Below are 270429 nucleotides of genomic sequence, written 5' to 3'. Positions count from 1 at the left end.
AAGTGCGATTGTTCTGTCCCTTGGACAATTACTGTAAGTGCTGCAGCTGTGATTCAGCTGTACTCCTGTGCCACGTCGCTTCTGGCACCGGGAGTCATCTCAAGGGCTGTACAAAGGCCCCCTCTCTCTGAGCCTCCCTCCCAGGCATGGCTGTGTGGAGGGACCAGCACTGCTCCTGGCAGAAGTTCGGATGCTTTTTGGTCAAGCATTTCTCTGTGCAGCCAGAGATGCTGAGCACCTCCTGAGCCAAATGCCTGGTGCAGGCAGTAGCCTTGGGAAAGCACCTATTGATGGGCCTTGAAACAGAGACAGGTTCTTGTTTTCAGGCTGCCTTAGGTAAGTTTGACCTTTCCCCATGACTGAATTCAATAATGACAAAAGTCTAGTACGACAAGCCCTCACCTAAAGATGTCTGCAGCACTTTCCCTCCTGTGTCTGCTTTACTTCCTCCCCCACATCTGAAGTTTTGCTGTCAGCTCTCTGACGCAGAAGCCTTACACAGGCAGGAGCTGAGCTGATGCAAAGACAATTAACTTCTAATGCTTTGCAGTTAGGTTTGCTTTGACCACCTGAGGTATGTTACAACTTGTTTAACCTGCACTAGGATCTTACAGTATGTTATGTATTATTTAACATAAGGTAAGCTATGCAGAACAACGCAGTGAGCTCAGCACAAGTAAATGTACCTATGCTGCTTCAGCCTGATTGTTGGGAGGACTATGTTGGAGATGGTTTGGTTGAAAGGGATGTTGAGAATGCAGCTTGTTACCAACACCACTTGTTACCAACCACCCTCTTTTTGTGTTTGCTGCCTGCAGTCATGACATCTGTCCCCAGCATGGCACACACCTCCCCTCCTTTATACCTCTAAAGGTTTAACAAAGAAGTTGCCAGCTTATGTTCTCACCCCTCAAGACAGCGTATTGAAGGGTAGCATGTTTCAGGCTTACAGTAGCACAAGAGAAATGAAGCTTCTTCAGCACAAGCTTTCACACACATTAGCAGCTAGATTAAAAGCCCTTTAGGAGCCCTAGGGACGTACATCAGTTGTTAGCATAGGCATAACCCATATTTGCATGGCCATATCTGTGTCCTTGTGAGATTACAGCTTCCACACAGCATGTGACCGCTGCATGGAGTGACTCTCTTGGCTTATCATGTGTACACTTCACTGTTTCAGAGGACAAAGAAGGCCTTGAGTTCCCCTTGAAAATCCCAGTCTTTGTTCTTCTACCTTTCAGTGTATGCTCCACTCAGAGTTCAGCCAAAGCCACAAACGTACAAACAGAAGGTATAGTTGGAGTTTCCTGGCCAGTCTACATCTGAGGATCTCACTGTCTTTAGGAGTTGTCCATTAACCTGGCTCACAGTGGAGCAATGATCTTAGTAGTCCTCTCCAGATCAGCTGGTGTAGTGGCAGAGCAGAAGACTAGACTGCTGAGGTTGCAAAATGCCTTTTTTCATGGTTGAACTGCACAGTAATGTTCAAAGCTATACTTTTACCAAACAGCTACAAACCTTCCCTGTCTGAACCTGAACTTTTTTGGGTAGCACTGAGTCAGATTTCAGTTCATTCTCTTCATCATGTTTGTCTGGTGGACAAGTCAGCTGCTGTGAGACCAGGCATGAGATGTGCCTTTGAGTCCTTGAAGTCTGCGGGTGTTTCCCCTCCACGTGCCCCTCTAGAGGACAAAGCTGCTTTTTCCTCTGAAGCTTATCATGTCAGAAGATGGCATAACCCAGACCACATCAATGTAAATCTGTCGGATTACATTGCCTACTTAAGGGCAAGAGTCCTTTGAAACAATGTTCTGACTGGATGGGGAAAAGTCAGGAGTACAAACAGATCATGTATCTCGGATTTCTCCCCTTGAAGGAAAGGAAGCCTAAGTGCCAATGAAACACACTGTACTGTAACACTGCACCTTAGGGAAAACTGCTTCCCTGACAGCTCTTTTGTGAATATCAATTTCTAATATTTGAGTGTCTTAGTATTCCAGGAGCTGTGCAATTGCAAATACTAACAGACTTCTCTATTACAGCAGCTCTTCCAGTGCAAGAGTAGGCATGTAGCCAGAAAAAGACACAGTTGTGAAGATGCTCTGTTCATGCTGCTGTTTGTTATTTGCTGGTTTAGGCAGATTTAGCATGAATACCACATGTGATGTGATGAGTCAGGTTGCATATAATACATGCAGGCATCTGATGCAATATTTATTTACTGTGGGCCACAGGGAAGGAGAGCTGATAAACACAGATAAATACACAGGTATTTTACATTATACTTAAACCTGTACACGTGGTTTAGTTAAACACAAAATCAAACATCATTGCCAGATGTATTGCAATGTAATACTAAAGAAGGTTATTGTAATGTGGAATGGAATTGTAATGAGGAATGTTTTTCAGTAACCTGTTCTTACCAGGAAGGTGGTGAACGCTTCATTTGACAGAGTGATTAATGATACTGGGCACAACTGCTCAGGCTGCAGGGGTGGAGGCTCCGCTAATTGGATGTGGAAATTCCTTTCCTGGTGCTTAAGGATGATGAAAACTTTCACAGCCAAATGGAGACTTCTCTCTGCTCAAGTTAAGAAAATCTTTTATTAGGGGAAGAGACCTGAAAGAGAATTTGGGCTTAGTTAATGGTTTCTGCGTGGCATTATTAGAGGCACTGTAATACACCACAGGCTATAGTTAAGTGTTGGGAGCTGCTCATCTCACCACTTGTTTTTATTAATGGTTCCTTACGAAACCCAAACATGATTTGTAACCAGGTGTGTGTAAAAGCCATAAATACATCTGCATCTTTTATCCATTTCTTGCAAAATCTGATCAGGTGTGTTCCAAGCATTCCCACACTGGAAGACACAGCTAGCCAAATCTTCCACAGTGCCCAAAGCTACCAGTGACTAACATCTGGTGCTGGACACCTCCTTGTCAGTAGACATATCTTCAGGTGTTCCTATGTTATTTTATGCTTCAATAGTTTTGTAGATGTTTGTCTTTAGGTTTTCAGCTTATTAATGGTGTTTGCTAATGTCATGTAACTTTTCTAAGCTGCCCGAAGTCCTCAGGAACTGAAAGAGCATTATCAGCTTCCTCCGTACTTCGCAAGTTGCAGCCTGTGAGAAACAGAATAGTTAAAGGCTTTCCTTCTTGCTGTGCTTCACAAGTGTTCAGGTTTTAATACAAACTGAAATGGACACTGTTAATGAGATGTTAATAAGACTGTCCCTTTGGTGCTCCTTCTAAAATCAATTCTGTGACAAGCTGGCTATCGCTTTATTGAAAATAGTTTAACTTTCCTTAAATCTTTTGGATCATTAACTGCCCTACGTGGTATCTGCCTGGCTTGCTTCCCCTCCCTAACAAATTGACCAATCTTAGCAATGAATTGGAGAAGCCTGGAGAATGATGAGACCGGTACCCCTGTGCCAAAAGGTCAGCTCTGCCTGGGGAATGTGGCAGGGGTTGCAATGGGATTAGCAACATATGCAGAGATGCATCAAATGCATAAACCAAAGAGGAGCCCAGAACCTAGAGGTAGGGAGTAATTAATAAATACATAAATACATAAATAAGTAACTGAGGGAGAGATGCGAGAACTAAGCACTGCTTGGGAGGGAAGAGAGGGCTTGAAAAGCAACAGCAGAGCACAACCAAGTGGGAAACCCAATTGCTCTGGGACCTAGGGAAAGAGCTCTCCTAGTCTCAAAATGGAAGAAAACAGCCTGAAACAGAGAGAGAAGGAGATGACCTAACAGAGAAATGCCCATCAAGGAAAGGATGCCTTTAGGGAGGCTGTGCAGAACTTGGTGATGCTTTCTTCTGTTAAAGAAAATGAACTCCTGGTCAGAGAGCAAAGTGCCAGCTCCCTTGCACACAGCTGTGCTGGGGAGGTGAAGCGAGGAGCTTGTAGATCTCCTTCAGTGTGTGTCCTGTGCCCTACGTTCACAGCTCTACCCTGGGTATGCTGTGAGCCCTCCTCAGCAAACAGCTGCTCTTCCATTAAATTCTTTCCTCTCTTTGCAATGGAGAGAAATAAAATAATAAAACCTGGAGAGGAATAAAAAGGGATTTTCCTCTCTCTACTGTAGAGAAATAAAATGTCAGGCCTTCAGAAGGGGTTCTCCTGTCTTGGTTTTTGTTCCCAGTCTGGAGGCTTTTCTGTGAACAGCTCAATGGAGAAAAACTTTTGCAGTGTCGTATCTGCACATATGGAGAGGATGGAAAATAACAACTGGTTGGAGCAATTGGGGCTCAGAGCCACAAGACCGTCTGCATCAGGTCTTTTCTCTCTGAGTCATGGTACCCTCAACTTCAAAGCCTCCTTTTATGGCAGAGGCTCTCAAATCTGTATCTTCTTTCCCTGCTCCTTTAGAAGACTTTAGTATCTGCCTCCAGTGATCTTGTTCTTTGCACAGGAGTGTCGGGCTGGCTCAGGTTCCAGTGCAGTCAGTGCTGCTGGGCTGGCTGCCTGCTGGCACCCAGTGTGGTGAGGCTTCTGGGCATGTGATGTGTCCCAGGGTTACAAGGGGTAATGAAGTTCATGCTCCTGGTAGTATTTAGGTCTCCTCCCTCTGTTGTCATTGATGCCCTTTTCATGCACATTCTGCCTTGTGTTGCATATCTCTCTCCTGCTCCCATACCTGTCCCTCACATCACGCTGCCCTGTGCCTGACCCTGTGTGCAAGAAGGATGCAAGTGCTCAGGAGTATTTCTACATTTCCACTTCACATTTATTTCAGTTCATGGATTTTCCAGAGGAAGTCAGATTTTGGAGCATTTTTTTTTTTAATTTTGGTTTTATTATTTAAAAAAAAAAAAAAGAAAAAAGAAAAAAGAAAATTCCCCCCCTACAGAACGTAGCTATCAAGAGAAGTAGCTTCATTTCTCTTTCTTAAAGCATTCAACACCTTTTATGCTTAAACTAATAACCCAATAAAAGGCCAGCTTTTTTTATGTGATGGGTTTCAGTCTCTTGTATTGACAGGGCCATGGGGTAGCTGTAGTGAAAGGTAGGCTCTGCTGGGAGAGGCAGAAGGGAGGAAAAAAAAGCAGTGCATGCCATTTCATTTCTGCAGTGTTCTGATTCCCTCCTACCAGCCTGAAAATGCAAAACGTGATCCTTTGTCTGGCATATGGGGATCTGGAGAATTGTTGGTAATTACAGCAGTTGTGCTATCCAGCTTAACTGGCTTAAATAACATATTAAGTGCTTTTACGATCTTCCACAACATGCTGGAATGCAAAGAGGTGTGTTTTCTTGCTGTTTGTACTTTCTGGCAGGCATGACTTATATAACATTAACCTGCAAAAAAAAATTGGTTTTCCTGATTTATGGCTTGTATAATTCACAGCCAGGGCTCTAGTTGATAAGATCCTGTTGTGCTAGGTGCTAGGCAGACGCAGGGCATACATTTCTTACTCAGAAGGTGGAGTCTAATTGCAGGGGAAGAGGCTGTGGGATGGTGACACAGAACGGTGGGGCTGAACCAGTCAGGGTGCCAGTGCAAAGGGTCTTGGGATACCATTGGTCATGATGGCAAAGGCAAAAAAGTGTGGGATCTGGAAGAGGCTCACAGGAAATAATGATTTAACTTATTTAGGGAACATTCCCACTATGTTAATGAAAATTTCATGTGAAATCAGGAATGATTTACTAAACATCATATCTAGAAGTGGGAGTATTGTAGGGTCTGGATTAGTGCTTATCCAGAAAAAAAAAAAAAAAGGCAGGAGTTAGTCTTCTCAAGAATCCTTTTTTTACTCCGTTTCTTGTATTTTTATTTAGCAAAAATTCTGTTAGTCATTTGATTCCACCCAAATTCCCGTGTCTCTTGCCTCAAAATCTCAATCTTCTATTATCTGCTATTAGACCTAACGCTTAAAGAAAATGTGAGAAGAACACTCTGTTAATGTCTTGTTGCTGAATCTAGTGTGATGAATAATTATGGAGCCAGAGGCTCAAAGAACCTGGTAAGACACATGGCGGGGGGGGGGGGAAGGGCATAAGTCACAAGGGGAATTAGTGATAATGATAAAAAGATTGGCACATTCTGACCTATAATTTGGTTTACTTTGACACAGCTTCCTGTGAAATCACAAGGACTGTTAGAATATGCAGGTAGTTAGCAGGATTTCTCCTGTTTGAAATTAAAGCATTGTGCAGGCTCTGCAGATTAGGGAGGGAAAATGTACTTTTTTTGTCTGGTTTTGCTTCCTAGTAGCTTGAAAATAGGGAGGTGAGAAACTTGTGTCAAATCCTGAAGTATAATTTTGCAATTAAAAGACTGAGGAGAAAGTGTGATCTGAAGACCTTCGGTTTCCTAGCTGTGACATTAAATTAACAGCTATCTTCATTCTCATTCCCTTTTAATATTCCTGCAGAGAAGCAAGCCAAAAACTCCCTAGGCTGGCTTCAGTTAAATGGAGGCACTGTTACTTACCCTGTTATTGTCTCTAGGCTGGGAGGGGAGTGATTTTTGTTGGTATTAGCTGGCTAATGTTTGCACAATGCTTTGGATGCTATAAAGTGATATATAGCTAATGCTGAAAATTGAGAGATGCTCTCTGGGAGATAGAAAACACTGTTTAAAGGCATTTTTCTGATTGGCTACACAGAAAATTTCAAGGTCATACATGTACCAGCTTGCAGGGCTGCACAGCTGGTACCTCATCACTAAAACCACCAGAATCACAACTAGAAGGCTGTTAGTTAAGTGTGTGGTACAAATGGAGGGATAAATTGAAACTGAAAGTGGAAAAAACAGTGGGGAAGTGGTAAGAAACAGAGAAATGAGTGGAGAAACTCTTGTCCATCATTGAGGTGTCCAAGTGTTTTATATGAACTTCAGATTGCTCCCTTCCTTGAATGAACCGATTTTCAAGCTGCAACCATTTGGGAATCTCCAGCTACCCTGAACTTTACTTTTATTGCTAAGAACCTGCTCAAGAATCTACTCAATATTCCAGGCCTAATTTTTAGTGGAGTAGCTGAAAGGAGCTGTTAGGCCAAAAGCTCTTCTAGGAGTAACTGGGCTTCTAACCAAAGGGAGAGTGAGTGCCAAAGGCTTTCATGGATCATTTAGCAGTGTGTTCTACATAATAAAACCACATGCAAATACTTAATATAGTAGGCAAAATTTTGATCAACCCCTGATACTTACCTTGCTGTGTGGGTACAATCAACCCACAAAAATGGCAAGGCAAGATGCTGAAGGAGCTATTTGTCCAGCAGCGATATGCCATGTTTGGTTTTGAGAGTCCACTGTAACACATCAACATACAGTGCGTGTTCAGCTGAAATGACAGCTAAACAGTCTGGTCATCTGCATCCTGTTGTGGCTCACTGCTGTACGGATGGGGATGAGGTGTAATGCAGAGCTCTGAGCAGATGGCAAGCCACTGGACTGTTTGTGTTGCCTCGGTGGCTTGATCAGCAGTTCCTCATTGGCTCTGGCCAGATTACAAGCATGATGCTATCTTTGATAATACCACTTGGTAAAGAACTTTAAAATCCTTAATTACTATCATTAGCCATTTGGCACCATAGAGTAGAAGTCTGTTATTTTCATGTCTTCTATTTGTTACGCCTGTGTCTGCAGGGTGTCTGGAGCGTCCTTAACTCAAACAGGGAGGTGTAACTTTTGGATCACGATCAGAGGTAGTGCGTGCATACCAGCATAAAAACGTGTGCATGTGCATACACACTTGTTTATGCAGTTGTCCAAAGTTCTTTCACTATCTGTGTCATGAAAGCACTGAACTGAGATATCAGTCTATTGGCAAGGTCATGAAGGCTGGCAGGTCTCTCTAGTTGGGGATGTCCCTTGTTTGTTCAGTGTTTGAATCATGTGAAACCTTAATTAGCAAATAAGATGCTCTGGCCTTCCCTTCCAAGATCTGAAACCGCATTAAGGGAAGTGCAAGGATGTGCCAAATGACGTGACACTACTGGCTCCATGGTTTTTGTTTTACTCTGCTGCCCTGCTGTTTTGAGATGTGCTTTCCATTGTATCGACTGCTGGCAAAACATTCATGAAGTTGTTACATGTCTTATGCTTCGGTATTGCTTTTTCTATGTACAACAATCAAACTGCTAAGATGTTGGAGACCCTGTGTGCAGCAGCTGTTGAGCTGAGAAGAAAGAAGCCCTTTCTTTGAAAGGGAAAGCTGCCCTGTCGTGCCACAGTGGTAAGCCACCGCATGCTGTGGCCCCGGTTTGCTGCTGTGTTCTGGGGGTGATGCAAGCATCCTTTTTCTACAGTGTGATTTGGACCTTCTGAAACGGGGTAAACATTAAGTCACTCCTTTCATTTGATCTTTTGCTATTTAATTATTTGCACTTCCTCTTGTCACAACACTTGTCTTTTTTGCTGCTGAGGATGTAACTGCAGAGGCATCTTTCCTTCCATTCCAATGACACAGTGGTTTTCTGCCTACAAGAGAGTACAGAATAGCTTTTATCAAACATTTTTCTTTCCCATTGTTTCCTGATGACAGATGCTACTCTTAATCTGCACAGATACCACACTTTGAGGTGGGAGAGCTACGCTCCCATCAATTTGTGTTACGTTGATAAATCATAGCATGTCTCACTTTCTGACTGACGTGCTTCTGGATTGAGGTCTGCCTTTTTATTTTGTCACAGATTCTCTTTTCCAATGCTAACAACAGCCTTGCAAAAGCTTCTCTGTTCCTTCAGCGTTCACTCCAGCAGGCTGATTAATTCTGTCACACTTTTCCCTCTATATGGCATAATCAAACAGGTCGATAGGAAATCAGGAAGGATGTGATATTTATAAAAATTTCTAATGCATTCCACTCACCTTGTGACTTTCATTAGCTGTGGCACCTTGCTACTTCTCGGTTGGAAGAACATCAGCAAAGTCTGCCAGGGTGAAAAAAAAAGGGTGTTTTTACTGTTTTTTGTGGGCCTCAAGTGTGATTATGTCACACTTCCACACACAGGGAAGCTTTACTTAAGAGAACATCAAGAGTGGAGGGTGCCTTATGGTGTTTTCTTCTGTGGGTTTCAAAGGCAACTGCAGTAGAAGTGGAGCACTGCTTACCCACAAATCTTAAAATAGCTAAGAATGCGTGTGACGTGCCTCATTTTCCTTGGTTGTGTAGATAACACTATTAATAACATAAGCTGAAATCATCTATTGAGTAGTAATTTGAGCAGCAATCCTGAGTGGCTTTAAACGTGTCATAAATTCCCTGAAGAAAACCATCAGCTCAGCAAAAATATTAATTCATTGCCATCTAAAGGGCTGGTAAAATTAAACAGAGGTACTCCACAGCTCAGAACCTGTGGGATGCTTTTACCTGCTGTCTTTTCAGTCTGTAGGACTGGGCACTCCTGTCCAAACCCCTCTTCCCGTATCTGCCACAACCTGATATACAGGTACGGTGCTTGCCAGACGTGGGTGTGCATCGCAGGTCTCCTGTCACTACTGCCTGCGTAGCAGCAGTTGACACCTCCAGGCTGTACCGTCACTAGAGTTCAGCCCTTTGGGGCAGGGGGAGGGACATGCTGTTCCCTCCTGCCTCCCCACCCTGCTTACGTGGTATTGACTCATCAGGAGGGAGGAAGGTATGAAGTGTCATCTGCTGCTGCTGCTGGGAAGTAGCAGGGGCTGACTGCCAGGCAGGGGTACACAGCCTGGCTGTTAGGGTGTCAGTGCGGGTGGGGAAGGGCCCCTGCTTGAACCAGTCATGAGAGTGCTGGGAAGTGGGGATCTGTAGGGCAGATGTAAAAAGAGAAGTGCCCTCAGACTGAAAATTAGGGTGAAAAGTCCAAACCATCTCACTCTGAGAGTCCCCTGGAGACACCACACCACAGCCCTGGTGAGCACTGCATTCACTAACATGTCCCTTGAATGGGTGGGATGATAACTGGGTTTGCAGAAATCCCTTTTGAATAACTGTGGCTAAAAAAAACACCACAAAAATGATTAAAAATAGGGTGGGGTTCCTAAGAAAGTGTTACTGTTAAGATAGCATTAAGACTCCATTTTCTTATCTGCTTCTGGTAGTTACAAATGGGCTTATTAAAACTGAATTCTGTACGTATTACATCTGTTTTGTTCTGGGGTTTGTTTTAAATCTTTAACCATAACAGCCATGGCCTTTTCCCCTGCAGTGTTTTGCTACAAAGTTCATGCTGACGATAGCATAGTTCTGTTGTTCTTTGAGGAAGCCTTTTGTATCTTCCCCTCTCCCTCTAATAACACCACAATTAGACTGGCAGAGAATGATTCGAGGTATTTTTCTCATTCATCAGCTCACTATAATTAGAAAGATACGAAACCATTTTGCTATGAACACTGCAGGCCTGCAGTGACCGAATACCCTTAACTGCACCTTCATCTCCCTCCCACCTTCTGCTCTTTTCAAACGTTTGAGGTGTGCTCTGCTGCGCTCCGTTCAGCACTGTCTGGGAAGCAAGGAGGAGTGAAGTTGCCTCATGTTTGCACAGTGCCTGGCACAGTGTGTCTCAAATCCTCACTGGTGACGAGAAATGCAAATTACAGATGATAATCAGTTCTTCCAGTCCTGTACCAAGTCTCCTTCGAGACTGAGGGGTGAAGATAGCTCTCTCAGTTGTGTCTGTGCTGGAGAGCTGGGATACACATTTCAAAAGCACTTAAATGTCTTAAAAGAACAAATCCTAGTGTAGTGAGTAGGACTTGCCTGGCCAGAATCCATTCATTAGACGTGATAATAAATTCTGCTCTTATGTTTCTGCTCTGTGACCATTTCAGAAAACAAAGTTTTCTACGTGCTTGCAGAGTGGGACCATGATTTTCTTCAGGTTTGGGGGTTTTCCTTAAAAACCCCAAGAGAACAAAAAAACCCGATCACGTTTAAATACCTGGAATGGACTTCCCTTCCCTGCCTCCAGTTGCTTGGAGCAGCCCAGGACAGAAAAGGATGGGTTTCTTAAATAGAGGGTGGACTGAAGTGCTGACCTTTAACCTGTAACAAATTTAAGCCCTAAATGATTGTTTGAGTTTTTACATGCTCATGTAGTCACAGATTTTATTTTGATGGCCGGAAGCTCACTTGCTAAAATAATAAAACCCAAAACTCCTTTACTGCGTTCCTGATACATAAATTCCTAAGGATGACCCATCCCACAGCATGTTTTAGCAGATTTCTCCTTCTTGTAAATAATCCCTAATAATAATATGAAGCTACTTTACAAAAATATTACAACTAAGTAATAATTATAGGGAAATACTCACGAGATATGGAGAGTCAGAGAATCTTTAGTGCTATGGGCACGTTCTGTGGAAGCACAAAATTTGAGACCCCTTCAGCTCTATTTGGCCTTGGCCTTTGACATGAGTTTTCCTCTTATTCTACCAATTCCTCATTCCCTTGTGCCATTTTGTATTGTTTCTTGGGCCATCAGTTTCTACACACCACTTATGGACGTCTCAGCTTTAGTTTTAGCTCTCTGGATGCTTTTTCATCCTTGCACTGAAAATCCCCTTCAGCCCTACTTCCTAATCTTGTTTTAAGTAAGTACTAATATTAAAGAGTAGCCTCATGGGTTTTGTTTTTTTTTTTTTTCTAATATCATACTCAGCATAAAGACTGCCACTATTCTGGAGAACAGAGTGTAGCGTTTACATAGAATAGCATCATATATTTATGTATTCCGAAGTAGTTTGCAAAAATCAACTGATCCCTAAAAAATTAATGATATCCCGGGGCAGGATACAGATACTGGGGAAAGAGAGGCAGAGATTTAGAGAAAATAACAAAGCAGGGCCTAGAACTTGCATTTTTGGCTTTTGTTTTTCGTTACTTTAAAATCAGGAAATCCTAGGGACTTACACTGCTCTCTTAAGAATTGTTTTTGATTGCCACATTGCTGCAAGCCTCCTGCAGCTTCTGTGCAGCAGTAAACATCTGTTTTTCTACAGATACTTGACAATGATGCAAAGACACTTAAACATGTTCGCTAAGTGCTTATGAATTAATTTGTGATTAGTGATTAATTAAATAAATACCAGCAATCAAAAGGGCACGTGGCCAGTTAGATTTGCATATAGAGCACTCTTCTGCCAGAAGACGGGAGCTCCATTCATCTAATACAAGTCTAAATTCACTGTATCTTAATTTGATTTACCTTTGACATAACATTTAAATAGTAGCAACATCTATTATCTTATGCTCCCCAACAAGGCTTCATTAAAAACTTACTGCCAGATCTAATCCACAGTTAGCATAAAAAGTCTTATCTCTAGGTTCCTGCTTCAATGCCTTTGAGAACATGCTTAATTTAATCTGAACAAAGACATTGCCATCATAAGACTCCAGTCTGATTTTCCAATCTAGAATATGTGTGTTATTAAATTTGGTGCAAGCCATGGTACATACAATGGACCAAATAAATTATTTTAAAGCACTCTTCAAACAAAATTCTACTGCTTGTTAGACATCATTTGTATCTCTGGGACATAAGAGAGATGTCACTTTAGTTTGGATTTTTTTTAAATGTCACAAAAATGCAGTGTAAGTCTAAACAACTTAGCTGTGAAAAGCAGCAAGCCTGAATGCAATACGTATTTTTAACCAGTTTGGAAAGAGTGTGGTTTTTAAAATATGAAGTGTTAACCATCATTATTAACCATCATTCCAATCCATTTTCCTTCCTCTAGAAGAACTCCTCACTAGAGAATTCTGCTTCCTCATTTGCATCAAATACCAAGTCAGCCATTTGTGACTATACTTGAAGCTGGTGGCAGGATCTGACTTGTAATTATAATTTTAGACATTTTTTTTCATGATTTAGCAAGTGAACCAGTTGTCATTAAAGCCCCTGTTCTGCTTAATAATCTCCAGTGAACAGTTCTGTGTGCTACAAGTAGAGATTCTGTCAAGACAAAACAGATAAAAATGGAATGTTTTGCGAAACGCTGGTGAGGCCTTGTGAAAATAGAATAAAAGTCTTGAAACAGTGATCTCAAAGCAGCACAGACGGAGTCTGGTAAGAACCGGTGGGATGATGTACTTCAGAGGGGGGCAATTACAGCTTAATTTGTTGAGGGTTTATCTTTTTTTTAAGCTGAAAAGAAACAGAATTGGTTCTGTAAATATACAGAAAGGGGTATTGGTAATTCATCCATGCTGCAATACCGAATTGGATGGATGCACGACGGCAGCTAAACCGCAGTGGCTGCGATAGCACTGGATGGGAACTGTTGTCCCAGCAGGTTCCTTTGCTCCTGTGTCTCTAGATGAAACAGGCCTGGGAGTGTTATGGCAGTTTTACAGTGAGCCTTGCTACTTTGCTGTTGCTCTTTAATAACATAACTTACTGAAAGTAAGAGGCTTGAGGGAGGTGAGGCAAGGATACGTAGTCATGGAGAAATCAGTGTGAAAATGAGAAGAAATTGGTGTGAAGTTGTCTTACAACACCATGGTGTTTGCTTCCTGCTCTAGTTGCTTTCTGTAACTGCTCTGACAGTTTGGGTGTGTGACTGCATCCCCGTGCAGCCTATCCCAAGCAAAACAGGACTCTCCATGTATCGTTATCTCTGTAATTCAGAGGAGCCAAAACGGTTACCACTAGACATAAGGTGACACATCAATACCACAGGGAAGTTGGGGATTAAACCATGTCTCCTCAGCTGCAAATTAACACTTTAAAAAATGGATCCATCACAAATGGAGCATGTCACAAGGAATGCTATCATTAGGGGTTGGAATACTTCATTGAATCACAAGATAAAACTGACTTCTCTGGCTGTTTCTAATACTGCCAACTTATGATTTTGACTGATACTGCCAATTCTGTTGAATTCATTCAAATATTTTGAAGAGTTTACATTATATCAAAAGCTGCTTGGGTGAGGGACTATATGGAGAAGAGGCATGCAATGGTAGCACAGTAGTAAGAGGATATAAAGGAACTTGAATTCTCTTTAAGACATAAATACGTAACAAGTGGCTGGTGGGTAAAGTATGTTTCCAACATTTCAAACAATGTAAAGACACTCTAGGAGCTTAATTCATTCGTAGCATCTTTGCACTCGAGTAACGTTGCATGAGGAGAAATGTGGCCTTCAAGCTAAGCTTCTCTGTAAGCAGCATTCCTGGCTTTGCATATCAGTGATGAAATTTGTTTGGAATGTTTGCTATAAAAATACCTACGTGTGAATTTACATCAGCGAGAAAGTAACTTGGGCCTGACCTTCCTCCAGCTCTAAGATCATTCAATAGGGAAACCAGAACTAGGGAATGACTCGCAACTGGTGTTTTCATAGGCTTTGTTTCTGTGCAGAAACTAACCTTGGAACGAGCTGCCCTTAGGAATCAGTGTTTTCTTTCAAACTCCTTCTTTTCTGCTAGGGAGGGACCCAGGGTATGTCACCAGGCTTAATGTAACAAAGCCAGCTGAGAAACCCTCTCGTTGCATGTGAACACTAAAAGCAAATATGCTTCAGAACAGCAGAGGACAGGGGTATTTTTGATCCTTTTACAGCTCAGTCCGTGTTTCTGTTTCAGAAAAGCCATTTTTAGTGGGACAGGAACTCCCTACCGTCACCCCGCGCTTATAGTACTTCTCCTCAAGGCACTCCTCGAGGAGAGCCGCGGTCGCCTGTGAGGTACGAGACAGGGCTAAGTCCCGAAGCACACACAAGAGACCCGCGACCCTGGTTCTGCCATAGTCAGACCGGCCCTTTCCCCCGGGGCTCCGCTGCGCCTTTCCCCCGGTGCGTGTGTGCGCACCCGCGGAGCGCAGCCCGCTCCGCAAGCGCCAAACCGTGAAGTGGGGAGCGCTCATCCCCACAGGCCCTCCCGCTCTGTACCCCGTGCGGCACGGCCCTCAGACAGGGCCCGAGATGCCAGCCCCAGCCGGCCTCTTCCGCTGCCCGTTACCAGGCCAAACGGCGGCCCGGCGCGGAGGCACTTGCGCCTTTCCTCCACCTCAGGCTGCTTCCCCGCCCCCTTCCTCCCCTCCCCTTATTTATTTATTTCTCTCCCCTGCCTCAGCCGTGGGGCCTGGGCAGTAGCCGCGGGCAGGATCTTCCCTTTCCCGGCCGCCTCCACGCCTTGGCAGCGCTCGCCGGTGCCTTCCCGGGGAGGGAGGTGACGGGCCGAGGCACCCGGCGGGCGCTGGTACCTCAGACCCTCCCGCCGCCTCGCAGCCCTCGGCCCTGCCGTCGCCCGCCGTTTGCCGGCTCTCCCGGCTCCCGTGGAAAACGGCGTTGGGAAATCCTGCCATCCCGCTGTGACGGGACGTGCCGCGCTGCTCCTCGCCGCGCTCCTGTCACCTCACGGCTCTCCCTCACCTGCCGGCACCTCGTGTTTACCTACTGCTGCCCGCGATAGGGAGCACGCATCCGGCGTCTCAGGGCTGGAAGATGGATGTAGCTTGAGTGGTTTATTTTGTGTGTTGCCGGTTTAGTCCGTTTTCTAGCTGCCTCCTGGAGAATTTAAAGAGGAACTAGTGAAGGGGAAACGTAAACAAGCGGAGTGCCTGCAGCTGCAGGGCTCCAAGGCGACAGGCAAGCTAAACCCTAGCAGCTACCTTGCCAAGAACTGATGTCCAAGTCCAAGGACAAAGAGGGACAGTAATTTTCAGCAGTAAAGGGTTCGCAGGGAGGACAGGGGGTTATTTTAATAGTTGTTGCTCAATTGTGCACTGGTGTGGTGTAGTACAGTTAAAACAGTTCACCTGTTTGATATTTAAAGCATTGATAACATTTGTAAAGCTCAAACGAGTACATGGCTGCCCTTTTTATGTCTACTTACATCTGAGAAGCACGCAGTGATTGATAGGGGAAAAGTGTGAGGAGATACTGAGTGTTCATTGAAGGAGAAGCAAATAAATGCGAAATGGAATTTAAAGTCTTTTTAAATTAAATCTTTATTTTTTTATGGAGAATTCTCTGAGGGATGCCCTGGAAATGGAGTAATTCTCTGAGGGATGCCATAGGAAATGGAGTAACGTACTGTCAAGCAGGAAAAACAAATGTGAGATGCAAACCCCCTTTCCTTGCAGATGTTAAACTTAACAGCCTTGAAGAATTTCCCTTCTAGTGAAAGTATAGAAAGTCTTTAAAAGCACCAGTGTATGTATTTTTTTAGAGCAACTGGAGCTATAAATGTAGTTTGGTAGAGGTATGAAGTTGAATATAACAAGAAGTGGTTGAAATAAGCTCTGTGGTGGAAAATACCTTCATTTGGTCAAGATGTATATTTCAAAGGTCATAAATAAGAAAAATCAAGTGTTTTGAATTTTATACTTAGATTTAAACTCTCATTCTGCCTCGATCTGGGTGTTTCATGTGAAGTAAACTTTTCATAATGAAAATAATACTGGTTTTTTCTTTTTTGAAGTTATAAGGTTGATTTTTAAAAAGTTACTTAAAATTATTTCTTCCACAGTGAATGGAATATTTTTCTTTGATGTTATTCTATCCGTATGAGGCATTTAATACTGTTTTTCTGTAGGAGAACAGAAAGGTTGTTTTAGGCTCTCTAATATAAATTGATGTTTTGCTAAATAACTATGTTGTTTACTTAACCAGTGAATCACTGTACCTATAAAACGGGCTAGTTATCAAAACATTATTTGTTAGGCCATTCTTACTTGCACAGAACCATGCTGGTACTTGTGGTGTTAGAGTGGACACAAACAGCCTTGGTGGATAAACATAAACATCAACAAAAGAAAGCCAAATATCTTTATGTCCAGTTAGATCCACCTTCTGTAACGTTGCGTCCTCACCGTTAAGTGCTCAGAAAGCTTTATATGAAGTCATGTTGTGCAAATTCTTCAACTGTGAATTCCTCACATGTAATCAGTAGTGGTTAACTGGACCTGTGGAATTGTGAGCATTCAGAGTGTTGTGGTCATATTTTTGAGTTTTGCTAATTTCAAGTTCAGTTGTTCGGAATGCCTGGAAGAATGCAGTAAGTGCTGCTGGTTCTGTAAGCTTCAGAAAACAAGGCTGACTTTTAAGCTGTGAATGGCTGCAATTTGATTTATTGCAATTCCATTTTGGGAGTAACCAAAGGTTGTGAAGGTGAGGAGACTTTTTGTGGTTAAATGCTCACAATATAAATAACCATGGCTAAAATATAACTTCTATTCAAGGAGGTGAAAAAATGTGAGAGCAGTCTTGTGTTAATGGCCTTTTTCACCCTTCAGCATGAGACAGTACTGCAGTTATATATTTTTTTGCTCCTTGTTGGCACAGACAGCTGACTGCTCTGGGGATGACGTGGCTGTGTGCATGGGTATGATGGAGTTGTCTTGTGTCCACCAGTGCAGGTCACACCGGGTCTCGTCAGTCTCCCTTTTTCCTTATGTTCTGTAAAATCTCTGTCCAGTTGCATAGTTTGGGAGTGAAAAGTAAGGGGTGCTATTTTAGACATCTCTTCTCTCGTTATGAACACTGCCAGGTTATTGTCATCTTATTTATAGTAGCCAGAGGCACTACTTTGCCTGTTGCTGTAGAAAAGCCATGGGTTTTGAACTGGTGGTGAGAGCTCTTCCTAACCATTTAGACCTCCTCCTGAGGATGACTCCTTTGTAAGGAGGTGAAATTCCTGGACAGGTCATTGTAGGTCAAGTAAAAGAAGTGCTTCATTCCAAAATGGGCATGAGATTATTTGTTATTTTATCAAGCTTAAGTCTGTGATGGCATAAACTGGAAATGTGGCTCTAGAGCTTGTTGCTTTTCTTTCTTAGCCCTCAGCTCCAACAGCAGTTGTTTCCTCGGGCAGTGCCTCAGGTCAGGCAGACTTTCCTTTTTGGTTTGGTGCCTTTTCCAATGTTTGTCTCTGATTTGAGTCTTCATTCTTTCTGAGAGATGCTCAGTGTTAGGCCTTGCCTTACACCAAGGGGGTAGCACTCTAAAGTCTGCCTTATCTTTTGCTTGTTCTGCTGGCAGCCTTGACACCCCATTCCTTAAAGAGCTATGTTTAGGCCAATAAAACTTTATAAAAGGAAGAGCTTGCTGTTACTGTTGTATTAGCTCCAGCACAACAGCTTCTGAGCTGTGTTGTGTACAGAGTATTTCATTAAGGATTCCCTAGGAAAGAGATGGCTGTGTGGTATTGATGGCCAATTTATTCCACACCCCGAAGGACTGCATTTTTTCAGTGACTCTTAATGCGTTAAGGAACATTCAGAATATAATCGCAGTGTAAATTTATGAAGGTACTTGGAAATTAGGAGATTACAGAATCTATATTCAGAGTTTCTGTGAATGCTACCTAAACCAGATCATGTTAATTCACACCATTTTCAGTTTATGTATGCTAAATAGTCAGGTAACCACTTAAGAAGAAATGTCAGTGAATAATCATAGATCTGTCAGATTTGCACCAGAGAGGATGGTGAGGTTTTCTTTCTGCTTAAATCAAGGTAAAGAAGGGAGAGCTGCCACAGTGTTAGTGTGCTCAGTGAGTATACTGTTTGGAGAAATGTGTGGCTGCAGATCCATTTCACTGTGTTTTGTGTGCAGTGATCGCTGAGAAAAAGAGCAAAAAGAAAGAACAAAAACGGTGCCATCTTTTAAAAATGTACATTCAATTAAAGACTGACTAATACTGAGGGAAAACTTGCAGGTATATCAATTTCACAGGATTTTCCTCTGGAGAGGTCATGAAACAGTCATTTGTGAAGACAGTTTTCTTTCATGTGTGTGCATCTCAAAGATGCCACCACCAATTGGAACATCAAGCCTGTCAAAGCAATGAAAACCTGCTTTAATCCAAAAAAAGGTTAGTTAGTGTGCTTCCCAAAATGACTGATGTTCTGTGATGGGCAGAGGATAAATCTTGCTAATGACCTTTCGTGTCTTGGTTGAATTTGAAAAATAGCTACATTTGTTTTATTTAAATCAAGGCATATATATGTGGTGTCTGGTCATTAACGTCCCCAAACGTACAGGTATAATAAATCTGACAAAAGGATGATGGAGAACTTGTGCAAATATATAATCACGTATTTGAGGTTGTCTTAATCTCAACCTGGTGACAAAATCCATGGACTCAGCCCTTGAGCCCAGAGAAAATCACTTTTTATTGCTCCTGATTATGAAATTAACTTTTTAAATCCCAGATGGTATTTTCAGGAAAAATGGTCAGGGAACCATTTTAGTGGTTTATTCTTTTCTTTCTCTGTCCCATGAAGGCAATCATTCTACTTGCTTTTCCTTCACATCTGAAAAGCAGTACTTGGATGCCATAGGCAGGTGAAGGTTCTTCAGGACATGTTGGTCTCTGTCAGCCACTTTTTTAGCTCTCACAATGAATAGGATCCACTGTTGAGACAGCGTAGATTATACAGCAAGATTTATGTCAGCCAGTATTTGACGGCTTGAGGTCTCTGTCTTGCAATTAAAGCAGGTATGAATGCATAGCTTCACGCTTCCTGTTTATAAATATGTAGAGCTGCAAGTAGCTGTTCAAATTCACAGAGCAGTAATTATTTCACAACTCTGGCATTCACTTCTGATACTTGTTTCGGGAGGATACCTCTGTAGTCTCGGTTGAGCATGTGCTGCAATGCACAAATGACTTGGGGAATTCTGCTTCCATGAACTGATGAAAAGAGGTTGCTGTAAGAGGAGAGATACTTATCTGTAATTCTTCGTCTGTTAAGTTGCAGTGACTGCTTTCTCTTCTTTCACTTCAGGTTCCAAGTTCAGAGAAGTGTACTCAGTGGTTTTCAACCTCTTCTTATAACTGTTCAAGTTATTTCCTATTGGAATGAGGAACATTTGTATAGTGAACTTAAGTTAATGAACAGTAAGTTTCCTGAGATGCCTTTTATGGTCTTTAGAAGTTCTTTATGAAATACCAGTTGAAAACTTACAAATTGGAGGGAAACGTTGTCTCCTGCTTAGGCTTCTGTGAGTGCTGTGGTCCTGACGGAGCTGACTGCATGCTTTCTAGTAGGTTTTCAGTAATTCTTGGGTAGTGGCCAAGTCCCTCTGTACCAAGTGGGGCAGTAACTTGGTAAGTGCTCAAATGCTGTATGTGCAGCAATAAAAGGGGGTTTAAGAATGTAGGTATCTCGTAAACAAGAAACAGTTGAATATCTTAGAGTGAAAAGACCTTAAAACCTTGAAATACGGTTCAGTAAATTTTGGGAGTCCTGTGGATTCTCACTTCAGCAGGTGAATTGTGGCTCTACATAATAGTAGTTTCATAGTATTAGATGCATTTTTGTCATGTCAGCATGGTACTAGAGATTTGAATCAAAGTGGTCAGGAAAGCTGCCAAATGAGTGTAAATATATAATATTCCAGCCACCAGTTAAAGGGTAAGCCAAACAAATCCTGATTTTGAGTGTTACACATCTTGATAGAGGCTAAAAGTACACTATCAGGCTGTTTTAGACACAATCTATTTTCTTCTATTGATGTAGACTAAAACTGAGTACTCAAAACATGTATTTGTTTTATAGATTATATGCCTATATATCTCATAGCTTATACAACTGTTGCTTGTCCTGCTTTATTTCTTGTATTTCAATCACTGAAGTCATTATTTTCATGGGCACCTCTTTCTGATCACTTTCTAGTTTTCACTCCTGGCTTTTTGTTTTTATTAAATGCCCATACTGGTTTGAGTTCACTGTTGGCCCAGTTTCAAGCACAAGGTTGACTGGGTAACTTCCTGAGATTCTTTCCAACCATATAGATTCTGTGAGATGTTTCTGTTCATCTTGAATTTTGTAAAGCCTTGTTTTTGTGAAATACAACATCAGGGTCCTAAATCTACCTGACAGTGTTCTACAGAGAAAATAAAATAAGACAAAAATAGAAACTAGGAAGCTTTTCAAAATGATGTGGAGCATCTCTAATGAAATATGAAAGGCGGGGGGAAGAAAGAGGGGACTGCTTGAGTCCTGTTGTACTTGACTTATAACAGCATCAGACTTTCTGGCTGCTGGCGCTGTGGGAGAAATGAGTAAAACAACCCTCAACCCCTTTCTTCTCCTCAAAGGGAAGTCAGCCTGCTGTCTCACTTCAGAAAATCAGTAAAGCATTCGGTTCCTTAAGACTTAAACAAAAATCACAGTCAAAAAATGGGCCTGTGAAGGGATGACAAGCTTTGTGAAAACAGAAAAGAACATAGCATTAGCAAGTGATGTGATTAGGTGAGGCATGATAGGTCTATTTAATTCTATAAATCAAGATTATTATAAAACTGCTGCTTTGTGATAGGGCTGATTATTATGTTTCTGTATTTGGAAAAAAACAACCCCAGATGTTACTAATGTCTGTGATTTAACAGAGTATCTTCTCAAAGTTGAGTATATTTTTGGTTAGGTTGTGAATTTCTACATTGATTCTGAATAATTTGGTATATGGGAAGTGCCAAGTAGGTCTAATGAGTTGTATGTCCTTGAGCTCTTATGGCATCTGTATGACTTAGCTACTAATTATTTTTAATATAATCCTGCTTTCTTTTTTTCATCCTGGTAGTTCCGAATACAGTGAGCATACAGAAAAGGGAGGGAGGAGAGGATAGAGCAAGTGTTGCATTTTCAAATACCATAACTGTTTTTGTCCACTGACTTAGTTATTGCAAGGACTGTTGTAAGCCAGAGCTACTCAGTTGGGGTTTTTAAGGTCTCCTGGGTTATTTAACAGTAGTGTATTAAATGTAAAGACTTGCTCATTGAGGAGCTGTGCACCCACTTGAGTCCTGCAGGGCCAGGTAGGTGCTATGTTCCTCCTTGGGTTGGGAGCTGTGGTCTTATTTTACTGTCACTGACTGAGGGATTGCACCAAGAAATGCTTGGTGTCTTACTGTGGAACCTTGGAGTTGGGTATTTACGGACACCTGTGAAGTGGTATTCCACACTAATGTAAGAGTGAGACTTTTTCTGCCTGCTCTTGACTGATAAGTTTTTGCCTTCGTAACGAGTCTGGTGTTTGCTGCCCACTCTGTTGCTGTGACCTTGGTATCTATCAGTACTGAACTGTTTGGTGGTAACTTACAGAATTATTTTGAATAACATGTGGGATTTGGTGTTCAGTGGAGGCGACTCAGGAGCACACAGCATATGATTTGAACTGCCCAACTTCTCTTCAGGTGAGCTCCAGTTGAGTGTTATTAACTGCTAGCTATGTTCTGCAAGGACATGCAGTGGAAAGTGTGCTGAAGGTATACATTCAGGTCTTCAAGTTCTGCATGTGTGTTTTTAGAACTGCATTTTACAATCTAGTCTTTGATATTGTTCATAGTAAAACTGATGATTTCCTAGTTAAAGCTTCTTTATAGGAAGAAAGTTCTGGAGGTTAATTCTAAGTAGTCTGAATTACTGTGAATGTCCATGTGATATTTTGCAGTATTGAAGAACTACAAAAAGCATCTTTAACATCTGATTTTCATATGAAAAAGTCATTTACATAATGAGACAATGAAGCCTTTGGGCAAAGATGAATGTAAAAGAAAAAGCCATTAAGGTAAATTCTGCCTAAGAGTTTGAAAGGGTCTAATTCACAAAACTTTGAATACTATGTTATTGCTAGCACTTAGTGGAATAAAAATACCCTGCTTGCCTAAAGAGTGGCAAAATCCTCATGCACTTTCTCTTCTGTGATTTCTTCAGGGACATCTTACTTTTGCTAGTGAGGACTGTGTCTGTATAGCTTCAGTGTTTTCAGCTTAGCTGTGTATAATACTTAGAATATCTTTTTTACATATGAATTTTAACACCTCTGAAGTGTTTTTTTAATGAGCTTATGTTTACGGTTGAGCAGGGTTGGGTAATCCTTATAGGTAGGGATGCTTTTGGAAAGAGTGCATCTCTTTTAACTGCAATTTTATGAAATTGGTGTAAAAGCTCTTCTGGATTTCTGAGTCTTAATGGATATGAGCTGGGTTCAGGTCTTGGTTTGAAACGAAATGTGTCTGCATACACTTTGTAGTGGTTCACCAAATCTGTTTAAAAACTGCTGCAGCCACAGCATTTTCCTGTGTAGACCAGTAAATCATTCACTGTAATGACAATACAAAAAATATCCTTCATTATTTTAGTGTACTACAGACACGTGGCTGAGCTTTAGGGACTAGAGGACTGTGTTTCTTGGTTAAATCTAATAAATTAGTATATTTTAGAAAAGTAATTTTGTTATGTTTTACAGCAAGGTTTTCATATAGTTTTGATGCAAAATAGGACGTGTCTGAGAAAGGTTTGGACAAATGATAGTCAAGACAGTTTGGAAAGGCCAGGGTTTCTTTCCCATTGTATTCATAACTTAAGTTAAAATGGTGCAAGTGCTGAAATAGTTACTTATGTGAATCATTGCTGCCACTGAAGTGATTAGCTATCACAGGTAGGGTGACTTAGCATATCCAGTGACATGCCATGATCTCTAGCGTGTTTACACCCTTCTCTCCCTTTCTCCTTTTAGTCTATCTCAACAATAATGAGCCTCTTGTATCACGTGGATATATGCTGATAAGGCTAGAAGCTTATTGTGCTTGGCTTGTGGTGGATTTGGGGCAAAATAATGCTCTCTTTTCTGGAATGGTATTCATAAGCTGCATAGGTTAATGCATTCACTAATGCATTAAGGTGCAATGCACTGAAAGCCATCCAGAGATTCTGGTACTTGGATGCTGTTGAAACTACCAGGACAGCCTGCTACTCATAATGGGTATCTCTGGACAAACTGAGGAAATGGGCAGAAATATCATCTGGCTTTACACATTACCATACACTTGTTTTTAAACAGCCAGTGAGACATCCTGTACCTTAAAAGGGATTTGAGTTCTCTTCTAGTCAGGCTCTCCACAGGTACATGCCATGAGCCGCAGGAAAAGGCAGCATAGAACTAATCTGGAGTGAGGCAGCCACTCAGTCATCAGTGCCACACATGCTTCTAACCAGTAACTACAAAAGAAAACACAATGATACCTTTCAGTGTCTTGTAAAATACTTATTTTGATGATTATTATAAAGGAGAAACCCTTTAAAGTTTCTCTTAGAGTCTGAATTGGACCAAGAAGTTATGAGAGACAGTGTCACCAGGCCAGAAGAAGGGATAATTACATTCTGTAGAAAAATGTATTCTTCATTCTTTAACAATAAAACCTATTAAAGCCCTTTGGAATTCTTTCTCACAAGCTGTGTTTCTTATTCATTGTGTCTTGTCTTTTTGTGAGCCGGTCTTTCAGTTGTCATCTACTTGTATGATTTAATTTCATGTCAAGTACTTAATATAGAATGGGTACTTATATTTCTTTTGTGTTTTGAATTGATATTCCTTATCTTAATTTATAGTGGTAGTGGAAATGCTCAGGTTTTGTCCTGTGGCAGGCAGCTTTGGCAGCAAATCATGAACTGAAATGCTTTAACAGGTGTACGCTACAGTCTCAGTGGAACTCTACAACAAATAGTTGTCTTAAACGATTAATTTTACCACTTTAATTTGGACTTTTTCTTTTAAAATTCTGAAACCTTGAATGGAAAAAATGTGGGAGAAACTCAGAAACCTGAGCAGAGCAGGAGGTGCCAGATTTAATGGCTGTGGCTGTAGAGAAAATGAACTGAAAGTGTTGGAAGAGTAATTATGAGAACTTCAGTTTTGGAGATTGAATTTGTTCTAAAAATGAACTTGAATATGGTATCATGACTCTATTTCGGGCTGAAGAAGCACTTCCTTTCAATCCATGTTTCTCATTGTTAGGTGTTATCCAGAAACAAAATCTAACTTTGCACTGGAAATTTCCTAGTCTTGTCCAAAAGACTTTTACCACTTTTTCCTTAACCATGTGATACAGTTAAATCCTGGATTTTAGTTTAAAAGTTAGAAAAGTGGATTTGTCCTTCACATAGCTGAAGCAGCATTGCTTTAAGAAGAAGCAGTGGTTAGTACAGTCAGTGTAGCCTGCTCTGCCTTCTGTGAGGATGTGAACTAAGGTTGTTATCAGTGGAAAAATAATAGAAGAACTTTTTCATCCCGGTTTTCCAGTCCTCCGGCTAACAGTGTCATTTTTCTTTTCCTAAAGAATTAGAATCACTCTTTTCACCACTAACAAATGCCCCACTTCTTTCTGTTACCTGCAGTTCAGCATTGTCTTCTCATCACCTTGCCTAAAGAACAGTTGTGTAACTATTTTGTGTAAACTGATCTTATTCTTTTGATAATGAATAGATTGCAATGCAGACAGGTTAAAGGAGGAAGGAGCCATAATTTACACTAATTCTAATGTAGAACAGGGGCTAAATATCTGCAGAAGCATGAGTATTACAAGAACAGAGGTTAAAAAGCAGAATATAAAATATTTCATAAATATCTCTTCATGCAAAAGGTTTATAGTTTATTATCTAGATGTCCTGCTTCTAGTAGAGGCTGTAATGTCCTTGAGGATATCTTGTGAGTCTCTTCAGGGATTCAAGGAGAGATTCCAACTGCTGACGCTGTGTAGCTCTTTAGTGTTAAGTTGGTTTGATACCTTTTCAGTTTCTGTGAAACAATGGACAGTGCGTTTATATGAAGCTCTGCAGCAGTTTGAGTCATCACCTCAACCTAAGCTGGTCAGCAGCAGTAAAATGACTGGAAGGCTGTTTCCCAGGCAGCTGTTTCATGGTGTATCTAAATTGTCTGGTTTATTCTTCTGAATGTAGGACCTTAGGAATAGTATACACCAATGATGAATGTTTCTAGAGACAAATTTTTGAACAGAGCACAAATATACTTAAAGCTAGTGTGGTGTCCTTCAGGATAGTGCTTCAAAATGTTAGTCCTTGGATGTTAGTGGAGATTTCTCTTAGTTGTAGGTGCAGCAGTGGAAATGGAGTTTGGAAATAATGCTGCTGATTGTTTGCTGTTGTCTGTTAAATAACTCTCTGATTCAGTTCTTGGTGTTCTGCTGACCATGGAATAGGGTCCTGAGATGAGCTACATGTTTTTGTTTTATTCTTGACCATATAGACTGCTGTCTCTATTTGTGATTCTGCATTGAGTTGTAAGCCATTTACAGATTGTGCAGCAGAGTGGTGATTATGTGTTTGTAACAGCCTAACAGAAGACATTAATTTGTGACCTGACACAAAAATACTTCACGTTGCATTTGTGTTTGAGATTATATAAACAAATGTATTGAGACTAGGAAGACTTGGAATCCAGAGCCTTTTGTTGTCCATCAGCTGTGTGTATATGTACATATGTGCAATGTGTTTGTGCCAGAACACTTGACTTGCAAGTGAGTAATATTTTTCTTCTAACTTCACAGAATCAGCCAGGTTAGAAAAGCCCTTTAAGCTCATCCAGTCCAACCATTCCCAGCACTGCCAAGGCCACCACTAACCCATGGCACCGAGGGCCACATCTACACAGTGTGTGAACGCTTGCAGGGATGGTGACTGCAGCCCTGCCCTGGGCAGCCTGTTCCAATGCCTGAGCATCCTTTGGGGAAGGAATTGTTCCTCATCTCCATCTAAACCTCCCCTGATACAGCTTGAGGCCATTTCCTCTTGTCCAGTCACTTGTTCCTTGGGAGCAGAGACCAGCCCTCTCAACTTCAGGAATTAAGATTTAGCAGTGTACAAATATTATCTGATTTTATTATTATTCTTTACTTATCATGGTATTTACGTACTATGCTTAACTAGAGTTGCTCTTTTGGCTGCCAGAGACTAACACTTGAGTAAATACTTGATCAAACCTCTACAGCAATTGTGAATTAGAACTCCTGGACTTTGTCCTCAGTACAGGCTGTGGGAAACACAGCCTTCCTGTGTGGAAGTTTCAGATTGTATTCAACTTTCAGGCTTAGACTATATTTTTTTAGTTAAAGAACAATTCATAGTTTAGCTACATTTAGTATTTTTGGCACTTTTGGGAGACAGGATATGAAATATTTGTTGTATTACAGTTTATTTTGTAGCAAGGTCCATATGTAGTGGTTGCATTTACATAGTTGGCATTCGCCATTGCCTTTTATTTTAATAGGCTGTTTATTTCTTGGAAATGAGTTAGATAATGTAATTTTGTGTATCTTAACAGCATAAACGTCTGGATGATTTGCATGGTGGTAATAGAGTGGAAGCAGCTTTTCCAAGTTGTGACAGAAGCTATTCTGCTCACCTATGACAGTACAAACTTTCCTGATATTTGCCAGGAAAACTGATGAAAGGACAGCTCAGAAGAGCAGATTTTTGTTTCTAATCTAAATGGGACTAAATATCTAGCTCTCAATCGTCTCAGTATTTAGAATAAACCCATCATCCTGGGAAATAATGTACGAATATGTAGACTAGGAAGAAGCATCAGAAGAACACAGTAGTGGAAAATAGAAATGAAAAATAAGGAATGAAGAGGTTTGGATCTGGGCAAAGAGCGATGGCTGTGATAAGGTGAAGGCACGCATCCTGGGCTGGGTTGCTTGCTTTCGGAGCTTCCCTAAATTCGCATTCGCATCTCTTTTGACGAGAGCTCAGGGTTCTTGGTGCTGTTGCTGCAGGATGGCTTATGCTCTGTGTTTAAAGCCACTGAAAGCTTGTGCCTTTCCTGTGACTTTCTGTACCGTTTCACGCCTGGCTGTGCTGGTCAGCTAGCTGTGTTCTCCAGGGTCAGCAATAATTTATTCAGTGCATCTACAGCAGTAGCAGCACCTCGTCTTGGCAGAAGAGCTAAGTGCTCTGGCAGAGCTCTGTGGGCAGGAAAGGTGGCACGCTGTGATTAATCAGGGCTAGAAATCGCTGTCATTGAGAATGAGCTTACCAGTTCTTTAACTGATAAGAGCAGTTACTTTTGTCCTTAATACTGCAGTCTGTTGCACTTACGTTTGCGATTGTACACATGGTAAAAGTTATTTTAATGATCTGCAGAGGTTTCTGAATTTTCAGGATCTTTCAGGCTGCTTCTGTGGCTCACAGGGTTGCTCTGGTAAGCGTATAAAACCAGGCTCCTTTAATTCCTCAGGATATAAAATATAGCCAATAAGATTTAAGTGTTCAGATGGTGGGAGGATTATTTCACTGTTGGGGCTATTATGGAGCAATTCCTTTCCACACTAGTCTTATGGGAAGGGTTGTTCTGTCACAGAACCTGTACTGATTAGCTTTGCTTGAAGCAAACACAATCCAAATAGCAATGTGTGTGTGCCCTGATGGACTTTATAAAGGGATAAAACAGGCTAGTGATGCTTACTGGCATTCTTTTTGAGGATGGTAACTGTGAGAAGTAAGCTCTTTGAAGATTAAAATCATCACATAAGTGCTAAGTATTCATGTTACAGAAAATTGGCAAATCCTATTGTAGTAACTAAATCTTCTTCTGTCTCTGCATACAAGATGTTAAACCTTTGATATGCATTGTAGTTTGGTTGAATATGAGGATGAGCCATTACTACCAAACCCCAAAGAATAGATAGCAGGAAAAAAATACCACTGGATTGAATAAATCAGATTTGTTTTATTTTGGGTTTGGTGGTTTTTGTTGGTTTTTTTTTCTTCAACATACCAAAACTGTGTTGCTGTTATCCTTAACTTCCTGTTACTGGTAAATGTCATGTTAAGACTTAAGTCTTTAGCGGGATGAGCTGTGTAATTTGTATGCTGCCATTTTTGATACCCTGCTTATGAAAGACTCCTTAAGAGTGGATTACCTTTTTTCATTAGGGGAGGCAGGATTTTTTTGGCTCTGCTTTCCCCCAGAATATTCTCCAGTGGATCCCTTTTTGGCAGCCAGGGGTGGGTGTGGAGGTTTTCTTTTTAGTCAGAGCTGGTTCATTTATCTCAGTTGTACTTTGCAATTCGTTGTTCCTATTCGGGGTTGTTCCCAAGCATGCTTTACGTTCTCTTGCACATTTTTTGCCTCTTTGAAGCTTTTTAGTAATTGCTTTGGTTCTTGACAACTGCAGAACCGCAGCCATTAAGTCACAATAAAGACTAATGAAAAAAGTAATAAAATTTCCATGTATAACTAGGATGAAGATTCCTGGGGGAAATATTGAGCGAGTGATTACAGGGAAGATAATTGTCTGGATAGAGAATTATATGCCCTTTGAGTTTGATATTGAACCTGTAAACCTGTCACTTCGAAATCCAAATATTAGAATTCTTCAAACCTGAGCTGAAATCAGGAGGGCTTTGGGGTGCGTGAGGTTTGTTTTCCGAAGGATGGTCAAGTTGTCTGTTCTATTAAAATTCAGGGTTGGTTATTTTTAGCGAAGAGTAAGTGCAACGCTATGCTCAGGGTGGCAAACTACCGCTTGCTTTGTAGACTTGAGATTTGCAGGGCTGATGGTGTCCTTTTGGTTTCAGTTTTATGGTGTTTTTAGGGGCCTGATGTAGCAAGCTGGTTTGCATCCAGTAGTGACATTGAAAATTTGAATTGTGTGTGTGTTTGTAGAGTGTTGTGGGCATTCGAATGCTTCCAATTCTGGGGAAAAGTACCAGCCTACTAGATAAGATACTTTAGTCAGATGAGCTCCAAGTTTATTGACCCTTTACCTTAAATGAACTTCTTATCCTCTGTTTTTTTTGCTTCCTGCTTATGCAGTAATTAGTTTCCTGTTTTGATTTCCAGCATTGTCACTACACTGTGGTCTTTTACCTTGGCTTTTCTCTTTGTTTTTTGGCTGGCCACCTTTATACTAGAATAAATGATTTCATGTAGCCAAATAAAATATTTTAAGCTTTTGAGACAAAGATTTTATCAGCTTTTCAGTGCTATTACTGCTACTCATACTAATGGGAGTGATGATATGCATGTTTCTTTTGTGATTCTGATGTAAACAGAGGCTATGAAACCAGTCATTTGTTTTCAGCAGTCACTGCCTTCTCTAATAAGGTGAAAAGAAAGAAAATGGGTATGTGCATTGTGTCTATGTCCAGTTAGGTTATGTAAACTGGGTCTCAATTTATAGTAGCCCTGGCAGATTAACTCCACCTACCCTCAGTTAAACTATTGGGATTCTGTTCTTTTTACTGGTTAGAGCAGCTTCTTAGCAGTTACTTATGGTACTTTTACAGAGTAGCTTAGATCATTTATCAAACATCTGTCTGATGTAGACTAGAATTTATATTCATTTTAGGGTTGAGACAATTAAGAAATGGAGAGGTTTAAGTGTCTCTCTCCTGAATGTCTTGGGCAGTATTAAGAGTTCAAGTGCTGTGCTTTTATTCTGACCTTTTCCTGCAACAGACAGCTGTATGCTTTTGAAAGCTGCAGTTTGTTATCTCATTCTGTATCACCACAGCATTTTACAATAGTTGTGCCTGCATTTTGGTGAGTAGAGGAAGAAGCATTGTAAAGGAATGTATTTTTGTGGCTGGTCTGACCTTCCTGATAAATAGTAAATAGGAATTTAAAATGCATTCGTTGTGCTTGCTCTCACTGTGCATGTCACAGGGAAGGTATATTGTAGTTGTGTTATATAAGCTGTAATCAAGCCATTAAACCTGACTAACCACCTCTTTTAACCTTCAGACAAGTTCCCGTAAAAATGAGTATGTTTCTTGCAATGCTCAACATTCACGTGTGGACTGTCGCATCTTAAAGCACTTTTAAGAAGGTGTTGCTTCTCTTCAGTGCCTCTGTAAATCTTTACACTTCTTTTGCAAGGGCATTGGAGAGCAGCCATATGCTGAAAGATAGGAAGATAAGTTTCTTTGTTGGTCCTCGCTTCAGGTGCAGGTTAGTTACTGGTGCCAAGCAGAGACTGTAGTGCATGGCAGGTACGTTCTTGGCCTCAATAGTGTTTCTAGTGCTGCATCATTAAAAAAAGAGAGTAAATTAAGGAAGTTTTAAACTACTTTCTTGCAGTATTTGAATAAAGCGTGGTATTGGGGTGATCTGTACAAACCTGAGCTTAGATTCATTAGTCTCTAAGGATTTATGACACAGTATGCAATGTAGGTACTTCGATTAGTGACGAATTGGCTTAGATGTAACAATTCTCCTCTCTATTTTTCTAAATCAGGAAGCGAACAAGCAAAAGTACCAATATTAGGTGTATTTAGTTACGTAGTCATATTTTTATGATGACTCTTAATAAATTTTGCTAGTAGTCTTGTAACAGCAGAGTAACTTTTGCTGAGACAGGTATTTGCTTCCCAGCTTGCTGAGTTTTGCATGGGTTTGTTGTATAAGGTTGTCCTGGGCTTTTCAGTATGACCTTTGTCTTGAAGTGACAGAGGTTGTGTCGTACCTTGAACCATACATTACTCACAATGCATTTTAAAACTTTCCAAGCTAAAGACACGAAGGTGGGGTGGGATTAGTGCTACAGGATGTGAAAAGAAGATAAAATGAATAGAGAATATGTCTACAGAACTTGCCAAAACTCCATTGTAAGGGTTGATTTCCTCCAGCTTAGGTTTAGTTAAACAGAACTTGAGGTACTTCTAAAGCTGTTACTTCACAATTACAGAACGGCTAAGCAAAAATAATAGTATCTGCTGCTTGAAGGGAAACTGTGATACATCAGTTATGGTTTTATGTATGCTCTTTGAGCTACAATTTTTATACAAAACTTCATATCTGAGCGTAGCTGACTGAGCACGTGTAAACACTGCAGAGTAGTAGACAGTAAATTCTGCAGATCATTAACCCTGGTTTTACACACCCCTCTTAGTTTTAAGGAGGCGGAGGGCAGTAACTTCAGGGGTGTTGCCTGCCTCTCTTTTCAAGTGGAACACGCTATCTAAAGCCCAGAATGTGGGTATCTAACGTTCGGCTTCTACATAAATGTAGCATCTTTTTTTTTTTCAGAGACAGGTTCCCTGCAGCTCTCATTTATTATACCAGTGACACAGCTGGTGGGGATCCCCTCTAAAATTCAGGTCAGTTTTATACGTGTGGCAAAATAAGGTTCAAGTCTAGAGTTAGGCATCCAAGCATGCATAATTTGAGCTTCAGTACAGTTTTATCCTAATGGGAAAATTCTGGCATGACTTGGTGATAAACATGTGGAGTGAAAGCGGTGCAGAGAGGGCGGCTCCCAGCACAGGACTGTTTTGGAAAAGGCACTATGCAAACCATTACTTGGACAGATATGAATTTAAAAGAAATAGTAGAGTCATAAATCCATATAAACAGTATTAAGTGTAAGTAACACCATTAAACCAAAAGCACCCTCAGCAGTTGGATGAGCTGAAGGTTTATTACAGTTACTTTCAGTGGTGGTGACATTTTTAGCTGAGGTTGCATGGTTTCATTTAAACATTATTAAACAAACTGGGGCTTAGATATTCTCTGGAGAGTTGGATGCAGCACTAATCTTCAGTTAAACTGTCTTTAACTTTACTGGAAACCATCCACCTAACATAGCATTGAGGAGGTTTGTGTAAGTACTGTTACCTAGACAGAATGGCACAGTCTGTGACTGCTCCTTTTATGGAAAAGACCATTTGTTTCAGTGATGGTTCTTGGAATTAGGAAGGTATGTTTTGAAGAATTGCAATACAGTAGCTAAATACTGAAGCTTGTTTTTATTCTTTTGAATTAGAACCTTACAGTAAAAAGTTAGCTTCCGTAGTCTTGAAGTGTGAAGAATTAGGTGTGCAGTTCCAATTGTGCTGCTTTCTCTGCAGTAATACTGAGGTTGTGCCACCTGTTACTGGTAGGAGTGATGTGGAGATGGTTTTCGCTCTGTTGACTACTATAAACTTATTTTGGGAAGTCTTACGTGTTCTGTTTTTCACTGTCAGGGTATGAATGCAGCAACAGCGCATCCAATAGCGTAGTGTCTGCTTGTATGTGTAGTGAAAGCAGCTTGTGAAAGGTCTTCTCTGAAGCATTTGTGGACAACTGGCTCCTGAAAGTCTTTAGTAAAACTATTGCTTTGGAAAAAGTGAATATACTTGATGAAGGAACTTAAGTCAGTGGAGGAAACGGGGCTGTTAGCTACATTTACCTCTAAAGGTGGCATTAAAAATACCTCCACAGGTGTAGAACTTACGGAATTGAGAGAAAAAAAATGTAGCTTGTGGGTATATCAGTGCTCCATTTTTTTAATATCATTATAGTCATAGATGTATTGCTTCTAGAAATGTTACTTTCCTAATTTAAGAGTTGGTTTTATTTTTCTCTCACCGCGCTGTCATGTTCTGTCTCTGTTGAATAATTGGTGCTTTGATGTTGGGATTCTGCATTCAAATATTTTATTTGTCTTCCAGACTCATATTAAACATTGATAATATCTTTAATTTATACTCTGCTCATTTTAGTAGTACTTTCATGTGCCTGGATCTAAAATGTATAATGAACTTATTTTTACAAAGCTTTACAGATAATTTTAAATGGCCAGCATCAGTCATTTTAATATGTCCTGGGGAAAGAATGGAAGTAATTACCTTTCCTGTAATTCCATGACCTGTTTTGTAGATTCTGCCAGCAAGCAATGATATTAAGTGGTCTGTAGCACTGATAACTTGCTTTTGGAATGTAACATGGACTAGTGGTTTATCATCCACTATTAAATGATATACTGACAGTTCTTCTTGAAGTTTCGGTTGACAAGCCTTCCCAACCTTCTCCTCACCTTCAGCAGCAGTCCAGTCCCTTCTGTGGTAGATATGTAGGTATGGAATTTTCCTATTCTTGAACACTGCCTGAAGTACACACTTGGCAGTCGTAGCTGGAAGGAAGTACCGATGGCTGCTGCCTGCTGTGTGTTCCCAGGATGTAGTTGGTCCAAGTTTCCTCACTCTGCTTGTCATCTTTACTCAATACAGTGAGACCTATTTGCTTGGAGTAGAGGCCTTCACTGCCCTATGAAACTGGAAAACTGCAACTCTACCAGGGCTGAACTAATTCACTGCTCTTAGTTGCGCCAGAGTTTGGCTCTATGCTGTTTTGTCACCAGAGAGGTGGTTCCGTTTCAGTGACTACTGCAAACATGTAACTTGTTTTGTGCACTTAGGAATGGAGTAGTAACATGGTCTGCAGTTAAGGTTGTCGTATTAGAAATTACTTTGATTTCTGTTAATACAGGTAAATCTCATAAAGGAATGGCCAGTAAATTTTATGATTAGGAAAGTACCTGACTGACTAAAATCACTCGATACTCTGGCCTGTTAAGTGTAGTCAGTTCACATTTATTGGATAAATAAAATTTTCCATTAAACCAGTAATTGGAAGTTTACATGGCTATGGGCTGCTGCATTTCTTTTAATTAATCCCAACAACAGCATAGTGCAGAAGAGTAAGACAGCAAGATTATACTTGTGTTCCCATTGAGAAGTGCTTTTGCAGGATGTGGGCTCAGCAGTGACAGTAGCTGGAAGGTAACCAGAGCTGTGTGGAACTGGTATGCAGCTGAGTTCATATGGAGCCTCCTTCGCTCCTCCCCATCTTGCTGCCATCCTGGCGAGAAACCTTTAGGAATTAGATCAAGGGACACAAAGTCAGTGGTTATAAATGAATGGCAGGAAAAAATACTTCTGTCATGATTTCTGATGGAAATTATTTGACTTGTCTTTGCAGCCAGGAAGCTAAACCTGTAACCATCAATAGTGACGCAATGCTGTATAAAGTGACTGTATATGTTGTGTATGTTTCAACCTTATTTTAGCAGTAAGCAGTAATTATGTTCCTTGAAAGTCTGCTGTAATAGGTGTAAAGCTGTAAGCATCTGGTGAGTTAAGGCTTTGTTTGTATGTGTATTTCTTTTGCCAAATGACCACAAACTAGATGGAATTAGCTGGTGAGGAGTTACAGCAATTGACAAAGGGGAGAAAAGAAGCAGAATGCAGGGTCTGTTTTTATTAAGTGTGTGTGCGTATTAAAAAATACAGTGAATTAAAGTATCTTCCTCAAAGAACTGTTGCTAGAGTCTGTTCAGGATCTGGGTTGTTGGCTTTACCTTGCCAAAATAACAAAGCTGGTTGCTTTCCCCTTTTTATGTCCCCTCAGCAATCCCAAGCTTTTACCCATTAAACATGTGGTGGGGAGTTGTCTCTGTTGGCTGGAAACTTGCTGTAGTTACATCGTGCAGAAGAGGCGAGGAGGAGCAGAGGTGAAGCATCTCTGATGGGAAGCACTTCTAATTCCTTGCGCGTGTTTGGAGGCAAGGCTGTGGCCTGGGGGTCGGTTTCTTTGCAGAGTTCTTTTGCTTCCTGTGGCTGTAATTCAGAAGAGCTGGGGAGGTGGAGAACGGTGCTTCAGGTTGTAAATGTCATATCCGAGAGTCTGTTTCTACTTAGCTAGGGAAGAAAGCTTTAACTGGTGTGCCCAACAGTGTTTGAGCATTCATTAAAGCATTGCATGTAAAGACACAAAGAAAATGACTCTATGGGAAGATGCTAATATGAAACGGTGAAATTATAAACCAAATAAGCCAGGTAATAATATTATACCAACATTTATCTGCCATATGGAGTATGCTTGTTTGGTTAAAACAAGGTGTGTGATGATGATAACTTGAGTATGTCTTTTGCCGCATCCATGTTAACTGGTAGCGCCAGTGGTGGTGGGATGTCACATTTTAGGTTTATTTCTTAGATCCTTTGATTGTTTTTTTTTTTTGGTCAAAAGTCCTCAGAACCTGTAATAAAGTTTGAAAAGAAACATAACCTGATATCTGTTTTTATCCACAGTTGCTTGGGAAGTCACTGCTCTGTTTCGGTGTTGACTAGGATTAGAATTAGGGAGGAATGTTTCAATGTGATTAAGGAGTGATTTTTCTTTTGATGAATGAATTGAAGTGTGGAAGCTTTGAAGAGAGTGCTGGATTAAGCTCTCAAATATCCTGTTTTATTTTGGCTGACAAAAAGCTTGACAAGCTTTTGGCCATGTCAGTATTGTTTCTGTCTGGCTTGTTATATCAGGGCATGGAAAATGCCTTACTATAAATACAGTAAAGCAGCTATCATGTACAGCATCATTGCTTTTGGCTTCTAGATGGTAGATGGCTCTTTTCGCACTGCGTGGTACTTACATGTGATCCAGGTCACTTGTTTTGTTCAGCAAGATACTTCAGCACTTCATTAGAAAGTTGCTTTATGCTTGTGAAATCTGGAAGCAGGGGCTGCTTTTCAGGAAGCTCATGTATGAACAGGATGTCTGTCATCAAACTTAACATTTACAGATTGGAAACAAGTTTGAACAGGTTTTAGCTGGTGAGCAGATGTTGACTGTGCAAGAAAATCTTACATGAGGAATTACATTTAGTGCAAAGTTTAACTGTAGAATTCCTGTTAAATTCATGATTTGCTGAACTGTCTTATGAGCACATAAGTGGTGCTTAAATAGTTTTCTCTTTTAATCCAGAAAAGAAGACTGGTTACTTGATGAAAGTGCTTGAAGTGTGCTGCTGGAGCTGCTCTTAATAATGTAATGTTCATCACTGTTGGTTACAGATCATTTCTCTGGCTTACATGCAGTGTAAAATTGATCATAAAGCTAGCTTGTTTGCTTTTCGTGTGACAATAATGGTGCTTAATTTAGAACAAATAATAATGCGCTATTGTAGGCAGAGAAAACTTAGGCAGTGAACTGTTGTAATCATTGATTTTAACTTTAGGTCTGCCTCTTTCTTTTTGGAAGAATTAGATTACTAGAGCTCATTTTCTAGTAGTCAGGTTTTCCCACTATTTAGGTGAAATTGTGCATTTAATTTCTTCCAATCTCTTCATTGCTAAGATAAATATAAGGCATACGGGATTTTGAGGGTCCGGAAGCTATGATATTTCTACACCACCTTTACTGACCAACTCTTTTTTTTTCTCCCCTCACTCAACACAGTTACAGACATAGAGCTAAAGCGACTGAAAGATGCATTCAAGAGAACTTGTGGCCTCTCATATTATATGACTCAGCAGTGCTTCATCAGGGAAGTTCTCGGTGATGGAGTTCCTCCAAAAGTTGCTGAGGTAATCTATGAACTCGCTGGTTTTCTGGGGAGGCATACACACAGTTGCCTATACTCATACACCAACTCGTTTGATTTTTGTCCCATTTTTCATACAATACCACAGTGTACATTCTCTGTCTGACAGTAATGTTCCAGAATTGGGTCATGGCTTGTCAGGGATATGTGCTTGATTGAGTGTCTTTTTCCAGCACAACTAATAGGTGGTAGATGACTTTAAAGTAATAGTGAATATCCAGATGTAGATTTGGCTAGATGAAAGGTTGGGAAGATTTAACACTATATGTAGCCATTATAACAGAGGATTTAATTTACTTTGGAGATGCACTTGCTGTTGGTTTCTGTGAGATTCCATTAGCTTTTACTTTGCTTTCTAAAGTGCAGATTAATCTTTACAGGCTCTTAAAAAATTTTATGTATAATAAACATATAAGTGAACTGAAAAATGGCCAGAATCCAGCATATTTTATATGCTATATAAATATGGTATGTGTGTATATATCTATAAAAAAAGTTACCTTTCTGCACACATGTTTAAAAGACTATATTCTTTCATAGTGTTGCCCCTGTTCCGAGAGAGAAATTAAAATACTCTTGGTGAAGAAAAAAAGATTAGCCAGACCTTTCGAATGGTATCTTGCTCCATGTCATTTCTAATCACAGCTTCTATTTCTGGTATCTTCAGTGTTACTGACCTCACAGGCAGCATACAAGGCTTCCAGTTCTATTTAGATAATGTGAGTAGTGAAGTGTGCATTGCAAAAGGTTTAACGCTGTGGTAGTTACTTTTATCCTAAGCTTAATCTTTTCTGTGTTCTTTTTTTGTCTGTTTTTCCTAAGTATTGCCAAAGAGGCATGCACATTACTTACTTCTTGTAGTATAATGAACAGTTTTATTTTTATTTTTCTTGTGGGTATTCAAGCACCTAACAGGAAAAAATGCAGTGTGTGTTAGCACCATGAAATTTAAAGAAAAGCTATGATTTACCTCTAGCTTAAAGCATGTCTTCAGTATTAATTTCTGATTATGTTGTCTGGACACTCTGACTGTTAATATACCGTAAGATTAAACAAAAAATGTATCCTACATTGTTTAGGCTTGGTTTGAAATAATGTGAAATGTGAAGAACTTTAGTTAACTTGTACTTTTCTTATCCCTATTATGCAAGTATTAAGGATGAAATTACTGATCTGAGTGAAGTAAACTTGGTCGCAAATAGAGACTGTAGGTTTCAAATGTCTGCTGGCTCCTTTCTGCTTTATTTTTTAAAGACATTATCCATGAAACATAACATGTCAGACTTAAGTTAGCAAAAAACTATGCCTATGTACCGTGTAATTATACTAAATTTTACATTCTGCAATGTAAATTGCTATGATGCTGCCTGGGTGTGGCTATTTTAAGTAAAGCTGCAACAGTCTTAAGGAATTTTGGGAAATACAACATAGCATCATAATTTGATGGGCCATCTTATTAGAAGTTTTCCAAACAGCACATTAATGTGAAAAATTGTGGAGCGCCTTCCTTAGAAATGTGAACTAATTTCTGTTATGTATTGTTAGGTAACGAGGCAGTGTTTATAAACTCATCTCAAAGAATGATTAAGCAGCTAAACTGAAAGTAGTGCCACTGTCATGGGTGTAATTATGTATAATACTGTCGTGGTTTAAACCCAGTCAGGCAATTTGTTCACTCACTCCCCCCCTTCTTGCCCTCCCCCTGCTCCCAGAGGGATGGAGAGGAGAGTCAAAAAGAATGCAACTCCCACAGGTTGAGATAAGAACAGTTTAGTAACTAAGGTATAACACAAATCACTACTGCTGCCACCAATGATGATAATGATAAAGGAAATAACAAGGGAAGAGAATACAACACCTCAGCACCAGCCGACCAATAACTCGCCCCCCTCAGCCCGACCAAGCACTGACCGATACCTCCTCCAACCCTGCAGTCTCCCAGCCCATCCGGCTAACTCCCAGTTACATCCCGGGCATGATGTGCTGTGGTATGGAATACCTCTTTGGCTAGCTTGGGTCAGGTGTCCTCTCTCTGCTTCCTCCTGGCTTCCCCTCCTCCCTGGCAGAGCATGAGCCTCACAAAGTCCTTGGCCAAACCAAAACATTACTATCAGCTCTGTTCCCAGGCCGAAAGTCAAAACACTGCACTGCACCAGCTACCAAGAAGGGGAAAAATGACTGCTACTGCTGAACCCAAGACAAATACTAATACATTGGGTATTATCTATAGAATTCCTTTTCCGTGTTTATATCATGAACAGTCAATGTGTTATGTTGAAATAATATCTAAATGCTACATGGATATAAATCCTATGTGTGTCTAAATACCTGTAAAAAATAGTTACCTTCCCGCACTTGTGCATGTTTAAAAGGGTCTTTTTTTCCATAGTGTGGCCCCTGTCGGGGGTTGGAACTAGATATCTTAAGGCCCTTTCCAACCCCAACTGTTCTGTGATTCTATGAAATGTAATATTTGGCATTCAGCTGAAGTCAGAACTGAGATATACAAAGCTCAACAGAAATCGATGGAAAAGGCTCAGAAATGGGTGTGAATTAGAAATATGCTTTCAGTTGGATGAAGATAGGAGGTAGCTTTATTTGAGGTAATTTATAACATAGCTGTTCTTAGTCTAAAAGGAAAGTTACCGTGGAGTGATGAAGAATAGAGTATAAAGAAAAGATCATGTTCTACTAAAATTTGTGAAAGAAAACAAATGATTGCTCATGTGTTTGTTCATACATGTGTTTGGTTTTGTTTTGGAAGTGCTGTTAATCCAAAACAGAAGAATTCTTTTTTTGTGTGAGCTCTTTGTGTTTTCTTAAATCAAAAATAGTTATTTTGGGACTTAAACTGTAGCATTCAGCAGAGCTAACTGCGTATTTTTAAAAAAGTAATGATTCCAATGCACATATAAAGGTAAATTGCTTACACACACAGTGTAGCCTCAAAGGCATTTTGTGAAATCAGAATGATTAGATGTAGAAAGTGTGGCACTGAAATTTCTGCCATGACTTTGTCCATAAAGCATATACAATCATTGTGCCCAAATAGAGCACAAATTTAGTTTTGATAATTTAGCCCTGCAAGCATATCTAAATGGATTACACTTGAGTAATAGAAGAGAATGATCTCAGCACCCTATGGGAAGTTAATGTATTTGGGTAGCGCTGTGTCTCGTAGTGGAATGAAGCTGCAGGTTCTGCATAATGTTTTCTGTAGAATTGGGTCCTTTGGTATTATTGGCCTCATTTGCATGTACTTGCCTTCAGACATCTTTTAATAAGAGGATAGCAATGAAAAGGGATAGCTTGATGGGTGAACAAGGAGAGGATTTGCTGAAGATAATGCACAGAACTATATAGAGTGTCTTCAGGGAGTTTGTCTGCTTCAGCATTACGTCTGGTAATAACTGTGATAGAGAAGTGAACAAAATTCTAGCAGTTTTTACTACCTTGTTGCCCAGTATCTCTTTGGAGGTTGTCAGGAGCACATCCAGCAAATGAAATCTGCTGGTCTGCTTCCTACTGTTGGAAAGGCAACAGCAATGCGTTTTCCACACCATGTTATACACAGAGCATAAAGGGCAGTTGCAGTAGTAAACCTAATGTAGCTAGCCACTGTTAGATATTTCCCCTTCTTTTTGCCACTGTGTGGCTTAGCCAGACCTGTCCAGTGCCCTTGACGAGTCCATGGCTGTTTTGTTTGGTCACTCCCAGTCTTGGCTTAATTGTTGCTTGAAAAACCACACCTGAGATAGTGAGAGCAGCGAGTCATGCACATGGCTGGTATTCGGCGCTCCTCCTCCACCTTTGCCTTCTGCTTGAGGGTTCTGACTGCAGCATTGTGGTTGCTGTTATTGGAAGGAAAGGAGGGTTTTAATTCTCTAGGTTGGTGGATTTTTGTCTGTGGGCCCTAAGGTGTCATTCAAAAAAGATGAAATTCATTATGCAAGCATTTGTAATTTCAAAGCGGGCGGGAACCCAAACAGAGCTTGGGAGGTACAGAAAAGTTAAAAATGTTGCTTTAGCTCTTTAGAATTGTGTGTGGTTGGAGTTCAGATGTTTAAAAAACAACAAAAGGCAGGGGGAAAGGACGCAGGTGTTGCAGTTAAGATCTGTGGGTTTCATCCTGGGTTTACTAATGATTCATTCTCCTAATGAATGGTAACACGCAAAATAATGGATCTGTCCACTGTAATTGTGAAGCTCTGCTGACCTCTGAAGTCTGCTATTGCTATTTGGCTACATCTTGTATAAAGAATATACTTAAAGCTTTACTGGAGAAAAAATGAAAAGCAGTACATAACTGTCTTACTCATCCTGGTTTTAATGTTGCATGTTTAGAACGTAATTCAGATGCCAGCAAAGAAAATACTATTTTAAATGTGCACAGTACTTTTCCTCATAGAAGTTGATCTCTTTATCTTCCCTCCTGAAGAAGTTATATTTAAGAAACAAGTTCAACAAACAAGTCTGCTATCCAGACCATGATCAGTGATAAATCACTTTGTTCTGGTCTTTCACAGTAATAGTTCCCCATCAACTAGACCTAATACTTTCTTTTTATGGTTAGATGCTCAGTGTGATACTTGCAAGAAAATCGAATTATAAGACAGACAGTGAAATAATTCTTCTATGTAAGAATAATTGATAAGTTCTGTCTGATGTAAATTCTAACACCTAATGCAGATTTCGCTCGTGTCATGCTGATAAAGTGCTGGTGCTTGTAGGAATAGATTTGGGATTGCTGGAGTCCATGTTTTAAGTGCAGTACAGCATACATCTTTTCACTTGTGCTCTGTAGTATTAGAGGCAAGGTGAAGCGATATATTGCAGTAAGCAAGTTGGTAATTCTTGTTCACTAAAAGCACTTGCTGTTAACTTCGTATCTCGTATATCAGTGTTGAATCACTGTTAAGATGCTATTAAGGCAAGCTGCAGTGTCCAGACTTTCCATGTGAAAGGTGAATGCTTCAGCCCTTCCACTGACTGTGGATCTTTGAGTAATTTCTCATTTGAAGTCTTGATTGTATTGAAAGAAAGATTTAAATCCTGTTGTTAGAGGGAGGTGCTAAGCTGGAATGGTCATGCTACCAGCAGTTGTGTGGTGAGATAGTTATGGTATAGCTGATGAAAAGTTGTGAGGTTTTTTGTGTGTGCCACATCTTTTCAAAGCTGTAGTTTCTGATGACTCACTGGAAATGCATTTCCTGTGTTTGGGGCAATGAAACACTTGATGCTCCAACAACTTCTTGATGGTGTTGAGACTATCAAAGCGTAGTCTGGAGGAGACTTCATTTTTATTACCTTGATAAAGAAGTCTGGGGAAGTAGCACCAATGAACAAGCCAGAAGCCCTCTTCATTGGAGGATTCTAGCTATGTTTTTTATATTGCTGTTCATGAAAAGTATCTGCATTTCCCTAAATAAAAGACCCTGGAAAGGCTATTTTATAGGTACTGGAAGAGCTGCAGAAGTGTAACAGAATTAATATTGAAAGTGTGGTTAGCTGAATGTGAGGCAATGAGCCTAAAAACCACATATGGTGGAGCCTCAGTATAAGTTGTTGTTTTTAGTTCTGACATCTCTGATCTCCATGTTAACTTCTTGATTAACTTCTCTATTTTATTCTTCTAGGTTATCTACTGTTCATTTGGAGGAATATCCAAAGGGCTGCACTTCAATAACTTGATAGTCGGATTAGTTCTACTTACAAGAGGCAGGGAGGAAGAGAAAGCAAAATGTAAGTTATGTCTTTTACAACAATAACAACAGGACAATGGATAGTGAGTGTAAAATACACTATGTAAAGCAAACATAAATTGGGGTATACTGAGTCCCTATTTTTATATGTAACCGGGGCATATATTTGCCAATAAATGTAGTATTTGTAGACATTTTTAGCTGTATATTTTGAAATTTGCTGCATTTTTCATTTTTTTACTCACCAAATGAAATATTTGATAAGTCATCATGAATATAAATGTTAGGATCCTACAGGAAGACTGGTGATAACTGTATGTGGGCAGAGGAAGGAGGACGGCATTGATGCTTTTCAAAACAAAGGAAGGCATGTGACTACTGACTTCTGTTGTTTTGTCTTCTGTGTTAATCTGATGTGATAGTATTCATTTTCCTTTTGATTAGCAGACAGTGATAAAAGAAAAAGGAGATACTTCTTGACCTAAACCTTGTTGAGCTACATTGACATTGAATCAACCTAAATTTTTAGTCCTTTAGTTGCTGGAGAGCCAGCTCCAGCATTCTCAGCCAGCTGTAAATTTGATGTTTGAGAACTATTGCTTAAACAAATCTCTGCTTCCTCAGACATTTTCAGTCTCTTTTCTAATGAATCTGGGAGTTATGTTGTCCGTGAAGAGATGGAGAAGATGCTGCATGTGGTGGATGGGAAAGTCCCAGAGTCACTCAAGAAATGTTTCTCTGAGGTATGTCATACAGGTTTTAGCCTACTGCATTTACACAAATGTGAAAATTAGATTGGGTAGTTTGTTTTCCTCTGACATAAATATGTTCATGCATGTATGGAAGCAAATTGACCTGGTCTAAATTGGATAAAAGCTCATAGTTTTTTATGTTGTGATATTATGTGTGATTTGTATTGATGTGAATAGCAGCTTAGTATGTAAATGTAGGCATTCTCCATGCTGCTTTACTTACTGTGATAGTTTGAAAGATGTCATTTCCCAAGGGTAATCATGTTATTGAGTAAATTTGAATACTAGTGTCACTAGTGGGAATTTATTTGTTGGTGTGGACATTTTACAGCAAGTGGGGAAGAAATCTAGAACACAGATCTGAGAAGGAGAAGAAAATCTTCATCCATCTTCATCCTGGATTTAAAAATGCCTGTCAGCACTGGTTGCTTAAAAAGAATAGTTTTATAGTATTAGTTTTGTCTCGCTGTGCCTTCCCGGAGCTGCAACATTTATTTATGCTTGGGTTGGTTGAGAGATGCAATCTTTACGAGGCTTGCTGAAGTCCTCCTCTAAACCAGACTATTGTTACTTTTAAATATTCACAGATACTTCACTGGCACTAGTGATCCTGTTGAACTGTCAGAGGTTTGTGCTTTGATTGCTTCATTTTTTGTTGAAGGACTATAGAGCAGCAAAACCTAGTTGTCATACATTCCATTGGTTGACTAGAAGCTTTATTTGCGGATATCAGATTACTCAATTACCTAAATTTTATTGTGTATTGAAGATAACCTTGGTTATGGGCATTGGCTGAGGCAGATCATTTAATCTGTCAGTGGTATCATGTTGGCTTTGTAGGGAATGATTACGTTCTTCAGTCTTGGCTGGAATCATAAATCGTATGTACACTGCAGTCCAGTTTCTGGAGCTGGCCCACTTCAGTGTTTCCTATTTATAATTTCTTACCAATATTGTGTGATAAATTACACCCTAACAGTTAATTGCAAGCTGTCCAAGAAATCCAGAAATACTTAATGAAGATTTGCAGGAAGAGAGGCATCAGGCTGGCTTTGTACCGTTCTGTTCAAGAAAATGCTGTATCTTGATTTCTCTTTTAAAATCAAAACAGTATAATAAGTCACTCAGCAGGATTTACTGGCCTGTTAACCATACTAGGTCATTGCTGGAGAGTGAGAAAGTTTAATGTTCCTGCTGTGGGCCTTCCTGCCTGCCGTATGGTGGATGAGTTTATGCTTTCAAGGATGAGGTTTGTAGCTACTTCTGTTCTTCGGAATTATTGCATGTACTCATCTAGAAATGCTAGCTTTAAAATATATCTGAGTTTTTCCTCACTCTTGTTTCTGAAATACAGGAAGAGGATTCAGTGATACCTGTATTGCTCTAGTTCCATCATGGCTCAGCTGTAAACATTACTTGTTTCAAATGCTTTCTGCCCCCTGTCCAAAATTTTCCTGTCCTGCTCCTTCCTTGTCCTTGCTCTGATCAGCTGGAACAGTGCAGAGTCTGAACTGTGACACAGCTCTTGCTGTGTTTACAGAAGGCAGTGCAAAAAGTAGAGGGAAAGTAGAGTGGAACAGGTAGGAAGAAAATGATTTTCTCTCAAATCCAAACTGTTAGAGCAATTTCAAATAAAAACCTGCTTTGTTTTTTCTCTACTAACTTCCCAGTAGAGGTTTGTTGGTTTTTTGTTTAGCCAGGGTTAAATCCTGCAAAGTCCACAATGTTGAGTTACCCTTTTCCTGTCTGTCATTCATTCTCCTGCCTTTGTGCTGGCTCAAGTATTTATGTGATGCCTTGGTGAACTGGATTGGGAAACTGATCTGGTTGAGAAGTAAGCCCTTTTCCTGTAGCTTCTAGTCCTGTAGGTTATTTCTCAGCTAGATCTGTTTTGCCACCTGACTGCCATTAATGTGATTGCAGTCACATAAGAGAGGGGATGAAGGATCAGAAATTGTTGGTAAGAGGAAGGTTAGGGCCGTGCTGTCAGTTACTGGTGTGGGTACGTACAGATTAAACTGGTGATGGAACAGCAGTGTAGCATCTTGACTTCCTTGAATTAGAACAATGTGGAAGTCTGTGATAGTAGATTTAAGGATTGGGTATTTCTACGTGTATTTGTTGGTGAAAAATGTAACACTCTTTAGTCTAGGAAAAAGAGGAATGAATGAATACCTGAAACCTGAAGTAATCCACTGCAGTTGAGATATGAAGCAAATACTTTAGTGATGATGGTGATTAACCATTTGAGCAACCTGGCAAAGGCAGTAGTGGATTTTCAGTTTTCCATAGTTGGCAGTTGCAGATAGTCTGTGGCCAAATGCAAATTACTGAATTCTATAGAGGTGTAATTCAGTGAAGTTTAATGGTCTGTGATATTAGGGAAGTTTAAATAATCAATGACTTGAAACCTCTTTCACTTTGCAGACCCCTCTTTATTTCCCATAGAGACGAGGATCTCCACATAATGAGTTTGTCTACTGATAATAGGTTTGCTTTTATTTTAGTTAGTTTTGTGGGTCTTGTAGAAATTAGTGTGTTGATCCCTATGGTTTCATGGCCACAGCTTGGAAACCACTCAACTAAATGGTTTAAACAGCCTCTCCAGCAGTTAAACTTTGTGAGTCTTCAGTTTTTATGTATTCCTGAGCAGGCAGTTCCATGAGGCATTCAGCAGGTGAGACTCAGGAGATACTGTGAATGTCATGTTTACATGTATGCTTCAAAGTGGGGTTTGGTCAATAGAGGCAGAAAATTGACATGCAACTGCTGTGGTTAATCATAGTGTTAGCTATTCAAAAATCAGTTTTTTCTGTGCTAAGTGTTTGTATACTCATGCAGATAGAACAGAATGTTTGTGATTTTATAGCACCTGTTACTTGGCACAGAAGAGCTTTTATCTATCATAATAAATTTAAATTCATAAAAATAACCTCTGTTACTTTGAGTTGTACGTAACTGTTTTTCTTTTAATCCTTTTAACCTGAGGTTTAGAGTAAGTGACTTTCCAAAGACCACATTGAGTAGGTGGTTGAAATACGGAGAGTGCTGAGGAGTCTCAATTTCCTTCCCAGTGCTGGATTTCAGAATGAAATGGAAAACCAGGCATGGCTCCAAAGAAAAGCATTATTTTAGTACTTACTTTTATAGGAGATTGTCCCAGTTCCTGTTTACTGGCACTGAGAAAGCGGAAAAAAACAGCTCCTGGTTTCTTATTTTCCTCACAGGGTGAAAAAGTAAACTATGAGAAGTTCAGGGTTTGGCTATTGCACAACAAAGATGCTTTCACGTTTTCCCGCTGGCTGCTGTCTGGAGGTGTGTATGTGACACTCACGGATGACAGCGACACCCCTACCTTCTATCAAACCCTGGCTGGAGTCACACACTGTAAGTAAACGAAGCTTGGTGGTAGTACATGTGGTTGTCAAAGCTGTTCCAGAGACAGAAACTGTTGCCTTGTGTAGCTGTTCAGGAAATATCACTATGCTGATGAGATACATGGTCAGCGAGAGAAATTTCTTCTCTGTGTTAATTTGTACTCTGCTTTTTGTGCTGTAACCTGTAAAACGTTAAGGAAGAGGGACACTGGGGGTCATTGTTTTTAAGAGATAATACTGAGATTACAATACTTCTTAGAGAAAGAAAGGGGGGCAGAAATATCTTCTCTTTTGACAAAAACATCTATTTAAAGTGAGTTGATATTAATACTGGGTTTATATTTGGTCTTCCAGATGTAGTGAATCATAAAACTGTGGAGGCAGTTCTGAAAATAATGCTTGTTTCAAAAACAAGTTTTACCTCTTAATTTGTGTTCTGCAGTAAAATAAGTAATATTCCTGTCATGTGATACAGTCAGGGAGCTAAATTCTCTAAAGAGAAACGTCCTCAGCATTTGCATTTAGGAATAATCTCCAAAGAACAAGTGCTTCCTTATGTCTATATTGATATAAAAGAAGGAGCAGCTGTTTTTTAAATTAAATGTAAAACCAGAAGGCTGATAAATTATACTTGATGTGCAAGTGTAATGTAAGCATACATTACAGTAAAGCATCTAAGGGACTTTGGTACCCCTTGGAGAAGGGTGTTCACTGTTGAGATGTCAGGGATTTGAGCAATCTGGTTGTGCTCTCCTAGATTTTCTTTGTTGGTGTCAGTGTGGCATTTAATCTCTTTAATGGATGGGTGACTTGAGTAAAGCAACGTGCAGGTTTTTCTCTTGGTTTCAAATGTGAGCATTAAAATTCTGTTCTGACCATCTGAAATGAAAATGCATAGTAAAGTTATAAGTTTATAGACAGGTAATTTATTTGCGTTGCATGAGACTGCAGTAGACACTGAGGTTATAGAAGACTCTGAGGTCTAATAGACAAGGTTGCGAAAGAAGTATGCTAAAAAGCCCCAAACAAACCAACTCTTTGAATTTTCTAGACTTCAGCCCTGGGAAAAAGCCTCTCAAGCTGTATCAAATGGAGATGTGCTGTGCCTCCATCCTTGTCAAGTGCCTGTTGCCCTAAGTGTTCAAAGAAAGCTTTACCCCATGCCTCTGAATGCTACCTCAGAGCTTGCTTTGATTTTTTTTCCATGCTTTGAAATTAAAACTTCTTCTGAAGTTCTTATTTAACTTCTGTTGCTTTAAGTTGTGTCAGATTGCTGAGAAATCCAGTGTTTTCTAGTAGCTGGTGATGATCTCTGCTTCTTTACTGACAGCTTCTATAAGCTGTTGGCTGAGTATAATGATGGTAGAACTGAGTGAAAAAGTAAGTTTTCTGTTGTTAGGATTAAAAAGATAAAATATTTGAGACGGTTTGAAGTGATTATTGGATCTCCAAGTGCATGTCAGATCTGGGGACAAGCTTTTCATTGTGTTCCAGAAAACTGTAGCTTCCATGTATTTTTGAATGGGTAAAGCATGTTTCAAACCGCACGCTGTCTGCAGGCTCAATATACTTTACCAGTCTCGGAAAGATCATATGACAGTTAAGTTTGGACTTCTAGATAAAATGAAATGTTACTGTATTTTTGATTTCCCAGTGAAGCACAACAGAAAGAGGTTGTCTATGTTAGGATGTCTGAAGCCTGGGATCTTTCAGATGATAGATACGGAAAACTGACAGGAATTTAAGATAATAGGCAGGTGAACTGTTGAACTAACCTGCAGGTGAACTGACCAGCCTTCCCCTGGTCTGGACAAATACAGTTCTTTAAAATGTATTGGATGATTTCCCTTATGATTTCAGGCAGTACAGGAATCCACACAACAGATGCAGAAGTAAGGGAAGTATCAATGCTTGAGCACTTGGGGGGAATTGCGGTCTAATTGGGTCAGTCTAAAATAAAAAGTTTAGTACAGAAGTTTTATTAATGTGTACACATTTAATGTGTAAAACAGGAAGAGCTGTGACGACACTTCCTTTTCTCGAAGTGAAGGTTGTTTGTAATACTTTTCCTAGAATAAAACAGTTGCCTTTTAGGAAACAAAGTACCCGCAATAATGTTTAGTGGATCCAGGCAAACACTTCTCAGAATACAGTGAGAGGAAAAGCTTTTACAGTTTCTTCTGCTGTAAAAGAGAAAAGCAATACGTGAAACTCCGCAGTGCCATTGGGAATGTCTCACCTGGCTGCTGGGCTCCAGCTGGGATTGCAGCGCGCCCTCTCCTGGCTCCCGCTTCAACCCCTCCTGCCAAACCCTGCCTCCTCTCACAGCAGGGTGCTTCCCATTCAGGGTCTTGACTAACATGTCAGAGACGTGAAAAATCACAGCGATAAAAACACTGGAAGTTATTAACATTGATTTAGAAACAGACAGCAAACATTTTATTGCAAAGCACCAGTAACTCCATTTAAATTTGCTTGATGAGCCAAGCTACCAGCGAAACAAAGGAATTCTAATGTTTTGCTTGTAAATAACATTTATTTTGGTATGCAGATGACTTTAATTATATTCCTCAACACGTAATTAGAAATGAAATTTTAAAGTTACAGGAAGTTGCACACACTTGCTGCTTTTAATCAAATTTTGTTCCATTTCACTTATATCATAAATATAAATCACTTTATTTGAAAACTGCCAAAATAATTTAAGTTTCTCTTAGACCTTTATTCCTAAAAAAATCACTTCAGGGATGTGGGTGTTGACTACCACTGAGTACTGACCAAGTAGCAGGAATTTGGATTTTCTTACTTATTGTTATTAAACGCCATCCTGAATAGCACTGTGGTGGAGCATGCAAATCAAAGGTAAATCTTTTCAGGGACTGCCACTAATACAAAAAGCGTCTGTAGGGGAATATTCTCCCAGATCATTATGCATCCTAAATAATTACAAATTAAACATCTTCTCCAGTGCTCTAAGTCCAAATGCAGTGATTCAATAATACAACAATCCTTGGCCACTGGTGGATGTCATTTTTCTGCCTACTCTGACTAGTTTATTCCTGTAGGTATCAGAATGGAACAGACTCCATCGTACCTGCAAAGTGCAGCTTTCTGTGGCTTGGTTTGTCACAGTGATGTACAGGCACATGAGAAGTGGAAAGATCTCCTCTGCCCCCCCCAGTGCAGACCCTGGGGGTCACTGTGTCATTTCTTTCTGAGATACTGGGGCTTATCTGTTTTGTTGGTTTTTTTTGTCCCGTAGGGGAAAATGATGCCAGTGTATCTTCTACATGTATTTGTGGGCAGTTTATCTTCATTTCCCATCAGTAATGTCCTTGGTTTCAGACAGTCTCTGCTCTTTTTCCTTTTTACTCTTTGCTATAAATGCAAGTGACTGCTGTGTTTCTTCTTGACCTTTTTGTGAAAGTAAAATGAGCACAGTTTGAGTCTATTTCAGACCAGGTGCTCCATCCCCTGTTCCATCTCGGACTCAGATGACACATAGCTGTCGTACTCTGGGTGAGTCCTCCTTGCTTGCCTTCACTTGGCTGGAGAGATTTCTTCTGGTGTAACATAGGTGGTGGTTGCCTTTTTTTATGACTGTTTCATTTTGGTGTGTCTCAGTGGCGTGTGATGTGCTTATATACTTAGGTTTTCAGTCCTTTTTCAGGGGGAGAATACTTCCATTTATCAGGGGGGTTACTGGTTTCAAACTGGAAGACTGTAATTTGTACTTCTTTGTTACCTGGTTCTTGTGCCACTGAGTTCTTACTCAGTAGCACCCTAATTCTCCTTCATATTGAAGGCACTCTCTTCTGTCATCAGAAATATTCATCAAAATGCTCCTGTTTTTTCTGACAGCTCTTATGTTCTGATGCAGTTAAGACAGTGTGCAATCAGTATAATAATTGTATTTTAGAACATGCAGTTACTGCTAATTTAGCATAATAATGAGAGAAACCCTGGCTAACCAGGCAGCATGGGTGAAATGGAAGAGTGAGGTTTTGAAACACCATGAGGTTGAAACTGAATGTGGTAGAAGTAACCTCTTCTGTCAGAGATGGGTTTATAAACCTGTAGAGCTTTATGATAAGATGAAGATGTGAGTCTATAAAATAAAAGGAAAGTGAAGTGATCGCTTAACGTTGCTCACGTTAAAAGGCTGGATATAAAATATACGCTCTGTAGGTAGCCCACTTCAGTTGTGGTACCCACTCTTGAAACACCATCTCATTTCGATATGTGGAAGGCCACTGGAAGAAAATTCTGAAGATTTCAGATTTGTGAAAGGTGCCTTTAAGAGCATGTTTAATACCTGTTCTGTATGTGTTCTTGTATTAAGGCACTGATAATCTATATTCTGCTAGATGACCGCATGGAATGTGTGTCTGACAAGGATTTTGGCTGAAGTTATAATATTCCCTTCTCTAATGTGTGTCCATATTTCAAATTAAAAGGGAAAAAGATGGAAGTATTCCAGAAGACCAGGCCAATAAGAAAAAGCCTCAGTCTCACTTAATCTGCATCTTGTCACTTAGTTATCCTCTTAGTTCCCAGGCTATTTTGTGTCTTGCAAATCAGCTCTCTGTGCCCAGGTCCTGGAGCCTTCCATGTGTTAATCTGAAAGCAATAAACAGGTGTGGTCAGGCAGAAAGAGTTTGGTGTTCAGTCATTCGGGGGCTCTGGCTCTGTTGCTGCGTGATGAAGAGTGCTCTCCGTGACCAGGGACTGGGTTTTGTGTGGAGGATATCATGGTAAACAGTAAAGCAAACCCAGTTTCAGTTAAAATGCTGGGAATATGGTATGCTTCTACTGCTGTGAACCAGAGAGGATTGTGCCAATAGGTGGGTAAAAATTAAAGTTTTGTATATACTGAAATCCGTAATTCTGGTTGTATAAAGAATTATCATAAATAGTGCTTGAAATGAAAACAGGCTTTTAATTTTTTCCTGACAGAAGGGTATTCGTGGCTTGCTACCTCTGTAGTGCTTAAGGGCATACATTCCTTAGGAATGGCATTGAAATGAAGAATGCTTTTTCCAGTGTTTATCACTGTTGTGCGTCCTGACTGTCCATCTCAGTGTGGCAGCTGGGTTTAAATTAACACATTCTTAGTATATTTACAGTTTCTCAGCTGCCTCTTTTTACTGAGGGTGTTTGCTTGTCCTTCCTTTACAACAGGAAACTTGTGGTGCGCTTGACATTATCATTCTTCGAATTATGCTTGTCTCATTTTAGAGGATTGAGCTAAGAAACACTGTTCATGATTATTCATGGTCAGCTCTGAAAGGCTTTCATATTTTTAATGGACAAGGGATGAGTGATATATAAAATAGCACATGGTAGCAATGTGGTAGTATATGATGAAGTTTCACAGATGTGTAATACCTCTGCGTGAGCTGAAATAATCAGATCGTGTTGCTAATTGACAAAAATGAGTGCTTACTTGCCTAGAAAGCCAGGCTGTTCTGATGGTTTGGACTACGTTGTATAGATGTATGAGGTACATTTCTAGATATAATCAGAGGTTATTTAAGATTTGGACTGCTGAATGGGAGCCCAGTTCACACTTCTGATGGGATTTGAGCAGGAATGAGGAGAAAAAACCCGTACTTTGAAAAGGTAAAATCCTTTTTGTGAAAGCTCTTTAGAACACACCATTTTTTTTCATACACATCAGTATGTTTGGATAGTAAGTGCAGTCTGCTTTTATCAGGCTTCATTTAAACTTCGCTACCAAATATGATTATATGTATACATCATAAATTGCAAGAGATTTCTTTTAGTTTACTTTTATGGAGGAATAGATGGTGCACAACATATCCCAAGACTGATTTACAAGATTATGTGCCAAAAATCACTCTGGAGAAATCAATTCTGTAAGAGCTGGCTTTTCAGCTGCAGAATTACTCTTTCATGTGTGCTGTAATCCAATAAATCCTTCTGTATTTTATGTAAGTGGAACTATTGCAGTGAGCTGCAATTCAGTTAGCTGTTACTATGAGTGAAAAGTATTCTTTTGTCACATTTTTACTTGGATTCCACCTTACTTGTGTCTCATCAGTATAAACAACGTTATTTACCACTTTCTCAGTTTCACTTTCTAAAACGTTCAGCTCTTATGCAGAAAATAAATAGCCTGGACCTGCCTTGGCTATAACATCAATGTAGCATTGACCAGCTATTCTTTGTCTTTTAAATGACCCTGTTATTTCAACCACTGCTGGCCAGAACTGCAGATAAGATGCTTTCTGATAACCTTTCTTGTCTGAGATTGAAATAATAAACCAATAAAGTTAGCACTGTGAAAACCATCTGTGAAGTGCAATTTAAAAACTGGAGCACGAACAGCTTCTCCTGTAGATTCAGAGAATGTTTTCTGTGGCCAGAGACCATGGCTTGCAGTTCTTCATTACTAAAAAGAAATAATGCAGCTGCCATTAAAGCTGGTTTCTGCAGATTTACTCATCAGTAAAGACAATGTGAGCTTCTGTTGTTCTGGATATTCTTAGTGTTGCATTATTTCACATATAGCAAACTAGTACATTTGTTATTCTTCCCAGTCACAAAGGTAGATTAAAAGGAAACTGATTTACATGCGTATGCTCAAGAGAGTTAGCATAAGGCTTTTGTGTTTGCTGATGACAGCAATGATGTGTATGTGCAATTCCTCTAAATGCCAGTACAAACTTGCCCTTTATGTGCAGTTGTTTAGGTAGTACAATAGTACAGTGATTCTCTTCATGTTCTTATGGTTCTGTCTCATAAAGTGGCTTATGCCTTTATTATTTTACTTTTTGTTTATTTCTGTTCTTGGAACTCCACAAATATACTTTTTTCTTGGATTTCCTGCAGAATACTGGTGCTCTAGTCCTAATGTCATGTCTTGTGAGCTCACTCTTATCAGTACTGTAGCACCCTGGTACCTGCAGAGGCAACAAGATTGAGGGGAAAGTGCATTTAATTTGGTAGATTTGCCCCCATCTGTTGATACATTGGCCATTTTGGGGCATGTATGTTGTTACATCATGACATCCCTCTATGTCTTGGAACATACCAGATGCAGTGCAATTCAAACATCACCTGACTGCTCAGCTTAGGATTGCGAAGCTGCTTACATCTCTGCCAGTCCAAAGCACCTATGATATTTCTGTGTGCTGATCTTCAAAGAAATAACTACTCCATTTCTCTTCCTTGATTTCTAGTAGAATAATATTCCTTTGTATTTCTAGATTACTGCTCCCTGATGGATTTGGTACAGACCTCTTAATAGGGCCTGTAGTGATAGGATGAGGGGTAATAGTTTTAACTAAAAGAAGGTAGATTGAAACTAGATGATGAGGGTGGTGCAACACCGGACCAGGTTGTCCAGAGAGGCAGTAGATGCCCCATCCCTGGACATGTTCAAGATCAGGTTGGATGGAGTTTGAGAAACCTGATCTAATTGAAGATGTCCCTGTTCACTGCAGGGGGTTGGAACCAGATGATCTTTGGGGTCCCTTCACACCCAAATGACTTTATGATTACAACACAACCAAGAGATGGTAAGCCAGATAAAGGAATTGATCCATATAGGAAGGAGAGGGAGAAGAGAAGGAAAAAATCAGTTTAGTTTGATTTTTGGATCAGTTCTATTATCTCACTTACTGTATAGATGGACTTACTGTGTAGATGCACAAACTAAACAATCAGTTTAGTTTGATTTTTGGATCAGTTCTGTTATCTCACTTACTGTATAGATGCAGAGTAGCTGATAACGATGCAAGTGAGGGTGCTGCACCCATACTGGGGGTTAAGGGGGAAGGTAAACTTTTTCTTTTCAGCCTGAAGTTGACTTAGTTTAATGTGGCCCTGGGACTGTAGCTTTGGAGTGGATGTTCTGTATGCTACTGTATGGCCTGTCTAGTGATTGTACTGACTGTATAAAGAAAAAGGAGGACATGTTTTTACTGATCTTACTTTTCTAGTTAGCCTGTCCAAAAATACGTTACAGGAAGGTGTAAATCCTGTGCACTCTTCAAGCAGCATGGAAAAATTTATTCAGACATGACTCTTTTGTTAGAATTTTCCCAAACTTTCTGCTGCTGAGAGTAAGATACTGTGTAAGTTTTGATGCATTATGTGATGTGCCTGCTGGGTAGTTACTACTAATTCATGCTTATTATAGGTTACGTAAGTTACTATTCTGAGCGAGTTACTACTACTTAGGACAGAAATAGGAAAAAAAAATCAATAAAGTTTCAATTTGGCATATAACTTCTTTGGGTTCTCTTCTGTTCTTAAGCCTTACAGGATTATTATTGTTTCTGTTGACTAAACCAGGCCAAATAGCTCAAGTTAAACCTATTAGAAAGCTGGCGTGGATTTAAAGGCTCAGAACCATCTGGGAATGGGATCACACGTAGTGGTTCTTAATATAGACAGCTTTGTCATTACATATCTATTTGAGAACCAATTAATTTGTAGTGACCTAAAGCAGTGTTGTGACACACTTGCATATGTAAAAAGGTTAAAACCATTGTTGAGCAGAAACTGAATGTTTCTCTATCTATATTTTTTATTTCCAAGGATAAAACATAGAGACCAAAATTTGTATAGAAGGTTTTGAAAGAAAACACAAGTTCTTCCTCTGCCTGTTTTTATTCTCCTTTGCCTAGCACCTTGCTTTACTCACTGTTAGTTCGGGAGTTTGGCTTTTTGTCCTCCCTTCTGTAAATTAGCTTGTAAATTCCTCCCTTTAAAGTATCTTCTAGGTTTGTATTTCACTCCCCAGTGTTGACTGGGTTCCCGAGTGCCTCTGTAGTGTAAAAATAAAGTGAAACAAATGTGGTTTATATTTAGAAAAAGTTAATGATGAGATGCAGTGGTTAAAAGTCACATTAAAATTTAGCATTGTTACTGTCTCAGAAGACTAAAACTTGCAAACAGGAATTTTTCAAGAGCAGACAAGTACTATTTATATATATATATATTTTAAAGTGTGGAATTTTTTTTTATATGCTGCTTTGCATCCTTTTAGAGGATTTAAATACTAGATACCATGGAAAATAAGGTACTGCATATGTAATCTGCCTGTTCAATTCACCAAGAAGAAATAAGTGAAAATGAAGAGACTGCTGTAACCTTTAGCAGTGGGAAAAGTTCATTTCTATATCTCTGAACACTTGTGTGTTATTGATGGGAATTCCTAGATGGTGACATGATTCTGTAGATAAAGAAGGTAAAATTGTTTTTTTATTTCTCTGTTGCTCATATTTTTAATGTTTGTAAGCAGGAGTTGGGCATAAAAAAATGAACATTATTTCTTGTTGCGACAAAATAATGCTGCATTTTTATTTGGTGCTGAATTCTAACATGGTCTAGATATTGCCAACAATTCCTTTTATTTTTCTTGCTTATACAGTGGAAGAATCTGACATCATTGATCTCGAAAAACGATACTGGCTGCTAAAAGCTCAATCAAGAACTGGACGTTTTGATTTAGAAACGTTTGCCCCCTTAGTTTCCCCTCCTATTCATCCATCTCTGAGTGAAGGTATGGAATTCGATCTAACCTGTGAGGAGCTGATGTTGCTGAGGTGTTCAGTACCTGATTGTCTACTGACATGTACATTTTATGGCTTTAAAAGTGGACCTACTTAAAGATGTATTTTAAGCTTAGAGAGATTTGTTCTGCTGAATTCTGAATGTTTGAAGAGCAGAAAAGATGCCTGAGAAATCTCTTATTTGTCGGGAAATCTGGAATGACGAAGCAATGCGTGTTGCATTCTTCTTAGTTGTCAGGAAATATGTCAAACTTTATGTAGAATTTGCCCTGTGATTGCTTAAAATTTTTCACTGTGCTCCTTAATGACAAGATATACTCTTGCCGCTGAATGAGATAAAATAGAAGACCATTCTTAAACCGATAAATGTGAATTTTGTCTGTTAAATGAGAATTCAGCGTTCAGGTCAGAAGCTGTATCATGCAGTCAATGAAACAGTCTACCCAAACACTGGAAGTGAAGGAAGATTTTGTTCAGAAGAGCTGGTCAGGAGATTTGTGTGTTGCAACTTAGCCATTAATAACCAAGCTGGGCTTTCAGATTGAAGCCACTCTGGTAATGAGTGGAGGTTGCAACTGTCTAATTGCCATTTACTGCACAATATAAGGCCTTAAAGTAACGTTCTACTTGTGTGCTAGTACTTGTCTGCAGTCCTAGAGTGACAATTTTTTACCACCAAATGGTCAGCTTTACTGACAAGTGGCCACACTAAGTAGAAAATGGGAAATTCATCTGCAGTGGCTGCAAGCTGTTAAAACACCAGAATTTATGTTCAATTCAGTAGGGATATTTCCCCACATCCTTTTGCTCAGAAGTGTGTTTTATCTGCTTAGTGATATAAATTTATGCAGCTGCTATGGGGAAACTCAAATGGTTTCTGGTCATTTAATATGTCTTTTGTGGATAATGCAACTGAGTCATTTGCACAAAGAGAAAAAAAGATATTGGACAAAAAAAGTTATATGTGCTGAGATGAACAGAACTCTCAAATCATTTGAAGGCTGGTAACTGAAACTCCTGTCTCACTTATGGCAAAATATGCAACGTTAGCGAGTCTCGTTTCTATCAGGCACTGTGAAAGGTGAAAGCATCTTGCATCTGAGTACCTTTGCCATCTTGTTCCTTGCTTGTCCTGCCCGTGTAGGTGGACGCTCTATAAATCAATCATTACAGGGAAGGTGTGAGAATAAGGCTACAGTTCAGAATTCTTGATACCAGAGTGATCTGATTCACCATTCAGATGGTCTTAGTAGGGCTTAATTACCTTTATTATGCTTAGAGTTATAATCAGAAGCATTTGTATTTCTCCTTGCAAATGTTAACCATTAACCCTCCATGTAAATGCTAAGTATGACTGTCAGCTCTGCCAGCCACCTGCTGTAACAGGAGATGCTTTTGCGGTTTGCAGGTTTATTTAATGCTTTTGATGAAAACCGAGACAATCACATAGATTTTAAAGAAATTTCCTGTGGGCTCTCAGCATGTTGCAGGGGACCCTTGGCAGAAAGACAGAAGTGTAAGTATGCAAAGTGTTAACTGTTTATTTTAGAGAAGCTTTTCAGTTTGAACACTGAAGTTTGGTTGTTTCCACGTGTTTAGAATTTTTCCATTGGATAAGTGTGAGGCAGGCTGCAGAAGTTAAAAAATGAAAGGAATTATAATTATTAAGACTTTATTTTATAAAGGATGATTAAACCTGATTCTGTGTATTTTATCGCTTACCCATAACTTCATATAAATTATCAACCTGTTTGGGGGGAAGAGATTAAAATTCACAAGTTATTTTTCAGTGTTCTGCGTTATGATGCAGAAATGTGAATCTCAGTAAAGAAAATGCAAACACATATTCATCAGATACAATATAAACTGATTCTCCTATTTGATTGTTTTGTGGTAAATAGCATGTTCTGGCTTATTGACTGTCCAGTTTTAGGCTGCCTCCCTGCAAGGTTCTTGTGTTTTGAAATACCTTTGTTCCATACTTTTCCAAAGCCCTCTTGCTGCAGCTTAAAGGCTGTTGTTCCCTGGACATTTCTGGACGCACATATGTTCCCTTCTATGTCACATCAGAAAACACAGCACAGAATTGCAAGAATCTAGATTTCAGTTTATTAAACACAGCTGCTCCATTTCCTCACTACCACACATGCATCCTGCCTCATCAAAACTGTCAGCACTAAATCAGGTTCTTGTGACTCTGCAGACTTACATTCTGCAAGGGAGGCGTAGAAAATAATAGTTGTTGAGTAGTTCTAACATAGAAAAGTAATTTCCTTTTCTCTCAGTTTGCTTCAAGGTTTTTGACATTGACCGAGATGGTGTGTTGTCCCGCACTGAACTTAAAGAAATGGTGGTTGCACTGTTAGAGGTTTGGAAGGATAACCGTACCGATAAAATACCTGTAAGTTCTATTTGGGGGTTTCATTCAGTTGCTTCTCTTTCTTAAAGTCATCCTCCAAAAGTAGGAATGGGAATGTTGTTTGAACATGGTTTCAGGGAAACACAGGCATCCTTGAACTACTTACCTTAGCGGAGGGGTATTGATTATTGGGTGTAACTTACCCTGTGTAACTTTGACCAAAGCAGAATGGTGTGACTATAATGTACATTGTTTCATATAAAGAAGCCTTAGGTACAGAAGTACAACTGTCTGGAAGCACTCAGTTGTGAATTACATGGAGGAATCATCCACATTTCTCAGTTGTATTTTTGTTCTGAACACATGCAGCTCCAGGGATTGCTGTGGGAATTTAACTTTCTTTTGTAATCCTTTTGTTTGTTAAGGAATTGAACATGGATTTGTCTGAAATTGTAGAAGATATTTTGAATATGCATGATAACACAAAGGTAGGAATTTGCAGTTCTTCCCTTGTTGTTTTTATACCGTGGCTTCTTCAGTTTATTTACAGGAAAGAAAGTAAAATCTTATGCTTTCTTTAAAGCAGAGACGTGTCAATAAAAGACACTTTCAAGAAATGTCACTTTTCCATTAAATTTTCCACATTGTTCTGTGAGAGAAAGAACATGTTTGAATTTTGTAAACCGTCTTTTATATATGAAGCTCAACCGAAAACACATCACCAACAAAATCAATTTGAAGCATACCCGTTCTGTTTGCAAGGCTTTGCTGTGAAAAATTAATACCAGTTTTAAATCTGATGCTCGACTTTTGTTCTGGAGAAACTGTTCTTTGTTTTCATGTTAGAAATGATCTTGTGAAAAAAGGGGGGCAGTGCATTAATGTATCTTATATTTTATGCTGTGGAAGACACATTATCTTCCTGTGCTAGGACAGAGTTATATTAATAATGTTATGCATTATCATTATCAGGCTACTTTGCTTGCAATAATATTGTATACAACCAGTGAGCTATATACCAGTGGTATTGTTTCAGAGCTAAGTATTCATGAAACTGTGGAGGCATCCATCATGACTGGCATGACACAGAGCAAAAAGCCTGAGTAGTTTATATTGTGCTTTATAGTTGGCTGTGTGTAAATCTTTAATTATGTTCTTGCTTTTTTGAGCACTATCATCTGCAAACAATAGAGAGGAAGTAGTTTCCATTATTTCATCTTTCGCTTCACTAATTAGGAAGAGTGTCTGGAAGCTATAAATAATTCAATAAAACCCATAAAGAATGCCTAGAAATATTTAATTACTTGTTTTAGTATTCGCCTTGCTTGCTTGTACTCCAACAAAGTGCTAGGCAAATGTTTTCATTCTTCTGTTACCAAAGCAGTAGAAATTGCAGCTTCACTGAGCTCTTTCTTTCATGCTTTAAAGGCTTTAGTGTCTGCTTTTTTCAGAGGGGTGCTTTGTAAGCAAGTGTATTGCAGTCTTGTTTCCACAAAGAGTTAAAGAAACTCCCTAAGTCTTCAGTATATCTTTAATAGTTGCATCATGGATGTAGTGCTGAAAGAGCTGATGGTGCAGTAATTACATAAATTATTTAACCTCTTTTCATATGTTAGATTTGACCTATATGAACTCTGGAGGAAATGGTCTGTAAGAAGAGGCAGAGTAACTGCCACTGCTGTAAAAGTGGCTCTGAATGATAGTACAATATAAGAAATTCAGATTGATCCTATCACTGAACTGATGAAAATCAGAAGTTCCGCTGACATTGGTCAGTGTTATGCTACTGTAACTTTGCAAGTGGTTAAGAATTAATAGGACTCGTGTTGTAAGGTAAGGTCATAAGGACTTGATAATCCAAAATAGTTTTTCCCAAGCCATAAAGTAGGATGGGGTTCTGAATGGATGCAAATATCTCTATGTGCAGAGGTTATTTGGACTATCAGAGTCCTAGCTTGTCTTAATCTTGTCAGGGCAATCACGTTGTAGGACACAAAACCAGTCACATACTGCTGCTAGTGGTTTTGTGGTTTGAGAAAATATGACTACTGCAGTAGAGCATGAATACTAACTCTGAAAAGTGGAGAGGAGGAGCAGAGGTTACATGCTGCGCACAGTTCATCCTCTGGACTCTCAAAGCTTTTTGGTTCTCTCTGTTACAGGTTGCCTACATTATGCTAAAACTGCATTTTTTTTTTCTTTGATTGCATCAAATTTTGTTAGCAGAGTGGTAGATGCTACTTTTTATCAACTCACTGGCTTTTGCCTGTTATGACACATTTAATGAGGAGTGTGACAGAAATAGGTTAATGGTTTGATGGTTTTTCCTTCCCATTTCCTTCTCCTGCCTTTATCTAAGCTTGGACACCTCACTCTGGAGGACTACCAGATATGGAGTGTGAAGAGTGCACTTGCCAATGAATTTCTAAATCTGCTTTTTCAGGTATGTTTAGAGTCAATTTAAACTCGAAAATTATGGCAAATAATTCATGAGCTTTATGTGTGGCCACAAAGTGCAGTGGCAGCATTTGTGTCACCATGCTTACTGTTTCCTCTCTTGCAGTAAGTCATGTGGGTTTGCAATTGTGCATTACCTTGACAGAATGATTCTCTACTTGATTATTATTCTTTTTAGTGTATGGAGATGCCTAATTTGTTAAAGTGAACATAGGCTACTGTTTATGCAGTGAAATTTCAAGTGTATCAGCAGTTACGTTTCCCATTAGAAAAAGGCTGTTCTTGACCAGTTCTTGCAAATCTTTGCTGAGAAAGGGACACAAGACATGAGAAAAGGTGTTGCTGACTCTTTGCAACCACTTTCCCTTTATGTTTTCTGTTAAGGCCTTCTAAGAAACCTTTCATTGTTTTCTTAATGAAGCAGTCCTTGAAAGCTGTGATATCATATCAGTATTGTGTTGCCAAAGCTGAGGATTGTGTGCTGAGTTTGGTTTTAATTGAGCTTGAATTGGATTTTCATAATTTATTCATGTTTTAGCACTGGCTCACTTTGTGCAGAAAACACACCCCTAAGAGTATTTTCATTCCCTGCAGTTTGTTCCTTACCCGTTTGCTGTTGATATTGATACTTTAAGTAATAATACTCCGAATGGAGCCTTGAAGATTTGCCCCAATTTAGCATTCACCTCCAGCCCATATGGCAGTCTCACCTCTTCCCAGGAATATCAGGGAAGACCAGTGGGCTCTGTTCTCATCTTACCAGTGAAGCTTAGATGGTTACAGGGTCAAATTGTAGCAGAAACGTATTTTATCAGAGAGAAGCTGTGTGGCTTTTACAGTAAGTATGGTTGCACGCAACTCATTCTCCTGGTTATGGCCACAGACTACTTTATATACTGTATTTCGAACTATACTTTTCCAAGAACTTCAGAGCAGCTGAGGGAGAGTATTCTGAGGCCATCAACACCATCACAGCTGAAAAGAACAAAATCAGAAAGTTCTGCAGATTCTTTCTATCTCTGATTGCATCGGGTTTTGCTTACATCGCAGCCTTCTCAAGAAGGGCTGTCTTTATTTTTGGACTGTCTAGCATTAAATATCCTATCATAAGTTTATATTCATGAACTAACAAATATCTGAGCAAGACTGAAATAGAAATAACGAACACTTCATGATAATCATAATTAAAAGAAATATATTAAGTGTAGCATCTTTTGATAAACTTTATCCTATGAGGCACCCCCATCTCATGCTGCGGGCTCCGTAACACACTCACACGGGGGACAGAGTCTGCCATTGATTTGTCTGGGCATCTATTTAAGCTGTCATGAGCTTGTGTGTCTCATCTGCAGACAGAAAAGCTGAGTAGTCTGAGTGGAGCGCCCTGGAAAGCTTGTCAACAAATTGGTTTGTTTGTAGCAGGGTTAGTTTAGAGGAAGAATCTGATACTGGCACAGTGCTCCATGAGTTTAAAAAGAAAACGCTGGAACCAGCTGTGTTGTGTGTGCTGGAAAATCTGTTGCTTCCCAGCAGCGAATGGCCTTTGTTGTACTCAGAATGTGAAATGGTCTCTCACACTGTAGTATAAATTTAAATAAGATATCTCACCAGTCATTAGAAATCTCCAGCTGAGACGCAAATTGATACCCTCCAAAGAGACATAAGGAAAAGACTATAAATCATGTTATGAGCAGCAACCAATTTGAGAACTGTCTCGCAGATGAGACAGCTGACCCTCCTCCTGCAATGGGAAACAAAGGCTCCTGCAGAGTCTGCTCCTCTCTGCTCAGTGCTCCCAGCCGCATGCCCTGTGGCAGGGAGCTGCTGGGAGAGCCCAACAGAGATGTACTCACTGCAGCAAGGCCGGGATGGTTTTCCTAGGAAGAGAGGAGTAAAATATTAGCCATCTGGGGCTGCTGTCTTGTCCTTGGGATAAAATCCCACTTTCCATTTTGCTTTTTTTTTAACCTTTCACTTAGCTTCTTCCAACCACTTGCATTCCTCCCTTTCCTCATTCCCTCTCTCCAGTACATACAGACACCTTAACTTGTTGTATATCTGATCCATGTCAGTTCCTGTGATCTTTTGTAGCATGCGCTTCAGCCCTTAAAGTCCTGAAAATTCATTTTCTGTTCACCTTAATTTGTCGTGGGGCATTTGTCATTCTTGGTATCTTCATCTTAACAGTGGGAGCAGGTTGTGAATCTCACAGCTCACAATACTGCTTTTTTAGTGATTCGTTTGATTTTAGGTAGTCTTGCTACATGATTCAAAAGAATTTTCAGAAAAGTCCCATTAAAGCTGTTCTTTCATTTGCCCAATGCTTGTTTCATACTGGTTTGGTTCTTAATAACAATTACTTTCTTCTTCCAGGTGTGTCATATAGTTCTGGGGCTACGACCTGCCACTCCAGAGGAGGAAGGGCAGATTATTAGGTACATGTTTTGCTTAGAATTTTTAATGAGTTTCAGAATCACCTTTTAGTACTTTTCAAAAGGATTGCAATTTCCCTGTTCCAGCTGGTGCTTCATGTTGTTCCTTCTTAATGTGCAGGGGCTGGTTAGAAAGAGAAAGCAGGTATGGCCTTCAACCAGGGCACAACTGGTTTCTTATTGCAATGCCATGGTGGCACCAGTGGAAAGAATATGTCAAATATGTAAGTATAATAATAATAATAGTGTACTGAATAAGTGGTTTCTTTAAACCTGTGAATGTGTGGATGGAAAAAACAGCGTGGAGCAAATGACTGCTTAACCAATAATGCTTGAAATTAAGCATCTTCTGTCTGTTAGTGGCAAAGAATTGTTTTACTGAATCACTGCCACGTGGTGAGATTTTCGCTGTGATTTTATTAACCTGTCATCTCTTTTTGTGCTTGCCTTCATCATTCCTGCATGTCAAAATATTGTTTGATTAAAAACATACTCTTACGATAGTACTTCCCTTAAGTTATTGGATCCATTTGATAATAAAGCTGCCTGTATTGGTTCTGACTTCGCTTGGGCCACAGATACACACTTGTGCATTTTCTGGACAAACAGAGGAGGGAATTGACATACTTGGTTTATAGGCAATGATGAAAAGTAGCCCAGGACCTGGTGGTGATCAGGGGGGTCCTACTAAAACCATGTAGGCACAGAGTGCTCTTTAAATACTCTCCAACTTAAACTTTCAAGTTAAAGCATCACTCTGATTTTTTTTCAAAAGAAATCATATTCAGTAAATTTAGTAACAGTTGAGGTGGAGATAAATATTCTTTGCAGGTTACACAAAAATAAACTGTTTCTCAGAAAAGTTTGATATAGTGATAATCATCAAAGTATTTGAGTTGTTTTATAAATACAAATAACTAAAAATAGTCAGAAAATGCAACGTATGCATTAAATAACAATGCGATTACAGTTGTTCTTTATGCTCAATGAATTGGACTAATGATGGCTTAAATGCCTGAAATAATAGATAAGATGATCCTTGTCATAGTATAAGTGCTCAGAGGTGCACAAGATCTCATACCAAATCCTTTGCATAATAGCACGATGCCATTAGTCATCCTGTCAGCCTCTCAGCAAAGAGAACACTTGGAATTTCCATGAAACTTTATAAATGATTACTGTAATTCCAACATATATTTCAGTCTCATTTTTATACTTTTAGCTGTACTGCACAGTTTGTCATTTGACAGAATATTCTTTAGTGATGGGGTAAATAGGGCACAACATAAGACAGGAAAAATCCCTTTTTCCAGTGATGTTCATTACATGGATTTTCTTTTTTCCTCTCTAAAGCTCAGTGAGGCTCCCTTTTTCTTCTGTTTTCTCATTTATTGCCATTTCATGTTGTGACTGGTGCTGTAAATTGATTAAGATTCTTCTTGCATCTTGTCTGTACTGGTTAAGTTACACTTTTAGAGGGATGCAGGTCTTTTTCTCCCCCTTTATCTTGCCTCATTTTGAGCCAGATTGCCCTTGCAGTGCTGTTTCTCCAAAGGAAACAAGGGAACTTTGTTTCAAAACAAAGTTAGGGAGGACTGAATTGTTGCAGGTTTGAGGAAAGAATGTTTTTGTTGTTGTTGTGCTGGTGTTCTCATTTAACCATATGAAATTCAACAAGGACAAATCTTCATGTATTTATAGACAGTAATTACAGCTGTCTAAAATGGTTGTCTTTTCATGGATTGAGATAGAGGAAATAATTCTGGTATTTTGCAATTTTTATATTCTACGGAAGAGTTGATTCCACTGGTTTAACCATTTTGGCTGTTTGCTTCTGCACATGTAGAATTTTACTTTGTTTTTCCTATAAAGCTCATTTGGGACATGCAGGAGTGGTCATGCAGGCTGTGAATTTTGGTGCTTGGTTTGGCTGATGCTTAAATGTCTTTGATACTGGCTTATCATTTTTCTACTTGCCTACCAATTTTAGGATGCAAACCCTGTTGTGATAGAGCCTTCATCTGTCTTGAGTGGAGGTAAGAATTCACTCATAGCTGCTGCTGCCAATGCTTCAGAACAGGGAGAAGACAAAATGGGAGGTCTTAATTACTTCAGTGCAACAGAAGAAAAGTGTTCAGATAATATTTCTACTGCATCAGAAGCCTCAGAGACTACTAGCAGCAGTAAGCATAACATCTTATTTCCTTGGAGGTTTAATGTAGAGCAGGTTTTGAGAAAACTACATACTGCATGGATTCCTCCAGGTGAACATCACAGTTTAGATTGCAGAAGTGGCTTATGCATGGACATTGGTGAACTACAGGGTTTTTCAGTCTGTGGTGGATAAGAAACAGCCTTGTTTAAACAGCAATTCGTCTGTTACCTTATGATTAGTTTCCAGAATTGTTTCAAGATTTACAGGTTTTTGTCCTAGCATTTATTTTCTGAGTGGACTTTTTGTCCCCTCTTCACATAAAGTTGTTTCTAGGTCATACCCAACTGGCATTGTGGTGTCTTGCAATGGGATGACCTCAGGTAATAGAGGAAAGAAGCAGGAAAAAAAGTTAGGAAAAGCACCCTTAGAGTTTAACAGGATGTGATCCAAATGTGTGTGCAGACATTTGGAGCCATCTTTGTGAAAGAAGAGATTTTAGTGATAATTTTCAGGCAGTTCTTGTGAGAATTTGAGATTTATCTTTATGAGGCAGCTGAATGTCCATTTTAAGTAGATAGATTACTGTGGCTGTTTCTGGTGTGGGGGTGAGGGGAGATGGACAAAGGGCAGGAAGGGAGACAAGGTTTAGGTTAAAGGTTCTTTTTTCTTCTGTTTAGTGTTCTGCGTCATAACCAAAGGAGATTCTGTGAGATAAAAACATTTGCCTTTTCCAGGAGAAAAACTAAAAATAAGTTGTTATTGCATATATATATATGTATATAGATATATATATATATATATATATATGTATGTATATATATATGTATATATATATATATATATGTATATATATATATGTATATATATATATATATGTATATATGTATATATATATATGATATATATATATATGTATATAGATATATATATTTGGTTATGATGTAAGATTTTCAGGAGCTTGATACTCAAACATCCAGACAACAAGCAAATGCTAAACACATTTACTCACACAAACCTAGTTAGGCTGTATCAAACCAATATTTGTGTAAGTATTTGCTTTGGTATTTGGATTTTGTACATCCACTTCTTTTCTGAGAGTAACAGCATATTTGTCACTGTAGTTTGGAAGAGTTGCATGTTTTACTGAAGTATGAAGGATAAAAGCTTCATCAACAACCTTCTTTAAAAACAAACAGAAAAGGGTACAAGTGTTTAACTCATTCCTTTATGGTTTATGGAATCATGAACTGAAATTGAGGTTTTTTTGGGTTTGTTTTTTTTCTCCTGTATTGCATTACAGATAATCTTCACCCTGGCACACCAGGGACTGATTTTGCTAGGCAGCATAATACTTCAGACAATAATAACCAGTGTTTCCTTGGAACCAATGGGAATAATTTGCTACAGCTTAATCCTCAGAAGCCAGGAGCGATTGATAACCAACCCCTAGTAACACAAGAACCAGTGAAGGTAAATGCATCGGAGTGATGTGAATATAGGAAAAATACCTTTTAGCATCCTTTCATCACAGCCTTTTATTTCTTTCTTGTTTTCAGCTAGCAGCCTAATTCTGAATTAACACTGATTTGTCATGTAACAAAATTTGGGTTTCTTAATGTGTTTTACTTCTGAGGCTACAAGAAAGTGCTTTGTAAGAAGAGAATCTTTCAAAATGTTCTTAAATGAAACTCAAAAATTAAACACAACTTTCAGGATTTAAATATTTTAATAATTGAACACTTCAGTGCTTTCAATCTGAGTTTATTGCTGTTGCAAAAGCCCAAAATATAGGTAACAAAATAGTAAAGCAAAACTGACACTTGTTCCAGTATTCATGCAAGCAGAATGTAAAACACAGACCAGCACCATCAGTGATGAGCAGGCTTGCATTTCTGTGTGCAGTTGTCAGTGTAAGTGACACGAGAGAGAAACGTATTACAGGTTTTATACTGGGCAGCTTTTTAGAGAAAGTAAATAGTGAAACCTGAGAGTTAATTATTGTTACATTTCTATACCAGCGTTCAGTGTGAAGAGCAGTTGCTAATTACTACTTAAAAGTTGTTTTAATAATTACAAAGTGCTGTGTGTTTGTGAACTAAAATCACTGTAGCTATGTACTGGTTTTTCCACTTAAGATGTGACAGCATCCCTTCTTGTTTCAAGGCTGCGTCATTAACAATGGAGGGTGGAAGACTAAAACGATCTCCACAATTGATTGAAGGAAAGGACTATGTAATGGTACCAGAACCAGTTTGGAGAGCACTTTACCATTGGTATGGAGCGAATCTGTCCTTGCCCAGGCCGGTAAGTTGTGAGCGTAGACACAGTTTACTTGCCATAACCATCAGGATAATGTAAACAGCCTGATGTACCTGAGGTCTGCCAGTTGCACAAGGTAGTCTTTTATGGTCATCTCCTACATCATCCAAAATGGATAGTGTAAATGAAAAGCCTTGAAGAGCAAGCTGGGGAAAAGCAGTCTCAGAAATGGAGATGGATAGAAAGCTGTGGATGTGTACCACAAGGTTTGTACCACAATCCTCAGGAGATACTGCAGTAAGGCAGAAGTGGTACTCAACTGATCATGATTACTAAAGCAGGCAAAAGTAAGCTTGAGATCAGATTAAAAGAGTTGGCATCAAAACACTCATCTTTAAAAGCTAAGGCCTGCAAAACCGCTGAAATGAAAAGTGGGACCCCTGCAGCATTGAAAATGCACCTCTTCTCTCTTAAATTTCATGAACTGGGGGGGAAGGGAACAGTTGCTGCCCTTTGTATGCAGTGTCATAGAAAGCACAATGAGTGAGATTTGGTGAAGATCTAAAAAGCAGAAAGCAATAGGTGATCCTAGTGACCAAAACCAGGCAAGAGTTATTCCTTGTCAGAAATGTTGTTCAGAAGCAACAATTGTTTGCAGGAAAGTTTAGTTAAAAAAAGAAAAAACCCTTGAACTGAAATTGCTTTTTGTGACTGACACTGGTGTTTCCTATGTTCAAGCTGTAATATCTTTAGTTAACAATTAATTTTAGGCACAATGCAGAATGTATTGCAGATTATAATGTTCAGATGTTAAAGTGCTGTATATGAAGTGGAATTGACCAAGTGGGCTCATAATCAGTCTGTGTTATCCCAGTGAGTTTCTTTTTTTCTTTTTTTGAGTGCAGTTAAAACAGTAACAAGATTTCTGATGGAGAAGCAGTAATTACACAGCAATAGCCAATGTTGAATCATACCATTTACTCAACTTGTTGAGCTTTCTCTCTGTTTCTCTGTGTGTTATATTGCAAAACGATTAACAGGTCATAATCATTTGGAGCTAAACCTGGCATGTCTTGAATTATTAATGTTGAATTTATCAAAGCCAGGCTGATCTTAGAGGCAGGAAAGATGAAGTAATTTGGTCTGTTCACTTGAAAACACTGGAAACTTCCTTCAGTTTCTGTTGAGGGTATTGATTCCATGTAGTGGTTGGTGTATTCTGTGTCAGGTAGCCTCTTACAGGAGCTACACTAAAAGAAAAAAGGAAGTGAAGGGATTTTTTGATGGTAACAGTGGAGATTAAGTGGTTGATGTTACAAATATTCAGTGTCACAAATGGGAGGGAATTAGCTGTGTGATTTTTTGATGATTTGGTCTGTTAGCTGTAATACTGGCAATTATTTTACAGTGAAAAATCACTGGCTTCTGTTACCCTCCTCCCACATCTTCTCCATGGAAACAAACACCTTTCATGATCCAGAAAAGGGCATATCTCTTTATACAAGAACTGATGTGGTTTTTGTGATGGGGTCATTTGGAAAAGAGAATTCTGTTCAGAATGATGAGAGGATTCGAGAATCCTGTCTGTAAAAGATTATAAGTAATGTATGTATAAACTGTAGCTTTTCAGTCCATAATTAAGGAATAGCTTGACATTTAGTTACTTGCAACCACATATACAGGCACTCACAGTCCCTGTCTCCCACCCCACAGTAGGGACTATTATGTTGCTTCTTTCCAGAAAATGTCACCCTTGTTGTTATTGGAACTGAAGCTTAATGCACTTCAGTGCATTATAGTGCTTCTCACAAGTGAAGCTGTTTTCTTCTGCTTCACATAGAGCAGAATTAAAACAAAAATAGGGAACATTACTGCTGTTTATGGATGTCTGCATTTGGATGTAGACAGCAAAATCATCGTAGAAATGGTGACTGAAGAGTTTTTTCTGTCAATGTATAAAAATGGAGCAGAAGTAAGCTTCAGCCTGTTCTTACAAAATGAAGGTTTTAATTCAATGCTATCCTTAAAGTTCAGAACAAATGCCTTCAGCATGTGTGGTTTTTCAACAGTTGTGAAACTTTTATGTGGAAATACACACTGAGTAGAATTAATGGGCTTCATTGTAGATTCCCATGTATTTCAGGAATTATAAAGCTGTGCTCTCCATGGTGTGGCACAGGAATCTGTGCTCCACTAAATAAGATGTTTGCTTTGAAAAATCTGCAACTAATAAGTTTCAGTAAGTGCTTGGAATTGAGTAAATTGCTATTGCTGTGGGTATTTGCCTAAGACCCCATAAGAAGATCAGAAGATTTCTCATAATAATAAAACAGAGTTGATATTTTTAACCATCTGCTTTCATCGTTGTTTCCTGTTCCTGTTGGCATCTCCTACCCATTTGAACAGCAGCCTCTAAACTGTGCTTTAAAATCTCTACTAGGTGATCAAAAACAGCAAAACAAATGTGCCTGAACTAGAGCTATTTCCTCGCTACCTGCTCTTCCTGAGACAGCAGCCTGCCACTCGAACGCAGCAGTCAAACATCTGGGTGAATATGGGTATGATGAGCCTGAGAATGTTTCCTCAGCATTTACCTAGAGGTAACTTAAGAATGCAGCAAGAATACAAGTGCGCAGTTTCTAAGAAAGCGAGACCCACAGCTGTATAGAAGCTTGCTGCCACTGTGCTTGTGCACCAGCTAATCAACTGAAAGGCACAATCAGCATTTGGTAAAGATTTAAAGGCTTTCCTCCTATCTTCTCTTGAAAGGAAGAGGCATGAGGGAGCATTTTCAGGGAAGCGAGTTCAGTCGCCTAGTTACTGCAAATAGATGTGAGATGAAAGTGAGAAATGAGCACTGCATAAATGAACAGCTGAGAAGGGCAGGTCTGGTTAGTCCTGGTGGTAGTTAATTTTGTAGCCATAGGATAGATGCAGCTGAGCATTGGGGTGGGTGGGTGTATCTGGTGTATAGTAAATCATAGCATATCGAGTTGGAAGGGACCTGAAGGATCTTCTGGTCCAGCCTTTCTTGGCAAAACAGGGCCTAGACTAGATATCCCAGCACCCTGTCCAGCTGAATCTTAAAAGTGTCCAGCATTGGAGAATCCACCACTTCCCAGAGAGATTGTTCCAAGGGCTGATTGTTCTCACTGTGAAAAATTTTCCTCTTGTGTCCAGTTGGAGTCTCCCCTGGAGTAACTTGTGCCCGTTACCCCTCATCTTTTCCATGTGATTCCGTGTAAATGGGGAGTCTCCTTCTTTCTAGCTATGCTTTAAATACCGGAACATGGTGAAAAGGTTTCCCCTGAGCCTTCTTTTCTCTAGGCTGAACAAACCCGGTTCACTCAGCTTTTCCTCACATGGCTGCCCAGTCCTTGCATCATTGTGGCCCTTCTCTGGACCCTCTCCAGCCTGTCCATGTCTTTTTTATACAGCCAGGACCAAAACAGAACATGGTATTCCAGGTGTGGCCAGACGAGCCCTGTTCAGCCAGTGAGTTCTGAGTTACTTGGGCAGCCAGGCTTTAGTGCCCAAAATTACTTAATAATCTTTAGCAAGCAATTGAGTTAATGGAATGTGAAGCCTACTATTGGATGAGGTTTTGAAAGACAGTTCAGAAGAAAGTGAAATACATGTGCCATAGTTGCCCTGATAATCACCAAAAAGATGGTACAATATAAGGGTAGTCCTTAGATTGCAGCTTCACGTTTCAGCTGAAAAGTGTTGCAGGGTTTGTTGGCAGTTACCAGTTTGTTTGCACAGTTGCATACATGCCTTGCACAATAGGGTTGAAGAAATCCCTGACACTCACATGCATGTGCTTTTGGATGCACACAGGTATTCATATGCATCCACAGTAACCCATGCCCAGAAATAGGCTCTCCTGACTAATTAAATCCTTTAGCCTTGCTAGTGTTAGCCTTTGTTTAAAAATCTCATGCAGATGCTCAATTCTTCACTGCTTTGGTAGAATCTAAAACATGATGTGTGGATGCAGCTGCCTGCTTAATCGAGTTCCGCTGCAGAAACTGCCTGCTACCCAAATTCATTTTTCCTTCTTGACCTAATAAAATGGAAACTGCTTTGTTTGGACATCCTAAAATGCCAAAATTCAAATAAAGAGAATCTTTCAATGTGCCAGATTTGATCTTGATTTGGAATAATTTTGCTCTGCACTAATTTATTTGTCCAATCAGTGATTAATCTTTTGGAGTTTCAGATATGCTTTCTTGCTGTAATCTTACAACTAATCCTCTGATACCTAATCTCAGAAAATGCTTTTTATGTTTTCTTTTTAAAAAAATGAATACTTTGCTTGGTATACTGAAGCAAAACTGATGCTTTGCTGCCTTTACTATAGTAGAGTTTTACTCTCTTGTCAAAGTGCATGGAATATTGCATCTTTTCATATGGTATTATTTATTTTATCTTAATCTCTTGACAGTGAAAGTAGAACACTCCCTTCTCTGGTTACTTAAGTAATGCAGTTGCCCAGTGAAGGTTGGCTGTATAATAAAAGCTTTTGATGAATATGTTACAGACTTGTCTCTGTGAGGAGTGGGGAACTTCCTAAGTTAAAACTAAGGAAGCTCAACAAATAAAGCATGTAAAGTTGGTCTCATCCCTTGTGCAAATCTTGTATTTAAAGATGAGCTCGTATTACACAAAAGAGCAGTAATCTTCACTGATGGAATTCATCAGTGTTGCAAACATGAGAATGTTGAGCAGTTCTGGTGAAAATCCCAGCCATCGTCACAGAAAGAATATGTGGAGAGGAATTTAGTTATTAAGAATACTTCTATTGTGGAAGTGCCAGGCTGATTTCATCTTCACAGCTCAGCATTCATCTCCGTAGCAGAGCTGAAGCAAAGTCATGCTGCTGCCAAGAATAGTCAGATTGTCTTTTTTGACATGTTTTATTTACAGTGTTCTCTCAAAAAGGAAATTCTCTTGAAATTTAATGCTTTGAAGAGAAAGAATAGTCCAGTCTTTTAAAACTTCTTTTAAGTTATTATTTCCTATGAGAACCTTAGGGGAGCAGGTTTTTAATGGGTTTTGGTATGAAGGGAAGTAAATTTTTCTGCTTTGTTATAGTAAGTTTGTTGTTTCAAAGGGTTAGTAACAAATAGCTTTCAATCTAACACGTTTTATCCATAAACAAAAGTAGTAGAACAGCGTACCTAGGAATGCTTTTAGTATAGGTAGTGTATAAGTTGTCACTGATCTGATCTCAGCTGGCTATGGGTGTATATGTTACCTTTTCCCCTTTTCTTATGCTGGTGAATCCAGGGAACGTACCTTCACCAAATGCTCCTTTAAAGCGAGTGTTGGCTTACACCGGCTGCTTTAGTCGAATGCAAACGATTAAAGAGATACACGAATATCTCTCCCAGAGGTTACGAATAAAGGAAGAAGATATGCGCCTCTGGTTGTACAACAGTGAGGTAATGTCAGTCCCTTTTCCTTTTCAGTCATCTGTTGGATACTGTATATCTCCCTTTTTTCTAGAAGCTATTACATACACATGCAGAGGGGGAAAAGAATAAAGACGTAGCTTTGCTTTGCAGTTTAATTGCCCAGGTTGAAAAGCTCTTGCCACTTGTTCTCTGGAGGTTTTTGTGCACTCCAAGCAGTGGTGTTAGTGACCCAGAAAACACCTCTTTTCTCCCTCTTAGCCTGGTAAACATTTAATTATCCTGTCATGTATTTAACAATCGGCTAAAAGGTATGAAGCTTCATAAAAACTGTTTTAAATGGAAATAAAAGTGTATTATTTCATTGACACGAATGATGCTGCATGTTTTTCTTGGCACAAAAGCCAGCAGCTATCCAGGATCTTTTTCAAACGTGTATGTGACCAAATCACAGTAAACAAGCAGAATGTATTCCTTGGAATCATGCCTGTAATTCTCTCCATTCTAGAGAAAAACCACATAAAATTAAAGCATGGAACTAGATGCTTGTGGAGATCAGTGAACTCCTGTATTTAATGGACATGATTAGGGAGCTGGTGTTCTCGCTTTTGTGAAGAAATTGTTAACACTATTTTAATTTCATTACTTTGAGATTAAAATATCCTCAGAGAATTTTAAATCTGGAAGCAGTAACTATATAAAGCATTTTTTCTCCTGCAGAACTATCTTACCTTGCTGGATGATGAAGATCACAGACTGGAGTATCTTAAAATACAAGATGAGCAGCATTTAGTAATAGAAGGTACTAAAAAAGGCCTGTAATTGGTTTACACACTAAAAACTAATAATAGTTTTATATGAGCGATATATGTATGGTTAATGAATTGTGTATAGTACCGGTTTCTGTAATTGCCCAAACTATACAAATACATAGGCATAATGCCCTAATACTTTAATCATGTAACTGTTTTGGGACCAAGGGTATGTGTAAATAGATCTCTGTCTATATATGTATGTACTGAAAGAAGTACAGGAAGAAATACAAAAACTGCAAATAAACCACTTTAGTAACCAAAATACCCGATTTAACAAAAGCAGTGCGAGGCATCTGAAGCTTTTTCATTACCTGATTCTTCTTTCACTAATTTTACAAGAGTTCAGGTTATGTTATTTGCATGAGCACATTCTCACAAAGCAAAAGGTGAAGAAAACTGCATGGGTCAGTCAACGTTGGGTTTGTTTCTAGGATGTTCATTACAAGCTGCTTTTATTTGCACATCTGGAGAGAACCTAGCACATTTGGACTTGGCTGCTTGACTGGCTCTTGTTGTGGTGTAAAGGCATCATCAGCAATCTCAGCATTTCTTGTTCCAGTCTCTCGTGTCACATCCTCTTGCCATGTGCTATGACGCAGTGCTGTCTGTCACAAACACATTAAGCCGTTGTCAGAGGTATCAGGGTGCACAGATCAGCCGAGTTTTCAACTGGTTTGATCTTTTTGGCTAAGTTTTTAACATGGGAGACAGAAGAGTACATACATAATGCACTTCACTGTTGTCCTTACATCCCAGAGGTCATATAGAAATCTGGGTCTCACATTGTTTCTGCCCAAGTTGTTTAATGGGGGATGCTTATTAAATATTAGAATAAGTACTGAAAAATTTATCATCTGACAGGAAAGAAATCTCAGGGCTACTTTCTAAAGACATGAGTGGCTTTGTTGGAATGATGGCAGTATTAGAATGTTTTCCAATAATGATTGGAAACATTGAAATGAAAACAGCAAAAATAATAACTAAAAATAAGCAAAGTATTGAATATTAGAAAATGTGAGTTCAGCCTCTTGAGCTGTGTGAGCTCTCTAGAGTGAGTAGCAAACCATTTAAACAAATCCTCATGCCATATCTCTTTCTAGTTCGAAACAAAGACATGAGCTGGCCAGAAGAGATGTCTTTTATAGCAAACAGCAGTAAAATAGACAGACATAAAGGTAAGTGTTTCACCATAGTAGTTGAATTATGATGAGAAGAAAAATCCAAGAGGCTATATTGTGTTGAAACAGTTCTTTTTAATATATGTGCTCTTAACACTGGAAGAGGTCTTTTATGCCTCTGCTGCTTTGTTTGTTCTTTCTGTTGTATTAACTGAGATGCTGGAAATATGGGAGGGTTGGATGTACAGGCAGATAAATTTGTAGGTGTTCAGATGCAACAGTAGCAAATGGTATGTAGCAGATTCTGTCTTTTGTGTCTGTTATCTGTTTTTAAGGTAAGGAGTAAGGTAAGATTTTAACCAATTAATCCAGAAATTTCAGTACCATAATTATTTAGCTGAAAATAGTTTGTATAGATTGTACTGATGGCCATGGTGGATCAGATCAAACAGAATACTTCAATTTCTGTTAAGTGGAGTTGAGAGAGCAGGTATTTTGAACAGGCTGGTCCTTTGTCGCATCTGTGCGGCTGTAGTCTCATAATTGGGAGCAGGTTAAATTGAATTAGTTACTGTGAAAAGGTCACATTCTTCACTTCACTGACAGACCATTCTGAGTTTCTCACATCTGCGCAATTGCTATAATTATGTTTTCTTTTTCTCAGTTCCTACTGAAAAGGGTGCTACTGGATTAAGCAACCTGGGTAACACGTGCTTCATGAACTCCAGTATCCAGTGTGTCAGTAACACACAACCTCTAACACGGTATTTCATCTCAGGAAGACATCTTTATGAGCTTAACAGGTAATTTTCTATTTGAGACCGTTGGCATTTTCAGTGTTGTATCATTTCTTTAAAATGAGTTTCAGGTCTTCAGAAGCAGACAGTGTGAATAAACCTTAAGTTCAGTGTTACCAAGCATCAGCTCTACAGCAGGTTCCTGATTATTTACATGAAAAATACAACATTTGTTTCTGGGAGACTTGAAACAGTTCAGCAAGAAGCCTTTGCACTTCCTTATTTATCCCCATGCTTGAACTTTGTTTTAATTTTAGTGTGGTATTAATTACTTTATGATTTCTAGGACAAATCCAATAGGAATGAAAGGACACATGGCCAAATGCTATGGGGATTTGGTTCAGGAGCTGTGGAGTGGAACTCAGAAGAATATAGCACCATTAAAGCTGCGGGTAAGTCTGTGACATGCTATTTAAAGGCAGAAAGCAAGAATTTCTTCAGAAAGGTTGTAATACACTTTTAATTGATGTTACCTGTATTGTAATGGTTCTGGGACTTCAGTCTATCTCCTCTAGAGAAGGGAGAGGAGACTCGGACATGTATTTCACGTGTTAGAAGTTGGCTGTGAAGCCAGTGACTGTATACCCTGGGCAGTCAGTGATCACGTATGTTACTCTAAACTAGTCACAGCCTGTAGGCACCGCTGGGGAGATGTTCAGGAAGGGACCATGCAGGGGCAAGATGTGCAGTCTTGTGCATCTCCTCCTGGAGGAGGCCAGGGTTCACGAGTCCTGGTGCTCAGGACCTGAGCAGCTTTCTGTGGAATGTAATCATGGTTCAGTGGTTGTAAGATCAAAGGAGTTATGTGATACAAATGAGAGGTTGTGGTATAAGATACGACTTTTATAGCCCTTGTTAGGGACAGCAGATAATGCATTTGTCTGTAAATGGTTTTTTTGTTCTGAGATCATGAGGTGTTACCTTTAACCCTTGGTAATTGAATTTGTGCTCATAGACAGCATGCATCTTGTCTACAATAGTCTGATCTATTGTAAAAACTTTTGTTACATGATGTTGAACAACTTTCTGGCTGCTTTTTTTCTAGTGGACAATAGCAAAATATGCCCCGAGATTTAATGGCTTTCAACAGCAAGACTCACAGGAGCTTTTGGCTTTTCTTTTGGATGGTCTTCATGAGGATTTGAACAGAGTTCATGATAAGCCATATGTTGAACTGAAAGACAGTGATGGTCGACCAGACTGGGAAGTAGCAGCAGAGGTATGGGTTAAAAATGTTGGGCTTGGGATTTGTTTGCTTCCCTCCATCCCTTATAGTACTGTGCTGCTAAGTTGCTGATGGGGCTGTCTGTGCAATACTGTCAGGACTGTAGAACCTTTTGTAACTTGTTAGAGCTGTGATTTCGGGAGTCAGTTTCACCTTTGAGCTGAAAATGAGCTTTAAATACTAAAATAAAGGTATAAAGATGATAATTCCTGATTATTTTGAACAACTCATAATTATGAAATATCAGAACGTTTCAAGATCCTGATGATCCTTTCAGAAGTACTTTAAGTTGTAACTTGTTAATTGAAATAACTTTTATTTACTCATGTTGAAACTAAATACTTGTATTTCTTAGAAATTGGCAGAGAACTTCTGTGGAAATACTTTGACTTCCACAGCCACTGAAACTTTGGAGGTTTTCCAGCATATCCCGCTTCTGGTAGTTCAAGCGAACGGTCTTCAGTTTCTAACTCTGTGTTGGGTTTTTGTGCTTCATTTTAGGCCTGGGAAAACCACCTGAGAAGAAACAGATCCATTGTTGTCGATTTGTTTCATGGGCAGCTGAAGTCCCAAGTAAAATGTAAAACTTGTGGACATATAAGTGTTAGGTTTGACCCTTTTAATTTTTTATCCTTGCCCTTGCCAATGGATAGCTACATGCACTTAGAAATTACAGGTGAGTAGTAGTGTTTAACTGCCTGTAAACTTGTCATTGCTAAAATAAACATTTTTATATGGGGAACACCTATAAAACATTTATATTTTGTGCTAGTATTTACGCTTGGAAAATAGTATAACCATTTTAATGGACCAGAATAAAATAATTTGCATTGTAATACAGTTAAACTAAAATAAATCCTTTAAAACAGCACAGATAACCCATTTTCAGTCTTAACTATAGGACTTAATACAAAACCATGGAAAATGGGAGATTCAGAGAAATATCCTTGTGTTCACTGTGTTGTGGAGGTTGTCCTAAATCTCCCTAGAGAGAAAAAGAAGGGTTGGGGGGGGACTGCATAAACAAGGAATACTTAATGGGTCATGAGCTATACTATGAAGAACCCCATGTATTGTTGGAAAGAAGGCAAAAAGAAAGATGATTGAAACAGTGACACCAAATTTGAAACCATTTACTACTGCCTGTGTAGCAAGAGATTTTCTGACACTTGTCTGCAGACCTTGGAAATAGACTGGTAGAAAAAAATTGTATCTTCAATCGGGGGCAAAAAGTGCTTTCTAATAAGTAAGTAGCTGTAATGTAATATTCTCATTAAAACTTTCATGGTTTGCTGACCAGTGTGTTTCTTTTGCCCTTTAAAGTAATTAAATTAGATGGTACTACTCCTGTTCGATACGGCCTGAGATTAAACATGGATGAAAAGTATACAGGTTTGAAAAAACAGTTAAGTGAACTCTGTGGGCTAAAACCAGAACAGATTCTACTTGCAGAGGTGCATAGCTCCAATATAAAGGTAAGAAGAAAAGAAAGTAGTTATTGCTGTACCATACTTTTGGTATTTTTCTTTGTTATTTGTGTACAGTGGCATAATTCTTCATTCTTTTTGACATTAAGCTTTGCTTACAGGAACTGTGAAATAATTTAACTAAAAGTGTGAATGAAAAGTCAGCATAGTTATATCTCCAGATGAACTTTGATTTTGTTCTTAAACTGTAATTTGGCTTGCTTTGAATAGATTTTAAATCAGAGTAAGCTGAACCAAAATAAACCACTTGCAAACAGAATTAATAGCAATGCAGAAGCTTGGAGAAGCTTAATTGAATTGATTACTAATGATATTTTTAGGAAAAAAAAAAGGATAAAATCATCTTGTAATAAATCTCAACTTAGAGTTCTGTGATGAGTTTAAACACTGTCAACATGTCAGAGGCATAAGTAATGACTGACTTAGTTCTCTGTAGTGTGTTTGTGTGTATAGATTATTTTGCTGTCATTGAATAGGATTAAAACTGCTTGAAACTAGATGCTCTCAGTCTGGTTAGAGAACCATTTGTAACTCTCTCAGGTCTTGTTGCAGAGATCTGCAAAGGGTCTCCTTGTTGGCTTCCTATTTTCCTTCTAGAAAGGCATAAGAAAGCATATGGGAGGGAAGAGCTGAACTGATAGATGTTTTCAAAAGAGCAAAGCATGTTCAGAGTCACAGGTAGAAGTATGTACATGTCTGACTAACTTACTCTTTCTTACTGAAGAACTTTCCTCAAGACAACCAGAAAGTCCGGTTATCAGTGAGTGGGTTTTTGTGTGCATTTGAAATACCAATTCCAGGATCCCCAACGTCAGCATCGAGTCCTGTGCAGACAGGTAAAAGTAAACATACTCATTTTCCTGTTCATTTCAAATGCACTGTGCTTAGGTACTGGAGAAATTCAGGAGAAAACCTTACTTCTTATTACTAAGTAAACAGTGAGGGTTAAAGAAAAGACAAATAAATTAAGGATTCTGATCCAAAAAGAAGCTATGAGCAATCTCATTGCCTACATCCTCCTTAGAATCATGCCCAGGATAGCAGTCTGAAGATCACTGTGTGCTTACTGTAGTTAAAGACACAAGAAACACATAAAATACTTTATTTATTGTGGATTGGCTCCAAGGCTGGACATGGGAAAAATTGGAAGCATGGTGTCCAGTTTTGGTTCTGGTTTTATTGTTTGTGGTTTTGTCTGTGGGTCATAAACACCTCGGGTACTCTTTGCTCTTGCATGCTCCGATTTGCAGAGTTGTAGGCAAATGACAAGGGGTAACAGGTTCAAACTTAAACAGGGGAAGTTTAGATTGGATATGAGGAAGAAGTTCTTTACTGTTAGGGTGGTGAGGCACTGGAATGGGTTGCCCAAGGAAGTTTTGAATGCTCCGTCCCTGGCAGTGTTCAAGTCCAGGTTGGACAAAGCCTTGGGACACATGGTTTAGTTTGAGGTGTCCCTGCTCGTGGCAGGCGGCTTGGAACTGGATGATCTTAATATCCTTTCCAACCCTAACTATTCTATGTTGGTCTTAGGAGAGTAGAAGATATTTCATGAAATGCATTGAATAGAATTGAAAGGATAAAAATCACACGATCAGTTCTGGTCACTGTAGATAATTGAGAATGTAATTGTCTATCTGCAGATGTCTCAACTGGACCCTCAGCTAATGGAGCACCCAACATAATGATGAATGGGGACATTCCTAAACCAACTCTAATTCCAAACGGAATGCCAAATACTGTAGTGCCATGTGGAACAGAGCATAACCTTGCCAACTGGACTCTCAACGGTCACGTGCCCCTGCTTTCTGATAGTCCATGTACAGGGTATATCATTGCAGTCCACAGAAAAATGGTTAGTAGCTATTGGTTAGTAAATGGTTAGTAGCTAATTCATTTGTTACAAATTGCTGGCGTAACACACTTTGAAGGAAAGCCAGCGAGGCTTTTTCTTAATGCCCATATGATGAATTAATCCCTATTTCTTAAGAAGAGGGAGCATGAATACGTTTCCCTTGTAAGTGAGCACCCAGTTCTATGGAAACACAACTCTTGTGAATTTAAATCATAATGTCTGATGTTGGTGTATTTTTCTTCCCTGAGTACTGGCATGCTTCCCAGCTCTTTAATGCTGAGATGCATACTTGGGCGTTCGCTGACTCCCTGATTAAATGTTCCAGACTCTTTGAGGAGAAAAATTTCTAATTAAAGGAGCTGCTAGGAAAGCATTTCTTATCCATTATGTGGAAGTCTTTATTTCTCACATGGAAAGAGTGTGAAGATATATAGTACATTCCTGGGTCATTCTGTTGGCATGCTCTTCATGAAAGCGTCTTGTAAAGTTGAGCTCTAAATGTCAAAGCTGGATGACTGAACACCTCAGGTAGCACACATCAAGCATGTACTGTGTCCACACTTGAAAGTCTGATGTTTAGAGCCTGGTGGATGTTGCGCAGGAGGCCTTTAACTTCCCTTTCCACTGTGTTTGTGTGAGGTTTCTTTGCTTTATTCACACAAGTACTGGCTGCTAACCGCTGTTATCACTGTTGCCTTGAGTCAGATTTTGCAGACTCTCGCAGGTGATTGGTGTAGGACTTCTGAGCCATTATAAGCTGCTAAATATACAGCTTAAAAACTAGGGAAAGTTCTTTGTGGAAGCTATTCCAGGAATCCATGCTTGTCATTGTCAAAATCTTAACAAAACGAAGGGGTGGAAGTCTTATGCAGGGCAGTAGCAGTTGGCTGTTCCTGTGTCATTAAGTCAGTGTATTAAATCTTTCTTATAAATGGGAGATGTAGCGTGAAGGTTAGTTTGTCTGCTTGGAATAAATTCAGTACAAGTGCCCCCTTTAGACAGAAAGGTATTCTTTCTCTGGCAGGCATTAGCATGCCTAGTGTTGAGGTCATTTTGGGACAGGTATTAGCATCATGGGGTGCGTGTCTGCATTACAGTATTACCATGTGGTAGGAAAAGTAAGAAATACACATCATAAAAAATACCAAACATGGTTGAAATGCAGATTTATGTTTGTGTTCTGATGCCTAGATAACGTTGCCATAGTATCGTAAAACAGCAAAAGGTTTTCAAGTTGGTGTGTGGTAATTATATTGGGGGAAAAATGGTTGAAATAAAGGGCTTTTAATAGAATTTGTGCTTTATTTTAATTGCCAAAGCCTGAACTAAGTAACAAGGTCAGCGTCCTCGTAATGACGGTAACGTGAGTTCATGCATACTTACATCTGAGTGATTCTTTTATTTCACCTATGCAGATGCGGACAGAATTGTATTTTCTTTCATCTCAGAAGAATCGTCCCAGTCTCTTTGGAATGCCACTCATTGTTCCTTGTACAGTTCATACACGGAAGAGAGACCTCTATGATGCTGTGTGGATTCAGGTTTCCAGGCTTGCCAGCCCTCTCCCGCCTCAGGAAGCCAGTAATCATGCACAAGACTGGTGAGTCTGGCATCTCAGTCTTTGCCTTGGATGACATAATACAGTGGCTTGGACTTGCTTACAAGGTGTAGAACTATATTGAGCTACATCTTTATTAGTTTTGACTTCTCATAATAATGGCAGTCATTAAAAATAACTTCTAATTCTTTAACTGTATTTGCAGTTAAAGAATTAGACATTCTTGCAGTTAAATGTAGTATAACCTGTAGCTGCACTCAAGAGGTGGCTTTACACAAATCGGTTGATGCCTTCTCATCCAGTGACTGATAATTAATTCTATCTATCTGACCAATTTAGGCAATATAAAGGCAAGCTGCATTAATACAAATTATAATTGGGGGATTGATAAAGTAAACATAGCAAGCACAGTGAAGGAAGGTGCTTGGCAGTCTGAATGCGTGCTCATGTTTCATGTTGTCTTCTCTTCTGTTTCAGTGATGATAGCATGGGGTACCAGTATCCATTCACCCTCAGGGTAGTACAGAAGGATGGAAATTCTTGTGCTTGGTGTCCTTGGTACAGGTAAATTGTCCTTTTTAGATTTAAGAAAGGGGATCACTCCAGCAGAAAGGTGATTTATGGTAATGAATTTGTGATACATTTCAGAGGTGATACTAAACAACAAGAATCTGGAATCTAATTTAACCCAAGCTCACATGGCAGTAGCTTTTTATGACTTGGAGAGCAGAAAGCTCTGCTGACACAGAAACTTTAAATTAGGAGGCAGATGTGAGATTATCCAAAACTCTTAACCCCTTACAATATTCTGTGTGCATGTGTCTATATATGCAGGCCCATATGTGTACATATATGGAAGATCTGTGGGCATTTCATACAAACCCAAACGTTAGATGCAAATCATCTACCCATCTACCTGTTGTCCATTTTCAGATGTCACTAGTTCCTGTGCCATCTGAAGAGTAAGAACTAAGCTGGATGATAAGAAATCCACTCTGGAAGCAGGCTTGGAATTTTCCCTAAATAAAAACATACTACTGAAAATTCCAGATGCTTGCTGGAAGGTATTCTGACCATATACTCACAGCTTTACATGAGCTATCATGCTGTAAAGTACCTGTAGCTCTTTTGTGGCATAGGTAAGCTTTGCCAGCATTATACACAGGTAGAGAGGTTCCATTTCTCATCTCTGTTAAAGTTTTGCAGTAAAATAGCAAACTGACGCATTGTTTTATAGAAATGCCTCTCTTTTACACTGAAAGCAAGGCTTGAGACTTTGATGATAGAGTAAGGAGCAGAATTAGAGTGTGAAGCCACGTAAAACTTGTGGTATGTAAACTGTCCAATAACTATTGAACTTCTTGATTTAGATTTTGCCGTGGCTGTAAAATTGAGTGCACAGAAGATAGAGCTTGTGTTGGGAATGCTTATATTGCTGTAGACTGGGATCCAACAGCACTCCATCTGCGCTACCAGACGTCGCAAGAACGGGTAAAATTGCCATGTAAACCCTTTGCTGTTTGTTCATAGCTCTGAAGCCCACCCCATTTCACCATTTTTGTTTCATTTGATGCTGCTTTTGTCCATTTTCTGTTACACTGAAGTCCGTAACCATCGAACAGTATATTCTGGATAAATTAATGTCTTAATGTCAGACCTCTTATGTGACCATAGCGTGGAAGGGCAGCTCTTAAGAAACCACAGCAGTGTATTTTCTATCTGTTGTGAGTTGCTTTTGATCTAGCCTCCATGGTATGTTAATTTGATACATTTTCTAAGCACAGCAGTGCTATGAACCAGTTATGCATGTGAGTAAACCCGTTTCCAATTTGAGTCAACAAAGCATATCTGAAAGTAAGCCTATAGCAGAAATAATCTAAAATAGATGTTCAGACTTGTGGGTTGAATCTATAAACTTTTGCTTTATGGATAGTTATGCAAGTAGAACTCAAGAATAAGGACAGTGTGGTATTCGTATGTCTGCCTCTTCTTAATTGAAATAAAATGCCTGCTAAAACTCAGGGCATCTAGTTTTTATCTTTAATCTTAAATAACTATGTGATGTTACGTTTATGATATTGTGAGTAGAGCCTTCCTCTGAGCAGTTTGTGCGTGTTTCCAAGTCAGATACAGTTTTATCTCACTTTAGATTGTAGAAGAACATGAAAGTGTTGAACAAAGCCGACGAGCTCAAGCAGAGCCCATCAATCTGGACAGCTGTCTTAGAGCCTTCACCAGTGAGGAAGAACTGGGGGAGGATGAGATGTACTACTGTTCCAAATGCAAGACCCATTGTTTGGCCACCAAAAAACTGGATCTTTGGAGACTTCCCCCTATTTTGGTATGACCTTGTGTAATTTTCCTCTACGGCAACCGAACCAAAGTGCATTGATCACAAATTGCTGCTTGTGTCCCCTTGCTCTGAATAAGAAGATTAGCTTTATTCCCAGTCTCATGAGGGACATTGACTTTGCATCATGCATTTCTGTAATGCAGGCAAATAAAACGAACCTCGGATCCTTTTGAATCTTTTTAGCTGATAGATTGCAGGAAATGGCGGTATTTTGCATTCAGTGTCATCTGTTGTAACATAGAATTCATGCTTAGGCAGTGATTCCAGGAACATGATCTGTCTAGTTGTGCAAGCCCTGCATTTGTTGCTCTTCAGATTTGGTGGGTTACTCAAAACCCATAGTGCTAATCACTGAATCTGGTCAACCTTTTTCACCATTTCCCTGTGAAAATAGTAGTTCCTTAGTTTACCCCTGGATCCCAAAATGCAAACTGTCACATGCAGCAATGCTTCCTGGGTTTTATTAGCACATGATGAAATTTATGGTTTGTAAAAGCGCTGTTTTTAAACAGTGGAATTACTCACGGTGATGGAATCGTCCTCCTTTAATGTTCTCTAATGTGTTTCTTCTTAGATCATTCACCTGAAAAGATTTCAGTTTGTAAATGGCCGCTGGATAAAGTCTCAGAAAATTGTTAAATTTCCCAGAGAAAGCTTTGACCCAAGTGCCTTTTTGGTACAAAGGGATCCAAGTCATTTCCAAAGGAAGCAGCTAACTCTCCAGGTTGACAGCCTTCCAGAACCACGGACTCTCCAGGGGGAGGCCAAGAAAACAGATGTGCCGATCACTTATACGCCGGCAGAAGATGTACTGAACAGAAGTCCATCCTCTCTTAATACTACTGTCTTGAATAATATCAAAGGTAAGTAACAATTAGAGAAAATTCCGGTCAGTACTGATATCTGGGGGGGAGGAATTATATTACGAACAAAATTTTAATGTTTCTTTGTCCAAAGCACTATATTTTGAAACATGCATTTCTGTTGGGTTTTGCCCTGGTCACAAGAGATTGCACCTGTCTGCTTTTGTAAGTGGTGATGAATGTGCTCCTTAAAAGGGTTAAATTTGAGTTCATAGGTGTATGTGTGTGCAAGGATAATCTTACTTTTATATACTACTCATTAGTTGTAGTGAAACAGTGTTTGTCAATGTTTGATTATTAAAAAAAGAAGAAAACACTCCAAAAAAATCTCTTATCTTAGTAGTCCACGTGTTTTCTGTTTCAGCATCTCCATCCTTGGGGAGGAAAAGTGGAACCAGCTGTCCTTCAAGTAAAAACAGTAGCCCAAATAGTAGCCCAAGGACTTTAGGAAGGGGTAAAGGGCGTCTGCGGCTGCCACAGCTGGGTAAAAACAAACTTTCAAGTAGCAAAGAAAATCTGGATGCAAGTAAAGAGAACGGTACTGACCAGGAACAGAGATTTACTTCTGATCAAGGTGATACTCTTACTAGAGGGCGTATTTTAGGTGGCAGCCAGAGTGAACTGTATACTGCTCAGGACAATGACATGACTCTAGCCAACGGATACATCTGTGAGCAGAATGCATATAGTAATGGCAGCATCAACGGTCAAATTGATAACCACAGTGAGGATGATATTACAGATGACCAAAGAGAAGAAGTATGTGTTAACCCAATTTACAATCTATATGCAATTTCGGTAAGTTGACTTCTTTTATGCAGATAAACTGTCTTCATGTGGCATTGGTTTGAATAAGTCATTTACTCCATCGTTTTCATCACAGAAAGTAGGGATGTTTTGAGGAGGAGAACAAAGTAGAGCCATTGTCAGCAAAACTTAATTTGTCATGAAACTGAGTACAACTGAAAATGTGTCTCTGCACGCTGGTTTTTCTGCTTGGGTGTATAAAGTTAGTCAGCTCTAGATGTACAGCTTGTCACGAACTATTGTCACTCACTTAAATATCATGAATCATTTATTCTGTGAATTCTGGGGGTTAAGAAAAGAATTTCTTTTCTTTTTCGTCTTCCTCAGTGCCATTCAGGAATTATGGGAGGGGGTCATTATGTCACGTATGCCAAAAACCCGAACAACAAGTGGTACTGCTACAATGACAGTAGCTGTAAGGTAAATCATGTCTTTTTGTCTTGGTTACCTAGAGCCAGAGGAATTTACATTTGGTGAGAACTGCTCTTTGCAATCAGGAGCATCTCAAAAGTCACATCAGATTAATATGAAAATTAACTGAAACTGTATATGAGATTTGTTTTCACCGAGTTAACATCTGTTCATCAGCTGCTGCTATGGTTAAGGAAAGATGCTTATTTTATACACTGATGGAAAGCTTACTAAAAATGGAAGGCCAAGAATACTTCTTCATGATGCTGGCAGTTTTGTATTCAATTACTGAATAATTAAGTTCCGATATTTCTAAGCATTTCCAGTTGTCACTATAAAATTTGTCACACTTTTCAAGTAAATAATGGAGCCTGATAACTGTAATAAGGGAGAAGGAAAATGGATTTCCTCTTGTTGTAAATAGACAGTTAAAAATATGGTTTCCAGGGCAATTGGGTGTATTTTAAGTCCAGTAACTGTAAAGCGATAGTCCCCCTGCATATTTGAGAGCATGCCTTTCTCTTTCTCAGGAATTGCATCCCGATGAAATCGACACGGACTCTGCCTACATTCTTTTCTATGAGCAGCAGGGGGTAGACTATGCACAATTTCTGCCAAAGATAGACGGCAAAAAGATGGCAGACACGAGCAGCATGGACGAAGATTTTGAGTCCGATTATAAGAAGTACTGTGTTTTACAGTAAGCAGGTGATCTTCCATGGACTGGTCCCAGAATGTGAGGGATAACATCCTGAAACTTACATTTGGTGAAAATGTTGTTGAACCAGATAACGTAAGTGTAGTTGTTGTACCCTGTGACCTGAAAGCACAAGAAGAAACCCCTAATTAAATAGCAGTTAATATAAAGATAGTATTGTTTTGTTCTGTTATCTCACTACATGCTCTAAACATTTCTGATGTTAGACATCAGGCTGAGACTGCCATTGGCCTTTAAGTAAAATGGTTTGAGAAAAGCCAACTAGGACCAAATAAGAGCTAAATTAAACAGTCCAAATAAGAGCTAAACAAAGTAGTGTAGAGTTTACCAACTGTTCTAACAAGCCCCCAAGGCTCTCTTTAGGTTTAAGATAATGGGGGAAAAAAAATTGTAGTGTTGTCTTTGGACAACATGATATTGCTACCTCCTTTTTCCTGCAGTTTTATTGCATTTTATTGGCAAAACAGGGAAAGCAAGAGAATGAAACGTGCACAGACATGAAGGATTATCATCAAGAGTAAGAGAAGTTTCCAGTTTTGCCGCCACCGATGCGTGTCAGTTGCTTTCTTTCTGTATGTTGGGAGCACAACCAAATGATAATTTGAGGAGAGATTAATTCCTACACTTGAATGGTTTATTATAGTTGTCTTTTCTCCACATGTTGGCTGTGCGGATCAACATGTTTCAGGAATGGCTTTTCTGCCTGGAGAGTGCAATCTCAGACTCTTGAGATGCCTCGAGAAGCAACTTCAGGTTGGAGAGAGTAGTTGCGACGATTACACGTGTGGCGTCTTAAAATGTGCACATTGCACAGAACGTTCCCAGCTTTTGGAAGGAAAGAGATGCTTGAGCTTATGTTTCATGACTGGTGTTGCTTTTAAATTTGCACTTTTAAAGATTCGTATAATTAAATTCAAAAACATAGTTTGTTTTTGTTGTTGTAAGGGCTCTGGAGTGAATGGCTGTGAATTATCCACTGTGTATTTCAAACAGAGAAGAAGCTGTGGCTGTCCAGGTAGCTGTCGTAGCATTCATGGATGGATTTTCTTTCTTGGTTTCATAATTTAATGGAGTCTTCTTTTTTGTCAAAATTTGGTTGCCTTTTCAAATTTTGGTTGTTTTTTTGCAACAGGTTATGCGTATACTTGCAGTGAAACCAGGATTGCTTTCCGTGCCCTTGCAACATGCTCTTTCAAGTCAACGGGCTTATTGCATGAAGGAAAGCATGACTTGAGTCTTAGCAGAGACTGGAAGAGAGATGGTTATTTTTTGAGTAGGCATTTCTTTAAACATTTTCAGTGTTAAATCGTTTGCATATCTGAATGAAGATAAACGTTTCGCTCTTTTAGCCTTCTGTTCTTCAGCTGAGTCTAAGCAGCTTACTAATTCTGTCATATATCATCTATCAAGTTCTTTAGGTTTTGTATCTTCACTAACAACATCGATCCTTATCCGGTTGACCTGAAATAAATGTTTGGATTCATTTTAATGTGTTTTACAGGAATGCCAGACCTACCAGTAAGTTTATCATTTCCAGAAGGAGCTGAGTTTTATCCAGTTAAGAAATGATACCAACTGATCTTGCTGTCTTTAGGCGGGCAAATACCTCCCTGTCTTCCCTGGAGGTTGCACCTCTTTTAAAGGGAAGCAGATCAGTTCCAAAATAAGTATTGTCTTTCTTGTAAAGTGTTGCTCCCTATCCTATATGGTCTTTTATCTTTAAAGTGGTCTAAACGTTGAGACTGAAGACAAGCGAACATGACTTGTGAATTTCTAGGTTAGAAGCTTTTTCAGTACCCGTTTGTCTACTCCTCCCTCTGCAAACTCCATGAAAAGTGAAATATTTTCAGCTGATTTATTTTGAGATGTTTAATTTAAGCAGGTAGCACAATCTACTAATGTTATTTGATCTTCTGTGTTTGTTACATTGGTTGTAATTAATTTTTTTAAATTAAATTAATTCATGAATTAGTAGTAAATTTATTAAGTTAACTATTAACTACATTCACTTTGTAAATTATTGTATAAAACTTATTGACAATGCACTGACTTTAGAAAGATGTTAATGTACATAAATACCTTGTAAATAAAATAGTGTTGATGTACTGGAATATGAACTGTATTAAAAAAAAGGTATCGGTAATTGTATATGGAGTGAACCTGTTTATCTGTAACTATATTATTCAAGCAAATTAAACACTGTGGATGCAGATGAAGTGTCACTTCTTGTCAGATGGTTTTTAAGAGCTGTTTGCCTGCTTTGAAGTTGCTGTACTGTTCATTAAGCTTAAATGTATCTGTCAATCCAGAAAACTGAAGCGTGTGAGTAAGCATAGAGCAATTCTTTGCAGTTTGTCCTGCACAGCCCTTAGTTCTGAGTTACCAGGATAGTTCAGCTCCTCTGAGTTTTGGGTTTAAGTTATTTTAGGTTTCCTTTTGAGAACATTCTGTTCTTATTTTAAAGAATACATTTAATCATTTAAAATACGTGCCTGTATACATGAGAGAATGAGACCTTCCTTCTTACAAGTAAGCCTTAAGAACTAGCACACTAAAGCACATTGTCAGTGGTTCTCATGTTTTCTCATCTGTGGTGTGATTCTCCTAGATCTGAAGTAAGATCAGTGATGGCTTAGAAGCACACTGGCTGCACATATTCTTACCTACTCTTGAGAATCCCTCTGCAGGTTATTAAAGGGGGGGGGGGAATGAAATGTCTCTTTCTACATTTAATTCCTTCATTTTTGGATGTGTACATGGACTATTAAAATTTGAACTGTAATGATTTCATTCCAGGTTCTCATGCTGTGGTAAATAAGGCACCTTCTGAGTTGAACAGGAATCAGATATAAAAACCCTTGTCTTCAGAATGTTCCAGAAATAATGGGATGATGAGAAAATCAGATTCCATCATCGGAGGGTTTGATGAGAACCGTTTAATGGTGTGTGCTGAACTTCTGCTCTCAGCTGGACCAGGGGCAGTGCAGCACTGCCTGCCCGCTCCCCTCTGTGACCAGAAACCTGAACCCATGTTTCATAATGCACTCAATTCTACCTGCAGTGGCACAGAGGGATTTGCCTCACCAGGAGGAGCAGTGTCCGAAGTTCTTTGCGTGCAAATGAGTGTGAATTAAATGACGCTTAGCAATTCTGCATGTAAGCATTTCATAGTGCTTGTGTAATCGATCGGTAGGCATTTTGGGTCAAGCAGGGTACCTGGTTTTGTGAGATGAAAACCCTTCTCTTGATATGTGATTCATACAAGACACAGATGCACAAGGAAAGATGCAAGTTAAAATAAGCACTCTTCAGAAGAACAGGCCAAGAAATAATGTGTGTGTCCTCAGTGCAGATGCCTGCTCCTCTCCAGACTGCAGTTTGCACAGGTGGAGAACGAAACTGCTGCACAGCAGCAAAGGAAATTCCTCCCTGTAGCTGAAGGAAGAGCCCCACGCTGTGGCACAGGCGGTCATCGCTTCCTTCAGTGGTGGTTTGTAACCTCCTAAGTCTGTAGAATCACAGAATGACTTGGGCTGGGAAAAAGGAAGTCATCAGCTCCGTCTGACTGCTGGAAGCTTCACACAGCAGGTCCCTGTACTGTGGCCGTGGTCAGCACAGAGGGCAATGTGTTTGGTTATGTTTTGGTTTTCTTTACAAGTCGTGGCAAATGTGGTTTCTTGCCACCATGGGCACTGGGTTTCTTTTATTTAAGAAGGAAAAATCCTGAAGCCTGGTTTCTGGTACCACCTGCAGAAAGAAGATGGAGTTTCATATTAAACACAGACATAACAGTGGCAGACTTCCTGAACCCAAACAACTGTGAGGGTAATGCTAATGGTCCTTAGAACATGTTGCACAGGATACGTACTGAGTTTAGCAAGGCAAATTCTGCTGGAGATCTTTCTCATCTGATAATGTTACTGCTAGAGGAAGCACTCCCTGCACGTGTCTGGTCTTAACACTGAGACTGAAAAAGGAAAGGAAGAATGTTCTATTTCAGAAACCATTTGGCCTTTTTACTGCAAGTTGAATATGAGACTCCATCTAGAATAATTTTCACCCATGATGCTCATGTTTGTGGGTATTATTTCAGTGCATGCCAGTGTATCCCGTTTATGAGTTGCTGCAAGACGTAAGGCTGACAAACTGGAACGTTCAAGGCAGAAATCTTAGTCAGTAGAGGAGTAACAGCTCAGAGACAAGCACACAGGAGTCAGGTCAGAATTGGTCTTGCTGCTGCTTGGATGTGTGCTCTTGCAGGTAGATTGCAGTTTAGAAGGGAAATAGAACTTCTGCAGGTGAATCACTGGGTTGTTGGTTCATGGAAAAGGAAGGAAACCCTATCTCCAATAACTGATAAGCAAACTGTACCTCAACTGCATTTTCATCTGAAACCCTTCAGTTGTTTACAAAAGGTAAGTCTGATGTTTTCTCAGTTGAATCCCTTGTCCACTATTGCTGTTAACCAGAATCATAGAATCATAGAATAGTTAGGGTTGGAAAGGACCTTAAGATCATCCAGTTCCACAATGCATTGCAAAAGTGAAATGATCTCTTACGTACATGAAGGTTTTGCTCTTGGAAGCAATGCTTTTGAAACAAGGATCCGAAGGTACTTCATGTACAGTCTTGGTGTACTGATACATTCCTGTTGCTGCTTTACGTCTATGAGCATTTGCTCACGTATTTTCTTCTTGATTGTATACTGTGTTGAGACGTTTCCTGTGAGCAGACGCTGACTATGAGAGACCTACTGCAAGTAGAGTCACGCTCTCTTCCAAAAAGGAAGTGAATCTGGTTGAGTTGGCAGCTGGACCAAAGTCCACAGTAAGAGCTGGTCTGGCAGGAGCCACCTGTCACTTGGGGTTGTTTGTTTTCTGAATGTTTCCCAAAGCAGCATGGAAATGGACTATTGTTCTTATTTTATGGCCCTTGAAGGTGCTAAATGGATATTGAGGATGCATCAGTATCACGAGGGATTACGCTTTGGAAAGGAAGCTATCTCTTGCTATCCTTATCAGCTGCAATTGGAGCATTCATGCAGCATTAAATGAGGACACTTGCTCAATGCATCATCTTTACTCCCTAGTGATAAATTTTCAGAGCGTTCGTGGTTGTCATTCTTCACAAGTGTGAGAATTCCACAGTGGTGTTTAAGTAGGGTTGGAACTGGATGATCTTAAGGTCCTTTCCAACCCTAACCATTCTGTGACTCTATAATACGATCTATAGTTGTTCCTGTCATGAATTTCCTCTGTTCAGGCTTTTGGGTATTGAAAGTGCGATCTAAAAAAATTAGAAACTACAGTTACCATACCCGTTCCCAGGTGCCGTTTTCAGGGGTAAGGTGTTCATTGCTTCCCAAGCGAGCCAAGGGCCATTAAATAGATGAAGGATCGTACCGCTGCCAAAAAACATTGCAGCTATTTTGTGCTCTTGAATGCCTTTTACTTCCCAGATCAAAACTGCTCAAGGCTCACATGAGGAGACCCTGAAATTTGCAGGGCCTGTTTTGTAAGATAGGAGCAATTGTGAATGAGCTGTGCTGGAAATCTGCCCACGTACCTTTATGTGTGTCAAAAGTGTTAAAAATACATAGCCTAGACTTGAAGGTAGGTAGGTAGGTAGGTAGCCTTCCTTTAAACCTTGAGTAAAGTCCATCAACTGAATGGGTTTTGGCTTCTCTCCTAGGAGAGAGGGGGAAAGTACCTTTCTGTGCAAGGCCCTCTTATTTCCCCCAGTGTGACAGGAGGCATGGCTGCACCACCTCCTGCCAGCGTCCTGCTACCAAAAGGAGTTGCCCACTCTCGCTTCCCCTTACATCTTAAAAGCCCAACTCCAGAAGTGTTTTTCATTTTCATCCCATTGTTCTCATCTGATCTGGGGTTGCTGGTTATGGCCAGAGTGTATCCTCCTGTTCCCTACTCTCCCTTTAGCTGGCGCAGGACATTGCATCACTGCTTGTCTCTGTATCATAGATTTATCCATTATCTACAGATCGAGGCCATTAAGTGTCCTGAGAAAGCCCATGGGCTGCAGGCACGGCTGGCCGAGGGCCCGGAGGATCAGCGTCTGTAGTAATTGCAGCTTTTGTTACGTTTTTCCCTTAGGTCCACTAAATTGAAGCAAGAAGTTACTAAAATGGAGCCATCCATGCTTGCTGATTTATGGTTTCAGGAAAATAAAAACCCGACAGAAGCTTGGAAGATTGTGCCTTTTGTTTGGGACAAACCTCCGGCTTCCTTGTCCATGTGTAAAAGATTCCCTGTTTGTGAAAATTAAAAGCAATGTTTGATAAAGTCCTGTCAGCGAAATGAGGCACAAACTTGAAAATATATTAATGGTGTTTCTGGTTTTAATAGAAATCAAAAATTCTAAGCATATTTATAGAATGTAGGAATGCTGCTCTCAGTTGGGACAGTTGCTCACTTTGAGTCTTACTAGCTCGCTAAGGAACTCAAACAGATGGGTGACATCCTGGCTGGTTTATCCTATAGACACCCAAACCCAAGATTCTTGCCTTTTGGGGATTAAATAATCATTATCAGTGAGCCAGACTTTAGCAGTTTTCCCACTTCCTGCAATTCAGTGCTTTACTCTGTAGGTAGGCTTTGAGGAAAGATAACGGAGCGGGACATCAGAGCATCAGTAGGACATGTCATAGGCTCATGTAATTGTTCACCTAAAAGCATAGTTGGAAGGACAGTGGAAAATCAAGTTTTGTGTTTTATTCGGATTTCATGAAAAGTTACATCAAGACTGCAAATCCCAAGGACAATTTCTATCTGTTAATCATTGTGCCTTAATGCAACTGGTTGCTGGCAGCGTTTGCGTCTCATGTGGTGGGGGCGTGGGGATGCCCCCAGAACAGGCATGGGGATAAAACCAACCCGAGCTGCTTTCCTGTGTTTGCACAAGCTTGTGGGAAGTGCAGAGACAACAAACACATGGATGGATGGATGGATGCTCGTTTTGAGACTTAAACAAGTATGCAAAGAACATCCATTGGTACAAAGGCCAGCAGGCACTCGCTGTTCGCTGTTGGTGTAGAGAACAAATGAAGAGAAATAATGGCAAAACACAGCTTTAATTTTGATAGAGGGTAATTGCAGACAGGTTCAATGCTTTCTTTTGCTGGATTTGAAGCTGCCATCCTGCCTCTTGTTACAAGTACAATTGCCACTGTGCAGGCTTCCATCAAAGTAATTCCTGACTGTCCTGTTGGTGTCTGGAGAGAGGTGAAGGGACCCCATGGTTTCAAGGAGCAGTGTGGTTTTTCTGGCTTGTGGTGCAGTGTGCCACCTACCCACGGGTCTTGAAAACTCAGGTTCTGGTGTTCTCCTTGGCCTTTAGGCATAAACCATCCCCTCAGTGCTGGCTGTGGCCATCTATGTCTCTTGTCAATATAAAAGTGTAAAACCAGAGCTAAGGCAGCTGAATCTCCTCTCCCACATTACCTGCCTTACTGAACCTGCAAAAGCCTTCCAGCTTTTAACACTATATTTAACAGTCATGACCAGAGAGCAAAGAGACATCCCTTGGCAGGTTGCTCACTGCTTTTGTTTATCAGAATTCATGTAGGTCCATCCCCTGCAAAACTCAGTATAGCAGCAGATGCTCCACAGCTTATATTAAAGTGTGTGTTCTCTGAAAATACACAACCCCTACTACTGCATTCAGCAGTTATTATTTATCTTAGTAGTGCTGATGGTGTTCTTTTCAGCCTTAGTTTTACCAGGGGCAGAGTACCAAGGAGTGAGCTCATAGAGCTCCTGTGTGTGATGGCAGTGCTGTCTGGGGTTTGGGAAGAGTGTACCTAAGCTGCTCCCAGCATGTCTCAGTGAGCTGTTTCTCATTTGTGTGTCACATGCTGAAATACTGTGCTGCTTCAGAAAGAGGGAAGCATGGGGAGCCCATCACCAGGGCAGATGGCATTTTCTCTCATGAATGAAACAGATACGTTTCCCTTCCACTCACACTGAAGGGCCTGGGGTTGGTTTATACCAACTGCCTTTTCTGCAGTGTGTAACAGGGGCTTAATAGAAATCAATAGTATCAGGGTGTATAATCTTTATAGAACTGTAGAATCAAAATCATTCAGGTTGGAGAGAACAGGAGGTGATCCAGTCCGGCCTTCCACTGTGTCATCACTGAATCTGGGCATGCCCTAAGGCTTGCGGATACAGTGGATTAAAAAATATATCAATGTAATAAATAATGAAGCTAAATGCATTTTCTTTTCTGAAATACCTTTGGTTTGTTGGTATTCCCTCACAGCCAGGTCTCTTACCTGGACTTTCAGAGCCTGGCTGCAAGTGCAGGTTTTCTTAGCGACTCTTCTCTAGCTTTGTATTTCCTGAAAGCATCTTGCAACTTACATTGTATTTACACCAACCATTTGAGAGGGGTTTTGGCCAAATGGGGATAGCAGGAAGAAACTAATTTGATTGATTCATTGGAAAGGTGGTGGCCTGTGTGCTGGCTAGCTTTGGAGTTAAAGAAATAGTTTTGAGGCAACAGCCTTAACTCAGTCTTAACATCAGAGAGACATTTGGGCGGTGTTTCAGTAGCTCTGGGTGTGTGGGTAGTCGTGTTTCGAATTTGCTGACTTGGGATCTAGAAAGCACAGCGTTCATTGCAACCCTTCTTGATGTTCAGCATACAGTGGCTGAGGTGGTTTGCAGGTTTAATGTTGTCCTTCCTCTTAATGCAGTATTTTGTTGGAGAAAATATTTATATGTGTTATAAATAAACCTTGGCCTCCCAATGAGAAACTGCAGGAAAACTGAAGAGTGCATGTTATTTAAGGACTGGATAGCAACAAAGGAAAGCCGCTGCTTCAGAGCCAGGAACAGGATCCAACGCCACCAGTGGCAAATTAAGAAAGCCTTACAACCAATGTTTGTATTACGATGTTTGGAGTAGGGAGACAATGCAAGGAACAATGTGATTACAGAGATCTAGACCTTACATTGTTAGGCAGATCCCTCCTCCAAAGCTCTCCATCAACACTTGACAGTTGCTCCATGGACCACGCTCAGTGCCAGTGCCACTGGTGTGCCACAGGGGGAACAAACTGTACGGGATTTGTGCATCAAGGCTTACCCAAGGTAGGGAGGAAGAGCTCAGCAGTGGAGATTGGATGAACACACACTGATAAAATGGAGCCTGGAAGCGAACAAGAGAAACTCAGCAGGAAGGAAGGCGAAGAACACCCGGAGCCTTGTTAGCAGGAGCAGAGGCACTGGATTGAGGGCAGTGATGATCTTCCTCTGCTCAATGCTTGTAGAACACAGTGTGTGCTTCCCTGGGACTTTCCCAGTTCAGGACAGACAGGGCAACTGCAAAGATGCTGCCAGCCTCTTCAGTGGTGCAAGGCAGGAGGATGGAGACAACAGAGAAATTCATGGAAGAGTGGTTCTGACCTGGTACAAGGAGGAAGTTGTTCTCCAGGAGGGCAGTGCAGCGTGGGACAGGCTTCCAGCACCCCCTGGATGAAACCCTCATATGCCTGGTCTGCACAAGGACCCTGCTCTGGGCAGGTGGTTGGATTAGAGACCTCCAAGGGCCCTTCAGCCCGAGTCCTCTGATTTGAACTCATTTCCAGACTCCCAAGGGCAGATCTGGCTGAGTTTTCAAGCTCTGATGATTCAGTGTTTGTGCAGCAATTGAAATCATGCCTCAGTCTCGATGCTGGAGGGTTTGTGACCCACCAGCAAACAGGGCACAAAGATGACTTTCTGTTAGATAGTGTTTTCTGTTGGAGTAAAACAGTAAAACCCCTTTGCATGCTTCTTCAAGGGCAGGAACAGATTCCACATAGGAAGACCCAAATGACGCATGTTCACCATTAGTGCACACTCATGTTTATGACCTTGCTCACAAGCAAGTGAATTCTTGCCTTTTTATCTTCAGTTTTGACTACAAAATTGTTCCTGTTTAAAAGACACACACAAGGGAATAAATCTGTGGGCCCACAGGCTTAACTTGTAACAAAGAGAATTGCAGTGGAAGCTTTTTGATAAGCAGTTGGCAGAGTATCAGAGGATCCATTTGACCACAAGATAGGAACAAAGACATCACGCTGCGTGTTTCAACTTTTTACCTTTCCCCCCAGTTACGTATCTTTAACCGATTATGAATGAAGTCTAAGCTAGGATGTGGTTGCCTTCATGTATGTGATGTTTTCAAGTGGCAACTCAATTAAAGAAGTCATTAAATCTTGCTTTTAGTATTATCCAAAGGTTTGACTGCTTAATGAGACAGGAGGCAAACTAGCAGCAGTTTAAAGTAGTAAGAACTACGACTGACCTGAAAAATTACTAGCTTTTAGCACGAAATCTGCAGGGACAGGCAGCTTGAGCTGTTGTTTGACCTATTTGATTTAAGTTGGCCAAAATTCAAAGCTATATTTTAAAGTTGCCTTCCCTTTCATGTGAGTGGCAGGCAGCAAAAGACAAGTTGAGTGTGAAGAAGGGTAGAGTTCAACTAAGTCAATAACATTTATTAACAGCTGATTAAAGGAAGGTAAGGGATCGAACACAGATGTGAATATCCCCTCCTAATATATTTCACTCTTAGCTGGGTTTGGTCTTGCCTCCTTTAACTGCTGGGCTTTGATGTTGCAGGGTAGAAAGCAGATGCCTGTTTTACCTCAGCTTTTGTGTTAGAGGCAGCATTGACCCTTTGTCTAACAAGTGCTCAGGCAGGTTATAAATCTGTAACACTGCACTTCACCTTTTGTATCTTGCTTAATGACCTTTTAAAACTAAATGCAGAGTAGCTGAAGGAAACAGAATCAGCGATGGAAGAGCTGACACGTCCGCAACCTGAGCTCTGATTTTTCAGATTGCTTCAGTCTGTGAAACAAAACTGCTTTTTCTTTGCTTTGTGGTTGGGAAAAACAGAAGGAAAAGGGGGACAGGGGAGTGTTTCCTTAGCTGGGTTCTGTGTCTTCTAATGTAGCTCCAAAGTGCTCACTGGAAAGCTGCTGCCCAGTTACTAGCCTAAAGAAAGGGGCCACAGTCATTTAAATATGAAAATAGGGGGAGGTTGCACAAATATTTTAGGAAGTCTGTGGAAAGCTGTTGTTTTAAGGGGCTCGAGCAAGAGCCATTGGAAATTGCTGTTTTCCACAGTGCCAAATTTAACGCATGAAGGTTTGGTATGAAAGAATATGTGCTAACTTCCAGCTGAATCCATGAAAATGTATCTTATCCCAAAGGAATGTCTTACTCTGAAATGTTCTCCATCTGAATGAAAGGAAAACTGAAGTTTCCCACCGTTTCAAGCCGGTGCAATGATTTATTTGGGTGGTGATTAGAACGGGTATTTTGGATTCGTTTATACAATAGTCAAACACTAACATTTTCTTTTGTTTATGTATTTTGCTTAAAACAAAAGATTACTCTAAAGGAAGGTATTTGAGGAAGAAGGCTTGCAGAGGGAGGCCGGCTTTATTTTGGCTGCTGTTCTGCCCTATCAGCTAGAGAATAGCCTGCACAATTTACAGAGACCTTCAGCCTGCTCACAGTTGGCTTTACCCCAGCTGATTTTAGCATACCTGTCCTAGCTGAACTGACTTGTGCTGACAATCCCTTGGAAGTGCTACCAAACATTCCCCAACTTATTGCAATACCCAAAACTAAGCATGTTACGGGCAGGTCACTTGTCCTCTTTGTGGGTTTTCCACACCCACAGTTGTACATCCTAGCTCGGAGTGAACAGGTCCAGAGGGAAGCAGTTTCCGAGTGTCCTGGCAGCCTTTACTTCTGCTGGGGTTCTTCACACAGTTGGTACTATCTATTCTCACCGTTTAACTGAAAGCCTTGTGATTCGTGTGTGGTTCTCCTCGAAGCCACAGCGCTCTGATACATGTAAGGTCAGTCTGAAAATGGATTTGATGCTTGTCACAGCACATGATGCAGCTGCTAGCAGCGTGGCTGTAAAGCTCTGCTCTCTGCTTTGCAGGAGTTCATACTCTTCATATGCTCCACGGCTGTGTTAGCTTCTGGCTGCTCTGCTGTCCCCCGTGTGGGACTTTACTGCTTTTGTTAGGGCCCTAATTGAAGTTTTGTTTCAGAACAGTATTTTCATGCAGTCTTTGCAGTTACCTGCTGGAGAGACCCTCATGTGGCCGGTTATTCCCTGCCTCTGCACTTCAGTCTATCAGCTTAGGGCCTTTGGTTTTTACACAGATGATCCTGCCTGGGTTACAGCTTCACACCGTAAATCAATTTGATTTAATCCATAAAAGAACCCCTGCTTTAACAAATAGTGTTCGGGGTTGATTCAGGTTAAAACGGTGTCGATGCCTTGAGCCCAAATGCCTGACTTTGGAAACGCAAACAGTGGACAGCAGCTTTCTAGGGCTGATGGTCTGGGGGGAGCAGTGCCATTTGCTGTGGTTTCCAAAGCTACCCCTGAATTCCTTGGTTCTGGGGCAGAGGCTGTAGGAGCCCACCTTCAGCACGGCTTACTGCAGACTGGGAAAAAGTCAAACTCCCATCGCAACACTAAGTCTTACTGGCTGTCGGTGTTCGGATTCCCTGCCATCTGCCCCCATGAAGATTGACTTAAGTATGAACTTGCAATCATTTCTAATGGAAACTGTTACAGAGCAGTTGTTAATATTACTGTTATAGCACTTTGCATAGAGGACAATGTCTTCCAGACTGGCTTGCACCTTACCTTTGTCTTTTTGAACAGAAATGTGATTCGATCAGTTTTGCCCCACTTCTCTAACTCCCTGTCCCAGAACATATTGCAGGGAGCCAGTGAACTGGTAACTGATGAACCCCTGTTCCAGTGCCATGCTGTGACACGCAGGAGCAGTTGGCTGGCTTTGTGGAATGCTGCCAGCATTTCCATTTGCCATTTATATCTACTGAATGCTATTATAAAAAGAATATTTACATGTGATTGAGTCTGTCAGCTATAAGTAATGGCAGCCACCTACTCCTAAACCTTAACCTTTCCTTCTTGTGTAAAATGTGGCTGTATATTGCAATATCCTCCCTATCTCTTCTATCTTACCACATTTTAGGAATGTGCTTGCCATTTCCTCTAACTTCATGTGTTACTACTTCCATTGATGTATATATGCATGCGTGTCTGTTCATGCATAGGTGCATGCAGAAGTCTGGAGTCTTCTGTCCATTTAATCTGAGTTCCCAGAACTCATCCAATCTGTCAGGGAAGGCATCAGTCTCAAAGCCAGGGGTTGTATGACGTTGGAAGACTGGTAATACTGCATCTTCTGTTAGGAATTTCAAGGGAAAAAAGGAGCAAGGGGTGGGGGCAGAGGGAAGTGCTGTCCTGCCAGTATTAGAAATCATGTTACTGGTGGTAGAGTGCTCTTTGAAGGCATCGGTGATGATCAGATTCCTCTTAATAAGAACAAATGGTGCTGTCGATTGAGCACATGCTGCAAGGAGCTTCTTGCACCCGTTGCAGAATACAGATTCTAGCCCAGCACTGCTAGCAGCACTGCTCTAAAAGCACTGCTTCTGCTCAAATTCCCCTTCAGGTAAGTTTGGAGACAAGAAAGCCAAACACACAAACCCCCAGGAGGAGGTGCAGAAAAGCAGAGCGCACTGGCCAGGCTTTGACGGGGTGTGTGGCATAGAAAGCATGGTGCAGTGTGGTATCGAAAATGATCTATTTGCCACGGAGTACCCTGGCATAATTGAATGCTCTATAATGAGGGCACAGGATGTGTTAATCATTCCATTTCAGCTTTCCTGGCAGGAACTTGGCAGGAAGATACAGTAAAGCAGGTACCGATACTGAAGTTTTTATTGCTGCTGCCCATGCAACCAGTGGGTTTTGTTATTGTACTGTTCTTCCTGATTTTCCAACTGGAGAAGCAAGTTACACTGTCACTTCTATAGGCTCTGCTGGGGCAGCTATAACGAAATTACCTTTGTAAAGTAAACTTTCTCATGTGTTGGGATTTAGTCTCTTGAGGCAGAAAGCTGAAAGCTCTGGGCAGCTCTGTCTCTGGAGAAGTTACGAGTGACTTAGCTGTATGTGTTAGTCAAAGTGGGGGCCGTGAGCTCATGGAAGAGTTAATTCCATCTTCTATAGCTTACTGCACATGCTCTTTTTCTTTTGTAAATGGATTCTTGCTATCCAAGGTGCTTCTGCTGCCCAGCTCTGCTATGAGCTCCCGCTGCCTGTTGCCTTGTGTCAGCAGAGCAAGCCACCAGGTTTCACTGGACTGACATCTCTTTCTTGAGGTGGGATCTGTCACCCAGGTCATTGCTGAGGGATGGTCAGCTGTGATTTGTCTTTTGAATAGGCTTTATGTGGTGCATTTGTAAACCAGGAACTGTGGTTTCCTGTCGTCACCTCCTCTGTCTCAATCTCAACACATTCCTATGGTGGCACTAGAAGTTGCACTGGCTCTCAATATCTACTTGGATGGAATCTGAATGTTTGTGGTTTATGGGCTGTCTGTGGTTAGAGCTGGTTTTTAAAACAAATCAATCTTGTTCCATAACATGTGCATTCATATTGGTGAGATCATAAACCCAAACTTCCCGTTTATGCTCTGGCCCTGCAGTATTAACAACGAGGACAATGGAAACCCATTTCAGGTTTATGTGAGTGACACTGCAGTCCTTTGTCCCCTTGATAAGACGCCATGGTCTCTGTCAATCAAGCTATTGTGAAAGCATAGAAGTAAATGAGGCTGGAGAAACCTTTCTGCTTACAACCTGCATGGTGGGCTTCATCTGAGCTCTCCATCCACAGGGACGCTCCTTGGACTGGGACTGTCCCAACACCCAAACACCCACTGCCCAAAATGTCTGAGCTACATCAACACTTTGGAACACCAAAGTTCTCTGAGGACACGCAAATGAATGGTGAACCCTCCTGTTTGCCTGTGGTTTGGAGCCCTGTGCTGAACAGAGCTGGGTAGCCATCAGTTGCCATAGGTTTCAGCTGAAGGGGCTGGAGGAAGACATCAGCACCTCGGTGCTTGACTTTGTGCCTTTATCCTGCTCTTTCAAGCAGCAGCTTTCTTCTGCCCTGGGGAGGTCACTGGTTTTCTCCCAGGATTATTCCTAGGTTCAGCAGTGGCTGCTGGCTTCCGGGACATAAAACATGATGTTTCACTGCGTGTAAGAAGGTGCTTTGTGTAATGGGGAGAGTTTCATACACAACAAACTCCGAAGGACTTGAGGTTTTCAGGTACAGCGGTCTTGACAGAAAATGACTTATTTAGGGTTTAACCTCAACAGCAGCAAAATGTAACACTTCTGCCTTCCTTTCTCATAAATTCTTCATAACCACACGTATCTGGAAGCCAACCAATCAAGATCATTCTCCTACGTGCTGGGAACAAGGAGTAGTCTTAGTAATGTGGGAAGTGAATGGGTGTTGACATTCTGAAGGTATTTTCAGTCGATGAAAACTAATATATGCTTTAAGGTTCTCTTTGCATGATAAAAAGGAAAGAATTAGCTGCAAGGAGCTAAATTATAGGAAAACAAAGACTGCAGTTATTAAATAGTGTTGGTTTTGATCAGAATATGTTTGAGTAGGAGATGGCTAAATCGTCTCAGAGGATAGTAATAAGTAAAAGAACGAAATAACCTAAATTGATTACAGTCTTCTACCTTTTATAAAGTAACTTTAAATGCAAATTGCATTCAACTGCAAAAAGGGAATTCATGTCCCAGAAGCATTTGAGTTAATTGCTGTAGTTAATTACACTCATAATTTTACTTGTGTAACTAATTCCAGTCAGGTGTTATGGGTGTATATGGATTTATTCCCCAGCCCAAAAGCCCCAGACAGCAGGTTGTTTGTAGGAAATCCTTGAACTTCACCATGAAAACCGCGTGTTCCCATTCTCACCAGTTTGCTTGGATGAGTTGTTTGTGTTCAGAAAGAACATGGAAGGCATCAAGAAAGCAAACTGCCCCGGCTGAGGAGACCACTGTGGTCCCTGCTGATGCTGCCGACACTGCTCCATCACTTGTGCCCCCAACATCATAGAGTCATAGAATAGTTAGGGTTGGAAAGAACATTAAGGTCATCCAGTTCCGACCCCCCTGCCATGGGCAGGGACATCCTTGAGTCCATGCTGGGAGCCTCCAGCTCCTCCAGCGGGGTCTGGAAATGTCACCCCTATTCCCTGCAGCGGGCTCCACAGGCTACAAGGAGATGGAGGGATATTCTATGTGGCTGTGCTGGCAAATGTTGTCTTCACTGTGAAATTCACTTCTGGACAGGCAAGGAAGCGAAAAGCTTCATCCTTTGCTCCAAGCAGTCGTGGCAAGTTCGTTCCGTACAGAAGAAAAGTGCATTTTGAGGCTGTGTTTGTCAGCAGGAGGAGCTGACCATGCAATGAACCCGGCAAGTTTGTTAAAACCCCGTGTGGATAATGTAAATACAATTCTTGTGAGTAATGGCTGGGTTTCCTTGTCTCTTTCTGCTTCCTGAGAAGATGTTTTGCTGAAAACATATTGTATTAGGAATTATTTTTGTGCCTGTCCCTCCTGTCACCCCTCCTGCTCCCCTGTCCATTGTTGTGAAAGAGTGAAGCTGGGCCTGTGTTCATATGCTATATGTGCTCCTTCACCTCTCAAACCTCTGAAGGCTTGCACTCAAATCAAGGTCCAGCCCGCAGCCGGAAAAGGACTGCTTTTTGGATGTGTTATACAAAACCTTGTAATGTCAGCTCAGCTTGGTGGGCTTTCAGAAATGGGGAAGACCCACTGAAGTCTGGTGAGCCCTTGCTTGCTGTTCAACCTTACGTAAGGTGAATGGGCTCTACCCTGACAGCCATTGCAGGCAAGCCCTAAACCAAAATGCCTGCTGCTTCCAAAGGACAGAGCTCTCTTAAGCAAAGCTACATCCAAATGTTGATAATCTCTTAAAATGTCTTCGCACTCTTGAAAGGGATCAGTTCTTAGGTCTGTTTTTCTGCAATCCAGATGCTAATTTACCTCTGACTTGATGCAAACTGACAAAGCCCCTGCCTGTCCTTTTTGTTGTAGACCTGACAATACATCTCTAGTGACTTTTAGTTTCCGGTATTGTTTCATTTTCTATTGTACTCTGGTTTTCAGTCACAGAAGCTAAGCTCTCTTCACCTCTGGCTCCAACATATGTGAAACGTATTAGCAAAGTCCTGGGTTACCTTTTCTGTACGTGGGAAAATACCGTTCTTTCTGGGTCTTTCTAAATATCTCTGTCCCTTTCCCCACCCTTTCCCTGTATTATCACACACGGACTGGTTATTTGTCCTTCAGCAGCTACTGTTGTTTCCTAGGGTCTTTGCAGTATTAAGAAGTTTCATGCCAAATGTAGCACAGAAAAAAATCTCGAAAATCGGTGCCTGAAGCTACCCTCTGGAACAGCAAATTGCTTTTCCATAGCTATCTTCCCAAAACAAAACCAAAGGTCCCACTTGAAGCCTTCCTGTCTTTTACCGGCTTTTAAATTGAATAGCTTTTGCTGTAGATCTGTATTCATTCACTGCATTAACGTCCTGTAATTGCCATGTCCTGCGCTGGAACAGAATGTGTCTGTGTGCCTGCAAAGGGGTGCCTCTGACAGAGAACAGACTGAACTAGATCATTGACACGGATGCAGGTTGTGGTGTTTCTGTTCTCCTCACCGGAGTAAAATTCAGATTCACTGTGTAAAAATAGTCATACTTGTCTATTCAGATGTTATCCGTGCTGAGGTTTGGTGTCCTGGCCTCAGCAGGAGCAGTCATTTCTCTCCTGCTTAGTAGCTGGTGCAGTGCTGTGTTTTGGACTTTCAGCCTGGGAACAGCACTGATACCACCGATGGTTTCAGTTGCTGCTCAGTAATGTTTACTCTGACCAAGGACTTTGTGAGCCTCACGCTCTGCCAGGGAGGAGGGGAAGCCGGGAGGAAGCAGAGGCAGGACACCTGACCCAAAGAGGTATTCCATACCCCAGCACGTCATGCCCAGTATAGAAACTGGGGGCAGTTACCCGGGAGGGTGGGATCACTGCTGGGTCGGGCTGGGTATCGGTCGGTGGGTGGTGAGCGGTTGTATTCTCTTCCCTTGTTATTTCCCTTATCATTATTATTCTTGGTGGCAGCAGCAGTGGTTTGTGTTCTACCTTAGTTACCGGACTGCTCTTATCTCAACCCGTGGGAGTCACATTCTTTCCATTCTCATCCCCCTCCCTCTGGGAGCAGGGGGAGGAAGGGGGGGAGTGAGCAAGCAACTGTGTGGTTCTGGGTTGCCTGCTGGGCTTAGAATCATAGATCAGTTACGGGTGGAAAGGACCTTAAGGTCATCTAGTTCCAGCCCCCCTGCGATGGGAAGGGACACCTCACACTAAACCATGCCACCCATGGGTTAAACCATGACATTTGTGCAGAAGAGTGCTTACAGAGGACCATCTATCTCTTCAGCTTTTTTCTTCTTCATCATAGTTATGTTTTAATATAGTGCATGATAAATAAGATTCTTCCACATCATAACTAATTACTGCCTATATAACATTACTACTGAGTCACAACCTACTAAGAAGTGTCCTCCATGATTTACCATTTATCACTAACAAGAATAAATAGTTGACCCAGCTCCTCCATAGTTTCTTCCAATCATCCTTAAGAGAGCTGCCTATGAAATGAGAATCACTTCCAGAATTTAGTAAACAATCTGAACAACGAGGGATGGTGGTCTCCCTTATGCATACTCCCAGCAGATACAAGAAACGTTTGTAGTGCAAAAGGCATTGTTCTCAGTGGAGGCGTCCTGAGGAGTATGCACATCACTGGTCTTTAAAACAGGAGATACCATTCCTACAGGGCTTTTTTACGTGGCTGTGCAGTTTACTATATTGCATGTAAACCTTTAGAGAGCGCTAAAACATGAGCCTTTCAGAGTATTTGCATTCATTACATCTTGTACAACAGCATGAAAACCAAGCATCTTTCCTCTTAATTTCTTGCTGCGTTCTCCACTTGTGGGAATGGGGATGTAATGAAAATAGCGAACATTGAACAGAGGTGTTCAATGAGTGGGTAAGTATGCAACCATTTATCCTGGTTAACTACCTAGTCAAGTGTTTGTGCAGGGGTGAAGTTACACTGGGTAAATCCATAGCACCCATCGCAGTCTGCCTGCTGGGCTGCATGCGTGCACCAGCTCTGCTGAGCAAGGTGCCACACTCAGAGCAATTGGGCTGTGTGCAGATAATACCCCTATGCCACGTGTGAAAGGAAATCTCCAGGAGCCTGCTGCCATCAGAAATAGCCCAAGGTCCTGCAAATCCCTCAGTTCCTGCCCCTCCCCAGAATGCGAACTCTACCCTAAGCATTATAAAGAAAATAGGGGAGAAAGTCACATTTCTTTTCTGGGTGAGTGTTTTGTGCATTCCTTTTCAGCAAGGATGAAGGAAACAATAAATAAAAACTCAAGGCAATGAAAATATAGGTCTCTGTTCAACTTTAATCTTGCATCTATCTTTGCTTCTCAAAAGGTTTTCAGTTAGCTAAAAATACAGTTAAAGTCTTAATCATTCCTCTGAACTTTAAAGGTGAATTTTCTTTCCCATATAGTTTTTTAAGCATGTATTATTGATTGTTAAATATGAAAATAATTCCCTCCCTGCTTTTTCTTCTTTGGTGAGCTGTGGTTAGCCTCACTGCTGTGATTTTCCTGAACACAGCCATAGAGCTGCAGCATAAAGTCATCTCTGCAAACATGGCCCTGAATTAAAAAACACAAGTCTGCTAATGAAATCCTACTTTGGTGTGGCCAAAATCTATCACTCTAAAGGAAGCTGTAACATGTTATATGGCATTAGCCAAAGAAAACTGTTATGTCTGTCTTCAGAGAGAAAACTGGAACAATATAAGGAAACCCCATTTCCCAATATACTGAGGTTTTCTGTAAGTAAATGAGTAAGGCCTGAAGAAAACAGTTCAAATCACAATCTTCTTGGGAAATCTCCGGATCTCAACCATATGTCAATATTGCAGGTATGTTATTATTGAAAAAAAATAAAATCAAGAAGGAAATGTTCACACTGAAATGTTCAAACTAGCAGTTCAAAACTTCCAAAATGTGGCACTGCAGAGAGGCATTTCTTGCACTGTCCCATTTTATTAGGCAAATGAAAGCTGTAAAGGATCATCAAAGTCTCATGCTTCAAACGCAGTCCTCCAAAGAGAAGGAATTTCCACAGATGTGCAAGGGTTGAGCTTCCTTTTCTCTTTCTAGCACATCATATTGGCCACGGGCATCGCAGAGAAGGATGCTATATTAGGCTGAATAAATAAGCTTAATAGAGAAACCTGAAATCCAGAATCAGCAGATTAGGTGAAAGGAATCCAGTATCCTTATCTAAAAATTAACTTTAGATATTCTGAAGGAAGAAGAGGGGGAAATTGTGTTAGTACAGATGAGATTTGTCCCATATCCTTCACTAGGCAGGATGACAAGATGTTGCTCAATTATGTGTGAGCATTTTTTCTTTCCTCTGTATTGTACCTTCACACAGGACAATGTAGGGATTGTAAGAATTACTCCACATGTTACCGTCTTCCTGGTTTGCAGTGCTGAATGTAAACGTGCTCCAACCAAAATCCTTCATAGGCACTTCAGAGCAGATTCCTCTTGAAGGTCCTCTGTGTAGCTTGTAAAGTGTCCTTCCAGTATTGTGTTAGAGCTGCAGGCTTGCAGATAATCCATCCTAATGTTTTCTTTAAATCTTTCTTTGTTTTAAATTTGAATCTTCATAGCTTTATCTTACAGTTCCTTTGAATTCTTGTGATTTAGTGCAATGGGTTTCACTGTGTGTAAGAGCAGCAGCAGAAGTCCTTGGTTAGTGTCTGGAGGAAGACAAGGTTAAATTCTGTATTGAGATATGATTCATGAGTTGACAGGCTACTTGATGCAAAGAACCAACAACAACAGTAACAACAAAAAAACACAACTCCAAAAATGAGGTAAGAAGTGTTCATTGGGAAAGAGAACTCAGGATGTACGTAAGCATCAGGACCAACATTAAAACCTTAGCAGCAGGCAGGAGCATGCTGGCACTGGACCAGTACACCTTGCGCTCGTTCAGGAGCTGAACAGGCCGGAAGTTTTCAGTCATGTAAGTTGAGTTCCTCCCATCAAAGTGGAGTGTTGAGAACTGAGAAATCTGCAGGCATCAAAGAAAAAGATTGTTAAATCCTCTTTCCATAGAACGCTATAAATCTATAGTGCCTTAGTCTGGTTTTGAACTGTATGGATGCATGAACCTTGCAGGAAACAAGGTGATGGAGGCTACTGCCAGACGTCACCAACACTTGACTTCTTTTAACCTTGGAAATCACGGGCACTTCCTTTCTGTGTGAGCCAAATGCTTTGTCCAGCTCAAGGAGCTGGTTACACCAGTCCTCGTGACGCACATAGTCCTGTCCTTGTCTGTCATATCCCAGTGACACCAAGAGAATTAGGGTTTCTTTCTTTGCCTCAAATTTCTGCCTGTTGCATCATGGTGCTGGCCCAGAGCGAGCAGGTGCTCACTCTTGTGCACTGTGCTCTTCTGGCTGTGTGTGGCTGAGCATTGCTATGTGACTGAAGTGACTATGAGCACACTGCAGGTAGGAACTAAACCACAGCTGCTGGCTGTTGGCCAGGCTGTGCTGGCTGTAGTACTGCTGCGAGTCCACTCCAGGACATCCGAATTTCTTAATCCTGTACTGTATTTTTGAGACAGTCACGATTCAGTCTCCTGTTCCAACCTCTAGGACAAACACGGATTGATTAAAGCTGATGCTGATAGACTCAAAGTTTGCATTTTGAAGTATTCTGTTCTGATATTTACCCCACTAGGAGAAAAGAAGTGGGACTTGGGAGTGAGCAGATGACAGCAGTGGAAGTGCTGCTGCTGAAGCACTCGGCTAGGTGTTTACCTGTGGGATTTCTTTGGCTTTCTTTTCACATCGTCATTTCCCCTTCCTTCCCCTTTCCTGCCATTTTTTGAGGGATGATTTAATAGGGTCAAAAAGCTGTCACGAGGGACTACGTTTTGGCTAATGTCAAGCACGTGTGTGTGTGTCATAGGAAGAAAGCAGTGGAGCAGCTAACAAGTCTGGGTTAAATTGTGTGACTGAGCAGGCAGCCAAAGGGCAACCAACCATCAGCAGATCTTCCAGGCTACCCTTCTGTGCCTTACCTGAGAAACACTGAGCTCAACTGGCTTCTCAAATATGGTCCAGATGACACCCTCATAGCAGTCAGGAGTGGTGAGGGAGCCCTCATACCGATAGTACCTGCCAAGGTCTTTCTCAGGTGGGAGAAGAGAGCTCAGTGGCAAAGGGTCCATCTGTGCCGTTTGCCCTAGACAAACCACATGGAAATGTCTCTTGTAACAAGCACAGCTCCGGCTGTTGTTCATCTTTGTCTTCACCTGTGGCTGGCACTTACGGCTGCGTAAAGCCCCATCCCCACACGTGCTCCCCACGAGACCAGGGGCAGCCGCACCGAGCTGAAATCCCCGAGTGCCCGCTGCAGGAGCACATCTCACACACAGCTCTGTCAGCACTCTGCGTGATTCGCTTCTCACTTTGTTTCCTTCTGCAGAAGCAGGAGGACTCATTCTGGCCCAGTGCGGGGAGGGGGGGTGGTTCTTCACTGCAAACATGGAGAAAGAGATTTTCTCCATCTGTGATGCTCTGAGTGCTTGACAAACTTCTATCTTTTGGCTGTGACTTTCAAGTAGCAATATCTACTGTAGGTATGACAGGATTGGACCATGAACTGCTCAAAATAAATACCTGTTGTGTTTTGACCAACAAACAGAAGTGTCTTACCTTTGTATTTAATATTCTCTAATTCATTTACTAGAGTTTCATAGTTTTTATTTTCTTCTTCAACCTGAAATGGAAATATGTTGATTCCAAATCACGCATTTCTCAACAACTGGTTGCTTTGAATTGTGAATAAGACAGAAAAGAACCATGAAGCTGAAAGATAACAGCAAGATGAATGCAGAAAAGGGTAAAGGAATTAAGTGCTTGTCCTAAATGCCTGCAGAAGATAGAGAGACCAAGGTTTTGGATTACCATAACGTTAACACAATTGATGACTCAGCCAAATCGCTGGTGTATTTGAGATGGGCAATTACAAAACTGGCGACATACCTTTACAAAGAAGGCCAGCACAGCCACACCATCCTCGGTTTTCTTCGCTTCTGTTACATCCGCAACATCTTCTCGTATGTGGACAATATGAAGCTGTAACCCAACAGTAAAGGCCATTTATTGTTCATTTTCCTCTACAGTTCAGTGGTGGAAAGGCAGCCTGGCTGCTTCTTTGCACCTGTGCTGCAGCAGGGCCCAAGCTGCTTGGCTGGTCACAGGCTCAAAGTCCTTGGCCTGAGGCAGGAGCTAGCAGTAAATGTAATTTGAAGCCAGCATTCATCAACAATGGCTTCATGGATTTTTACATCGTGGTTTGAAAGGGGGTCATTTTCTTCCACTAATCCATGTGTATCAGCACTGGCACTTTGTCTTGCCTCGAAGAGAATATATTTTTTTGGTTGCACAGGTCAACTCATGGCTGCAGTCCCAGAAATTAATATATAATCTGGATAAGCAGCCTGAGAGTGTAATCAGACTGTATAGACTTTGAAATGTTTCTCCTCCCAAAAGGCAATATAACTCCAGATTTATCATGTGTCCTGTGCCTTTGCTATGCAAAAGTAGCGTGAGTCCTGATGTTGTCACTTGTTTAGCAAACAAGGTGTCCTCAGTTCTTTATTTCTACTGTTGGGGTTTCATAGGAGAGCTAGCCAATGGTTTTTGTGCACCAGTATCTTACATAGCCAAAGTTCTTGAGTAAAAGCAACAATCCAAAACCAGTCTCACCTACCTCCATGGCTTGTTTTTCTCCATCTATGCTGTGCTCTGACCCAGGAAGGTATCGCTGCACACTGGGGGCTCCCCAGTGCAAATGAAATTCTATCGCCTTGTATTTTCTTCCCAGACCTCCACCTCCAATTTTAGGGGATGTGCTTAATGTTACTTTAACTGGGGAAAACAAATAAGTTGTTAAAAAAAACCCAAAGAGATCATACATTAATAGTACAGGAGAGTAGAGGGATGTATGATCTTGAGATTCAAACGTCTCCTGAAGTCCTGAGTGCACCAGAAGCTGAGCACTGACAAAAGGCTGGCTGAGATTAATTTGAGATGAAAAGGAGAAATATCATAGTCCACTTCCCAGTAACATGCAACAGCATTTGGGCATCCCTTTATAGCATAGGACTTGGAGCTTCTGTTCCCACTTCTACCTAGGATTAGCCCTGTGGACTTGAATGACCCGTGTAGAGCCTTACTTGCTGGAGAGCTGAGCTACCCATTACTTCATTTGAATAAATACAATAAATTTGATGATACTTGTTTCCCTTTATAAAATGGAGGAAAAGGACAGAGAGCTTCTTTGGGTTGTTCCAGGGGAAGGGATTTGTAGGATTTTACAGCATCCTTTGGCATATCCTTTGGCATATATCATCAGCTAATCGCATTTGGAAGAAACCAGGGTAATGGACTGTCTTTGCTTGATTGCACTGAGGGGATTTGTAGGGATTTGTTCACTGTCATTATAACCCCAGGAGTAAGAACTACTCAGACCTTTCAGAAGACCCTATATTCTTTCATTTTATTGTCTAGGGGAACACCCTATGTCAAAGTATTCTTAAAAGTCATCTTGACCATGGTTTATTTGATTTTTAAGCATCTTCTTATCTTCTATTGTCTGCACTGTAACATTTGTTCTAGTCAAGGTTTAAAGATACTCTCATCTATTTTAGAGTAGTGTTGCAACTTCAGCCTAAGCATCTAAGTCATTACATCTATTTGATGTAATGCTTGATCTGTTGTTAACAGCAAAACACATTTTCTTAGGAGCTAATTTTCTAGTTATAAATTGCCATCACTTCGTGCGCTTGCGACATTTGTGATGTATTTTGTAATGTTTAGACTTTTACATTAAGCACAGTACTTCTCTTTCCATAGGAAAGACTGCTTTAACCTGGATCGAAGCCCCAGAGATTTCATTTCTGTTCTGAATTCCAAATGAACTGGAAGCCTGTGTGAGTCAGTTTTCTTTTTTATCTGTAAATGGATGAGTAACATATCTTTGTGGGCTTTGTTTATTTAGATTGTAGACCTTGGAGACACTGACCTTTGCTGTCTGCACATCACAGACCATAATGGTAGTCTAATCTCACGCAGAGCTTCTAATTGCAGCTGTAGTTTAAGCAATAGCAATTCCAGTTTTGTACTCATTTTAGCACAGGAATTGGTTGCCCTCAAAAGGAAGAAATTTTAAAAGCCCAGACTGAAAAACTAATTCTTTTGCATGGCTGTAAAAGACGAGAGATCTGACCCATCCTTATGAATGCGAAGTGTTGTGTGAAAGAGATTTCTATGCACAGCCACTGTAATGGGGAGATTCTAGAATATCATTCTATAATGGAAAAGCCACTAACCCATACACTAGTGAAAAGTCAAGATATGTATTTTTCTTATGGTCTGTCAAACTACTGATGTTTTAAACTAGAATCTCTGGCCCTGAAAACCTACCCAGCTCTTTGCCTTCTTCCCTTTCTATTTTATAATAAGGAAATATTTGCCATTTGCAGCTTTCCATTTTAGGGATTTAGCAGTTAAAAACCCCAAACCATCAAAGATCATAAGAACACTTATAGAACCATAGAATCCCAGAATCCCAGACTGATTTGGGTTGAGAGAGACCTTAAAGCTCATCCAGTTCCCACTCCCTGCCCCGGGCAGGGACACCTTCCACTAGGCTAGGTAGCTCCAAGCCCGTCCAACCTGGCCTTAAACATTTCCAGGATGGGGCACAGGTAGATGTTATATATAGATAATGTTAAAAAGGAAAAAAAAAAAGGATAACAGATTTATTTCTAAAGTTAAAGCAATTTAGTATAATATTGTTGAAGTGCCATCATTAGTATTGCTTTTACTGAAGAGAAGTGGAGGAAGTAAAACAGCTCTAAATCACTGTTCACTGATTCACTGTTTACTGATATGCTGTTCACTGAATCACTGTTTACTGAATCAGCAAGGAGCTGATCAGCAAACTCCCATTGGATTACTTCTGAGTGCAGAGAAAATGGGGTGAAATCTAAGGAGATTTGAGCTCGTTATTAAAGACCTAGCAGGACACACATGTTGCGAGCCACTAGTTGAATGGCCTTCCCAGATCGTGTTCTTCAGCAGAGCTCTCCTTTGTGTGGAAGCAAGGGTCAAACAGGTCAAGCACAGAAATGAAACCTATAGCATTCAGTAGAAACCTCTGCCAAACCCGTTGTCCTGAACCCCTACACCTACCCACCTCTGTTCCTAGAGGTTGTTTGATTTAGAGGTTCCCTAAACATCTTGAATTCTGTTTCTGCACATGCACAGAGCCGCTTTCTGCTGAGATACTCAAGGACCATGTCCGGAACCCCAAAAACTAGGTAATTCCCACAAAGTTCCCAGAAAGCCTTGGATCAGAAGGTATTCTGAATGTTTAACTTCTGAAATACAGGGGTGCTCTCTTAATTCGGCTTACTTGCTTCTAAGTAGCAGTAGTTATATCTAACCTTGCCCACGGTGAACGCATGGTCCCAAGAAGAGGAACAAATAAATCCCATAACAACATATTTGACAGTACTTGCCTGTATGTCCATTGTTTTCTATGTTCCATTTCGAAGACCCCTTCACATCATACCCTTCAAAATTCAGTGGCTTAAGGTTTTTGTCATAGGTGACATTTTTGGTGACAATATTGACAGGTGACTGTTTGTTCCCTTTGCAGACGGCATCTGTTAGATACCATTCTTGAGGAGCTGTGTAAGGATGAAGAAAAGAATTTCTTTCTGTAGACAGCAAATCCTTGATAACCCCAAATCACCCAACAGTCAATTTGTTCTTGCTTGGGAAATTGGGAACATCTTTGAAGAAAAGGTCTTTGTATGTTGGAATGCAATCCAGCACCTTTCTTAGCATGTTATTTTTGTGGATTTAAAATACTCATAGGTCATAGGGTTTTAAAATAGAAATACTTTGTAGCATCATCCGTGGTTGAAACAAAATTAATATTTAGCCCAAAACACCGCTATCTTCAAAATGCCATTCTTTAGGAACCCTCTATAGCACTTACATTTACATTTAACATGATCATGCAGCGTTAAATGAGGAGTTGCGTGAATTTTTGCATTATTTCTATCAAGAAGCCCTTTGCAAAAGAGAAGAATCCAAGCACTAACGGGACTGGGAAAATGAACTGTTGAGCAGTACCTTCGCAGGATGGCTGTGCGCACTTCTGTGACTGATAGCACCAGTGGTGTCCAACTACAAAGAAAATAGAACCATCAGGTGTTAAAAATCAGATGAATGGAAAGCTGCAGATGGGAATGGATTTGTAACTTGTGATGCTGACACAGTGATGACCGGGCACACAGCTTTGACAATGTCTTGGTATTGTCTGCCCGATTCTATTAGAGAAAGATGTTTCATTTCATAAATACATAACCAATGGCTGGTAAGAGGTGAGTGCTCCAGCTGGAAAGACATCTTCAGTTGCTAGAGATTTCTTAGCAGTATGAAGCACACCATCCGGTGAGTCTAGCTGGGTTTTAGCATCAAATAATCCAGATGAAAGCATCAGAATCCTGCAGTGAGTAGCTCTGGCCTCTCTCTGGATCTCCTGTCTTTAATGCATCAGTGTATACCTGTTAGTATTCCTTCCAAAAACTAGCAGGAAGTGTTAGAACGCTATCTAGGTTGCAGTTCTGAATAATGTGGGTTTGAAACCTTGGCTTTGGTAGCTCCTTGAGCCAAAAGTTCCACATCTGAATATATGCAGTGTTAAATAAATTTCCTTACATCAGCTCTGCACTTGCCATCCTTCCGCATACTTGTAAATTCACGTATGCAGGATGACTTCCCTCACTGTTCCAGAAACTATTTTAAAAACGACTTGGTGCAATAAGGAATTTTGGGGAATGCAGGGTCTCATTTCCCAAAAGACATGAAGAATCTTTAATTCAGCTGAGCTGTGATCCCACACTGATGCCTGCAGAATTCTTCAATAGAACATCTTAATCTTACTTCTTCATTGTCAGAAGAAAAGGAAATTCAGAGGAAGAGCTGATTTAACTGAAGTATCTGGTCAGGAAAGTAAGGACTATTAGATCTATGCTTCAGTGGCTGTTCATGACAGTTACAACGTTTAAACGGACTTTAACAGGAGCAGTCCTCTTTTCTGTTTAATCCATAACAATTCAAAACCTCTTTTAATCATGATTAATACTACAGATTCTGTTGGCCTATGGTTTGTGAATTATAGACATTTTAACCAATGGCTAATCAATTCTAGGGGTTATTATGGAGAAGACCTGTCATTTGATTGCTAATTGCCATAATTTGTGATCTTTTATAACACATCTGCTGGAAGGTTCATAACTGCTTCTAACGCCTTCATATCAGTAGCACGGCAATACCATCCATCTGGTCAGTATTCAGCAGCTATAAGTAGATAGCAAATGTGACTAGCTTTAACATCTGAGGGACACTTGGGTGAGCTTGTAGCCTGAATATAATATATTAAATATATAAAATTAATATATCTAATATAATATTAAATTTAATTTCTATTTTTACTCTTTTAATATTTTAATTCTAAATAAATATACAAAATAATACTGTTTCAGTTCATCTCTCACAAAAATTTATGCTGAAAACTCTGAATAATGTTGACTCTTTCTGGTTTAGCAAACATTTAGCACTACTGAGAAGAAAGGTAAAGAGCATCGCTACATTTGTGATGTAAGTGCACTGATTTCTACGTTGTTGGGCCATTAATGTTTTGTAATGACCAGAAAACTGGTTTTGACAAGGATTTAGTTTTTGACTCACTTCTAAACACACTCAAAACTCAGCCTTCGGACCTGCCATTTCTCAAATGGATTGTTGCATTTTGTCAGGCCTGGGTACACAAGACAGAGGCCAGACCTCCAGCAGCACGGAGCGGAGCGGTTTCTCATCTCCACTGGGGAACGACCACAAGTTCCAAGCACAGAATGTCACCAAGTCACTGTTCTAATCCATAAATGCCTAACAAATGCCAGGTAAGCCAATCTTCACAGCGCTTGGTTCTGTTTCATACGTGTTAGTGTTTGCATGGGTGAATGACTACAGACATGTTTTTGGCAACTGCTCTAGACGAGTGGTCAGTGTGTGCTTTAACAATAGCTGCACCAGCACCCTGTGATTGGGAGTGCTCTTTCTTTGTGAGTTATATGTGCATGAACCTTCAGGAACAAAAGTGCTGCTCTGCAGGAGCAACCTGGATGCAAATATTGGAAGGTGGTCGCATATATGCAGCATGAGAGGAGAGTTACCAGCAAAGATCTGGTCTCAAAGTCGCTGGGGTGTGAGTTAAACCAGGAACGAAAGTCCTCAGGTGAGGAATCAAGGTCGATGGAGGTATTCTGGTCTGTTTACTATAACTTCTTGGAACAAGGTCTGCTGTTCTGGGCTTGTACAGTGCCTTGCACAATGGGAGTGTGATCGTGACTTAGACATCAAAGCATTACTGTAATGCAAATCAGATTTCCCGGTCAATATGATTCACAGTTAGGAGTAAGTGCAACGAGTTCATTGGGTGCAAGGTTGTGGAGCTCTTGGACCATGACCACAGAACCCTGAAAATCAAAGACAACCACAGGAACCACCGAGGGAAGGTAAATACCACCAAATCACATTGTTAGTGGTCCTGACGTGGTGTCTCTGTACCAGAGGAATGAAATGGAAGTGGGTTATGGAGCCTTTCATTGCTGTGTCTGGGTCCAGCCCTTCTCAAACAAAGCAAAGCTGACTTTTTACTAGCTGGTAGGTGTTCAGCAGGCTCATGCCTCAGGAGACTGAAGCATAACCACGCTCAAAATGCTTCAGCCTGAACGGCAAGACGATGGGGAGAAAGAGTTTAAAAAATTAAAGATAAAGAATCCAGCCTTCAGGTGGCCGCTGCTGCCTTGCACCCAGCACTGGGAGTATTCTTCCCTTCTGTCAAATGCAGCATGCACCCAATGATTGATGTCTGATCTCCGTGAGCTTCCTGCAAAGTTCCTAATGTCTACAAACTAACAAAAATGAAGTGTTTTTCTATCAAGCACTTACCACAGTTGTGGTTTAGAAGGTGGGATGGTATCAGTGAAGTAGAACAGGTTATAAATTCAGCAGTTCATAAGAAAAAGGCTAAATTTTAATAAGTGAGCTAATTAAACATTGCAGAATGCAAACAATGGTTTAATGTTCATTGGGGATGGGATTTTTCTTCTGATTGGTGGTAATATAACATTAGAGAGCAGGATCTTCTCTGCAGATGCTGCTCAGGAGGAATCAAACTGTTTCACTTGCAAAGATTTGGATTTGTTTGAGTCAGGTGCGATTCCTCCGTGCATATAGAGAGCTTGTATTTACAGTGCTCCTTTTCCCCCCCTGGGCTTTATGGCTTTATTTCTGAAGCACGAAGGAAAGGTACTTGTCACATCCAGTCAGTTGTCTGTGGTCTTAGGCATGATTATGCCCTAAGGTATGTTGTCTAGTCTAGTTTTAATTGTCTGAGCGGCTCCTACCACTTCCCTTAGGAGACTTCTCCACAGTCTATTAGCCTCCACTGTCAGGAAATGCTTCCTGTTGAATAGCTTATATTTTCCACTTGCTTATCTGCATCCCATCGCTCCTAGAAATATCACTGAACCACCCTAAGCAATTCTTTTCCCTCCTTGATGTTTACAGCGTTCAAATATTTCCTTCATAATCTGTAATTTCTGTTCTTCCTTCATCCATCCTCTGCCCCACCTCTTGATATGCCCTTCACCTTTCCACCGTTTCCACCCCAGAGCTCCTCATCTCTCTTTCTCTGAAACCCGTTTCTTACGGGGACCCTGCACATCTCTGATCCCACCCTGCAGTCCTCTCACCTGGCTGTTCTTCCCATCAAACCTCAGCTCCCCCATTCTTTTTCCTGTTGTTTCTTTTATTGCCTGGAAAAAAAGCAGCAGAAAGGGGAGGGGTTTGTGGTTTGAGGTTTTTTGTTCAGTCTGTAGTTGAGTTGCTGAAACCACTGCTGTGATATGAGCTGCCCTGGAGAGTTTCATAGCTTACTCCTTGCTGGTATGTGTGAATCGAGCCATGAGCATTCATACCTTGCTCAGCATAGTATTAGATACTAGACAAGAGTTCCAAAAGCTCCTTGCCTAATTGGCATTAAATAGAGACATTTGCACTGTTGTTACTATTGGAAGTAATATAATTCAGTATATATGTGTATATATATATACCTGGCCTTAACAATTGCTATATTATCAACTGTATCTGGCTATGAAATCAAGAACCCATAATACAATGTAAGTGGTGATGCACCTTGACTTTACTGGGGTTTAGTTTAGAGTAGGGCTGAACTAGGCTGAAGGCCTCCTCTTCCTTCCCAAGGTTCAAGACAGTTAAATTTAGGGAGTCTCTCTTGGCAAGTAAGCAGTCCTACTTATCTCTGTTTCTTCCTTGTCAAATTTACAACTGGTTTCCTGACCAAAGCTGGTTTTTAGCACCAGAATAGCTGGAAAACAATGCTATTACGTCTTGTTTTCATTTTATTGTGAATGTTTTCAATTGTTTTAGCTATCAAGCCTAGCTCGGGAACTTGAGGCAAAAGAATTCCTTCAGCTGAGAACTCCCTCTTCTGTTCACTTACGCAGCTGGATGGAGGACAGTGCTTCTGGCTGGAAGCCAGGCTGTTGGCAATTTGCCGATGTGCTATTGTGTGATCTAGGAAAAGACCCTTAAGCCTTTTTGGATCATGGTTACATTGCCTGAATTCCATAAAAGTTCCTAAATCTTCTTTGTCCTACTTGTTCCCCGCTTACTGCCCTACTTGGACCTACTGAGTTGCTGCTTGGAAGCCCTCATCTCCGACTCGGTGCCATTGGACAGGTTGTACTCAGGCTAGCTGAAAATTGCCCTTTTTATTTGTCCATTTACACACAAAAACTTACTGAACCAGGTTTTGTCCTGCCCAATAAAGCGGTTCAAAACATATTGATTTTGTATGTTGATGGTTAGCTGTTTTTATTAACTATATTTAATCTCCTGAAGTGTGAATGACCTTTATGCCGCTAATAGCCTGAAGTAGAGGCAGTAAGAATATACTCTGTTACGTTTTACTGACAACCCCTTCTCTGTCCCTGACTGCCTCCTTTGTTTGTCCCTTTAGATCTCTTGTCACCCTCTTTCAGCCATGTCCTCACTGACAATCCATTGTTTTCTGAGGCACACAGCTGATAGCGCTCCCGCTGCACTGCTGCTTTTCAGAAAGCCCAGGCTGCCCCGAATGCCATAGCTCTCATTACAGCTCTACTGCCCACCCGTTTCCAATCCACCCCAAAAATCCCCTGTAACCACTGGCTCTGCAGCCTGGCCTTTTCTATGAAAATGGCAAAACCTACTTTTGCTTGTGGTATATTTTTAGCTTCAGTTTGTGTTGGGTTCACTCTATTTTTAGCTTGCTGTGTAAAACTTACTATCTTTAGTACAAAAGACAAAGCAACATCAAAACAAGTGGGCTCTGTCTTTCTAATTGAGCTTGCTGAACACAATGAACATATATACATAAAAGTCTATTTATATGTTCTTAAGTATTATGCATCCTCAGGAAGTCCTGATCAACTACTTTGATAGGCGAATGCAGTTCCAAATGTCTGCTTCTGGATTGATGTATCTCAAACCATGTCAAAACAAGTGTTTGTGATCATTCACGTCTCTTCTAGTCACTTTTACCTGGAACTTCTAATAATGACACACATCTGTATGTATTCCAAGGTATTATTGGGAGCTGACCTTGAAAATAAGCTTTATTGCAGGAGTGCAGCATTACAAGTAAACGTACCTGATTAGAGCCCAGTGTTTATAATCTGCACGTGTAGCCATGAATCACATGCTGAATTGAGCTCTCTGTAATACATATAAACTGAAGGAAAAACCCAGAGATCGGAGGATTCTAGGTATGCCCTATAAACATTTGCAAACTACTTCCTCTGTGTCAGAGAGTGAGGGAAATGTTCTCAGCTGTGACCTGTGGTACTGTTGTAGCCTCTGTCATATATATGCGTCCTCATAAATTTGCTGTATCAAAGCAGGAAGCTGGCTTTTAATACAAACTGAGTATCCAGGGCTAAGGTGATTTGCTTCTGTGGAGTATTTTGCTTTGCTTTGTTTAATAAGAATAAAATTCAAAAATATTTCTCTTCTTTTTAAGTATTTTTAAAGTGTAATTCACGCTATTTTTGGCTTTCCTTTTGTACTCTTTTGTGCTGGGTTTATGACAACTGATCCTATGGCTGCAAATGCAACTAAAAAGCTAGTAACAGGCCATTAGATATATCGTGCAACATAACAAAGCTTCTCCTGCAATGCCATTAACAGGGAAAAAAGCCTGTTCGCATGGAGACAGGCACCCAGCTGAAGAGCTGGACCTTGCAGCAGGAAAGCACCTTGGCTTGGAAGCTGGAGAAGGACGAGGTGATGCAGCACATTGCAGTTCTGCATGAGCTCAGCTAAACAGTGAGTTAATACAAATTGATGACAGCGGAGTGTACTCACGCTACTCAGGCTGATCCTTAGATGGAGCTTTCGTAATGTGATTGGGTCCACCGTGTACGTGGAAAATTGCCCCCTCACTGCTTGTCACCAAAGCAGGCTGCAAACCAGTGAACAATGATTTTTGAACTTGGGAGCTGTGATATCCTTGGGTGCATCAGCCTTGGTCTGCTCAAGAACCTTGATGCTTGTTGAGGCATCGCACCGATGTATGCTGCCTTAGGCGCAGCATAGAAACACAAAGCAGGGGTCATCTCCCCTGTGGCATCAGCCATTCACCTCTGCACACTATATGCACTCTTCAGTAGTTCAGAAGCCATGCAGGGAGGAGGCACATCTCATGCCCCTGCACTGGATTCATACGTGGTGGAGGTGGGCTTGTAACACAGGTATGTGTAATTCTCTAAGAGGAAGTCAGGATCTGCAGATGAATGGAGATTACAGCAAGATGTGTCTGCACAGTACATTTTCTTCAATAACTTCACATACAGACTAATGTGAAGAGGATTGAGGCATTCCTTGTATGACACAAATTCACCCATTTGTGCAGCTGTATCCGAATGCCACCCCTGGCAGGCTGCAGAAATGTAAGATGTTAAAAACATTTCAAAGCTTATTCCATATATGACTTTAATACTGTCTTTCAGCTGCCTTTCAGGAGTCTTCCAGTGATACACCATGTTGTTTCTTTGCCTGCTGGGCTTGGTTCTGTCCCACAGAATGAAACAGGCAGTTAGAGCTAGCTGAAGAGCTGCTCCCTGTCTCACCTGCTGCTTTGCCACAAGCACTTTGCTGTCTTTTGCTGAATTTTAGTGTCAAAGAGAGAGTGAAATTGTTACAATGCCTTACCACTTTGTGCCGTTATCACAAACTGGGAGAAGAAGTAAGTGTACTCTGAGATTACAGGACTTTCATCTTTAGATATCCTGGGCAAGCACTCTGTCCATTCTTCTCTCAGGCTTAAAACCCCTCCAATTGCAAGACAGTGAATAAACCCCAGCTCACCGTAACTGGCCCTCTTACAGAGTTTGCTTGCTAAAATTTGATTGCAGGATCAGTGTTTAATGGGAAAGGAGAAAAACCTCAGAGTTTCAAAGATATTAAGTACTCAGTGCTGCTACAGGTTCAGCACAGATGATGCAGATAGAAAACTCTGCTACCTGGAGCCTGCTTGTGCAGTTTACACAGCTATATGGAGAGGGGAGAGCACAGAGCAGTGTCAGTGGATGTCTCTTGCTCTCCGTGCACACTCAGCAGCCTGACGAATGTGAGCTCTTGTTTCTTTTGCATACAGTGGATCTGCCAAGGGTGGCATTCACTGGTATGTATGGACGATGGCAGGCAGACTCAGATAAGCCTCTAAATCTATTTCTGCAGCTTGAATTATTACAAGGAAGGAAAAGGAGGAAGCCCAAAGCAAAGTATCCTGCACAAAGATCATAACTTGAGATCAAGCTGAGATAACTGAGGTAACTGCTGTGAGATAATGTCAGTGATAGGTTGTCAGTTATATTTAATCATGTGCCAGATTATGTGGGTGGAGGGAGTGAAATTCAGGCAATCCATAGCTCCTAAAGCACCTATGGATTACTGCCCTTTCTATGTGCTAGGTCTTGCCTTGCAGCTCTTCTTCGTCTTTCTTAAACTGAAAAAGCAACTTTTCATCCTAGAGTGCATCTAAGGAGACCAGCATCCCACTTTTGCCAACCCTAAAATTAATTTGAAATACAACTATGTGTACAGCCTATGCCATTAGAACTGGAAGTGGAAGAAGTTGCAGCATCTTGTTTTACGCTACTTAAGGAGGTACCAGTTATACCTTGTGTCTGAATGGCCCTGAGGAAACATCAGACTGAGAATTGATGCTGACAATGTCAATGTCAGCACGGGGATGTGAATTTTTGGTTTGTGAAAGTTAGAAGTATGTCAGTAAAAATACAGAAAATCGAAGGAATCATGTTCTATCATGCATCAGTCCTTGGAGCAGAAGAGCAGGGACTGTGGGAAAATGCCTTATCATGGCTATGAAAAAGGTTCAAACATGCTGGAGTTCATCCTGTTCCTCTTAAAGAAGGTTTTTATCAGTAACACTTGGAGCTTGCTGTCACCCTACCACAAGGCTTCTAGATGGAGATTTATTACTGTCCTCTGCAACTGTTGTTCTCTGAATGGCCCTAGACTGAATCTGCCATTAAGAAAACCTCTTTCTCAAAAGGTTTGGAATATTGCAGACATTCTGCCTCTCTTCTAATAGCAGTACCAGCGGGTCATTGATCTCTTAAAGGAATCAAGCAAGCCATTTGAGGTGCATCAGTGCAGCTATTAATGGAATATGCTGAGATCCGTATAAGTCAATGGATGAGATGCTGGTCGAGGGTTCAAGCTAGATGGTTTCTCTTCCTGCTGCTGCTTGATCTCTGGGCAGGTGGCTGCAGCAATGTGCCTCAGTTTCCCTTCTATGGAATGGGGATAATGAAGCTTGCTTCCTTATAAAGCCCTGTAAGGACTATCAGTAATAATTTTATCACAGAGGAGCTGTGATAGTGAGACAGATCAAAGCTGAAAGCGATTTGAAAGATAAACAGTTATATTTACTATTTAAGTGCAGTGAATTATGAGGCTGCCCAGATTGGAAAACCAGCCCTGGTGGAGGTCTGTTAGATGAGCTGGTAAGGGGATATTGCTCAAGCTAGCTCTGAGAAGTGACAAGATAGAAACGAAAGGCTTGCTTTCAAACAGGATCCCGTCCAAGTATGACAAAAAATCAGTTAGGCTGATTCGCAAAAGTTGAGGTTTCTTGAAAACTGCTTAGCCTTTAACTCAGCATAATGTATCCTGTGAAACTTCTGCCTCAGGAAAAGGTTTGCATAAGAAGGCTGGGGCGAGAGCCGGTTTCATGCGTATTAATGACTGTGTTGTTTCCTCTGCATTCAGGGGAGAAAGTGGAAATAATCATGGTTGGGGGAAAAAAGCAACAAAAACTTGTTATATCCATTCCTTATCTCACTTCCGTCTGCTCGGGCATTAATTATCACCGCTAATCCAATAAAGCCCATAAAGGATTTCTAAATAAGCCTTTCGAGACCCTGTAATAAATCCCTTCCTAGAGCAGTAAACTGAGCAAAGTGTTAATCAGTCAGTAATCAATAGCAAGCAAACACTAGTTGTGGACTTTGGAAAAGCAAAGGTTCGTTGTGTTTCTGTTTACCTGTCCCCCATGGGGGAAGCCTCTGGGGAGAGAATACCTACAGCATACAGACTGAAGAAGAGGGGAGGTATTTGAACCATCAGGTAGGAACCTGGAAAAGGCAAGCTACAGTGTCATGGGTATGGCAAGTTAATTGAAACCAGAGAAATAGAACATGGAAGGGACCCCCCACCCCTGCTTCCCCAGGGCTGAGGCTGTGCTCCTTAAGGCGCTTTCTGAGCACCTCAGACCGCTGTTACTTTAAGTCTGACAACTGAATCTTGATCTGCTTTAAAACTGTGTCTCTTTAATAGGCTCTTGGTGCAGTGCTTCCCTCTGATACCACTGATAATATTGTATCTCTTTTTTTTCCTTAATGCAGTCTAGTCTATTTTAGTGCAAACAATAGATCCTTCATTACCTTTAGGAACTGCAGTGTTTATCTTTAATTTTGAGGCTGTGTGCTGATATTTACATAGGAAAGGGGATTTAGTCTATGTTATAGCATTGCTGATCAAATAGAAGCATAAAAATACCCTCTGCATTTTTCAATACTAATTATAGACCGTTATTTAATCCAGGCATCGTAAGTGCATAGTGCACTTATGTACATAGTGCACAGGCTGCAAAAATAGATGGATGTGCTGAGCTAATGCAGCAGCAAAGACATGTTGTTCTTTTTCTCTCAGTGGGCAACCGTAAGATTTTCATCTTCTATCATAAACAGCAAAGCAATATGAGCAGAAAACTAAACCAAGCTACTTGAAGGTTTAAGAGGTTCATAGAAGTTTGATTTTTTAAATGTACAGATGTAGTTCACTATAGAGATCAAGTCAAACCTCATTGATTTTTCTTAGAGGAGGAAGGCAACTAGACTCTCTAAAGGTGAAAAAACCCAAACCCACTCGTTCATTCATGAGAAATCTGTGCTTGATATTTTAGCACAAATAATAAAAGGCAGAGAAATAAATGAAACAATCTTCCTTCGACATATAGAAGAATTAGAGAGTCTGTACGCTGTGTACTGATACTCAGAAACAAATCATAAATAAGAGTAACCTTGGTACATGGGGTTAGAAAGAGCAGACAAGGACTTACCTACTGCCTCTGTCTTGAGAAGGTGCAGGGAGAACAGAACAAGGAACAGCAATTCCATTATCTATTTTAAATAGGCTCAGTGTTGAAACCAGAATTGATTAGACTTCTTAGTATGTGATCATATTTCTGCTCTCAGTTTTATACTGGAGTAAGGAGTCCTGGACAGACCTGAAAGCCATAGCCAGGAAGGTGAACTCCTCCCCTTTGTAATTCCTCCAGATTTACCCTGCTCCTGATTTGCCTAAATGTATTCATTTCTACAAAACTAGTGGCAAAAGGAATAAGGTTTTCTAGCACTAAGCAAGTAGCCCGGAGTGAATACCTGATACTCTGCAACCTAGGCACCTTTAGGAACTTCAAATGCTACATTTTTATGTACTGCCAGCTTTTTTCCTGCCAGCCCACAGGACATTTGACTAATGCGTGCTTTAAGGTTACTGTTTGGCTCCAAAAAACTCCAATGAAACAAACAAAACCCCAGCTCCCTCGCCCCCACTCCCTACCCCACCACCCTCCAAACAGCAGCTCAGCGATGGAGGCGATTGGAGACTGGAAAAGGGGACTGCTGTGTGCAGTAACAGGGAATGTTTCTTAGGTGACAAACCAGCACCTTCCTCATATATGCTTTTGCCCTTTGTGAATTAACAGAAAGGACACCTTTTTCTGCTGTTTGCTTGGTTGGTTTGGCTTCTTTTCTCTTTATTTTTTAATGATACTTTAACTTTCCTGCTTCTGATATTATAGTATCATATACAGATATATCTGATATACATCTATATCAGATAAAATAGATATAAATTTTTATAGTTATACATATTATATCTGGTATACAAATTTTTTTCCTGTCACCTTTGCTTTCCTATCTGAATATTTTAATTCCATGTGTATGATTCAGTGGCAATTCAGGCTTCATGTTCCACAAACAAAGGTGTGTACAGGAAAGTGACACTACCGCTTCTTGCTCGTGGTCATAGACACATTTTCATCTTTCCATTTGGGGCTGGGTTTTGACACAGCTGAGGAAAGCAAAGGAGGGAGTGCAGCTTCTTCTTCCCTTTCCCCATGTGCCTCTCCATCCATGGGGGTGCAACCCACGTGCTTGGGTGGGTGCAAGAAGAGGAGGATGCTTGACCCAGTGCTCCCGCATGATGGGCTGGACAGAGTGAAGCAGCATTATGCTGGCTGCATTGAGCCTGCTAAGTCATCCAGCGAGGGCTGAGTTAGGAAGAAGAGCCAAGAAAGTGTTTCTTGCCTTTAGGAAGAGCCGCGGGCTCCCAGGTGAGGAGTATGGCCCTTCTGCTGCTAGTAGTAGGGTCGCACAGGACCGGGACCTGTAATAACAATGGGAAATCTGACAGCTGACTTATGAGCAGGTCTTTTATTCATAAAAAGGATGGCTATAAATAACATTCCAACAATGAAGATTTGCTGGGTAGTGTTTTTCCATCCTGGATTAGGTAGATTAAAGCATGAACAGAAGATGATTTGCCTAGCACATGGTGCTAAGATAAACAGTTGCTGCAGTGACAAGAACAATAAGGGAATTCGTTGCACTTTTTCACTTCCTAGTCTGGCAGCCTCGGTGGGGTTATCTAAGCAAGGTGCATGCTGAGCACGTACAGAGGGACGGGGGCATGAACGGGGCCATGGCAGGTGGTGCCAGCCTTCAGGGACATCAGCCAGACATTTTATTCTTGGGCTTTTCAGCGGGGGAGCTGAACCAAAGCTGAACACCAAACGGGTTGGTTCTCTGCAAGATAAAAGCTTGCTAGAAACCCGCAGTTTAGGACTGAAAAATCTGAGAGTTACAAGTTTGATCTTGAAATTGAGCATTCTCGGTTTGGGGTCGGGGGTTCTTGTTTGGGTTTTTGGCTTTGTTTTGGGGCTTTCAGCAGACCTTCCAGCCTGGCATTATTAAAGCAGTAACCAACTGCCCTGCAGTCATATTAAGTAAGTCTTTATTTGTGTTAGGAAGTGAAGGCAGACTCAGGGAAAGACATTCCCTTCCCTTATAAAGCCTGTTATCTAAATAAGCAGGGCGCAGACATCATCTGATCTCCATTATTTCTTCTAAAGAAACTTACCTGACAGGTGCTTGGTTATCATCAGTTCTCAATGACGTCTTTGCACCTAGGGACACTTTTGTAAGGAAACGCACTCTGGGTGCATTTACATAAAGGACTTTTGACACTGAACTTAAATACATATGAACATCTTGGTCAGAGAAGATAAGAGGCAAAGCTATGCAGGGAGTCTGTTGCAGGTCATTGAACTCAAAGCTACTTTTTGTCTGGCGTAACGATGGCAGTTGTGTTCATAGCTACAGGATAGGTAAGAACAGGAAAGAATGTCAAACCCAGTGAAAACTGCACTTACTTTGGGGCCTTGAGAGCCCAAGCAGCAATGGTTTTGGAGCTGTCCCCTCCAGCTTGGTTCCTGAAATGCATGAGATCTGACATTAGCCTGCTGCTACCAAAAGAGCTTCACGGGAAGTTCGAAGGGACTGACGTGGTGGCTGATAAAGCTTGCATGTGTTTGAGCCGAATGAGCCTACCATGTGCCGAAGGGAGGAAGTGCAGAGCTGTTCCTAACCTTCCAGCTGGACTGCTGCAGTCCCCCCTGCCCCAGCAGTGCAGGCAGGAGGGGGTGAGAGCAGCCTGGGTCTGACTCCGTGGCACAAATGCATGAGAGTCCCAGGCAAAGTCAAGGCAGTGGCACAGCTCTTTGTGCTGGGAGACCAAGTTGTTGCTCTGAGAAGGAAGATCTGAGGCCTGGAAGGGAGAGTCTGACTTGAGTCCAAATGCTGTCTGTAGATGAGCTGACCTGGGAGGAATTGACCCTGCACTTCCAAGAGACTTGAAACACAGGTTGGTTTCATGATGATTGGGAAACCTGACCTTCAGAGTGAGAGAACACACTAAGTGCTCTTCATTTAGTTATGCATTGTAGTTTTCTTCATTAGAGCTCCCTCACCCCTGAACCAGAAATCTGGAATTTCATAGCTATGAAATACGAAGTCTTCATCTTTCACATGAAAATGTGGGCTGGTCATGATTCTGCTTGAATTGTTCTAATACAAGGTCGCTTCCATGGAATAGTAGCATTTCCGATGGCTCTTTATTTGGCCTTCTGCTCAGCTCTGGTGCATTAGCTGCTCACTATCTAATTTAGGCTGTACCTGAGGATTAAACCCTGTGTTACATGGTGTCATCATTAGTAAAGCTGAATTTCTCTCCTCTTCTCACTTCTTATGTGAAGCAGCATCCTTTATGTGGCTGAACAGCCTTCCTTTGGTGAGCAATGAGACACTAGCAGTGTGCAACTCAACCATTCCCCTGAATTCTGAAGGTGGATTCCGAAGGACACGTGCCTCTAAGCTGTGTATCCAGCTCTGTACGTTCACAGCCTGCCTGGTTGCTTCGTCTTGTTTTGAAGCACACACGTTTCTGACTGTTGCTTTCTTGTAGCAGCAGTCCTTGCCAAGTGTCTGTAGTTGTTTAGCTCCGAAGGAAGACTCCCTTTATGTTGACCATTGCAGGTCTAAAGGGATAAGGTATGTTCTGGCTTCTTCACGTATACAGAGAACCATAGAATGGTTTGGGTTGGAAGGGACCTTAAGGTCACCCAGCTCCAACCCCGTGCCACAGGCAGGGACCCCTTCCACTAGAGCAGCTTGCTCCAAGCCCCTGTGTCCAACCTGGCCTTGAACACTGCCAGGGATGGGGCAGCCACAGCTTCTCTGGGCACCCTGTGCCAGCACCTCAGCACCCTCACAGGGAAGAGCTTCTTCTTTATATCCAACAATTGTCTTTGAGAGGCTTTCTTTACCATACAAACTTCCTTTCAGTTATTTATCAATGTTTGTCTCCCTTTAGACAGCTTAATACAAGTTCCTCAGAGGTGAAAATAACAGTCCTGGCATCTCAGAGAACCATTCTGGCTCTGCACAGAGGCCCTGGTGTTTTGGGGTGTTCTTGCAACAAGCTGGTGCTTGCATTACTTTGTGGTTGGGGCTAACATAATCCTTCAAGCCTGGGGGCTGTCTTTGCTTTATGTACCTGGTGAGGGCTGTGAAAGCATAGCTGGGATGTCAGATAACTGCAGACCTGTGAGTTCCTCAAAGGGACTGGGCGGAGGAGGAGTCAGAGCTCTCTGTTTTGAATACGTGTCAGAAGAACCTTGGAAGGAGATCATACATTCCATTTGTGTCTCCCTCTCCAAAGAGGAAGACTTTAATCTGCATAAATTAAAACATAAATTGCATAAATAGGCTCCTTATTTGTATGACTCCCTTTCCTGGAGTCTTTCCTTGCAAGCCTTGTAATGCCCGTTGAAAGATGGAGCAAACAGATATTCTTGTCTCGGGGCTTTGATGAAGGTCGTGGCAAGCAGGAATTACTCTTCCTCAGTACTTAGCCAAGCTACATGTCCCTTGCCCCTTTCTGGCTCAGGTTGGGTACGATCTGCAGCTGGGTAGAGTGTATACCTGGAGAGCAGGGACAGCTAAGGAGTGAGCTGAACCACTGCATTGCACAACAAAGTGGCTGGTGTTCCAAGAATGGGAGTTGGAGTTGGACGTGAGTTCGAGGGAGAGTGCGACAGGAAAGAAACCAGAACAGTAAAATCCCTGATCTTTTCAGTGCCTTGTTTTTCTTGCCTATACAGTGTATGTTCATGGCTTTGGAAGTAACACCGTGTCATCTGTAGCTTAGCTGTGCTGTGGAGCTGTTATTTTAATTACATAGATGCAGCTTTTTGTCCTGCAGTTTCAGGCGTAACTCCTGCTTCTTGTTGTATTATCAGCATGAAAGACAGAGAAAATTGCCCCTACATCATGCTAAGGTAGAAGTGCATGTTGTCCAAGGGTTACTGCACAGGACTAAGACTTGCAACCCCTGAACTTCATTTCCTGCTTTGAAACCAACTTTGGCTGGGGCCTGTTGTTCTGATTGCTGCTGAGCACTTGTGATCCCTCACGAAGGCTGAGAGCTGCAGGTTACGGCTACTTCTGAAACGGCAAGCTCAGCTGGGTGAGGTTGGATTGTCCACAACAGCCACTGGAATGAATGGTCATTAAAAACGCAACCTGAGGCCTCTCCTGTCTCTTTCTCAGTCCTTTCAGCATGTTCAGTGGTTATTGTTTTCTCCAGAGGGACAATCATCAGATAAGTATTATTGAACTTGGAGATTCAATGCAAAACAATGCCATTTCTTCTGCATGACAAATAACGAAGCAATAGCAATCTGTACATTCAGATAAAGAAATATAGAACAATTATAGAACTACAGAATGCTGCACGAATGGAAATCTCAACCAACTGCAAGGTCCAGCCAGCATCTGAAGTGTTAGCCTGAGATAGAGGAGATTAGATTCAGTTCCCTCCGTGCAGGACTTCGAGTGATCTTAAGCAAATAACATGATTGTTCTCTTCCCACTCTTCCCATGAAATGTAAATAACACTTTTCCCTCATGGGTGTGTTGTAAGTACAATAACGACCGCAAAGTTCCCAGAATAAGGGAGTGTAACGATGCCCTTGAATTGAGATTGCTCTATGTCGACATCTGGCTATGTAACAGCCCTCTGTCTCACACCACGTTTTCAATTCAAGCTACTTTTCATCTGCTTTTGAGAGCTCAAACATTCTTACAGAGGGTTGGAATATACAAATCTGGGCGCTCTGTATACGGAAGCCCACTAAAACAACAGTTTCCACAAAGATATTTTTTCCTTTAATCTATCACCATTATGCTAATTTTTATGCAATTATATTAGTGAAGTGAGATTTCAAAGCTTTCGTGAAGAGCTATTTATGCTACTTGATATTATTTTTAATTACATCCTGATCTCATATTATTTAGTGTTTCACGTTTGAACACCAGACTTTCAAATTAGGGAAATCTCAAGTAGCATTTTCAGGAATACCTAGGACACTTTGGGAGTCCAAGTTCACACCTATACCCTTCTTAAAACTAGGATACTCTTGAAGATGTTTGACTTTGTGGGTATCTGCTGTTCATCCCAGCCCTCAGCTCACAGAGCCACAGGAAGCCCCAGAAGAAGAGATGAGGAGCACGTGTGGCTCAGTCTGGTGTCCTCTGCTGTACCTGCCTGAAGCTCACCTGGGCTGGATGCTACCTGCTGACACACTCACTTAAAGGACTTGCTGACTCCTGGTGCTGGCACTGACAAGGGGACAGAAACAGTTGAGCCCATGCTCAGCAGCAACCTCACACCAAAGGTGTGGCTGACAAGCCTGTGTGAGGTGGGTTATGGCATGCCCAAAGAATGGTTTATCTGTGACACTCCAGTGTTTTATAGAACAGGAATACATCAGCAGACTTCATTAATCAATTCCCAGCCCTTATTTCTATATAATAGTTCTTTGCACTTCTTGTGACCATCAAAAATACCTTTTACTTGTTGCATAAAGTATTTCCAATATACATATAAAATAATTATGCACTGGTAGCTGCACACTAACCTGGACATACTTTCATACACTTCAACTTCAAAAAGAAGCTGTAGAATTTCTTTTTAAGCTCAACATTTTAGCACGATTTTCTCATGTTGTAAATCCTGGCAGATTTACAGTTCTAGAGCTGCAATTGCTGCTACAATGCTCAGATGTCAGCACTGAATATGGAAAGCCCATAAACTTAGCTGAGCTGCTTTGCAATAGCATGGTATAAAATTGTTACCGATGCAAATTAATCCTTTGTCAAGACAACAGTAAAAATACATTAAATCAGAATAAATTTGTGAGTGACACGGCTTTACCTGGGTAATTTTGCTAAAGGAAAGCTGCTCAGCTGCAGATGGGTGCCAAGTAGCAGCCAGAGCACAATGGAGATCTCTCCTTGGCTGGGGGCATTGCGAATAAAGCGTGGGGTGGCACAGATGTGACCCACACTCAGCAGTAGCAAACAAACCCAGCCAGTTCTGCATAGAAAAAACCATGCATGGTGCTGTTCGTGGTGACATGGAGATGGACTGATGTACTGCTCACCTAAACTGCTCCTGAGCTGCCCAAAATCCCCAGCCTCCCCACTGCACCCTGTATTGTTTGCTCCAGCAGTGCCCTCTACTGTCTGATAGCATTAGTTGTGTCCAAAGAGCTCGTGTCCCCAAGTCGCAAGTGTTTTAAATCCAGTTCTCAAAAACCATTTGCTTTTAAAAAGAGGAAGAAAAGATATAATGATAAGTTTTATTACACACAAGTTACACATTAAATAAGCAAATACAAAATAGCCTGTACAAAGGTATGAGTAGATGCCTGTCATTTTCTAGCTACATTCTCATCCAAGAATTAAGGTCGAAAAAATGGCATTGTCAGAACTCCTTAGGCATTTTAAGTCTCCAATACTTACTCCGATGCAAGTCTACTAAAGGTCTAAGCCAGTCTCTTGTGTTTCCTTGTGAGGCATCAGTACCCCTAATTTACACAAGAGAGAGAAAGGCCATGCAATTTCAGGTGTATTCTGACAACTTCTGGGTACTTCAGTAGTCAGTACAGAGACATTTCTGTGGGCCCAAGCACAGAGCATCTGTGAGACAGAGACTCTCACCTTTCTGGATCCCCCTTCAAGTGCTACAGTTCATTGTATGGTTTTGTACAAGTTTGGGGTTTGTTCTGTAGAAATGATCTAAGAGAGCTTAAAAACCCAGACGCTTTTGGCTCCATCCATTTGCCATTGTAAGCAAGAGACAGTGAACGAGTAGATTCTGTTGTTTCTTGTTCTGTCTTGAGCAAGATGAAATGTTGTGCTGTCGCTAGAGCTCATCTGAAATTAGGACTTGCATCCTTGCTGAACTGGGGGAGGTTGGTGACACAGCAGTGCTGTTCTGCTTGGAGTTCCATCACTTTTGAGTCACTTTTCCTCCAAAAGAAAAAGGAATACTGCTCTTCATTTTCTGATTCTCTAGTCCTTTATCCATCTGATTTATTGGTGAGTTAAAGCTCAATTCACATTTGTTCCACTTTAGAATATCCTTAAAGAATTTGAAACTACTGATGTGGTCATTCATCTTCACAAGATCTGGACAGGTTTTGTTCTTGATAAAGGTTTATTTAAGCAAGTCATCTGTATAGTAGTAAATATGTTTTCCAGCTGTAGCTATCCTAGCAACTTAAAGGTAATTGGTGATGCTCGGAGTTGGTAACTCAAGCATTTAAAACCAGGAGTGGTTAAAGTTTAATCCACGATGATAATGTGGCGATAGAAACCGTGTGTCAGGATTCATTCTTCACCTGGAGAACATAGTAGGGTCTCTGAGGGAACACGGGATGGCTACAACAGACCTCTTTAATGCTTAAAAGTAGGATTTTCCACCATGAACAGGTACCCAAACTGCTCGACTAATCACACTCAAATTTGGAGTCATTATTTAGTACTTGCACTGGGCATCCCTCAACTGACCATTAACATAGCATCTGTGATCTTCAACTGCATAGTCATCTTCACCAGGATTGCAACAAAGGATCTGCACAAGCCTATCTCTATACTTTTCTGCAATTTGGCCTTTTCTGACCTCTTCACCAGCTTTTCTGGCTTTTGGATTTCGATGCTGTTCATCACCAATCCTGACATTACAATCTTTGGATCCGAGGACATGCTTGCACCTTACGCCTTTTACACCATGTCTATTTTATCCACCATCTATAACTTGGTAAGCATTGCAATTGAACGCTACTTGGCTGTGGCTGAAAGCATGAGGACAAGGTTCAGGGTTGCTAGAAACCATTCCGTAGCTGCAGTTTTAATTAGCTGGGTCCTGGCTTTCTTTCTGGGCTGCTTGCCATTGATGGGGTGGAACTGCTTGAGCACGGGAAAAAATCTCTCTGTCCTCTACAGTCCTTTTTGCGTTGACTACCTTATCTTCATCACCATTCCCAATGTTGTGGTGGCTTTCCTTATACCTCTGTTCACTTACCTTAGAATCATTATCATCTTGAGGAAAAGAAAGCTGAGAATGAAAGCATGTGGACAAGCCACTGGCACCTACAAATCTGCTGAAACCCAGGTTGCCAGAACCAGTATTTTCATTTGGCTCCTGGCATTGATCTCCTATGCTCCTGTATTCGCAGGAGTCTTATTTGATGCAATTAACAAGCAGTGCCACACTGACCTCTACCCAGGAGTCTATATCTTCCGAAACTGCACGGCTATGTTGATGACCATGAACTGTTTGGGGAACCCCATCATATATACCCTGAAAGCCAAAACTCTGGGGGCTAAGCTCAAGGCTTTGAAATGCCTCTTCACCACCCGTGTCCGAGCCTGCACCCTTGAGAACATCTAGCTGGGACTGCCCTTGGTCCAGCACTGCCTTTGGTCTGGGACTGCTGATGTGCCTGGCTGGTGTAGTCAAGGACCTGAAATCACAGCGATCCCTGCCCATGCCTGCAGCAGCTCTGAGTGCCACATGGTCCCTGTGGAAGGGCCATTGGAGCTCCATGGCTTCTCGCAGCAGCATCCATCACCTTTGGGAGGGAGAGGATGAGCTGCAGCCTGGCGTTGGGCAGCGTGGTGACTTGCAGCAGCCCCTTGTGAAGTGCTGCATGGCGCGTGTCCGCTTGCCTTGCTGCAGAGTGGAGCAGAGAACTCCTTCACTCAGAGATAACTCCATTAACCACGTTTACTTTGTGTTTGGAAAGAAGCTCCTGCCGGGCTTGCTTCGCTGCTGACATTCACATCCTTGGTGTTATCTGTATGGTTTTGAAGATGGCTGAAAGATCTGCAGTAATCTGGGTGAAAACGTAATTTTACCTTCTCACAGTCAGTCCAATTGTGTCTTTGGATATTTGATGGAGCTCTCTCTTAACGGGGGCACTCAGCACTGTTTCACTGTTGTAATTTTAACTGCAGTATGTAGCTGGATTACATGGTTTTATGGGACACTTGTGACTATGCTTTTCTTTTATAAGAGCAAGTAGTGACTGGACAAAGGGGAATGACTTTAACCTCACAGAGGGGAGATCGAGATGAGATATTGTGAAGAAGTTCCTTCCTGTGAGGGTGCTGAGGCGCTGGCACAGGGTGCCCAGAGAAGCCGTGGCTGCCCCATCCCTGGCGGTGTTCAAGGCCAGGTTGGACACAGGGGCTTGGAGCAAGCTGCTCTAGTGGAAGGTGTCCCTGGCCATGGCAGGGGTTGGACCTGGATGATCTTAAGTTCTCTTCAGGATTCTATGGTATTTCTGGTTATAAACAGAGGCATGCTCAAGTCCATGGCTTTTAAAATTCGTGTTGTTCTAGGAGAAAACCTCACTTGAATTCTTCAGTATTAGAATTGCAGTTGAGTTGCCGGTACAAAAATGGAAGTGTCAAGACCAGGGATTCTTTAAAAGGAGAAGGTTTTACCCCCTTTGTCTCCAAAAAATAGAAATTGGCTATTGAATAGTCAATCTGTCAGGTCCTAGTCCAGATGAATGCATATTCTTGGTTATACCAAGAACAAAATCCCATCAACCTGCTTCTGAGCGGGTGTGAGAAACGGGCATGTTCTGTGTATGAGATGGTTCACCCCCAGTGTCAGAACCGGGCAGGTGCCACCACAGTAATGAAGCCACCACTCAGTGGTAGTGGTGGTTGTAGTGGTGGTTGTAAACCCCCTCCTCTGGGCTGCTTTACATTGGAGAACTCAGGGAGAAATTCTTTCATCTGAATTAAACTTCTGACACTTAAGGAAATGGATGGAACTAAAGCATGTGTAATTAAAATGAATGATTTAAATGGATACTGTAACTCAGGCAGATCACACTGGCTCTGCTTCCCTTATGCTTTGGGCTCTGCGCCACTAACCTGGGAAGAATCTGTCTGGAACATGAGCATCTGCCTCCGAACTTAGGAACGGGAGAGCCAACCACAGCTTACCACAGGGCAGATGGTACGGGTCAGCCTGGGGCGGGTTTGTTGCGTGATATTTATGATATGATATGGTTTTGATTCATCTCTGTATCGACATTGGCAAAGCGACCTGAATATGTAACGCATATTCACTGTCGCTGTGATTGTCGTTTCAAAAGGTGACAGCTGCAATCCAGCCAGAACCCCTCCTCAAGAGGGCATGGATATTTGCCTATATATTTAAATAAATATATGTTCAAATAAGTATATGTGTGTTTAAATAAACATATGTTTAAATGAATATATGTCATAATAGATATATACTAATATATAAATATAGATATATAATTATTTTATATATTATAAGATATATATAATATATAAATAATATGGATAAATATATATTTACATAAATAAATGTAAATATATATATTTATATATATATTTGCATATATATTTTTATTTCTTTTACGTATATTATTTATTATTTTATTAATTTATTATTTCGTTATTAATTTATTATTTTTATTTATGAATTTTATTAATTTATTAATTTATTAATTTATTATTTTATTTACATATATATTTATATATATGGGGCGCTCGGTCCATGTCATCCCCCCGCCTTCCATCCCCTGCTCGGCGCTGGCCTAGCGAGCCTGGGTGGAGGCGCTCGGCGCTCTGCGCTCTGCCTGCCGGAAGTGCCGCAGCGCGGGCGCCATGCGGGCCCCGCGGCAGTGCGCTGTGTGCGGGGCGGCCGGGGCGGCCAAGTACCGCTGCCCGCGCTGCGCCGCGGCCTAGTGAGCACCGGCACCGGGAGGGAGGGAGGGGCGGACCGGGGGCGGTGTGTGGGGGAGCGGCGGCGCGGGGTCCCGGGAGCGGGTCGCCTCCCGCTCTTACCTCCGCTTCTAACGGTGTCTCTCGCCCCGCAGCTGCTCCGTGCCGTGCTGCAGGACACACAGGGGTGAGTGACGGGTGACGGTGGGGCCGGCCGGGCCGTTAACGCCGTTAACGCCGTTCTTTCCCGCAGAGCGCTGCACGCCGGAGCCGAAGCGGGAGCCAGAGGCCTCTGCAGCGCTGCCCGCCCCGCCCGCAGACAGCCCCTGGTCGGTGGACGACATCCTGAGCGAAGACGACGAACGGGACCGCGTCCCGCTGCAGAAGCTCAAGCTCCTCGGTAACCTCGAGCGGTCAGACACGACCCGGGGCGGGGGGTGGACGGGACCTTCAGCACAGAGAGCTGCGGTGCTCCTGGTTCCCAGGAACTCTCTGGAGAGCTGCGGTTTATCCCGGTCGGGCGCCTTGTAGCAGGATCTTAAAGATGCAAATGTCAGGTCCCTGGTCCTGTGTCTTTTTGAAAGCTCGTTTTTCAAAATAAGCGTGATCTCAACCGAGTTTGTAACTGTTTGAGATTATAGACAAGCACTGTTCATCTCTTTCTAAAGGGGAGTCGGAAGAACTGAGAACCCTGCTGCTGAATCCACATCTCCGGCAGCTCCTGCTGACCCTCGATCAAGGAGTAGACAAAAGCTCCCTCATGAAGAAGTACATGCAGGAGCCGTTATTCGTTGAGTTTGCAGACTGCTGCTTGGGAATCGTTGAGCCTCCAGAGAAGGAGAACGTTCTTCCTGAGTGAGCTGCCTTTGGGAACACTTCCCTTTCCTTGAGATTTTTGCCTTGTGACAGAGAGACCAGCAGCACCCGTGCTGGTGTGGTGCACTGTGCTGGGCACTTCCTCAAGGCTTGCTCGTGCTTTGCTCATGGGTGTCAGTGCTCCAATTTAAACAGGGACATGGTCGTATTGGACAGATTTTTAGATGCTAGGAATTAAACTTGATGGATGTGCTTTCTGATGGTACAGAAACACTGTCAACCCTGGGAAACATTGCTTTCCAATGGCAACATTAAATATATTTGCATTTATTTTAATCCACAAACTAATGTGTTTTTGTTAACTAAACCTTGTTGCAGATGGCCAGGCACCTTTATAAGGTATTCAATGGTTTATTTAAAAGTGGCATATACACAGGAGAGCTGAACACTTTCAAGGCTGATACAAGCAGCAAAGGTGGTGTAGAGCATCGCTGGGGAAAACCCTGACCCCATGGCAGAGGCCATGCTGTTGACAAGGGCATCCTAGAAATGCATGGCAGCTGGGAGGGTACATGTATTTTGGTTGTATAGATAAAAAACAAATGTTCAGTCTTGCTTTTCCCTGAGACATCTGCAGTTAGTGTTACAGTTGGCTGCTACTCATCCTTCAGTCACAGTCAGAAGTGTTATGTTACTGACCCCCAACAGGAATCCAGCATGTATCAGAAATGTTTGCCTTATTTGCTCGCTCATTATCAGCCTCTTACTTCTCCCAGGTGGTGCCAGAAGTGTTCACTTCAAGTATTTACTGCTTAAAGCATTTGATTTCTTTTAATTATGTTGAATATTCTCATAGTACTGATATTTCCTCTAATATGTGCATGTGTGTGAGAGGAGGAATGTCCCCCCATTTTAAATTTGAAGCATATTATACATACAATGCATTGATACAGAAAGCTCTGAGGTAGCAGCAGATATGGACGTTGAGTAATTTGAAAGCAGCAGCTTGCAGACAGCCCTTCCCTGAAGGAAAAAGTCCAATAAGATGGCCAAAAGCTATGTTGGAAGGAGATTTTTTCTGTCCAATAAAATCTGGTTAAATCCAGTGATGGAGTGGGCATCCGTGTGGGGGCTGACATCTGCGTAATGCAGGGGAGACTTCTTACAGTGGAACTTGACAGAGCCCTGCAAGAAGAAGAGGAGAGGTCAGCTGATGTTCCTGCCCCATTTTGAGCTAATTTTGCTATTCAGACTAAGCAGTGCTTCAATATGTACACAACTAGTGAATAAGGGTAGAGGAAGACCTCCACAGGAGCCCTAGTACAAATGGATTTAAGATAAATGAGTATTACAAAGAGTACCAATACTGTAATTTGAACCTAAACTAACTTAAACTCTGAGGATTTGAGGAGTTAGTACTGAACTTGGTACTGCTTCTTTCTGCTTGTAACTGTGACCAAGCACAGGCTACATTCTTGCACACATAATTTTATGTAACTTCAACAATTTACCAACAAAAAGCAAGCACAAGGTGATTTGTAACCAGAGTGCAATTTCCAAGAGAAGCCAGTGTGTGGGCTGTGGTTCATTTGTAGTAAGTGGTGTCTAAGACTATTCTGCATGTGCACAGGAGTTTACTTGAGGTTTGCTCCTCACTTTCTGCCATGAAAATCCTCTGTGTGAATCACTCTGTGCAGTTATTTCTTAATACAGAAGCACTGGGATATTATTAATACACCCAGTGGCTTTTCCCCAGGTGGATTCGTTTTCATGGGTTCACCTGTTGTGCAACTTGAATCCCCTAAGCAGAAAACCCAGTACATAATAGCAGAGCCTGTATTAGGATCCTGTTCTCTCCATGTCTAAAGCACAGCTTTGATCAGTTTGTTCCTGATGCAGAGATAAGTTTTCATGCTTAGCTGAAAGTCTGAACTCAGGCCCGTGTCCAGCTTGACCCACTGATGTTAGAGTCATCTTTGGGTATATCAAGGCCAGTGGGAGAAGAAAGGTGCAGCTCAAGAGCAGATTTCACAGTTGCCCTGCTCCATAGCAGAGTTCAGGTTCCTGCACTCATGGCAGCTTCACCATGCTGCTGACTTGAGTGCATGAGGTTTATTACCTGTGGGAGAGCTCTAATGGAGGTGATGCCACAGCCAAAGAAACAGCTTTCCACCTTGTAGCAGTCATTCTCCTGAAGCACTCTGAGACATGCCAGCAAGGACAGGTCCCTCCGAGGCCCTGTTACAGTAACGGGTGCAGCAGCCAGGACAAGGCCAAGAGGCCAGAATTGAATTATTGCCTGCAGAGGCCAAGTTGTTTCCAAAGAGCAAGGTGGTTTGGCTGAGATCAGCGTAGCTCCAGGAACAGAGAACCCCTTTTCCTCACCCTCATCCAATTCTGCTGCTGCTAACGCAGCCATTTTTGCCTGATGAAGAGATGCAGAAAAATATTCTTGACCAAGATTCTCAAACAACTTCAACAACATCTTAAACTGCAAAACTTAAGAGTCTAAAAGAGAGGGCATCTTAAAGGGCAGGACACCCCCTGGGGTCTTCCCATTCCATGAAGGAAGGAATGAATTGATTCTGCAGTCTATGCTGCTACCCAGGAGAAGCAGCTGTGCAAGACCTGGCATCCATCTTCAGCTTGAGAACAGTGTTCTGAAGCAGTGAGAGTACCGGTTTTGTGCAATTCCTTGACAGAAGCAGTCTTTCTCAGACACAAAAAAGCCTCAGTCACTCAATGTTTTCCTGTACCAATGTACTTACTTTCCATTTCCTCCAGCCACGCTTAATGACACGAGCAGCCCTGCGCATCCTTTGGAAGTGATTCTTGGCTAACCAGGAACGAACAGCTGAAGATTGAATTAAAAGAAACCTGAGTACAAAGAATCTCAGAAGCTCCTACACACAATATAAGTGATGGTGCTTCAGCTTTTCCATACTCAGTTACCAGAATCACTCCTGCCACTTCCAACACTCAGTGTAACTGGAAATGTTACTCGTTATGTTCAGCCACACTCTTACCAAATTACCTGCTTGGATGACAGTTGCAGACCACCTCTCCTTTGCTAGTTTCCTCTGCTTAAATCTTCTCCAGCAACACTGAATGCAAAATGCTTTCTCATTTAGCACCTCTGCTCTTCTAGCTTCCAGCTGCTCCAGCTGCATCAGGGGATACGAGCCTGCAGTTAATACTTGGGGATGGAGTTGTGCTCACAACTCCGCTCTCTTCTACAGCCTCTTGGTGGTTGTCAGAAAACCACGTGCATGTGTCAGTATCTTAAGACTGCTGGATTAGGGTTTAGAAGTGAGAGCACTTCATTAGTGCTTACTGGATAACATGTCAGATAGAAATATAAGTATCTGAGGGGGGGCACAGTGTGGTAGGAAGAAGTGGAGACTCCCAGTTTCATAGTAGCGGCTGGCTTAAAATTAGCTCCATTGAAAGGGGTTCTTTTATGGCTGCATCCTCCAGTATATAAACTTTGCAAAGTGACTTTATCTCCTTCACCTCTTTTACAAAGAAACTGCTTAAGCCTGTGGTCACGCTGGCATTAAGAGTATCACCTAACCCATGATGCTCTGTGCCAGAATCCCCATTACAGAAGTACACTCCGGAACTGTTAGCCAAGGCAATAGCACTCTTACCACAGAATTTGCCATAAATACTTTGGTTTTGCCGCAGTACACTGACGTGTTTTCTGCTCTGTTCCCTGTCTGCTCAGCAGCACTTTGTCCAGTCACATTCTGAAGGATCTCAAAAACCAGAGAGCGTGATGCTCTGGCATCATCTGCCACTGGAGGCTTGCCTGCAAATGCAGCATTGAAGAGAAGGTATCACCAAACTTGGGAATCGGGACTGAGTAATTGTCTTTACACTGAGACTTCTTGACCATCAAGGGGGGATACACCTACAAGAGGGGAGGAGGTGATGGCTGATATATCAGTAGATCTATTTGGGCTTATGGGAAGAATGTGACAGGGTAGGTTTTACCATGTGCTAGCAAGGAGAAAACCAGCACGGTGTGTTTTAATTAGGATGTAGTTTAGGTGCTGTCTTATTGCCTAAGTTATAACCTATCCATAGGTAACAAATGTCAAATCAAGTCTCAAATGTAACAAATGGAGGGCTCAGCTGTTCTCACGTTGTTTAAAGCCTCCTACATGGAAACATTCGAAAGCAACAGCAATGCAATTAAGAATAGATCTAAGCAGCTCAGTCCTAAGAAAATCTGATGGAATAGCCAAATCTCAAAGCTATTGGGAACAGAACAAAAAGCAAGAAATTAGACTCCTAGCCTTAATGTACTGAAAGATGTGAAATGGAAAACAAATTCTACACAACTCTACAGCTTTCACAGGGCATCAGAAGCAGCTACAGGGGCAAGTACTAAGCAGGATTTTATTGCAGCAGTAAGAGGTTATTAAAACCATTTTGGGGACATAGCACACAATTCTTTATGTTATGGGACAAACAGGTTAGCCAGATTAATCTATTTGGAAATAGAGGTAGACTTAATTCAGACCTGTCCTTGAAAGAGATTGTGTTGTTCAAGGCAATGTTGCATGAGTTTCTGCATGCCCAATGCCGGAACTTGATGGTCTTTGTATCTTTCCATCCTGGATACTGTTTGCTTTTCTGATATAAATGTTTCTAAGGAGATGAGAGCATTTTAAGGTACTGAAAACAAATATAAGCAACTCTAGCTTACAGGAAGACATCTGGTGACTATGGTGGTGTTCATGGGGCTGGGCTGATAAAGGAATCAAAAGCTTATCCCCATGTTTAGGAAATGGTTTTGCTTTTGTTTGTAGCTTACAACCTGTTAAAGATAAAAAGCACTAGTAACCTATCTCAGTGAGGCATTTCAGCTAATGGGTTTGTAATTGAGGGGCAAGGATATGGTGTGTAAGTCATTTTCCAGCCTGTACTTCATTACTTCATTCCATTTCTGCAAGGTGCATGGATTTCCAGCCATTTTACCCATCTGACACAGGCTGGTACTCACTGATCCTGCTTCCCACATCTGCTGGTTACTAAACCCGTTGGGTGAAGATAGGATTAATCTGGGAGAGAGAAGGGGGTTGCAGTAACTTTCAGTATTGACTGTATCCACCTGATGAGCTCTTTTCAGGGATTCATACCAAAGATGTTACCTTGTAGACTGGATTGTGTTTTTTAAAGTCCATCCTCACTCTTGCTTATTAAAAAGAATCGCATACAGAAGTTTGCAAAAGGTAGAAGAAGCAGCAGAGTCCAGGTAAGGTAGAAGGTCAGTGTGTTCGGCAAGAAAACAAGGTGGGGGAAAAGAGAAGGAAAGAGAAGGAATATAAGCAAAAAGGTAAGTGGTTTTCACATCTACTCAAGAACCAACTGTAAATCAAATTATACTGGGGGGGACCCGAAACGCCATCGTAACTGTAGCTGTTCTTCCCAAGAGGAACACAAAGAAACAGCAGTAAGATGAAAGATTTACACTTTTTAAGAGCCTGCTGTAAGGCAAATTAGAAACTCAAGTTGGTGACAGATTAGAAAAATACCTTGAGAACAGTGGTGCCCTTAGTGGTGAATACAGTGACTGTGTCTGACCTATGCGATATCGAATTGGCGCAGTGATCATTTTACTTGACGGCAGAGGGATTATCTAAAGAAACATACCATTTTGCTCAGCAGTATGATAGTTGCTTTTATCACAGCCTCTGTTTTTACTGCATCCACGTGATGTTCTCAGTATTCCATAGCGCTCAGTGAAACTCTGGAGAGGGATTCTGACAGACAAACATACAGTTAATCCTAGGCAAGTATCATTTGCTAGAGAGTAAACAACTGACCTGTTGAGGGGGAGATGTTGCAGAATGGCTTCAAAGGTAAAATACAAATGCACCACTGCTTTTGTAGTCGCCAACGTGCAAGAAAATACAGACTTTCTGAAGGAATTCAGGGACTGCCTATTGCCCAGTAACAGTGACTTCTGACTGTAACAAAGACTGGGTGGGAATTGTGCTTGTTTATGGTAACAGTGAGCTTCACCCCATCGATCCTGAGCTGTCAAAAATGTCAGTAGCTCGGGCCTCATTCTCTCCATCCTCTGAATGTGGTCACAAAAGCCCAGCAAGGGCACTGGCTGCAGTGAGCTGCTCAGCTTGGAGATGACTACCTTTAGGTGAATGCCATTTATCATTTTGGTTTAGTTGCTGAAAATGTTACTGTGAAGCTACATTCCATTAGAAAGTTTTAGTACATAATAGTCCACATCAAAACATCTCTTCCCCAGCTTCTTAGACTGGAAGGGCACAGTGAGCTCTTGGACCAGGGGTGTGTTATAGACACATCTGGACTTCGTTAGTATTTAGTGTATTTTTAAGAATCCCATTGCTTTGAGTGCAAGTTGTGCTAGCACTGCTTTTTAGACTGTTACTGCACTTCTGGACTTGCTGAATGAGCAGAGTTTCATAATCCAAAGTGCAGAACAACAGTCCAGATTTGCAATGGGTATTTTTGTCTCCAAAATGTGAAAGAGGTGCTCAAATAAGCTTAAATGTAAGCAGTGAGCAGAACATTTCAGACACCTTTGAAAGAATCAGCTTCAGAAAGAGACAGAACGCAAACTATTTGGATTTTGTGCTTATAGGATCCTCTGAAACACTAACATGTCACTAATTGCTATACAAATGCATTATGGAACACATTGCTCAAGAAGTTTGGACTTACCTAACAGGGAAGCCTGCTGCACTGATGGTGATGGCTTCAACAATTCCACACGCCTGAAGCTGGCTGAGAACCTGAGGCATAAATTGGAGATGGGTTAGGTAACCACTGTGGAAGCTGCTGCTAAGGTCTGCCCAGTGTGTGCTCAACCCAAGCCATGTGCAGCTGAGCTCAGAGCCTGCCAGCAACACCCAAAGCGGGGTCAAAGCAGTGCTAACACAGCGGGACAGTCCTCATGTGCCCTCTCTTGCAGTACCCACACACCCTGCACTGACTGAATGCAGCACAATATGAAAAGCCAGTGTTGGTATTTTAATACTACTCGCATGCCATCAGCAGATTCTTCAAGTGTTTGAAATTAAGGCAGCACTACTCTAGCTGCTTGTCTTTGCGTCAGATGAGGTTCTCTAGTTATAGCTTCAGCATCTGCTGCTCTGCTCCCAAAGGCATGCTTGTTGGCTGATCTCATCTAACTTGTCCTAGACCAGACTCCAGGAACAAGCAAAGTTTTGTTGTGGGCATTCACCATGAAGGTATCTGTTTGACCAGCACTGCTGAGCAGTCAGATCACCTTTACGTGTTTTGATGGCTCAGATGGCAGCACCCTAAACAACCCAGGAGCACTCTGGTAGGAGAACTCATACAGCAATGAGTTAAGCTGCATCTGGAAGTGCTGTTGTGCTTACTAGTCCCATTTTAGACAAGCATCATCAGTGATTCTGAAAGGACATTTATCTTGGAAGCTCCAAAGGAGAAAAAGCTATTTAAAAATGTGCTGTGAGAAGAGCTTTGCGAGTAACTCAAGATCATGAAAGACCCAACGCAAAGCCCTACACAATCTCTCTGGGAAGCTTCTCATTGAACCTGTGAGGAAAGGCTTTTGAAAAGTTACCTCTTCTCTTTTAAAAGTCATTGCCTTGCAGTCGGCGTTAGGCTTGATGCATCGGATGTAATGTGGTGTGGTGCTATTCAGAATCTCCATGAGATGCTCAAGTGAACCCTGTAGAAAACAAATACAGGTTTAACCAGGGACTCCCCCTCCACAGGTAGCTGAGCTGATCAGTGCTCTGCTGTAAAAACCATGAAGCAGTATTTTGCAAGGCTGGCTTTACAGGCACAGCATTAGCAGAGCTCTGCCGTAGGGGCAGATTGAGCAAAAAAATCACTGAGTTCCTCTGTAACACTGTTGATGGTAAATTCAGAAAGTTTCCAAAATTCTAGCAGGGCATCAGCTGAAACTCCTCAAGGAAGAGGAAGGAAGCAGCCTCACAAAAGCAGATGCCCAGCTGTTAAAGGTAAAACTGGAGTGAGTTAAAACCCAGAGAATATCAGAAATCTGAAGCTAGTTCTGGTTTACACCTGTTTTGTTTTAATAATATTTACTGATCTTGGCCCAACTATGCTGTTTCCTCATCTAGTTATGAAGATAGCAACAGAAAGCAGAATCTTCAATAGGGTGTACCTTGAACTTGGCCACCACTGTCACCACAGCTGCTCTGTTCTGGGGTTTGATGTTATTCTGGTTCCTTTCTGTCACAGGAAATAATTTCTGAAGCAAAGGGTCCTTCGAATTCTGCAGAACCTGGACCAGTTCTGGTGCAATGGGGTCCTGCAAACACAAACGTCACTCATTAGGATGGGGACTTAGGCAGAAACCTGCCACCTTTGAAAATGACACAAAAATCTGCACATCTAAGTGGAACAGTATTTCTGATGCCAGCTGTGATGGCTGTGGTTTCAAACCTGACTACATACATTCATTCACAGTCAGGTCCAGGAACATTTAGCAAATCTAGTCCAGTGTATGACTGCTCCTAATGTTGTTCTCATACAGCTGAAGTGAGCTGGAAGTCTCAGGACTAGTTTAATCCCTGCAGGACAGTCTGCAGCAGTCTTCCTTTTAATTAAGAGATATTTGATTGCATGACCTAATACCACTTGCTGTAATTGCTGGCAGTGTCAGAACTGACAAGGGACCCTCATGTCTGCAGACTGTTTCACTTATTCCCTGATGGCACAATGAGGCCACAAGTTGGGTTTCCTGGTATAGCAGAACTTTCAGTAGTTGAGTCCATGCTCTTGTTGCTCATAAATTTGCCTGAATTTGGGGGGGGAAGTGCTACATTTATGGAAGTGCTAATTTATGGTTATAGAAATGCCCTGATGTCATCAACTTTTCTACACTCTCAGGCATGGAAGAAGCCCTGCTTTGGTGATACATGGTTCACTTAATGCTCAGCTGAAAGTTCTGCTGCCAAAGCATTTGCTGGTGCCACTGATAGTTCACTGAAAACCAGAGCAAGAATGTCACCCAGTTTTACATGGCCTGAAGGATTTATTTCCGAATCAAGGAGGTATGTCTATCCAATAAGCATCACTGAATATACTTGTTAGAGGTGCTTTGGTTTACATTGCCTTAGGTCTGTAAGATTGTTTTATTTTGGTTTTTAACAGCTCTTCCTGAAAATACCTACCTTATTTTTCTCCACCATTGCTGCCAACTGGTAACAGACTTTGCCAGCATAATGTGAAATAATAAAGTTAGGCTTCTTACTAAACTTGTTTCGACTTAAACATTGATTATTAGACAAGGCCTTCTCAATCCGAGTTTGAAAGAGGTCAGTGTTAGAGGATCTATTCAGACGGCACTCCTGCATGGCAAACAACACAAAATTGCAACATCTCTTATTCATCGTAAAGAGCTGTCTTTAAAAGCTAAACCACTTTAACATCAGACATTTTACTTTTAGAGTTGCTTTGAGTATGCAAGCCCTGAAATACTGGGGAGAAAACCCCCCCAAAAAATGTAATAGAGGCTTCATATTTGAATCAGAATATTCAGAAGAAAGGGAAAAATACAACTTGGACTAGGAAGAATCAGCATCACAATGCTTCTAAAAAATAGGCTCTGCAGAAATTCCATAGCTGACAAGCTTTCTATACAAAGTGTTTGTATTTTCTTTGGTGGCATGGGATGGAAGGCAGGCAACTAGGACAAGGGTATTAGGGGTTTAGATCCACACTTACCTCATTCAGCAAAGAAAAAATGCTGAGGGGATTGCCCTCTATCAGATCAAGGCACTTTTGGTTATCCTGGTAGTCGATGAAAGACCACTGTAAGCCTTCAGCTGCATATTCTTCCTGCAGTTAAGAGAAAGCCCGGTTATTCTGCAGCAGAGGGCACTAGAGCCCAAGGAACTGGATGCCTTTTTGCAGTCTGATGCAGTTACTGTTTAACGAGTTCATCCCAGGCTCAGCCAGCTCATCCAAAACTCAGCTCGTGCTCAACAGCAGTCTTGAGGGGAAGAAAGCAAAGGAGGATATTCTACCCCAGGTAGCTTTGTCAGAGAGCACAGCATGGCTGCTTTCCAGAGTAAACAGAGGCTACAGTCACACTAAGCCTCTCCTGGCTATACTGGGTTTTTCCCTGAAGGGCAAAGAATTTGTGGAACTCCTTCCTTAGATTAGGATATAGCCTTAAACCAACCATTGTGTGTCAGACTTTACTATGGAGCTGGGCTTCATTTAACACAAAGCCTGATCCAAAAGGCAGTGCAGAAAGATACTGGTTGATATAATTCATGCAATATTTATGCTGAACTACAGAACAAACTGGCAGGAGTGTTTAACAAGCACAGGCTCTGGCCAGTTATTTTAAAAGTCTCCTGCCAAAAGCTTGCTCAGCACAGCCACTAATGGTGTTTAAGTGGTCTGGGATACAGTCAGGTCAAGAGAGGTAAGAGGGCAGACAGGGAATGATACTATAAACAGAGGCCATGAATCAGATATAAGGAAAATAATTGTGGGCTTGAACTTGCTTTCCATCTTCACTGACCATTAACCCCTGGCATACTGGGGAAGACAGGCAGGAAAAAAGGCTGGTTATATGAAAGCATTAATTAAGCTCAAAGAGCTACTTATCTCCTGGATAAATTGACAAAACTATACCACGAGGCAGAAGGTGCCAGCATGCTGGTGCCATAAGGAAAGCAATTTCCCCAATTCCAGTTAATGGCTAAGAGCATTGTGGTAATGTATCTGTAATGTGGAGAAATTCAATGAGGACTGAAGTACATCTATTAGAGTAGCAGTCCAAACAGGAACTCTGCAGCTTTCAGAGCACTCAGATGAGAAATGGAACGAACAGCGTGTGACCAGTTAGGCAAGTGACTGCAGTGTACTTAGGACAGTGGAAATACCTTCTCTACTGCAAAACAACACAATCTGTGTACCTTCTCTTTCAAACATAAAAGCTGATGAACAGTGTGTTTCTGTCTTTCAAGGTACTGGCATGACAACTGGGTTTACGAAGCTGTTCTCCTGTGGCAAAAGGCCTCCATCAGGTACCACGTCCTGTTGATGATTAGATTACAAGGTTCTGTTGGACCGTGCCTTCCCACTAAGGTCAGGTCTAGAAGCTCCCCACCCATTTAGGTGCTTTATACTTGATGAAGAGAATTAACATGTTTATAAGCAGCAGCTTCCAAAAGACTCTCAACTTAGGTACACTTACCTCAAGAATTTAAAGTGTTCAGCTCTTTGAGGGAAAGCAAACGGTTTAAAAAGCCACAAAGCCAATGCAGCTGCGTAAGAGGGAACAGATTTCCAGTGCCCAGGGGAGAAAGCTGTCTCATTCCATTAACTGCCCCACACTCTCTTTAACAAAGCAATTGTTACTCACAACCTACTGATGTCTGTGACATTACTTACTTGACTGAAGGCTGCAATCTGACCAGAGGCACAGGAACATAATTAAATGGACAAAAGATGCTGCTTTAAAATTAGATATTTAACATTTGATCTTAGTGCGGTATTACCTGTTGTGCTTTCAGATAGTGCGCTACAAAGTGCTGCTGCAGTTTCTCATTGGCATAGTTAATACACAGCTGTTCCAAGTTGTTTTCAGGGAAGGCTTCAAAACCGTAAACATCCAACAAACCTAGAAGCAGCAGGGGAAGGCAGTGCATTTTATTCTAGGAGTAGCTTGAAGGACTTACGGTTACTCAGTTAAACTAGGGTTGAATAACCATACCTATGAAGTTGGTCCATGCTGATGGATCTGCATAGATGCTTTCATTTATGACCAAAACGAGCCACTCAAACAATCTGCAGACATTGACAACTGGATTAGTTGGAAAACCTTTGCTTACAACAATCAGAGTAATGTTCTTTTACTGCTGTTTATACCAGTATCACATGGAAGAAACAAAACACTGACATACTGCTTGCTGACATGGAACAGCAGTTCTCTGAAGATCTCTCTAGGAGGTCTGCAGCTATGTCCTATCTATGAATGAATCAAGGGGATGTTGAGAGGGGAAGGGAGGGTTACACCATTACTGAATCCAAGCAGAAGGGCAGGGAAAGTAAATCTTTCTGGCCTCCCTACTCCCTCACAAAGTTGCACGGATTAGCACAGCAGCCTGACCTACGTGTCCTTACTTGGCATAAATCACTTTGGCAAGGCAGTCCCTCCTGGTCTCACACTCGGCTCTGGAGCATGGCTTCTTGAAGACCTGTTGTTGTTTTCCAGCAGTTATTGTTCGAATCCTTAGCGACTCCAGGAGCTCCTCAACAGGGATGTGCAGCAAAGCTCCAGCAGTCTTCACAGAGTCTTGTTTGGGGAAAAAAAACATGGCAAGGTTATCTGGAGTGTCAAATGAACGCAGCCCCCTTTAAGGTTATGGAAGGTCTAGAGATAGTACAGAAAAATGACACTTCCATGAGCTCGCCAACTGAAATGTGGATTTAGGATCTTTTTACCCAAACTTGGGAGAAAGTTTTGCAAGACCCGACTCTTAATTTGGATGTACAGGACCTGTGGAGTTTCAGGTGCTCTATTTGAAATGAAACAATAGTACCAAAAAAGTCTGATGTTTGCTGCACTGAAGCAGGCATTTCAGGCATTTTACTCTCTAGGTAGGTATTTGTTTTCACCTTTTGTGAGCAGACACCTCTAAATCCAGACAGACAGTCATGACCAGAAAAAAACAGGGATTTTGGGGATAGTAGGGAAATACAGAAGAATGAGTATTTGCTAACAAAGCATTTAAGATGCTGCTAACCAGAACTGTAGGCAAAACTATTTGAATATTAGGTAGTGTGAATTCAGAGCATGTGAATTAACAGTAGGAAACTTCACTACTCAGGACAGTGTTTTATTTCTGAAGGAAAACTAGATCCACACTAGTAGAACAACCTGTGTCATCCACTGCAATTTGACAGATTTGCTGTTACTAAGTTTTAATCATGAAAACTCCAAAGCTTCCATTTTACAAGCCCTGCTCTCCACTCTGGGTCAGATTTCTGGATGTCTTGTGATGGCAGTGTAAGATTACAATCAGGAGTAACAGTTCTGCCAATAATCCTTCTGAAATGACTGTCTAATGTTGCAGCTGCCTTGCCCTACAACGGAAGGATATTGTCTCTCAGAGCAGGGGAGCATTAGGTTTTTGTTTGTTCAGTACTTCGAAACCAAGATTTTGGGTTGCCCGTGACCTTGAGTCTCCTCCTATCAAGCAGAGAAGCACAGTAAATCCTGTCCATCAGGCACCTGCACTAAAATAACAAGACTCTCTGGAGCATGACATGCTGTTGCCTCACCTTTGGTTTTGTCTTCTAGTTCACAAGGCTGAGATTCATCCACTGGATTAGAGAATTGAACATTCCCAAGATGAAGAAGGCCTGAAAGTACCTGAAATATAACCAGTCATTCAGCTTTCTAAAACAGAGCTCTTAACCTCCCTTTAGTCACATGAACAGGACAAACCAAAACACTTCCACACACAAAAAAAAGCAAGCAGATTCCAAGCTTCTATGTTAATTTCTAAAGCTGCAATTACTGAAGGAAAACTAAAGTTCACAGGTGCAGGCTTTTAGCCAGCATCTAATATTTAGCTATGCGACTTAATGTGTAGGTGTAGACCCACCAGACAGCAGCACCAAACAAGCCATCGTCTGTACACTGATACAGATTTACTTCTGCAGAAATCCCACACTACAGAGACATTCCAGACACCATTAGCAGCCTCATGGTGACCATGCTTTGTACCTGACCTTGAAAATATTGTTCTGTGTGGAGTGGTCAATGCCCAAGTGAAACATTGCATCTCTGGTCACCTCGAAGCAGTCCTCTGAAAAGCCAAACAAGTGCTGTTTAAGAGAAAGCCAGGCACACAAACACAGGCAAGCACAACACTCCACACCACATTCAGGCTAGCTGGAATTGTCGAAGGAGATCCAAGGAAGCCATATGTGCTTTTGGTAAACCCCAGAGTATAAGCTGGAGAACCAAGTCATTGGGCACTGTGGGGCTCTGAAGTTAGGCAGTGGTTAGAAGCACATCCAAAGCCAAGACAGTTTCTAAACAGAGCCACAGAGAGATGCAAATTCACAAGGCCAGAAACTGCTCTTTTAAGCCAGATGAAGACTCTTAATAAGTGCAAACTGAAACTTAAAAAGAATCCCTTTAATGCAAGTGGCTTTGCAACATCTGCTGCTGGCTGCCCAACCTGGGTCATGAGATTTAATAGGACAGACACATTTTTGCCTTCCTGCCTTTAAGGTCACAGCCGTTATTAATGGACAGTCTCTGAAATTAATCTTTACCATCTAAGCTCCTTTCAGAATTTGGCAGCCAACAATACTCAGCCCCTTCTGGAAGGTTCCATTCCAACCTCTCCTCTGCAGTAGCACCTTTTGTGATCTGGAGACAGAAAACAAGGTAATGACTGAAATCTGCCTTTGGTATTTACAGCTCACAGACAATGAAGAGTAACATGCTGGGAGCAGGATTTAATTTGGATACATGGCAAACAGGGAGACTGTTAAATATTAAAAGCTGATTTCATCCCCACTGTTTGTCAGAAACATCTAGCAAGATTAACTGAAGGCAAACCTGATAAAAAATATGGAAGTTTCTTTCACTGGGGGCCTGATAAGCAACTCTGGTCTTCTCCAAAAGGAAAGTCTGAATGGAAGCACTAGTCAGATGGTGACACCTAGAATGGGGGGAAATAGCAAAGATTTCAACAAAGCTTCCTCACAGAATCCCGTAGGTGATGTGTTATTATGATACTGACTGACTATGAACACGCTGCACTTCACCTTCAGTTTGGTGCAAGCCTAATATATTTTATTCAGAGTTCTTAACTGCATCTCTGTTTTTCTGTTGTGCCCTTTTAGAGATCAGGGTGAGAGCTTGCAAGGAAAAAAAAAAAAAGAAAAGTTGGAAAGGAACTTAAGATCATCCAGTTCCAATCCCCTGCTATGGGCAGGGACACCTCACACTAAACCATGGCACCCAAGGCTCTGTCCAACCTGGCCTTGAACACTGCCAGGGATGGAGCATTTACCACTTCTCTGGGCACCCTGTGCCAGTGCCTCACCACCCTTACAGGAAAGAACTTCTTCCTTATACTTACTCTAAACTTCCCCTGTTTCAGTTTAAACCCATTACCCCTTGTCCTATCACTGCAGTCCCTGATAAAGAGTCCCTCCCCAGCAACTTGTAGTCCCCCTTCAGATCCTGGAAGGCTGCAATGAGGCAGACTTCAGAAGTAATAGGCTTGGACAGGATTTCAAGACAAAAGGTTTTTCCACAGTGATTGTTATTACCTGTCTAACTGAAGCTGGATATACTTTCCAAAACGGCTGCTGTTGTTATTCCGCAGGGTACACGCGTTTCCTGTGAAATTGCCAGTGACAGAGAACAATCAGAGTGATTCCACTCTTCCATGTAGGACATTCAGGCATTACGGGTGATTTGGTCATAGCTCCAGTATTTGAAGAGTTTGACTTTTAAGGAGAGGACCAAGAGCTAGTTTAGACTTAGCCACTACTTCCTGCTGTTAAGCCTTATTTACCGAATGCTTCCATGACAGGGTTTGAATCCAACACTCTTTTCTCTATCCTTTCCACAGTTTCATTGCCTTTAGGGGAGATAACCGGAGCAGCAACAGAAGCATAGAATTTCATAAGGCAGCGAGATGTCCAGGTCTGCAAGGGAGAGGTTTGATAATAGGTCTTATTTTGTACCATGTTATTAGTTATGTCACTTAGTGAAGCAGCACTAGCTTCTGTAAACACAGTATGCAGCTGGCGATGATGCTGAAGAGAGTGATTGTGCCAGTTCTGCTCTAGTTCAGTGGAAATTTTCGGTGTATATACTTATGTGCAACAGACACATTTAAGCACTATTGGCTGGAGTGCTTTGAGAATGGCAGTTTTATCAAGGCGTACCCACCTAAATGAACTGAATATAAGTGGACTTTGAGTCATTAACACTCAGGAAATCCTTTGTTCTCAGCCTTTAAAATATCCTCAATATCTTCCTGAACAGGGATGAATTGTTACAGAAGGGCCTAAGATCAGATCTGAACTCTCCGCTGCTTGTGCCTACACAGGGTTTGCTGAGACTCACACTAAGCTCCCTAATGGACTAGGCTGAGCAATTAACTCAGATGCGATCCCTGTTGAATGATTCAAATGCAGCCCTACAAGAAATCACAAATGTCACCTAGAGAGCAGCTCTATTAAGGAGAGCCTATTTTACAGCTGCAATCACTTAATGCTTTAGGCATATTTCAAATGAGCTGTGCTAGAGCACACTGGCTATGTGCTCTGTCAGATGGGTTTTTTCTTCCTCTTTGCTCGTTTGCTGAAATACTGCACACTACAAATCACTGGCAAAGCTCAAAACTGAACAGCAATGTCAGAAAAATATCTGCTTACCTTCCCAGCACCACTTTCTCCACTTACAATTATAGACTGGTTTACAGGGGCTATCTGGCTTTGGACGTTTCGGTAGGTTTGCTCAGCCACTGCAAAGATGTGAGGTTTTAAATCCTGGCAGTAAAAGAGAATATTCACATTTAAGAGAACTGTAATTACACAGTTCAACAGCACTGGATAGCACAGGCCTTATCAAATTTATCTGAAAACAGGTAACAGAGCTCTTTTAATGGAACTCATGTTCCACTAGACATGGGGGTCATCCTTTAGGATTATTTTGCTCGTAGAGATTTTGAAGAACTTGACATCTGGGTTCTGCAGAAGGACAGTTATTTCAAATACAAGGATTACCTGAGGATGAAGTGCAACATGGTACTCTCTCATAAGCTCTGGTGAATAGAGGTAGGAGACAGGCTGAAACGGATTTAAAGCCACCAGGCTGCAGCCAGCATTTGTATAAAACAAGTTTACTGTATATCTTGCTTGAAGACATTTCAGAACTGAAAGACACACCTTCTGTTAGCATCTTTTGCAAAGTGTATTCAACTCTTCCTGTGTCTGTTTGTAACAAAAATCTTCAGATTTGTTACCTATCAGGTTTAACAGAGAATGAGGTGATCAAGAGTGATATAGGACTAACATATATAACAATCTCTAAGAGTTGCCCTTAAAAGATCTGCTAACTATTCCACTCAATAAATCCTGTGCTTTTATAAGGCTTCATATAGTTCTAAAAACCGAATCTGCTGACTTGCAGACAACCAGAGGCAAGAATTCCCCATCTGCACTAGGAACAGACTTTAGCTTCTCTTAACAGGATCATCCTTAAAAGTCTTGCAAGCAATTTAATTTTCAAAACCAATTCCATGGCTATATTTTGAATCAAAGTTAGAGCCTTGATTTCTGATACGTTCTTATCCCACAAGGTCATGCAGGAGTCCTTCAAATAGCATTAAATCTCAACCACACCCTGGCTACCTGAACCAACAATACAAATGTGAGCTCTGCCTGCAGAGCTTGATAAGAGCAGGGCCAAAGCTACAATAAAAGTATTTGGGACAAAAGAAATACAGCCAAGCCAAATGTGACTTTCTAAGGCTTTGAATAAGCTTTATTAGGCTTTGAGTCTTTAAGTACTGTGGTCATGATAGTATTAATGCAATGAGAACAGTAACTACCACATATTAGTGGCCACCAGGGAAAGTGACTCCTCAGGGAATGTGACTCTTTAGCCTGGCTGGCCGCTTACCTGTTGTAGTTGTCACCGGATTAACCTTTGTGAGGTCGTCAAAAAGATGCAGTTTCTCTTCATCACTGAGGAATGCTCTAACTTCTTCCTCAAACGATTCACTGAGGTCATTCTGGATAGCAGAATCTTCTTTCGGGCCATTTTTCTGGAAAGGATGTCAGATCAGCACCAGTCAAAGGCTGAAAACAGCTGGATTTTCAACTCATCCACTACAGCTCTTCTACTGCTTCCATGTAACTGAAATTCAGTCTCAGCAGGAGTCATAACTTAGCATGTTGGAGATATTCTTCCTCCCAGTTGCCCTCCCCCTGCATCAATGGTTCCCATGGGGTGCTCTGTTTTTAGAAAGGTATTATCTAGCATATAAGAAATGGCAGGCTGACAACACTGTAAACTGAATTCATTGCTGGCAATTTTGGCTGTAAGCAAAGGCGCTCGGAAGGAATGTGTCCTTAGACTCACACTACCTGGTGCTTGCAATTCTGCAGGTTGTTCAGCAGACACAATGTTCTTAACTGGAATACTTCTAGGCCTGTGAATGTCATGCATCCAATGCAAACACTGCCTTAGGCAAAGGGAAGCAGGAAGGACTGGCTGCAGAGGCTGAAGTAGAGCTGAAAGCTGCTGTGGTCCAACAGAAATGCAGTTTTCCTAGCAGAGACTTTCACTGTTAGAGCAGAGACTGAGGGCCCCAAGAATGAAATCAGAGTGCACACATCGAAGCCAGGGGACAGAAACAGTGGTGCTGTAAGAGCTGGCCTGCATTAGGTGAAGATTTGTCCCCTCTGAATCACTTCAAGTATTTAAATCTTAGCCTCCAGGCTCCTGTGTCCTTGACAATATTAGTTGGAAGGACACCTTTGTTGTACAAAGGTAATGGAAAACTTATCCAGAAGAGACACTTCAGGTCCTGTTTGTCACTTCTGAGGGAGAAGAAGAGAGAGGCTAGAAGGGAAAATGAAGAAGGAAAAAGATGCCAGTCCTGCTTTCTGCATTTTAGATATTCCTTTTCTGTTCTCCCCTTCTCCTTGCCAGAAAGTTCTCCAATGTAGCCCTACTCATTTGTATTTAGTAGCACAAATCTGCAATTCTTTACAGGTTAACAAAGTCAATGAACAGAATCACCTTGTTTATACAGGAAAAGTGCTAAATTTACTTAGCAGCATTCCTACTACATGAGCTAAGCTAATAAAGGAGGACATATACTGTAAAACCCCTTTAACACATTACCAAAACCAAATTATCACAGCTACAATAGTATACTTATTTAGGAGCATTATTATCTCTTGCAGACAGCATGAGTAGTTCATTTCCAGTAATATACAATTGTACACAGCAAAGGAAAAACAAAAGCTTAGCAACAGTTAAGCATTGCCATCAAAGTGATTTCTGTTACTCTACTCTGCCTGCTACTTTCACAGAGAGCAGACATGTGTAATTATGAAATACTCTGTGGACAAGATGAGCTTCTGCCAATTGCCCTCCTCTTCTGCCAGTTGCCCTTTTCACCCATGTATCCACTGTATTACACTGGCACCAGCCAAGTTAAATCCACGGTGCAGCTGACATTGCAAGCCCTGAGAAAGGGCACCCCTGCTCAACACCACTTCATTTAAGAAGAGGTGGTGACTGCTGAGGCAAAAGTAAAACACAACGAAAACGGAAAAGTACAACCACGTCTGATACCTATGCTGCAGAGCTCAGGTGTCCATTAACTTCACTGAAAAGATAGCCTTGAGGATGGGCTTGCAACATGTAAGCTGCCCCGTTAAAGGCAACGGCATAACAAATATCACTCGCTTGGTGTAATACAGCTCAAAACCACACAGTCAATTAATGAAGTAGGAGTGAATGCATGCTAGTTACCTAATCTTGATCGCAGGGAAACAAGCCAGGATTTCTTTCCTGACACTAGAATTTAGTTAGCACATGCAATTCCTGTTTTTCCTTTTACCTGCTTTGGCATCTTGTCCAGCCCTATCGATGGGAATGCTGGAGAGGGCCTTTACCGTAGAGTGTCTCATTCAAACCAGACTGAACAATGCCTAAATAAATACACACAAAGGCATTTAGAACATGGACACAAGCAGAGCCCAAAGACAGAAGTACTGATCCCAGGGGCCTCAAGCAATGCTGGAGCTAGAAAGCCTACCCACACTATCAGAGTAACAGTCGTACAGCCTGCAGATAAAGCTTGTTTGGAGGGAATAATACCTCTTCCCTGGCACCAGGAGTGCTTTGTTTCTATTCAGTGAATAAAGCAAGGTTTCTTGCCATTAAATTGCAACTTTTTCTTTGTTGAATTCCTCCTGCTAGGACAAATGGAAGAGATGTGTGGGTCTGACGGCGCTGGAGAAGCCAGTGCTTTTGGGAAAGGGAGTGACTCAGGGAAGCTCTGTGCCGCAGCAGAAGCGAGATACACTTGCTGTCCTCTCCCTGTTCCCTCTGCAGCTCTGGGAGCCAACGCAAGGTGAGTCAGGCTCACCCCTGATTTTCTGTGATATTCCGGTCACACAGCCAAGAAGAATTCCACCTTCTGCCAGCGGCTGAAACTGCCATTACCAAGATCCTATTCTATCGAGTTCTCTTATTCTGCTCCTATTCTATTCCATTCCTGTTCCATTCCCACCTGGCATAAAAACACCATTTAGAGACTACTCTGCCCCCCGACCTGAGGCGCACAGAGCTCAGGGTGCACACAACCACCACCAACACCCTCCCTGCCTTTGAAGGGTTCCTAATCTCGCTGCGCTGCTCTCCCCCGGGACAAGCGTCGCTTATGGCGGGCGGCGGAGCTCTCGGTGCCAGCCGGACCCGCTCCCGGGGCCCGGGCTGCCTACCCCAGCTCCCCGCCGAACCCGCCTCCCACAGGCTTTGCCGGGGCGGGATCCGACATTCGCCGGGCCCCAAGGTCCCTGCCGTGTGTCTCCGTGTGTGTCCGTCCGTCCCTCCCACCGCCGGGGCTCACCCAGGGACACTGCCCGCGGGTGCTCGGTAGGGCCGGGCCCCCCAGGGCCCCGCCATGGCCATGGCAGGACTCCCCCCACGGGGTTAAAGGCGGGCGGGCTCCAGGGCTCCGCTGAGGCCCTCGGCGGTGCCCGCGCTGTCCCCGGGCAGGGCGCACTTACCGCGGGCGCTGCGCGGGTCGAGGCGGAGGGCAGCGGTCACCGGGCAGAGCGGCGCGGCGCTGCGCTGCAAGGCGGCCGGAGGAGGCGGAGCCGGGGCCGGGCCGGGCGGTGGTGAATCGGGCGCTGCGGAAGAGCAGGCTGCAGCTTCCCGTGGCGAAAGTGCGGCCGGGCGGCGCGGCCCGCGTTTACCTGCGGCCGGCAGCGGGGTAAGCGCGGTGGGCCCCGGCGTGCGGCGGGGCAGGGGCCCGGGTTATGGGCCGGGGGTCGGTTACACCGCGGTTACCCATGGCTGCTTTGTCGCCTCGGCCTGTGCCGGGGGAGGCGCGGGTTTGCTGTCCCCCAGCCCCGGTGTTCCCGCACGCTGTGTGTCCCGGCAGCGCGGGTCCGGCTAGCGCGGGAGCAGAGCTGGTCTCCTGATGAATGCTTCTGACATTTAACTTCCGTTCTCTAGGAACGGATGAGCCTGGCTGGGGGTCACAGTGGGGCTGGGGCCTTTGTAAAAGGGCACCTGTGTCACAAGTGGGGTTTTTAGCTGCTGCTTTTGTCACCCGCTCTGCAGGCCGGGAGCAGGAGCTTCACCGGGGTCACGTTTTTACATCCCTGTTTCATTTACACCATAGAGAACACGACTATGTTCTGCAGAGCAGGACATACAGGAGGAGTGTTCACAGTTCAACAGAGTGTCTGGTATTCAGAGATCTTCAGCAAAACCATGTTAAGGATCTTGTATTGCTGGGCCTTGCAGGTGCTTGTGTGGCTGCACGGTGTCACCAGCCACCAAGCCTCAGCATTTTTGCTTTCCCTTGTTCTTTAAACTGAAGAGGAACTGAAAACCAGATGACTTGTGAAATCGGTGCTTGTTTTAATGAACTGGAACACAAGGGGCATTTTGGTGAAGTTCCAAGCTCCCTGTTTGACAAAACTAACTCAGGTTTATGTTTGTGTTTTCAGGAAAAGCAAGAAGAATGTCCCAAAAGCATCTGAAAGAAGCCTTTATCAGGGACTTAAATGGAACCAGCTTGCTGGAAATTTCTATAGGTTTGTCTCTAGCCCCACTCTGCCTGCTCAGCAGAGGACTCCTCTTGATTTTGTATTACTTACACTATGGGAAACCTCTAAGTTCCAGGCCATACAGCCTGCTGCTGGACTTCCTTGTGCTGGTGTCTCCTCTCCTGTTCTCCTGCACAGTCTTGTCTCCAGTCATCTTTTTCATACCAATTATCATTGCAGCCTTCTGTGCCGGAATATTTTCCAACATATACAGCCAAAGAAAGCAGGAGCCCAGGGTGGCTTTTAAGCAAATGGTGAAAGGCTTCCAGAAGATGTCCTTGGATCCAGAATACATTCCAGCAATAACCGTCTTCCGCGTTTATATCAACATCTTGACATCCATCAGCATTTTAGCAGTGGATTTCCCGCAGTATCCGCGGCGATACGCCAAAACCGAGACCTATGGAACAGGAATTATGGATTTTGGGGTTGGAGCTTTTGTTTTTGGGAATGCTCTTGTTTGTCCTGAAGTTAGACAGAAGTCTTCTGTCACACAACCAAAGTTTTCCAATGTGGCCAGGCAGTTCTCATCCATTTGGCCACTGATTTTCCTTGGCGTTGGGCGACTGCTCAGTGTTAAATCTATAGACTACCATGAACATACTTCAGAGTATGGAGTGCACTGGAATTTTTTCTTTACCTTAGCATTTGTGAGGCTTGCAGCATCTCTACTTTTGTCTGTATTCCCAAAATATAACTCTTGGATTGTTGCTGTAAATCTCGCTGTGCTTTATCAGCTTATTCTGAACACTACCTCTCTGAAGATGTTCATCTTGCATGGCAGCAATGGCAGAGACACGAGGGTTGGCTTTTTAAATGCCAACAGGGAAGGGCTGCTCTCTCTTTTTGGGTATTTAGCTATATACATGGCAAGTGTCCAGGTGGGACTATGGCTGCTGAAGCGCAGGAGCTCGGTGAGAGGCTGGGCTGAGGCAGTGTGTCTCTTACTGCTCACAGTTCTTGTGCTCTTCCTCTTTCTTCACGTCTCACAAGTGTACGTGGAGCCCGTGTCCCGCCGGATGGCCAACCTCTCCTACTGCATATGGGTGGTTGCTCACTGCCTGATGTTCTTTATCTGCTTAGTGGTGACTGACCTCGCATTGGTGTTCACAAAGCTGCTTGTGAGGGGGTCCAGCGTGCCCTGTTGCTGGGATGTTGTACAGGCCCCCAGTACCAGTAAAAAGCATGAACTGGAGGCTGTGCCTGTCAGAAGGGAAGGCAAGCACATGTGCCTGATCAGTGCTATCAATAAAAATCAATTATTGTTTTTCTTGCTAGCAAATATTATGACTGGTGCTGTGAATATTCTTATAGATACAATCCACAGCAAGACTGCCTTTACATTATGTATACTACACTTGTATATGTTTTTTAACTGTTTAGTTATGTATGTAATGCATGCCAGAAATATAGTGTTCAAGTTTTGGTGATTCCACTCTGTCTTCAGTGGACTAGTTGAACTTTGCTGTAGTTGGAGGATGGTATTTAAAGGGGAAAATTGGTACTTTTTCTGTACTTATTGCAGTTAAGTTATAATTTAGTACAGCTTTTTATGATTTAGCATTGATTAGTTTTTCAGTGGTTTGTTTTAACCAAACACATGCAGTCAGTGCTGTTACCTGCTGGAGCTGGTACACATTCTTCTGAACACCTAGGCTTTGAGATTGTTTGCCAAATACTCCTGCTGCTCCTGTAAGAACTCATGCAGAAGAGTGATGTTGCATTTACAGGTAGTGAACAGTGAAGTACTGGTGGAACGAGGTAGCAATGTATAGAGTAGAAAGCAGATGAGAAGTAGAAGAATGAGTAATTATAGAGACTTACCTGAGTCAGGATTTACCTAGTTGAGGCCCTTGCATAAATAACAGCTAAGAATAATTCTTGATATGAAATGTATTCAGTAAGTGGATACTTAAAACTGTTTTGGCCCCAGTCCTGCAAAGATTTATGCATATGCTTGACTTTGATAGCAGTAATTGTATGTGCAATGTTAATCCTATACTGAAATCTAAGTGAGCCTTTGAAGTAAGGCTGAGCTTTATTTTCATACTCACTGATGACTATAAACAAAGACCTCAGATAAAGTGTGATGCTCCAAAGGATAAACTCAACTGCGGATGAATTCATAAAGCAGTTGTTGGAATTTGATAATAAGAGCAGCACAGCCTTTTGTAAGAAAGTACAAAGATCCAAAACTAATTCACCCCCAGCCTGCATACCAGCGTGTTGTGACAGCTCATCTTTAGGAACATTGTAAACTATGGTCTTCAGCTCTACTTTGAAAGTACTCAAAGGCCCACCTACTTGTCTATAAAGTCATTTTAAGCAGCAGCTCATTTAGTACTGTGTCTTGACAGCTGAGATGTCTTCAAATGGGAACATTCTGTATTAATTTTTATTAGCAAACACAGTATGCAAATGGAAAGCAGCACGATGCAGTGGGGCAGGGTACCAGCAGATGTGCTCAGTTTCTGTCACAGCACCCTCTTTGTTCACTTTCCAGAGTGTGACAGTTCCTCCTGACCTTGTTAAGTTTGTTGGTAAGAGAAATACATTTAAACATTGTGAGGAATTTAATGGGAGATACAAATACTTAAGAAGTAGAATACAAGTGGTAATTGGTGATGTGTAATGTCAGTGGAGCTCCAAGCAGTGCACATGGGGCTGCATTTTGTATTTCTCCTTGTCGATCGAATGTAATGAATCATAAAACCCATGGAGATTAAGCTTCTAAATCAGATTCCTTAAGGCAGACGTGCTGTGGAATAATCTGAAATTTATGAGGTTCTCTTAGCTGCTGGCCAATGGAAAGGTTAAGTCTGAGGATTACAGGCTGTGGCCATGCTGATTTCATGCTTGTTTACTTCCAAATTATAGCCATATAGTCTTCAGAATGAAAGAAAACCACCCTGTATTATCCTGGGGACAAATGCAATCAATTGCCAACTATGTCTTATAAACAGCTGTCACGGTTTATAGCAGGTTTCTGGTAACTTGTGTACGTATTGATTTAAAACATTTCCTAGCCTTGCTAGGGAAGAAGGGTCTCCAGCATGAGCTGAACGGCACAACGCGCTCATGCAGAATTACTGATGGATATTAACTTTTGAAGTATCTGAAGCCCAAGACCTGCAGTGAGCTCTGCCTGTGAGCACATGTCTATCAACATGATTCAGAATGAAGGCATTAATTGGGTGTGACAAAGCAGAGTTATGTCTGGACAAGCAGCAAACTAGATACCAACTCCAGTTTGTGAAGCAGAGATGACGTGGGAGGTCTGTGGTGTCTGCACCGAGCCCTGTTAGCTCCACACACACAGCAGGGTGCTGGGCACCTGCTCCAGGACTGGAGCTGTGGTTTGCAGCCCCAGACAAGTGACCAGAAGAGTGGGGACAACCCATGCAGTGCCACAGTAGCTCATCGTGAAGCCGTCTGCTGCTTTTAAAGCCATATGAAGTAAGTTGTTCACCACTGACTTAATGAGAGGCAATTAATTCTCCCTGCTTATTGTCGATAACGAATGTGGCAAGCTCTGCCCTGAAGCAAGTTATTAATGCTGTTTAAACTGTGAATAGATACAGATGATTAACCATGCCTCTGAAAGAACCAAGAAACACAAGCACACGTTCTTTGATCACCAAGTCTGTATGAGTGTACGGCACTGTAATGGGTTGGGAGAGATGTGAGAGAAGTTAATGCTATGGTACTGCTGTAGACACTTTCTCCACATGCACCTTGTAGCTGTTAGCTCAGTGCTTGGTAGGAACAAGAACACTGCATTTCATTTGGCTTTGGGGTGTGTTTAGACGAGGAAGATCAAAGATGCATTGTGCAGATCAAAGATACATTTAAAAAAATCAGAAACTTTTATTTAGCTGTTACATAATTGGTACAAGTTTAAGGTATTTCAACTAGTACAAATAAAAGAGTTCAACTATAGCATGGCACCAACTTCAGGAATACTAGGAAAGCAGAGGAGTGGGAAAACAAATTCTTTTGTCCTTGCTGCTGTAATTCCAACATGTGATTTTGTGTCTGATGCAATTTATCCTTAACCTTGTTATTTGTTACGCATTCTTACCAGATTTCACTGGTTTTAAGGGTCAGCTCAGTAGCAGCCTTCCTTTACAACCCAGCAGCGTCTCTTTTAAAGTCCAATGTTAGAAGAAAGACCTCAAGCTGTATCCTACTTCAAAGCCGCTATGTCCCAAAGAACAGGTATTTCTTCCAGGAGAGAGGGGCATGCAAATGCACGGCAGGAAGGGGCTGGCTGCTGTGTAGTGATTTTGTAGATAACAAGCAAGCTGCATCTTCCAGCAACTGTGGGTAAACCCGACCTGAAATGTAATGGTACTTCTCGGGTGTAGTTTACCAGTATGTACCCTGAGAATACGACATCTGTGGCACGGGTTGATGTGATCCAACCGCACTCTGGGAGCACAAGGGCAGAAGTGATACAGGAGCCTGCACACTGAATGCTGAATGCACCCTGGGTGCTCATCACAGCTCGGTGATGGAACCACCCCTTGCTGTAAACGCCAGCTTTCCGTTTTGCTGAAGAAACCCATAAACAGCAAACTGCAGCGATGTGGCTCTGCGCTGTGTTTGTTAGAGGTGCTGCATGATGAGTTAAAGTAAATTAACTCCTCCACTAAGGATATTTTTAATGCAGAAACAAGGGGGAAAAGAAATACTGCTCCCCTGCATTTTCTTGTGAGGACTTTAGTATCTATATCGTATTTTATAGCTCAAGAAAGTCTATGGTTTTTTTTTGGCTGCCTAAGTTAAGCAGCTGGTTGCATTAGGGTGCTGCAGAAGCCAACAGCCTTAAGAGCCCGTAAGTGCAACTAAAGCCTGCTTTACCTGGCATGTGATCAGCTCAGCGAGGTCTGGGGCTGCACTTTGATGTCTGGGCTGTGTCCGGATGCATTTTGCCCACTTTACGCTCCCAGTCGGTCTGCGCTCGGCTGCACCTACAGCAACACCAGCACGGAGGCGCTTCCACACGCGGGCCTGGGCACCCTCCGGCCCTGTCCCACCCGAGACAGCGACGGGCTCCCACCCACCAACGCTTTGGGGTTCAACCCCACGCGCTCCCCTTCGCCCCCACCTCACGGGGCCCAGCTCCTTCCACCGCATCACGGGCACGGCGAGAGCCCAGGCACAGCGCCCCGCATCCCGCCGGCTCCTCGGCGCCGCGCCCCGGGGCGGAGACGCGACAGCAGCGGCCGCCCCACCGCAGGGAGAGGCCCGAGGAGCCCCCGCCCCGGGCCAGGCCTCTAACGTGCGCCCCCGCCCCTACCTCAGCCTCCCGCCCGGCGCCCGAGGCCCCAAGGCGCCGCCGGACAGCGCCTGAGGCCCCGAGCCCGCGGGAGGGGGCCGGCAGGTAACGGTTGAGCGGCCGGGTTGCGGTCTCTCGCGAGAGGAGGGCGGGGCAGCCCGGGGCCGCCGCCTGTGGGGAGGGCCCGGGGAGGGGGAGAGGAAGGAGGCGGCTCTGTGGCGGAGCCCGGGGTGTCCGCCCGCCTGTCAGAGCGCCTGGGCCGCCGACTCGCGGAGGAGCCGGTAAAGGCCCGAGGGGGGGCGAGGCGGCGGTGGGCCGCAGGGCAGGGTAACGGCCCCGGTGGGGCTGAGGGGAAGGCGGGAGGAAGGGGAGGCCGGGAGCGGCCCGCAGGCTGCTTCCACGCCATCGGCGCCCCGGGCGGGGAGCCTGCGCCGCGCCGGCTGGAGGCCGGGAGAGGACAGGGAGGGAAGGGCTGGGTCTGCCCGCCGCGTCGCCCGGGCTGCATCCCCGCGGTTCGCCCCTGTCCCCAGCCTGCACGAGGGAGGTGTCCGCGGCCGGTGCTGCGGAGCGGGAGGGCCGCGGGCCCCCTCCCCGCGGGCGCGGCCCGGCAGCGGGTGGCCCGGGGGCAGGGGCGGCTCCGCCTCGCAGGTGGAGGCGCCCCCCTCGCCCCGCCGCTGCTCCTCGCCCTCCGCAGCAGCCGCGGGGCGGGACGGGGGGTGCCGGAGAGCCGCGAGCCGCGCTCGGGGCTGGGTGGGTCCCCGGCGGCCTGTCTGGGCCGGTGGCGGGCGGGGAGAGCGGGAGCGGCCCGCAGCGCGGTGGGCTCCATCCCTCCGGCCTTCCTCCCCCGGCGGTGCCCAGCCGAGGGCCCGGTACGCTCCTCCCCGCCGTCCCCTCCCTTTCTTCCATGTTATGTCGCATTTCCCAGCCTCCCCACCTCTCCCGTTCCCGGTCCGTAGCCTTTTTGAGTCCCTTCCAAGGCCGAAGCGGCGGGCAGGCTGCGCGCCCGGGCGTGGGCTGGGCGGCGGGGCCGGCGCCCGGCGTGGTGAATCAGGCGATGGGGTAAAGCAGGCTTGTTCCCGGGGTGGTGAAAGTGTGCCGGGGAAGCGCGGCGGGTATTTACCTCCGCGGGGTTTGGCTGCTCGCAGGCTGGAGCGGGGAGGAAGCGGCAGCAGCAGCAGCAGCAGCAGCGATGGCGCGGCTGGTGGCGGTGTGCAGGGACGGGGAGGAGGAATTCCCTTTCGAGAAGAGGCAGATCCCCCTCTACATCGATGACACCCTCACGGTGAGTGCCTGCGGAGCGCGGGGTGTCCCCGCACCTCCCGCTCCCAACGTGTGCGGGCGGCGTGTTGCAATGCCCAGGCGAGGCCTTTCCTCTAGACAGGCCTCCCAGGCTCCTCCTTTGCTCCTGCAGCGTTAATCTTTGGGACTTTGCAACACTTCGGGTTAACAGCGCTTAATGTGGCAACTTTTTTATCTGATTCCCAGCTCTAAAAACATGCAGACCGCGTAATGAGAAAGTTATTGCTGTACTGGCTCGTTGTTTTCAAGTGACAAGCATGTCTCAGTGTCCAAGCCCAAACGTGGAGCAAAGCCGTTTTTCAGTTAATCAGGAAGGGAGCCATATTAAGGTTAAACCCCAGGTTTACAACGAGGTAATGAATATGCTGTCAGATAGGCAAGAAAAGGGTAAAGGTGTTTTTGAAAGCTTTGGCTTCAAGTAAGAGTTACTGAGTCTATAATAATGTGTCTGAAGTAACAAATCTGAGAGAGTTTCTGTTTCAGTGTGTTGTTCTGAATTAAAAAACATGGGGGGGTTGCCATTTCCAGAAGATTCAGTGGAAAAATGAGTGAAATGGAGCTTGGAGGCTCTCTAGTGTCTCCTGCTCACGTGTTTAGAGGTAGACTCAGAAATTGCATCCTAGGTGAACACAGCAAATGGGGGGGGGGAAATACGTGACTAGCCTGTTGTTGTTTGCTTTGATTCTTAGGGTGTGAAGAGGCTGGGTGGAAAATAAAATTGTACTTAGTGTAATGGGGTATCTTGATTTCTGCATTTGATTTCTGTTGCTGTCAGTGGCATGACAGTAAATGCTGTTACTTTAAATAGTGTAAAATTTACGTGCTTTAAATTCCTGATCTCGTGGTTTAGCACAGGAGAATGCCTGACTTGCATCAGCTAACTCTGTCAACCTCCTAGTGTAATTTCTTCCACCTTCCAGAACAAAACAATTGAGTATCTTGAGAGAGTCTCTTAACCCTCCATCCCACTGTTAAGGATTATCTGTCTCAATCCCATCTCGTTTTGCTACCTTTGAAGGAAAGGTCTTTGCAGTATTTTAGTTTTGATCGTTTTAAATGATGATGTATTATTAATATACCAACTATCATCAGTGGTTTTGACTTTATATGGTCTGTCAGCTCTGGTTAATTGTGCTTATACATTAGGCATAGTTTCCCCTTAAGTGGTCCAAAGCAATATCTAGCTCTCCTAGAGTGGCTGGTTACCTGGGAAACCCAGCGCTGTGTAAGAATAGTGTCATGGTTTAGTGCTGGACATGGCAGTGCTGGGGAAAAGGTTGGGCTTGATGATCTTAAATGTCTTTTCCAACCTGACTGATTCAATGATTGTGTGTAATTATTGGGGGGGGGGGGAGGTGTCAGTCCTCCGTCATGCCTTGAAAGTTGTTTTGCCCCTCCATTCCCAGGTAGTTTTAAGATCTTGGATTTCTCACTCTCTTCCCCCTGCCCTCCGACTCCCTAGTAAAAATCACGCATTAGATTGTGTCAGGTAGGCACCTTACCATGCTCTTGTTAAGTTTGCTGTGTTTAATGAGAGTGAAAATTCAGCTGTACCAGGTGTCAGGTAGATGACTTCAACTGACCTAAAATTTCATTTCTGGTTTTGCTCCAGCATTTAACACCAGGCCCAAACTTTGTGCAATTGCACCATGTTGTTGCTGTCCTTCTACTTTTTATGCCAGAGGCAAGCCATCCTCATGATTGGAGAGGTTCCTATAGCTCTAAATCAGATTTGTTTCCTTCTGGGTGAAGTGCAAGTCATCCTCAGCATGACTTATCTCAGGTCCTTTTTTTTTCCCCCTTGTTCATTCTGTTACTGTTATTGCAAGGTACTGGTGTTTGTGGGTGGCTTCTGGAGGCTATTATTAAATGAATTTGCAAAAGCAAGTGAATGAACTCTCACCTTCCTCATCTCAGTTGTGTATAAATTCTTTGAGAGCTATTGTGAGGCATGCAGTTGTCTTTGACACATAATTCTACATCTGCAGCATTACCTTTACAACAGTGGTGTTTAGTAACTGGTTTCTGTAGACCACTTTTAAAACTGGGGTTTTAAAAATAATGGGATTGCTGGAAGACAGTGGGAAGCTGGAAGACTTAATCTGTGCCTTAAATCTGGAAACAATGTATTGGTGATTACAAATTAGTGAATGAATGGCCTATCATGCTCTGAAGTGTGTGACATTGCTTTGTAATAGCATAGAGAGCTGTTTAGGTTCCTTGTGGTGCTGCTCTCCTATATGAATTGTTCACTACCACACTTTTCTGTTTCTTATGGCTCAGCTAGAACTTCAAGGAGGTCTAAATATTTAACCCGTTTAATTTCTTAAGCAGCTTTTATGATTTCTAGAAGGCATTCCATTTGATGTAAGGAAGTTGTGAGTGTACCATCCCTGGCAGTGTTCAAGGCCAGGTTGGACAGGGCTTGGAGCAGCCTGTTCTAATAGAAGGTGTCCCAAACTGGATGAGCTTTAAGGTGCCTTCCAACACAAATGAGGTTGGGATTCTATGTGATGGTACGGGAATTTTTTCTTCCAGTTCAGGGTGTGATGGTTGCAGATTTTTAACCACTTAATAAAATATTGTCAGACACATGAATTCATTTAGCCTTTGGTAATTTCACTGTTGTACAAAATACCTAAGGGTATTCTCTGATAATGGGAGATTGGGAGGGGGGAATATGCAGGTTGTATCTTCTCTTTGTTATTAGCAGATAGAGCTTTTATCTTTGCATTAGCTTGTTCCCCACAGAAACATCAAATGATCAATGTAGGAAACCTGTAATTCTGCAGCAAAAACTGAAGGAGGTCCTTGTGTGTATGGGTCAGGAGCAAGGGAGACTGGAGAAAAGATGCATGAGAGGTTAGGATTGGCACTGTTCTGCGTAAAGATAAGGCAGCTGTGCTAATGCTCCAATTTAGCACATGTGAGAGTGAAATATTGCCTTGCTTTAAGGCCTCAGAGAGTAGGTGTTTATTTTGGAGCAGTGTCTAGTGCCTGTAAAAGTAGATGTATGAGTTCTCTGGGGGCAGTGTCAGCAGTTTGCGGAGACAGCGGGGAATTGTATCTTTACTAGACAATTGAGGGAAGGTGTCCTATTCATCCTTTTTCCTCCCTCCAACTTGATTTGGTGTTGATTGGTATTAGAGTTATTAACCAAAGTTGTTACTTTATCTTTCAGATTTTAAAGTGAACTTTTATCACTGGTATTCATGAATTTCTGTATTTCTTCGGTTGGACAAAGAAGATCAACTGAACCAGTCTTTACATGTTTATCTAGTTGGTTTTATTTTACTCCATGCTTGTTCAGTTGGATTTGTGGCTGAAGAGTGTTAGAAATTGCCCTCTTTGTTGCATAGTAATTTGAAAAGAAATATGATTAATTACTTACAAGTAATCACATTGTTCTGAAGGCTTAACTTTTTACTTGGAGCCTCTTGGGAGCTGCAGCTGCAGTCATGCAAAACAAAGTATCCCTTGGAGTACCTTCTCGGGTTAATATGGTTTTAAATTAGCCTTTGAAGAAGTGGACTCAGTCATTAAGCTGTTGTGACTGTTTCTTCATAGCTTTATAAACGGAGTTGGGCTGTTGAATCAATTGGCATCTCAGTGTGTTAAAGTACAATATGTTGTTTCTAAACTGAAATGGGGGTCTCAAGTCGTGTAGTAATGTAATATAAATGCTGATGACTCCTTTAGCAATTTTTGCTTTCTCTGTAACAGCTATTGAGGAGTTGCCATTTATAAACTGCCTCTAGAGCATTCTGTTAGTGAAAGTTACTTTGAAACATCCGCTGTCTTAAACTAATACTTTTTTCCCAAGCTTCCAATAGTTAGGTGGGCAGAATGGGCATTCAGCATAAATTCCATCTTGTTTCCTCTGAGAAACTAAAATAAATTAATGCTCTTTTGGACTTTTTTTCTGAAAGCATTTTTTTTCCCTCTCTCTTTTGTATAGATGGTCATGGAATTTCCTGATAATGTGCTAAACCTTGATGGACATCAGAGTAACGGTGCACAGCTGAAACAGTTCATCCAGGTAAATGTACCCTACTGGGTTTTAAGGCCACGCATCAAGTCTTGCTTTCCTTAGACTCATGCTTTTGTTTCTCTAGGAGGCTGTCGCTCCAGGACTGCCTTAAAAGACAAATCAGCACCTATATACAATTACATATTGGTACCAAAGCACACTGTATACATTTGTTTTCTATGTTTTACAGCATTTATAGACTGTTGGCTGTGTCAGGAAGCAATTGCTGCCTGTTAGAATAGAATGCCTGTAAAAGCAATGCATCTTCTGCTCGCTGCCAGTTTATACATAATGGAAACTACAGTTTCTAAATACATTTTGATTATTTTCTTTTTTTCCTAAATGCTTTTGAGCTTCCTTTTCAAGTGGAAGTGTGAATTGCTTAGGACTGAGTTCTTATGATTAGTACCATACCAAGATAGAATTAATGTGCCAGTTTATAAATTATATATATAGTTGAATAGTGAGAGACTGTATTGTCTCTCCTTACTAAAGGAGCCTTACTTATCCCTGAAGCTTCACTAAATAGAAACATATCTGCCAACACTCTGGCAAGTAACTGGCACTCTAACACCTATAGCAACTAAAAAATTGTGCCACTTGATATGCAGAGGAACAGGCCGGTTTGCTGATGTGCAGCTTGTACTTCTTCACTAGTGGTAGCAGCAGTTCAGACATATGCTGCATGTAAAGCATAGCTGTGTTGTGAAAATAGCGCATCCCTCCTGTTGCCATGACTAGTACTATTAATTACAGGAAAGAGGATTATTGCAGAGTGATACCACTTGTCAGGTGACTTAACGTGCCTGCCTTTAAGAGCATAAATCTTAAATGTTATCTGATACAGGCTTTCCTTTTCATAACATGTATTGCATAAAGTGAGCTGAAAATATTTTCTCTTTTCAACTGATGTATTTACATGCTCCATGGGATTGATTAGTTTCACTATGTAGAACTGCTTTATTTCTTTCCTCAGAAGTTGTGACAAGTCATTTCTCCATTAGGAGTGTTTAAGTGGTGTGGTATGACAGTGATACAGAAAATACTGTTGTGGCAACATTTCCTGTGTGGATACAACTGTGCTTACAAAGCTGTGATTTGTAGAACTGGGGAAAATGCTGCTCACAATTAATACACTGACAGGACTCTGCTTTTACAGATGATACTGTGCTGATATCAGCAGTGCTGATATTCTAAGTGTAGATGTGTGTGAGGAAGGGACTCTCTTCTGCACAGCTCTGCTAGTGGCAGTTCAGTGTTGATGAAGTTCAAGCCAGTAATTTAGCAGAAGGAACAGAAGGGTATGTTCTTTGTGTGTGTGCCTGGATGTATTTGACAGAGGAACAAGGAGAAACTCCTGAATTTGTTTATTGATGTAAGAAACATTGAAGGTGTTCTCTTTAATGTTCTGTTACAAGCACGCATTGAATGTTCACTAGCAAAGTAAACTGTGTCACCCTGAATAGTAAGTAATACATGCTGGCTTTTCATTTCAGCTGTTGGAATTATACTGGCAAATGGCATTTAGCCTTCAAGGAAAAATATTGCAAAATTGTCTTGTCTGAACAGAATAAGCTTCTTGTAAATGAGGTTTCTGTATATTCCAGTGAGCATCCAGGAATTTACTTTCTATGCAGAGTTGTGCGTGAGACCCTTTACTAATGCATCTGTGCTGAGGTGGGGCTAAAAAGAGCTTCCTGATAGGGACAGGGAATGTTCCATTTGTTTGGAAGCAGCGTTTGCTGATATGAAAGACAGAAGGAGGAAACAAGAGCAGAAAAATATTAGCTTCCTTGCAGAGGGTAGATGGTAAGACTTGAAGCTGAATTGCTCCTATGCTATTAGCAAGTGTGGTTTTGTTCATACAGTAAGTATTTGAAATGTCTGCATTAAAACAGTGACCTGAAACTGAGCACTGCAGACAGCTTCCATGAGTGTATTTTGGTACGGAAAGGCTGTTGAAAAGGAAGAAATCTTAAACACACATCTTGAACTGTTCCTTTTGGTTTTAATGATTTAATTTCTTGTTCTCTTTTAGAGGCATAGCATGCTTAAACAGCAGGATCTGAACATTGCCATGATGGTGACATCGCGTGAAGTGCTGAGCGCGCTCTCTCAGCTGGTCCCATGTGTTGGCTGCCGTCGCAGTGTGGAACGTCTGTTTTCTCAGCTTGTTGAGTCTGGAAATCCAGCACTTGAGCCCCTGACAGTAGGGCCAAAAGGGGTTCTGTCTGTAACTCGAAGCTGTATGACTGATGCAAAGAAGCTGTATACACTGTTTTATGTACATGGGTAGGTGTCTTAGAAATGCCCAGATTATTCTTACCTGGGGAAGAGCAAATCTAGCTTCTGTGCATTTGACTTTATAGCTGCCGTGGTGATACTAAAACGTCACAAGTTTAGATCTTCTAGTGCATACTTGCCTTTTAGAGCCATTTTAAACTAGTTATCACCTAAACTGGGAAAAACCAAACCCAACTAATCTGTCATATCATCAGTTGAGATGCCATGATTGCAGTTGAAAGATACTGATATTTAAAAGTTCAGTTATCAATCTGGAATAGGTGCTGTGGGTTTTTCATGGTCTCTGGAAGAAGCATGTTTCTTCACCCTGCTACTTTGCAACTATTAACTAGCACCTGGCCCTAAAAAACTTTGTACTCCTTGAGTATAAAGGTGACACTGAGAAAGTGAAACCTTCTGGATTTGGCTACCACAATAAATAGCCTTGGTGCCATTTGTTTCTCAGCTGTCAGCAGACCAAACAGTGACTGCTCACCACAGTGTGCCTTGGCCTTCCAGCTGGCTTCAGCTCATTCTTCTTTCTGCAGTTAGCAGGCTAGTGAGAAGTAGGAAAGGTTAATGCAGAGCTGGGGCAGTCGAGATTTGGAGGGTGAGGTAAATAAAGTGGTCATAGTGGTTCCCCACACTTCTGAAATAGGCATCATTGCTCGAGGTCTGTTACTTAAAGTTATGCAATAGCTTTTTAGATGTGGGTTCTCTTTATCTTGCTTGCTAGGATTTGTCTGGAAAATCCTTGTGTACTGCAGGATTGTCTGTCAGAACAAGTTAAAATGGGGGACAGGAGGAAGTTTTAGGTAGAATTCATTAGTGCACTTGTTTCTGGTACATGAGCTGAATTAATCCCTTTAAAATTTCTCTGGATGACCATGTTTTCAGAATATTAATTCAATTTTTTTTCCATAGGTCCAAACTGAATGATATGATTGATGCAATTCCCAAAAGTAAGAAGAACAAGAGATGTCAGTTGCACTCCCTGGACACACACAAACCAAAACCTTTGGGGTAAGTTCCTTTAACATCCACAGTTCCAATGAAAATATGTTAAGAAACCAGACTATTGATAGTACCTTATGTGTAAGCATTGTGGTAAAATTCTTATGCTGTTATCTGTTTCCCAGAGTAGTAATCTCTAGACTATTTGGTGTTTATAGCTGACTCAGATAGTTGTGGGGGAGAGGAACAGAAGCACCCAGGAGTTCTGGGCAGTGTGTGTTGCAGGGCATGAGCCCTTCTCCATAGGCTTTGTAAAACAGTAGTTAACCCTTTTTTGTGCAGTAAGAGTGAGTTTTGTCAGTGAGGTGTTTCTTTCCTTGCTCATGCTTTGACTGGACAAAACTAGTGCTATGAGCTCTTCTGCCCTCCCAAAATAAGCTCTGTGGTCGTTCCTCAGTGTGAGTTGTCCCTCTGCCCTTTGTCGGACCTACCGAAGGCAACTGGTGATGCTTTCATACCAAATTTAAGGCTGCAATAAGAAATGAGCTGTTCCCCAAGACTTGCTTATTGGTTCTGGTCATTTCATTTTTGTCTCTTTGCTTTTGGGTCTGTTTTGTTTGGGATTTTTGTTTTTTGGTATAAAAATATCCATGTTTGATTTCAAAGCCAGGTGCCAAAATGCAGCTTGGCACAGTGCTTTCTGATGTGTTTTTCATATCTGTCTGACATAACTTGGACTATAGCCTGCTCAGGGCATAGATGGCTTCTGCACAGTGCTCTCAAAAGACAACAGGGTTTTATGCTCTACACCTCAATGATTGATCAGCAGTTTTTCTCACACTGCAGTGAAAGAGAGTACATGCTAAATGAATAAACATCTTGCTTGGGGGTTATTAAAAATGCCTTGCACAACTGTGAATAAATAAAGGCCTTTATTGTGGTGGGGCTGCAGGGTTAAAACTGAACTGTATTTTCTCAAAATACAACAGCATGTTTTGAATGCACCAGTGAAAAAGATAATATGTGTGTGTATATATATATATATATACACACACCTCTGTGTCTTGAAGTTGAAATAGGTTATTCCAGCTGGCTAACCAGAAAAACACTCCCTGCAAATCTGTTGTGGCTTCGGGGGCATTTTGTTGTTTGGGGGATGTTTATTATTATTTTTATCATGACCAGTTGGACTGCTGTGCTTAGCTGAAGTGTCCACGACCTGGTTTAGTCGGTTGCGTTCTCCTTCTGGTTAAGCATGCAACCTGTGAAAGCTGTGTGAAAGCCTTGCTCATGGTTTCCAGTTACAGGATGTATGTTTTTCTACGCAGACTTGAGTCGCTTTGGGTTTAGGTAAATCCCCTGAGCTGGTAGGCATGTGGAATTTGACACTTGCTTTTCACTTGGGCTGCTTGAGAGCAGTGGTAGCTAATCATTATCTCCATTTTTTTATTTTGGTTACAGGCTTTTCATACAATTAGTTTAAAGCTTATGTTACACAAGCAAAAGGTCATAAGAGTTGTAGGGTTATGTTAACATAAAGCAAATCCAAAGCATTATGAAAGTGTTAATTTTTTCTTTACTTTTGTTTTTAATAAGATTAATCTTTTCTGTGTAAGAACGTGTATTGTGGAACCTGCAGTGACCATTTTGGCAAAGGAGAACAATTCTGAAACTGAATGAATAGAGAGGAAAATGCTGCCTTTGTTTCCTCAAGTCAGGCTGGAATAAATCTCCTTAGTGTTCTGAATGCTGGCAGGTTAATAGGGAATATATGGAAGAGCAGTATTTAGTACACTACAGGTAAAGCCTTCTGCTTTATGTGATAACTTAGCTTGTGCACAATCAGTGTAGTTTGCTAAAGAAACACGGCTTGCACTCTGCTTGCTCAGTCCATAGCCATTTATTATGCTTCAGAAGTGATCAGGGTGAATCAGTACTGCTGTTTCTCCAGATAAATGTGCTGCCTTGAGTGGAAGCAAGTGTGCTAGCAGCCGAGGTACAGAGGCATCAAATAGAACTGTTCTACAGAACAAATTCTATTTATCAATTTAGAGCTGCTTATTGCAAGAAACCTCTTCAGCTGAGTTGCATCTCCTGGGCATTTGGGACACACAGAAGAGGCTTTGAGTTGTAATTGTGTTGCTTAATTGGACAAGTTACATAACTATCTAATACCACTTGAGTTACTTGATGTCCTCTCTTTGTGTGCCTGGTTTATGGCTACTTGGGTCCATTTGAGGCTAAGGAGCATTTTAACCTCTCATAAAATGCAAGCCATATGATGTGGCAGGCTAGATAATAGCACACACAGATACCCTTGAGGAGCTAATTATTAAATGGGAGTGCTTCTTCCCCTGTTTTCCTGCTCTGTTGTACCCATACATGAGCTTAAACAGAACTGACCGTTCTGATAAAATGTCAAGTGTAGGCAAGCCTGTAAGTAAGCATGACTGCTGTTTGCAGTTTGTTCTTTGCTCTATACATGTACTTTTAGCATATCCAGACTTAGAGTTTGGGGTTTTTCTTAATGAATTCCGGAAATGAAATGTCGTGTGTTCTATGGTTTCTGACAGTGGTAGATGTGTGGAAATCTAGGGGGTTTCTTTGGCTTTTTATTTCATGGTTTTGATTTGGTTTAGTAAGTTCTCCCATGAAACTTTATCCTCCAGAAGTATTAAAACTTGTGTGTGTAATAGAGACAATATCCTGAAGAAATGCTGCTGGCTTTCAGCTGGGACTTCTAAAAGTCCTCATGAATCTTGGTTTTCAAACGCGGACAGCACAATTTGTATCTCACGTCTGACCCTGACTTTACTGGAGGCTAAGGCTCAGCCTGTAAGGGATTCAAAGTAAATTAAGGGCCATGCATTTTCATAGCATTTGTTTAGGAAAAATAAGTAGTGCACTATATATATATATATATATATATATAGTATAGGTTTAAAAATGTTTTTTTTAATGCTGTGTGACACTGAAGGGAGCGTTAGCACACTCAGTACACAGAAATTCAGCGCAGATAAGGAAAGCAGTGAAGACATGAGGAAGGAGGAGAGCAAGTGTAGCATCATTTGCCACTGTGGGTCTTTCCAGGGAGCAGTCAGGTAAACTAACAATGCTTTATTTTGCTTCTTTTCTGAACCCCTCCCAGGATGATGGACAGTCTTTTGTTTCTTATGATCTTCTTTTGCAGGGGTTGTTGGATGGATGTGTGGGAGCTCATGTCCCAGGAATGCAGGGATGAAGTAGTTTTAATTGACTCTAGTTGTCTTTTAGAAACATTAGAAACCTATCTACGGAAACACAGGTATGTTAAAAGAACAAAGGCACCCCTTCATCGTGAGGAATACGTGCTGTGTTGTTTTGAGAGTCAAAATGTACGCGGAGTTCACTCAGTGCTTAAAAGTATAAAGGATTCTTCTTATACCTTCCATCTAAGCTTCATGGTGATGGGGAACTTTGGCAGATTGGATTGTAACAGACTAAGACTGAAATACTCCTTGTGTTTTACCTATTGTTCCGGGTTATGGTAGTGCAGAGAGCTCAGGTGAAGTCATAGCTGCTTGTCTTAATACCTGTTTTGTTAGGATTAAGTTGATTTACAGTTTGATGTATTAAAGCCGTCTGTATTCTTTCACAAGTAGCCTACTGTGTCTGGGACTATACTTTTCATTTAGGCTTTCAGGGAGTATGTGCAAATTCAAACTAATGTGAGCTAAACTAATGAAAGCAGGTTTTAGGCTTGGTGTTGCTTTTAAATCACTGCTTTAAAACAGTTATTTATGACTTAGTACTGTTAGTACTATTAGGTCTCTCTTGCAAGGTAAAAATAGGCCACTAAATCATTGCTGCATGTGTATGGGAGCTACCATGCTGATTAAAACGCTTTATTTTCCAGTAGTCTCAAGGTTCTGATACCACACAGTGGGACCACAGATGGGCGCGGGGGTGGTGGTGGTGTGGAAATAACACTTTGGAAACAAAATAGCTTTAATCTCCTGTGACATTAAACATGGTGCTGGCAGCATTCCTGATGCTAACCTGCAATAATATTACTGTTTTCTTTCCTTTCATCGCAGAAACTAGCCAGTTATCATAGTTCTATCAAACATCAAAGTATGTTTTGACTTAGTGTTGTCAAGTGAGTGGACAAACTAGGAAAGGGAAAAACACCATCCAGGGATGGCATGAAGAGCCAGCTTTTCAAGCTGAAACCTGAAATGTGAGCAGCTTGTCTGACTTGCATTGTTAAATTCATACAGCCAGAGGTTTTGTAGCTTCTTGAAGATGACTCCTGTTATAAAATAGAAAGAGCTGAATTTGGTTGTATTTTAATTGTAACAGGCTTCATAACTATGCTCTTCTCAGATGAGTTATCTGAGCTATGTTTAAATTGAAACCTTGTTTGGCTATCTGTGCAGTTATCTAGTAATTCAAAATATGTTTAAAGGTGCTTGTAGTGGAAACATCACTCACATAGAGCAGGCAACAGAGGAATTTCTTTTTCTTCTTACTGCTTATCACTCGATTGTACTTCAAATAATTGCCATAAAGTAACATGGAGGGTGTTACTTGGGGGGAATTTTGTCCTGGGTTATACTAATGATCCATTTTGTTTGCTATTAGATTTCTGATCTTTAAACAAGTGGATTTGCATGTCCATCTAGGAGTTTCTTCATATTAACAGTTAGCCTGATTTATACCTTGCAGCATGAAAAGTTGATATCCAGACGTGTAAGATATGATAGGTAGTATAATACATACAGTAAACTTACAGTGGCTTACAGCCAAAGTCTTACTTTTGAAGTAACATAAACCTTATGTGACCTAGTTTAAATATAGCATGCACTATTAAATAGCTCTGTACGTTATAACTTAGACTTATCTGCACTTTGCTCAGTATATTGTAACTTACTCTGCTTGAATAAGAACTCAGTCCTGTTCTGTTCTGTTCCAACACAGGTTTTGCACTGACTGCAAAAACAAAGTCCTTCGGGCGTACAACATTCTCATTGGCGAGCTGGACTGCAGCAAGGAGAAGGGCTACTGTGCTGCTCTGTACGAGGGCCTGCGCTGCTGTCCCCACGAGCGCCACATCCACGTGTGCTGCGAGACAGATTTCATCGCACACCTCTTGGGCCGGGCCGAACCCGAGTTCGCAGGAGGGTATGAGTATGTAATTTGCTAGAGTGGGCTATCTAGCGCTTTGCTTCTTTATTTTATTACTGACTGTGTTTTGCAAAAATGGTTTATTGCCTCCTTGCTGCAGAATAATGTCAATGTCTGTGTGGAATAGTCACGGTAAAGCAGGTTTTCAAGGTAGCGCTTCAGTGCAGCAAACATTTCATGCGTGCTTTTGACTTTAGAATGCATTTAACTCTGAAGGCAAGCCTGAAAGAAATTGCCAGATGTGTGCTAGTTGATGTGTTTACTCACAGGACTGCCTGCTTTTCCGTTGAGGTGTTCAGAATATGCGAAATAGAAAGAGATCCTTGCTTGGCAGGTTTACCAAATGCCAAGTGTTCAATTTAGTTCTGTCACCACTTGTATATTGTAGCAATTCCTGAACCTGTTTTAGCATCTTAAACTCCTACAGTGAAAAGTGCAAGTCTGAGCTCAATTAAAGCTCAGTCATAGCTGTTTAATGAGGATGGTAAATCCTTTCATAATGGTTTTTCCTTAATAGAATACAGATTAATGCTGAAATGTTTTTACTTGGTACGGTAAGTAGTGTATGAACTCCTGTGTGTGTTTATTCAGCTTCAGTTAACTGACACATAAATGTGTAGGAAGGTGAAATATTTGCTATAAACTAAATACAGATTGCATTAAATGAGAGAGTGGCTGCATCCCTGGCATTAAAACTCTGCTGATCCCTGTTATTAGGAGTGAGCAGAGACTGGTGGGACACTGCCTTCTGAAGTCACAGGTGGGAAGGCATAGTGCAGCTTAACAGCCCTGTGCACAGATTAACCTGTGAGGAATGTTGTGGTGGTTTTGACCTGGTCCTTTCTATTTTGCATCTGCATGCAGCACAGCAGAACTGGGTTTAAAAAGCTGTTCGTGCAAACATTATCTTTAGTTGAACATCAAGAAAATACGTCATTGAGCTGCTTTGATCTCTTGGTAGACTTCCAGCTCCTTTAACAATACTGTACTTTGGTTCAACTCTTCCTGTAGACGAAGAGAAAGGCATGCTAAGACAATAGACATAGCCCAAGAAGAAGTGTTGACCTGCCTGGGTATTCATCTTTATGAAAGATTACACCGAATCTGGCAGAAGCTGCGGGCTGAGGAGCAAACGTGGCAGATGCTTTTTTACCTGGGTGTCGATGCTTTACGCAAAAGCTTTGAGGTAAACCCCGAGTTTGATCTAACCCCAGTTGCTGTAGGAACTACATGCATCTCACTAAAATGATTTTTCTGCTTTCTACTAACATTGGGCTGGAAGGAGCTTCAAGGGTGGTGCATTCGATCCCTGGCTCACAGTGGGCAGCAGTTGTGTAACATCGATGCATAGCACAACTGAGTCGCCTTCCAATGTGAAGTCTCCTGGACCACAAAAGGTTGAGGCTTGCTTGTACTTACAGCACACTGTAATGTGCAGCTTGGAATCTGCTGTGTCTTTAATTCACAGTGAAGGTTTTTCTACCTGATAGCATTTAAAAGTAGCTCTGGCCACAACAGGTTTGGCTTAATAGTAAAAATGGAGGATGTGCTTTTGGATTAGAGACACAACTGCTAACTCTTGCATTCAGTGTGTACCAAATGCAGTCTGTAATCCTCTGGGATCTTGAACTCCATGCAGTTCCTTCAGCATATGCCAGTAGTACACTTCCCCTTTGGTATGACATAAGTCTTTTTTATGTTTGTCTTCTATTCTTAATGATTGTTCTCTCTAAAAATGTCTAAAACATCAGAGGAGGAGGAACAAAACAGGTTGGGAAGGGTCATAGTGGAACCCTCGCCTGGTTCTTGGAGGTTTTTACAAGTACCTTTTCTAAGACTTACAATGCTGTGGCAGTAGCATTGACTGGGTGCACGGTAGCATTCCTGGCAGGTTTTGTCTTGGTGTGGAGTTGAAAATGCATTGGCATTGTTACATTCAGGTAGATACACTGCTATGTGATGTTGGTAATGGACTTGAAATGCAGAACTGTTCCATCTCTATATAGGGTCCTTTTCTGACGTGAGTGGGATTGGTGATGTCTCAGTTTGGCTTAAGGAGCTCTCAGAGTGATCTGGGAAAGAAAAGGGAATGTATTTTTACCTCTGTAGGAGCATTGGTCCAGAATAGCTGACTGGTTTAACTGTATCCTTGTAACTGTATGCGGATGTGCCATTATGATACTTGCTCTGAACTTAAAGAACATATTTAGATACTGCTGCATCTTGAGATACATTTAGGCTGCTTAGAAAAATCAGCTACATTTTTCACTGGTTATCCTAGACAAAGAGCTGCAGGAATTCTGTAGCAGTAGTTCTAATGTGGCTTTTTGTGTTAAATAATCAGCGTGAACAGTAAGCGTGGGAAAGAGATCCAAAAATGCATTCAAATCCACAACTTCTCCCTGAAAATTGCAAATCTGGGCCGTAAGTTAGACACAGCGCTCCCCACATACATGGATCTCCTGCAGCACTCTAAAGGGAGTGCCTAGGTCTGGGTAGGCATTTTTCTGTGAGGGTCAGTAGTTGTGTTGCGGTGACTTTGTAAGTACTTACCAGCTGTTTTCCTTGTTTATCATGTAAAAGCTTGAATTGTGTTAACATCTATAAATAGATCTAACCTCTTACAAACAGATGGCCGTGGAAAAAGTGCAGGGTATTAGTCGATTGGAGCAGCTCTGTGAAGAGTTTTCAGAAGAAGAAAGGGTGCGAGAGCTGAAGCAAGAGAAGAAGCGCCAAAAACGGAAGAACCGGCGGAAAAACAAGTGTGTGTGTGAGATCCCTGCTCCTTCGCAGGCACCAGAGGAGAAGGAGGTAAATCAAACAAAGGTAAACACTCACAGCTACATAACTGCATTTGTAATTCAGAGCTTCATTCATCAGCTCACTGGTTTGGGTTAGAATTCCTGAGGGGTTTTACTGTATCTGCTCACTGAGGAACTGAATGCTTTTCCGGATTAGTACAGCCTTTTTGTAAAGTAGTTGCCTGGAACTCCTTAGCTTTGGGTTGTTTTTAAATCCTGAATCTCCAGGGGTTCAGGTTATCCTGAGACTATTGTTTTCAACTCTCATTTCTTAAAGATCACTTAGAGCATGGGAATTTGTGGTTGCAGGCAGTCTGCATCGAATTGGATGGGGGGGGGCTTTGAGTAATTTTACACTGCATAAATGCAATCATTATCCTGGATCTCCTGACTGAACTTATTCATGTTATTGTGGGGAAAGTGGTTGGTAGAGGGGGTGGTTTTAGTTGTTTATACTTGTGAAGAACTACAAGCAACGCTGTGGCTGTTGCCAGTCAGTGTCAGTTGTTTTCTCTTGTGTACGAGTATCCTCTATGGAGATGTTGGCTGAGCTCCTTTCAGTACTTGCAAGTAACTTTTGGTTTTGTTTCAAGGAGAATTCAAACTTCACGGAAAGCAGTTGCAAAGCCTGTGGTAGCACTGAAGAAGCTAACAATTGTGTAGAAGTAATTGTTACTAATGAAAGCACTTCTTGCACCTGTCCTAGTAGTGGTACCCTATTAGGTTCACCTAAAATCAAGAAAGGTATGTTGAAGGTCATTGCTTTGCATTGTACAAACAGTGACCATGTCTGGGCTGAACAGCACTCAGCTATTTTTAGAAATCACTTCTTTTAAAGATTTCTTTCATCTTAGAGGCATAACTAAAGAGTATGCAACAGCTCCTCTACATCACTGTGACCTTTCACTTCATCTCAGGTTTATCTCCACATTGTAATGGCAGTGATTGCGGCTATTCATCTAGCATGGAGGGCAGCGAAACAGGATCTCGAGAGGGGTCAGATGTGGCCTGCACTGAAGGCATTTGCAACCACGACGAGAACGGTAGGTTTGGTATGAGTACAACATCGGTTTGGTATCCACTGAACTTAAGTATCTGAAGTGCAAATGGCCTTGTCTTTTGCAGGAGATGATCCGTGTGTCCATCGCTGTGAAGACAAAGAGGAGGATGGAGATAGCTGTGTGGAATGTTGGGCTAATTCAGAAGAGAGTAACACAAAAGGCAAAAACAAAAAGAAGAAAAAGAAAAGTAAAACCTTGAAGTGTGAGAATGAACACGTAAGGAGCACAGCTGTTCCAGAGTGCTTGTTTAAATGCATGTGTTTTATAGTAGTTACAAAAGTATTTCAGTTGTGACTAACGCTGTAAGTGGGATAACAAGGATCTGCCGCTGCCTTTCCATCCACGTTTTGAAATCAAGATCCTTCCTACAATAGGTTGGGTTGGGAGGAATCTCTCCTGTGTTGCTAAGCATGTCCACTCAAGACATTGTGTCACTCAGGGAATTGACATGCCATGCCCCCCTCCTCCCTAGGCACACACGTGTAAAAATACATGTCCATGTTCTCTTTTTGAACTTCCTGCTTTCCTCTTTCTCCCTACCTCCATCTGAAACTTGAATGATTCAGGTTGAACGCTGCTGGTCCTTCATTACAGGCTCTTTTCCATTCTAGATTCAGAAGCTTGGAAGCTGTATGGCAGATCCAGGTAACAGAGAGACCTCAGGAAATCTCATGCACACAGAGTTTCATCGCGACAAGACCAAAGACACACATGCTGAAAGCTGCTGTAGCTCAGAAAAAAGTGGGCAGCAGTTGCCTTGGTTTGAGCATATGAAAAACGTGTCACAGTTTGCAGAACCTACAGACATGTCACTTGTTCCTGATACTGGAAAAGGTGCCAAAAGCTTAGTGGAACTCCTTGTAAGTAACGGCTTCCTTTGAATTCTAGGCTGTAGCATACTGCTTTAAACCCTCAGGATTGAGGATGGGGTTTAGAAGGGAAACCTCACTGAAGAACTGTTACAAGAGAGAACGTAACTGAAGATTCTGGTGCTTTGTTTGCTTTTGCATGTTCTCTGTAAAGTATGTGTAACTCGGACGCTTTGCAGAGGAGGAGAAATTGCCTGTCACTGGAGTGCAAGTGACAGAACTTGTATTGTAACTGCTCATTAGCAAGGATTGCGTTATTCCATAAAATGAAATGTGGTTTTTTGCTGCCTTCATGCCTCAAATATTACTTTCCCACTACACACTCCTTGGGCAGCTGCTTCTTGCTCCATTCTTCGTCCTTTTCTCCATTGCTTAATTTAATGCTCTTGCAATGGGAATATGCTAAGACTCTGAAGCATGTTCTGGTTCTTCATGACTCTTACCACAATCTAGCAGAGTATGGTGTGTCAATCAGGTGGCTGCAGTAGCCAGGTACAGCTTGTGGTGTCATCAGGGCAAGGGTAGACCCTGAGTACAATTGCGAGAGGTGAGCTGCACAGGAAGGGTGATGCTCGAGTTCTTAAAGGCCTGCTTTCCTTTGCAGGATGAGTCTGAATGCACTTCTGATGAGGAAATCTTCATCTCACAAGATGAAATCCAGTCCTTTATGGCAAACAACAAGTCTTTTTACAGCAATAGAGAACAATACCGACAGCATCTGAAGGAGAAATTTAATAAGTACTGCCGCTTAAACGATCACAAGGGGCCCATTTGTAACAGTTGGTTGACAACGGCTGGAGTGAACTAAAGCCAATAAAGTAGCTCTGTCTTTCACTGAACCTCTCGATGACTACTGCGTCTTCTCTTTCAAAAACTTAATTTTGTGACTTATGGCAAATTTTATCTTAAATTAATGTGATTTTTTTTTTCTGTTTTTTTTGGGGAGGCTGGTGGAGGTGGTTTCATTAATTCTGTTCTTTCTTCAGGCTTGTCTCTTTAGTTGAGTAGCTGTGCAAGCCTCTCTTATAATTTAAAGCCATCTCTTTTCAGTCAATGTTTCTCTTACTGTGAGACTTACAAGAAGCAAACTAGTGGCAAAGTAATGTTGTACCTATAATTCTGTACAGAATGACAATGAGCTGAATATAAGATTTTACAAAGTAGACATCCATTTGCAAGATGTTTTGGATGTAATATGTTAAAGCGCAATGTGCAAAATTTAAATAAAGAATATTTATTAATATGCATAGTAAAAGCTGGTGTTCATGTTTCTACTTTCCGCACCCCTGCAGCAGTTCAGGCTCCTTCTGGTGCGATGCTGTGGCTGCAGGCTGCGTGACGCCACGGAGGTAAGTGTATGGTGAGTAAATGTGGCCTGGGGAACACGCAGACCTCTCCCTGTGGTTTGCTGTAGTTAATACGTGATTTGAGTCACTATGCAGCAAGCAGGAGGAGTGTGCAGCCTGCACCGTGCTGGGGGCTTGATGACAAACTGAATTAAGACAGTCGCTGCTACCAGTGAGTTATTTCGCACTGACAAACGCACTTATTTCCCCTCTCCCCCCAACAACGCGAGCTCGAAGCTTCTGCGTGAGCCTGGCCCAGGGTTAAGGTGCTTTGGCAGATCCCACTAGGGCCGCCGGGGGGCAGCGGCGGAGCGTTTTCGAGGGGGAGAGCGATGGGCAGCGCTTCCCGCTGCCGGCACCAGGGGAGGCTCCGGGTTTGCTTTTGCGAGCATCATCTGTGGGTGGTGGAGATGAGGTGACTCTGTACCGAGCGTAAAACGAATTTACCCCCTCTAGGCACGCACTTACAGGTCTCTCTCAGGCAGTGCTGGTGTTAAAGCAGAGGTTAACGAGCTCAAACGGCAGCTGTGGCAACAAACGAGAGAAAACCAAAACCTGCTCGAATTTGTAACAGGCAAAATGTGTGGAAACGCAAGCACGGTGGAGAGAACTCTTACCAATGCGTGCAGGAGGACAAGGCCACCTTCACGATGCCAAGAGCCACTGAGGTGAGCAGAAACTGAGACTCAAAAACCCTTCCCAAAACCTTACTTTGCTTAATCCTGTTCCACACTGAGCATCTGTCAGTCATCCCTTTAGGGTACACGTGCCACAGCAGGGTTGCAGCAGCTGCTTCACACCAGCACCACCTGTCTGAACTGATTTGCCTTTGAGGAACAAACTCAGGAAGCTAAAACTGACCTGATTTTTCCTGTAATAACCAGGTCTCACATTACACTTCTCCATTGGATACTCTAATTTACTTTTTCCTCATCTCCCATCCACTAAAAGCAAACATCCACATTCAACCGCAAACCTTAAATCCAAACCCAGGCCCTTCCAGCGTATCTTGCATCTGAGTAATGCACCAATATTCTGTATTCTGAGGCAAACAAAATCACATTTAAAGCATTTATTTTGAAAAATAAAATACAAAAGATCATTGAATTATAATTGTACAGGGAATTATCAACTCCTTTGTTTTAAATAAAAGATATTTAACAGTTTCCACACGTGAATAAAACAACAGTTCCACCAGAAACGTGTTAGGACAAGCACAGACCACTCTTTTGAAAGCTTCACACATGAAAAACCAAATTGATGCAGGAAAGCAAACAGCTGAAGCCGAAGGTTTGTCATGAAGACAATAGCAACTTGAGACAAGCATTGCTTGGAATCTTCTCAACCGAAAACCCCCGAGTGGTGTGACTGTAACACGGTTCTACTTTACCATTGGTGAGTTCTGTGGAGCAGGTTTACATGGGCCACAACAGCAACATCTTGAACAAAAACAGTATGAAAGAAAGGGAGGAGAACACCGAGAGGAAAGCAGGCCCCGAGCAGCGCGTGTCCCTGATGGCAGCGGGACCGTCCTGGTGGCAGCACCTCCAGTGCAAAGGCTGCGTCTTTTCTAAAGAGAAAGAAAGTTATGTTTGAGCTTTCAGTGTGATTGATAGAGGATAGATTGATAGTCTGGTTTATATCCCTGACACCCTTCCCTAATTAGAAAGACTGCAGCTTTATGAGTAATCGCTGCTCTTTCAGTAGGTAAAGTCACAGCCACTAAAACGTTCCTGTAAGGAATCTGGCTGCTTTTCAAGCATATTTAGATATAATATATTCATGTATATATATGAATATATCTCATGAATTTGCACTTACACTCAAAATACATGTGGAAGTGGGCTGCATCTACACGCTGAAAGTGTGTCTCTCATGAGAATGTACCACTGGTAGTTACTGCTGGGAAGTTAAAGTGGTTTCTTGGAAACTGCACAGCAGCTTTAGATGGGAATATTGTAGTTCTAAATACATTTGTCAAAGAGCAAAGTGGCAAAGTGAAGTAGATGGTTTAGTCATTTTAACATTGATTACACAACAAGCCTATGGGTTCTCTATTGATTCCAGAATGAATGCCTGCAGTTAGGCTTTAGAGAACTTTTATATCCATTATTTCTAATTGGGATGATGCTTTGGGCTATATTTAGGTCTATAGACTGCTATATTTATGGCCACCTATTAAATATCAATGCTGGATGGTATCTGCATGGCATGTTGCTTTTGGCTATACTTAAAACTGGATGCATTGTGCCCATTTTACCACCTTTTGTTGTCAAGTTCAAACATTTGGTAGCACAGTGGACAAGTAAAAACCCTGCTTTAATACAGTGACTCTTGCACCATTCAGTCACTAACTAGCCTGGAGTCTCCCACGTGCTCTGCCCAATCTTGCTGCCTTTATTTCAGCAACGAAAATGCAGGTTATTGCCAGTGCTGGCTCTGGGACATTCTGAAAGCACCTTACACAAATCAGCTCCTCTTTAGCAGCTTCCTCTATCCATAAAGGACAATTTAAAAATGAAAGCCAAAGCTGGTTAAGAGGCACCTTGAAGGTTTCACCACTGTGTTGTGATGAGCCGTGTAGAACTGCAGTGTGAAGCATAAAGCACACAGGCTATGCTGCTGTAGCTCTCACCACCTGAACTTACCTTAATGTTACTCTCCCCAGTTCTGAACCAAGATCCGTATCTCTGGGTTCTGTACCCCAGCAGCTTATATGGAGCTACACAGCTTAAAGAAAATCACCTGAACTGCATCAAGAGCAGCAAATGAGCAGGACTGCAAGCTCTTATTACCTGCTGTGCAAGGAACATCCATGGTAGCTTCTATTCCATAGGTTCAGTCTGTCAGGTAAATAATAACATGAAATTAGCTATTTTATATTAGAGGAAAAAAATATTATCAGCAGCACCAGTGTTTGTACTCAAAACCCTCTGGCTCTTTAGTTACATTTGAGCTTTAGTTAATTTGATCTTTAGTATAATAGTAAAGAGCGTCACTGTCAGCATCAGTTCCAGTGTCGGGTTTTATGGCTTAAGCACTACTCTTTTCCTATTTTACAAAGCTTATTTTTGCTCTTTAGATGACCTTTGGATAAATCTGCTCAGAGCTTGGTCAGTGCTGCAAGCACACCCAGCCAACTGTAAAAATCCACCTCCTGAAATGTAGCCGAGTCCCGTTTTGAAGCCTCCCTCGCATACGGATTGGAAGAGGACGTTCACTACTAGCAGTGGACCAAGTTCTTGTGCTGTATCACAAGATAAGTGGCAAATACAAACAGTGTAATTTAACCAATGGATCCTGTAGGCAGCCCATAAGCTCTTTTATTTTGCTCGCACACTATCTGAACAGTGTGCTCAACGTTAAAGACAGCTCATCTCCCTGACTGCCCCCAACTCCTCAGCAATACTTCATCTCCTGTTCTGGCATAGCCTGTCCTTGCAGCCGGCCTGCTGCAACTTCAGCTGCAACGCTGTAGGTGGATAACCTTCAACCAACCACGATGATTGCATTTGGAAGCATTACAAATGACTGCAGCCCGCTTTCCCAGTACAATTTGCTGACAACCATCACTTCCAAGCAGCACACATTTAAACAGCTGCCTTGCCGTTAAGCTGCACAGAGTGGAGAGTGAACAACGCTGTGAGCAACAGCACATTTAGCTGCGTGGTGCCAGGTTCTTAATGGTTTTCTATTAGCTGAGCACGGCTTGCAAAGCATGAGCACTGACTGTTCAAAGGGTGAGAGCAGGCAAACATCCAGTATAAAGAGCAAAGCCCACGTAAGAGATCACACAAAGCTTTATCAGAAAGAACTGGTGTCCACAGCATAAAGTTACATTCTGAAAACATGAGACAGACACTACAGCTATTCGACTTCACTGATCCATGTTCATTTTATCTTGCCACGAGACTTCCCTTCTACTGTCTTCTTTGGCTGGAACAGAAGAAACCAATTTTCCTTTTTAATCAATTCAGTTTCGTTTTAATGAACTGAGTAAGTAAAAACCTCTTTGCATGTGGTAGGTGCTCCTGTGTGTTCTTCAATCCCTACAGCTCACACCAGTCAAAGAACCCTTTCCTAACACTGGGGATTGGAAGCCCATCAGGTGGCTTTATTGTTGGGGGGGGTTTGTTCCTTTGTAAAGCAAAGGCATTGCAAATCTTTTTAGTTTTGAGAGGCTGCTTACACCTACATTTGAAATAAACTTGTGGGCTATGAGAAAGGATGGGAAATCAAGTGGAAATACAAAGTACTGCAAGCAGAGAGCCAAGGCTGGAGGCAGAGTGCCCCTAGCAATGCTTTCTCTCCTAATTGCAGCACCTGTGGTGCTCCTGTATATGCACAAGGAGTTGAAAAAACCCCAAAACAACAAAAAAAAACAAGTATTTTTCTACTCAGCTTTATATGAGACAGTGACAGATGAACCACTTCCTGCTGCTTCTATCCAAGCACAATGTGGAGAGCGCTTTAGATGGCATTTAGACATTTACCATCAATTATACAGCCTACAAAAACTGGTATTTTTATGAGGCTCGTTGAGCAGCTCTTACCCAAGAAAACAAAACCAATTGTTTCTTATTCCTATAAAATGGTTCCTTTAAGCAATAAAACACAAATATCTTGTTCTTTCCCTGACAAGGGAAGTGAAAGGATTTGCTCCTTGTCTGGATCATCTGCTCTGATTTTTCACGGCTGGATTAGTGGAGCTTACATCTGCAAGGGAGGGAGCACTGATGTCATTACACACTGAAGAGGGGAATAAAATGAAACGCACAGAGAAACCCCTCAGTACACTGAAGGGGAGCGCTCCACCAGGCAGCTCCGCAGAACAAGTCCATCTCCTGTGCTCCAGTACCTTCCAGTACCTGTGCCTGTAAATGGGTTTGTGATTACAGCCCCAAACCCTTCCATGATGCTACATGAGGGAAGGGCATGAGGCTGGAAGCACGCCTCCCGCACTCACACAGCTGGGGGAAGGCATCAGGGGATCCTGCAGCTGGAGAGCTCCATGGTAAGGATTTTGCTTTGTCAGCCGCTGTTGCAAAGGTCCCTTAGGGAGCTGGTGACAATTCAGAGCATTTGAAAGGTGCCAGATTAGGAACTGTAAATACCTTCACAGAGTGGTCTGGGTTGGAGGGCACCTTAAAGCTCATCCAGTTCCAAACCCCCTGCCATGTGCAGGGACCCCTTCCACTAGAGCAGCTTGCTCCAAGCCCCTGTGTCCAACCTGGCCTTGAACACTGCCAGGGATGGGGCACCCCTGGAATCCAAAGTTCAACAGTTCACTTGATTATTACACCATCACTAGCCATGGCTGAACTGGTTTTGCTTGGTTTGTCTCCTACAGTAGCATTTCTTTCTTTAAAGACTGCTGCCTGGTCTGTATTTGCTTTAAGCCTTTCCATGCAAGGCAACAAAAGATAAAGCTTCTCTACAAAGAACAAACTTTGTGGTCTGGTCTACACAAAAGAGAGTCCTTGAGTTTCACAGCAGTATTTATTCAGCTCAGGTTTATAAGCACACAGGAGTTACACTTGAACTCACAACAGGGTTGGGGCTGCTGGTGCAAGAGCACTGCAGATGCCATCTCACGGGTGAGCTATTCTGTGATCAATCACAATCACATGTATGAAGGAGTGCTTTATACAGACTGGTTGCACACTAACTTGCCACTACACCTGCAAAAAGCAAATTAACCCAATACTGTACCTGTGGCACTTCTTTAAGAAAGTCAGGGAGCTGAAATTCACCTTTATAGACCTGGAAAACAGGAAACAAGAGGTAACTTAAAGCCAGCATTCAGCGCTGTTTGAAACGGTAAAGAACTTGTTAAGGGGGAAAGATTCTTTTGGGTCATTAGGATCTAATTGAGTAATTAGGGTAATTGGGTAATTAGGATCTAACCAGATCTACCTGAACTGAGCACAATCTGGTTCTAAAAGCTGACTTTATTGACGAGGCTTGGCCGGCTGAAGCTGTATGACCAGTACCGAGCTTGCTCTGTGCTCAACACTCCCACCTTGTTTGCATTAAAAGGTAAAACTATGTAACTCATACATTTCAAGCTTAAGTAAATCCTGTGTAAGCCATTCACTATGCTTTTAGAAAAACAGGATGATGAACTACACCGGGAGTCACTCGCTACCACGTCAAACTTGAGGCTTACATGTGATAAATCTGTTGTTTCGCATTTTAGCACCCTCACTTATATAATATATACTATATAAAATCCCTTTAACTACAATTCAACTCAACAAATGCCCCATAACGCAATTTTTCTGACCTGCTACCGTATTCATTACATACAAAACATGTATCAATGCCACAAACAGGAGCATCCCACTTGAACAACTGATCCCACGGTGCTGTGCTGTCGAAGGAAAGCTCTGTCAGATGTGATACAGTTCATCGAGACAACGCGACTACAGTCGGTGTGAGAATGTTAACAACTTACCTTGCAGTGATGCTGAAATGGCCACTCGGGAGCGTCAGCATCTCCTTCTTACCCTGTCTTACACATACCGATCCCTTTATTCCACATACAATTTGGTGTGATTTTCAGGTAACAGGGAAGTTCATACATTTGCTTTCATCTTCAAGACACACAGATACCACTATAACGGTATCAGATGTATTATATATCATCTCAGATATATATATATTATAACAGTACAGCTGTATTACTAGCAATTTCCCCCAAGCACTGTGTGTCAGACCTTGAGTCACTCAGCACAGACACTGTGTGAGATCAGACGCCCAAATCCTTCCCACACAGCTGTACACACACATCCACAATCCCCAGCTCCTGGAGGGATGGATAAGCCTCCAGGTTGCTTTATTATTTTCATACCATTTAGCCATTAATTTGCTTTTCATCTATTGCACTGGGGAAAAAAGATATATATAAATGAATAAAATCAGTGGGATAATCCTTTCCTATTTGGACTTGGTGATTGGTGTAGGTCCCTTCCAACTGGAAGAGACTATTCTATTCCATACTAATATACATACAGACTTTATGTCTTCATATATGAGTGCAGAAGAGCCCCACCACTCAGCAGGGCTGTCACTGTGATGATTGTGAATTTCTGCAATGACTGCCCCCTCACTACTGCCTCACCTCAGAGTTTGTCGCTCCACAAGTTCCAGTCTTACACAGCATAACATTAATCCTGAACCAACGCTGTTTGGAGACAGAGCAAGTGAGAAATGCCCTCAAACACCCCAACAGGCACAGCAAGCTTCCCACTACCTGGCCAACCAGGCAACAAATTGGCAAGCTGCTGTCTTCTCTCTAGAGGATACTTCTTAAGAGCTGTTTGCTTCCGAGATCAAACTGGAAGACATTCCAAACAGGGGGGAAAACAAGTACACACAATGGAAATGGGGCTGCTCTAAAGCCTCGCTCACAGTTGCACTCCCTGGCTTGCAAACGGCACCAAAGGAAGATGGTTCAGGAAGTCAAGGGATGCTGGTTAGCAATCCCCATTTTCCCCACTTCCCTACGAAGAGATGACCAGAACATGAGGACGTTTTGTCCATCTACAGCCATGGCCTTGGCCTGCAGCTGAGTCAGCTCTGGATTTCCTGTCTCGCCCCACAACAGGCTGCAGCATTAAACCTGTGACTCATGTGCAGTGGACTGAGGAGCTGGCAGTCCTCACTGCTCTTCATCACTAGGCTAAACACATCCAAACAACAAGGCTTCACTAAGTCCCAACATGAGAGTAGGAACGACTCCACACTGCAGAACCCCGCTCCTTCCGATAGGCTGTGGTTTAGATCAAAGAGAAAGGCTGATTCAAACTGATAGGCACAGCTCTCATTTATATTTAGCCAGAGGGGACTGTCATTCCCATGGAAACCCTAATGAAAGCCACACCAGTCAGGACTTCAGTGTGTGGCTCACTGGAGCCTGGATATACCATCAGTATTTATACATAAAGGCAAGTATTTCATGTTTTCAGCTCTTAACCAAGCCATTCAAATGCAGGCTGTGTTCTAGAGAGCAGAAATGGAGCTTACAAATCAGCAATATCAGCACCGAAACAAATGCTGCAGAACAACCTAGACAAGGCTCACCAGAAGAAAACCCCACCATTTTATTATCTTTATGAGACTGGTGCTGATATTGGAAGAAAGAGATAGCCTTCCTCACCATTCCTAGCAAACCACTACAGTCAGTATCTGGGAATTCTCCAAAGGAGCTAACACTGATGATGATGGTGGGTACGTCGTGACTGATTCAGAACCAGAGTGACAAAACCCATGGTTGTCTCTCTGGAAGCCTCCTCCTTTCCTTCTCCTGCAACTACGACATGCTCTAGCTTTCACACACATACATTCAGACCTGTATGTGTGTCTGCTCTAGAAGCTTTACCCACTGTGATGCCCTCTGCAAGAACAGCATTTACTCCTAATAGACATGGACCTAAGAGCGGTTGGCCAAGGGTATTCATCCATCAGCAATGCTAATGTCATAGCCTGGAAAGAAAATGTTTTGGGGGCACTTGCTATTATCGTCACATGAAACATCACAATTTACACACCACAGTTTACAAAGGCAAACCTAACCAGTGGCAGGCCCACCAAGATCAGGTTTAACACACTGATTTTGGTTCAGAACTGACATTACCTAGAACACTGGTTTTGTCGAGATCGAGACTGCATGCAAACTGGCTTAAAGCAGTTCCAAACCCAGCAAGTGGTCCTTTGGAATCAAAACCCAGCCATCAACTGCAATCCAGAAATTCCAAAAACAATGACTCCAGCAGCAGCCAAAGCAATTGAGAGGTTTCAGATTCAGAATTCTTTCCTGACCAATTCCTAAGTCGAAACCCCGTTATCCAGAGAGCAGGAGCAGAGGCAGAAGCAGGACATTGGAATGATTTCCAGTCTAAGCAAGAATTCGTTAAAATAGAGCAGAAATGGTGTTTACCATTGCTAAGGGAATTATTTTGCGAGTCCAAAGGGATTTCTAGAGGGAGGAGGAATCTTAAGCCTGTGTCAGTTTGTTGTTCAGTGCTGGCAGTGTTCTATTCAAACAACAAAGCACATTCGTATAAGCCAAACTAAACGCATAGTATTTGCAGAGAGAGATCAGAAAACAAGTCCCACATGCAGCTGGCTGAGAAAACCCTTCTAAAGGGGTTTCTCAAGGAAAACTTTGGAGCAAAAGTGTAACTCAGAAGTGTAACCTAGAATTCAGCTTCATAGAAGATCAAAGCACTCCTTTTCACCCACTTTCAAGCCTGGTTTAGATAGGGTCACATCATACTGGGTCAGTTGTAGTATGTGGAGATTATGGGTCTTTTTGTCTGCAAGTTTTCTTGCAGGTACGTGGGCTTGGCAGACTTTCAAAACATCAAATGGCAGAGTACAAGGCCAGAAGTGTTTAATTGTTAAAGGGAAAGAAAGGGAACACTGGCAAAAAGAGAGCAGAGCCCCTTCTAGAAACAGCCCTTTACCACACAGTACCTGCAGGTACATCCTGCTCTTTCAGACTTCCCTTGGCTTTTAAGGCAGCTCACAAGGCTTACACGATTCCTCACCTCTTTGTTGTAACTGCCAAGCAAGGGGACTTCTGAGATGTAAATCTAACACAGACAGCAAGATTTTAGACTGGGCTATGAATGTCCGCCAAAAGGCAGCTTGCAACCATACCTTTGTGTTTTGTTTGTTAATAATCCTATTTGCCACATTGATTGTATATGAAAAGCCCACTGAAGAGGGTGTTAAACAAATCTAAAGGACACTGAGGAAGTCTGTGCTGTTGGTGGAAATGACAGAGACGAAATAAACCCTGCAATATCAGAAAATGCCCATGAAGCCCAATGCTTTTATGCTTAACTTATGCAGTGTAAGCAGAGATGCACGGCCTCGAGCAGCCTGTCATTACAGCATACCTCAATTATGCATCTTTGACAGCGCAAGTAATGATTCTCATGCATCGGTATAAATATACTTCACACTCTTTACCATAGATTGTTTCTGTCTCCAAAACCCCAAATATAAAATCCCGACATCAGGACTGTCATGGATGTCTCTAGTCTTAACAGCAGGAGACATTTCCTCACAATTTAAAACAGGCACGGAACAGGAGTCAGTAGAGCTGGTTTATTCCTCTGGATGTTACTGCAGAGGATACCATCAACAGACTATAACCAGAGATAGAGAACAGCTTTTGGATGTGATTAGAAGCAGCCACACATATTTAAACAGTCATGATGAAAACCATAGCTTTTTCTACACGGTTCTATACACTTCCGTCCCTCAACCTCTCCAGGGCAAGGAACTTCATGAAGAAGTTAAAAGAAATGACTAGAATACGTATTCCAGGCATACAAATTCATTTAGTGGGGGAAGTACGCGCCAAAGAAAATCTGATGTAATATGTTACAGATGTGAGAGGAAACCACTTAGCCAATCATAACATAACAATAAGCCAGTTTCTACTGGGCATAAGTCAGAGTCTTCCAGTTATGAGCTGTTCTCCACTTTTGGTACATGCTGTTAAACTGCTGACATACGCTTTTACTGACTCACAATATTGATAAGGACATATCGGGCACGTCTAACATGGGAGTGATTCTACTTATGTAATTCATCATATAGTGATGGGGCTACCAGTGCAGAAAGCTTAATAATTTTCTGCATCACTTGCAGATGGAAACGCCGTAGTTACAGGATGGTGTTCTCCTTTATGTTCAGGATGTAGAATATGTTAAAACTCTAGGGGAGGAAGAAAAGTAGTCAGTTGTGTATCTGTAAGGAAGGGACTCCTGCAATCACTACAATACAATGAAGAGACCAGCAACAGGCTTAGAAGGAAAACACAAGATGACCCGATTCTGCAGTCATTGAATAACTAAAAGTTGCCTCTTGAGGAGGTTGCATGCAGAGATCTGCTGCATCGTGCAATACTATTCAGACCTTGTTCTCTCTGCTCTGCGTTCCTTAAACCGAGACAAGATAAAGTTACATGCCATAAAAGAGGATATTGCCAGGGTTAACATAAAGCAGATAAACAAGAAGTTAATGGCTTTGTTATTGAAAACATCAGGAAATTCTGTTATACTCATGTTGGATTTGTACTCCACCAGTGCAGATACTGCCAGAGTCTTATTTCATAACACCACACAGCACTTGGAGAGCAGTGTAAGAAGAGATGAGGTTAGCTTCAAACACTGGTATTTCCTGAAACAAAAGCAGAACTAAGGTGACAGAAACACACACAGTGGTTGCATCTTTTTCTGTGCTGTGCTACAGTGGCATGGAAACCCAACCTAACCATTCCGGTGCCCCAGGCAGGTAGCACTCAAGTGAAAAACCCAAAACTTAGCAGAGAGCACTGTTTTCATTGCATTACCTAGGAGCACATAGAAATTCTAACTCAAGCCCTGTACTGGAGCTGGTGAGGATCGTCATTTTGCTTCCAGACTGAACAAAAAGGATTGTTTAACCCATACATAACCTGTACATTAACCTGTACAGTCACCAGCAGAGGGACAGCAAAGGAGAAAAGAAGAAGAAACAAGAACGGGACTGAACTGCTTGGAAAGGTACGGGGAAGCTAATGTTCTGCATCACAGTAGCCATTCCTTTCTGGTTTTCTTCATTATTAGCCCTTGATTTAGGCACCTTTACATTGTCAGTTCTTAACTTCAGGACTAACAGCAGCATCTTAACAGTGAAAATACTGCTCAGCAATGACAAGTCCGATTTGTAGTCATTACAAAGAAGCCATAGACTTTGCTCAGTGCAGTCGGTGCAGCTCTAGACACAGCATTTAAGCACATTTCAGAACAGACATGGGGCAGTTTAAAGCTTGTAATTTTCTTAAGTTATCTTCTACAACTGGGCAATGCACAGGCTTCTGCTCATAAAATACTGACCCCTCTGCACTCAATAGAAGCTGTTTTGCAGCCTGAAAATGAATTTCATGTTCTCCTTATCTTTATGCAATGCACTAGATGACACAACGTTGTTCCATCTTTAGGTGGAGCCGGAATCTCCCTTGCCAGTAATTTCAGTGGTGCTGGCCTTCCACCCTGTTGTTGCAACTTCCACAATCAATTTAAGCCAGCATTTACGTAACCCCCACAAAACTGAACACCCCACACACACACCAAACCAACCCATCAGTCTTTCCCCCTTAAAGCTACTTTGTGTGCCAGACAAAACCAATTCCCTTCACAGAATCACAGAATGGTTTGGGTTGGAAACGACCTTAAGTTCATCCACTTCCAACCCCCCTGCCATGGGCAGGGACACCTCACACTAAACCATGCCACCTAAGGCTTCATATAACCTGGCCGTGAACACCACCAGGGATGGAGCATTCACAACCTCCCTGGGCAGCCCATTCCAGTGCCTCACCACCCTAACAGGAAAAAACTTTTTCCTTATATCCAATCTAAACTTCCCCTGTTTCAGTTTTAACCCGTTACCCCTTGTCCTGTCACTACAGTCCCTAATGAAGAGTCCCTCCCCAGCATCCCTATAGGCCCCCTTCAGATACTGGAAGCTGCTCTGAGGTCTCCACGCAGCCTTCTCTTCTCCAGGCTGAACAGCCCCAACTTCCTCAGCCTGTCTTCATACAGGAGGTGCTCCAGTCCCCTGATCATCTGAAGTGCTAGCTCAAGCCATTTGAAAGGGACTAAGAAACTATGATGGTATCAGAGCAGCAAGTGTCAGATAACTCAATGTTATCCCCCGTGAGTCACTGCAAGGGTTACTGTGCTACCACAATACAGCTCAGTTTCAGAAGTTGAAACTTTCTCTGTTTTCAATGCATAAAATTCAAGTTCTGTGTTAAATTTAAAAGTTCTCCGAGACCACAAACAAGAATACAACAGGACAGCTTCCAAACACAAAGTGAAGCAATAAATGCTTACAAGCAAGGTTTGTATGTACTTATTATGCACTGAAGAGGAACTTTGGAAAGATTTTATTTGGACAGCTTCATCTTCAACATACCACAAACTCTGCACAAAACTCTGTGCAAGACTATCCAAGGTGAAGAAATGTAAGAAGAAAGCAAGAACAAAAGTAGGGCTATATTAATGCACAAAGTCACCAGCTCAGAGCATGCAGTAACGCACTTCCCAAGTGCCACTTCATAAAGGCTGGAAAAATCCAGACCAATAAATGCTGAAAAACCTTAAAGTAAATGCCCTCTTCATCAAGAGGCAGCAGCAAGCAATAAACCAGTATGGATTCATGAACAAAAAGGGGCAAATCCACATGCAGCACATGCTATCCCTGATAGGCAAAACCAACACATCCCAGTTCCCTCTCGCCCTCTTCTCCCTTCCCTCTCACCCCCCTTTACCCCAAACACCTTAAAGTGTTTTGAAACATTTGGGAATGGGGGGCAGATAAAACCAAATAAAGCTGTGGGGAAAACAAACCAAAGTGTGTTTGAGACACGAGTCAGCTCCCACTGATCACCAGCCAGAGGATCAGTTATGTCAAAACGCACTTGGTCTGAGATCAAGCTCAGCAGCCAGCATTTTGGCCATTGACTACGTGAGCTGCATGCTGGCCAGAGAGCCTGGCACTTGTAGAGAGGGTGATGAGCCTGCTGCCCTATTAAGTAACCTAAGCAACAAACTGCTCTGGGAGCTGGGAAGCCTTAAATCTTGAAACCCTAGGAAGTGAGGCCATCAGCGTTTCCGTAGTCACAGGGAAAGAGGATGGTCTGAGCAGGGATTTGCTGGGAACCAGCTGGGAGGAAACAAAGCAAAGTGACTTGGGGGGGGAATTCAAGCCATCCAAATGAAAGCTCCAACACTAATTCAAGCTGTCACAGGCTCCTTGGGGTACATGACATCTTGTTTCTCCATTTTCAAAAGTAAGAGTGCCAGTTTTGAAGGTTAGCCATCCTTAGTCCTTTGGGAGTTTTGGGTTTTAGTCTTAATTCAGGACATCACCCTCACTTTAGCTCTACAAACCATATATGCAAAAGGAATTTTGTAAAGAAACAAGAGACCAGGAAAATACATACTGGGTAAAAATAAATACCAAAATTAAAATGCTACCTTGGGCTGTAAAACTATTGAATTAGAATATCAGTCAAAGGAAGCATTGCACTATTTGGACCAGCTATCGTAACAGTAACCTCCAGTTTTTCCACAGCTGGTTTAACATGAGTAAATAAACTGATCATGCTTCAATGCAAACGATGCACTTTAGCCTTCCAAATTAGGTTTCAACTTGTTTAAAGGTGTTTGTGGCTTTATTACCTGAATTTCTCTCTTGCATTTTTGAACTGAAACAGGTTTCAAGAAGCCACCCAACAGTAAGCAACTGAGATCCAGACTTTTACACCTCAGACTGAGCTTGCCATGCATAGAAGGCATGGCATTAGAGGCATAAGAAAGGTCACCCTACTGCAGAAATGTACTTTAATTGTGTCAGGAAGAGATAACCAACCTTAAACCACTGCAACAGAATACAAATCTGGACCCTGTCACTGTTCTATACCACATACAGGTAGGTGCACGAGGATTTCATTTTCAAGGCTCCATGAAGTAGCACTGAAGACTTCTTTTTTTTGTTTTAAGGGGGTTGAATTGGGTACAGAAAAGTTAGTTTGTGAGCTTCTTTAAAAGAAGTAGCATCAGGAAACCCACACAATGCTAACCACTACCCCTGCCAGAAAAGGTGGGTTACCTTTTCCATGCTGAGCTAACAACTATTAAAACAGCCGACCTGTCTTCCCTTAATACGCACAATCGGGTACTCAGGCTTCTAAGAAGAAAGCATGCAAAAGTGTTTGGAGACTTCCCCAAAAGCCTTTTTTCCCCCCCTCCATCAGTATTTAGCTCAGCAGCATACGAACCAGGGGGGTTTAATACTGGAGGCTAGTGGAAGACAGTCCTTTTTAATGGTTTAATTCAATTTTTCCAATGATTACTTTGCCGCAGCAGCAAAAGGCACCTTCTTTTAATCAAGTATACATTCTCCAAAGAACATAGGAATTAATTACTTTTATTTCAAACAAAGGTAACGAGCTTTCCAATGGATACCTCCGGGGATAAACAGCTCTATAGCCTAACTACTCACATTCCAAGATTAAGTTCAGGCTCAAATCCTTAAGTTTAGGTTAATCAGCACCAGACTTCCCTCCATCTTTCGTTTGCTTCTACAAAGGACAGCAAAGAATTGGAAAAATGTGCCATTTTGATCATCTTGAGCCATTTTCCATGGGTCACTTTTCCAATTCTACCAAGTATTTGGGGTGTAATTTTGTGAAAGAGCTTCTGCCAGCCCTCATGTATAAAAAGCTGAGCTCATCAGGCAAGTTTGATGCTCGGGTGAGAAAGCTGCTTTTTCCACTACTAACTAGTTCCCCAACTATCTGGACAGCTCTCAAGAGGTTTAGTTACCTACACCAAAGAACACAGCTCAAGCCTGGGGTTGGGGTAAAGGAACATAAACCAAATTGAAGACAAACAGCAGGAGAAAGACTTTCGGTGCTCAAGGTCCCATAGAATTCTTCCTTTTCATCCCCATGGCAAGGAAACCACATTGCTAAGTTTCAAAAGGTATTAGAAACAGACTTTAAAATCTCCAAACAAATGAAACACGAGACTCTTCAGCTCCACAGCTCACATCCATTTAGTCAGTCACTAAACACACAAAAACGCCTTACCCTCCTTGTGTTTTCCACAACTTTTTGATCTGGCTTTCCATAATTTGGTGGATTGGCATACGGATCGTAGCCCAGTTTTGCTAGCATGGGTGCAATCACAGGCATATCTTGCAGAACATCAGCAGGTATCTTCCCAACCCACTTTGACAGTGCTTCCACATTGACTGGCTTGATTACTTGGTCAGTAGATCTTTCAACCCTGTGGAGGAAGAAAGACAGATTACATTTTGCATCCCAACCAATACCTGCTTCTTCACTGGCATTAAGGCCTTTCGCTTGCTTTGTCTGGGTTTTCATCTTCCCCTTTCCAAATGTCATGTTTCTACAGAGCTGATGGGAAGTGAAGTTTTACTACAGGAGGCTAAAACGAGAATAACAAGCACAACATTCATGGCTTAGGCTTTCATACAGAATGTCCTGAGGCAAGTTCTTTGCCTAAAGACAGCAGTGAAAGCCAAAGAGCTGTTAAGTGAAAAGTATGCACACACCTACATATAAAGCTGTTTTCCCGCTGGCATATTCCCACACTTGCTCTTTCATTGTCTTAAATGCTCTTGGAAGTCGTATTCGAAGTTTAAAGTCCAGGTGCCATTTCTTCCCCCCTACATACTGTGACTTTTCCAGTAGGACATCTCTATGGGAATGACAGAAATCCATGGACTTCAATAATATTATTCATAACCATTCCTTTTACTGATTGCTTGGCCATTACACAGTTCCTTAAGGCAAGTGAATAACCATAGTGTCTTATGTACTGTGTTTAGAAGACAGTTGATTTGCTGCTTATTTAGTCAACACTCCTAAGGCCCCATGTTTGTTCTTGCACCCTAGTTTTGCTGTGTGCTTGTTGGGTTGGGTTTTTTCCAAGGGAAGAAATCTGTCATCACTTTGTTTTCCCCCACATTCCTTGCTTCTTTTAGGTTAGCAAACATACACCTTTACCATGTTACTTCTGAAACAGGCCAGCAGGACTCGGAACAGGCTGAGGAGTAAAAGTGCACAAGTGTTTTGGAGGTCAAGGTTTATCTTTCTTCTGAGGCAGATTAATAATCAGGTCTGTATATACAAGTTGCCCAAAGGAATATTTGCATCTGCATTGCAAGTAAGACCCTAGGTATGCCACAGTATCAGTAATTCCTGCTGGATGGCTATACCTGCTATATGCTAAGCATATAGCTCTCACATCCACTTGCAACTACCATTCTTCCCATGCCTTATTTACATCATGATGAGTTTTCCATCTCAAAAAGCTCTACTGCTCAGAAATGGAAGTGATATATGTGAAAGTAACAGTATGAAGTATAACAGCAGTAGCTTTTCTACTCATGATAAAGAATGAGAAAGCTGAGATCGAGTTATTTCTCAAGCAGCCAATGCTCCAGTTCTACAGCAGGCAGGAGATGAGAAAGTATCTTCTACAAAAAATAAATGGAATATCCAGAAATGCTCCTGACAGTTTCAGAACTCAGAAGCCTGAGTTAAGTCAGATTGCTCTCAAGACTGACATCACTCAACTTGCAAGAGGAACAAGTTTGATTACAGTTACCTAATCAACCTCCACGAAGAGGCTAAAGAATTGTTGCAGAGCAGACAAACATTAAATCAATAGCAAGAAGCATCCCATTTAGATGCACCCTGGACTGTGCAACGAAAGCCTTATAACCCATGCATGCACGTCTTCCAGTCATCAGTCTTTACCGTGTTGCTCTTTTTCACTTGTCATCATAGTTCGAGTGTTTCCAGGACAGAGGAAGGAAGTTAACCATACAATGCTGGAAGGTCAGTACCTGATGTACTTTAAACACAATCAACACAGAACAAACCAGACAGGGAAATGGTCACGTATGGGGAAAGCATCTTGGCAAGCTGAGCCTTCACAGATGGCTGCAAAAGGTGTTTAATGGAAGCTGATGAGTAAGCACCTGATGACCAAAACGATGCAAGACAGCTCCCAGAACATTCAGCCTTGCTCTCTTCAACCAGGAGCTCAAACCAAAGGCAGGAAGTCAGAATGGGATTTTGGGACCGGGGAGTCACAACCTAATTTCAGCCCTCCTGAAGGCTATTGCCCTGGGGTCACAAGCCTGTAGAGCAAAGTAAAAAGCCTGGGCATTGCTTTTTTGAGCCTTCTAATTAGAAGATGAGCTTCTAACTTCACATCACATTAGCAAGAAAATAGCTGTTAGGAGCTGAGTTTCTGAAGGTCAAAGTGGCCTGGCAGAGGACAAGGCACCACAAGTCAGGAGTCCTCAGAACCATGCTGATTGGGACTGTCAAGAAAAATATATCCCTAGGTCTGTGAAGAGGCTTTGATTTACAGACCTTTCCCTCTCAGAGCCAGCCAAGCCCATCACCAAAGCTGCAGATTGATTGGACCATTTAAAATAAGGGTGATACTGTGAGAACCAGGCAACAGCCTTGGCTAAGAGCTTACTGAAACCCCAAACCAATGGGTGTTATACATCAGTTAGGACCTAAATTGGTACGCATGTGGCTAACTCGCCCTGAAGTAAGAGCACATTTAAAACGTGTATGTTTTGCCCCACTCTCATTTTAGTCTTTGGTAAACATAAGCTCAGCATGAAACACTTCCTGGTGATTAATCACTGGCGAGAGATAAGCAGGGAGCTACATTTAGCTCCTCCAAGGCACGGATTCAAAAATACACTGTACCACATTTGGTCTTCAGCATGAATCCTTTTCTGCCCTTTTAGTTAAGGTGGGAAGAAAAGTAAAACACAGTTTGGGGGAAAGATTCTTCAAGAGCAAAGAACACCTGAGGAGCATGGGGGAAGACAGACTGGGGACAAGAGGAAAGAAGCACACACACCACACCCCACACACCCCCCCCCCCCAAAAATGCATCAAACAGATCAAAACAAGGAAACATTGCAGGTCTTGACAAATTTGATTATGCATGCTTATGGCAAGTGCTGCCAGGCTCCACTGCAAAAACACAGGCACGGTTTCAGCTTTGAAAGCAGCTGGTAGCGTGGAAGACACGAGTAACCCCAAACACTTCCACATCCATACTAGAATCAACTGAAAGGTATGCATTAAAAATAGTATATTCTGAAGTAATTTTGCTTAGACAGCTATTTTCATAACCAGCCTAATAAAAAATCGCTATAAAAGGGTTGACATTTCTTCACGTCCGTGGTCACCACAGCTGGTTTCAGTTAGGAGGCAAATGCCAGAGCTATATTAACAATGCTAGTTATAGCATGTAGTCCAGCCATAGTACATTCCTTCAACAGCCACGCTGGCAATTACTTCAAACCACAGAAGGCTTCCCACTACTACAAATGCTGCAGTGCACATCCTTAAAACCCTTGCCGTGTTTCTCCTTGCAGCTGGATAAAACCAAAAGAAGAAGCAAAAACACTAAGTAAAACAGAACAGTGAGACTAGGGCTGCATCAGTAACAGGGATTACTAAGCAAATGCAGGAAAAGAGAGTAAGGCAGCCAAGAGTTTCCTCAAACCAAGCAGCCAGGGGAACAGATGAAGTCAGAATCTTAAACACAGGCTGTCTGGTACCTAATATTGCTGTTAACAAACTGTTGCATAAGAGCTTGAGTTTGCAAGAAGAGAAGAACAGAGTCAGCTCAGTGCCTGAAGAATTCCACAAGCCAGGTGGCTGGCTCATCCCTGGCACAGAAACAACCTGCATGCACAATCTGATTCTACACACAGCTGCACATAAAACATCTTACAGTGCCCGTAGAGCCTCATTCCATCTGATACAGATTTCATTTGACAGCGTTGGATTGCGGATGAGTGAAAACCATATTCTCAGACATGTACGTTCTGTCACCAGGGATTATCGTCATTATAAAGGGCTTTTAAAAACACTGCTATCTTCTTTTTTTCTTTTTAACATTTCAAGACAACAAATTCTTGTCAGATTTCTTTTCAAAAACCCTCCAACAGTTAAGCCACCCCCAGGTATCCATGCAGATGCTGAGCCTGTGTGAAAGGTCTGAAAGCCTTTAGAGTGAGTGGAAGGTGATTAAGGCAGGCTTCTCTGCTCCTTTTCTTTACACAGTATCACAGCCTTTGCAGATTGTAGTAGTAGATCATTCTCTCACTTTGAGGTTTTCTACCTTGCTGACAACCAGGGAACTGATTTTATCTTCATACTGTCCCTGCCACACTAGGCAGGCTAAGCTTATGTGGTGGGATCTTTTAAATGAACATCACATTTCATAGAATCACAGAATCATAGAATAGTTAGGGTTGGAAAGGACCTTAAGATCATCCAGTTCCAGCCCCCCACCTCACACTAAACCATGCCACTCAAGGCTCTGTCCAACCTGGCTTTGAACACCACCAGCGATGGAGCATTCACAACCTCCCTGGGCAACCCATTCCAGTGCCTCACCACCCTTACAGTAAAGAACTTCTTCCTTAGATCCAATCTAAACTTCCCCTGTTTAAGTTTTAACCCGTTACCCCTTGTCCTGTCACTGCAGTCCCTAATGAAGAGTCCCTCCCCAGCATCCCTATAGGCCCCCTTCAGATACTGGAAGGCTGCTCTGAGGTCTCCATCAGCTTCTCTTCTCCAGGCTGAACAGCCCCAACTTCCTCAGCCTGTCTCCATACAGGAGGTGCTCCAGCCCCTGATCATCCTCGTGGCCTCCTCTGGACTTGTTCCAACAGTTCCATGTCCTTTTTATGTTGAGGACACCAGAACTGCACACAATGCTCCAGGTGAGGTCTCACAAGAGCAGAGCAGAGGGGCAGGATCACCTCCTTCGACCTGCTGGTCACGCTCCTTTTGATGCAGCCCAGGATACGGTTGGTTTCTGGGCTGCGAGCACACACTGAAGCCGGCTCATGTTCATTTTCTCATCAACCAACACCCCCAAGCCCTTCTCCGCAGGGCTGCTCTGAATCTCTTCTACAAGAGATTTCAACACAGATGATTTAGTACTTGTGATATTCTCCTTCTGCCAGTAAAAACTGTAATATCATTTGAGTGTTCCAATTTTAATATACTACTATGAACCAGCCTGAAGCACTTGGCAGCAGGCATGTGGCAAATTAAAGCTCTGTAAGAAAGCAGAGTAGAAGACAGAGTTGCAATAGGCAGCAGTGTTTCAAATTTCCTTAAATCACGTCTGAAGTGATCTTCAGCATCATCCCTTTGGAAAATCAGGTGGGAGAAAGCCATCAGAATACAGAGCTCTGCTGGTCCTGATTCTTTCAGCTGAGAGATTACGGTATTCACACTGAAGCAAAGAGCACTCCCCAAGCAAGCTCAGGGAGAAAGTCAAAGTCGTAAGAGAACAATGCTGCTTAAAACCTGCCCCAGAAGGTAGCCATGCACACCCAAGGCCATGAAGAACTCAGCTGCAGCTGGGAACAAGCTAAATGCAACTTGATAGAGGGAAAACTAAGTCTAATATGCAAGGTGTGTTTTGTTCAGCTGTCAAAGCTTGTTCACCTGTGGCAGACTCTAAAGGTCGGAGTGAAATCCCTGGCAAGCTGCTCCTCAAAGGGTAATTTCTTCTGGGCAGTCACCCCCTGCTCTGGGCAAGGAAGCCCTACACAGGCAGCAGTCCCTGTTCACAGCACCTGGCTGCACACAGGAGGGCAGTGGGAAGCTGGGATGCTAAAAGCAGGCAGTTTTAACTGGTACAAAGAAATCAAACTGGGAATCTCAAGCTCCTCCTCCATAATTTCAATTAGAATCATTTAAATACACAAAACAGACATTGAAGAGAATGTCATATTCACTGTTTTTCTTGCAGCCTTCAAAAGCCTGAGTCATATAATATTATTATATCATTTAATTAATATTCTACTATTATTTAATAAATAATATATAATATATAATAATATAATCATTATCAGATTATAGAGGTCTCTTGCAACTGAAAAACAAATCTCATCACCTATTTCAAGGGTAATTGATTAGATGAAAAACATCAGACATAACACTAATAAAACCCTTTCTTTTTCCACTACTGCCAGAGCCTTCTAAAATAACAGATCACTTTCCCATATCAGATGAGAGCTGATAAAACCATGCAGAAGTCCATGAATAGATTGAACTGAAGCTCAAAAGAACATGTTCATACTTGCCAATCCTGAATTTGAAAGTTTGAGTCAAAAATAAACATGAGAGTAAACATTCTACTTCCAACAATCCAGTGCCTTAATTTTTAGAGACACGAACAAGTGTTCTCAGCTCCTCACATCCCATTCCACCAGATTTAACCAGAAATATCACTTGAAACTGTGTGAATTCGGTAAGACTACTACAGTTGTATAACATAGAGGTCCATTAACTTCCAAAAATGCTGATCTGGAAGCTGTAAGGTAGTGCTAATTTAGAAGGAATGACATTCTGCATAGTTAGTTTTACAGGACACTTAACAGAACTTGGCAACCACCTATTTATATCACTCAGTTTACTCCCCCCTCAGCTGCCACTGTGAAGCAGTAACATGATGCAGGCAACTGAAGAGGAGTTCACACGCAGATCCAGCTTGCAGAGACATACAACAGTGCCCTGCTTCAGGTTAACATTATCAGATGTCTTCAATCTGTTAACAACAAACAATACAGCAAAAAAAGGGGGTTGAGATGCCCTGAGAATGAACAGTGAAGTGGTGGTGGCTGTGTTTCTTCGGTGGGAACAGTGATGCAAAACCTCCAGGCTGTAAATATATGACCATTATCCGAGTTTCAAGCTCTCTTTGTAGCCACTGACTAATAATGGTATGATTTGCTCTAAATCTTCTTCCCCTACAAAGTGTTAGAAAACCCACACAGCCCCTTCCCCAGGCATTAAATAAACCAAATCTCCCAATATTTATTTCTCAAGCCTGTAGTTTTTACAGACACTGGAATCACTCAGTATCCAACAGCCTGACGTGTCTCTACTCAGCCCACACTCCAGGCTGGGCAAGGCCTCTGTTACTCAGAAGCATTTGGCTAGTGATGAATATTCTATAACCAGAAGCCAAGGAATTAAACTGGGCATGCCTTGCTGCTGGAACAGGGCTTCTTAATCAATATTTTAGAAACTTAAGACAACCTGGGAGATGTATCTGCCATTGCAAAAATAGGAAGAGAGATTCAAACACTCACATCCTCCCCCTTCAATGGCAAGCCTAGCAGCATTTTGGATGTTCAGCTGTAAATAGTGGCAAAGAAACCAGAGTAGTTTAACTGGAGAATTATCTACCCTTTTTCCTCTTCACAACACCCATCTAGGTTTTCTCAGGAGATTGGTTTCTGAAAGAGGCTAAATCAGGTGCACAGATGGCACGGCAGTAATACTGAGAGATTTGCTCACAACAAGGTTAATTTTATTCAAAATGCTTGCTCTTTTCGGAGCACATGCCAACAGAACAGCACGCCAATTCTGCTCTCTATTTTGTTGGAACACTTTCTCAAGTTTCCTGGAAGAGTATGTCCTTGGCAAACGTAACTCAACAGCCATTCTGGCATTGACAGGCCTTAAGTTCCTGAAATCAAAGGGGTGATCTCGCCAGGGTAAGTAACACCAGCCTAGATAAAATAAGCCAGCTTCATTTTGGGGCATGGAGAAAAGCAAAGTTATACTGGAGGTAAGGCCGGCACGAGACATCTAAATTCAAGTTAGACTGATCATTAGTTAAAAATTCACTCACATGCTCCATACACATTAGTGGGACAGTTGTTTAATGGGAGCAATCAGAGACTGCAAATCATTAGGTAACAGGGATTCTTACTTCCCAGCTAACATGCATCATAAACCAGTTTCCCAAAACATCATTAGCTACTTAAAAACTGAATCCAAGTTATGACTAGTCTTTTCTATGCAAAATGTACTATTTTAGCTCTTAGAACAATACAAGGTAAAGGAGGAATGCTCATACTCACTTTGAAAGAGAAACACCCCCTGCTTTTCCAATCATTTCTTCATGGTGCAGCACAGCTTGGTTCCATGGGATGCGAAGAAACTTTAAGAGAGTTCTCATCCATCTTTCAGGATGCAATACGAGTTGTTCATAATGCACGAGCATACACCTTTCAAAACCAACCTCCATACACTGGTTATACATAGTTTCTATAGCACGATTCCATTTGGTCAAGCAGTCCCTGTAGCTGTTAAGGTCAAATCCAGCTATTGTGACTTTTCTAGATATCATGGAATGCACAGATGCACGACCATCCCGTACCATCAGAAGAAATTTGGCATTGGGGAAAATTCTGGCAAGATAAGTTAAGGATTTTAAAGCAAAGGGATCTTTGTTACACAAATACGGAGCAGGCTCCCCATGTTTCACAATGATTTCCAACAAAAACGCTTGCATGGCTGAGTCCAGAACCTCATCTGTCACTCCAGCTTCATCCAGTCGGATCTTCTCTTTGCTTGACCTAGCCCACATCTGCTTAACTGCCAGAATTCTTGGGATCACCCTTGTCTCTTCTCCACATCGAATATCCGGATGGGCATCAAGCATAGCACGCATTAAGGTAGTGCCACTTCGAGGGACTCCTCCAATAAATATTAAAGGCATGTCTTTGTTGTAAGCAAAGGTTTTGTTTGCATTCACATTGGAAGCAGTTCTTACTGTGCTTCTCACACTCTCCACCCTCACAGGCTGGCTGCGTTCTTCTATTCGATGGTGACACTCCATGGCGTGTTGGCCCAAATAAAACACCGTCACCGAACTGATCACCAGACATGCCAGTAGCAAGTTCTGTTTGAGTTTCCCAACCATTTTGATAAAAGACTGTCACTTCAAAAGAAAGAAAGCTTCTACTTCAAAGTATCTTCTAGTTCACATGCCATGGGAATCCTAATCCAAAATAAATTAAGGTCTGGTGAGAGGGGAAAAAGAAAATACGTATTTAGAACTTTGTTAAGATCTACTGTGATGAATCAACAACAGAAATCACAGAATCATAGAACGGTTTGGGTTGCAAAGGACCTTAAGATCATCCCGTTCCAACCCCCCTGCCATGGGCAGAGACACCTCACACCAAACCACGTCACCCAAGGCTCTGTCCAATAAATCTATTATTTCCTGGTGTTGCACTAAGACCAGTAAATGCAAAGTCTAATCATGACCACCCCATAATAAAAAGCTTTTTTGTTAACCCATAGACCCAACACAAAGCATAGGATTCAGGACTACAGTTACCATTTACATGCAAGTTCTCTGGCACATCTTAACGGACTTGAAAGGATTCTTCTACTGGATAGCCACCGCTAACAGTCAAGAAAAGACATCATTTATATGGGACTCTACACATTAAAGAAGCCAGTCACCAAGATATAACCAAAAAGAACAAGATACCCCGCACAGATCACATGAGAAACGACAGACAAATGTAAGTATTAGAATACCTCTGGCTTGCTGCACGGATGGTAGCAGTATCCTGCTCATCATCACATTTTCACATAACTACATGATCTCCTGTTTTGCTTGAAATACTCCATTTCCTTCACTGGATACAAGAAGTTAGCAAAAGCCATTGCACAGTTACCTACCAACACTGACAGTGTCCAATTTTCGATGGAGGCCTTTAGGCAATGAAGAATAGCTCTGTCTGTGACAGAGCCATTTCTCAATATGACTATTATATGACTTCTTAGAATCAAGTCAATTTTACCACACCAAAAGCCACTGCTTTTCTCCTGCAAGTTTTCTTCAAATAGGAATGGTACTGTTCTCTACAGTGACAGTAGAGCCCAGTATTCAAAAACAAGTTAGACTTGCACTGGAATTCAGGGTTTGCACAGCCAGCACACCTATTACTAAATATACTATATAGCCCCTTTTTGAAATTCTAAAAGTTATTTTTCCAAGGAGATGAAGGCTGAAACCCCAAGAGACACCAAATAAACCCAAGGTTTTCCTTTTCCCCCCCTTTTCATGTAGGATTTTTAATACTGCATTATTTAAAAGCAATTTTCATTTTCACAGATGAGATGAAAACAAAGGCTGTGCGAGATGATGCCTGGACATGCATGGGTCTGAACAAAGCTTTTAGATAGAAACAAAAGACTTAAAAGAAGACCTGTCTGCCGAATTCCAATACAGACACAAGAAGGACTAAGATTATTCCACGTCTTAAAATGAATAGCAGTGGGTTATATCCAACTAGCTGAGATAAAACTGGTACTCTGCTGCCCAGATGACTAGATCTGTTCGTGACAATCTGTACACTGCATCTCTATTTTTTCTGTTCATAACAGCTAATACACAGACAGATGTTTCACCTGTATTCTGCAGTTCATCAGCTTTGGATTTTCAGAGAAGGTAGGCTGAAAACTGACTCTTCCTCTCAAAACCCAAATGAAATCAGTACTCTAAATAACTCACTGCACAGTATGAATCACAGATGCTCCTAATTGTGAGGACCTCCAAGTACTGAGGTACCGTCAACATTTTCAATGACTGGCTTCCTCAAGGCTTTTCCATCTCTGGCAGCAAGGCACGACACAGCCCTGAATGAAGAACATCCATATGCCTACTCTGCCCTCTCTCCAAAACATCACCCAAGTCACCTTTTCTTCCACACCAACCCAGCCATTAACTCAAGAGGTTCTGAAGTCACCACCTGAGCAAGACTGGAGAGCTGCTCCCCACCAGACCACTGCCCTCATGGTCAGCAGCAGCAGGCAAGCGGCCTTGCAGATGCTGCTGCAGCTTTTAACAGGTAAGCACCTTGCACTCTGCAGCCCCTGCTCTATGAGGCTGTGCAACCAGATGGCAATAGGCAGAGGACAGAACTCCCACTTCACACCATAGCAGTGCAGGGGCAGAAGAAGGGAGGAAGGAAGGGAATTCCTCATGCAGGCATCTGTCACAGTATATTTTTCCTCTTGCAGTGCATCCAGGAGAGCCAGTTGCCAAGCTGTGAGAGAACGTCTTGCTTCTTCACACTAACAAAGCTTGTTCCAATCAATGATTATGATTACACTCAAAGTTCAGCTTTTAGTCTTTCTTACCAAAATTAAACTGGAATCATAGCTTAAGGATTAACTCGCTTCTTCCTATATGAAATGGCCATGGAGCTCTCCCACACTCTCTTGCCAGAACATCACTCTCATAATTAATCCATCCTCCATCAGAGGTTTAATTCTCCTTTACATACCTCTCCTTGCTAAAGAGCTGGCTTCAACTGCACCTTAAAAATCTGGCCATTAAAAGAAACACACTCCCAAAACGTAAGTGGAGGTCAGCTCAGTACAGTACTCAGAAAGAAAGAAAGACAAATCAGAACAGATTCAGTAGGTGCACCCAACCTTCAATGAGGGAAGGGGAAACTGTTCTGCTTAACACTAGCAAAAAGTACATAGAGTATCTTTAAATGCTTTAGATGCAGTAAAGATTTAGTTCAAAGTCAGTACTCATCTGAGAGAAGAGTTACCGCAACAGGAACAGTATTTTGCCACAGAGCACACCAGACCTGCAAATATTTATAGTTCACACAATCCCTGACATTATTCAAGTTCGAATAAATCCCATAAACCTCATTTCCTCAAAGAAAAAAAAGAAGATGACACAAACATTCCCTAAATGCAGCAGGTAGGTAGCTGATTACTACAAGAAAAACACGTCAAGACTGAGTGCATCAACTGTTTTCCTCTGCCCATTTATAAGAGGATATATATCACTTAAATCAAACAACAGAAAACCAGCATCAGCTTTCAGAACCAACAAGCAGAAGCCTTTTGACGGAAGGCTGAAATCCTCATCTCACAGGCTGGGTAAAGCAGAATGATGACTCTCAATGTAATTCCAGCTGGGAAGGCAAACAAGCCTTGTGGTCTGCCAGTAGGTTCCCTAAACCTACTCCAAGTATTGCCCACTCGCCCACGAAACAAAACCCCATCCACACGACAAAGAACCCCCATACCAGTCAACCACAAATACTTCCATTTGATGCAGGAACTTTTCTTGGTAAGTTCAAAGATGCCAAAGGCTGGAAGACCATAAAGAGCTTCTGCACAAACAGGGTTGTTCTGCCTGGAAGCAATACCTGCTGTGTGCAACTGCCGTGAACTGCGGCAAGACCAGGACTTTGTATGTCAGGAAACCAACAGAAGAGCAGTCAGAAACAGCACCTCTCAGCAAGCTAAGCTACCCTCCAAGCCAGCAACCTCCCTTCTGGGCCTGAAGTTACACAGAAGGCTCTCTGGGACAAAGTATGACGTATGGAAGTTACTGCCCTGCTAGCAGCTTGCAAATAAACCCCACCTTCTCCCTCCTCTGCATGAGGAAGGGCTCTGGATCGCATCTGCCAGCCTGAAGGATTATTACAAGTCTTCAATGTCCTGCTGCTAACAGACACTCAACTGAGAGCATTTAAAAATCACAAGGAGGCAAAAGCAATCCCTTGTCAGCATTTAAGCAGAGCTTTGGAAACTGCGGCATTTCTACCCACCGTGAGCTGAGGAAAGCCAAGCGAAGCTCCACCTAAAAGCACATGTTAATAAAGATACCCCAAAAGAACTGAGAGAAACAAAGCACCCAAAACAACACACCCAACACAGTCATACACTGAGGAAGCTGAAGATGGCTACAAGGGTAGGGAAGGCCTTTAGCCTTCAATTTCAAACGAGAGACTAAACCCAATTCCGAGGAAAATAAGTGTAACACCAAGAAAAAAAGATCTCCACGTTTCACTATGAGAAAGTGCAGCTAAGCAGAAGCGTATGTAGCTGAATTTTATTCCCAGAAAAGTCAGGCCTATGAGTCAGCCACAAGATGATGTTAGCAAAGCAAAAATGCCTGCTTTGTTTCCTCCTTCTGCACGCACTAATCCCTCTCCCTGCATGCAGCAGGTCAAGACCTTTTTCCTCAAGTTCACCCAAAAAGCATTGCAGATTTTTAGCATAGTCAAGAGGCAAATCATTCATTCGTGTGTGATGTTAGAACGGTTTGGGGTCTGGTGTTGTTGAAAGCATTCCCTGCCAGCAGGAAAAAAGATGATCCACTACCACCCAGTAATAAACAAGCCTCATAAGCTCTAGAGCTCAGACTTGCACTTTCGAGGCTGGAAAGAGTGATGACCACCTCACTTCTCATGTTCAAGCAGGCAGCTTCTTCCAAGGCTAAACTGACAGCAAAGCAACACTGGAACTATCAATATCAACAAGCAAAAACCCAACCAAACCCCTGCCAACCCCGCCAATGAAAGCATTTCTCAGTGATTAGCTTGCCCTTGGGCTCTGCTTCCACCTCTTGGACTTCTGGCTCAGACTCTGGCACCCAGATCTCTTTCTAGGAAGAGCAAATACAGCAGTACTGCTTGGAGTTTTGTGAGTGTATCTTGTCCCTGCATCTGCCCAAGTGTTCACCACGGTGTTTGCCCTCAACACACCTGGAGAGCTTTGCTGGGAGGAAAGATCACACTCAGCTATGTGTCAATGGGCTATCGTGCTTCATGGGCATCCTTCCCAAAATGCTGTGCCCTCCCACCTCTGCTGGAAAGCAGGAGCAGGAATGTTGGAGTTCACACTGCTGGAAAGTTGTGATCCTCCTCACATTCCCTCTACAGTTTACCCTTGTCCTCCTATCTTGTTCATATGATTTTCTTTTCCTACTCAGGAGGTCTATTCCATCCCTTAGTCTCTGGGGCTATGATTCCCCCCACAAGGCTTTATAGACTTTAGAACCAGAAGATCCTCACAAGTCAGAAATGCTTTCAGATGCACAGCCACAGCCTGACTACTCCACCCAAGGCTCATGGTATAAATCTGCAGAGGATATTCATTTTACAGTGGCAAGATTGCTAAAGTGAATGGGAAAAAAATCCTAGCCTGTCGTTCTCTATGGTCACTCTGTTCTCTGCTCGTGAAAGTAGAAAGAGAAATGAAAATGCTACCAGGACTTAAAAGAAGCAACTGTCACTCACATCAGTACCTTCCTTGCCTCTCCTTGCACCTTCACTTTCCCTCTATAAACCTGAATACTGGAGAGGCAGCAGGTACTGAGAATTCTCAGGAATCACCTTCAAAACAATGTACATTCAGAAAAGTGGAGACAATATATTTCTTCGAGAAAGTTCTGTATTAAACAGTCCCAGTAAGAAGCCCTTGCATACAACGTCATTCTTTCAACATTCCTAAATAAAACTGACAGCAAGGAATTCCATAAAGCCTTTCCTTCACTGAACTGGTTTGTTTCTGGTCGTTGGTGTTTGCTCACCACAAAGAAGATTGCATAGGAAAGCTGACAGTTACATGATAATGGTATAGCACACCACCAAGGAACACGACTGAAATATTCACTGCATACCACTTCAAGAAGCTATCCAAGCCGTCGCAGGCTCATTTAGAACATTGTTCCAAAAGTCATTTAAGTATCCAGGAAGCACTTTTACGCCTTTAAAGTGGTGTTTGCACAATCACCTTAATGACTTCCCCAAGACCGGATATCATATGTTACTGCCAGTCCCATAACAGCATCTGAGAGAAATGCCAGATTACAGCACAAGAAAGCAAACCCCAAGCAAAACAGCAAAGCTAGAAATAAAAATCAAGCAGCCTTGAGTACCAAGTCCATCTTTAGCTTTTCAACCATCATGGCTATCAAGCCCTGCATTTGTTTTCTCTAGGTTTCTTCTCCCATCAGTTATACGGTAGAAAAGGCTGATAAAACAGAACCAGCAGCTTTCACTCATTTCCACAAAGGACTAAGCAGTAAGTCATCTGCCAGAAAGCAGCTGAGATGAAAGAGCCAACTCGACCTCGTGAAGCCCGTCTTCACGCAGAGCAGTTCGACAAGCAGATAGGACAAAGTTGGACAGAATTAGTGTAGGGGAATGCAGATGTGTGAACAACATTCCCTTACCGTTCATAAGTAGGAATGCTGTTCACAGATTTGCATTCCCCTTGAACCTACTTTGGGGGGTTGTTTTTTAACCTCAAGCTTGATGAATCCCAAGTTTCCGTACTGGGGGAGACCACATACAACGGTGTAATAACCCCACAGTTTCAAGTGCAATCATATTACAAGGAGTAAAAAAACAAGTGCTCACATTTATGCCTTTCTCTCATATAATCAATAGTAAAAGATGCAGCAAGCTGTAACCCTTCCATTTACCAGTTACACCCCCCAAAAGACAGCTTTCTTCATGATCTTCCACTAGATATACAGACATACACACGTATATATGTACGTGTGTGTGTAAAGAAAGTCAGAAGCACTTGTGCTTTCTCTGGACCTACTAACACTCATAAGCTTTCCAGAGAAGGAAACCATAGCAGACCCGAAATTGATGCCAAGCTGACTCAAAATTCAGCACTTTCAGGTTTTTCAACAGTTAAGCCATCTAAAACGAGTTTAAAAGTACAGCTAATTAAAACAAAGAACATTCTACTGCAGCCGCATATATAATACCTCCAGTAAATGATCTGGATTTGCACATTGAATGGTCAAAAGAGAGTTACCAACATGCTCTCAGTTATGCAAGAATACACAGTATCTGTTAAGCACTACAGTTACTACTGGAGAACAATTCAACAAGAGGAATTTTACTGGCAACACACAGGCTTCTAGCTCTTTAAACGGATGGACTGGGTTTTAACTAAAAGAGGGGAAAACCAGAGAGTAGCACGCACTGATGAACAGATGAGCTCCTCTTCCGTGCACTTTTACCTGTACTGTGCCTCCTCAGGCGGATTCCAGCACTCTATTATTATACAGGGTACTCCACTGAATCAAACTGCTTAACGGTAAAGATACAGACCTACAAAACGGCGCTCACACCATCACATGCAAATGGCTTCTTCCAGCGACAGCACCAGGAAAACCCCTTCCAGCTGAGACGTTAGATCTGCCGCTGAGCCGCTCGCACACTACGACCGCTCTCCGCTGTTCGCAGACACACACGCAGCGCTGTGGGTCTATTTCCGTGCCCCCCCTGCCCCGCCGCGGTGCCTACAGCCTCCCCCGCCGCCGAACAAAGCCGTGAGCCGCGCGGGTTCTCCCGCCCGCACGGAAACTTTCCCCTTTACCCGGCTCGGATCCGCACTGAACCCCGCCACGGCACCGGCGGGAAGCAGCTCCCCGACCCCGCCGCGCATCCTCGGGCGCTCCCGGCTGCGATGCCCGCACAGCGGAGCGCCCCGCTCCGGTCCCCGCCACTCGGGCCGCTGAAGGGACACGGCCACAGCGCCGACCCGCTCGCAACCGCCGCCTCAGGCCGCGGCCGTCCAACCCCGGCCGACAAAGCCAACGGCTCCGGCGGCACCGGGGCCGCCCCAGCGCCGGGCGGGGCAGGGCGGAGCACGGCGGCTGCCGTCGGGGCTGCGAGGTTGGGGGGGGGGGGAACGGCCGTGCCCGGGGCCTGCCCCGTCGGAGCCTCCCGCCTCAGGTGCGCTGCGGGCAGCGGCTCCTCACCTGCGCTGCCGCCGGCCCCGCGCTGCCAGGGCCGGGATAGAGCCGCGCAGCAGCAGCGGCGCTGCCGCCCGTCCTCCGCCGCGGCTCCGCTCGGGCACCATCGCAGGGGACGGGAGACGGGGACCGGGGACCCAGACCCGGAGCGGCCGCACCGCCGCCTGCCCTGAGCCGCGCGGCGGCGGCTGCCATGGAAATCACAACCACGCCCTGATTGGTCGAGGGCCTCGATATGTCGCGGGACGCGGTTGGGCCCGAGCAGAAGATTGACAGGTGAGGGGGCGGGGCCTATCGGCGGGGGCGGGGCGTGGCGGGAAACAGCTGTGTCGCACAGCTGGGGCGGGCGGGGCGCACATCTGGGCGGTGGCGCCACGTGAGCATCTGGAGGAGCCCCGCGGGCGCGGAGCGGTGCCGGGCAGATGTGCACAGCGGGGAACAGCTGGGGGGGGGGGACAGCGAAGGTTTGAACGTCGGAGAGCTGGGACAGGGAAACGCCTCCCTCCCCCAGCGCTGCCCGCGGGCAGGGGCTGCAGAGCCCGGTCTGGAACCGGGTTGGGAAAGCCCTGTAAGCTCATCCCGTCCAACCGCTCCCCAGCACTGCCAAGGCCACCACTGACCCATGGCACTGAGGCCTCGTCTCCACTTGCAGGGTCGGTGACTGCAGCCCTGTCCTGGGCAGCCTGTTCCAATGCCTGAGCACCCTCTGGGGCAGGAATTGTTCCTCAGCTCCATCTAAACCTGCCCTGGTGCAGCTTGAGGCCGTTTCCTCTTGTCCCATCCCTTGTTCCTTGGGAGCAGAGCCCAGCCCCTCCTGGCTCCATCCTCCTGTCAGGCACTTGTAGGGAGCAATAAGGTCCCCCCTGAGCCTCCTCTTCTCCAGACTGAACCCCCCCCAGGTCCCTCAGCCGTTCCCCATCACACTTGTGCTCCAGGCCCTGCACCGGCTCTGTGCCCTTCTCTGGCCCCACTCCAGCACTTCAATGTCTCTCTTGTGGTGAGGGACCCAGAACACAGAATTCAAGATGCAGCCTCACCAGTGCCCAGTACAGGGGGATGATCACCGCCCTGGCCCTGCTGGTCACACTGGTGCTGGTACAGGCCAGGATGGCATCGGCTTTCTTGGCTGCCTGGAAACCATCCAAACCCCATGATCCCTCTGTCCTGGGTGTTAAGTGCAGCACTACAAATGTCCCAGAAATGGAGAAAAGCCACAGTTACACATTTTAACAGGCACGAGGCAGTGCAGGACGGCAGGGAGCACTGCCTGGCCCGCAGCTCAGGTCTCCTCTGCTGTTACACACCTGTTCTGCAGCAGTGGGGAAGCGCCAGCCATGTGCCAACCACGTGCACAGCTGCACACACATCTGGAAAAGCATCAGGCCGGAGCACAAGCTTGAGCCAGCTGCAGCACATCTCACAACTCCCCTGCCCCACAGCTGGGTGAGCAGCCAGGCAACGGGGGGGATGATTCACACCAGCACTTTGCCCCTGGAGGTGTAGCCATATGAAGAGACTCATCTACACATTAACTCACCTCTAATGAACACTGGCCTTAGGTCAGCCTAACTCCTTCCTTCTCAGTGCTCTATGCAGAAAGAGACCTTTTATTCCTTTTTCCCCTAAAAAGTGGGAAAATAGGTTGAATTTGACTTGTTAACATTAACATAGTGATATGTAAAGGCTGAATTAAACAGAAAACATATTTCTTCTTTACACACAGGAGCCCTGGCCCAGCTGCCATCACTGCATGCAGACAAACACCCTGCAGAGAAGTCAGGGCAGCTGCAGGGTCGATCAAAGGGAACAATCCCATGGGATATTCCCCAGATCTGTTCTGCTTGCCAAATAGGGGAAGAAAGTCAGCCAAAGGGATTTAACATGATGCCAGCCCAAAGTTCAGCCTGGGAAAAGCCATCTCTGTGTCACTGCAGCAGGACAGTGCAGCATGGGAGCCACAAGACTCAGTGAGGGCTTGGCTGTCTGGGGACACCAGGGCTGGGAGACAGCACCAGCAGTGAGGCCTTGATGGAAACCACTGTACAGGAAGAGATCCCTTTTCATCCCGAAAGCTCTAGGATCAGGTCTGACTCATTGACCCATCTCCCGGAGAGACGGGACGGATCCTGCGCAGCTGGGGAGATAACCAGCTGGGCTTTGCCATCATCCCAGCCCTGAGCTGACAGCGATGCCATCAGGATGAGAGAATTAATCACAGCCCATTACCCCGTGTCTCACAGCCCCTGCAGTGTCATAAGGCTTTTATGAGCCTGTCAAGATGTGGTTTTCACTGATACTGATGAGCCAACACTCGCTGCCAGTGCTGCCCGGAGAGCTGATATGGATGAGCACTTAGTCCATGGCTCCTGCTTCACTGAGGTGATGGAGAAGCATCGCTATTGAGAGGGGTGAATGCACTTATTTGCTATGAAAATGAAGCAAAGGCAGATGTATGAGCAGATACCTACATTCAGGACTGTATTTTCATGGTGGGAAAAGCTCTGCCCTGTAAAGACTGAGTTTCAAGGGTACCTAACACCCGTAAGGCTTTCAGACGTGTTCAGGGAGGTGCTGGGAGCACAGAGAGAGCAGCAGCTCCTTTCAGGTGGTAAAATTCCTTTCAAATGTCTTTTCTCTGAGCTGTTGATAAGGAATAAATGTCGTTTGCTCCCGAATGCAGCTGGATTTGAGCTAACCATTTAAAGATGAAAGTCTGTATCCTGTTTCCAGTCAGTTTGCCTCAATCCATTAAACAGCACTTTTCAGATTGCTTTATTGGTTTTTCTTTTGTGGCTTTAACTGTGACTCACACAGATAGTCCCTTTTAAAGGCTTCCAATCTGTGGCAATCAAACAGGGCCTCCAGGGAGGAAAAAATGCCATTCTCCAAGGGAAAGGATGCACAAAGCAGACAGAGCTACTGTAAGTAGAGGGTGCCCCATGCTGGGCCCTTTAATCATCACTCACCCAGGGAGCCATGGATCAAATAACCCATCAAATACTGCATCATGTGGAGTCTCACTGGAGACAGAGCTGAAGTCCCAGCCATGAAGCTGCTGTTGCAGGTGGATAAACAAGAAGCTATAGCACTTAATTGCTCATGGTTTGTTTGACACTTCCATTGGCTGCTTCTTGCTGCCTTGCTCCTGGTTTGTTCCTTGAAGCTCAGGAATAATTCCTCGTTGCTGGGGCTCAGCTGCACGCACGGGATGAAGGATGAGCCCAGGAGTGAAGCTGCAGCTTCAGTCAGGGGGAGCTTGGGCGATGCTGCAGGGCCACATTCAGGGTCTGCTGAGCTCTAACAGGAACAGGAGTGGGTCCTGGTGGCTGCTCCTGCTTTGTGTCCAATTTTCCTTCAGCAGTGGCATGGTTTCCCATTGTTCCCATGCTTTAAAGCAGTGCTACCCAGCGGCTCTGGGACTGCTGGTGGGAGGAGGAGGAATGAAGAGTAGTCCCGACTCCTGAAAGCTGGAGCCATTTAGGAGCTTCCCATTAAGCCTTTTTTTCATGTTAGTTCCAAATGTGAGCAACAGCTTCAAATCAGAGACCAGCTGGACATCACTGCCTGGAGGGACAGAGCCTGGCGGCTGCATCCCTGCTCCCTCCACTTGTTGGGTCCAGGACACACAGGGGTGCGGTGCCTGGTGGCAGAGCCTTGGGCAATGCAGACTGTCACAGCTCCATCAGCAGTGACAGACTGTGCTGCTGGTACCAAGGTACACCGGTACCAAGGGCTGCCTGATGAGCAGCATCTTTCCAAACACAGCATCCAAGTCACTGCTGGACCAGCGCCTGAGCGAGCGCAGTCCCCAGCAGCGCTGCCCTGACCTCCGCTAGCTGGAGGTCTGGCACATTCAGAGTCAGAACCAGGTCTCTTTCCTTTTTCCTCCCTGAACTTCCAATGCTTTTCCTCACACCAATTCCATCCCAAGAGTATTCCTGAACTCAGCTCAGGTGAGATGTTTAAAAGCAAGAGGAAGTTTGCTCATTTCGGTATCCTGGACCTCATGCAAGAGTATTTTACCTTAATTCCACCTTCCCAACCTTAAGAAGGCAAAGAATTTCCCTCTGGCCCTGCCCAGCTGCACTTTCTGCCTTGGGCATGTTCCTGCCAGGACTGTTAAATATTATTCCTTTTCCTTGAATGCCTCGGCAGGGATTGCACAACCCTGCTCATTGCTGGCTGGCTGTCACAGTGAGAGGCAGATGGAGCAGGCTCATGGCTTTCAGCCCCACACTCACTAAAGGAGTTTGGAAAGCCAGGAGAGAGGCTCAGCTGTTGCTTCTGCCTCAAAACATCTCCGTTACCTCTGTTATAGAAGGTTTTCTATGGATAGATCCATTCTAGAGGGAACTGAGGGGAAAGAGGGATTTGGAGGAGGAAGCTGATACGATGAAGCACAGCGCAAGGGGGTTGGATTTCAGCTTGTCCTGTGCCTCTGGGAAATTCATCCGGCTTTAGGTAGAGGTAGTTCAGAACTCCCAAGCCCCACGTGTGCCTGTGCTGTCTCACAGCCCAGAGCACAACTGAGCATCCATTCTTCCCTAAGTGCTTAGTTGGCTCTGTGTCAAAGCCATGCTTAAGTCAATCCTGTTATCACTGTCTTTATGAATATGGACAAACTGCCCTCTGGTAGGGACGAAAGGATGGATGTAACACCTCACCGACAAAGTAAACTGCCAGCTCTTAAATCAGCACAACCTTCAAGTCCTCAGTGGGGTCCTTGGCCAGGAGAGGACCACGGGGCTGCATCCCCCACATCCCAGCCTCTGTGATGCCCTAAATTGATCTTGGGCTGAGGGTTACTCCAGCCCCCAGAAGCAGGGGCAAGGGATGGGAATACCCCACTCCTGGCTGCACACCATGGCAGGATGGGGAGCAATGGGGGCAGCTGGCACCCACCACTGCAGATGGATCACAGCAGTGTCTGTAACTGCAGACAGACCCAAAACGACCCAACCAGGGAAGACTCATGATCCCTAGAGGAGGAGAGCATCCAAGGACTGTGTTCACAAGTACAGGGAAAACAGGTCCCACAAGCCATTAAGCTGATGACATTCCTCCGCATCCCCTCACAGCAGGAGAAGAAGATGTTTCTGCTGAATAGATGTTTCTCCACCTAGAATCATGCCTTGCCCTTACCACAGTCTGTCTTAGGAGCAGAGCAGAGCTGTGAGCTGTGAGCCCAGTGAGGATGCAGTTTAACTTGGAAGGATGCTGGTGTCTGTCTGTGGTTCCCAGGGGCACACTCATCTTTATTGCTTTTCTCTGCTACTGGTATTATTTTCCTGGCCTGCCTGCCTCCTGTATCGATCATGTTGGCAGTGCAAGGTTTGCCCCGGGGGATGGAGGAGCGGACATGGAGTATGGGCTCAGGGGCTGGGGCACTTTTGATAGCCATACAATTTTGTTGCACAGCCAAACCCAGCAAAACCAAGCCCTGGGGATCACTGCAGGACCTGGAAGGTCCCATTCTCAGTGTTCACCCACAAAAAGCCTCTGGATCAGCGCAGGGATCCATCAACCTGCACACACAGCATCACCCTTGTGCATAACCTCAGCAGGGCCGCGCTCATCATCAAGCAGGGCTGGCTTTTCTGCTGCAAGCACCAGTTCAGGAGGATTTAAACTGCCATTATCAAAGTCAGGAGAACAGGGACTTCCTATCAAGTAGCTGTGACCCAACTGCAACCCGCTTGTGGCTCAGAGAGGAGCAAGGTGGTTTCCGCTCTGACCCCATAAAGCAGCGCTTTGTGATGAATGGCTCCATATTCCCCCACCTCTGTCTGATCTCGTGTCTGCTGCTTTCTAAATGAGGCAGCTGAGAACTGTTCTTTCCATGTGCCTGGAGAAACGATTCTGGAGCTGGGAACACCTCCACGCAGTGCTCACCCCTGCTCTCACAGGCGGTTTAGGCATCAGATGTATTATTTCATGGGGAGACTGTTTTTCCCCAGCTGCAGGAGCCTCTGGAGGTGCAGAGTTCCTGGGATTTTCCAGGCAGTCCTCGCTATCCAGTAAATACAGAAGGAGCTGTTTTTCCACTCACAGAGCAGCAGTGAATGCTCTCCTCCCTTACATTTCTAGGCATCTCCCCCTGTCCTTGGCTTGCAGACAGTTGCCTATGTGGCACAATGGACGTGCGCAGGCAGAGCGCTTGTCTCCGGCACGGGAACATCCGAGAACAAGCCCAATTCCTTCCCTTTCTTCAGGTTTCCCTAAAAAAGGGGGGGGTGGAATCCAGCATCACAGGGATTCACTAAGCTGGAGCTCTTAGAGTCTCACATGAGCCCTCCCACGCTGCTGAAGGTGTTTGCTTTGAGTGACGCGCGATGCTCTTGGTGGCTATCGCCGAGCTGCTCTGCATGGCTGGACAAGGAGGCAGGGAGCAAAGCACTGGGCTTTCATCTACTAGAGAGGAGGGATGCTCCTCACAGCCCCACTGTGCCTGCATAGCCCATCCTCAGCACAGCACCTTCATCCATCCCATCCACTGGTGTCTGCCTGGGAAAGCACCGCTAGCAGCACGGCAGGCCTCAACAGAAGAGGGATAAGCTATTTCTTGTCCCATGAAGTCTGAATGGCTGAGATGCTCAGCAGCTTGCAGGCTTAAGTCCTGAGTTTGTAAAGCAGTAGCAAATGTGGTGCTGACTTAATGAGCTAAATACCCATTAGCTTATTTATAATGCCAGTGATACAAGAAATGATCTCATCTGTGTCTGGAGAACAGCACAAGGAAGTGAAAGAGCAGCTCACAACCCCCAACATCTAAACAAAACCAACCCCAAAAGCCCTAAACCCCCCTAAAACCCCACTGCCACAGACACAGCTCCGCTTGCATCTGCTCAAAGCCTTTCACAACCTCTGGTTGTGATGGTGGCAGTGAGACATCAGTGAATTCACCTTGGCCACAACACTCCATGCCCAGGCCGTTGGCTGCAGTCTGCAATGAGTGCAGCGCAGCCAGCTTGGCTGCTCTCGCAGGACTTGGCTCTTGCAGCCACTAGGTCTGGAAGCAAAACCATCCCATCACCTAAATACATTGGCATCTCCATCCAGTGCAAGGCACGGGCCTTTTGAGAGCAGTGAGTGCTTGAGGGGAAAGCAGCGAGTCTGTCACTCGTCCCTTCACTGTCTGGGGAGCTTGCAATGGGATATGGAAGTGTAAGCAGCTTTTAAACTGCATAAAGAACACTGTTAATGCTGCCAGTGAAACCAGGCACGGAGCAGCCTTTTTCTTTTAAAGGTGAGACTATTAAAGATGAGACAAAGCACAGTGTGTAATTTGGATATATATATCTCCAAATTATATATATATATCCATATTATATATATATATTTGCATAATTTAGATATAAGGAAGAAGTTCTTTACTGTAAGGGTGCTGAGGCACTGGAATGGGTTGCCCAGGGAGGTTGTGAATGCTCCATCCCTGGTGGTGTTCAAGACCAGGTTGGACAGAGCCTTGGGTGACATGGTTTAGTGTGAGGTGTCCCTGCCCACAGCAGGGGGTTGGAACTGGATGATCTTAAGCTCCTTTCCAACCCTAACCATTCTATGATTCCATGTAAATCCCATCCCCACCATGGCTGGCTGTTCTGGACGTGCAGTTGTTTCCATCACCCCTCTATGGGTGGGCTGGATTTGTCAGCTAAACCAAACTGAATCAAACCCCAAGTCTCCCTCCACAAGGGCTGCTCTCAGGCTCTTCACCAGACAGCATCAGCCCAGCGACCCCAGTTTGGCTCCTTTCCTGGGGGCACACAAGGAGGGAAACACAACACCCTAAAAATAGGATAAATAAAACCCCTTTGCTCTTGGGGGCAGGCTCATTTCCTGGATCCAGAACCCTACCCTGGCCGTGGACCCCCCTGTTTGCAGTGGCTGAACAGCTCAGAACCATGATGTTGCTTGAAAACATCCTGGTTTAGCCCCATTTTTCATTCCCAAGGCTGCATCCCGAGGCACGTTGTGAAATGGAGCCCCCAGGCCAAAGTCTGGGAGAGCAGTCAATAGGGAGGGAGGCCCTCGTGCAGAGCTCACTCTTGTTTGGTTTCCATCAATCATTGATTTTTACGGTGGCCTTTCAAAAGGGGAACTCGGCATTGAACGCTCCCTCTGGGCTCGCTCAGGTGCTGCTGCGTTTGCTACAAGGAGGGAAATAGCCCCCGTAAAAAACAGAGGTGGCACCTTCATCAGAGAGGTGACGGGAGCCAGGAGAGCCGAGCAGAGAACCTGAAGGCACGAAGACATCTGAAACCTTCACCCACTGCATGGGACTGTAAATTCACTGTAGACAAGCTATGAAACCCAGACCTCCTTTCTCCCTGTTCCCAGCTCGAGCCACCGGATAACATCCCCCTCAACCATAAACCAGATGTTACATTCAAAAAGCAGCACAGAGAAGAGTGAAACGCACCAAAGAAATGACCTCCTGAAGCTCTGCCCCTTGGTGTGAAAACCCCAGAGCACAACAAGAAACAACCCCTTCGGTTTGCCTTAGGAAACCCAAATGTGCACCAGCAAAGGCAAATAATGTACCTGTGTCCCTGCAGCAGCACTTGTAAGTCAATCAGAGAGCAGCGTCAATACAGGGGTTTTCCAGCTGCAATGGAGAGACAGGGAATAGAAATGGCAAAATCAGGACTCGCTCAACCCCTCCAGCTCCAACACCCCCCATGTGGCTCCTCCGCTATTCCCAAATACACACACATACAGAGATGATTTCTAGTTAATGCTGACTGCTGTCCGACCTATCGCCATAGGAACCTGCGGATTTCTGTGGATGCCTTCCCTAATCTTAACTCCTGCACATTCTCTCACATTCCATCCGACAGGAATATTCTATTTCTTGTTTTCCTAAGGAAAAGAGTGAGACTTCCTCTGCCAAAAATGGTGCAGAAACGGCAGAATTCCCAATCCAACGTGCTGCTGACACTTGTAAAACGAAACAAGAACCTTTCCTCACTCATGTGAACAGTGAGAAGCTTTTTCCCTTAGATCCAGTCCTTCGGATTCCAAACACTTTGGGCTCCTTTGGGCTGAAATCCCTGCCTTGCTCTGCAGACAGCCTCTGACTGACCCGCAGCGGATGGAGCAGTTGGTTTTGTCGGGGTTCCTTGTGGCCACATCCACAGCCCATTGCACAGACTTGTTGAGAGGCAGCAAGGACGATGCTAGCGACCCACTGGGGATCCAGATCCCCTCAGATCAGCTGTGTCTGTGTGAACAACCTCCCCATGCCAGCCTGGGGTGAAAGCCATCCATGCACTGACCTGCACCACCAGCAGCAGCAATACACAGTCCCATTCACCTGCACAGAGTCCCAACAGCTCACCCTGTGCAAGAAAAAACTCATCCTGCTTTGCTTGAAATGCATTTGCACATATGCATAGTATGCAGATACATACACTGGAACTGATGGCACCAAGCCTGTCAGAGTTCAAGGAGCATCTGGATGATGCTCTTAGTCATATGGTTTAGTTTTAGGTAGCCCTGTGAGGAGCAGGGAGCTGGACTTGATGATTCTATGGGTCTCTTCCAACTTGAGGTATTCTGTTATCCTACACACACACACAGAGATATATATAGATAGATATATACATATATATGAATTAATGCCCCAAAGCATAGGTTTGGTGTGATGGACTTGGCTGGCTGCTGGGTGCCCACCAGCCACACTCACTCCCCTCCTCAACAGGCAGAATATAAGATACAGCTCATGGGCTAAGATAAAGGCAGGGGACACCCCATGGCATCAAACCAGCACCAGAGGAGCACCCAGCCATGGCACAGGGGGGATGCAGCCCCTCTGCAGCCTGCATTGCCCCACAGTTTGAATGCCAAGCTCCTTTTACCAGCACTGCCCCGATACAAACCAGAAAGGACACAAGCGAGGCAGCACTGCTGTTTGTCCTCCAGTGACTAAGAAAATGTGACTATGATGTGATCAACCCTCATGAACGCATGTGAGGAAGCCTGCCAGTGCCTGCATTTGATTTCTTGCCTAAACTCCAGCCAGCTTAACACAACATCAGTTTGGAAGCCATAAAACACGAGACAAACAATGTAAATCAATGTGACCAGCAAAATTTAACAGGAAACAGGCTGTGCTCCTTATTTTCTGGATGGGAGAGCAGCTGGAGCAGCCAAGATTACCTCTGAAACTCTTTGCACCCATTTGGTTACTTGCAAGCAGGGAAAAGGCAGCTGAAAGCTAGTTTCATGTAATGTGAGGTTTGGTGTAAATCAACTGTACATGACTTCAAATTGGACAAAGGACAGAAAATTCCCTGAAAGAGGCAGATGAAATATGATGAAACTAAAAGAAGGGAGAAAAACCAAGTATCATAGAATCAGAGAATAGTTTGGGTTGGAAGGGACCTTCAAAGGTCACTTGGTCCAGCCCCAAAGTGATGAAACTGATGTCTGGAGATGCTGGGATTTACTGCTTATCCAAGGGCTGGCAGCCAGGGCAGCGGCGTGCATCGCCACAGGGGTAAATGCCTGTACTGTGGGGCTACAAATCACTGCAGCTCACACCTCTCTGGGTATTGCAAGGCAGGCAACAAGGCTGCAGAGAGCTCAGTGTCACTTCTCCCTCCAGCAGGTACATCCTCACCCAGCCGTGGTCAGTGCTATGCTGGAGGGTCTGAGCTGTGCTCACCAACAGCACCTGATGCATCGGTCCTGGGGGGCTGCGAACCATACCAGGGATAAAGCCAAAACATCCCAGTGGGAATGCTGGGAGCCAAGCACTGTGCTTGAAGAACAGGACTTGAGAAGCCATTGGGAGCAGCTCACAGAGCACCCTGCTGATAGAATCCTTCTCACAAGCCGATCAAAGTCCACTAAAACCCATTTCCATTCATTCCCCCCATCCCATTCCTTTACAAAGCTACTGCAAAACCCTGGCAGCAGCACCCCCCGCTGCTGCGTGTCCCTGTCCCCACAGGATAACACCCCGATAACGCTGCTACCACCACCACAGCTCCAAACGTGCAAACCCAAATGGGGTTTCACCAAAACCAGCCCCATGGAAGAGCATCCCTCTCACCCCTGCCCCAGCGGTGCAACCCCCAACTCACAGCACTGCTGAACTTCACCTTTTTAGCCTTAAATAGGCGATGCTGGTCCCTATGGGCCGTGCTGAGTGGCAGAGAGTGCTGGCTCCAGGCGGACCCCGTCCCTCCCACCGCAGCCACTGACCCCAGTGGGATCAGCAGTGTTTGAAGAAGGGCTCAGCCCGGAGCCTGGTTTCAGGCAGGTCGGGAGGGCTCCGAGATGCAGCTCAGGACACGCATGGGATCTTCCGCAATCTCTTCCTACCAGCTGCTATTTCTTCCCCACCCGCTTTTATAGGAGCCTGATAGCTCCCATTGGCTCGAGGCACACTTATTATAGTGACTACTATGACCCATTTAAACAGCATTAAATAATTCCTCAGTTCATTGTCCTGCAGAGATTAGTTACATATAAGCATATTTTAATGATTAACTATTGGGCTCTGCTGAGGCCCCAGCAAATATGCAGGATCCGCAGCCTCCCTCTGCCTGTCCTTCCGCTCCTGCCAGCTCCCTGCTTCATCACCAGCCCCACAATATTTATGGCTTTCCTTAGAGCCTCTGCTCCTGTCCTGATACAACCAGCTCAGCTGGCACTGGAGGGAAGGCTCCGGCTCCTGGAGCTGCAAAAGGCCAGGAAAAAGGCTGGGAAAAGCCCAAAACCCAGCACCCGGAGCAGCAGCAGTAGCTTTGAGAGGTTAAATCATGAAGAGGCAGCGTTTGTAGAATAAATTGTAGGTTTGGGGGCTGAATCGCAGGCTTTCTCAGTACACTGGTGCTAGAGATGGGCTGGGACCCATGGTCTGACCTCACTCTCCATTGCCCTGATGAATCCCAGCAAGATGCCGCAGGTTACCTGAGACAGAAGTCAGGGTTAGTGCATTCCTTGCCCTGGGCATTTCCTCACACACATTCCCACTTCTCAATCCAGCAGCAGCACAATCCAGGACTGGATTCACCTTTGGAGCTACTCCCAGCATCTGCGCACAAGGAAAGTGCATAAACCAGCAGCAATTGCTTGTCCTCACTATCCCAGTGGTCCTTATCACCCAAGACCCCTTCCCAAGCCACCCAAAGCACATCAGCCCCATGCAACAAGCCCAAACAGGATCAGTTGTATTCTACCAGCATAACATTGACCACTCATATGCTGCTCACCCCATCTCATCCCACCAAACCTGCTGGTTTCCAAGATGGGCAGCAACCATCTCACTGCGGACACCCGGCACGGATGGGACAGCCCCACGTGGGGATGAGTTCCATGTGGATGCACAAGGAACATTTTAGGGCCATTTCCAGCTCAACGCTGCAGTGTTCTGGTGAGGTGGTGACACACGGGCAGGGTGTCCTGCCCCACTCAGAGCAGCCCCACAGGGCTTGGGAAAGAGGCAACTTTGTGCGGAGCCCACACCCGGGGACAGGGCGTTGCACAGGAAAAGGGAAGATGTTTAAATTGGCCTGAAACGGCCCATTTCCCACTCACGGATGCTGAGGTGTGGGCAGCTCAGAGCAGCAGCGTCTGGGGGGTTCTATGGGCTTTGATAGGCGATGAAGGAGCAAACCTGCTGGGAGGAAGCACTTGGATCCCAGTAGGTTTCGAGTGGGTGTTTTCAGTGCTTCCTTTTCCCTCCCTCACAGCCGCCCTCTGGCTGCTGCATCCCTGGAAGCCTTTGGCCACAGTCTCCTCTAAGGAAACCCATCAGCAATTCAAAAGGGGAAAACAAAGTCTTTGCAGATGAAGCTGAAGAGTATAAAACCCCTCAACCACGTCTTGAGATGTTAAGTAGAGGATGGACATTTAAAGCTGCAGCCGGTGAGGCTGGGAAGGGGCTGGGATGGAGCTGGCCTGGGATGGAGGTACTTCAGCCAAGTACCCCGTGATGGGAGCCCCACTGTGGTAGCCCCAACCACTTTCCCCATGGGACAAGGGACACCAGGTGCCCAGCACATCAGGATGGGGACTGGGGAGGCATCAAGGTGTTCGTGCTGCTGGTTTCCCCCGAACCCCACCTCCTTTCTGCCCACTGGGGCATTTCAGAGCTCACCATGTCCTGCTGTGTATCCCTGTCCATCCCGAGCCCGTCAGATAGCTGAACACATCTAAATAACAAAGAAACAGCAATCTGAATCAGGTGATGAACCCTCTCAGCCCTGCTGCTGATAGAAGACCCCAGGTTCACCTCAGCTGATGCTCTCCTCTGGACAGACAGCACAGTTGTTGCTTTGGCAAAGCCCTTGAAAGCCCTTTTAGACAGGGCAAGAATCCCTCTAGTCCAACAGAGCACGCTTGTAAAGCCTTTGGCATGGCCCCAGGGGTTAACTTCCACTAGATATAAAAATACATGCATGTATAAACTGTGGGAAGGGGTGGGGAAGCAGAACCCCCTCCCATGCTCACCACTGAGCTGGGTAATTTCAACTGCTCAGGCTTTCTATTTTGGGATGTCTTTTACTTGCCAGCATCTGGTCTGTAACAAAAGGGATTTGCCTCCCCAAACTGACATCCAGCGACACAGGAGCCCCCAGGGACCAGCACGGGGCAAGGTGAGCCTCTGCTGGGAGCAGCGTGAAGGTGCTTGGTTACTCGTTTCCAGCTGGGACTGACGGTTTGAGCTCATCCCCTTCCTCCTGCACTGATACTCCAGGTTAAAGCCCTGCTCCATGGCTGCCCCCGCTCACGTTAAACATCACCACCCTGCGGCTGGGAAGCGATGGGGCACCCATTTAGGGGTGAGAGGTGGAGGGCTCGGCACACAGCGGGGTTGAGGGGGTTTGAGTGCAGCTTTTGGGGGTTGTTCTGTTGTAAATGAGCAATGAAGTTTCTGCCTGGCCACATAAAGCAGAGGCCGGGTGGTTCTTGCCAGCTCCTCTCTCACAGCCCAGCAGGCACCAAGCAGGAGCCCCGCAGGGCTGAGCACTAATTGCAAGCAGCAGTCGGGCAGTGAAGCTGCTCCTTAGGAGGAGCAGAAGGGGTGCAAGACACAAATAAGGGCTTTAAACCACAGCGAGCCTTTGTGCTCGGTGCTGAAGCTCAGCTGAGGGGACCGAGGGCACTGGTGCCACCTCTGCCACCCTCCCATGTTCCTATGAAGCATCACCCTTCTGCCTCCCCAGGCTGGATGCGGCAGAGATGCTGGTGAAGAGCTGGCCAGAGGATGCTCCTTAACACCAGCCACAGCTCCTGAAAGCACTTGGTCCTGTTGGGACTGTTTGCAGCATCCCTGAGCGCTCCCTGCAGCTCCCTTCCCAGCTTCACTATGCACACCAAATCCTTCCCCATGACTCCTGGCTTCCCCATCTCTTCTCAGACGTTCTCTCACCCCACTTGGCTGGTTCTCAGGCCAGCTTCATTCTAATTATCTTTAAAGTTGAACAGCCTCTCCGCTACCTTTGATGGTTGTTTCTATAAACATTAAAGTTAATAAAATAAAGATCCTTAATGCAGAAGGAAATGAATTCAAGCAACATGTGCACGGAGACTCCTGCCTGTGGCAAGCAAAAGTTCTTGGGCCTTGAACTGTTTCCTAACTGCTCGCTGCATTTCAGTTGTGCTTTGGCTGCAGCCCCGTCTCTTTTTTCAGCACAAGCCTTTCTTTTTGCTCAATAAAAGCTTTGCAGCAGGATTCTTTCTGTGGGAACACAAAACATTTTCTCTGTCAACGTCTTCAGCAGCTCCAACCTAAACAACGCTGCCATCGCCTCCCTCCAGGATGCTGGCTGGATCCCAATCTGCGCCTCCATAGAGCAGCCCTTTGGAAAGGGGGGTAATGTGACCTTCCTCTCTCTGGGAAGGTTATAAAATATCATGGTTTTAAAGGGTACTTTGGGCTTCTTTATAGAGATCCCCTGGGCTCGTCTGGGGGAGTGTGAGGGGGCTGGATGCATCCAAGCTGCTGTTGGAGTATTTTAAAGATCTTTAACATCCCAAGGAGAACTAGTTCCCTGCTTGCCTTGACCCAAGCCTCCTCCCCTTTTACAGGATAGCACCCGGGAACAGGGATCCCAATCCCTGATTTCACACTGCAGCACTGGGTTATCAAATCGGTGGTGAGGAAGCAGTGCCCTTAGGGCAGGATGTCACCACCCAGCTGAAGACATCGCTCTCATGGGTGAGGAAGAGGTGCGATGCTCATCTTGACGCTCAAAGCTCATTCATCTCTTGATGGCTTTCCAGCTGCCTGCTCCCTGTCCCACTCCTCCCATGTCCCCAACATCAGCTCTACCATGGCATTCACTTTGGAACACAACTTGGGTCTTGCCTAATGACACTAACACCTTACTGATGCAGAAAGGCTGGGTTTGGTGTCCCCATGTTGCCCTTTGCACGCTCGCACTGGGATAGCACCAGGCGCTGCCCTCTCCATGTTTCCCTTGAGCCACAGGATGCTCCCACCACATGTGCCTGTCAGGAGAGCAATACCCATGTATGCCAGTTCAGGATCTGCTCCCACCATTGTGTTTTAAACTCAAGAGGAACCTGTGTAGTTCAGATTTCCTTACAAACATGACCCTCTGATTGCCATTAAATAACTTAAACTGCTGCTCTGCAAAGCATGACCTGTCCCTGCTGAAGGGATGCCGGCATGCCGGTGCTTGGCAGCCCACCCACAAGGGAACACTTCCCTTTGGCTCCATGGCTCGGCCCCATCCTCAGATTTGATCTTGCGCCCAATTCACGAGCACAGATGTTTTCATTAGAAAGTCACCTCCTCACAGCTCAGCTCCCCCTTACCTCTGCTGCAAGCGATGGGAAGGATGTGCAGTGTATGCAGGACATGCCTTCGTGGTGGGGTAACTCCCAGGGGTGCAAGGCTGTGATGTCTGGCAACTCGTCCTGTGGAATTCCTCACTTGACTCTGTGTAACAAGCTCCAAGCATTCACAGATATACAAGCACATGGTCCTGTCGGGGCTGGGAGCAGAGCCTGTGAGCATGGTGGACACACGCAAGTCCAGTGGGACAGGAGCACATCACAGCAGTGTTATGGGCACCCACACGCTGGTCTCAAAGCACAGGGAAAGCTGAGGGCTGCAGCCTAGTAAAAAGACTCCTTTACCTGTCAGGATGCACAAAAGGACTGAACAAGGCCTTGGGCACTGCTCCTGGTGTCAGCCTGGCTGCAAGCCCTGAGAAAGAGAGAAGAAAGAAGAGAAACAACCTCCCTAAGGCCAGAGGACAGTGGCAGAGCTGGCATTTGCTGACTGATCCCAGCTCCAAAGGCACTATGTAACCCTCCAGACAGACACCGTCCATCCTGCCACACCAGCTCCTCGCTCTGCATCTTCCACCCCAGCACTGCCCATCTGCAGGGAAGGAAATACTTCATTAAGGACAAAGAACTGACCTTTGGGAACAGCAGGAGCTGAGTGTTACTGCCTGCCTGGTCACTGTGTCACCCAGAAAGGACAATGGCTGTCGCTCACATTTAATGTAAGGCTGTATTTCTGTGGGGTGGTTACCCTGTGAGCATAAGTCCTTCTTGATTACAGGAGCATTTCATAACCACACATGCTCAGTGTATCAGTGAGGCAAAGCTCACGGGGGAAGAGGCTCTCTGTTATTTAGACCAAGTGCTACAAGCAAATAATCCAACAAGTTTTCAGGCATGAAAGATCTTCTGCAGTCTGTCTTTTGGAAGAGCCTGGCATCCCCTTGCTCTGGGAACCGGTAGCAGGAACAGGCTGGAATAGGCTGGTTATGGGTAGCAGATGGAAAATGAAGTAAGAAAAGTGGGAAAAGCCCCATCTCAGCCAGGCTGAGGTGCACACAGGTTCCCCCACCTCCCCTTCCCCTGTCAAAGCCCAAAGCATTTCAGAAGTCACTCAACAACAGTAGCTTCCCTGTCAAGACTGATGCTTTCAAAGCCGGTGTCCAAGCGCAGAGAAGCAGCCTTCATGCCTAGAAGCAAAGCATTTTCTGGGATGCAGAACGTGCTGTTTGTGCATTGCCATGGCAGAGCTGCCACCCCAGGGAGGCAGAGGCAGTAAAATATTTAGTCATAGACAATGCAGTACAGGGAGATTTGTGCATTTCAAAACCAGGATAACCTCAGCTGCGGTTGGGTTAACTCACCCGTGGCTTGACTCGAGGGGCCGAGCACAGCCAGCATGAGTGAGCGAATGGTTCTGTATCTCAGGTCAAATGTAAGGCAGTGAAGAGGCTCTGTGGATTAATTTGGCCTGTGGAACAGCATTAAGCAAAACTCAAGAGAAAACTGTTATTAAGATCACACTGAAAGACCACCTTATCCCAGCAGCATCCTGGGACGCATCCTTTACACTACACGACCCTCGTTTGGAACAGACTCAACTCACTGCCATAGCTGCAATGTGCAGGATGCACCCCTAACACAGAGCAACTTCAGAAACTCCGATTTCAGGCTCCAGCAACGGATGAAATGACAGGCACGACATAAAACCCTGCTGCCATCCTGGCAAGACTGTCCCTTTCCCTTTGCCACGTCCCAGAAATGAAGTATTTGCACCGTGCCAGAGCCCCAAAGCACCCACCAGCAAAGAGGCCACTGGAAAAGGGGACAAGGGAGAAACCCCCAACTTGCTGCCTTTCAGATCTTAAGGAGAGCAGCCTTTGCCTCTGTGCTGAGCAAGCAACCGAAAACATTCCAAGTGCACAGGGGCAGGGAAACCAGCCAGCCAGCAACACTGAAGTTGGAGATCACCCAGTTCAACCTCCCCGCTCACACAGGGTCAACCAGGTCTTTCCCCTTCAACCATCAGGTGGAAGAAACACATTTCCAGCAGGATGAAGAGCAAAGTATGACTCAAGCAGCCTGCAGCTCTCCCCAAGCAGCCTCCAAGACAGGTCTGGGACCAGCAGGAATTTGCTCCAGGACATGTGCTGACTGCTCTGCTACAACTCAGCTGTGCTCTAGTTACATTTCTTATTTCTTCTATGGTGTAATAGCTTCAAAACCATGTCCAGATTGGTTATTCGCCCTGTGTCAGGGTCTGCCAGGATTACAGCAGTGCAGCCATCCACCCCTCATGGACTCGGATGTGGCTGGTTTATCATTTTAGGGCATGATTCTCAAACGGTGCAAACCAGCCTGGCTTGGTCGACCTCTAAAACAAGAGCTTGTCTATGACCAGTAGAGCCTTTAGTAAGTAAAGTTATCTACGGAGCTGTTTATGACAGAACCTCCTTAAAAACATTTGTATAAACACTTTTAGACACTCTGTAGATGTTGCTTAACCCCTTCAGCACACTGAGACGTTCGGCTTGAATGCCGCTCCAATGTCCTGCTTTAATGTTGTTTAAAGGCATGCTTCAGAAGAAAACCTGCTTCAGAAGCAAGCCAAACCTCCAAATGTTGGGGGTTTGCTTTTTCTAAAGAAGACCACACACCCTTACCTAGTGAACACACCACACAGATAGAAACAAAATGCCTTTTGCTCCCTGTGAGACAAGGAGAGCTTGTCAAATTCTGCACTTCAATGGCGGGCAGCAGCCCCTGTGCAGCCCTGACATGGTCTGACCACCACCAAAGCTGCTTGGCTCATTGGTAGGGATTTCCTGGATCTTCTACAAGATTCCCCATGGACATTTCTGTTCCCAGTGTATCCATTTCCCAGCTCCGGAGCACAGCCAGGTAGGAGCTCCTTCTCCTCCCATAAAACAAATGCTGTAATAAAACTTCTCCAGCAAGGGCTGCCAAACAAAGCCTAGGGCAAGCTGCCCTTCTTGGGCTTGAATTTATGAGAAGAGGAACCCTGGGTATTTAGAAGTATCAAAACAGGAGAGGAATTCTGGCAGCTCATTCCCTCTTTCTCTCAGAGCAGTGCTGAGAGCACAGGAGCTGCCCTAAGCAGAGCTGTCAATGAGCCAAGAGCCAAACATGCAATAGAGAACAAACATGAGGAACACGTAAGAAATAAGCTAAAAGCAATATAAGCTTCTTAAATATCAGAAAGGGAGGAGTACTCTGCCCCTCTGTTCTTGATACTAGGGACCAACCTTTGAAGCGCCCAATACACACGTATGCTTTCTTGTACCCATGACACATCAGAAGGCCACCATCTCTTCATGTCATCTTCTCTCCTTCAAGAGAATTAGAAGAGTATATTTACTGTGTTAGGTAACTGATTAGTTAACAGAAAGCAGCCCTGGAGAGAGGCAGATCTGTCATGTAAGACCCAGGACACTGGAAAGATGGCATCACATAAGCAAGATGAGACATTTGCTTCCCATAAACCATTTTTGAGTCTTGGCTTTCCAAAAAACACACCTTAGGGTAAGCAGCACAACATGAACCCCCTCTCAGCACCACAGCAATTCCTCACCTGCGCTTACAGGAGCAGAGAGCACAGACAGCACGTTTAAAAATGATTTCTTGATGTAATGCAGATGTCAAAATCCCAGAACCCTTTAAATGTTCCTTAGAATTGCATTTATAGGGAACTTAGAGTTTACGTCCCTGAACTGAGCCTGAACGAGCTGCCCATGCGTTTGCACAAGTTTAATACACGTATCCATCTGGAACTGATTTTGATGACAAGGTTAAATACAACAGCAAGTTCTTGTATCTTATACAACACACACACAGAGCAGAGGACAACATGGATGCTGGCAAAAATCCATCCCGATAACAAATCAGCAACTCCCAAGATGGAACATCCAGCTTCAGAGATCTGTTAAAATATTCTTGCTGGCTAAAGGCACTTGCAATCTGGGTCCATCTGCTTTTTGTAAGCTTAGAATGTGCTTCAGTAACTTCATTTTAGAAGAAGACAGCAAAAAATGTAAATACATGCAGCCCAAGGCCAGAGCATGTCAAACCATGACTGCTATGGGTAAAAATGCTACTTTTGGAATTAATTGCACGTCAGTCTGTGCTCTGATCTACTTATCTCTTTTGTTTTGCTGCACATTTAGAGAGAAAAACGCATAATGATGTATCATAAAACTCAGCAAGGACTTCTCCCTCTAATACTAATACACTTCCCCAGTGAAAACACAGCTTTAGTCTCCAGCCTTGGAATGCATTTCAGATAAATTATCTTTAAGAGGTAACAAATATATTTTCCAATTATTTACTCTCCTCTCCAAACATCAAAGCAGCTTAAAATACCGTGGAAATGTGTATCACAAATCCCCCAGACACTGGAAGTTATCTCTCCCTTTCACACACAGCTCAGAAAGCATAAATTCTTTGTCTAAAACCACAAAATAAAACCATGACAGAAGCAAAGAAGTGAGATATCCTGATCCAAACTCTTATATCTTGTCTATAAGATTTAAAATTCCCAGGATACACTTTAAGCTTTATTTCTATTTCCAGTACGTTATAATTATAAAAGAATGGTCTGCAGTCATCGTATAAAACCAGTGCCATGTATAACTCATGACTTTATGTATATATATGTATACTACCCAAATGATTTATTATAATCATCTATGCTTTCAACATTAAATACTTGATCCTGAAACCTTCAGTCAGACAAAAGCTCAGTACACAGAAAATTCTGCTTTAACCAGGACTGATTCCCATTCTTCCAAACCAGCTTAGGACTCCAGTGTTGACTCATTCATTTATTTCATGGTCACGAGCATGTTCACAAGACTGTGACTTGTCTATATATAACTACTGAAACAAACGTTTGAAGGGAAAATACACACCTCACCTAAATGCTCTTCTAAGAGCCTTAACATCTGAGTCCAGAGCCTCAGCTGCTGTAAACTGGTCCAATGCAGCTGATTATGGTGGCAATACGCTGATTTAGCTGATGATCTGGGTAATTCTTTTATCAAGAAATGCCAGACATACTTGAGAACAGCTACCCTTCCAACAGATCTTCTCACTTGCACGACGCCAACAGCCTACATGAAATTGTCTGGCTAGATACCAAGCAGTTTTTGTACATTATTCTCTGTTCTGGTCACTGAAAAGAGCCCTCTTCACAAACAGCTCCACAAGTTGGCTTTGTATTGTAGAATGCATTCTGAAAACCAGTTGGGCAATTCAAAAACATATGAAAGCAATTATAATTTTAGCACTGCTGCGATAATTAAAACAGTGCCAGCTGTACATGAGCCTATTCAAATGTACAGCTGTTACACGGGTAATGGAAAAAATACAAAAGCTTCAGATTCTGTGCCCCATAATTTCTCAGACGTTACAAACTCCGTTATTACCACCCCTGTTTATGACAGAATGCCAAAACAATAGTGTCCTTTTCCATGCTTTCTGGTAAACAATTGGTTCCCTCATCACCTCCGAGTCATAAAAATTGTAACATATTTTATAATGATGTCCAATACAAGATGAAACTGGTATCAAGTAAAAACCAGAAAAATATTAGCTGATTTTCTTTTGCTGAAATTCCTGCCAGCTTTGGTCTAGATGCCTCCTAAGCTTGGTCACTTTTGTCTTCAGTTGCCATTGCTGAGTCTCTCTGCTGTTCTTCAGGATCCCCTGGAAGAATACTGGTGACTGTCTGCAGAAGTGACTCAATCTGCTCTTCTGTGAGCCTTTCCTCGCTTTCTTCTACCATCTGCAGGTTAAAAAAAGCAATGTATTGTAATCATTAAATCCATACTTCCTTCCTTGTTCTGAATCCAAACAGAAGGATTCAACTAATTGGGAAAGAGACTTCTCAATGGATGCAAGACATAGTCTGAACTCATTGCCAAAGCATTTTACAAAGTGGAACTCTTACAATATTCAAAAATAAAGACGGAAGAGCTCCATTGTAAACTGCTACAATTGGCACTCCATAATGAGACCCTGCTGGCTTTACAGCAAGCAGAATGACACACTGAGAACAGACTTTCCTCCCTGGTTTCTTCTAAAGCCTCTCTCATCCATACACATCCATACCTTGAGTCAGGCTTTTCATTTAGCTCATGTGCAAACCTACCTTCCAGGCTGATTCTCCTAAGTTCCTGTGCTTTCATGTATGAACTGAAAGGAGATGACAGAGAGTGGTTAACTGAACCTTTCTATCTTATCCTGCACCTAGACTATAAGCAATCAGGCCATAAAAGAAACCACCTCATCCTAAGCAGCTATGCTTTATTGGAATGTGCTTAGATTGTGAGATTCCTGAAGATAAAGGCATAGAAAAGCTCTGAGAAACACAAAACACGCTGTCACGAATCAACAGTGAAATTCCCTACAATTAATTAGGGCCCTACTCTCACTGTGGAGCTGTGGGAACTCTTATATCACTGCTACCAGTTAAAACAAGTGCCCTAATTTATAGGCAGCTGTTAAAAGGAAAAGCTTGTCAGAGGCCTGGAAAAGCAAGCCAAAAGAACTCTTCAAACGCAAATGAAACCAATTAGGATTGTGGGGTTTGAGATTTTCTTTTTTATACAAAGTCCTTTAGAATGTCCTTTGAAGCACAGTGATTTATATTAAATTATGATTCTAAGTCAATGCAGTTTTAATCAGTTCTAGCTATAAATTGTCAGCTATTCAGACACATCTTTGCCTTGTAAAAAGCAGAGTGGTATATTCAATTAACTTTTTTTTTTCCTCTTCAATGTCCTATGAGCCCTCTTTGCACAATCTGATCATCTTTCATCAGCCATTATCCACAGATACTAGAATCCACTCATGTAGCACAGGCAGAGAGTGAATATCCATTTGCAAATGACTGTTTCTGGGGTCTATCCCGATCAAAGGATGAAATTCTCTGTGGAGTGGCTTTCCAAGTACTGTTAGTTCAAGAACTACTGTAGGACCCTGGCTTGAAAAACAGCCCTGGCTCTCATTACCACCAGCTGCTATACTATACATTGTGCATTAGAATATACTAAAAATCCTCCTAGTATTACCCTTCTGTGTAAGCAACTGCTGCAGCTACTGAAGTGCTATCAGGTAATTGCCTGCTAGGCTGCATTTCAGAAGTGGTCATCTCAGCAGCTTGACTAGCATACCTTGGAGCATCAACAATATACAATCCAGTACGCTGCAGTGTGTGCATACACTCCCCGTTGCCAGCACTGCTGACAAAGCCTCTACTCTGTAGATGATCCATGCTATTAAGTTCTGTAAAGGATTATCAGCCTGATTTTTGGACTGGGTTATTAATTATTGTTCCATTGAATTTGAAAGGTCACAGTCCCATAGCAGCAGGAACCATACAAGGAAAAAGCCCACATCCTTTGGACAGGCAATATCACTTAAGGCAGGATGCTTTTTCTCTTAGTGGCCAATGTCTCCCACATTTATTACCGTCCCACTGGTTTCTGATCTTCAGAAAAATGGCCCTTTGCCTGGTTTAGGTTTGATTTATTGGATCACATCAAGTCAGACCCTCTTCCCCATTTAAATTTTATCCTTCCCTATATATCTCCTTCCCATTTCTCCTCCAAACACTTTCTCCTTTAGGTGCTTGCTTCAGGTACCTAGTAGCCACAAGGAACTTAATCAGAACTCAGATTGAGAATAGAGAGTGATTTCTAGATCAGCATCAACTCTCTCAACTCCTGCATTTAAGGACACTTATATGAGTGTCTAATAACTGCTTCTGATGTGCTCCTCAGTGCCAAATGAGTAATACCCCAGCTCCCAGTATGAACAACCATGTTGGTGTCATTTGTACTGGCTGAACACAGAAGCCTGCAAGACTGACAAACAGCGGATACGACTCAGGACATCAACAGATGAGCTCTGGTGGTTGCTGTGACAATTTAAGAAACCATACTTTACCAGAAAGTTGATGAAAGGAAACAGTCTCACATGTTTCAGATGCTTTGACGCTGATGTCTCATTAAACTGTTGTGAAAAGCATCTTTAAAGAAAGATGCCAGATATTGCACTGAGGAGTGGGTAATGTAGCTCCAAATTTCCTTCTGTTGACAGATCCACAGCCTCTGCCAGAGGGAAGTGGTAATTCCTTAAACTACTGCAGCAAACTCATCAGGGGCTCACCTCTCGGGGCCTCCGAGTCACGCATCCTCACTACCAGCTCCCACACCAGGAACTACCAATAGTCAAAACTCTGTATTAGGCAGGATGGACAACTTATTATTCCAGTTGATGCTTCAGCACTATTCTGCTGTGATACTAGTCAAGAGTTCAAAGGATCAAACGCATAAGCTATAAAAATCAATTTCTTTCGCTCCTCAGGGAAACAGCCTGAGCAGTGATTTATGAAACTTAAGCAATTAGGAAGCAGCAAAGCAAGATGCCAAAAGGAAAAACACAAATTTAAGCACAAAGAGCACGTAGATAGGGGCAAATGAAACTGCCCAAAAGGAAAACAGATCAAGGGAAAAAGAAGGTCACTCAGAAGCTTATTCTAGATTCAACAGATATTCAGTCTTCTGATTTATAAGACAAAATACCTTTGCTATTGATAGTACTAGGAAATAATGATACTCAGAAGAGAAATTAAGTGTATAAAAAAGCCTAGGAGGCAAAAAGAAACAACTGTATTCAAGTACCTGCTTTTCCAGCAAGAATCTTAACCAGCAGAGGAAAAAAAATCTATCAAAAAGCCTTGCTGAGCTCTAACTTGCAATTGGCTGACAGTGCTCAAGCAACAGCTTCAAACCATGAGCAGTCAGGAATGCAAAGTTTATACTAAGGAAAACAAAAATGCTAATGTTTTTAGTAAGTGTATGACATAAGATGTTTATATTGGCAGTGCCACAGGCACCAAATGGAAACAGATTATCCTCACAGATGATGCCATGTGCTAAGTGTAGGGTATCGTCAACCAAAGCTCCACCGAACTGTGAGTTTGCAAGATGCAGGGATTTGTGCAAGTAGCAGAATTGGACAGTGTTATAGTAACACAGTTGATAGATAAAAAGCACTTATTATAGATAAATGCTTGTCTTGCAGCATGAGGTGCTGCAAGACAAGCGTGTCTCCTCATGGCTGAGAGCAAGGATTTGCTTGAAATGATCACAAGAGACAGGCAGTAAGCCATGTCAGCTATGCTGCTGCTTGTAATAAATAATTCCTGAGCTGTTACAGCTTTTCAGCATTCAAGTCTATACTATCCCAAAATAACTGCAGTGTTTTTGTAGTGAATGCTATAGCATACCAATGCCATTCATACATATACACAGTGTTTGCTAGGAAATGGAACTATGTGGTCAAGATCAACTCAGTCAAGTCAGACCTCCATGACTTCTTATTTCACTCAAACTTGTAACAGTTATTAAGCTATCACTGCAATGTATTACTACACTACGCAATTTTCCCATTTCATTTCCCCTCCAGCTAATGCTCTAAACAATATAATCGACAAGACAACTACAGAAGGAAACAGGAAAGCTTCGCTAGTAATTGGCACACAATCCTTACAGCTAAAAAAGGGAGGCACATCCCCCTGCAGCTAAGACACACTTCTCAAGCCTGAGTACCTAAAGTTGCTTCTTTATCAATGAATGTATTGACAAAAACAGCCAGATCTTCAGAACTGTGGAATATACACAACACACTCATAAGGCAGCTGAAGCCCCAGTACTGCTCACCTTTGAGAGCAATGATACCTGTATTTAAAAGTCTAATAACCAATTTTCCACCTGCTTAAGCACCTCATAGCTACAAGTGTTAAGCCATAGCTTATGTATTGACTTAATTTCAAGTATTCAGGAAGTCCAACTAACTTCACTGGACTTAAAGCTTAAAATCAGGCAAACATTTATTAAATGGAGAATACAGCAAGAAAACGATGCCAATTCTGTTCTCTCCAGTCATCTACGGATGGGCTTCCTAACACAGCAAAATGAAACACGCATCCAACATCCATCACTGAATGTTGCTACATGAGAATGAAAAGACAAATCACTTGCCAAGTGTGGAATTAAACACTGGCAGATGCCTTGCACAGTAACATAACCGCTACTGGGAACCAGAGCTGGGCTTATTAAAGAAATGTGTATGTGGAATATTTTAGTACCACAAAGCCTTTCCCAGCTGCACATTTTAAGAGTAGCTTTTTTTAATGGAGCACTATGTATGAGTTTCTCAGAGGAACAAAACAACCATAATTACCAAATCAGAACGCAGTAATAGAATTCCATTAAGCAGTAAGTCCCATTAAAACCTGCTGATACATTCTCTGCTAGTTCTCAGAAGCTTTGGAAGACTTCATTTATGGAGCAGGTAAATCAGAAAAGCCCAGCTCGCCTGACTACCAAGCTAATTCCAAACATTAAAATGTTTGTTCCTAAAATAAATGTGCAAATCTGCATGTTAGTAGTGCCCTGTACATATGTAAGCACAAAACATGAACACAGACAGACAACCATGCATACTTGCTCCTTTTTTACCAGTGAAACAAGGACAATCATCTTAGGAACATGCTTTCACTAATTATAGCCATCCCTTGTCTTTTCTGCTTACCCAAATACAAGCAAAAAGACTCCCCCATCCTCCCTGTGCTCCTTTTCAGCTTTCATTGCTAACTTTTAGTCTCTTGAGACATGACAATGCACTGCTAATTAAGAAGCATAAATAAAGCCACACTAAAGAACCCTGCAAAGTTCTTTCAGAACTGAGAAACTGTCTCAAGGATAAGTAATATTTGATGGGTAACAAACCTCAGCATTACAGAAGAGAACAACCTGTGGGTTAAGAGCTATTGTTTATTTGAATGCTAAGCTAAAAGCTCTATTCAAAAAATAATCAGTGAAAAAGAGGGTTCTGATCCCTTCCAAAGCTATCAAGCACATAATTGAACTCCAGTGTAGGAGATAGGTATTTTATGAGAAAATGACTGCTATTTCCTCCTTTGAGCAGTAATTTGAAATTGTTCAGCAGGAACATGCTCGTAGAAAAAAAGGCACAGAAAAAAAGAACTCAAGTTAAAGACTGAATGATTGGATTAATGTCCCTCAGAGATAATTAACCAAGTATGCAAAGTGGGGAGCAAAATATATCGTCGAGAACGTAAAATGATTAAATCCCCTTAACGTCTTTCGTTTCCACAAGGATACTTTACATTCTTATTTTTCATTCAACAATAAAAGACCATTTGTCAGGCTGGTTATGCAGAGCACGTAAGATGTGGTACCAAGCTCTCCGAGATGGAAATCGAGTTTTCAAAAGCACAGAATTGAAATCCACTTTTCCATTCAGAGAGGAGAATGTGGAGCAATTTGTTCATTAGAAAAGATGATGTTTAATCTTCAAACCCATCACGGTTCAGCATTAAGTCAAGCTGGCCCACTGTCATGGTTAGATGAGCGCCACTGTTTCGTTTGTTGTTCCTCCTTTGTGAATTGAATCACTGCGCTGGGAACAACATATGTTGAAGATTAAAACAGGAGGTCAAGATAGCTGCAATGTGTACAGTGTTTTACCCTGTGGGGTATGAATTAGAATTTCATGCTCCTTTTGTTGCTATTGTTGTTTGAAAATAAATCCTCACACACAGTCCAGAAAAGACAAATATGAGCAATTACAGCGATTTATGCATAAAGATTTACAAAGGAACTTGAGATCAAAAGATCACAACATAAATTTGCCTTTTAACTCAAATACAATTTTATCAAAACTGATTTATAGTTTGCATGCAACAAAAGACAGAGAATTTTATAGAAGGGAATAAAACCACAAATAGCTGGAAAGGCAAAAAAGCAACAAGCAGTAGTAAATATAACTATCCTCTCACATCAGCTATTAAAAGCCCATGAGATAAACCTGACTCCGTTCCATGGACAGGCAGCACTGAGTAAAAGTTTGAGACATCAAAACTATTAAAGTAAGTGAGAGACAGAGATACAGCTTGTGTAGCATTTTGTTTAAAGCTTTTAAGACTGATTTGCCTACATTAGATGAAGTGGTCAGAAGCCTTCATCATCATGTATTTCTGATTCAATCCCAGGAGCGACTCAAAGCTTTTCAGTGGCAGGGGAAAGTTTGATCAAAAGAGAATCAAGGTGATTTGAGACCTAGTATTCACTTCTCTGTAAGCTGTCTCTCATTCATCAACTGCAGTGAATTGACTTGCCTGCATGAAATATGTGAATGGGTAATCTTCTCTCTATTGACACCAAAGAAGAAAACACTGGTAGCCTCCAGTGCTCTGCATTATTTTATACTCAAAGATGCTCAGAGAAGACAGGGTTTGTGTGTTCAAAAGAAGCTGCACTGCTATAATCTCTTTCCTCAGTCCTTACCAAACCCCAAAATCATTCAAGGCAGCAATCAAACAGCAAAACCATTTCCTTGCTCCTAGTCTCTGTATTTCACTAACAAAAATGGCCTGCAGTTTCCTAGCAGTTACTGCACTCAAAAGACTTTGATGTGCTTTGATGAAAGAGTAAACGTACAGCACTTCTGGGGAGGCTTCATTTAACACAGTGCTAACAGTCCAGTCAACCGAGATTACTGTAACACTAGTTCTGGAGAAAGTTGCCATGGCAATTACAGGGGCATCACAATGGAACAGAAGTAACTGCATCCCTAATACTTCCATGACGATACAAATTCAGGTTGGTCCTCAAATGTATGAATATTATAAGCTGCTTCTGATCTTTAGAGAAGGGTTACATATAAGTAACGGACATCAAACTTAAATCTCTTATCTGTATCCTGCAGGTTTTCAGCAATGAATTTTATCTAACCTTGCTTGACATTACAAACCTTGGAATATCTGAAGTACGACACTCCACGGAAACCTGATTTCCAACATAAAGGCCCAAATTTTCTTACGCTTGCTTCCTGGACTCCAAATGTGACACAAGAACAAAACTACTTTCAGTATTTTATGGCTAGGTAAGATTATCAGGAACAAGGCAGGATGATGAGGAGAGGAGGGAAAAGACAGACAAAACCACAGAGTCACCTGAAAGCAGCTAAAGACCACTGAATTGAAAGAAGGGGAAAATAGACCATATATGGCCTATATGGGAACGTAATAAATTTGTCTCAGCATATACAAAGGTATGAGACAGGCTCTCGATCATCGCTCTTGACTAACTTCCTAAGCAAAACTCATGAAGCCTTAATGCTCTTGGTTGGGCTGATGATTGACACTGATCTCCTCAATCACAAAACACAGTATTAACTCCTCAGCTAGAAGCATTCTTTTATGAGATGCCTTCAGCATTATAATTTCTACTCCCTGGCTATGAAAGAAAAATAGTCCTACTGGTACCGCTTTAATCCTTCCCTTTTTTGCAGCAAAATTTGATCCTGTTGCTACACAGTTTGGTTTCAGAATAAGATTGTAAACAGATGGTCTTAATGGAAGAGATATTTACTAAAAGAATATCCTTATTATAATAACCTATTACCACAGGATTTTGTTTTCCTAAGGAGATACTTCAGAAAATATAATCAGCTATTTTTATCTAGCAACAATCCCTCTTTACATCAGAATTGTGCTTAACAGATTGACAATGGCTATTTTCCATCCAAAAGTCTGTTTATATCCATTTCTCAATCTGCACCACTGCTCAAAGCTCCATATCAGTCATTATTTGATCCTTTTTAGTGCATTTGGTTTTACTGTAACATAAAAGCCTGCCATCAAAACAATCAGGTTATCACAGTTGTCAAAAAATCAAGTACTTGATTACAGAGCAGCAGCAAAAAGACTCAGGCTAAATACATTCTTAGTTATAATACCCTAACTAACCTTTAATGACTGCACTGGGCATTTTCACTATGTGACACTAAAGCAAACAGAGGTGGAGAATCTGTCTGAGAGAAAGATGGGCAAGTCTCTAAGGAGGTCTCTGAGAAGAGGCAGAGTGGATTTGCAGCCATGAATGTAAAGATGTGCATAAAGGGATACATTCAATCACTGACCGTAAGAAAGTAATTATTCAATTGATCTTCAAGGTTAAAGCTGCTTTCATTTAAGCTCTGAACAGTCAGGAGCATTGTTACTTACCAGCTGTATTTCAACTGCTGTCACAGGCCTGTGGTTAAGCAACTGGAGCTTTTCTGCCCTGTTTAAAAGCAAAGCGTAAAACAATCCGCATTACTATGTAATTTGAGGATCCCCTCAAATGACTGGGAAGATGCAAACACATTCCTGATAACTTAGGGGTGAAACACCACTGCCAAGAATAATTCTGACTGGGTTTGCAGTGTGGTTTCATTGCCATGATAATTTGGGTATTTTAAATACACTACTTTCTTATGTGTTTAGACATACTGCTACTTCTGCCTCTAGTCTAAGGTGGCAAGATCATTACTGTACGAGCATTAACTAACATGCACTGTTGCTTTGTTAAAAGCTGTATGGAAACACTAAACAACTTGTTAAAATGTCACACTCTTTTGCTGGTTTAACATACAAGTGACAATTCATTGATTGACAATAATTCAAACACTTCTCTTTACCTGTCCATTTACAGTAACTCAGACACTTCTGATCTCCTGTCCATACCCTAAGGCAGACGAAAAGCAATTCAGATTTGCAGTCCCGTGCCTTTAGCACAAAAGCCTTTCAATCAATATTAACTTTTGTTTTGACTTAGGTATGAACCATGTCGCATCTCTTTTTAATAGCTCAAATTCCATTCTCCTCTGCCTGCAAGGGGGAGAAGTCAGTAAAACTTGTCTGACTTTGGTAGTTAAAACACAAAACATTCCAATACTCCAGAGAGACAGACAGGGTAGCACCGCTGAAGCCAGTGGCAAAACTCCTGGTACATTCAGAACCATCATTAAGCTCACCCATCCTCACTGTTTTACTGGATTCATTTTAACCAAGCAGCTATTAGCTCTACTTTCTCATCAAGAAATCATGACTCACAAGTCCATTTAAACACTTTGATCATTCAAAGAAATTAAAAGAATGGGTATGAGAGAAAATATTTCATTGACATTTAAAAAGCTCTCTTCTTTTTTCATTTTTATTTTGAAGACATGATCAAACAAGTATGTTCATTAAATTCAAACCACAACATTCAGGCAATAGCTCTGAATTATTAATCTTAAACCCTACTTAAATACAAATAAGTCTAAAACCAAAGTAAAAAACCAGCTGTCATATGCCAGTAATGCATATTTCATTCAGTTCAGAAGCTCAAAACACTGACCACATAATAGCAGCATGTCTAATGCTGGAAGCTGATCTTTGTGTTTCAGTACAGAGAAGCACAATACAACACTGCTAAAGCTACAACAGATGTGTAAAAGGGTGTATGAAACAGTAAGAAATGCAGTCTTATAATAAAAACATACAATTAAAGTACAATAAGAAGAGGTAAGAGGAAACTTGAAAGGATACTGGGGGATAGGGAATCTTGAATTATTATTACTTGATATACAGCCTTTCCTAGCAGTCATCTATTTTTTATGCAGCACATCTTTATTGCACACATTCACACGTTGAAGTGAGAAGTGACAGACAGCATGCCTGAACTGTCTCTGGTACAGTAGTAAGTTACCATTCTGAAGAACTAAAGCTTGGAATTTATTATTATTTAAAGGGCATCTTTAATGCACATTTAAACTGTTTCTGAAGAGCATTACCCTTGTTTATTGGACCTGTGGGTGGTTTAGAAAGGAAACTGCACAGCTTTCAAGAGAACACAGATCTCTCCCACGCAGGCGTTTACAACCCACAGGTCAATGCCTGTGTGTCTGGAGACACTTCAGACGTACTGTCCCATCTCACGTGGCCTCCGACACTGGCTGCCCTTGAAACCTAATTCCAGCTCACAGCTTGTAACGCCGTCAGGCACATCAATGCTTTATCATTCATGTATGCACAGTGGTGCATGTTCAAAGACCAAGGTGCTTGCACTCCTCAGGAGAGGCCTTTGCCAAGCACACGTGTACGTGTTGAGACCGAACGTAATACTTCAGAAGGCACCAGGCTGACACCCAAAGAATAAGGCCCTTCATTTATCCACTCACCACACTGAACGAGCAGCACTCACATTTTCCTGGCTGATGTCTCCTGAAGGAAAAATCCTGTATTACCACAGACTGGATGATTTAACAGGCCCTCTTCAGCTAAAATGTCCATGATTTCAAGTGATGGGAACAGGATTATGGGGGACTGTGGCTCAGGGAAGACAACTGCTCTGCTGATGGGCTTTGTTACACCAGAGGGTTTTGTGATGTGTATTCAGAGCCCTTAAGAACAGGAAACAGCTCCAAAGAGATGACTTGGTTTTAGATCCAGCCTGCGGGTAACAAACCCAAAATCCTAATAAAAGAAGAGTTTGTAATTGTTCCACCTAATCCCTGAGCCATTGCCACCATTTGTATAAATGCTGGGAAATCATTTTGATCGTGATGTTCAGCTTCAAAAGAAAAGCTTGTCATTTTTTAATGCAACATTTGTGAAATATTAACAACTCAGAAGAGAGAGCTCCAAGGATTCCCCCTATATATTCACTTGCCATTAAAAAGTGTACATAATTGAACATCTTCGATTTACATTTACTTTACAAATGTACCTATATTTTTACTCTCTACATTTCAAAACTGGAGAGGGGGGTAAAGAATTAAAACTTGCACAAAGGAGGGAAAAAGGGAGAAAACCTCCATTGTGATAAACCACAGAACAGTTCAAAATGCCTGTTTAAAAATGAGCTCTAATATTCTGGGTACCACCCGATCCTTTGAATCTTCTTTCCTGCTTCTACAGAACCACAACAGAAGATGTTTCTCAGTCTTCATAAAAAGCCTGCAGTGAAGTGACATCTGGCATGCGGATAAATGCAGATTTCACCTCAATTTCAGATTTCACAGTTAAAAGACTACTTGGACATTGAGTTTGCCCTCATTTACTTGTGTGCATTGTACAAAGTAGGAAGGATCATGATTCCCATTTATCCCCATTTTACTGACAGTAAGACTAAGGGAGAACAATTAAGTGGTAAGTGCTTTAAAGGTGTTGGGTTTTGGAGGTGTAAGAGCGGAGAAGAAATGTGGTGTGGGAGAAGGAAAAGGAAGCCCCTTAAGAGAGTACAGGGCGCCAGATGTTTCTATGTTCTTTGAGGCCTCCACTAACTCATGCTGTGAAGGAATGCATGCTCATGGCCTCTCTCCAGACCTCCTCCTTCATCTTGGGGATCTTGCAGTACCCCAAAAAGGATCTGTCCTTGCACTCATGAACTGTAAGGTGCAAAAATACAGGAAGATGCCGGGGAGAAGGTTCTTTGTGTCAATTATAGTATAAACCAGTATTTAAAGGCAGTGACTGTAGTGACTACATTCTCTATTCCCTCCTGAGAAACTGTTTACATTTTCCTCACCCTCCTGTTAACAGCCCCCTGGCAACACAGGGTTCGGTCTTAACTTCTGAATCCTGTGATTTTACAGACATCACAAAGGAATCAGAATTAGCTCGGAGAGCCAAATTTATTAGATTGCTTTGGATCTGGAGAATCAAGCATGAATGCCAAATATGTTTCCATTGGTAGGAAGCAGCGAATACACCTCCTCTGTTTTCTCATGCTAACCACTTCTATCTATTCGGCAGCTTGACCATTACAGCAAGACACTACTAAAAGCATGGCTGAGTTTAACACTGAACCAAGAGCACCACTGTTGGCTGGTTTATTGTCGGAAAGATAAGGTATGGGTAACTGCTGCCATTTCCTACTGTCAGAAGTAATGAAGGACAGAAAGAAAACCTTAATGTTGACAGGAGACAAAGTACTGAAATCCTTTACACTAGAACTAAAATTGAGAGGTCATTTAAGGAATTAATGAGAGAAAGAAACACACCTTTGTGAAATTGTAGCAAAAGACATCACTGCCATAAAAGCAGAAGTCCTAATAGAGCTGGGTGAAGACTATTAAAGATCTCCTGGCCAATTCATCTGAATGAAGGCATGAAAGGTTTAATGTTTTTTCCCCAAGAGCTTGGAAACTGCCTGGTTCTGTGCCTGGAGCACTTGACAGAGGCACAGAAGCTGCCTCTCAAGAGCTGGCTTTCAAAGTTATTTGCTTTATGGTCCCTGGCCAGGCATATGTCCATGCCTCAGTTTCCAGACAGCTAAAACAGAGACACTATTTTCAGCTCTCACAGGAGAGCCAGGAGGATATCTCCTTGTAAAACACCTCCCCCTCCTCCCAAAGCCCTATTTATAGACTTTCACATCCACTGTTTAATGAATTCATAACTGTATACAAGTTTCTCACTGCACTGCACACTCACATGCCACTTCTCACATCAGAGCCTTTTCAAACAAGTCATTCTTCACTTCTGCAGCAAGCCATATCCCAATCCTATCCTATAGCTCCACTGCCTCTCCAGATAAAACAAATATTATTTGACTTTTACTGAACCACACATAAGAGAGAGATTCTCTTATTCTTGTTTTCCAAAGCAGTACCTTTGAAGTTTATTTCCAACAAAACTTCAGAGCCAAATAAACAGGCTCAAAGAGCCATATCATGCCTCTGCTGAAGAATGCAAATCTTACTTATGCACAGCTATTTTACAACACATAGAACTCCATCATGTTTAGCACTGAAAGACTACTGGCAGAGCAGTAAATAACAGAAATAAGTTAAACCCAATGACACACATGATGTGTCATTGGGTTTAAACCAACCAATAAACCAACCAATCAGTGAAACTGTTCATGTTTGCTTAAGACAAGAAATACAGGACACAATAAAGGTCACCTGTCAAATACTTTTTGCTTATAAAGCCATTAACATTTCTGTAACTCATTAGGGAACAGACAGAAGTGTTACAGATGGGACAAAAGGAATAATGCTGAAGCATTATTTCAGCAAAGATCATATCCTTCACAGTGTTTGCTGTTCCTAAAATGTGTAGAAGAAGAAGAATGAGAGATAATTTGCAAGTAAGTAATTAGAATGTGTTAGCTGAAACATTTCATGCCTGGTTTTGATCTGCCAAGCTCCCTACTGGAAAAATGACTCAGAACATCAAAAAGGAATTAGCACCAGGGTGCAAGAAAACAAAAGCTGCATAAATGACATACTTCCTCTGAAGGTGCTTGTGTAGTGTTACAGGGGTTTAGAAATCATAAACACCAATTAACACTGAAAAATAATAATCTTTAGACATGTTAACATTATAGAAGTATGACTTAAGCAATGCATTTGTTTTATTTACATAGAGCTGGGATCCAAAGACACTGAGAAGTGACCAACTATTCAGTAACTGGCATCTGAAAATTGGTACCTATCCAGTTATTTGCTGATCAACCTAAAGATCATTTTGATAATGAAGATGAAAGTTACTGTATTTTGGCAAAATACTGCAAGATGGGAAAGGGATAACTGACTATAACTGAAGACAACTGGACAGACACGCTGACAGTAGTGTGGGTGCAATGAGTACTAGTATGGGTAGATATGCTTCTCCTGCAATAGAGAACAGTAACCTTTTCTCTTTTCTGTTTAGTAAATAGCCAGCTGCTAAGATTAATCAAGAAATACCAAGCATGTGTGTCTGCAAGACATGAAGAGTTACCCCTGCTTACACGGAGGGCCACCTTAGCAGCTCTTCCTGCTTCTTGTAAGTGACTTACCCCAAGTGAACTGAGACCAGCTCAGGGGACCCTTTTGATGTCTTTATCCCACCTCTTCCTCCTGTGTGTAATTTCTAACCTTCTTACTCTTAACAAGAGGGGTGATGAGAAGGTTACTGCTCCTGGCATCCCCTTGAGGCAAATACAAAAATGCTGCTGAAGTTCAATGCTGCAATAGAGAAGTGGATTATTCAGCCCTCAACAATAGCAGTGTAGCACTGCATGCACTTTAAGCTGGAGCTTAGTACCAACTGCACTGACTTTTTCCAACACCGATACACAAACTGGCTATTAGCATCAGAATCTCTCTGTACCTGGTATTTCTTGCAAGCACATACACAAAGTAGAACCTGAATACCCACAATTCTGCCAAAAATAAGCATTAAGGCAGGCAAATGCTGCAAGCCTCAACACGCATCAATATCACTGTTGACTGCAGTATTTTGCTTGGGCACAAGACGCAATAAGCCTGAATTTAGTTCATGCTCCATTACATCTAAGAAATAAACCAAACTTCTGCCAACTCAGAAAAAAACATCTTCACACTTCTACAGCATGTGTGCTTATCCTTGTGCTCATTAAATAAAAAGGATAACTGCCCCATTCGTCTAAACAGAGGGTGAAGAACATTTTCAGCTTAATTGACCACCCCAAAGTCTGTATTTGTATTTTCTCTAGACTGCCTGGATTTGCATTAACACTGTTTGGGACATGAAAGCTGCTCATTCAAGAGAATGCACACAAAAGATGAGTGACGGCTGCAAGCCATTTTCTCACATAAAAGCAAGATTCCACTAATCAGAGTTAATTGTCCGTTGTGCAGACTCTTATGGGACCTGCCTAGGGAGAAATCCCAAAATGACAATTTCCCACTTCTAGGCCACATCCAGCAGCAGCTGAGACTCAGCTAGAGCCAAGATCAGCATTTCCAGCTGAGGGCAAAATGATGTGGAGATGGCGTCGGGACATACAAAGCTCAGGCTGCGGGAGACAAAAATGTGCGCAGTTATGGGACAAGAAAATGGGTCTGAGGTCTGTTTGAGGGGAGAATGTAGGAGGTGAGGATGGAGATTACAGTGCTGGAATCCTTTACAGTAAAAACTAAGTTCTTCTAGAAGACAAAAAAAGCACTGTCTGGTGTTCAAGATCACACTATATCTGGGTAGCAAAACGGACTGTACACTGCTGTAGTACATAGCGCATTGCTTTTCATCATGGACTGTAGTGATAGGACAAGGGGTGATGGGTTCAAACTTAAACAGGGGAAGTTGGGTTAGATATAAGGAATAAGTTCTTTACTGTGAGGGTGCTGAGGCCCTGGAACAGGTTGCCCAAAGAAGTGGTAAATGCTCCATCCCTGGCAGTGTTCAAGGCCAGGCTGGACAGAGCCTTGGGCAACATGGTCGAGGGTGAGGTGTCCCTGCCCATGGCAGGGGGTTGGAACTGGATGATCTCAAGGTCCTTTCCAACCCAAACCATTCTATGATTCTATGATAATCAATTCACAGATTAAAAATAGGAATAAAACCAGTCACATACTGTTGTGTAAATTAAGACAAAATGTATCATATTCTGTCAGCAGTGAGCCAAATATTTACAGCATTTTGTTTGAAGCAAAACTTGGTATTGTATGTTTTTAGCTACTGAACTCCTAGACTGTATGCAAATATATATGTATGCACATTTTGTTTCTCTAGCAAGAGATCTATAGGCATGGGTAAGAATGGTATCAGTGCCAAGATATAGCATACAGAGCTAAAAAAAAATCCTCCAAAACATCTGTGACTGTGCAGAGGCAAATTTATCCTCAGGAATATATGCTTTTTAGTTGCTAGGAAAACCATAAACTAACATCAGACAACCACGGCTTTCATTACTAGCTGAAAATACTTAAGAGTCAAATGCTGCGGTCCTGAGTCAGCCACAGCAACTTGCATAAATTGTCTGAATCAAGGTCACACAAGATCTGGCTTAGGGATGAGCTGTGGCCTGTGAAATCACAGTACCAGTCTGCCCATGGGCTGTATTCTCCTGTGGGGTTACCACTGGACTTCAGTGTCAGGACATTTGTCTAGGATGAAATCTGAGGGCTGATAATGGCATCTGAATACGAAGAATTGAGCAACACTGCTACAAACTGAAGGGTTAATTTCTAACCCATTTAGAGGGAAACACAACAGCCTTTTTAAAGATTATTCAATGATGCTATTGTTAAACTGGCTTTAGTGTTGAATATTCATTTCAAAGCTCTGGAGGAGACAAAAATTACAAAGGAAATCATTCAGTGTTTAATATTGCAGAGGCTTATATTTGTTGTAGTTTTTGGCAATAATGAGGGAAAATACTTTCTAGAAGTACTGCTGATTTTCAGCTCAACCCTTCCTTGGATGCGTTAACATAAGGACAAAAAGGGCAATGTTTATGTCCATTTTTGAAAGATGTATAATAATAAGCAGTGATTGGAAATGTGATTATTCCAAAATTCAATCCAAGATAGGCTATCAGGAACAGGAAGAAGTACAAGCAGAGCCAACTTTCGTTTGATGGCGATTACAGAGCGCAAGTTTAATAAATGCTCTTTTCAGGCAGTGCCATTCACACCACCTTAGAAAATATGAAGCCATTCCAGGGACTAAAACTGGAAAATTAGCTGCCAGTGGCATAGTGTATTTCCAAGTACAACATGGCTTACTGTAATGCATTAGCCAAAGCTTGAGGCCTCCACAAGGTAATAATAAACCTCAGTACGAGATCAGTTCAGAGCTTTTCATTGTATAAAAAGCTCAGTTCTACAGTTTGGATTCTACCAAAATAATTGATGACAAGTTAAAAACTGTGCTTAACCACATGTTACTGACAATATGAGTGAAATCTACCTTTAGATGTCATTGAATTTGCTCCATTTAGCAAGGCAGCTATCTGAGATGACTTGGAATGGGTTGTTTGTACACGTTAGTGTATTTTAAATGAGAAAATCCCAGAAAACTGATGCTGTCAGCAGAAAAGATATGCTGGTCTGGTAGCCTGAGTAGTAAATAGCAGCAGTAACAGACAGGAAAGGCTTAGGGTGATTTTACAGGAACCACACCATGTGCCAACACAAGGCTATCAGCAAACTGGAGCCAGAACGTTTCAGAGCCTTCAGGTTTGTGGAAAGAGTGCAGGAGAAATGAAAATTCACTTGATGAAGAGCTCCGCTCTTTAAATGAATGGCGCTTCAATTCTTGTCGGCTCTTTCCTTGCTACCTTGAAATTCTCACATGCAGTAGCACAACCTAGTGCTTGAGTGCTGCAATAACATGCTGAGCAGAGACAGCGAGCTCAGCACACTACCTACCTCCATCAGGTTTTTAGATACAGCTGCAAATCCTTCCATTCAAAGCCCTGAAGCCCCTGTATTAGAAAAGATGCTGAGCCTAACAGCACAAATGCACTGCTTAAGTGTTTCCTCCCTGAGGAAGAGGCAGAGTCGTAACAAGGAATTGAAAGAGCAGAGGAAGCAGTCTAAGATGATGGGGTGTTTGCAACCAATCTTTTAACCAGATCCTCTAACCCCCTTGCAACAGGAAAACAGAAAACACTGCTGTGCCCTCACCGAGGACAGCCACCAACTAACACATACCTTAAATCAAATCACCTACTTTCAGAAAGCTGTTACCAGCAGAGACAGCATATGACCAGCTATGGAATTAAGGGAGACAGCACATCTTTGAAAGCCTTGCCCAGAAAAGAAGTGGCAAAGACAGACTCTGAAGTTTATTACCCTTCGTGGGAGGAAAGGTCATTACAGCAAAATCATGTAAGCAAGGTCCTGGGACAGCAAACATCGAAGCATTGAAGCAAACATCCTTCCTCCCAAAGGGGGAGAAAGCTCTCTACCAGGTATCACAGTATCACAGTATGTTAGAGATTGGAAGGGACCTCGAAAGATCATCTAGTCCAATCCCCCTGCCGGAGCAGGAACATCTAGATAATGTTACACAGGTAACCAGAACAAAATCTCTAGTGGAGTCTTTTATACAAATACCACAGAATGGAAACGATTAAAGCCTTCAGTTTCTCATTTATTTAACAACAGAGCAGTGTTGAAATGATCCTGGTTATGAACCAAAGGGTAGTTCAGAATTTCCTTGGAGGCATTACTATTTTAAGTGGTTTAACATAAAATGCATTATATAGTAATTGCACACCATATGCTTTCTGTGTTTTGCTGTGAAGAGGCTGCCAGATGGGCTTTGACACTTCTAGCTTCAAGTGTCTGAATGGAAAAGATTAGAAGAAAGAAGAACTGCCAAGATCACACTAAATAATTCTGTTTCTTCTTTTGTGAAGTATGTGGCAAACGCAGAGCTGACACATTATTTACCAGATGACAAAGATATTAACAAAGTTGTGCAGGATGCTCAAGAAACTAAGGCGTCACAGTCCAATCTGGGTTAAGATAAGGCATAAATGCAGTAAATTTGGAACCTAAATTAGTGGTTGGCTGTTCACACTCCCATCCTTCTGCCACGAAGCAGAAGGAAACGACTTTGGAATAATTCTCTTGATTACCTCATAGACTGATTCAGAAAAAAAGGACAGAGAGGATGACACATAAAACCAAAGGCACTTCCTAGCATCCATAAGAAATAGTCAGAAATCTCATTTCAAGCTTGCAATTACTTCAACTTTTGCAGTAGTGCTATATTCAAGCTCACAGAACAGGCAGGTATGAGAAGGGGAATATTTGGGTAGATCTTCACAAAACAGGTAGGCACTATGGGAGACCAAGAGATTCTAGGAAGAATTTTCATCCTTACGACTCAACATGACTTAGTTTCACTCTTGGAGACCCCATACAGGGGAGCAGATGCAATCAAGTCATCTAACGTCATATGTGCCCTGCCTTTTTTGTAAGAGGTAATCATGAGGTCCTGGTCAAATTCTACCTGAAAGAAGTTTAAAAATGAGCTTTAAGGCAACAACAACAAAAAAAAAACCAAAACCCTTGGCTTTTAATGGGACTCATTCAGTTACTTCTGAAAAATACTCTTCTGCCTTTTTAACTCCCACTGGCTTTTTGCTGTGATGTAGCATTCTCCTCGTGCTTTCCTAAACTGGCGTCCTGTACACACTGAGCCAGCTTATTTCTCTTCAAAAAGGATGACTGTTTCACACTACCAGAAATGAAGAGGATGTTCATCATTTACTCAAGAAATAGTTTGCTGCCAATTTAATACACTTTGTTTCCATACTACCAGGTCTTTATAGTCAAGAGTATTTTCTCCATGCTTCAACAAGCCCACTATATAAACTAGCATCCCACTATATAAAATGAGCTATGGCAGGACACTGACGTACTGACCTTGCAACTTTAGTTCCACAAAAGAAAGCACTACAAGCAAAGTTACAATACCCATGACAAAGCTTCCAAGTACTAGCACCCCTGTGTCTGCAGAGACAGCAATACTGTGATCAGAGCTGCTGACAGACTGGATGTGAGCATGACTGTTTGTAGAGAGGGGGCACTGAAAGCCAACAAAATAGCTGACAATCTGCTTTCTACACAACTTACTGTGCTTTGGACAGGGTAAAAACTTGCCTCGTAGCACTGCTCTCTCCAGGATGCTTTCACTTTGCATTTCTTTTTGTGACACAACCAAATTATTAGTAGCTCTCCTTCCCAGAACATGAACTCTCTGGGAGTCCTTCCAGCAGGGAAAAAGAATGCAGTCAGTGTCTATACAGCATAAACTACCCCTTCATGGTGAAGGAGGAGGCATTTAGAAGCAACCAAATCTTTGTTCTCTCTGCTTTAAGAATCAGATGACTGATTAGAGCTATCCAAGCAAGTAGCCAACTGATGCAATTTCTTTCTGGATCTGACTATTTACAACGGGCTTTGCTCACACTCTGCAGAGAGGTTCAAGAGGATTATGCATTCCAAGCACTGTGAACAGGTATTTGCATCACTGCCAAAGAGGAAAAATGCCCTTTTGAGTCTTCTTGTAACTACAAAGGAAGTATTTTCTTTTCTACACAGGACTTCCCAAAATAAAAAGAATGAACTCCAGGTTCAGCTTTACTGGAAACTGCAGGGGAGGGAGGCTGACTGACACAGTATTTAGGTAACTGAAATGTACATCTCAGAAATCCTGGTGGACACACAGCACAAAAAGAGAAGCTGAACATCTTAGTTTGCTCTACGGTAAGTAGAGAGCATAACCCTGCTCTGTAGCAGCTGGGTTTGACAGATTCATCTGAAAATTAACTTCAGAATAACATTTTCCCCATACATTTATATTAGAAATTTATTTACTTATTATCTCCCTGCAGCACAGTCACCTTTTTTTTAATCACCTCTTTAGAATGAAAGCATTTTTCCTTTAGAAAGTTCATAAAAATAGAGGGGGAGTTGGGTTGGGGGGTTCTTTGCAGTTCTCTGTGTTCAAAACCCATTTACAACTTACAACTTCATCCTCAGAAAACATTTTGTGGACTCTATTTTGCACTTGGACCATGTGAAAACATGCAAAAACCCAGCACACTGAGAAGAACCTGCCTGAGATATACAGTGGTAACCACAGGCCCACTTAAGGAAATATTCATCCATGTAGGTGTTAATGACTGAAGGAAAAGATGTTTGAATGAGTATTTAAATAATGGTAGAATATAGGTTGATCAAAACCCGACAGGTTATCATACTGTGCACTTGGGGATCAGTTTTTCAACATTACCATGAGTTTACACTTCTAATCAAAGGCACAACTTACTTGGTTAGCTTATGGCCTTTCATTGCTATGAGGAAATTTCTCACCGTCTCAGGACTCTGGTATCTACAGGGTGTTTTGGAAATGTACTTCAGGGTCTGCAACAGACAGAAAGAATTTGTTATATCACAGATACTCTTTGGTTTACCGGCTGTGTATGGAACAAGTTGATTTTGGAAAGTCTCCTCAGTGTTACTGAGAAAAACTGGAAAAGTTGATTCCAGTGCTTGGGGTTTGGTTTCTTATTTAACAGTGGGAAGCGCTGTCATAGATGACACAGATCACTCACATTTTACCTTCAATAAGCCTATACTGATATGTGCTGAGGGAGTAAGAAACGGGCAACACCTAACTACAACTTTACGTGATGGAAATGACATTAGCACTTATCCAGAAAGCCCCAGTGAATTTATTCTGTAATGACATGAACCAACCAGCTCATTACACATCCAGGTGAGGACTACAGCTTTGACTATTCCCTCCGTGGCCCTGGAGGCCATTCCTCTCATCTCTTCAAAGCCCAAAGTCACATGTTGAAGAAGACCACAGGAAAGGATCAAGTTTTAGCTCTGTCTACTAAAAACCCACCTGCTGTGGTGACAGCAGACACTTGCTTTCTTGGCTAAGACTGTGATCAAGACATACTTACAGCTGTGCTGAATAGTATCACTCACATTTACTTCTTTTAAAACCAACAAACATTTACTGTCAAACCTAGATTAAAAAGTTACCAGTTTTGTGGTGTTTATTTCTTTGTTGTTGGTTTGGGGGTGCGAGGGGTTCTTGTTTTCAGGCAGTAACACTTCAGACAAGTTTGATACTATTCATCCTTAAAACCATGTTATCCTCTGCCAAGCTTTCACATGCTCATTGCCAGGGATACTCTCACTGCCAACCCATAAACAACTCAGTAAGCTCTCCAATCTATGGCTGTTTTCATCCTTCATATGCTATTTGGCAATACTTTGCGAAAGTTCATCGAAGCAGGTTAGATGGGTTGTCATGAACATCTGCAAGAACTATGAGAAATGCTTATGTGACAAGACAATTTATCTTTGCTCCACCTTTTGCATGTAACACCCACCAACCTCAGCTAACTGTTGCAGCAGATGTTACATCTGCTTGCTTTGTTTAAAACAACGGGACACGCAGCAGACAGATAATACATAATGTAACGTGACAGGAGTAAGAACCAAACATCTGTTGATAAAAACCCCACAGAAATTCCAATTCACAGCTGTCTTTTCAGTGGAAATAGCTTAGAATCTTGCTGAATGTTGCTTGTTGCTGGGATTAGACCCCAAAATGAAAGTTGAAAATAATGCCCATCAATGGCAAAGGCAAGGAAATCCTTGCATTGTCTGCATTGTGTGCATCAGCAACTGAAGGATTTAAGACTATTGTCAATGTTTGGTTTGCATTAAGGAAGAAAATCTTCACCTGTTGATACCACATAGCTATACATAAAGCTTAAAAGTACCAATACAACTGACTCCTGGTGCACTTACTGGATGGCAAATAGAGAGACATGTGTAGTAGGACACCACATGCACAGATTGTCTATAACAATAATAAAACCCTCTACAATTCTACATGGTAATCTGAGTTTCTTTCTTAGAAAATGTTATATATTTATATTGGAAAGTCAGAGGCCAAAAAAGCAGCATCAGTATTCTGAAAGCAGAAAACAACAGACACTGGTTAAAAGTGAGCTATAAGATCAACTAAGGCAAATCAGAAAATAGGTAAATGTATTTCCAGTGTATTTCCATTCAAATCCGTTATCATTTTAAAATGCTAGGTAAAAGAAAACAGACTTCAACATCACAGGATAAATCATCCTATTATACAGGTAGAGAACTGATGAAATATGAATCACTGGTATTCTTAAGCACAAGGTTCATTGGACTGTTAAAAAAATATATTTAAAAGCACAATAAGGTGTTAGATACCCCTCCTTTCTACAAGCCCTGCCTGACCTTTTCAGACAAAATGAAGCTGTTACTCATCAATAATGACCGACACTAAATCATCATATTGTCATGTAATAAAATTGCTTAATAGGAGTCATTTTCTTTTCCAGTTTAGTCTTTCTTTAGCAATTTCAAATCAATTAAAGTGCTGGGCATACAGCAAAACAGAGCTCCAGTTTAGCAAGCTTCACCTAGTTATTTCACTACCAGGGGATACAAGCCTGTCCACAGCTCATGAAGACATACTCAGCATGAACAAAGACAATCAAATTCTGGTTTTCTTTCAGTCAGATATAAAGCAAATATACCTAGAGTGTACACCAGCTTCACTCCATGCACAAAAGCAAGCTTCCTATAGGTACTTAACACATAGCAATGTAACAAAGCGATTAAAGCTTTAAGGTACCTTCTGACAGCATATACTTACAGGGTCTTTCTCAGCTGTTTCAAAGCAGTACAGGAAGAGACTGTTTGTCTCCATGAAGATTTAAATTAGACTTTATGTAAGCCCCTATTTTGTTGAATATGAGGCTTAGGAATTACAACCCTGTACCTTTTCAAACAAAGGCAGAACTAAAACAAAACAAAGCCGAGGCCAAATCTTATTCACATGAGTAGTTTTGCTGCTCAACAGGATTACTCATACAAGCAAGGCAAACTGCTTTCAACTCGCTGCTAATCATGGTGCTACTCACGCAATTCCCCAACACAGACAGAACAGGTCACACTGCAAGTCTGTATTGAAGTTGCTCATTTGAGATTTCAAATGTTCCTACTTGTATCATAGAATTTTAGAAGTTCTTCCTAGCAACAGATTAAACACTCATTACCAGTCTGACATCCAACTCATGTTGCCATCTGAATAAATGATTTGGTTATTCTTTTGATAAAAAGAAGAAAAATAGTTGGAAATCAGCGGTATATTTCTGTTAATACAGAAAATACCATATGTGATCTGTGCCTCAGCTTTGGAATCATGATTACATGGTACCACCAATTCATCAGATGAAAGAAAGTTCTGCTCTGCGTCTTAAAAGGAGAGAATACTTGGAATAAGAAAAGAAGTCACAAAACTAAAACTGTTAAAAAACTGTTGTGACAGATTTTAGTAAGAGCAGTGTCTGCTCCGATAGTGCAGGCAGCCACAACCTGAGCAAAGTGACCACAGAAAAGTGGCAAATACAGCATTTAACTGTGGTTTTTACAGGGGAGATCTGATACAAAATTATTAATATACAGACCTAAGGATGTGACCTACTCCAGTCAGGTCATTTTGCAAAGGAATGTCACAGTGCTACTCACTTCATACATGATCGTGTTCAGATTCTGCTGACCAGAGCTCTGCTTGTTTTTCCCACTCTCTTTGCGCTGCTGCTTAAGATCAGTGAGTAACTGGAACACCTGAGGGAAAAAATTAAAGTATTTTAGACCATTTGAGAGCATTTTCCCAGGAAAACAGAAATGAACAATGCAAAATCCTGTCAACCAAACAAAAGTAATGTGGCTTCTTTGGTGAAGAATGCACCAGCAACTGAAGTGAAAAATGTTACGGCACGATGAAAAGGTATGTAAACTGATTTTTAATAACAGATTTTCAGCACTTTTTAAGTGTTATCCAAGAGCTCCAAAGGAAAAGTTGCCAGGATGAATCCACCCTACTTGCTTATCTTATGTTCTGAACCCTGCTGTACTGGCACAGAGCTCCCATTTAAATGTGAGTGATGCTTGAAGCAAAATGTCACACAAGTTTACAGCCTTACTGGATTTGTTACAAGAGATGAACCTATAATATTAAAAGGGATATGTATCCCGTCTCACAGAGATGCAATTTTACTTTATCTGCAAAAAAAGTAAACTCTACAACTGTCAAACTGCCAGGAACCAACTAAAGGCTTGACCTATAGATGCTCCAGAGATTAGTGATCCCATTGTAAATTCTAGCGGAGTTATTCATAACAGTAAACGTTACAGTGACCAGCACAGTGTTATGGTATGTTAAGCCACAAAGATTAAATTAGCTCCCCATTTCATCATAGCAATGTAATATAAGCAGACATTCCTGAAAAGAATGTAATAAAGTTATCTTCACATTTATGATACAGTGATTATTAACGTAGGAACGAGATTCAAAGTCTGAAGGCAAGGAAGATGTTCTGATTTTTGCAACTGTCCTTTGTCAACTTCGTTGCAACACCACAACATCTTTACTCATCATAGCTACATCCACAGTAACATGTTGAGACAGCATCACAATTATTCTTTTATTCCCATATTAAATCACGTTAGGTTGAAATTTCTTCAGATGTTTTGCTTCAGGCTTTACAGCATATCAGGAGCCGATACCCACAGCAAAGTAACAGACCACTTCTTTCTGTTCATCCCTTAACTTTTAACTAGCTTCATTCAAGATCAGGATAAGATCTCTGGATCATATAAGATATCTTGATCATATCAAGATCCATGATAAACTGACAAGTCCATAGAAATAAGAACACAAACATTTCTAGACAGTGAGAAATAAGAACATAACCTGCAATCCCTTCATACTGCATCTTCTGTGAAACAGCAACACCCATCGATCCTGACTTGAAAGCCAAAACTCAAGTTAGGAACTTTTACCTAATATATATTTGAAGAAAATGTAGCCTGTGACACCAAAACACAACATAACACCTCAAAAGTCACACAAGAAATGTAGGCATGGAACATAAAACATGTCAATCCTGAATACTTCTTTCAAACATCACCTTCTGAGCAAAATATTACCTCGATACAGAGAATGTTAGGTATGCCAGTCAAATTGCAACTGAAAAGAGGAGCAAACAGAAAGATATCACTAGTTTCAGGGGAATCAGTACTTTGAAGAGCAGTGAAAAGCCATGCCCCAAAAGCCTATAGCTGCAGACACTGCAAATCCCTTCCCGTAAAGAATGAAAAGCTGCATATGTGACAACTCTGCTGTGAAAGGGAAATGAGAAATAAGCACTCTCATCAGTATAACTTCATTTTCCACTTCCTTTTGCTCTTTTCCAACACACATGATACATTCACCAACAAAAGGACTCAGCTGAAGAAAGTTCTGACTGAAGAGCATGAAGAATGGATTCTGCAGTTCTCTCTGTTCTGGACCATACCTTTAGGACACATATAGATTTTACATAAAGTAGCTGCCATCACTTGAACCTCAGCAGAAAATAATATCTATATTCCAACAATATCCCAGCACATGAAGAAGGAGGCAGAGAAGATTTTGCAGTAAATAATCTCTGAAATACTTGCTATTTTCCTTCAATAGTAGTTGTTTTTAACAAACAGCCACCTAATACTAGTTTGGCTGACAAAATATCATCTGTTTTTCTCAGGCAAGACAGTTCTTTCCAAGTGAGTCATTAAAGCCCTTCTAACAGTCCCCAGATGGTTGCTCTGCTGTACACAGACAGATGCAGCTCACGATAACACATTTCAAGATTTATTTCAGAAGAAATGGAAAGAGCTGTGCAACACTCAAGCTTCAGTAACAAAATAATACAAAGCACTTGGCTTATGAAAACCATGCCAAAAAATTACATTCATGAACAAAGCACTGAAAGCTCTCCAATACCTGACTGAGGTTAAACCAACAAGAACACTACACTGCTATTTGTTTCATGTATGCCAATATACATTGTTTGTTACAACAGGGACTAAGGGACATCACTGGCTCTTAGGAGTGTTTATCCTGAATAACACATGTCAGATGAGCCAACTGCTTCACCCTTCCTATAATCTAACCTGCTTTGGAAGACCTTTACAAGACTACAAGCATTCAGGGCTGTAAGACTGCATTTCGAGTAGCACTGGCTTTCATACAACTATGCATTAATAAGTTGCAGGCTCTTGGATGATGCTGCACATCACAACCTTAAAGTTAAATACGAAACAGTGATTCTAGCAGCAGCCATCTGTGAAAAGTTTTCTGCAAGGGTTTTTATTTGCAATGTTAAAGACACTCCAGTCATCAGTGTGTCACTCACTCAGTGCTATGCTGCTTTGGCATAAGATTAAACTAAAAACTAAAAGAGAACTTGGATATTGCTGCTCAGTCACATGAGGGTCAACACGCCCCATTTGGGAACCACTGAATCTAGTGCACTTGCCCAACTGTGCAACTGTTTAAAGATGTGGAGAATCAAATTCTAAATGACAACCTACCATAAACAAGAGGATTCAGCAAAGTAACCACACAGCAACTGTGTAAACACAACAAGGCTGAAGTTCAAGCTACTGACATTCTACATATATGCTTCTCATCCATGTTTATATCTGGTTTTATAGACTTGGGACCAAACTAATAATAATACACCTTATTACTGGTAAATACATTTCCAGATCTTCTTTAAAAAGCTTTTTTTCTTAAAACCAGATCAAATGCAGGGGGGTGGAAATCACACACCAGTCTCGCTGACTGCCACTGGCAACTTTCAGCTACTACAGGAGTATCCAAGTGACTGATGACAGCTTTAAAGTGTTGGTTCAAACCCAGAACGCAGCTAAACTTACCTCAAAGTTACTGAGCAATGCGGCGTTTGCATCCTTCCTAAAAGGAATAATAAAAACAATTACTTATATTCCAAATGAAACTGTTTAAAGGTTTTCTTGGCTAGTCACACATTCTAAAAGAACAGATGCTGTTTCCATGAAGTGTTGCCCTCTCTGAAAATAGTTTTCCATACATATTGCATAAATATATTTTGCACGCTATGCCCCCTAAATCATAATACACTTGTACAACATAATCTGTTTACTCAGTCACTCTATTTTGTTCACTCGCCCAGTTTTACATACTAAAACCAAATTGCCTTGCTTCTTCCTTACAAAAAAACCCAAAGGCCTCTAGTTTTATTTGAATAAAGACTAATGGAAAATATAATCCAGATTACACATGCTATTTATCTGTCAAGAACACAGATACTTACTATTTTAGTACCACAGACATATGTGTGTGTATAAATACGGCACTGTATTTACAACATATTGCTTTGAGTAAAAAAAACCTCACTCTGTTTCCTCTTTATTATAGAACCACAGAATCAACCAGGTTGGAAAAGCCCTTTAAGCTCATCCAGTCCAACTGTTCCCCAGCACTGCCAAGGCCACCACTAACCCATGGCACTGAGGGCCTCATCTACACACTGTGTGAACACTTGCAGGGCTGGTGACTCCAGCACTGCCCTGGGCAGCCTGTTCCAATGCCTGAGCATCCTTTGGGGAAGGAATTGCTCCTAATATCCAACCTAGGAAGGAATTGTTCCTAATATCCAATCTAAACGTCCGCTGGTGCAGCTTGAGGCTGTTTCCTCTTGTGCCTACTCCTTTATTAGCATTAGGCAATGCTGAGAGTTTCCTATTTTCCACCAGCCAAACAATTCCCCACTAATTCTGTCCCAGTTAAGCAAGAATCCTTATCCACTGCTGGTAGGCTGCCTGCACCGAGTCAAGCACGTATTTAGACTCATCGTGCCTCAATTACTACTGCACCTTGTAATTTTATATTTTTAAACTCAATAAAAGAGAGAACACCCGCCCCAGAACATCCTATATTCCCCGAACAACCCGTTCTGCTGAGCAGTCAGCAGTCACAACAACAGACAGCCTCCATACAAAAGGAAAAAAAGGCCTTTCTCAGGTCTGTGCAGCAGCTTCTGAAAAAAAAAAGGTACCATGTATTGTTAAGCACCATCAACTGTTTGAATAGAACTGTCACGTTCATCACTTTCAAACGAGTTCAATGCATCCACAAACTTCCACAGGTTCCATCATTGTTTTTAAATGAAAAGGACCTTCTGAAATACGCTGAGATGAAGTTCAACTTCCATTCCGCTGACTCGAGTGAAACTTCAGCCAGTGAGCTCACACACGCATTAGCTTTCATTCATGTTTTACAAACCATATAGCTTTTGTTGTTAGGTAAATGCAGTCCTCCAGAATGTCTGCATTCAGGCTATCACTACAGAAATCCCTATGGATCAAAGACATTCTTTGTTAGAAAAAATAACGCCATAGAAGGATGATATAGGGAATTACTCAGTTAACTGAAAGGGCCATATAAATACATTAGTATACCAGTGAGGCTGTGAAAGCTATCTGAAGGTAAGTAATTCAGACAATTGCTTCCTTTTTAATCCAAAATCATTATCATAGAGAAACCCACTTATTTTTTCTTCTAACAATGGACAGCAAGTGAATCAGTCTCAAATCTTTTTCTTGTGCTGCATTACCGCAGTTATAAACTGGTCAACAAGACCTTGCATTCAGCTTCCAAAACGTCTGCAGGACTTACAAGTAGAAACACCCTTTTCTTCAGTGCTAACTCCGCTGAAGCAGCTGCCAGTTTTATCCATTCAGAAAATGAGAAATTATAAATGATGCATTCTAGTGTGTGTTTTTAAATAGTCAGCTAAGCAGTCTGCTTCATTTTTATGATATTAAGCCTTACTATTAAGCTATAATAAACATAAGACTTAACATTAAGCAATAATAAATATAAGACTTAATATAAAGCAGAAGGGAAAAAAAGTCATGTTAATACCAAATGTATAAACTCTTTACAGAATCTTTAACTAAGTAATATTTGCCCAAATCCGAGTCCAAACCAAGATATTGCTGAGAAGGTAAAAATGCTAGGAAAAGTATCCCAGAATATGGCATCACACCTCTCAAGCATCACTGCCCCTTCATGGTTTTAAATCTACTACGGAAAATACGCTGCACATTTAAATCACAATGTTTTTTGGAGGGTTCTTTCCTCTAGTAGCAGATGCTTCTGACATGGTATGAACTTAAGAGAGGTTTCCTTAGTTGCAAGGCTTCTCTCTATGAGGGCCATCAGGAAGGAGGCAAAAGATTAGGAAGATTAAATGCCAAAAGTAACTCAAGTGCAAAATGGACTAAACTGTTCCATTCCAATGCAAGGGACATTCACCCAAAGCTCAGGAATACAGCCCCCATGTCTTCTACTCTGATGAGCCTTCTTATTGGTACTAAAAGAAGCTGCACCAGTAAAATAAGTTGGGCTACTCAAGGTAATAAAACACAAATGGATGTATAAACATCAGCGTATCAAGAGCGTCTTTCTGAGCAGGGCAAATCCTACCCTTCTTCACATGCAAAAGCAACTTCTGGCCTGTCCATGTTTCACCGCATTTTTCAGTATGCAACGACAAGAACAGCTCATTTCCCTGCAGGCTGTTCCTCATGCTAAGACTAACATAATACGAACCTGTATTTCAATGGGTATTTCCTATTTTTTAAGCTTTAAGGTGCCTTGAACCCAAACCAGTCTGGGGTTCTATGATCCAGCGATACCACACACCCCACAGGCAGTATATACACATGCACCCCAACACGCACATCAAGGCAAGCACATATATATACATATGTATAACCCTCACACAGCACAGGCAGGCCCATATGGATGTACCCACATACAACCCCAGCCCTGGGGTCCCCGCTGCCGCCACGACAGACGGCGGCCCGGCCCCGCGCCCTCCCCCGCCGCTCCTTACACCTCCATCTTGTCGGGCCCGGCCGCCGCGCTGAGGACTTCCCCTTGCGCTGCCACAGGCACCCGGAGCCTGCCCGGAGACGGCGAGGGGAGTGCGGGAGAAGCCGGGGTGAGCTGCAGGAAGTTTTGGCTGCCGGAACGGAAGCGGAAGAGGAAGGAGAAATAAAGGGTGCGAGGGGAGGGAAAAAAAAAACCTCAACTGCATTGGCCGGGAATCGAACCCGGGCCTCCCGCGTGGCAGGCGAGAATTCTACCACTGAACCACCAATGCCGGGGATGTGAGAAGGGTGTGCACGCTATAACTTGTACCTAGCGCGGACAGATGTGAGCTCTGTTAAAACACCCCGATCCTGGCAATTACCCCCCAAGTATGACAAGGGGGAAACAGTATCCTAAGAGGCCCTTCCGAATCAAATCTAGCCATGCGCAATACAGTAAGGCTGAACTAGGTGTAGAATGCTCCCATCATCTTTTAAAGCGCCTGTACATAACCTTATTAAGGGCATCAGTGTCATATGCCTTTTCCTACCATCGCTTCTTCCGCATTCAATTTAGGTGCTGTTAAGTTATTCAAGAGCCCTTTTCATTCTCAAGAAAACTGAAGATACTTCATTGAATGCAAATAGCTGAAAATCCAATTGGCTACAGCAATTGAGAGCCAGAATTAATTAATTACTTAATTAATTACTTAATTTTGCCATTATCTCTCAGTTTCAAGTTTATTTGCAATGCCAGAAACACTGCCTAAGGAGTCCCATTCACTTGTTTGCAGCTGGGCTGTAAGAGCAAACTAGGGAACCAAGTGGGTTAGACTTGTGGTCACAACCTCCCTCTTGCAATACCAGCACAAAATCCACCAGCCATTTAACTCTCCGCAGTCACACCACAAGAAAGTCCACTCCCACTTTTGGGATTTGACTTCTCCTTGGGATGTTGCAAATCCTAAGTCAATTCTGATTAATGTGAATAAACTGCAGTGCTTCAGAAACAGGCAGGACAGCAGGCAACAAACTACTCCGAGCTCTGCAGGAACCATTGTCATCAAATCCCTAAGTGCTAGGCAAAGTCTGAAAGCCTCCTGCAAAGCTTTTTTAGCCCTTTTCTGCTGAAGAGCCTTAAAAAGGCTTCAGTGGACATGTGGACCCCATCATGCACAGATTGTGGTACAGGTAGAAATCAGCTATACTCCAGAATCATTTGTCATGGAGTCCTACAGAAAAAGAGCCACGGGAAGGTCTTCAAACTGCAGACTGAAAGCTGTTGGTCTGACTCAGTGGACAGGATGTAACAGATGCTGACCTTTTCCATGTCAGGATTAACCAACATTGTAAATTGGCCGAAACCTGCACAGCAAATGCTCTGTAACTTCTCTGCCATGTTTCAAACCCCACACGTGAAACTGCCTGCACACCAGCTCCCAGCCAGGATAAAGGGAATAAAGGATGTCAGCTTTCATTTGAAAAGATGGCATTTTCCAAGACTATCAAATTTCAGAGTTTTGTTCCAGAAATCTGCTAATCCTTGCCTGCCTCTCATCACTCTCCCTAGATACAGCTTCAGAACCTTCAGCATATGACTTTCATTTCTCTTTTGCATCCCCTCTTTATAGCTCTCCCCCGTCACCAATTTATCATCTTTATTTTAACTGTTTCTCCAAAAGTTTCATTCCAGACCTTTGCTGCTGTAGTTTTTTACAATCCATGATGATGATGATGCCTGAACCCAGCAGCTGGAATAAATCAGCAAACCACAAATGCCTCTCTCCACAGCTAGGTATTTAAATAGAGATATTCTTCCCAAGTATTTTCCAATGGAGACATATATGTTAGGGTGCAAATATATATATATGGAGCAGCTACAGGTCCATGCGAGGGAGAAGGGGAATATCTAAGAGAGAACTCATTATCTTTACACACAACTTTTCAGGAGATGGCAATGAGCTCAGTTCCCTTTGTTTTGAATTGCTGCATTTTAGGTGTTAGACAGTTATGCTACACCATCCATAGGG

At 42.4% G+C, this 270429-nt stretch overlaps 9 protein-coding genes, 1 long non-coding RNA gene and 1 other non-coding gene across 28 annotated transcripts; 5 read left to right on the top strand and 6 right to left on the bottom strand.

The window, feature by feature from the left end:
* Window positions 1-8226: 8226 nt before the first annotated feature.
* Window positions 8227-14232, bottom strand: LOC130598059 (uncharacterized). Its single transcript, XR_008971932.1, has 3 exons — window positions 14179-14232; window positions 8835-8896; window positions 8227-8444 (listed from the first exon to the last, which is right to left on the bottom strand). It is a non-coding gene; the product is annotated as an uncharacterized LOC130598059 (long non-coding RNA).
* A 22417-nt stretch (window positions 14233-36649) lies between these two features.
* USP32 (ubiquitin specific peptidase 32) lies at window positions 36650-89530 on the top strand (the record flags this gene model as incomplete). The annotated part of the gene is made up of 33 exons (XM_057407143.1): window positions 36650-36832; window positions 42486-42591; window positions 43176-43294; window positions 46531-46690; window positions 56084-56215; window positions 57634-57741; window positions 58511-58626; window positions 59010-59072; window positions 60944-61027; window positions 63415-63476; window positions 63595-63697; window positions 65464-65656; window positions 66929-67098; window positions 67792-67932; window positions 70328-70445; window positions 73180-73334; window positions 74025-74106; window positions 75220-75294; window positions 75902-76040; window positions 76321-76426; window positions 77080-77253; window positions 77761-77935; window positions 78583-78734; window positions 79471-79582; window positions 80387-80598; window positions 82014-82198; window positions 82634-82720; window positions 83527-83647; window positions 84306-84497; window positions 85084-85372; window positions 85737-86170; window positions 86507-86599; window positions 87121-89530. Coding segments are annotated over 33 exons (4815 nt in total), but the record flags the coding sequence as incomplete, so codon positions are not given.
* An 18727-nt stretch (window positions 89531-108257) lies between these two features.
* Window positions 108258-125673, bottom strand: CA4 (carbonic anhydrase 4). Its single transcript, XM_057407112.1, has 8 exons — window positions 125263-125673; window positions 114618-114671; window positions 113996-114166; window positions 111181-111338; window positions 110451-110543; window positions 110121-110184; window positions 109484-109647; window positions 108258-108463 (listed from the first exon to the last, which is right to left on the bottom strand). The coding sequence occupies exons 1-8, from the start codon at window positions 125318-125320 to the stop codon at window positions 108275-108277; spliced, it is 951 nt and encodes a 316-aa protein (XP_057263095.1). The 5' UTR covers window positions 125321-125673; the 3' UTR covers window positions 108258-108274.
* Window positions 125674-133312: 7639 nt separating this feature from the next.
* Window positions 133313-134885, top strand: LOC130598050 (lysophosphatidic acid receptor 1-B-like). Its single transcript, XM_057407111.1, has one exon. The coding sequence runs from the start codon at window positions 133596-133598 to the stop codon at window positions 134562-134564; it is 969 nt and encodes a 322-aa protein (XP_057263094.1). The 5' UTR covers window positions 133313-133595; the 3' UTR covers window positions 134565-134885.
* Window positions 134886-136797: 1912 nt separating this feature from the next.
* Window positions 136798-138045, top strand: ZNHIT3 (zinc finger HIT-type containing 3). Its single transcript, XM_057407110.1, has 4 exons — window positions 136798-136908; window positions 137041-137072; window positions 137139-137285; window positions 137554-138045. The coding sequence occupies exons 1-4, from the start codon at window positions 136829-136831 to the stop codon at window positions 137742-137744; spliced, it is 450 nt and encodes a 149-aa protein (XP_057263093.1). The 5' UTR covers window positions 136798-136828; the 3' UTR covers window positions 137745-138045.
* Window positions 138046-138051: 6 nt separating this feature from the next.
* On the bottom strand, window positions 138052-157645 carry MYO19 (myosin XIX). 8 transcript variants are annotated; one of them, XM_057407102.1, is made up of 25 exons: window positions 157546-157599; window positions 157348-157438; window positions 155394-155538; window positions 154496-154644; window positions 154145-154258; window positions 153277-153409; window positions 153029-153098; window positions 152310-152412; window positions 152021-152117; window positions 151469-151545; window positions 151016-151106; window positions 149855-150026; window positions 149445-149518; window positions 149230-149351; window positions 147440-147553; window positions 146887-147063; window positions 145875-146021; window positions 145305-145412; window positions 144416-144486; window positions 143363-143472; window positions 141352-141512; window positions 140736-140865; window positions 140470-140555; window positions 139821-140126; window positions 138052-138886 (listed from the first exon to the last, which is right to left on the bottom strand). In XM_057407102.1, exons 2-25 carry the CDS (start codon window positions 157357-157359, stop codon window positions 138758-138760), a joined length of 2898 nt encoding a protein of 965 aa, XP_057263085.1. In that variant the 5' UTR covers window positions 157360-157438; window positions 157546-157599; the 3' UTR covers window positions 138052-138757. The 8 variants fall into 8 exon arrangements, 7 of the variants coding, with proteins under 7 accessions (XP_057263085.1, XP_057263086.1, XP_057263087.1 ...); XM_057407103.1 differs by having other exon boundaries at window positions 157550-157568; XM_057407104.1 differs by lacking the exons at window positions 157348-157438; window positions 157546-157599 and having other exon boundaries at window positions 154496-154734; window positions 155394-155992.
* A 1760-nt stretch (window positions 157646-159405) lies between these two features.
* Window positions 159406-161133, top strand: PIGW (phosphatidylinositol glycan anchor biosynthesis class W). Its single transcript, XM_057407141.1, has one exon. It carries the CDS (start codon window positions 159457-159459, stop codon window positions 160999-161001), a length of 1545 nt encoding a protein of 514 aa, XP_057263124.1. The 5' UTR covers window positions 159406-159456; the 3' UTR covers window positions 161002-161133.
* Window positions 161134-165672: 4539 nt separating this feature from the next.
* GGNBP2 (gametogenetin binding protein 2) lies at window positions 165673-184570 on the top strand. Of its 3 annotated transcripts, none has more exons than XM_057407095.1 (13): window positions 165673-166134; window positions 170110-170190; window positions 172220-172473; window positions 173389-173487; window positions 176609-176722; window positions 178378-178587; window positions 179596-179770; window positions 181216-181395; window positions 181979-182129; window positions 182303-182428; window positions 182511-182662; window positions 183058-183306; window positions 183920-184570. In XM_057407095.1, the coding sequence occupies exons 1-13, from the start codon at window positions 166042-166044 to the stop codon at window positions 184121-184123; spliced, it is 2088 nt and encodes a 695-aa protein (XP_057263078.1). In that variant the 5' UTR covers window positions 165673-166041; the 3' UTR covers window positions 184124-184570. The 3 variants fall into 3 exon arrangements, with proteins under 3 accessions (XP_057263078.1, XP_057263076.1, XP_057263077.1); XM_057407093.1 differs by having other exon boundaries at window positions 181216-181410; XM_057407094.1 differs by having other exon boundaries at window positions 165675-166134; window positions 178378-178581; window positions 181216-181410.
* Window positions 184571-186069: 1499 nt separating this feature from the next.
* On the bottom strand, window positions 186070-235732 carry TPST1 (tyrosylprotein sulfotransferase 1). Of its 8 annotated transcripts, none has more exons than XR_008971930.1 (7): window positions 235714-235732; window positions 208200-209144; window positions 200323-200521; window positions 190374-190424; window positions 188522-188597; window positions 187457-187504; window positions 186070-186231 (listed from the first exon to the last, which is right to left on the bottom strand). XR_008971930.1 is itself a non-coding variant. In XM_057407097.1 (7 exons), exons 2-6 carry the CDS (start codon window positions 209042-209044, stop codon window positions 187500-187502), a joined length of 1119 nt encoding a protein of 372 aa, XP_057263080.1. In that variant the 5' UTR covers window positions 209045-209144; window positions 216683-216807; the 3' UTR covers window positions 186070-186231; window positions 187457-187499. The 8 variants fall into 8 exon arrangements, 2 of the variants coding, with proteins under 2 accessions (XP_057263080.1, XP_057263081.1); XR_008971928.1 differs by lacking the exon at window positions 235714-235732 and adding an exon at window positions 227764-228100; XR_008971927.1 differs by lacking the exon at window positions 235714-235732 and adding an exon at window positions 227782-228100.
* Window positions 235733-237381: 1649 nt separating this feature from the next.
* CRCP (CGRP receptor component) lies at window positions 237382-268486 on the bottom strand. Of its 2 annotated transcripts, none has more exons than XM_057407100.1 (6): window positions 268423-268486; window positions 265418-265454; window positions 262181-262279; window positions 258909-259003; window positions 246567-246624; window positions 237382-238250 (listed from the first exon to the last, which is right to left on the bottom strand). In XM_057407100.1, the coding sequence occupies exons 1-6, from the start codon at window positions 268428-268430 to the stop codon at window positions 238107-238109; spliced, it is 441 nt and encodes a 146-aa protein (XP_057263083.1). In that variant the 5' UTR covers window positions 268431-268486; the 3' UTR covers window positions 237382-238106. The 2 variants fall into 2 exon arrangements, with proteins under 2 accessions (XP_057263083.1, XP_057263084.1); XM_057407101.1 differs by lacking the exon at window positions 268423-268486 and adding an exon at window positions 266698-267145.
* Window positions 268487-268621: 135 nt separating this feature from the next.
* On the bottom strand, window positions 268622-268692 carry TRNAG-GCC (transfer RNA glycine (anticodon GCC)). The gene has a single exon. It is a non-coding gene; the product is annotated as a tRNA-Gly (tRNA).
* Between the last annotated feature and the right edge of the window lie 1737 nt (window positions 268693-270429).

This window comes from Pezoporus wallicus, unplaced genomic scaffold (genome assembly GCF_028554395.1).
Source record: "Pezoporus wallicus isolate ANWC-B61680 ecotype Strahan unplaced genomic scaffold, APGP_CSIRO_Pwel_v1 contig_10389, whole genome shotgun sequence".
Taxonomy (NCBI): Eukaryota; Metazoa; Chordata; class Aves; order Psittaciformes; family Psittacidae; genus Pezoporus; species Pezoporus wallicus.
This window is presented reverse-complemented; position numbering and strand designations above follow the sequence as displayed.

Bases quoted from the DNA above. Each gene is read 5' to 3' on its own strand.
- LOC130598050 (XM_057407111.1), top strand. From the start codon at position 133,596: ATGAACAGGTACCCAAACTGCTCGACTAATCACACTCAAATTTGGAGT.
- PIGW (XM_057407141.1), top strand. From the start codon at position 159,457: ATGTTTGTGTTTTCAGGAAAAGCAAGAAGAATGTCCCAAAAGCATCTG.
- CRCP (XM_057407101.1), bottom strand. From the start codon at position 266,789: ATGAAAGCTAATGCGTGTGTGAGCTCACTGGCTGAAGTTTCACTCGAG. The intron at 262,280-265,417 runs GTAAGTTTAGCT...TTTTTCCCTCAG, and splicing joins CATTGCTCAGTAACTTTGAG to GTGTTCCAGTTACTCACTGA. The intron at 259,004-262,180 runs GTGAGTAGCACT...TGTCTGTTGCAG, and splicing joins TGAACACGATCATGTATGAA to ACCCTGAAGTACATTTCCAA.
- TPST1 (XM_057407097.1), bottom strand. From the start codon at position 209,044: ATGGTTGGGAAACTCAAACAGAACTTGCTACTGGCATGTCTGGTGATC. The intron at 200,522-208,199 runs GTGAGTATGAGC...CTTCCTCCACAG, and splicing joins GGGGGTGTTTCTCTTTCAAA to GGTTGAAAGATCTACTGACC. The intron at 190,425-200,322 runs GTAAGGCGTTTT...CCTGTTTTCCAG, and splicing joins TTGTGGAAAACACAAGGAGG to GTCTATAAAGGTGAATTTCA.
- ZNHIT3 (XM_057407110.1), top strand. From the start codon at position 136,829: ATGCGGGCCCCGCGGCAGTGCGCTGTGTGCGGGGCGGCCGGGGCGGCC. The intron at 137,073-137,138 runs GTGAGTGACGGG...TCTTTCCCGCAG, and splicing joins GTGCTGCAGGACACACAGGG to AGCGCTGCACGCCGGAGCCG. The intron at 137,286-137,553 runs GTAACCTCGAGC...CTCTTTCTAAAG, and splicing joins GCAGAAGCTCAAGCTCCTCG to GGGAGTCGGAAGAACTGAGA.
- MYO19 (XM_057407102.1), bottom strand. The intron at 151,546-152,020 runs GTAAAGATTAAT...TTGGCTTTTCAG, and splicing joins TTCTGAAAGGAGCTTAGATG to AGGACTGCTTCGAGGTGACC. The intron at 140,556-140,735 runs GTAATTTGGTAA...TTCAATCTTCAG, and splicing joins TGCAACTGTCATCCAAGCAG to CTGTTCGTTCCTGGTTAGCC.
- GGNBP2 (XM_057407093.1), top strand. From the start codon at position 166,042: ATGGCGCGGCTGGTGGCGGTGTGCAGGGACGGGGAGGAGGAATTCCCT. The intron at 166,135-170,109 runs GTGAGTGCCTGC...TCTTTTGTATAG, and splicing joins ACATCGATGACACCCTCACG to ATGGTCATGGAATTTCCTGA. The intron at 182,130-182,302 runs GTATGTTGAAGG...ACTTCATCTCAG, and splicing joins TTCACCTAAAATCAAGAAAG to GTTTATCTCCACATTGTAAT.
- CA4 (XM_057407112.1), bottom strand. From the start codon at position 125,320: ATGGAATTGCTGTTCCTTGTTCTGTTCTCCCTGCACCTTCTCAAGACA. The intron at 114,167-114,617 runs GTACTGCTCAAC...ATCCTTACACAG, and splicing joins CGCACAGCCATCCTGCGAAG to CTCCTCAAGAATGGTATCTA. The intron at 110,544-111,180 runs GTAGGTGAGACT...GTTGGGTTACAG, and splicing joins GAGAAAAACAAGCCATGGAG to CTTCATATTGTCCACATACG.